The following is a 288,358-nucleotide window of genomic DNA, read 5'->3' on the forward strand; positions in this document are numbered from 1 at the left end:
ATGCTGAGTGCCTTACCTCAAGATCCTATAGAAAAATAATGTAGAGCCAGAAAAATGGGAAGAGCTCACATGAAATTTTACAAAAAAAATGTCATAGAAGATAGTTTTGAAAAGAAACTAGCCATAACCCATTTAAACTAGTCTAGTTGTTGATTAGCTAGGTTGATTACAAATTCTTGTAGAACTTTTTTTAGATTAGGTACAATAAAATGAATAGTTAGTTGTTCCAAGATGGCAGGATCAAATATAGTTTTTCAAGGTGATAAAATTGCATATACAGATGCATCACGTACATGTCAAGCATGAAGCACATTCCCCAATTTATAACTAATGGTTGGATATAAAGGCTCCATATGCTACCCAAAAAATGGAAGCCAAGGATGTAACCATGCATGTATTGGCACACTCTCCTTGTGAGGATCCCAAGTATCTACTATTGCTATTAATTTGGACATCACTATATGGTCTATAATGTTATTAAGTACTAAAGCTGATAGTAACTAATCCCATGTCTCTAGAAAATGTAGCATATGCTTAGGGTCCCTTGGCTCCTATTGGTCTATTAGTCACTTCAATTTTATCTTAATTCATCTCTAAGTGAATATTCCACATTCCCTTTGTGAAAATTAGGGTTTTGTGTTTTTAATTTATTAACCCTAGAAGAACCCTAATTTTTGTTTCACTAAGTTTTTCCCTAGAGAGCCTTTGGATTACATTTACATAGCATGCCCTTTTAAACCAAAAAAAGATGTGTGGGAAAATCCTTTAAATACCCCTTTTATTTCTTCATGGGTACTTAAAAGTTGTTTGCATTATCTAATATTTTTCCTAAGTCTTTGAAATAATATTAACCCAATCTTTGATTTTAATATTCTGTGGGTTTATGTTTTTCTTTGAAAAAATCATTAAGTAATAATAACCCTTGATCTCCTTTCAGATCAAGGATTGTCGCTATATTGCCAACAAAAGCTGCAAGGCTTTTACTCTTGGCAACATAGCGATAGCCTGCCACTTGTCTATGAGACCCAGTCAAGAAGGAGCAAGGTTTCAAGAATATGATCTGCACTATCAAATCTTCTCATGATTGATGGTAGTTTCTTTGTCGCCAAAGAAAATTTTGTGGTTTTTATCCTTGGTGACATAGCAATAGCTTTCCATGTGGATATGTGGTAGGACCAACCCTTGAGGAAAGTGTCACGAGTTCCATGTCATTAAAAGATTGTCCAAATGTTAGATTTCTAGCTGCCACAAGGGATTTACTTACATGAAAAGGAGATATTGGTCCACACCGTCATATCTTCTCATGATCAATGGTGGTCACTTTGTTGTCAAGGGAAGTTGCAAGATCTTTACCCTTGGTCACATATAGTGACATGATGACACACGTCCAAAGGCATAAATGGGTCCTATGTGAGTTGCCAACGAGGAAAGAAAAATTTCAAGTGGAAGGATTCAATTAGATTGGCTACCAACTAGGAAGGTTGAAGCTGAGTCATAAAATGTTTTATTCCTTAATAATCAAAGTTTTCAAAAATTGATGACCGATTTTCAAATTTGAAGGGTAATGTCACTCTATTTCTTTGCGATCCATTTATGATAATTAAAGCTCCTTGTGGAAAATAAAATAAGGAATATTGTGTAGAAAGTCAAAGAAAATGTATTTTTGATCTTCTAGAGCTAGAACCTATTGAAGAGCCTATTTTCTTGCTTGGTTAAATCATAAAAACTTTCTATATCAAAAATTCATTGTAGCATTTAGAGAAGAAATAAGAAAGCCAAGTACGTATCTTAGTCCACTTATAATTTGAAGAATTATGGTTTCTTTTCATTATTGTCCAATATGCCTCCAAAAAAGGGTTTCTCTAGGAAGGTAGAATCTGCTAGTAGAAATATACATGATGATTTTCTTGACCAATTGAGTTAATCTACAAATTAATCAGCCCAAATAAAGAAAATAGTTCCTGTAAGCCCTACACTCTGAATTGTAGATGGTTTGTTTGACAAGGGAAATTGGACAAGGGATGTCGTAACTTCTAAAACAAGGCTTCAATTTTTTTAAAAGTGGTTTCAAATTGAAAATTTTTTGCTCCCCATGGTAATATATGGAATTTTGACTTAGGTAAGTTAGTAGATCCTAGGGTTTTTATGGATTCAAAACTCCTCATAGTTGTAGTTCAAAACTATGACACAATATCTAGGATGGTGAGGAGAATAGGTGGGTAATGTTTAATGAAAATCACTATAAAAGAATCATTGATTTTCAAGGATTGGAGAAAGAATACTTGTCTCGTAAGGATCAGGTTAGGGAAGGGGCACTAAGGGGACACTCAACCACAATTGGTAATTTGACTTTCATTACAAATCAACTAAAAAAACTTTCAAGGAACAATTTTTCAATTCTAGGACCATAGATATCTACATGACTTTGTGTAGGGTCTTTGGTGAATATGAACAAGAGTTTATGCCAATAAAGTTCATTTATATGATGATACAGATCAATTCTTTTGGTGTGGATATTATTTTTGATTTTTCATCCTATCTAGCAGAAGAAATTCACATAGGTTTAATTGGAATTTCAAAGGGCAAAATTGAGAAAACCTTTGGCTTCTATTCTTTATTGATGCATATGTTTTTGTATAATGGAGTTACTTTCATTGAAAAGGAAATGGCATTGAATAGAGAATATGAGGGAGAATCTCTACCTGTTCAATTGTAGAGTATAGATATGACCTGGGATGTAGAGGAGGCTAGTTTTGTGAGATTTGATAGATAGTTTGCATCTAGGTTGAGGAGCATGTTATTAAAGGATAATCCTGGGATACTGAAGGTAATTCTAGAATTCATCAAGCCTATGGATAACCCTACTAGTCTAAAGGTTTCTCATAATTGGGAAAATATCATACCATACCTTGTATCAATAGTATTTATAGTATATGGATTCCAAGGAACTCCACATGTGCTTCCATACCAAGTACCTCTTAAGGTGGGAATAAATGAGGTGTTATGGAAAATAGGTGGCTTGGAGGAAGCACAACTGATTGGTTGGTCTAGGGGCTCTATTTTCTCCTCGTGTATAATTTCTCATCAGTTCATAATCACAAAAGGTGGTTGGTTATTTCTGTATAAAGTCTTAGAGCCATACAAAGTGGCTATCTCTCATGCTTACTTTAATGATAATGAAGGATTTTTTGAAATATTCAGATAGAGGGCTAAGACTAGTGTTTAAAAGCATCAACCTTATTTTCCTAAAGATGTAACAAGAAATGAATTCTCTCTCCATGAACAAGAGATCCAAAAGGAGAAATGAAGAGTTTATTCTAGGGTCTTAGAATTTATTAATTGTTTTGACAAAGATTATAATCCTTTGAAAGATGTAAAGATAGAAGCAGATAAGATGAATAAGTTAATGATCACTTTTATAGAGATTATGGAGGCCATGAATGAAAAGAAGACATTTTTTTATCAATTCTTATCCTAACAATGCCTAAGAAGTAATGACAAAGTTATCTTTTACCCCTACAATAGGATCAGGGAAATTGGTTATTTAGAGGAGGTCTAGCTACAACATCATTAAAAAAAAGAGCATGCAGTTGACAAGGGTAAACAAATAGTTGGATCAATTAGTACTATTATGGAAGAGATGCCTAAAGAGCTAAAGCCCAAGAGACAAAAGATAGAAGAAAAACAAATATCCCATACAAAATAATACTCACCCACTCAATCCCCATTGCATGTAGGAGATGAATAGATCACTAAGGAGCATATGGAGCAATTAGGATCCCATGGGGGAGTCTTTATTACTGTTACAAAATTAGAAGAAATAAATCCTCAAGAGCCTCTCAGTCCTAGCCTTGAGATAACTATTTTTTATTACAGAGGAAGGGAATTAGACCCTGTGCTAGAACAAGCTAGTCATGAATTTATTTCTAATGGCATTTTTGTTAAATCAAGATCTTTTTATTAGTTTACATGGAGAATAAATATTGAACAATTGGAAGAAAGGTGCAATAAGAGGAAGGCAAAGCATCCTAGAATGGAAGAAGCATCCATACAAGATCAAATAAAGGATGAGATGATGCAAGAATTTAAAATTTTGACCCCTAAAGGAGGAAGAAGAATGATAAAATCATCTAGGGTTTTTCTTTTACCAAATTGGGACATTGTAGATGCCATGGTCTTTAACACTGTTACCAAGTAGTTTAGTGTAGATGAAAAGGTGAAAAAGGAGCTAAGAGGTGCTAAGTTTAGTGAAGATAATGATGACTTAGTCATTTGGTCAATGAGTAGAGGATATAGACCTAGTTCGTCTCAGCTTGATGATATTGACATGATAGGAAACTTGATTGTAAAAAGATGGAAGATACCCCAAATGAAGAGGCCACCTAATTGAATGTTGGAATAGGTAACCTTACTCTAACCATAGCCAAGAAGGAGAAATTGTGAAAAATAGAATTACAAGAAGAATATGAACAAGTTCTGGGGGCTTACAATAAAGAAGTGCAAAAAAGAATGGAGATTGAGAATAAGATGATAGGATGGTCTAGTAGACATAGAATTACTTATCCTCATCCTCCAATTGATCCATTTAAATCAAATCCTCTTATAGAAATTCTAGACACCCCATAGAAACCTCAATATTATACAGTAGAGGATTTTGAAGAAGAAAAGAGAAAACTTTGGGCATTACATGTAGAACTAGATATCTAGTATGAGGACAATTTGAGGAAAACAATTATGTATTTGGTAGATAAAATTGGTTGGCCTACATTTTATGAACAATTGGAAAAATTAATGAACATATGGAATGAGATAAAAGGAAATGAGGATGCTTTGAAACCAATTGTCAATAAATGGAATAACAGGGACAAGGATGTCACCCATTTATGTCTCTTAGTCATTAGTCTATCTTGTAAACAATTAGAAAAGGCCTTTGACTTGACTAATGATCTCTTTGATTTTGATAGTAAAAGAATTGCATTATAGTAGAGAATCATAAACTATCTTTCAAAATATAGGAGTAGAAACTTTGAACTCTTCCTCTATGCACTAAATAAAAAGGATAAATTAAAAGATAAAGAGGAATGGGCACAAAATTGGATGATCAGTTATTCCTTAGGCTAAATAGGGTCATAAATGAAAAGGGACATGCATGGTTAGCAAATACAACTAAAGAAGTTGTTAAAGTTCAAATATTTTATGATTCTTTAAGAGAAGAGCTTATTGAAATAGATAAACTAGGAGAATATGTTTTGAAGAAATAACATGAGATTCTAAGTTTTAATTGGCTAGATGAAACACTTTTTACCAAGTGGATGGTAGATTTTGTACTTTCAAAACAATTAGTGCTTGGAGAAATCGATGAGGATGAAATGGAACAAGATGAGTTGCAAACAATTGATCCCTCAATTAAAGAAGAATAAGATAAAGATAAACAATCAACTTCAAAAAAAAACATAGAGGTCCAAACTAATGACTTGGCAGTAGGAGAATCATGTATGGCTTTCAGTTTGTTAGTACAAGATGGCATGGATGGGGAACCCCGAGTTCAGCTCAGTTTTCAAATATCAAAATAGGGTTTATCATAAGTAATTCCAATGGCCACATGCTCCGAGGAATGATAATCATGACAAAAGCCAATAACAAACTCCTCAACAAAGAAGTGCAATAGAAGTGGTCCCCACAAAAGGAATATTCATGATACACATCATTCTGTTGCACTAATTTTTTTCTTTTATGATAGTAACTTTTGTAAATATCTTTGCATCTTAAGGATAGTTTTCAATACTCTCTAGGCTCGAATCTTGTTGCATCTCATACTATATAAATGAGATTCCAAGGCTAGAGAAGGCATCTGAATTATTATGTAAATTTCAGTATTCTTGCTAGGTTTGCATTCGGTCTAGTTTCCTTGATGTCAATTTTATGATGTGTTTTCTCTGAAAATTTAAAGATACATTAATTTCAAAGGATTAGGTGGTATTTTCCTAAATTGTATATAATTTTATTCCAAATGTTACATGATTTTCATTGAAAATTAAAAAAAAGATGAATCACCACCATATTTTTTTTCTCTAAGTTGTGTTTACACTATTATTGACTAGTTATCTTGAGGTTGTATGGGCAAAGCTTGTTCAATTTAATGCAACTAGGATAGGTTGTATATCAACTCATTATTGCTTTTAATTCAATGAATTATGTAAATTCTTCAATGATATGATAGGATTTCTAGGAAACAAGAGGGATTTGCATAAGAATGAGTTTTAGGGAAATTTTTTGATAATATTGATGGTAATGCAATTAATTAGGTCACAATAGTTGGGTAAACTCTGGATCCTAATGGATGAGGTACTGATCAATTATTTTAGTTTGCATATGAAGAGATCATGGATAAGCATCAAGAAAAATCTTAAAATCAAAATCAATTTTACTTTAAATGTATTAAGAGTATCATAGCTGGTCAATACTTATTTGCATTTAATCTTTGTGTTTTAGTTACCTGTTGTTACCCAAAATTACATATAAATCTGAGAATAATTATGACCAAACATCTACTATAAGGGATTAGTATTGTAATAGAATGTTTTTGAATGAGTGAAGTGTGAAGATTGTATCAAGTTTTGAATCTTTTAATCCCTCAAGTGCACCCACCTTGGTTTTGCAAACCCTAAAGAGTAAAATTTCTTTATGATTTTGTTGAAGTTGTGCCCAAATCTAAAGACTAATTAGTTGAGCATAAGAAATAGCTAATCCTTAGACTAAATTTATCTTCAATATCTTGGTATCAGGTATTTTTCTATTTGGTAGTTCAAAACACTGACATCTCCTAGGAATTTGTAGCATATATTCTTGTTGCTAGAAGAATACTTTTAATGAAGAGTTGAGTGTAAGGTGTTAAAGAAGCAAGTTGTGCTTCTGTGTAAATACCATAATCATGAGGCTCAATCCCTTGTAGAAACCTCTTCCATAATGGCATTACCTCTAAATGATGCAAAGGATGTTGACTTAAATGTTAAGTATTTTTAAGACTTTTAATTTGAAGATAGAAAAACCTATGGTTGAGGTTTTCACTATTGAAAGATGGTTATCTTATCTTGTAATTAAGAGAAGAGGAAGAAGAAAGAAAATTTCTAATTAGATGAAGGCTTGTAACAAGTATGATTCATTTGATCCTCATAGTTGTAGTAGTAAGTGAAGAGATGATATTTTTGATGATACAATTAGTTGTAGCAGTTAGAAATAATAGTCCAACAAGATAACTGAGAGGAGGGTGAATCAGTTATCCAACTAAAACATTTATCAATCTTAATTAATCTTAACCATGAAACCAAAGTAAATAGAAACCATAACAAGATTCACATACAAGATTCAATGTCCAACTAATCTCTCAACTATTCCTTGTAGAATAATTGTATGTACTATGCTTTATCCTCTTTCATGTATGCTTTCAATTGGACCAATCTTTTTTAGACCTTGTAGACTAGGTCATAAACCTCAAATCAAAATATCAAACCTCAGATCTCTAAATAAAACCTTGGTAATGAAGTTTTCTCCAACTTTGGTCTAATATGCTTATCTTCGTAATTAACTTGTTTCTCTTTTATTATGCTCTTTATTATTTCTTCTTTCTTATATCCATAACAAGGTAAAATGTCCTTCATTTATGCCAAATACATAAAATAATTCCCTAAGGTGACTATTACACCACCTCAAATAATTATTATAGGACCTCATTAAGAACACGTTATACTTTAGCGATAACATTAATCTGTTATCTTGTAGCTTGAGTAACTTTCTACATGTGTAATATTGTGAAGAGTGATCTTAGCCACATCATATCCAACATGTCTTCTAAATGCCTTTAACCTTGCTTCTCAGAATAGAAACCCTACTAAGAGATATAAAAAGCTTAAGAGAACACCCTTCTATAAACTCTATCTCACAATAGTCTTCACCAAAACTTTTATAGCTTCTTCCAAACTTATTATCTTTTGCTCCTGAGGTTAGCTACATATTCTAGAAACTTTCTAGTATCTCTCATTAACCTCTCTATTGAAAATACTCAATGATTTTTTTATACTAACTTGATCTTTATTGTTGTTCTTTTGTTAGATACCACAAAAAACTACTATGTTGACATCAATGACAAACACAGTCATGAATGTAACATATCATTATGATAATTATCTAATCATGTTTCTAGAATAATCTCCCATAGGAATATCATCAGCGTTCATGCTTCCAAAAAATCCTCCTTTGGCATTAATGGAAACATAGATGAAAAATATCTAGCTCCAACAATACCAACAATTAAAGACTATTATCCTTTCTTTTCAAATCCTCTTCATCAATCATTCTCTCCCATTGATATATCTCAATGTGCTCTATAACTTCTCCATGTATCAAAATATTTTTCATGTTGTAATCTCTCCCCCATTGATATCAATGTCAAAGGTTTTAGAAACCATCTACCTCTGTAACAATTGTCTCTGACCTTCTCAAGTGTCCAAAGACACTATTTAAAAACAACATCTATCAAGAGTCCTAGATGACTCTATCTATCACAGATACTTCCCCATATAGGGAGCATCAATGTTTAGTCTAGACAAATAATAGTGCACTATAACACTAGACTGATGCACTCTTGCATCATCTACTCTAATGTAGGTAGGGGCATAGCCCCTAGCATACCTCACAAATGCTCAAAAGTCTCTTTGGGAAGAGGCTTGGTGAAGATATCTGCAATCTACTCTTTGGTACTTACATACTCCAATATAATTTCCTTTTCTACAACTTTCTCTCTCAACATGTGATATTTGATAGAAATGTTCTTACTCTTAGAATGTAATACTAGATTCTTTGACATATTCATTGTGCTTGTGTTATCACAATGTATGACAATAGGTTCACAAAATTCTATCCTTATATCCTTTGACATCTATTTCATCCAAACAACTTGATTATAATTGGTTGCGATTGCAACATATTCTACCTCTGATGTACTATATGAGATACAATCCTTCTTCTTGCTTAACCAAGAGACCAATCTTCCTTTAAGAAAAAATGCTCCACCACTAGTTTTCTTTCTATCATCCATACTTCCTGCCCAATTAGCATTAGTATAAGCATATAAAGTGAAATCATTAGATCTATCATACCATAATCTAAACTCTAGTGTTCTCTCTAGATAGTTGGATAATGTTGTCCTTGATGTCACACAAATGTCATATCAGTCATTAGTCTCAAGTTTACCAAGTTTAGAGAGTCTGCAATGGAATTTACAGTGTCAACCAAGCTCACTAGATCATCAAAGGAAATGTGGAAGACAATGTTAACCGAGCTAACTCAGTCAACAAAGGAAAGGTGAAAGACAATGTTCACCGAGCTCACTCAGTCAATGAAGGAAATGAGGAAGTTAGTGTTAACTGAGCTTCACTCGGTCTCCAAAGGGAAGTTTCCACTAAGCTCACTCGGTCATCAAAGGAATCATGGAGAAGTCAGTATTAATCAAGCTTCACTCGGTCTCCAAAGAATAGTTTTCACTGAGCTCACTCAGCTTTCTCAGGAAACTCAGTACTTACCGAGTTCTCCCAGCGATTGAAGGATTGTCACGAAGTTCGCTGTATTAACTGAGCTTAGTCGGTCAACACAAAAATTATTTTTTGACAAAGTTTACAGTGCAGGTTCAGCCAGTATAGGGATTTGAAAATTAATTACTTCTAGCCGATTGTTGTAATTGTTTGTTTAGTCAGTGATTTGAGCCAACTAAGACAATCTAAAAGGTATATATGGTCATTCAAGTTATGAATTAAAGTGTGAGATTGTGAAAAAGAAGTTATGAATGTGAATTATAGTATGAAATGAAAAGGTGAATGTTGAGCAAAGTTTGATGAAGGATCAGATGTGTTGAAGGAGCTGTAAAGTTGTATTTGATCAATAAGGATCCAATCAAGCATAACAGAGATCTGTAATCAGCAAAGATAAGTTGTACATTATATCAGGTCACTTCATTGTTGCTTTCTAACCATTGTAACAGTGAATTCAAAATCTCTTAACAGAGTTGGTTTAACAACCATTCAATAAATCCTCTAACAAGGTGGTAGTTCAGTTGAATTATTTTAAACACCTCTAGCAAGGCCACTCCTAATAGGGTGATTAAATCCTTTAATAGGGTCACACCTAACAGTGTGTTTTTGTAACCTTTAACAGAGCTGGCTCCTAACAGGGCTCACTTCAGAAGAGTGAAAAATAGTATCTAGTTACATTCGTGGTTTTTCCCATATTGTGTTTCCACGTTAAAAATGGTGTCTCTTGTGTTCTTAATTGCTGAATTACTTTGTGCATGATAACATATCAGTTCTTAATATTTATCATTTACTACAAGTTTAAGCATTTTATATTAATCAGATCAAGGGTATATTCAGACATCTTAGGGACTGTGGAAAGTTTTATTGTTACTGATTCACCCCTCCCCTCTCAGTAACCTATTATATCTTGAATATTTCCAACAATTGGTATCAGAGCATTTGGTGCTTGCAAGAAGAGATTTCAAGGATCTAAGCCAAAGATCAAGATGTCTTACAAAAGAGAAATTCCAAAACTCAACAGAGATAACTTCTCTGCATGGAAAGGATTGATGAGACTTCATCTGGCTACTGTTGGTGATACTGGACTAAAATACCTTGAATAAAAATATGAAGAACCTCCTGGCACATTGTCTATCAATGACATTGCTAAAAAGAAGACTCACAACAATATGATGATAGACATAGCATCCGCTCTTAGTTATGAAGAATTTGATGACATTAAGGACTAAAAAACTACCTTTGAGATGTGGAACAAGCTAAAATAAATCTATGGAGGAGATGATAATGTGAGAAGAGCAAAAGTAGAAAGTCTAAGAGGACAATTTGATCAAATGAGGATGAGAGAGGATGAAAACATTGCAAAGTATGTTGAAAGAGTTAAAGCATGTGTGAGTATAATCAGAGCATCTGGAGGTGATATCAAAGGAGAAATAGTTATAAGCAAAGTTCTTAGAACCTTGCTTCCCATTTATGCAATCAGAGTTTCTACAATTTAGGAAACAAGGTGTGAAAAAAATCATCAGATAAATCTTGAGGCCATAGTTGGAAGACTAACTGCATTTGAACTAGATAACTTTGACAACTATGTTCCAGCCTCCAAGAACATTGAATCAGAATTTCAAGCCAAGCTCTCACTCAAGGAGAAAAACAAAAAGGAGAAGGAATCTCAGTCTAAAAGTGAAAATGAATCAAGCCAAAGTTCAGACAGTGACCTCGAAGTAATTGAAGCTCTACTAGCAAAGACATATTCTAGAGGTAGAGGAAAATACAAAGGTAAAGTTCCTCTAATCTATTTTTCTTGTGAAGAAATTGGTCATATTGTAGCAAGGTGTCAAAACAAGCAAAAAAATGATGAAAAGAAAGATTACAAATGGAATGGCAAGAAAGACTTCAAATCATCCAAAAACAAAGGTAAGAAATCATGCTTCATGGCTGAAAATTCTAAAGATTCTGATAATAGTGAGGATGAAATTGTTTATATTGCCGTTAAAGATGATTTTGACAGTGATGAGGAAGATAAAATGGCACTTGTTTCTCATATAAGTAAGAATGATACATAGATTATAGACAGTGGTTGCTCACATCATATGACTGGTGATAAAACTAAGTTTGATCAATTTGAAGACTATGATGGTGGCAGTGTAAGGTTTGGTAATAATTAACCTTGTTTTATAAAAGGAAGAGGAAGAATCTATCTAACCAAAGAACTTGTATGTAATAATGCCTATTGGGATGAAGGTCTTAAACATAATTTTCTAAGTGTGGCACAGTTACTTAATACTGGATTCAAGGTGGAGTTCATGCATGGAAAGGCAAGACTGTTGAATAAGCAAGGAAAACTAATAGGATTTGGCACCCAAACTAAAGGTAACTTGTTCTATCTAGAACTTGGTGAATGCTCATGTTTTATTGTTCAAACTAAAGAAATTTTGTTATGGCATAAAAGGTTGTGTCATGTCAATTTTGATAATCTGGTAAAAATAAGCAAATTCAAGAAAGTAAGAGGCATTCCTAACACTAAGAAACCTGAGGTTGGTCTATGCAAGAATTGTCAGATTGGTAAAATGGGAAAAACTAGTTTTAAAAGTAATAACTATCAGTTTGAAGATATATTAGAAATTGTACATACTGATTTATGTGGACCCATTGGGATAGAAAGCTATACTGGAGTAAAAATTTTCATTCTTTTTGTTGATGACTACTCAAGAATGATGATTGTCATGTATCTAAGGAATAAATTAGAAGCATTTGAGAAATTCAAATGGTATTTGGCAAGAGTAGAAAAAGAATCAGGAAAAAGACTAAAATGCTTAAGGTCAGATAGAGGTGGTGAATTCATCTCACATGAATTCAACAACTTCTGCATTGAAAAAGGTATTAAAAGATAGGTCTCAGCACCAGAAACTCCTGAACAAAATGGAATAGCTGAAAGAAGAAACAAATCCATCATGGATTGTGCAAGAACCTTGATGATAGAAAAGAACATTGCTATCAAATACTGGAAGGAAGCCATCAGCATTGCAGTTCATACTTTAAACCGAGTACAGTTGAAAAAGGACTCATTCAAAACTCCCTATGAATTATGGTATGGCTACAAACCCAATGTAAGTTATCTGAAAGTATTTGGAAGCAAATGTTATATTTTGAAAGAATCTAGAAAAGGAAAATTTGATGTAAAAGGTGATGAAGGAATATTTTTAGGATATTCTTGCAAAAGAAAAGCATATAGATGTTTAAATCTATCCACTCACAAAGTCATAGAAAGTGCACATGTGAAAGTTGATGAGTTTGCAGACAAATCTGAAGAAGAAAGCAAAAAGCTACCTGAAGATTACAGAAGATTTGTTTACATTGAACTAGATACTATACCAAGCATACCATTCACTGAAGAATCCTCAACTCCCAAGTCATTAGTAACCAAATTGAAAATAGTTCAAACTGAGCCACAAAAACATTCAGACATTACCGAGCAAGTGTCTACCAAGTCTGAAGTGCCCAAGCCAATTCTTATTGAGCCAGAATAGTCTGAACATGAAATTGAAGCACGAGGAGATAGCAATGAAACTCATTCATGAGGCAAAGAACATGTATTAGCTAAATATGTCAGAAGACATCATGCACCAAATCAGATCATTGGAGATAAGTCTGAAGGAACCTTGACAAGAAGCAAGCTGAAAAATACTTGTTTACTTGCTGATTTTGAACCTAGAAGCATTATAGATGCATTGACAAATGATAGTTGGATTGAGGCTATGAATGAGGAAATAGAACAGATAGAGAAGAACAAGACATGGACTCTTGTACCCAGGCCTAAAAATAAGAATGTAATTGGAACCAAGTGGGTATTCAGAAACAAGTTGACTGAAGATGGTAAGGTATCCAGAAAAAAAGTCAGATTGGTATGCAAAGGATACTCTCAAGAAGAAGGCATAGATTATGGAGAAACCTTTGCTCTTGTTGCAAGATTGGAAGGAGTTAGAACCTTACTTGCATATGCTGCTCAAAAAGGATTCAAAGTTTATTAGATGGATGTCAAGTCAGCATTCCTCAATGGAATACTGGATGAAGAGGTTTACATTGAACAACCTGAAGGTTTTGTTGATCTAGATAAAAGGAACATGGGTTGCAAATTACACAAGGCACTGTATGGTTTGAAACAAGCCCCTAGAGCATGGTATGAAAGATTGCATAACTATTTTATTCAGATTGGTTTTCAAAGAACTAATGATAATAGTAGCTTGTATATAAAGGAAGGACCAGATAATAAGATTGTCTTGGCAGAAATATTTGTAGATGATATTGTTTTCATAGGGCATGATGATCTTTGCAAAGAATTTTTAGAACAAATGAACAAGGAATTTGAAATGTCTATTTTTGGTGAAATAAAATTCTTTTTTGGTCTTAAAATTCATCAAAATAAGAATGGCATCTACATCACACAATCAAAATAAATCGAGATATTGAAAAAGTTTGGTATGGAGGACTGTAAACTTGTTGGAACTCCTATGTGTACTGGATTGAAACTTACCAAAGATGATGAATCCAAAGAGGTAGATTGAACATTGTATAGATCTATGATTGGAAAATTGCAATACGTAGTTCATACCAGGCCAGATATTGCCCTTGCAGTTGGTATTGTTGCAAGATTTTCAGCAAAGCCAAGAGAAACTCACCTGATGGCAATCAAAAGAATAATGAGATATTTGAAAGAAACTAAATTTGGATTTGAAAGTGTTTACTAATGCTGATTGGGAAGGAAACCTTGATGATAGAAAAAGCACAAGAGGAGGAGCATTCTTTCTTGGAAAAAGATTGGATTCTTGGACAAGCAAAAAGCAGAATTGTACATTCCAATCTACAGCAAAGGCAAACTATGTTGCTGCAGTAGTAAACTGTTCAAATATTGTTTGGTTTAAGTAGTTATTGCAAGGAATGAAGATGGAAATCAATGAACCAATTGTCATGTTCTGTGACAATACTAGTGCAATCAACATATCTAAGAATCCAGTGATGCATTCCAAGACCAAGCATATTGCAATAAAATATCATTTTGTCAGAGAATTGGTGCAAGACAAGGAGATCAAATTGGAATATGTCCATACAAAGGAACAAATTGTTGACATATTCACAAAGCCTTTACCTAAGGATGCATTTTTGTATCTCAGAGGTAAGTTAGGGGTCATTCCCATATCTGAAGTCCACTAAAAATAAGTTCTAGTGATGCATCAATGCATATAAGATTGAAGATCCATCTATTGATGTAGTTCAATCAGAAATCATTGCATATGAATCAGTACTAAAGGTACATTACAATTCACTTAACTTCTGTTGTCTTTGGCATGTGTTGTCAAAGAGGGAGAGATTTACTATCATATCCTTCTGAAATTTGTGAGATTTGAAAAGTTTGCCATGAAGTCCCTTAATAGAGGGAGATTATTGAAGGAGGGAGAAGTTTGTTATCTTGTTGGACTTATTTTCAAAATTTCATTCTGTTATGACATGTTGTGTTGCCATCAATGCCAAAGAGGGAGATTGTTGGATAATGTTGTCCTTGATGTCACACAAATGTCATATCAGTCATTAGTCTCAAGTTTACCAAGTTTAGACAATCTATAATGCAATCTGCAGTGTCAATCGAGCTCACTCGATCATCGAAGGAAATGTGGAAGACAGTGTTAACCGAGCTAACTTGGTCAACAAAGGAAAGGTGAAAGATAGTGTTCACCGAGCTCACTTGGTCAACGAAGGAAATGAGGAAGTCAGTGTTAACCAAGCTTCACTTGATCTCCAAACGGAAGTTTCCACGAAGCTCACTCGGTCTCCAAAAAATAGTTTTCATTGAGCTCACTCGGCTTTCTCAAGAAACTCAGTACTTACCGAGTTCTCTCGGCGATTGAAGGATTATCACAAAGTTCGTTGTATTAACTGAGCTCAGTCGATCAACACAGGAATTATTTTTTGACAAAGTTTACCGTGCAACGTCAGCCAGTATAGGGATTTGCAAATTAATTACTTCTAGCCGACTGTTGTAATTATTTTTTTAGTCAGTGATTCGAGCTGACTAAGACAATCTGAAAGGTATATATGGTCATTCAAGTTATGAATTAAAGTGTGATATTGTGAAAAAGATGTTATGAATGCGAATTATAGTATGAAATGAAAAAGCGAATGTTGAGCAAAGTCTGGTGAAGGATCAGATGTGTTGAAGGAGCTGTAAAGTTGTATTTGATCAATAAGGATCCAGTCAAGCATAATAGAGATCTGTAATCAGCAAAGATAAGTTGTACATTATATCAGGTCACTTCATTGTTGTTTTCCAACCCTTGTAACAATGAATTCAAAATCTCTTAACATATTTGTTTTAACGGCCATTCAATAAATCCTCTAACAAGGTGACATTTTAGTTTAATTGTTCTAAAGACCTCTAGCAAGGCCACTCCTAATAGGGTGATTAAATCCTTTGATAGGGTCACACCTAATAGTGTGTTTTTGTAACCTTTAACAGGGTTGGCTCCTAACAGGGCTCACTTCAGAAGAGTGAAAAATAGTATCTAGTTACATTGATGGTTTTTCCCATATTGGGTTTCCACATTAAAACTGGTGTCTCTTGTGTTCTTAATTGCTAAATTACTTTGTGCATGATAACATATCAGTTCTTAATATTTATCATTCACTACAAGTTTCAACATTTTATATTAATCAGATCAAGGGTATATTCAGACATCTTAGGGACTGTGGAAAGTTTTATTGTTACTAATTCACCCCTCCCCTCTCAGTAACCTATTATATCTTGAATATTTCCAACAATCTAAATATCCTTTTAACTATTGCATAATGTTCTTCTATGGGATCATCTTGAAATCTTGTAGCAATTCCAACTGCATTTGCTATATCCATCCTTCTGTGAGTCAAATATTGCAATCCTCCAATCATAGATTTATACTTGTTCTACTTAATAGTAGGTGTCTCATCATTTGTAGATAGCTTGTGTCTAGTTATTATAGGTGTTCCAACCAATTTACATGTTTCCAAACCAAACCTATTCAATAGATCTTTCAAATACTTAGTCTAAGAAATAAAGATTCCTTCTTTATCTTGCACAATCTATAATCCTAAGAAGTATGTCATTTCTCCTATCATACTCATTTCAAATTTCTTCTTCATTTCTTCTACAAACTTGTTGATTTAATTATCATCTCCTTCAAATAAGATATTATCAACAAATATTACCAAAATTATCAATCCATCATCTATTTCTTTCCAGTATAGATTATCATCTACCATACTTTTGCTAAATCCAAGTTCTGTCAAATGCTTGTCCAACCTTGCATACAAGGTTTTGGGTGCTTGGTTAAGCCATACAATGGTTTCTTCAATCTACATACCATGTCCTTGTCATCTATTAAAGGAAAACCTTTAGGTTGTTCTATGTATGCCTCTTATTCAAGTTCTCCATTCAGAAATATTTATTTGACATCCATTTGATACACTTTGAATTTCTTATGTGCTACATTGGCTAAGAATAACCTTACTACTTCAATTATTACACAAGAGCATAGGTTTTTTCAGAGTCCATTCTTTCTTATTGTGAGTAACCTTTATATACCAATATTGCTTTGTTCCTTATAACTTTACCTTTTTCATTCATCTTTTTCCTAAATACTTATTTCGTTCCTATCACATTCTTGTCTGGTGGTCTAAGGACCGATTCTCATGTCTCATTCTTCACTATCTGATCTAATTCTTCTTTAATAGCTTGCTTCCAATAGTCATCTTTTTATGCCTCATCTATATTCTTTGGTTCTACTTGAGATATCAGACATAGTACTTCATTTAGTCTACTTCTTGTCATCATACCTTTATCTCTGCTACTAATGATCTACTCTAGTGGATGATTCTTTGTCATACTCTTACCAAAAATAGGATTTTTTATCTCAACTTTAGGTTTTTAAATTGTTCTTACCTTAGCTCTCCTTAATTTTACAAATCATTGTTAGTCTCAAAGAATACTTCATCATTCCTTTGTTTTGTAACAACAACATTCTCATTATCAAAATTGTAGTGAACTATTCTTTCTTGTATCCTGAATTTCTCATCAACTCTTACATTTGCACTGTCAACTTTAGTCTTAGTTCTCAAATTATAACATCTATAAGCTCTTTCAATGAATAACCAAGAAACATACCTTCATCACTTCTAGTATAAAATTTACCAACATCATCATCTCTTTTCATATAACATTTGCTAGCAAAAATTCTAAAATACTTAATTGTAGGTGAGTGACCAAACCATAGTTCATAAGGGGTCTTGTTTGTGTCTTTCTTGACTTTCAATCTATTCATAGTGTAGACTATTTTATTCACATATTCTCTCCAAAATGTCTATGATATATCATTCTCAGCTAACATAGCTCTTATTGCTTCTATTGCTAACCTATTTCTTCTTTCTGCAATGCCATTTTGTTCAGGGGTTCTCGAAGTGAAAAACTGTCTTTTGATTCCATTAGCTTCAAAAAAGATGTTAAACTCATTTGAAGTAAATTCTCCTCCTCTATCTAATCTGAAACATTTAATCTTCATCCCTAATTCATTCTTAGCTCTATTCTTGAATATCTTGAACTTGTTAGATGCCTCAGATTTTTCTTTAAGAAATGCACCCACATCATTCTAGAGAAGTCATCAACAATAATCATGAAGTACATTTCACCATAGAATCATTTAGTCTTTGTAGGACCACTAAAATTTATGTGTATAATCTCCAAATTTGATGTAATAGTAAACTTCTTGTTGGGAAAAGAAGCTCTATTATGGTTTTCCACTACACACTCCTTGCAAATTGTGGTAGTAGGCTTTACAATCTTAGGCAAATCTCTAACTACAAACATAATACTAGTTTTCACAATGATATCCAATTTTATATGACAAAATTTATTATGCCATAACCAACTATCATCTACCTTAGTAACCAAATATGTAATTTTAGTGGGTTTTAGCTAAAATACATTACCTCTAGATTTGATTCCTATTCCAATTAACTTTCCATCTTTGTCGCTGATCATGCATGTCATTTTTGTGAACTGCAACTGATAACCTTTATCCACTAATTGTCAAACACTCAAAATATTGTGTTTTAAACCATCAAAAAAATATACATCCTCAATGTTAGTCTTACCATCAAGAGTTATAGATCCAATACCTTTAACATGGCAAGTTGCATTGTTTCCAACTCTGATAATGCCTTCATCATAACTTTTGAAGTCAACATACTTGTTCATATCACCAGTCATATGATGTGAAAAATCACTATCAATTATCCAATTAGATTTATTTTCAATCTATGATATCAAATAGATTTTCTCTGGACTTTCTTCTTTAATAGCTACAAATCCTCTTTCATCATCACTAGCACTTACTATTTGTTCATTAGAATCATCTTCTTCTTTGACATGCAAACAATCCCTATCTCTTCTAGGTATGAACTTTACTTTATACTTTTTTCTCTCTTTTAGGAAACTTAGATGCATAATGACCAAACTCATTACAAGTCCAAAATTTAAATATTTTCTTACCATATTTTTCTCTTCTTACAAGAAGGGCTACTCCTTTTATTTTTCTATCCTCTTTAGACCTACTACTAGAAAAATATTCGTTAGCACTTGTTCTCCTTGATAGATTAGGTTGAATGTTTAGGGCACTAAAAGCTATCTCTATTCCAGACAATTCTCCAAACTGTCTAAGCTCATTCTCAACTACTTCAAGTCTTCCAAGTAATGTTTCCTTGGTGAAATATTTGGTACAAGAGATCAACAACTATATCATTTGGACTACTTTCTTAAATGGTGGTGTTAAACTATTTAATATCTTCTAGATCACCTCATCATCTTCCTTGGTTCCTACTTGAGATCTAATACCTGTAGTAATTTCTAATATTCTACCTACATATGTTCCTATAGATTCATATTCCATCATTTTAGCATCTTGAAATTAAAAAAACCAACTTTTTAGCCTCATTTTCTTAGAATGTTCATCATCTTCAAAACTATTTTCCAAAGCTTTCCAAATAATATGAGAAGTATCAAGTGTTTTTACTTGGTTGTACTATATTTTAGGAAGTGCAGACAATAGTGCTTCTCTAGCTCTCATTTTGCATGTGAAAAGTTCTCTCTCATCCTTGGTATAAGTTTCTAGTGCACTTTCAACAATAATTGTCTTATCTAATTTTATCAAGATCCAATATATTGAACCCATACATAGTAGATGTGTCTTCAACTTTTCTTTCTAGTTGTCATAGTTTGTTTCATCAAACTTTAGACTATCTTTTTTTAATATGTTTGCCATAGATCTCCCAAAGTTGTTAAGCTTTATCTTCAAGGACCTTAAGCTCTGATACCGATTATTAAAAATAATAGTCCACTAAGATAACTAAGAAGGGGGGGGTGTAATCAGTTATCCAATTAAAACATTTATCAATCTTAACTAATCTTAAATTTTGTTAACTAGGGAAACCCTTAATTAGAGGAAAAACCCTATTGAGAATGATGGCCACAAAGATATATATATATATATATTCCTTGTTCGAGGATGGACCTTTTTAGGAGTCTATAAACACATTCAGTACATAAGAGTCCTAATTAGGAGACTTTGAATCCCTGTTAGGAGTTGTGTCAACCCTGTTAGAATTTTTGGAAGGAAAAAGGATCCACTATCCAAATAGCTTATGGGGTAAGACCACTAAACTTCACTATCCAACTAATCTCTCAACTATTCCTTGCAGAAATATTGTTTGTACTATGCTTTATCCTCTTTCCACTATCTTGTCAACTAGACTAATCACTACCAAACCTTGTAGACTAGGTCACAAAACTTAGATCCAAATATTAAACCTTAGCAATGAAGTTTTCTCCAACTTCACTCTTCTCTGCTTATCTTCACAATTAACTTGTTTCTCTTTTATTCCACTCTTTATATTGGAATAATTTAGAATAACTCGGGGGGGGGGGTTGTGAATTAGTTATCCAAGGTCCATATGTATAAATAAAACTTTTCACAACTTAGTGAACCCATAAAACATTATTCATCATGCATGCATCCATAAGATTATGCAATCACTTAAAACTTGTAGGTTACTATCAAATCAACTTGTAGAAATGTAAAGCATGAAACATAATAAATTTATCAACAAACTTGACATAATGATTTACATGGAAACCCAATTTGGGAAAGACCACAAGTAACATGCTACTCTTTTCACTCTTCTAAAGTGATGCCCTATGAAAGGTTAATCTTATTAAACGTTACAATACACATTGTTAAATGTGACCTTGTTAAAGAATTTCAATCACCCTATTAGGAGTGAGCCCTTCTAGAGAATATTAGACCATTCACTCGGAATGTCACCTAGTTAAAAGATTTACAAATGACTATTAGGTTAACCTTAATCCAAAGGATTTACCCTAGACTAATACAATTGTTAGAGATTAATAGTAAGGCTTTGATATGATACATTTTACAACTTCATTTGTAGATTATAGATCTCTTTTTATTCCTTAATTCTACTTGGCCTTCATACTTTGCAGCTCTGATAGCTTGTTCACCCTTCAAGTATTCATCTCCTTAAACCTTTTTTTCTTAACATGCCATTGTAGACTCTTCTCTTAGGTCACTAGATGAAGCAAAACCCTTGACTCCTTGTCTTCCTTAGGTTATCACATGTGACAAAATTACTTCATGATTAGTCATTCCTATAAATATGAAATCAAGATATTTTGTCACTCATTCTCCATCGTCCAATTTAAGGTTTGGATGGATTAGGTAGGATACAATGTATCTACCTCATATCTCATATCTCTTCTAGAAACTTCTCCTAGAATCCACTTTGAACATGCATAAAAATGGTTTACCTTGAATTCTATGCCACCAGCTCATCAATCTTATCTTCCACTTGGTTCACATGATCAAGAAAACAAACTTGTTGGCTTAGATTCATCAAATTCATGATCTTTTAAATAATGTAGAAGCTTGACATTATAAAGCTTCTAATTCTCGGCACATACTACATTGCTCAACATCCTCTATGAAATTACTTAGCAATAAAGTTTACCAGTGCTTGACATCAACTAAACTTTACTTAGCATCCACTGTTCTACTCAACATACACTAGAATGAACTTTTACCTAGTTCCAACTAATTTTATGCTTGGCTTGCACTATCTTTTCTCAGCACCTACTTGTTGGATACAATTAAGTAATTGTGTATTGTCTTTGATGTTACACAAATGCCATATCAGTTATCAGACAGAATCTACCGAGTTCTGTCGGTCAGGAAAATAGTTTACAGAGTCTACCGAGCTCAGTCGGTCAGTAAAGCCTTTTGCAGTGTATACCGAGCGTTCCTGTATGTCACACGATGAGTTAGTGTTAACCAAGTTCGCACGGTAAGCTAAGGAAAGTTTAGTTCTTACCGAGATCACTCGGGTATCAAAGGATTTTGTAGCGGACGGTTAGTGTTAACCGAGTTCGCACGGTAAGCCAAGGAAAGCTTAGTTTTCACCGAGCTTACTCGGTAGTCGAAGACAGCTTTTACTGAGTCTAGTCGGTTTCCAAAGGAAGTGGTAGGTTTACTGAATTCCCTGGTAATTGTAGTTTTTACCGAGTTCTGCCGGTTAACACAAGAAGCAGTTTTTTTTTTTTTTTTTGTTCTGTATTGATCGAACAGCGTCGGCCAGTGAAGAATTTTGTTTTGATTGTTAGTTCAAGCCGACTTTGGAATATGTTTTGTCAAGTTGGTTGGGCTGACTTGGTATTATGTATAGTATATAAAGAGGTGCTCAAGATGCGGAAAAGTGCGGAATAAAGAGTGTATATGGATAGTGCAAGGAAGTGCAAGGAAGAGACTTGTGTGTGCCTAAGCAGAGTTGAGCAGAGGGAAATCTTGGAGCTGCAAAGATATATTTAATCAGTAAGGATCTTGTGGAGCTAAACTGAGATCTGTATTCAGCAAGATAAGTTGCATGTATTTTCAGATCATTCATTGTTGCTTTCTAACCATTGTAACAGTGATTCCAAAATCTCCTAACAGAGTTGGTTTAACAGCCATTCTATAAATCCTTTAACAGGGTGGCAATTCAGTTGAATTTTTCTAAAGACCTCTTACAAAGCCACTCCTAATAGGGTGATTAAATCCTCTAACAGGGTCACACCTAACAGTGTGTTTTGTAACCTTTAACAGGATTGGCTCCTAACAGGGCTCACTTCAGAAGAGTGAAAATTGGTGACTAGTTGCTGGTGGTTTTTCCCATATTTGGTTTCCACATAAATTTGGTGTCTACTATGTTCATGATTACTTTCTTTTGCATGGTCACTTATTTCAGTAAACGCTTAATAAATTAACTAAACATCTATCAAGTTTTAAGCAGTAATTTATGTGTTTACCGAGTAGCAGCAACAACTAAGTTTAAGGCATCTTTGGGACTGTTGAATTTTTTTTTGTGGTAACTGATTCACGCCTCCCCTCTCAGTTATCCCATCTTCATTTTCCAACACCTACTATCCACTTGGTCAAGCTTGGTAGACAAACTCTATGTAACTTATTCTTCTAAACTTTCTTAGTGTAACCAACCTTTGTAACTTTAAGTAGATTATCAATACATCATGCTATCACCGTCTTAACTAATTTTTGTACTTCATTACATAATCATAACTTAACCTTTCCTCTAGGTTCTATTGTTAAATCTTTTGATCAAATCCTCTTCATTAATCAAATAAGTGATAGTACTTAAATTCTATAAGAAATTGCATTACCAAAAAATAGTAGGTTTGACATCAGTGTCAAAACAATGATTGAAACACAAATTCTTCTTTAAAAATCTCCCTCTTTCAATCTAGTTTCAACAATCTCCCTCAACAATGATCTTTTCAATCTATTCTCAATAATCTCCCTCTTTGGCATTGATGGCAAACAAAATTGATCAACCAAATCAACCAAATGGTAAACACCTTTGTTCAACCAAACTGACTAGGTTAAAATTAATGACAATACCAAAAAGAAAATAATTCCTTGTATTGAAATCTCATCCTCTATCAACAACTTCCATCTTCTGATTAGGTTACAAAATTCTTTCTTATAACTCTCTCTTACTATATCTCCCTCTTACTAGGTAGATGTTAGGATTTCTCTTTCTTTGCTCTCCTAATCAACAACTATCTCCTTTAGCAATTATCTCCCTCTTAGGATCAATAAACTCATCCTCAACATTTATACTGGCTTGATCAGTAGATTATCTGCCTCTTTGACAACAATGCCAAAAAAATTTCATCTTTAACATGACAGATATAAACTTTTTAGTTTCTTCAATTTTCTCCCTCTATCACCTTGCTTGTGACTACTTTGAATTTTCATCTTTTTTATTACTTGAGGTAGTTCCTAAAATAAGATCCTCTATATCAATTTATAACATATGAACATCAACTTGTTTGATGCCTACATGGGTGGAAGATCATGGTTTGGGGATTATATTCATGGTCATTGGAGTCTATAAGTATATTATTAGTGATCAAGTGATACGTGATTGATAGATGTGGGTTTATGTACCTTCTTTAGATGCCTCAATTTTTGGTGAATAGTGGATTATTGATAGTTGTGGCTAAGTGGTGGCACTCAGACCATAACACTTTTCACATACCCCTTGGAGAGATAATGATTACACTTGAGGATGTATATAGGATTCTCTTAATCCCTTTCATTGGGGATCTAGTCTATTATGATTAAACTGAAGATGGGACAGCATTCAGAGATGTATTTGGGGATGATGGCATTAGGGATGATAGTGTGCCATGGTTCCAGATATTGTAGTATGGTCTATTTCCTATGGTGTTAGCTAAATTAATTGGAGGATTTCTTCTACCAAATGAGCAAGATAATAGATGCCCCATTCTATGGGGTAGTATCATTCTGGATATGATTAACCAACCATAGATATTTTCATGGGGTAGTAGCATATTAGCCCACTTGTATCATGATTTACATCAAGTGGTGTATTCAGGGGTCGTGTCACTATCAACAGGTGTTGTATTATTAAAAATTTGGACATGGGAGGATTTTCCCATTACCTAGTCAATATGTGTGCATTAGTGGTCACAAGATATGCCATACATTTATGTGTATTTAGATATGATTGTCCAACCCTATCTAGATAAGACAAAGTATTGGTGACATATGTTGGATGATATGGATAAGGACATGTTGAGACCATATAGATTTATAGAGCCATAGGTTAAGGATGATGATGAGATGGTTTACTTATTTTTTCCTTAATATTTTTGAGGCTAGATTCCCATAGTGATTGAGAGGATTTTTTTCATGAGGGTGGTCAGGCAATTCAATCACCAATAGGGTATGCCCTAGTGATTATCACATTATGTCCAAGTTTAGTCAAAGAGACAAGCATGTGGTCCTACATTGGAGTATGAGGCATGTTGAGAGGAATTCATGAAGATGATATCTACTCCTTAGAGATGGTCTTTAAGAGATGGCAAGGTAGATGTAGGGATGGAGGGAGACTATGTTAGGTTTTTTAGAGAGCATCCCTTCTTGAGGTACACTGATCTCTCAAACCCAATACTTGGGATAGAGGAGTAGTCTAGTGGGGGAGAGGATGGTGAAGATGAGGGTGGTTAGGGGAGAGATAGGGATAGAGGTAAAGTAAGAGGTGGAGCCAAAGCATTGGGGAGATATGGGGGTCAAGGCAAGGCAGTGGTGTTCTATAGTGGAAGATGATAGAATAGGGCCTAGTATAGAGGTAGATATTAGGATAGAGGCTAGGTGAGGTCAACAGTGGTGGGCCTAGAGAGGTCCATGGGTGTGGAGGGGTTGTAATGAGAGGAGGCATGGATAGTGGTGTAGGATCGCATCAACGAGCAGGTGAGTTGGGTCTAGGTGGGACTATGCAAACTATGGCCATGTGACCAGATGATGTCTAATTTTTTAGGTGACAGAGGATTTGGGTTCAAGAGTGTATCACCAAGGTATAGAGAACATAGCTATAGGTATTTGTAGCATCAAGCCCACCACTAGTGAGACCAAGTCGATCAGTTGATATGGAGGCCCATATGAGTGTCATGGAAGCACAAATTAGTTAGTTATCAATCGCAGTACATGCATTCATAATCATGATGTCATTGAGGCTTCCACCTCCACCACCATCGTCAAGGAAATATGGGGTGACTACTAGTCAGGTGGTCATGGTTATTCTTGGCACATAGGTGATAGGTTTCACAGAGCAAGATCCATGAGATGGGATGAGTTCCCCTAGTGATCAAGCACCTCCTGATCAAAGATAAATAGATGAGGTTGGAGGCCTAGTTGATGACACACAGTAGTGATCTTATATATCATTTTATATGGCATGTATTGACCCATTTGATGTATAATTTGTGATGATGAAGTTTTGATATATGACTATGTTGAGAAAGAATTTACTTTTGTTTTGATGTTGGTTTCTCATGTCATTATATCATGGACTTTATATTATTGATGTCATGGATGATGTGATGTGCATATGTTGGTTTATTTTTATGATAGTGGTAGGTGTGCATGTGATGTGAATTTTAAATGTGTAGATGAATAAATGCTTAGTGTAATGAGATAATATGTAGATGATGGATATGGTAATGAAATGGATGAATTTAATGCAATAAGATAATGAGGAAAATAGAATAGATGATACTATGGATATGTAGAAATTTTTTGATGTAATGATAAAAATGAGAATAAGAAAATGAATGCAATCCATGATAATGTGATAACACAAAATGATAACATATGAATGTGATAAGATGAAATGAATATGATGTAAAATTGATAAAAGAACAAGATTGACTTAAAATAATGACAAACATGAGATGGAAATGAATGAAAATGAAAATAAGTAAAGAAAATGAAATGTAATGTAATGAAATGGGTTCATGATAGAAAAATGAGATAAGTGTAATAATGAAGTGGAATAATAATAATAATTTGAAAAATGGTTTCAGTGAAAGGAAAGTGGGAAAATGAAAATAAAGAGCAATGGTGCAATATTTGATATGTAATGAAGATGGAATGAAAATGAATTATTGAATATGAAATGAGGATAATAAGAAAATGAGATAGTAAAGTAAAAATGGAATATAAATGAATGCTAAATGATGGTATTATTGGCAATGGGTTAGCATCCCTCATAGGATTTGTGGCATGGCTTAACCGCCTCTTGTGGTTCTATAAGTCTATTGGTTGTATCAAACATTAATAGGTCGATCTTTTGGTGCAACAACAACCCTATCCTTTCTAACAATCAGTATCAAAGCTTGGTCATAGGTCCAAATCCTACTAGTCATGGTGAGTGATGCTGGGAGGGGAATTGTTGGTAGTGGGTTAGCATCCCCTATAGGATTCATGAGATGGCTTAATTGCCTCTTGTGGTTCTATAAGACTATTGGTTGTATTGGGCATTAATAGGTTGATCTTTTGGTGCAATAGCAACCTTTTCCTTTCTATCAAATATATGATGGAATGTGAATGATTGAGAATAAATAAGAAGGAATATAAGGAAATATGATAAATGAAATGAATATGAGAGGATGTAAGTGAAAATGATAAAAGAATGATAAAATAGAAGTGGAATGGGAAACAAAACAATAGTAGGATATTAAATGAAAGGAAATGACTATATTGTGACCCAAAATTTGAGATTTGAAGGACACAAAGAAATATCAAGGCACTAGTGAATGAATAGAACATAAATATTAATGGAAGAAAAAGAAAGTTAAGGATAGAAATAGTGACTGGAAGTTTTGAGATTCGAAGGTCATGTAATGAGATAGGTGGAATGGATATTATGGGCTAATGAGGTGATGAAGTGTGATTAATGGTGGTGGTGTTGTGATGAAACAAAGTCCATGATACTTGAGTGTTAAAATATTGAAGTGATGTTGATGTTTTTGTCTACCATATAATTGTCATATCTCAATTTTTTTACCAATTTGTTGGATGATATTGTGTAGGAATTCTTGTGTGTTTCCCATTTATCAATCATTTGTTTGTGAGGTACCCAAGATGAAATGAAAACTAGATGGATGCACTTAACTATCACTTTCTATGAAGAGATGCAATTTAAATTTCATTCACCTAGCAAGAACCTAGAGTCATTCACCTAGCACAATAATTAACCCCAAAAGAAAGAATTGCATTCATTCACTCATTCAAAGAAAGATAACATAATTTTGCATGGTCCTATGTTGACATGCCAAGGTTAGATCCCAATCTAATCCTTCATTATCTCAACATTTCTCCAGAAGCTAAGCTCCAACAAATGCATCCACACATATAGCATTATTTGTAAAAGTAGAGTTGGAAAAGTTACTTCATACCAACTTCATCAAAGAATTAGCCTACGCATCATGGATCTGCAAAATTATACTCATTTCAAAGAAAGATGGTAGCATGTATCTACATTGACTTTTGTGATGTCAAAAAAGCATTTCCCAAAGATGATTTTCCATTAGCAAGCCTTGACACCATTGTAGACTTAAAAATAGGACACTCTATGTTCTCCCTTATGGATGGTTTTGTCAATTATAACCAAATTAGGGTAGCACCTAAAGATCAAAAAATAATAATATTCACTTGTGAATGGGGGTTTTTCTATTGTAATTCCATTTTTACACCTTTTTGTGCCAATGATAGAAGGTAATTTTCTTTATGTCATTCTAGTATCTTCTCCATTATATCAACCAGTTTAGGATTCTGCTCAAAATCTTTTTGCCCAAGATTGAGATGAACCCACTTTGTTGGTAGGTTTTGAGATCCCTTTTTTGAAAAAGGGTAATTATTTGGCAAAGGTGGAAGATAAGAAATCAATTTGTGTAACAGGGTCAACGATATTTGGGGATTGTGTAGATTTGGTGGTTCATTTTGCTATTCTGGCACTTACATGTATGGGTGATCTTTTTTGTTCCTTTTGTTTTGTAGCTACACTAATTTTGTGCAATAGCATGAGATGTAGATGAGATTCCTCTAATTCTTCTCCATTTGGATTAATGTGAGGATTATCTTTAGACCAAAATATACTAAAGTGTCAAGCTATGTTTTAAAAGTTTTTCTAGTAATGGTGATGATGATAAGACTCAATTCCATGAAGCCAGGTAAGGATATTATGTGTGTTTCCTTTCATGTTTTACTTTATGTATGAAGTTGAGGTGATGATTTCTATTGGATAAATATTCTTGTGTAAGGTTAGAAAACTTCTTGCTTGATCTTAAAGATGTTCAGTGCTTTCAGAGTTCCTTAGTTTTGTAGACTATAAATGAAGGAAAAGGGTACCCAGATATGTTCTTTGTTTATGGGTGTTTTGTGCACAAATAGCCTTTGTTTTACAATTTTTTCTCAAATGTGCTATTTAATTACTGAAATGCATCCTTTTATGTTATGCCAGGTGCTCTTTTGCATTATCGAAGCATTTTTTAAAATGTAGATGCTTTGTTAGAATATTTAGATGTGTTGTATTATCTGTAAAATGTGAATTTTATCTGTCAAATACACTATTACAGGATGCAAATGCATTGAATAATTGATCACATGCACTATTGTAGATTTTAAATTTGTTATTTCAATTTGTATTGTAGCATTTATGTATGATTCAAGTTCATTTTATAGTCATGTTTGAATTGGCTTGGAAGGATTATAATCTGGAGTTCATTAAGATGTATTAAACAAGCACATCCAATTATAGTAATGAAAAGAAAATGAAATATTCAACACACAAACTTATAAAAAGAAATAACCTCCTAATGTTTATCTATAGTTGGTGACTATGAGGCTTTAGTGTTTATCCAATAATGTTCAAATTTACCTCTCTTGTGAAAGAGAGCTTCCCATCAATGTGAGGGAGGTTTGGTGCCATCTCTTGTGAGACTACTAGAGGAAGTGTAATGCCCCATTCAAAGATCCTTGGAACAATGATAAATAAAAGGAAAAATATTTAATAAAAAAAAATAGTATGGATGCATATGAAAATCAACATACAAGGATCACAAAGATTTCAATAGAAGACTTAACAAACAATCCTAGCAACCAATAAATCTCCAAGCATCACTACCAAACTAACACACTCAAACTGAAAGACGAGAACCAAGATGACAACAAAAATTAAAATATTTGATCTATAGAAGGTTGGAAATATAAGAAATCTCAAAGGATACTCGAAACACCAAAATGTGTTCTCCAAAAAATAGTGGAGATACCCCTTATTTTTCACACAAGGAATGACAATGTAAGGCCTCGCCCTAAGCCATCATAGCATAGATATTTTTACTTGCATTTTGATATTCAGGACTTTGATATTTTGAAATTTATTCAAGACATAGATGGACAATGGCTTGTTTTATCTATTGATTTTGACACTACAGTAGTGTTTTTCATCTATGATATGTACTAAGAACCTAATATTGTGAATGGGATGATTGGACAAACATGGATGCAACTTTACACATGGTAGGATAGAAATTAAATTATGATGTGATGGGAAATGTTAATTTTATTATGATGATTTATGATTTAATGTGATATGTAGATTTTGATATTTTAACATTTTGAAGAATTTATTTGAAATGATTAGGAAAAGAAATTTAATTGAATTATGTTAATATGGATTATGTAACATTGGAATGTATATGAATTTATGATATGTATTTTTATATGACCTCCTTGGACTACTGATACTCAAGTTTAGTGTGAAGGAAGTGGAACCATGGAAAATTTTGGGGGAAAAAGTTCCAAAATTATGTGAACACAATTAGCCAAGGTGAATCTTTAGAAGATTCAAAAGCTTCATTGTGATGTATTTTATGTCGTAAATGTGAGCTTTCTTGTGTGTGAAATTTTTAATCATAAAGATGCATTAGGGACATGTCATGATGATGTGGAATTTTTTTTATGTGTCACTTGACACTTGTGGATTTTGTGTGTTAATGACATGTCATCTAGTGTTTTGGTCATGGTGGCATTTTACCCTAAAACTAATTACCTTGTTAATTATTAAGTAAACCCACTTGGAAAGGGGTATGATGGGTCATTATCAAAGGAAATTCGAATTTAGACTTGATTAGGGTTTTGAAGGATCATTAGGTGGTCCCAAAGTGTCTTTTGTGTGAAAATAAGATACCCATATGATAGTATAACATGTTAGAGACCTAATTTTGACCATGTTAATGCATAGGTAGCCTAGAGGGCCCCTTCACCCATGCATTCTTCCATCAATTCGAAAATGGAGTTGTCACATGAGTTCTTCCCCATGTTTCGACTAAGTCAAATAAAGAAAACCTAGGGGGAGACAAGTTTGTAAGAGGAAGTGGCTTGGTTTTTTTGCCAAAATAGTTATTGGGAAAGCCTTTTTGGAGAGTCTTGGATAAACTAGTGGGGTGCTCACCCACTCTTGGAGTTTAGAGACAACTAGTGTTTTAGAGGGATGCTAAGGGAGCTCTTCATCAATTATCATTGCCTTTAGCTTGGACCAAGGTTGGTGCTCAAACCATGACCATTTTTTTAAAGAATTACATGATGAATCTACAAGCATGGAGTGTTGTTATGGGGTCATGTATTGTTATTACAAATCTTTGTATTATGTTGTGATGGTGTGATTGTGCATTGTACTTCATGTATTTTCTTGGTTTTCTCTTTTAACCTCCTTTTTTAAAATTTAAATTTCAAATTTTTAGTGGGTGTGAAGGCTTCACTCACTCCTGGGAGGGAAGAGAAGCCTTGGGTGAAGGGTTCAGTTGGGCTCAACAATGTAGTAGATAGCCTCTTCTCTTGGAGAAAAGGGGGGGAAATTTCACGGAGTATGGGCTCCATTGAAGCCATTTTCTTGATATTATGATTTGGGGGTGATAAGTGGAAATTGTTAAGAGAATCATGTATAATTCAAGCCTTGTAGAGGCATGGTGAAATTTAATGTATGTGAATTGTATTGACATGGAAAATCTCCACTTTTAAGAGCCCACCTTCACCCAATGTATTTATGATTCCAATGGTGAATCAATGTGCAAGCCATGGAAAGGATTGTTTTGCGTTGTGTTGTGTATTTTCATGCATTAGCAAATGTGGTGTATGTTTGTGTGTATCTCATTTGGGCTTTGTTTCCCTAGCTTGGTGGGTTGCCTCTTTGGAGACCTAGGATGGGAGGTGAGCCTCCATGGTTCCTAAGTTTGTGTTGTGGTTGCAGGTTGTGAGAATGGACCCTATGAAGAAGATAAGGTTTCCCTATTGCATTGTTGAAGGAAAAAAAAATGTTTCCATTTAATGTATGTGGAAGGATGAAATCCTCCTCCATGTCTTGAGTATTGTATTTGCAAAGTCAAAACCTCCATGCTTGTATTGTGTGAAGTATTTGAAAGGAGGAATCTCCCTTTGTGTCATTGAATATTGTTTTTGTAAGGACAAAGTATTCTTTTGTGATTTTTTGTATTGTGCTACAAAGGAGAGATTCTATAATATGTGGAAATTGGTTTCCTGGAAGAAAGAAAGTAATTTGAACATTACCTTAATTATTTGTATTGTAAAATTTATTATTATGCATCTAGTTGCATTGAAAAGAGTGATAAACCTATCATAGTAAACCCATATGAAATGTAAGAAGGTCCTCTTCAAAGGATAGTTATTGTATTTTGAATATAGTATTGCATTCATTCGGATTTATGAATCAATAATAGAAAATGTATCTGAAAATGATGATTCATACGAAGGAGTTTGAAATGCATTAGTCCAATAAGAAGAATTTTTCAAGTCTCTTAGACATAGATAATGATAAATTAGTTGATTCATATTAGATCTTGTTCAAATTTGAATATCCATTCTCAATTTATTTTTATAAGTAGTTTGGCTTAAACCATTACCTATGCATAGCAATTAAATGTGAGTTAATTATCAAAATATGACTCATAGTGGAATCAAACCAAGTAATATTATTATATAAAGTTCACTATTGAAAAACAAACCCCAGCCTATAGGTGCATAAATCACTCTCTAGAATTTGTAGGGGCAGTAGGAAAATAACCCACTCGTCGAATATAGGCCAGTAAAATATTTAAGGGAATCTCCCTTGGAATCTTAGGAATGGAGAACAATATGGAAAAGTGTTAGTAGTAGACTAAAGAAAATAATGATTTATAAATCAAAGTACGAGACTAACCCATAATGGACCCATGACCAGGCTTGGTAAATAAGTCACATCATGTAAAAAAACAAAAAAAAGTAAAGTAGATCATGATATGGCCCATCCATGAAAAGACCCTAAGAAACAATATATATTTAAATAATAAAACATTCACCTAGGTTGACTACCCTAGACACATCACCTACCACCCTCTCCTCACATGTATTAAGGATTCTGCCCTCTTGGAACTCATCCATTCCCTCCAAAAAAAAATATGACCTAGGATAGTAAGATGGGTTGGGGGGAAAAAGTAGCTCCAACTAATTCAGAAAAGGACTACCTTTTTTAACATGGGGATGAACACCTAAAAAGGAACATTGGCAGAAGGCACCTCTCTCATGTCACACATGAGCTTGGAGGGGGGCCACACCTTAGGAAATTTAGGAAGTGTGTTTGGAAGAAAATTGAGTTAAAGTTTCAGGGGAGGAATAAAATAGGATTATTGGGATGGAGATGAAAGTATGTAGTTAGTGGATTAGGCAAGTTGTTGTTGTAAGAATTTTCCTTAGGAAAAAATGATGCCAAGATCAATAAGATCAAGCACTAACCCATTATGAATCAATAATGGATGATCATAATAACAATAATGATAATGAATATTGTATGAATGTACACTAGAAGTTCCTATATATAAAGGCATCTATGATGACTAGGAGTCAACAAAGTGATAAGCCTCACAACTAAGCACATGTCCACCAAAAGTGGATTATCCTCCATTGAGCATAGGAGTTTGTATGATGATGAGAAGATAAGCTTACATATGTGTATCTTAAAAAGTGATGTTATAGAAACCATGTGCTCAATTGGAGTACAATCAACTATGTTGTCTACATGACAACTCAGATGAATATGCAAACTCTTGTGTTGTCAACAAGACAACTCTTATGACTACACATACTTCTAGGTGTCTACATGACAAATGATATAACAATGCATTAACCTAGGTAAAATTAAGTAAAGTGTAATGATAATTAATTATTTACACTAACACCCCACCTTAAGTGAAACTTATGGGAATGCACTTAAGCTCACAAAAGCTATGATGAAAATGCATGATGGGTCTCGGCTACTAGGTCATGTTATGTACTCATATACAAATGCAATGTTCTACATATAATGTGATGAAATGTAATGAAATGTAATGAAATGCAATGTAATCTCTCTAAAAATGGAGAAATAGGAAAAACCTCATGGGAAAAACCCTCCCCCAAAAAGAGAGATAAGTACAATAAAGAAGAGAAGAATCATGTGACCCCCTCTGGTGAAATATCCCGCACCCCCAAGAGATCTTGCAAATGAAGATACTTGACCTTAGTGAAGGGTTTGGTGAAGATATCTACAATCTTCTTTTCTATAGTAAAATACTACAATGCGATGACCTACTATTGTATTAGCTCTATGATGTAGTGCATGTGAACCTCAATATGTTTGGTCTGGTGATGTTGAACTAGATGTTTTGAGATCTCAATAGCATCTAATTATCACAATGAATGACTATAGACTGTGGAAATTCAAACCCATACTCCTTCAAGATGTCATTGCCATATAGCCTCTGTAGCTATAGTAACAATCCCTCGATACTCAAGCTCAGTCGAAGTAAAAGAAATTGTATTTTTCTTCTTACTCTACCATCAAATGGGGCTAGAACCAAGATGAAATATGTAACCTAAAGTAGACTTTCATGAATCAAAATCCCCTACATATTTTGAGTCTATACATGCAACCAACTAAAGTCTAGTACCCACTACATAGTGTATCCCATGTGCATGTGTACCCTATATGTAGTGCAAGATGCATTTGGTAGCCTTCCAATAAAGCTCATGTGGCTCTTGCATGAAATGAGAAACCATAACAACTAAAAAATCTATGTCAGGATGTGTATGTGTCAAGTAAATGAGACTCCCTACCAACTATCTATGCAATGTAGCATCAACAAGTGGAATGGAATACTTGGCCTCTAACTTAACACCTGAAAGAAAGGAAGTAGGTGTAGGCTTACAATCACTCATGGGAAAGTGAGAAAGTAAATCAAGAGCATACTTGGTGTAGTGCCTCTCCCATTTGACTTTTTTAAGTCATCCTAATGGATGCAACCTTATTGATTTTTTATTGAGATGGGGTCATGATTGTGACCTTGAGTGGTCTACACCGTCGAGGTGTTTGGATTTATGTTTCTGTATCAGTTGCTTTATTTATGCTTTTGACTGATCTATGAGATTTTGTTGTGATTTTTGGTTCACTGAGGTTTATGCCAATGGTTACCAAGATCAATGTGGTATCATGAGGTCATTCCATGATTACCCTAAGATGTGTATAGAGATTGCACTATGTTCTATTACCATGCTACACTAGACTAGGTTCTTGTAGCAGTGGTTAGTCATGTTTATGAGTGTGTTTTCTTATGTGTTTTAAGTGCCTCTTTATTGATTCTTTAAACAATCATTATTAAATGCTTAAGTAACTAAATGGATTGTTCATGTTGGAGGGTCAGATGTTACACCTTGATTCCAGTATCATAGATGTTATACTACTATGTTGTTCAGTTAATCATATTGCATGATGATGCCATTTTGAGATGGCAGTGTGTTTTATGCTGATATCTAGTTACTTGGTATTTGGACATATCTCTGATTATGTTATGTGATGGATTTAATGCTATGGTTATTTACTTCATTCCTGCGTTGTTATGCTTTATGCGAATGTGAGTGATGTAAATAGGTTATTTTAATATAATTAAATAAATGGTTAAATTAGGTGATTTAATACATTTATTTCTTTGGCTATGTTATTATATGCAATTGCACTTGATCATGTTGTTTAGTGTGCAGGATTTCTATCCCTAGCAGTGGAACATGAAGTTAGTGATTCAGCCTTTCAAATTTTACCAATGTCATCCTGGTATGGTCCACATATCCTTAATTAAAATATTTAAATTAAACCTTTCGATGATTATTAAATCTGAACTCATTTGCATTATGTGATTAGACCAGTAAGTGTGTCTATACATTTAGAGGTTTGCATTGTCACGAAAGTTATTAAGGAGATTTATGTGTTTTTGGGTTTTTGGGCTTTTTAAATTAATTTATTTTAATTTTTGGCACCTTTTCCATAGATGAATTCCTATTTATAGGAATAGCTTGTTTTCATTTGGGTCGATTCGGGGTTTAACTAGATTGGCTGGTCAAATACCCTAATTGATTATTCACCTGAAAAGTGAATAAGTATCCAAAAAGGAATTTAATTTCGGACTTCTCACTTTCAAATTGGAAAGTTGGAGAGTAGAACCCAAAATCCTCTTCATGAGGATTTACCATTTTGTTCATTGTGAGAGCTACGGGCATGGGATCGTCGTGAGGTTGGGCTTGGTGGATCTAGCTCGGGGAAACCTTGGATTGCCGTGATTTCCAGCTGCTTCTGTGAGATATTTATTTTATGGTTCAAATTACTGTTTTTCCCTTTTGGCTGTGAGGTTGGGCTTTCCCGTTTTATTGTTTCTGCTCCATTTTTGCTTTTGTTTTTGGTAGCCATTTGTTTGGAGGCTGAGAACTAGTGTTCCCCTTCATTTCTATATGTTAGTTCTACCCGGTTGGGCGAGTATGAACATTTCCCTTTTTTTCGAGATGAGGGTTTGAAATTTTACGCCATTATGCTGGCCATTTTTGCATACAGTGTCTGATTCTATTTATTTTTGGATTTTTGAGGTTTTTGAACCCAAATGCCAAATGGGTTCTAATTTTGAAATTTTTCTAAAATTTGGAGTTTTTACCTTGTTTTGCGTGCCACCCTGTTTTCTCAAGTTTTCTTGGCACAATGTGCGTCATGGACTTGGATGATCTATTTGGATATCAGTCGGACCACTTCTTCTCTTTTATGTTGCATTGGGATGCATTTTGTATCCATACTCTTGACATTGTGTTCGGTTGAGTGATTTTATACCTATTGTTATTATTTCTTTTGAAACTTTGCTTTTGTTTCGTGAACACTAGGATTCATGTAGAATCCATACTCTCGGATTGAGGCAGGTTGAGTGAGTTCATGATGTTTGGTCTCGTTACATCATTGGGATTCATGTAGAATCCAAACTCTCATATTGAGGCCAGTTGAGTGCTTTCATGATGTATGGTTTTATTGGCTTTGGGATTCATGTAGAATCTGTCCTTCCTGTGTTGCTCTTAGTTGGGTGCTTTCTTTGCATTGTGTTCTCATTCATGTTCTTGTGTTATGAGCTTTATGATGGTGGTGCACCACACACGAGTACGTCCACATACATTTGCCAAGTGACTTGCGAGGCTTGATCTTCCATGGTACTTTCAAAAGTTATTATCATTGGGGTTGGGATGGGAGTATGCATGCCCATGGGAACTTGTCGTAGGATGAGCATGGGTAGGGTAGGGTAGCATATGGAGGGGGCTTCTATCTCGTAGCCTGGTGACCTTAGTCCCATAGGGTTTGGCAAAGGATTGAAAGTTTTAAATAAGTGATAACTAAACAAAATGTGTGACTGGTAATAAAACTTAAGATAATAAAATGGTACATTTTTGTATTGGCCTTCCATTGAGGGATTTGAGCTACATAGTGTATTGGCCTTCTATTGAGGGAGTTGAGCTACACAGATCCAAGCTTGGGCTTTTTGGTGCCAAGCAACTCTCCATGATGTTAGTCCCTACTTAGCAGCCTTTTGAGTGTCTGACCAGGACCTGTACTCCTTGCATTGTCTTAGGATCTTAGTTCAGCCATCATACTGTCTGGTGTGAGTGTTAGCCTTCAATGTTGTGCTTTATGTGTGGTTGTGGTTGGATCATTATCTCCATTAGCATGGCGGGTGTGGACCTATGGGTGCCACATGGTTGGGAGGCATAGCTACCTTCACCACTGCTAGGGATCAGTGTATAGAGATGATCTTTATCCTAGTGTGACCGTTGTTGGATGTTTTCACTTGGTACTTTGGGTTTCAGATTATGCTTCCTTGTGATTTATGCTTTCATTGGAATACTTGGATATCATGTTTAGATGATGTTAGTTTACTTGATGCATTTCTATATTATGATGTTTACCATATGATTAGATGATGTGAATTGTTGTAGTAGTATATCTGTTGCATACTGTTGTTTAGCATGTGATAGGTGATGTTATCTACTGTCGAATTATCTTATGCATTATCACTAGCATGTTAGATTTCCTTATGTTGTTATTATGCATGTTTTCATAGTGATGTCCCTATTACAACAGTACCGACGATCTGGTCGGTGGCTTGGGATGTTACACGTGGGGGATGGCTAGGACCCACGATGGTCTTATGATGCTATTGACGGTTGGGAGGAACCGCACACTTATTTGGTTGTTTTGTTCTTGAGATGTATTTTTGTACATTGCGATGTTGCTTTTGTTCTCTTTGATATTTATTTATGTATGTTCTTTGTTGTTGTAGTTTAAATGGATAGATGTTCATCATTTGTGTTGTTCTTGCACTCGAGTGTTCATTCCTCAAGCCTTTGTGGATCTAGTACTCCCTGGTGTGGACGTTCTTTTCTCTATTTTGGTCTTTTGTGCTTCTAAAAGTGTTTTCATGTTTTTTGGGTGACATTTGTTCAGCATGGTGCGGCATTAAAAATGCATCACATGCCCATGCAAACTGTGTCATACGATATTATAAAGTATTGGATGCCTTTTTGAGAAATGTCATACAACACTGGAAAAGTGTCGCACACCTTCTTGAGAAATGTCGCACGAGACTATGAAGTGTCACATGCCTTCTTGAGATATGTCGTACAACACTGGAAGAGTGTCGCACACCTTAAGAAGAAGTGTCGCCCTCCCTTCGTAAGAAGTGTCACACGATTTTTTGTAAAAACCTACGCAGCCGAATAGCAGGTAGTTTTTGTCTTGATCTGAACTTTTTGAAGGTTGATTTGGCTACCCTTTTAGGTATTCTTCGACCCTATGTTGTTGCTTTTTGAATTCTGTCGATTTCTCTTGAAATTCAATTTTTGTGTTTTTGTTTTAGTCTCTTGGGGTTTAAAATATATCATTTAAGTATAAGCTCTTATACTTAAGATATATTTTAATATATGCAACGAATCTTTTGAGATAGGTTTCAGACCTCTCGAAGATAAGTTATGGATTCTAGGAAATTTTAGGGCTTCAGAAATCCAGACTTAGCCAATTTTTAGGGCTTTAGGATTTCAAGCTTAGCCAGATTTTAGGATTCTGCATTTTACCCCAGCTTTGTGTTTTGTTGATGAGTGGTCATTTCTTGTGCCCTCATCTTGTTAGTGGTGGTTGTTGGCTTTTGTTTGTTTGTGTCAGTTGGTAGTGGTGTTTGAAGATCTGTTGGTTGCCGAGATTGTGGTGAAGCCTTCCATTGCAATCTTTATGATCCCTGTATGATGTTTTCATGTGCATTAATACTTGTAAAAAAAAAAAATTTATTGGCTTGTGTTTCATCCTTGTTTCCAAGGATCTTCGAGCAGGGCATTACACTTGGGTTGTGAAAGTGTGATCCCAGTTGAAGACTATGTGATCTCAATACCAAGGAAATAATGAAGTAAACCCAAGTCTTTCATACCAAATCTATCCTAGAAAGAAGTCTTGACACTAGCAATGATGGATGAAGTACTTCCTATAATGATCAAGTCATCTACATAAATTACAAGTATTAAGTGTGAGTCATCCCTCCAAATAATGTAGACTTTCAAATCTAAATGACTCCTAGTTAATCCTACTGAGAGTAGGAAGGAATATATCTCAGCATACCAAGCCCTAGGAGCCTTCTTAAGGCCATCAATAGACTTCCTTAACCTATAAAGCATAGTAGAATATTGTATGAATCCCTAAGTCTACTCCATATAAATCTCTTCATGAAGATCCCCATTGAGGAAAGCACTCTTCACATCAATCTAATGTACAACCAGCTAGTGTCAAACATATTGAGTTCATCTTAGCTATCAGTGTAAAGGTCTTAATATAGTCAATTCTAGGAACCTATGAGAAACCTTTGGCAACAATTCTAGCCTTACACTTATCCACACTTCCATTTGCTACAAACTTGGCCTGATAGATCTACTTACACCAAATGAACTATCTTCCCTTAGGAAGAGGAACTAAGTCCCAAGTGTTGTTTTTCATTAAAGAGTTATATTCTTCCTCCATGGCCTTGTCCCATTCAGGAACCCCTAATGCTTCCTTAAATGACCGTGGATAAGAATCAATGGCAATATATGCATGTGGAAATGATTTTTTGTTGTGACCTTGTCTTCCTAGTATCTGAAGGATTCCCCACCAATGAACCTACTAAATCAAGTGTTTGTTGTGCCTAATGAGGTCTAGTGGAAGAAGAAGAAGGAATATCTTCAACTATTTGTGGACCCTACAAAGTTGGTGTCTTGCTAGTCAAAGTTGAAGGAATATCATCTTCCAAATCACTATCATCATTATCATCACTTTCCATGAAGGAGGAAGGAGGAGTTGAAGGAGCCAAACTTGGACAAGTCTCTTCAAACTGAACACATCTCTCAAAGAAAATTCATGTGTCTCTAGATCCATGAGTTTGTATGCCTTAAGGTGGTTAGGATATCCAAAAAATATACAAGGTTTACTTTTTGGTTCCAATCCCTTCCATTTTTGTGGAGTTATCCTTGCCCATGTTGGATAATAAAAAACTTTAAAGTGTTTTACACTTGGTTTTCTTCCACACCAAGCCTCAAAAGTTGTAATTCCATCTAAGGCCTTATGGGGACTTCTATTTTGGATGTAACTAGCACAACACATAGCTTCTACCCAAAAAAACTTGATCTAATGACTTATTTTGTAGCATACAAGTGGTCATCTCCTTAAGGGCTCTATGCTTCCTTTCAACAACACCATTTTGTTGTGGAATGTATGAAACTAAATTTTAAAGATCAATACCCTCATGAGTGCAAAAGTCTATAAGCCTTTAGTTCACATATTCCCTTCCATTATCTATTTGAAGAATCTTGATGGCTTTCCCTTATTTCTTCTCAACTTGAGCTTTGAAGGTGATAAACTTATCAAACACTTCAATCTTATGAGCAAGAAAGAAGACCCAAGTGTAGAGTGAAAATTGATCAATGAAGGTGAGAACATAGCAAGCCTTTTCGAATGATGGTACTAGAAAAGGGCCAGCTGCATCACTATGAACCAATTCAAGAACAATAGTAGCTCTCCAAGACTTCCCCTTGTCAAACTTCTCTTTGGGATTCTTGCCTACTTTACAACCTATACATACACCCTCTAAATACTTGACTTGAGGTAGACCTATGACCATATCCTTGTTGCTAAGTTGTTGAAGGTAGTGGTAATTGAGATGTCCAAACCTCTCATACCATAGTTTACTTTGTGAATTTGAGTGGGTCAAAAAGGAAAGGCAAGTGCACTTAGGCACAAAATAAGAAAAAGAATAAAGTCTTGTATCATGATTAGCCTTTCCAATTGCCACCATAGAATCATCCTTTAGATTTTTCACCACAATTGAATCAGGAAGGAACTCCACTTTGTTGCCACATTGATAATGAGTTATTTGGTAGATTGAAAGAAGGTTGGTGGTAAGGTTGGGAACATGAAGAACATCCTTGAAAACTCCATTGTCCAACTTAACATTCCCTTTTCCTTAAACTTCCACTTGTGTGTCATTTACCACATAGATGTAAGGTACATGTGATGATTTCAAAGAGGAAAAATGCTCCCTTGAAGTACCCATATGATGTATAGCTCCTGAATCAAGAACCCATTCCTCAAAATTGTTTGTACTTGATACCAAAGCTTGTCCCTTACCTTTTGAAGTGGATGAAGATCCCTTATCCTTATAGGCATTTTGCACATAAATTTTATGTTTCTGTGTTAATTTTAGCACCTCATCAATTTTCTTATCCTTACACTCATGTTCATTATGACCATTCTTCTTACAATAGGCACAAGTTTTCTTCTCCCTTTTGTTGAAGTTTTTCCCCTTCTTATTATTTTTGGAAAAAGACTTGCCTTGTTGTGAGGAAGATTGTTGTGTGGAGGAATATTGATGTGTAGAGGAAGATTGTTGTGTGTCATCTTGTGGCTTATCCTTCTACTACTTTTGCTTCTTGTTGGAATTTTTACCACCTTGATTCCCTTGATTAGCTACCAAGGCTTTGGTCTTGGAAGACTGGAGAATTCCCATACTCACTAACTTTTCATGTTCTAAGATCGGCATTCTTGAAAATGACTTGAATGAAGATTTAGTGAAGGCACTCCACATTGTTAACTTATGAGTATTATAACTTGAAACAAGAGTGGCATATTCAGGAGGAAGATGAGTCATCACATGTTTGATCAACTTTCCATCCTTGATGGGTTCACCACAATCCTTAATTTGTGCCCTATACATGTATACTTGGGTAAGATAATATTTAATGGTGTCAAAATTCCTAGGATCTAATTTGAGAAGATTGTCCTTAATGGTGTAGGCCATATATTCATCTACTATCCCAAAAAATGCTTCAAGTTTATCCCAAACTTCTATTGGATTGGTAATGTTCCTAATGTGATATTTGATAGGATCTAAGATTATCTTTAACAAGGTTCCTAGGGCCATTTCTTGTTTTGATGCCTAGATTTCTTTACAAGACTCATCAACATCATCATTTGGTTTCTTTGTTGCACCAGTTACATAATGTAGTAAACCTTTTTCAACAAATGGTTCCTTTATCTTTTCTTTCCAAGTAGCATAATTATGTGGTGTTAACTTAGAAAAAGAACCCATGATGCATTTTAATGGTCAAACTCCCAAACCATACAAAGGAGCCCCCACTATTTTTGCATTTTTAAACACTCTTTTTGGAGACCTACAATAACCTCTCTCACTTTTTTGAGATCACACTCCGTTTTCATTTTACGACGCCATCTCGGGTGATGTTGAAACTTGCAATGTCGGCTAGTACAAAGTTGCCAACTGCCAAATGTCTCTCACCTTTCCTTGTGGGATCAAACTTTCTACTCTGTTAGCTCCGTGTGGTCAGGTAAACCCTATCCCCAACCTCATCCTATCCCCTTCAATGCTTGAACGTTCTCAGGCACGCCAATCCAGAATGTCCCCAAGGGTCACTAAATGCCATATGGCTGCGATCTTTGATGGGGCATATCTCGGAGCTCGTGCAAGGTATGGATGCGATTCTAGTTCCTACAGGACCGTGTTGCAAAGACCTACAATAACCTCTCTCACTTTTTGGAGATCACACTCCATTTTTGTTTTACAACGCCATCTCGGGTGATGCTGAAACTTGCAGTGTGGGCCAGTACAAAGTTGCCAACTGCCAAATCTCTCTCACCTTTTGTCGTGGGATCGAACTGTCTGCTCCGTTAGCTCTGGGTGGCCAGGTAAACCCTATCCCCAACCTCATCCTATCCCCTTCAGTGCTCGAACGTTCTCAGGCACGCCAATCCAAAATGTCCCCAAGGGTCATTAAATGCCATAGGGCTGCGATCTTTGATGAGGCATATCTCGGAGTTCGTACGGGGTATGGATGGGATTCTAGTTCCTATAGGACCGTTTTGCAGAGACCTACAATAACCTCTCTCACTTTTTGGAGATCACATTCTGTTTTCATTTTACAATGCCATCTCGGGTGATGCTGAAACTTGTAGTGTTGGCCAGTACAAAGTTGCCAACTGCCAAATCTCTCTCATCTTTCGTCATGGGATCAAACTGTCTCCTCCATTAGCTCTGGGTGGCTGAGTAAACCTTATCCCCAACCTCTTCCTATCCCCTTCAATGCTCGAACGTTCTCAGGCACGCTGAACCAGAATGTCCCTAAGGGTCACTAAATGCCACAGGGCTGCAATCTTTGATGGGGCATATCTCAAAGCTCGTGTGAGGTATGGATGCAATTCTAGTTCCTACAAGACCATTTTGTGGAGACCTACAATAACCTCTCTCACTTTTTGGAGATCACACTCCATTTTTGTTTTACAACGCCATCTCAGGTGATGCTGAAACTTGCAGTGTGGGCTAGTACAAAGTTGCCAACTGCCAAATCTCTCTCACCTTTCGTCGTGGGATCGAACTATCTACTTCGTTAGCTCTGAGTGGCCGGATAAACCCTATCCCCAACCTCGTCCTATCCCCTTTAGTGCTCAAACATTCTCAGGCACGCCAATCTGAAATGTCCCCAAGGGTCACTAAATGCCATAGGGATGCGATCTTTGATGGGGCATATCTTGGAGCTCGTGCGAGGTATGGATGTGATTCCAATTCCTACAGGACCGTGTTGCGGAGACCTACAATAACCTCTCTCACTTTTTGGAGATCACATTTTTTTTTCATTTTACAACAGCATCTCGGGTGATGCTGAAACTTGTAGTGTTGCCTAGTACAAAGTTGCCAACTACCAAATCTCTCTCATCTTTCATCATGGTATCAAACTTTCTGCTCCATTAGTTTCGGGTGGCCGGATAAAACTTATCCCCAACCTTGTCTTGTCCTTCAATGCTTGAATGTTCTCAGGCACGCCGAACCAGAATGTCCCTAAGGGTCACTAAATGCTACAGGGCTGCGATCTTTGACGAGGCATATCTCAGAGCTCATGCAAGATATGGATGAGATTCCAATTCCTACAGTACTGTGTTGCAGAGACCTACAATAACTTATCTCTCTTTTTGGATATCACATTCCATTTTCATTCTACAATGCCATCTCGGGTGATGCTGAAACTTGTAGTGTTGGCCAGTACAAAGTTGCCAACTGCCAAATCTCTCTCATCTTTCATCGTGCGATCAAACTGTCTGCTCCATTACCTCCGGGTGGCCGAGTAAACCTTATCCCCAACCTCTTCTTGTCCCCTTCAGTGCTCGAACATTCTCAGGCACGCTGAACTAGAATGTCCCTAAGGGTCACTAAATGCCACAGGGCAGTGATCTTTGACAGGGCATATCTCGAAGCTCGTGCGAGGTATGGATGCAATTCTAGTTCCTACAGGACCATGTTGCGGAGACCTACAATAACCTCTCTCATTTTTTGGAGATCACACTTCATTTTTGTTTTACAATGCCATCTCGGGTGATGCTGAAACTTGCAGTGTGGGCCAATACAAAGTTGCCAACTGCCAAATCTCTCTCACCTTTCATTGTGGGATCGAATTGTCTGCTCCGTTAGCTCTGAGTGGCTGGGTAAAACCTATCCCCGACCTCATCCTATCCCCTTTATTGCTCGAACATTCTCAGGCATGCCAATCCGGAATGTCCCCAAGGGTCACTAAATGCCATAGGGCTGCGATCTTTGACGGGGTATATCTCAGAGCTCGTGTGAGGTATGGATGCGATTCTAGTTCCTACAGGACCGTGTTGCAGAGACCTACAATAACCTCTCTCACTTTTTGGAGATCACATTCTATTTTCATTTTACAACACCATCTCGGGTGATGTTGAAACTTGTAGTGTTGGCCAGTACAAAGTTGCCAACTGCCAAATCTCTCTCATCTTTCGTCATGGGATCAAACTGTCTGCTCCATTAGCTTCGGGTGGCTGGGTAAACCCTATCCCCAACCTTGTATTATCCCCTTCAATGCTTGAATGTTCTTAGGCATGCCGAACCAGAATGTCCCTAAGGGTCACTAAATGCCACAGGGTTGCAATCTTTGACGGGGCATATCTCAGAGCTCGTGCAAGATATGGATGAGATTCCAATTCCTACAGGACTGCGTTGCAGAGACCTACAATAACCTCTCTCACTTTTTGGAGATCACATTCCATTTTCATTCTATAATGCCATCTCGAGTGATGCTGAAACTTGTAGTGTTGGCCAGTACAAAGTTGCCAACTGCCAAATCTCTCTCATCTTTCATCATGGGATCAAACTGTCTACTCCATTAGCTCTGGGTGGTCGGGTAAACCCTATCCCCAACCTCTTTTGGTCCCCTTCAGTGCTCGAATGTTCTCAGGCACGCTGAACCAGAATGTCCCTAAGGGTCACTAAATGCCACAGGGTTGTGATCTTTGACGGGGCATATCTATGGGCTATCAATACTTCGACTATACTTTAAGTCAACGATTATCAATATGTGAAAAAATGGAACTCGTTGTATTTTGAAGTATTGAGAAGATGGCCTTGCCCTTCCCCAGGAGTTTCAGAAATGGTAGACATTAGGTAAGAGAGTGAAAATGTTACTATCACTTCAACGCACATGACGCAATTGGAAATGCAAATTTTGATGGTAATCATTTTGTGATAAGGGAGAGAATAGGGATGATCATTGTTACTATCTCTTTAGTAGTGGAATTTTGTTTTCTCTTGAATTTGGTGGTGGGGGATCAGTGGTAAGACTCCTTGGATATTCCTTCTTATGATGTTAGTGACAAGTGTTGCTCTTTGAAAACACTTGTACAGTCTTTTTTAAATTATTAGATAAAAACAGAGAATTGTAAGTATTAAACATGATTAGCCTTTAGTTCCTAGAAGATCTTTATTTCCCCATCAATGCATTTAGAAAGTTAAGTTTGAAGAAGATCATAAATAGAAAAAATTAGAGAAGCGATTTAAAAATTTATATTGATTGGAAACATGTGAGTCTTGAGTTTCCTCTACCTTTTAAAGAACATTCCTTAGCTAGTAGACCTAATTCCACATTCCATAAGACTGTCATTGCGCTAAAGATTTAGGAAACCAACTTCTCTAAGATAAAGCTTCCTGGTCAATAATAATCTAGCCTATTGAGGTACATAATACTTCTTAATTAAACTTGTATTAATTCAGTATTAATTTTGTAATTAACTACAATTTCAGTATTTGTGTACAGGGGGTGATTGAGAAAACTATTTGAGGTCCAATTTGAAAATATATTTGTAAGGATCTCGACCAAGGTTCACAACTTCGATGATTAATACATTCATTCAAGCTAGAACTTCACTACAAAAAAATAATATATAAAAAAGGTAGTGAATAACGTCATGTCTAGACCCAAATCAACCAATGAAAGTCAAATTAGCATAATGTGGAACAACAATATATGCATTGAGTGGGTTGTCATAAAAAAGCTTCATAATAAAATTCATGTCTAGAATTAAAAGACCTTAACGAACATTTATGCTTGTAACACAAATGGCCATTCAAAACTGAATATGATTACAATATGTGAAATAGCATTACAAGAACTTGTAATGCTCTTGTGAACATCGTGTTAATTCTTGTAAGAATCCCTAAGATGCTTGTTATACTCAAAATTTTGTTGAAATTGAATTAATTTTTATCCTGTCGGTTAATTGGCTTAGGGTGATATATGCTTCTTGGATGGAATAATGAGTTCGTGATTAACTTTGTATTAAGATTCATAGCATCTTCTAGTTATTTGCAAAGGAAATTTATAAATTACTTGCTAATGTCATATGGCTTGCTTGAGAAAGATGTATGTGTTCCTATTGATGGGTACTAATGACTATCCACATTTAGTTCTTTAATGTCCTATTTGACAAGCTTTCCATAGACATTTCTTTTCCATACTAAGTATTTTTGAAAACATATTTGAGTAGGACTATAGTAGATACTACCAGAAATAGCTTCTTTGCAGTTTTTGAGAAATACTAATAAAGCAAAAAAGAACATCTACTAGTTGGTAGACATAATGGCAACTCTTTAGCAATTGAATTTAATTTCATACATGCACATATCTAATTTAATGGCATACACGAACATATCTAATTTAACGTCATACATGAACAAACATATAATATAAAATGATAACCAATAATGTCATATACATTAACAAACACATAATATATTATGATAACCAATAATGCCGTGTATGAAAAAACATATCATATATTAACCAATAATGTCATACATCAAATATGTCATACATCAAATATAGAATGTCATATGTACATCAAATGTGTATCGAATATGTCTCTCAGATGCCTATATATATACATGGGGAAGGAAACAAGTCTCTATAAATATGTATCAAATATCTCAACTACATCTTTTCCTTCCCACAAGGGGAAGGAAACAAGTCTCTCGACGTCCTCTGCCGTCGTGTGGAGGGAGACAGTGGAGATGACGAGGCCTTCCTGACACGCTCACTTGACCTCTTGTTGAGGCTCTTCTCCAGGTCCAACTAATACAAAGAAAGTAGATATGAATCAATATTTATTATACATTGAAATCAAATATATGTACTCACAAAATCAATTATTTTCTTACTGCCAACAAATAGTCACTCTGTAAGTCCACCTCAAATGCTCGTGGACGATCAGGCGTGACAAGACCCTACAACAATTCAATAAATATAATCACTTATAAATAACATTAGAAATTTTGAGATTAACTATTATAAACAACAACTAACATGAAGAAAATTCTTTCATACCTCCGTCAGTGGCTGTGAGCTAGCCACAGCTGCGGCCACTCCACTATCAACAGACTGTCGCAGATGAGGAGGTGTGTCTGACATCATGAGCTGCATGTCATACAATACATGTTATATCTAACATGAAACATGGAATAAATATAATCAAATGAATTAAATTAACATGAAATAACTGTACCTATGTGAAGCTCGTATGATGTCTCTGCTCTGCGTCTGTGGTAAAGGTTGAGGGTCCTGTGGAGAACTGATGCACATGCATATTTTTTTTGGTCAATCCTTAATATGATTATGTAATAAATATATGTATTAATTAAAATGATTAAATTGATACATACCTCAGGACTCGTTGAAGGGACAAAAAATGGGCCTGGAGGATCACTGCTAGGCCCAGGAACACTTTGACCCTAAATTTTGAACAATGTCAATAAATCCTAATTAATTAATCATTCACTATACGTATGAAATGTGATCAAATTACTAATTTACCTGTGTGTCAATGCCAAATTTCTCATTCAGGAACTGATCGGTGAAAAGCCCATCATCTGCACCATCTCTGACATGAGTGCCAAATGTGCATAGGGATCCACATGAAGTGCACATGTGACCACGACGTATAGAAGGCTCCCCCTCAACTAATGGGCTTGTGGAATGGATGAGGGTCTGTGTCAAAGCATTAATGGTCCCTAGAGTGTTGGCCTCTACATGTTCCTTCACAACTGAAGGAATAATCACATGCTCACGCTGTGGATGGACCACGGGTGCCCTAACTACGTTAGGGTCACGACGTGCTCCAGGCCTCTCAAATGATGACCCCCCACCTCTACCCTGGGAGTTTAACATATCAAAATAATTGGGGATCTCCCCAAGGACAAACTTACAATATAATTTCTTCAAAAAATACATGGGGACCTCGTGATTGTTGCAAGGAGGGGCATCAAAAACCATCCACCATCTATCCCAAAAATTATTTCTAATAGCATCATGTATGCACCAATGGATGGGGAATCGTTTAGTACCCTCTCTAACAGTATTTTGCTCACCGGGTTTTCTAAATAATGCACATATACTACCTTTTGGTATTTCCTTTTTTTTAACATCTTCATATGACAATTTATTTGCATAAAATCTTTTTTGTTCATCCCTCTTAGCCCACCAAAGATCTAATTGACCACTAACTGAGGCTATCTAAGTGTTAATGGATTCAAGGAATGATGCCAATTGAGCCCTCATTGGATTGGTTTGTCCGGATTCTTTCAACCGAGCAATGATTCCTTATAATTCAGTTTTGCCTCTCTCTATTTCATTTCTTAGATTTTCTTGTGTGCCTGGTGGAGGTCTTGCAATTGGTTTGGGTTGTGGAATTTGTTCTTCTTCTTGAGGAGGGTTTTGGTTTTGGGGTTCTTGAGGGTTTTGATGTTCTTGTGGATTTTCTGGTTGATTATGAACATTTCCTGATAAAAAATCAATTGAAATTCAAATAAATAAACAAATCTAAATGAAATTTGTAAAAACCCTACAAAAGAATATAAAAAACTTACAAAACAATATGAAAAATATATCAAACAATGCAAAGTTAGGTTTATATCACTTACGGCATCATCGTGGGTGCGCTTGTGGTCTTGGATTTCGTCGACGAGGAGGCATTTTGGCAAATGGTGGTGCAAATATTGAGTCTTCAACTCGTGTATGCGCTGCTCGCTGTAGGAGTAAAAGAAAATGGTAATAAAAATGATGGGCTGCGGGTTTGCAACCCATCATACATACTTTTTATTTTTTAGAAAGCGCGTTGCCCAAGCCATAGTGCATGTGTGCTATAGCGCGTGCACGCTATAGCGCGTACGCGCTGTTTAAAATAGGAAAAAAAAATTCGTTGTCACCTTTTTGGCACCACAACTCAGTGCATATGCCCAGGTCTCACATTCACAACCATGTCTAGAATTAGGTCATTACACAACCTTACTTTTGACCAAAATTCTCCTTCAAATGATACTAAAAATATAGAACAACCCATATGCAATTATAAGAAAGAAAAAAGAGGCTCAATTGTAACAACTCTCTCTGTAACAAATCAAGACACAAAACATTTTATCATATCTTTCTCCATTACAAATGTTACAATTTTCCTCCAAAATTTTATTACCAAGAAGGAAAACTTCTTCTATTGTATAGAAAATTTCAAAGATATGATGTACACTACTCAAGAAAGTTTCACTTGCATTGCTAAAGCATTTTCATCATATTAACAATATACAAATAAAATTTATATTATGAATAAATACAATTTTCAATTGCATGTTATTTTAGATCAACTACATTCATAATATTTTTTCATTGAAAAAGTAATTATATAGATACCGAAGACATTTTTCTAATTATATAGACATAAATAATATTAGGCATATATCCAACTATCAGCACAACCATTGCACATATCTAGTGAAAGTGCTAGTTTAGTTTATGATCCAGAGGATATTTTCACTAAAATTTGAAGTATCTCCAACACTCCAATAATCAATATCATGTTGAAGTCCTCAAAATTTTGAATCCAACACAACTTGAATGCACAAAAATGGAGTTTGTATGCTCAAGTTATGGCCAGTCAAAGGTTGGTCAAACCTTGGGTCAAAGGCCATTAAAAAGGAAAAATTTGAAACTCTCCAAAACTAGTTGAAATCAACATCAAATCAAAGGTCTCATCAAGAGCTTTTCGGCAATGTTCATTTTTTTGAAATCGGTGCTTAGATGCAAAAGATATGCTCAGTCAAAGTTGCCAGGAAAAAGGTTGACTAGTGATGTGGTAGGTCCATACGATGATGTTAGCATGGTGTCAGAGGGTGATGTGGCAATCTATATCGATGCTACATGTTAGTGACATGGCATTACATAGCAAAAATGTAGTGCTATGCATATGGCAAGGAAGCCCACATGGCACCTTGGTGTTAGCAAGGGAGCTAACATGGTAGCACCACTGGCATAATCCATGTGGCACGAAGGACTCCACATAGTAACTTAGTTGATGTTGACAAGTGAAGAGTAGCAGTGGTTGCTAGGTTTGAACCCATGACCACTTATTTCCACAACAAATCGGTGGCCATTAGGCCACCAACTGCATTTAAAACCATAGCAAGCAAGTTCCTATTTAAGGCCAATTCTGTTTAAATGGGCCAACAATAGGGGTTGAACCCCCAACCTGGCAAGTATCAAAAAGAATGGTGGCCACTATGCCATGAATGCAGTTTGATGTATATATGCCAAAAATAATATTTAAGTTATAACTAACAAATTGCCCACCTTTAAAATAAGGTTTCAAGTTATTTTGTTATTATTTCAACCCTCAAATTTGGTTTAAGGCCAAATTTATAAAATGGAAAAAGGGGTTAATTCGAGGGTTAATTTTTTAGAAGGCCTATAATTAAATATTTTTGTTTTGGCCTATTTTAGGAAAATTTGATGTATAAAATGGGGGCTAAGAGGTCATTTTGAAAACATAGAAATTGGTGAGGAATTATTCTGAAACCAAAAGGATGACCAAGTGCTGAGGAGAAGAGAGGAAATTTTGGAGGACATATTTTTAGTCCTGAACATCAGAGGAATGTAATGTCGATGTTCTTGAAGGGTTGATTTGTCACACATTGTAATTGATTTTTGGAGTTAATTGAATTGGACCACCAGTTGGAGCTAGACCTAGAGACGTAGTCTTGACAGGGCAAACTTCGAGATCAAATTGTATTGTGCATCTTGTCTCTCATTTTACTTTCTATCAGCTTGTTATGTCTTGTTCTTTTCTACATTTTCAATTACATTTATTTGCTTCAGTAAAAGCAATAATTAATTTTATGTAATTGGTTAAAATTCCTCTATATCAGTCCTAGATTCTTCTTCTTTGTAGATTCAACGATTTTAAATACATAGCCATGCATTTACTACTTAGATTGGGAAAGTATATCTGATTATTGGGATTAAGTCATAAAACGTATAGATCCTAAATCAAATCAAGTTTGGTATTAAAGCTTATTTTTGTAGAGAAATTGCAGGTGGTGAATGTTAACTAGGTTGAAATTGAAACAAGGAGAAGGTGAACCTGTAGAATTCAACCCAGAGATTGGAATATGAAGAATTTTTTTGTGAATCATGGCATCAGAACAAAATCTTTTCGAGTTTAATGCGAAAGCCTTCCAGAGAGCATTTATAGAATTGAAAAGTTTGGTGGACATTCTTCTTCAAGAGAGGCATGAATGACAATTGAAAAAGGTGAACAAGGCTAAGAAGAAGGAAGAAGCTAAATCTTCATCAAAAGATGACAAAGGCAAAGGAGTGGGAGGTGGTAGTGACCCTCCTAAACCTCCATCTTTTTCCTCTTCATCTTCTTCATCATCTTCTTCATCTAGTTTGTCTACTTCTTTTAAAAAGAAACTTGGGAAAGTTAACGTGCCTTTGTTAAAATTTGATGTTAAGTTTGAATTACCTATATATAGTGGTAAATTGGATGCAAAGAAGTTAGATAAATGGCCCAAGAAGATTGAAGTGTATTGCAGGGTTCAAAATATTTTGGATGATTCTTCCAAAATCTAGCTAGCTACTCTCAGAATGGGAGGTACTGCATTAGTTTGGTGGGAGAGTAAAATCCAAGAAGACCTCACTACATATGGTAAAATCATCTCATCTTAGTATGCATTTACTTCTGCTTTGAAGAAATTTTTTTATCCTTTGGGTTATTTGTAACAAGCCATTATGGATTGGCAAAATCTCAAGCAAGGTAAAGGACAGTCTATGCAAGAGTATACACAAGTGTTTAGGAAGAAGGCTTTAACTCTTGGAATTCCTCTTTACATGCAAGATACTTTATTAAAGTATATAGGTGGAATGCATTCATATTTGAAGCATACAATATTGATGTTCACTCCTAACTTTGATGAAGTATGTGTTCAAGCAACTCATATTGAAGCAGGTGGAGGAAACACAAGTTTCAATTCAAAGAAGGAATTTTTTTCTCTTAAAGGACACAAGAAGGGAAAGAAAGTAGCCACAATGAAGAAAGAGGAAGGTGACAAGCCTAATTGTTCACATTGTCAGAAGAAAGGATGTGCAGAAGGAAAGTGTTGGAAATTGCATCTAGAGTTGAAACCGAAGTGGTTTAAGAAGGATCAAAAAGTGAAGCAAAAGTCTACAGCTGTTGTTCAAGATCTTGGATCAAATTTTGGAGATGAGACAATAATATTGGCTATGGGTTTGAAAGGTAAAGCTTTTGTTGATTCTACCACTGATGTTTCATATGCTTCCACTTCAAAAAGTCATGTTGTTCTTGAAGTTAGTAAAAGGTGTGAACTTTTTCATATAAGGGTGATTTCCAAGAACACTAAAACTAACACATTGATCGATAGTGAGTCCCAAGTTAATTTGATTTCAAAGGAATTTGTTAAATAGTTGGGATTGGAAACTATGCCACATAGGAGACCTTATCCATTAGGTTGGGTGTGTAATGATAACAGATTGCGAGTCACTAAGCAATGTAAGTTAAGATTTGCAATAACATCTAAGTTCATAGATGAGGTTGAATTTGATGTGGTTCCACTTGATATCTATGGGACTGTGTTGGGTAGACCATACTTATATGATAGGAAAGCTATCTTCTATAGGGAACATAACAATTATCATTTGTTTAAAAATTGAATTGAATACATTATAAGAGCTCATCACATGAAGAATGAAGGATCAATTATAAACACAAGACATTTGAAAATGATTGTAAATGCAAGTAGTAAACTGAGTCTCATGTTTGTAGCAGCTAGTGAGGATCAGGTACAAGCAGAATCAAGTCTTTAGCCAATGATGGTAAAAGAGAATTTGAAAGGTTTATTTTTTGCTAATGTTTCTATACCATAGGTCCAAAATGTTGATACTTTTTCCATTTAGTTTTGTTGCTTCTATTTCTACTAGTTGGTACTATGTGGGTGATGGATGCAACAATGAACAGTAGTGGATATATGTTTGATTGTATTAGCACTGTTATTTCATTCTTCATTATGTGTTTGATGGTTTAGATATTCAAAATTCCAGCAGTTTGTATAGGTGATACTAGACAAGTGAGGCAAACATGCCCTCATTTTCATTTTATGTAAAAATAAAATTTCAGAGGTTCGAAAGCTCTTTTTCAATGGTGAGGCTTGGATATTTTTACTGAAATTTGAAGTATCTCCAACACTTTAGTAATCAGTATCATGTTGAAGTACTCAAAATTCTAAATCTAGTGCATCTTGAATGGACAAAAATAGAGTCTGTATGCTCAAGTTATGGCCAGTCAAAGGTTGGTCAAACCTTGGGTCAAAGGCCACCAAAAAGAAAAAATTTCAAACTCTTCAAAATTGGTTGAAGTCAACATCAAATCGAAGGTCTCATCGAGAGCTTTTTGGCAACATTCATTTTATTGAAATCAGAGCTTGGACGCAAAAGATATGCTCAGTCAAAGTTGCTAAGGAAAAGGCTGACTAGTGATGTGGCAGGTTGTACGATGACATTAGCATGGTGTCAAAGGGTGAGGTGGCAATCTATAGCAATGATACATGTCAATGACATGGCATTACATAGCAAAAATGTAGTGCCACATGTGTGGCAAGAAAGCCCATTTGGCACCTTGGTGTTAGCAAGGAAGCTGACATGGCATCACCATCAACTAAATCCACGTGGCACAAATTACTCCACATGGCAACTTAGTTGACATCAATGAGCGAAGAGTAGTGGTGGTTGTCAGGTTTGAACCCATGACCATCGGTTTCCAAAACAAACCAGTGGCTATTAGGCCATCTACTGCATATAAAACCATAGCAAGCAAGTTCCTATTTAAGGATTAACTACCGTCAATTCTATTTAAATGGGCCACTGGCGGGGGTTGAACCCCTGACTCAATGAGTTGCAAAAGGAATGGCGGCCACTGAGCCACAAACACGATTCCATATATATATATATATGCCAAAAATAATATTTAAGTTATAACTAACAAACTACCCACCTTTAAAATAAGGTTTCTAGTTATTTTGTTATTATTTCAACCCTCAAATTTGGTTTTTAAAGGCCAAATTTATAAAATGGAAAAAGGGATAAATTCGAGGGTTAATTTGTTAGAAGGCCTATAATTAAATATTTTTGTTTTGGCCTATTTTAGGAAAATTTGATGTATAAAAGGTGGGTAGGAGGTCATTTTGAAAACATAGAAATTGGTGAGGAATTATTCTGAAACTAGAAGGATGACTAAGTGCTGAGGAGAAGAGAGGAAATTCTAGAGGACATATTTTTAGTCTTGAACATCAGAGTAGTGTAATGTTGATGTTCTTGAAGGGTTAATTTGTCACACATTGTAATTGATTTTTGGAGTTAATCAGATTGGTCCACCAGTTGGAGCTAGACCCAAAGACTTAGTCTTGATAGGGCCAACTCTGAGATCAATTTGTGTTGTGCCTCTTATCTCTCATTTTACTTTCTTTCTTTTTTGCATTTTCAATTACGTTAATTTGCTTCAGTAAACGCAATAATTAATTTTATGTAATTGGTTAAATTTCCTCTATATCAATCCTAGATTCTTCTTCTTTGTAAATTCAATGGTTTTAAATACATAGCCACAAATTTACTACTTGGATCAGGAAAGTATATCTGATTGTTGGGATTAAGTCATAAAACTTATAGATCCTAAATTAGATCAATTTATTTTGACATATATTTAATATGACCTTATCATGTGTTTAATTGAAAAAATGTTTGATAAATTTACCATTAACATAGTTCAAAATGATAAGTATTAGGTATTTTCTATATAGTAAGTCAAATTGTGATATTGCTATCAAGTGAATAGTGATATTGTGAAAAATAACTCTTACTTATCATTTTGAACTATTTGAATGATAAATTTATCAAATACTTTTCCAATCAAACACATGATAAAGTCATATTTAATACATGTCAAAATAAACTAAATGATTAATATAGGATACGTTTATATAATAATCATAAAAAAGAAGTCTATACATAGGATATTTCTTCAAAAATATCTTCAATACAATGTCATTCTTCATACTTATTTCTTTTAGTGATAATCATTTTCATTTGTATATACCTCTTTTAAATAATAATATGGGAAATGCACAAATCTTTTATGTTAGTTAGACTACGCCATGTGAATAATTAATGTAACTAATTATATCAAGAGTTGAATAGGCCTTGATTAGGATAATTTAACTTTTCAATAATATTATTAAAAAGAGGTATTTTTACAAACGAAAATGATCATCAATAAAAGAAATATGTATGAAGAATGATATTGTATTTAAGATATCTTTTGAAGATATATAGCCTATAGAGACTTCTTCACTATGATTATTATATGGTATTATCCTACCTTCCTCATTTAGTTTATTTTGACATATATTAAATATGACCTTATCATGTGTTTAATTGGGAACATATTTGATAAATTTACCATTAACATAGTGTAGGGCTTGATTAGGATAATTTAACTTTTCCATAGTATTATTGAAAAGAAGCATACAAAAACTATTCAAATGATTATCACTAAAAGAAATGTGTATGAAGAATTATATTGTATTTAAGATATCTCTTAAAGATATATAGCCTATAGAGAATTCTTTCCTACCTTAATCATTTAGTTTATTTTAATATATATTAAATATGTTCTTATCGTGCTTCCCAATTTTATAGTGTCTTAAAATATTAAATATTGATTAATGATATAGTATTATAAGTATACTTATGTATCAATCATTTTTAAATTTCAATGAAGATCACTCATATCATCATATTAAAAATTATTGATACATAGATATACTTATAATACTATATCGTTAATCAATATTTAATTAAAATCGGGAAGAGGGTTCCAACTAGTATTTACACCTTATAAAGAGTCATTGTTCACCATACTAAAGATATAGTGAAAGATTTGCTCTTAGATTTAGCTATAATACATTTTCCAAAATATATGTACAATTTTTTTTATCTAATATTGTTACACAATTAGGAATCTTGTATTGTTGAGTATTTAGGTGGATGGAGATGTAAATATATGACACAAATAAATTATGAGTCAATAAATTTCACATAATAAACTACATAGTTGAATCGTGATAGCAACTTCCCAATAATTCTGAAGATTTAATGTGTGAATCAATTATCTATTTGACAAAGTTAAAATATAAATTTTGTAGACCAATATGAAACTCTAAAGAACAACCAAATTTGCTGAAATTCAGGATCTAGTTTTGATTGAGGCCTTATCTTGCCTTATGTAAATTGATATAATATAATTCGTTATTCTTACCCGGACAAATGCTAGCTTAGCCCCATTTATAATAACACCAAATCTTGAATGCTATCTTCAAAACACAATTTTGTCTTGATCCTTAACCAATGATATATGCCGACCACAAAGTCCTCATTGACATTGATCCTCTCGAGAGGGGAGGGAAATCTATTATAAATGGAGACAAAGTAATTGGCTAGCGTCTTCTTTTAAATTGGCTATCTGACTTATTAAAAAATAATACTACCCTTTAAATAGACAGCCTTGCGTCGAAGTGGGAGGGGGGATGGCGCTTGGCAGGGATGGGCTAAAACTCTTGGTTAATGTGATGATTCACTCCGAATCGTTTTATAATTTCATCAAATTCTATGTATAAATTGGGTACTTGCCCACGTTAGGCATTATTGCGTATAGAATGATATAAAATTTTATACGGCTTACGAAATTTCCAGCTGCATGTTAATCATAAATCAAAATTAAATTTGCCTTTTCGTTTTTATGGATGTTATTAGTCCCTGTCTTATAAGGCAGGGAACTAATGTTTTCATTACACCTTCTGCATTAATTTTTATGGTAGAAATAAAAATTTAAGCTAAAGTTTGTAAGCATTTATTTTTAAATTTAATTATAACTATCAAATTCCTAATTTCTTATTGGTTAGATACCAATTTCCTAAGCAATAAATTGCTTATTTCAAATTAAAAACAAAACAAAAATGTAACTGCAAAAGGATGCATTTAATGCTTTTGAGAATACTTATTTAATTGAAACCTGTGTTCTACTCATTATGTTCTTGAACGGTGAAAACTTGGACAAAAGAAAAATGTAGAAAGTGAAAAGTTTAAAAAAGATCCAATAGTGAAAGACGGTGCAATTGTGAAAGTTCGCTAACGAAGGAGATGTAAAATGAAATGTATGCAGTAAAAACCTTTCTTTGTTGCTTCCAAACACAATTAAATGTAACCTTTGAGTAAAAGCCATGTGGCATTTATTGTTGCTATGTAGACTCCATTGCTAGAAAGTAATTACTGTTAGAAAGTAATTATTGTTACTGCGCACTCCAATGTCAGAATGTAATGTACATCAATTTAGGCGATTTGAATATGATGTGATACGTTTTAAATTTTCTTCAACCACATGGCACCGATATTTGTTAAGTATTCTCAAAAGCATTAAATGCATCCTTTGGCAATTACTTTTTTGTTTTATTTTTAATTTGAAATAAACAGTTTATTGCCTAGGAAATTGGTATCTAACCAATAAGAAATTAGGAATTTGATAATTATAATTGAATTTAAAAATAAATGCTTATAAACTTTAGCTTAAAATTTTATTTCTACCATAAAAATTATTGCAGGGGGTGTAATGAAAACATTAGTTCCCTGCCTTATAAGGCAGGGACTAATAACTAAGTCAAAATTCTTTAAACATGATTTGCTCCATAATCTTAATATGGTTTTATTTGAAACACCATAAAATTGATGATTTATTTTCTTCTTACCGTGCTTTGAGCAAATAATTTTGCATGTACAATGCATAAATATGGAGTGGATGTGCTTAAAGACTACATTTTACTTTTGGATTAATAAAAATTAATTAAGAAATTATATATCATTAATTTTATTAGTGTAGTTCTAATTATTATATTGAAAAAAAAATATGCAAGTTAAGTGTGATTATTATTAAATATAAAGATTATATATGAATAATTCAAAATGTATGGAGCTTTAAATTATGTTATTAGTAATTAATTTTATTAATGATTAATGTTGAATATGTATAAAATTAAGTATTAGAAAATGTACATAAAAATGGAAATGACTTGTCCTTCAATATCATGACAAAATCTACTTTTGTGTTTTACATCTAACTTAAAATTTTACATTTGAAATTACTACTCCACATTGAATTGGTAGCACCTCACAATATGTGTTGTGCAATGGCAAGTACCACCTCTCTCTCATACCTTCCACTCCTTGCATAAGGCAGGGACTCAAGCTCTCTCAGAGCTCTTGTTTATGAAATTGTTTTAGTTATTCAATATGGAAGTACGAGCTTTTGGCTAAGAATTAAGAATTGTGGGGTTGTCAATTTGTCAAATCTTATGATGTGTGACTCATTCTTTATTTTAAATTTAGAGCTTTACACTTGCAAGACTCGATCCCTCATTTCAACTAGTGTCTTTCTAAAAGTTGCTCAGTTCATTCTATTTGAATGTAACCATGATCTAATTAAGAATAAAATATACAAACTATTTTAACTAATATTTTTTCTATTTTTTAAATTATGTTGTTTACTTTATTAAACATAGTTATTTTATCACAGCATAAGTTAGGTTGTATTAGTTTCTGGAATATGGAATGAACATGTTGGGATAGTGGTAATTATAGTGCTTTGTAACTTGTGTTTTCTCACTCTTTTTTCTTTTTGAGAAATTTCTTGCACATTCATGGTCCATGAGGGCTTCTCAACCTTCAATTAGGGTCCCCTTGTCTATTTGGACCTGATGTTGGTGCTTACTTCAAACTTGGGGGCTGAGGGTGAAGTGAATCCCTGCAATTTTAGGCCTAGCACTATGATTTGTGTCTAGCTGACTTAACACAGTTTGATTCCTCTGTGGATCCTCTATTGGATAACCTGGCCTTTTTAGGTGTGTCCTCCAAGGGTCATATTCCTATCATGGAGCATGCTAAGGTGGTGTTTGCTAAAAAGCATTATGATTGGAAAGGTGCTCTTGTGGGTAATACCTCTTGTTCTCCTCCCCTTGAGCAACCCAAGATTTATCAAAGTGTGGAGAGTCCCAATATTTTTCTCTTTTATTTCCAGGTCAATAATATTTTGTCATTTTTGTATCTTTTCTTAGCGGGTCATTTTATTACCTTTAGGCCTTCAATTGAGATGGTCCAAAGGTGGATTTACTAGAGACGAAAGATAAAAGGCAATGCTAGTGTGTTGGCAATGGCCAATGACTTGTTCCTCTTCAAATTTACAATAATGGTGGATCTATCTACAATTCTCTTTGGGACCTAGGACTATGGTAAGCACTGCTTGGCGATGGTTGAATGACACCCAAGTTTTGACCCTTCCTAGAGATTTGCAAGTTAGCCCATTTTTGGGTAAGATTACCTAGCTTGCCTTTAGAATTATGGGATGAGAAACTCTTTAGATGGATAGGGAACTCCTTTGGTAATTATGTTGTAGTTGATACCGTTAATTTACAAAAGTCAAGATTGGTGTATGCTCATTTCTATGTTAATGTGGCTATTAAAAAAGCTTTTCCTAACTTTATTACCCTTAACAGAAACTAGGGAAAAATAATAGGTCATTGTCTATGAAAATGTTGCTCTATCTTCTAAGAAATGTTTAAAATTTGGCCATGTGATTATGGATTATAAGGCCTCTCTACCAAAGGAGAAAGAGAAAGTGACTAGGGATTGTTAAAGAGCTTGTGAACCTAATGCTTGCCAATACTCAGTTCCTTCTTCTGTCAAGTGCTTTGGTGGATGAGCATTCCTTCATGTGTCGTGTGAACCTGATGATTGCAAATACTCAATTCCTTCTTTGACCGAGTTTTTCTCTGATTGGTTCCTAGAGTGAGCTTACTTATCTATTTAATATGGGTCATGAATTTAATGTAAATGATCTTATTTTGGGATGTGTGTAGACCATTTTTTAGTTCAATCTTCTACTGTGTAAAGATCTAGAATCTTCTATAAGCCATTTTGACAAGCATAAATAGGGGTGTTTAGGTTAGGTTAGGTTAGGGATGAGGCTAGAAACGGGGAAGTGCGAAGTCTAGGAAGCTAGTAGAGTTAGAATGAAGGATCTATAAAAAATCTAAGTCTATAATTTTGTAAATCTTGTCAGCCATAACCTGAAAGTCCTCATAGCTGGGTATGTATGTTGATAATTGGATGAAACAACAAAGTATCATTTCTCTCTCTCTCTCTCTCTCTCTCTCTCTCTCTCTCTCTCTCTCTCTCTCTCTCTCTCTCTCTCTCTCTCTCTCTCTCTCTCTCTATCCTTGGTGTCATTCTCTATGTTTTTTCCTTCCATTGTGTTTACTCAGCAAGGTGATTAGATAGTCAAGTGTGCCTTTGGCCCTATCCTTCCATTTCTTCCTTGCATCAGGTGATATCAGAGCTTGAATTTGTCCTTGAGGAGATTGGATTGTGTAGAACCCTAAATTAGATTTGGTTGTAAGGTGGCATATCTGCAAATTTGACCTATAACTTGTAGAGGGTTATGTTCTTGCAAGAACTTATTTCTCAAGATGGTTCAAGGTAGAGGAAATGTTGACATTGCTATTATGGACATGTTGAGACAAATTATAGCTAGACTAGATGATGTGAAGATAGCCCGAAGGAGAGGAGTGGATCTTGATGATGCGAGTGATGATGAAGAAATTGCACCAAACGCTAATCCAGAGCCTGACAAAGATCAAGATGAGGAAATATTTTTGAGAGCGTTGTCTATGACGCATTCAAAGCCTACTGTGGAAGTTGTCCCTTATGATGGAAAATTGGACAAAAATGTTGTGTTGTAGTGGATCTCTGATATGGAGAAGTTCCTTGAGTTTGAAAATACTCTTAATAATAGAAAGGTGAAGATTAAAGTCACTAGGTTGAAAGGTCATGCCTCACTATGGTCGAAGCATTTACAAACTAATAGATAGAGAAGAGTTAAGGAGAAGATTAGGACCTAGTTGAAAATGGTAAGCAAAGTGAAGAAGAGGTTCCTTCCTATTGATTACCAACCTATCTTGTTGAGAAAGATGCAAAATTTGAGAAGTTCATACCTTGGTTATAAAACTAATTTCTTTTACTTGGACCACAAAATTTTGTGTTGGGAACCTATCTTTCACCACATGCTAACACCTCAATAATGATAAGGGCTAAATACTCCTCCATCATGTGACTAAGACTATTTCTTTCATGCTTCTCCATATACCCATTAAAGAAGGCAACAACATAGCTTTCCTTATTAGCAATTCAAGTTTTCATGGAAACAATTTCTATTGAGAAACTAACATTCCTAAAGATGTAAATATTTCATTCTATTCAAATGTTGGGCTGGTAATATGAGGCATCATCAAAGACCAAAGAATATTATCCTTCTTTTCTATTTATTTTACTTGAATTATTGTTTATCTACTATGTCCATTTGGCTATCTATCACAAATTATCTCACCTATTCATCTTTTGTGAAATATTTTTTATTTTTTACTTAATGTCCATACCCTTACAAGATGAGACTCCAAGGCACCATGTTAATCTTCTACACCCACAACATAGTCGTACACTTGTGATGTTTTCTTAGACAATGAGCTCACAAAGTTTAATATTTGTCACTCATAGTTACCTCTTTTGTTAGTAATATTCCAAACATTTGTAGTTGTTAATTTAGTTTACTTATTATCATCTATTTTCTTTTAATAGTGGAGAACCTTCTCCTTTTTATTTCCCAAATATCTATCATTGTCATTTTTTTTAGATGTGTCTTGATAGATGTTACTTATTGAGTTTACATCATTATAAAGGGGGCTTCTAGCTTAATGACTTAAATAAAGGAACATACTCGACATGTTTTTATAATCATTCATATGGGGTTAACCACTTTGATGATCTAGGCGAGACCAAAAGTAGTATTCTCAACATTTGTGGTTATACCAAAGTTAGATATAAATTTATGTTGAGAGTTTAAGAGTTGAAAATCAACAAAAAAATATTTTCGTTCCACATTGTGAATTCAAATATCTAGAAGTAGGTTGACAAGTCTTGAGAAATAGTGTAAGTCACCTATGTCCTTACTAAAATATTCTATCATTTCACTAAGAAAGTACTAATTTAGGTTAATTAAATCTTAAAATGGTTGATTTAGCTTAAAAGTTTTGATTTTTGACCTAGTGCATCTTGGGACACTTAGGTACATAATGCGAGAAAGGATTCCTGATGTTCGATGATCAAAATGAGATGTCCCTTGAAATTTCTTAGGGTAACTAGACCTAACTAAGATGATAGAATGGTCCCATGATGAACAAATTAAAAGATGCTTCATTTAGAAACTTCCCATTATGTAAGAATTCAAGTTTTGAGTGAACTGAAATGTGTTCACCAAAACCTAATGTAAGGTGCTCCACTTAATACCTTAAACACATAACATAAACAAATAAATCAAACCAATTTCCAAGAAAAAAATGGGCTTCTTATTATTGCTCCAAATGTAGAGCTGTCATAAACAATGTATGGGTATTTCTTAAATAGGCAATTTTATGCCGCACGGGAAGGTTTTAGACACTCAAATTTAGTACCTGGGGCCGACAGACCCTAACAAAACATATAGAGTCAACCAAATACATATAGAGTCAACCAAATACACTTTTGACATTTATTTTGAAATTTTAGGTCAGCCGAACTTCAACGGAAGGCCATAATTTTCAAACCGTTGGTTTGATTGGCTATTATAACCAATTTGTAGAATCCTAAGCTTCTGATCTACATGCAAAAATTAGTGTAGGTGCCTTTGTATCACATTTTTGGGCCTCATCTAGGCACGTTTTGGCCTTCAATAGTGAGCCTAAAGATTTTATACCAAAATTATACACCAAAAATCTATAATAAATCCATGAATACTCATGATATGGAACTGAGCCTCAATTGGTAGGATGATATATCTAAGATGAATATCCAGCTCTCAAATTAGGAAATTTCAAGCTCGTATGGCTGACTTATTGAGTAGCAAGGCTCCACAAAAAATAACTTTGCATTAACATAACCCTTATATTCATACAATTGAAATGAAATATTTTTGGTTGGTACAATATTTCTCTTACACCCAGGATGCTCTTGCATCAGACACTTGGGGTAATTTGAGAAGTGACCCCATCATGTTGCATGTGTTCAGAGGAAAACCAAGACAATTAATCTCTTCCCTTTCTAGCCATGATGAATCTTTTACCAACCTCCCTTTCCATTTGACCACGTATTCTTCATAAGCTATGTTCCTTGTACTTTTTTCAACAAAAATATCCAGTATCTCTTCAATCTCATTTGTAGCCAAATTAGTTATTGAAATACTCAGTTGTGCTTCTTTGACTTCATCTCCATCACCTCCTTCCTAATACTCTGTCAAATCTAAAATGTTAAATACTAGTGAAATGTTCAATTGAGCATGAAACTCTACTTCATAGGCATTTCTAGAATCATGCCTTTTTACTATCTTGCATGTTCCAAACTTCTTTAATTTTAGCTTATTATATGTACCCACTGGAAATGCTTCTTTCTCAAATGAACCTTGACTTCATCTCCAATATGAAACTCCTTATACCTCATTTTCACATCTTCTTTAGCCTTGTACTATGTATTAATATTTTTAATGGGCTTCCTCACCTCCTCATGGATGTTCTTCAAATGTTGAGAAAAATATCCTAATTTAGCACTACATATTTCTCCTTCATCTAGTTATCTCAATTCATAAGCATTTTTTGAACTACTCCCATATACAATCTGGAATATGATTTACCAATAGGTTCTCATTGAAAAAATTATTATTTGCAAATTTGTCTTATGTTATAATCAAATCCCATATTTTTGGTTTATCTCCAACAAAACATCTCAACAAGTTTCCCAAATAGTGATTCACAACTTGTGTTTGCCTATGAGTCTATGGATGATGTGATGAACTGGACTTCAAATTTGTCTTCAATTTCTTCCATAATGTACACTAGAAATACCCAATAAATTTGGTATCTCAATTTGAAACTATACTATTTGACAAATCATGTACTTTCACCACTTCTCTGTTGAACAACTTTGACACATGAACAACATCATTAATCTTCTTGTAGGGAATGAAATATGTCATCTTTGAAAACCTATCAACTAACACAAAAATAGAATCATTCCCTTATTGATTTCTTGGTAATCCAAGAACAAAGTCTATGCTGACATCCTCCTATGACTTCTCTTCTACAGGTAATGACTGATACAACCTTGTATTATTTTTCAATCATTTTCCATCTGACATACTCTACAATTCTACACAAACTTCTTCATATCTTATTACAATTGTGGCCCAAAACAACAGTTTGATCTATACCAAAGTTTCTAGCCAATCCTCCACTATGCTTCGCCTTGATGAGATTCTCTCTCATTGAACTTTTTGGAATGCACAATTGGCTTCCTTTGAATAACATACCATCTTGGATTATAAAATCCATCCACTTTGTCATGTCAAGTGTAACAAGTTCTATACAAGTCTTCCACAATTCACCAAAATCGGGATCCTTTGTATACAAATTACTGAGTTCCTTGAACCCAACCATCTCAATATGCATTTTTGTCAGCAAAAGTTTTCTTCTACTAAGAGCATCGATAACACTATTAGATTTCCTACTCTCGTGTTCAAAAAAATGTACAACTCTATGAAAACTCAACACACTTCAAATTCCTTTGGTTTAATTTTGCTTGACTATTCAAGTATTGCAAAGCTTGATGATCAGTGTACATGAAAAAGTCCTTAGGAAGAAGATAGTGTTTACACTTATTCAAAGCCTAAACTATATCATAAAATACTTGATCATAAACATAATATTTTCTTTTTGCATCATTAAATTTCCCACTTAAATAAGCAACAGGTCTACCTTCTTGGCTCAAAACTGCTCCTATTATAGTACCACTAGCATCACAATCTACTTGAAACACCTTTTGAAAATTTGGAAGTGCTAAAACAAGTTTCTCTGTAACTTTTTGTTTGAATAGATTAAAACTCTTATTTGCTCCCATAGTCCACTTAAAATCTTTCCTATCCCCTCTCATTGTTTGAGTCAAGTCCAAAAATACTACTTAAACCTCTTATATTTTTTAATAAAAACTAGCCACTCCATGAAAAGATCTTACTTCTATAGCACTCTTTTGAGTAGGCCATTCAAGGATAACTTTCTCTGGGTCCATTTTCAGACCTTCTTTTGAAAGTCCAAATCCCATGTACACCAAATCCTTCACAAAACTACACTTCTTTAGGTTTATTAGTAATTTTTATTTCCTCAACTTATCAAACACCCTTCAAATATGCATCAAATGATCCTCCAACATCTTACTAAAGATAAAAATATAATCTAAGTAGACAATGACAAACTTACCCAAAAACTCTTTCAATTTCTCATTCATGGGCAACATGAAATTTCTTGGTGCATCAGTTAGCCCAAAAGGCATGACTAACTACTTGTACAATCCTTCCCTTGTCTTGAAGGTAGTCTTCCACTCATCTCCTTCTCTGATATGAATCTAGTGGTATCCACTCTTTAGATCTATCTTTGTGAAATGCACAACTCCACTCGAACAATCCATAATATCATCCATCCTTCGCAATGGAAATATGTACATTATTGTGATCTTGTTTATAGCATGAGAATTTATGCACATCCTAAACTCTCCATTCTTTTTTGGTGCTAATACTACTAGTACAAAACATGGAATCAAACTCTCTTGAATTAACCCCTTCTACAAAAACTCATGAAATTGTCTATTCAACTCTTCACTTTCTCCTGGTGTAATTTTGTGTCTTGCCTTGTTTGGAAAACTAGTTCCTAAAATCAAATCTATCAAAAGATTGATCTTCCTTACTAGTGGTGATCCATCACATACATTATGAAATATAATATCTACAAATTCTTCCATTAAATTTGCAACTTTTGCAGCTACCCCTTTGACTTTCTCATTTTCATCTTTTGGAATTATTGAAAATACATATGTTCAAGCCTCATACCCTCTAGGAACTTCTTTCCATCAACAAAATAGACCCTAGCAAAGCTACATACCTTTTCATCTACATCATTCAATGGTTTTAGCTTATCTTTCATTCCATCCTTTGTCAGAGTGTAGGTATTTGCATGCCCATCATATACAACATGCCTATCAAGCTTTCATGACCTACCCAACAACATATGACATATGTCCATAAGTATGATATCACACAAAACCTCATCCTGGTAGCTTCCAATCTTGAACTTCACTAAGCATTTCTCATTGACATGACCTTGTGGTCAACTTGAACCCAGGGAATATGACATGGATGTGGATGTGTTATAGCTCTTGAGATTTAACTTTGTGACCATATTTTCTAATAATAGATTTTTAGTACCACCACCATCAATAATCACATAACAACACTTATCTTCACATGTTAATTTGGTGCAAAACAAACTCCTCCTTTGATTAGGTTCATTCTTTGCACTTAAGAAGACTCTTTGATTAAATAGGACTTCTCCTCTTTCAATATCTTTCAAATGGGATGATTTGGCATCTTCATCAACATGCACAACTCTGGCCTGACCTTCTGTTCTCTGATCTCTCCTTCCTTGGCATTGAGAACATTCAAATTCTCTATGCCCTTTGTTACCCATGAATGGTGCAAAATTATTTTTTTGGTACATGGTCATGTAATAATATACATAAGTGCTAAGTGAGAGTCATGCCTTATAGATATTCCATTGTCAATATTAACCATCTCAATTTTTTGTCTCATAGTCCTTCGGTTGAGCAGACCTAGGAACTTGAACATTGAACACTTTGTTTGATGTTTAAGGTTCAAAGTTCACTAGGTACCTTAGTCATTTTAAGGAAGCCAATCATGTTTGGACACTAATGCTCATTGCCAGAATGAACATGAACATTGAACATTTTCTTCATTTTCTCAAAGTTCAAAGTTCACGAGTGTGTTTTTGTTACAAGTCAAGTCATGAGAATAGTTTCCATTATTTCATAAAGATGCATGCTCTTGGTGCCACATGTATTTTACACCACTCAAGAGTGGTGCAAGTTGCTAAATTTATGGAAAATATCTTCATTAATGAGGAGTTAAGGGTAATAATGAAAAGGCATGTGGCAGTGCATGTGGAACTTTGGTGAGTTGGTAATGATCGTAACTCCTATCTTGTCACCAATCATGTCATCTATATGTATCCTTCAAGTCTAGGCTTCACATTTAAAAGAACTTTCCTTGTTTTCATTCCCTACTATTTCCACTTCTAGGTAAATGGTTTGTCTTGTCTAAGTGTACTTTGAGATAGTTTGAGCTTTACATTCCTGCAAATTTGGGTGCACTAAGCCTAGTGAGTATTTAGTCCTTCACTTTCAAGGTGTCTTTTGCTCTTACTTGTCCTTAAGATTGTACATTCATTCTATATCTTTCTTTTATGTTCGTAATCTTGTCATGGCTACCCCTTTTCTTCCAAAACTCCCTAACAAGATTAGAGAGTCAGTGATCAACAATGTCCTCCTTGACATGGAAGGCACCTTCCTCGCCAATGAAGATATGAATAGACTGTTGGCTAGGTTTGCAAATCCACCACCCAACTCCATATCTCAAAAGGTCATAGATAATGGTCTATTATAGGTGTCTACATTCCTAGAGGGTTTTCCTTGTCTTGAATTAGTCCTAGCTTGTAGGGATAGATATGATACTACTAATAAATGTATTTTTACTTTCAATGTAGAAATCCAGTATACATGAGTAGAGTTTTTGTCAAGGGCACTCTATGAATTCCTCCATGGGAAGTGTACACAAAATAGACCATCATTTCTTCCTATGCTCAATTTTCCATGAATGTCACAAAGTTGAACAACAATATCACTAAGAGTTGGCTCTTCAAGTCTGAAAGAGGGGGTTCCCACCTTGCAAAACCTTTGACTAGAGAGCATATAATTCCTAAGATTAAGGATGTTATTACATTGATAAATAAGGTAAAAGGAAATCCTCATGCCTTCCATTGGGAAAACTAGATATATTTCTTTGTTCAGACTACTCTAGGGGAAGATAAATACATTGATTGGGCAGATATAATAGTGACTAAATTGTAGGAAGAAATTTCCTAGTCCTCTAGAATTGTTGGTTTTTTCATGACCTCCTACTTGTTATACATCATAGGTTGTGGAAAAGAGTGGAAGGGCCTTCCACACTTAGATTGGAAACCAAGTATGCCCATTTATGAATATTACCCACTCTTGTAGAAGAATAAAAGCCTTGATGGATTAAAGGTAGTCCAAGAAACAATTTTAGCCAAATTGGTGTTTGAGTTACAAGGGAGAGAAAACATGAGATTGATGGAAGAGGCCACTTAGTTGATTGACATTAATGGTAGTTACTTCACCCAGTTTCCATGGTTCACATATCTTAGAACTAGGGGTTACAAAGGTAAACCACTAAGGCTTCCTTGATATTTCCTAGAGTGTATGGTGCTAATCGAAGTGTGGAGACAATTGGTAGAGGTCAAAAAAAATTGTAAGATGAGGAAAGGTTTAGGATATAAATTTCCCATTGAGCTTGGACATTACAAATCCAAAACCATTCAAGATGCTCTCAAACTCAAAATAAAGATCAAATCCTTGAACTTATTGACCTACGACCCTAGGCTAAATTTTGACAACCGGGAATTTTTTCATGAAGTATTTTGAAATTACTTCTTCTAACACACACATACCCTATTTAGAGGATTTTTGGGCCAACAATCAAACTAACTTTGAAGTCAAGAAAAATCTCTAGTCTAGGTTAACTCTATTGCAAATTAAGGATTTCAATATCCCATTTGATATCTCAAGGGTGACTGATGAGGATGAAGAAGAAGTTGTGGACCTTGTCTACATTGAGAAAGTTGAAGCTTATCCCTTACCTAAGATTGATTGGTTGGTGCTAGAAGAGGATGAATTACACATGATAACTTCACTTGTCTTAGCCCAAATAGAGAAATGGGTCACAAGAAAAAGGCATTCACGAATAGGATCTTGTAATGTTCTATTTCTAAAAAGATTGTTACTTCACCCATTGTAGGTAAGTCAAGGATTAGTGGTAAACTTGAAAATCCTATTCAGGGTTTAGTTTACCTCCATATGTCTATCAAGTGGACATCTTCTAGCACTTGAAGGAATCAAGAACAATCAAAGAAATTGAGCTTGTCTCATGATGATCCTATAACTATAGAGTTAGATGTGGTAGAAGATCAGGAATAAATAGGGGAATCTCTCATCAGTAGAATGAAATAGGGATGCCAAAAAATCATAGAAGGTGCTACCACATCAGGTGCAATATCTCTGAGTCATACACCCATGCTACAAACTCCTCCCCCTAAGGATAATCATCTAGTGCCTAACTAGTTCAAGTTGTCAGTGAGCAAGAATAGAAGTTTAGTAGCAACAACCCTCCCAGTCAGACACATGGTCAACAAATGCCTTGGGTGCTAGGATAAACCATAGATAGAAATAAAAACTAAATGCAAATATAACCAATAATAGAAAATAATAGATCACACAAAAATGAACACAAGGCACCAAGATTTAACGTGGTTCACCCAATCCCTGGGCTACATCCACTAAACAGAAAGTCTAATCTTATTACAATCCAATGATTACAACATGATTACAATTCATAATCCCTTATAGCTCAATACTACCGCAAGAACCAATTTTGTATCACAACATAATGAAAAATACCTAACCCTAAACACTTTTATACAAGTATTTTATGCCATTTTAAGGTTACAACATGTCAGCCATATGTTGACCATAATATGTCGGCTACAACATTGGCCACAGCCCAAATTTTTTTGTAACCAGTCACTTTATCTATAGTACTTTCCTGATACGTCAGCCATGGCCCAAAATGAAGTATGTATAGTACTTTCCTAATCAGTCACCATAATCTAACAATCTCCCACTTGGGGACTGATCAAGCTCCACACTAAACAACAATCTCCCACTTGGAGACTGATCCTAGAGCAATACCACTACCACATGGGGCTCCCACTGGATCAAACCACCCTGGGCTCTGCTGTTCTTTGATTCATGTTCAATCTAAAAGACCAACCGAAGCTGAAGAGGAGTTTAGCTTCTCCCTTGTTACAACCTTTGTCAACATATCTGCTAGATTGTCATTTGTATGGATCTTTTCTAGCTTTAGCTATCCATCCTCCAAAACTGACCGAATGAAATGGTACCATAACTGTATGTGTTTGGTCTTAGAATGCAAAGCTGAATTCTTTGCAAGATGAATGGCACTCTAACTATCGGTGAATAAATAATTATCCTTCTAAGGATGTCCCAATTCTTCCAAGAAGAATTGAAGCCATATCATCTCCTTGGCTGCCTTTATAGCAGCAACATACTCTGCCTCTATAGTGGATAGAGCATTAATCTTTTGTAACCTAGAAACCTAGCTCATGGCTGCCCCACCAACAGTAAAGAGATAACTTGTAGTACTCTGCCTGGTGTCAATATCCCCTGCCAAATCTAAGTCAACATAGCCTTGTAAATTAGTAGTAGAGCCCCCAAAGTGTAAACACTTATTGGATGTTCTTGTCAAATATCTAAGAATCCACTTGACAACATTCCAATGCTCGAATCCTGGATGACTTATATACCTACTAACAACTCCCACTGCATGTGCAATATCTGGCCTAGTACATACCATAGCATACATTAAGCTTCCTATAGCTGAAGCATAGGGTACCTTGGACATCTCATCCTCCTCTTCCTATGTCTTAGGACATATCTCCTTAGTCAACTTCAAATGACTAGGTAAAGGTGTGCTGACGGCTTTAGCATTCTCCATAGAGAAATGTTGCAACACCTTCTCAACATAATGAGCCCGAGATAGCATTAATGTTCTATTCTTCCTATCTCTACAAATCTTCATACCAAGGATTTGTTTTGCTACCCCCATATCCTTCATAGCAAACACATCTACTAACTGGCATTTCAACCCCTTAATATGATCCATGTTAGACCCAACTACAAGCATATCATAAACATATAAACATAAAATAATGTAGCTATCATCATCCAACCTCTTAAAATAAACACAATAATCTGAATGACACCTGTTATAGCCATGCTCATGTATAAACGAGCCAAATTTTAGATACCATTGTCGAGGTGCTTGCTTCAAGCCATATAAACTTTTCTTCATTTTGCACACTAAGTTCTCCTTACCTTTGACCTCGAATCCCTGTGGCTAAGCCATATATATTTCTTCATCCAAATCACCATGAAGAAAGGCTATTTTAACATCCAACTGCTCTAAATGCAAATCTTCAGTAGCCACAACACTTAAAATAGTATGGATAGAAGTCATTTTAACAACAGGAGAAAATATCTCATCAAAATCAATTATTTTTTTCTGTGAAAACCCTTTTACAACTAACCTGGCCTTAAATCTTTTCTTACCTCCTTCCTCTTCTTTCAACTTGTAAACCCACTTATTCTATAAAGCCTTTTTACCTACAGGAAACTTGCATAGATCACATGTCTTATTCTTCAGCAAAGAGTCCATTTCATCTTTCATTGCAGACTCCCATTTAATCTTAGTATTCACCTGCATAGCTTCATCATAACTTTCAGGTTCACGAGCATCAGTAAGTAAAATAGAATACAAAGAGGGAGAAAATCTTTGTGGAGGTCTAATTTTCCTTGTTGACCATCTAACATTCACTGGTGTGTGTGGTATTTTTTGTTGTAGTTGTTGCACATCATAAGGAATGGTTGAAACATTAGCTTTTGGAGTATCATCCAACACTACATAATCATCTTCTTTCTTCTCATGTTGCTGCAACAAATTTTTGTACAACACTTTCTCATTGAATATGACATCCTGGCTTCTTACAATTTTATTATTTTCAAAATCCCAAAGCCTATAACCAAATTGATTAATGTCATATCCAAAAAATACACATTTCTTTGATTTAGCTTCTAGCTTGGTTCTATTTTTAGAGTTTATATGAGCAAAAACTTCACAACTAAAGGTCTTGAGAAAAGAATAACTCACCTTCTTACCAGTCCATGCTTCCTCTAGAATACCACAACCCAAAGGAGTAGAGGGACCTCTATTAATCAAATATACTATAGTATTGATAGCCTCCACCCACATGTGTAAGGGCAACCTAGCATGCAACCTCATGCTCCTTGCGTGCTCCATTATAGTCTTGTTCATGCATTCAGCCACTCCATTTTCCTGCGGAGTCCTTGGAACAATTTTTTGTCTATGAATACCATTATTGGAGAAATAATCTTCAAATTCATGACTAGAGTACTCACCACCATTATCAGATCTGAGACATTTTAATTTCTTACTAATCTCATTTTCAACCAAGCATTTCCATTTCTTAAAAGTTTGAAATACATCAGATTTCTGTCTAAGGAAATAAACCCATACTTTTCTAGTTGCATCATCAATAAATGTAACATAATAATGAGAGCCACCAAGGGAAGATACCTAAGTTGGTCCCCATACATCTATATGTACAAGCTCTAATTTCTTCTATTTGTTTTCCTTCCCAGTCTTTACAAAACTCACTTTCTTTTGTTTTCCATACACACAACTTTCACAGAAATCCATATTAACACATTTCAGACCTGGTAAAACTTTCTTTGAATGAAGTAATTTCATACCTTTCTCACTCATATGCCCAAGTCTATTGTGCCACAACACTATATCAAAATCTACAGTAGCTATTTGTTCTCCCTGCTCAACTGCAACAATTGTTCCGGAACATTCATTTTTCTATGAAACAATCAAAGTAGAAGGAACAATATGACCTGTACAAAGATATAAGGTGCCTACTTTCACACCTTTTTCTACTACAAGGGAACCTTTTGAAACCTTCCAATTTTTATCATTAAAAGTAACTACACAACTCTCATCACCAAGTTGCCCCACTGAAATTAAATTCCTACTCAGCCTTGGAACATGTCTTACCTCATGTAGTAGCCAATGATTCCCATTCTGCAACTTAATCTTAATTTTTCCCTTTCCAACAATCTAACAGGGTTCATTATCCCCCAAATAAACAAGCCCAAAATCTCCTTGGACATAATCAACGAAATAACCTCTATGAGGTGTAGCATGAAATGAAGCACCAGAATCTAAAACCCATGAATCATCAACACTTTCTAAAGATAGAAGCAAAGCATCCTCGTCAGATTCGTTACTTACCACATTTGCCTCCTTGTCTCCATCAGATTTATCTCCTTCATTTTTCTTTCAATTCCAGTAATCTTTCTTTTTGTGCCTCGGTTTCCCACAATACCAATAGTCATTTGGTCCTCTTGATTGAGACCTCTTCCCCTTTGACTTTCCTCTTGATTTCTCACAATTTCCAGAGTTACTTCCTCTCTCAGTCATTCTGCCCTTGCTTTGTGCATTCAAAGCACTTCTTGATGTAGATCCACCTGAGGATTTCGTACGAGTTTCTTCACTCAAAACAACACCGATCACATCATCATATTTTAGGGAACTAGATCTAGGAATAGAATTACTCACCGCCATTACCAAGCCATTCCAGCTTTTAGGAAAAGAACACAAAATCAAGAGAGCCCTAATTTCTTCATCAAAATTTATACCCACAGAAGATAACTGACTAGCAATAGTATTAAACTCATTTAAATGATCTGCAACAGATCCACCATTTTCCATTTTCATATTAAATAAATGCTTCATGAGAAATACCTTGTTTGAAGCAGAGGGCTTTTCATACAGTATCACTAGGGTTTTCATCAACTCTTCTATCATCTTTGCTTTTGTAATATTAAATGCCACTAATGGTGCCAAGCATAATTGAATGCCGTCGAGTGCCTTTTTGTCCAAAAGATCCCATTCAACATCTAACATAGTTCCCTGATTCTTGGCTTTGCCTTCCAATGGCTTCCATAAATCCTTCTGATACATATAGTCTTCCATTTGCATCTTCCATAACTGGAAGTTCTACCCATTAAACCTATCAACCCTTAGCATACCCTCATCTGCCATTGCTCTCACTCAACCGTGAGACTCCCACTCAACCGTAAAACTTTCCTACAGAGGATAACTCAAAAAGAACCTAGCTCTGATACCACTTGTTAGGATAAACCACAGACATAAATAAAAACTACATGCAAATATAACCAATAACAGAAAATAAAAGATCACATAGAAATGAGAACAAGGCACCAAGATTTAATGTGGTTCACCCAATCCCTAGGCTACGTGCACCAAACAACAAGTTCAATCTTATTACAATCTAGTGATTGCAACATGATTACAATCCTTAATCCCTTACAACTCAATACCACTGAAAGTACCAATTTTGCATCACAACATAATGAAAAATACCTAACCCTAAACCCTTTTATACAAGTAATTTATGTCATTTTAGGGTTACAACATGTCAGCCATATGTCGGCCATAATATGTCAGCTACAATGTCGACCACAACCTGAATCCCACTAATTATGAAGTTTGTACAATACTTTCCTAATTAGTCACCATAATCTAACATTGGGAAGACCCCTAAAACTAAAAATCCTAATATAGGGACTATATTGAACATTGAGAATGAAATAGGGTAGTGGGTAGCAGAGTTTATGAAGCCAACCACCAAGAAAAGTATATAGGAAATACAACCTCAAGACTATGTAGTAGAAAATACCTTCCTCTATCTTGCTTCAAGGGCTATTGACATGAAGATCTAGAGTGCAGGGAATGCCTAGATCTCTCATCAAATATGGAAAGAATAGAGGGAAAAGCAAGAATTAGAATAATCCCAACAGAAGATGGCCGAGTACATACATGAGCTACAAAGCTCTCATGTAGAATCATTGCCTAATGTTATTACAATTATTGACGTGGAATCTCCTTTGAAAAAAATCTTGCTTGAATAGGTCAAGAGAGATGATTTAATTTCCCAAGCACCTAGTGAATGGATGAGCATTGTGCACACTCAAGAAACCCATTACTTTTCTCATTTCACTATTACTAGTGAGAAGGCAGATAAGTTAAGCACAACTTTATATTAAAAATTGAATGCTTAGGAGTTTGAGAAGATAAAATGGGATGAGTACATCATTAATACCACTAAAATTTAGGATGGCATTGATAAGTTCATGAAGGAGAATCCAAAGGATAAGGTTGACACTGACTTCTTGTTCGTTCTCATGCCAACTTGGAATGGAGTAACATCATAATGGAGCACGCACTAGATGAATTTTATAAGCTATTAAAGGAGGTGGGCTACCTAAAGGAAATCTTAATGGATGACATAAAATGTATCAATGTGAAAATCATGGGGAGTGAAGACCGCATTGAAAAACTTCCTAAGGAGGTAGAGGCATCCTACTTCATGAGAATCAAGTTGTTGAAAGAAACAAGTTAGGTATCAATACATGATTTGACCATAGTTGCCAGGGTGAACTCTATGATGATTATTTGAATTGACCACTTGGAGGTTCAAGAGAAGAAATTAGATCACATTGGCCAAATCATGAAGATGTGGGAACTCAAGCTAGAATAGTTAGGCATTCCATAGTAGCAAGAACCTGTAGTTTTCTTGCCACTCATAGAGTTTGAAAAGAAATTGACAGTGGTGGCTTTGACGCCCATAGACCACAAGCTACAAGTAGCACATTTGGAGCTTGAGAGAAGAAAAAGAGAAACTTTCTCTTTTTCTTTTATTTTTATTTAATATGTTTATAAACTCTGTTGGTGTTTTGCAAGAAACATTGCAACTCCCTATGTGGAGTTATTTTTGGTTGGAATTTGGAATCCTAGAAGTGGCTACATATGTAATATTTTAAGCAATCTTAAGGGTCAGCTGTCTAGACTTTCTTAGATAGTTCTTTGGTTAATTAAGTATAGTTAGCTACTTTTTTGTTTAATGAACAACAAGTTAATGATAATAAATACTGATTGTTGGTTATCTTATTAGTCTATGGTGTCTGTGTGAAGTTCATACGATATAGATGTTATTTCATTGATTCTATTGTTTTTGTTTTATCTTTTGGTTTTCTCTAGTGAGCTTGATCAAATTTAATATTCCAAATAGTGTGTCATATGGCATATGTCTAGTTACAATTATTCAAATCTGCAATGTTCTTTTACGGTTATAAAAGGATGTTTACATCTTTCCATAAGCTCTTTTAGGTTAAAAGAATGACAATAATGATTCATCTATAGAAAGAGATATATTGCAAATCATTTTAGAAGGAAGTTGTGCCTTTGAAACACAAAGATTCTTTGCAATTATAAAGACTCAATTGTTTTAAAAGTGGGGTTTTCTTGCAAATAAAGCATAAGTAACTATGGGGAAAAATAATTCACTAAGAGTTTTTGGTGACTCTATTGGGGAGTATAAATGATATTGATTTATGATGGTCTTTCCTCATCAAGACATTATCCTAGTTCTCCAACCTAGTCTAGGATTTGATAGTACTCAAGAAGACATTATCTCTGACTTAAACACCCTAGCTTAGAATAGCAAGAGTAGCAATGAATATTACTTGCAAGTTAGTCAAGTCCTTGAAGATGAAGAAGAAAGGGTTGAACTAATTAGGGGAGTTACCCATTGCACAAGAAGAAGAAGTTGTTGAAAGGTTAGGTTAATAAGCCCAAAACCCTAATCTTGCTCAATAAGCCTAGTAATTGATCTTTCCCCTATTAGGCTAGCTAGAGGAAAGTATACCTAGGGTGATAAAAAAAAAGGCACCATAGATGAATTTTTTGAGTTTGTAAAATCCCTAAATTTTTCCCTAGACCATATCCTCAAGAGGAAGAAAAATATTGAGTGTAAGAGTGGCCCTGCCTCTCCCACCAAACCTCAATCCATTTCCACTTCTCCACATGCTTTAGTTTCACCTGGTACCCTCATCCCTTCATACTTTAATAGTCAACTAATAAATTTTTGGTTACTAGTCATGGCTGCCAATCCTTAGGGTGCATAAGTAGGACCTTTAGCCCTAGGATAAAATTCTGATCCATTACCTAAAGGAGAATGGGAGATTAGTCCTAATTTTAATGGACATGGGAAGAAATTCACTTGTGAGCATCTAAATGCATTTAACATTGCCTGCAAGGTTATTGTTGTTAGTATTGAAAATGTGGCAGTCAAATTATTTGTCCAAACTTTGACAAAAGCTACGATGGATTGGTATCATCATCTCCATAATGGATCTATCACCAACTGGGATAGCATGAGGGCTATCTTTGAATCTAGGTTCAAAGTGGCTAATAATGAACACACTCTTCTATTACAATTCTCACTATTAAAGAAGGAAGTTCAAGAGCTCATGGGTGATTTTATAGCCAAATTCAACAAGATTCTTTACAAAATACCTACTACAAAAGGACCCAATGTAGAGAAATGAAAGGGTTTCTTCCTTAACACTATGCCTCTTAATATCATCCAGCACTTGAGAAGAGACAGGGTGGTGGATGATGATGCAACACATACATTAATAGTGGAGTTAGAAAATGATTTCTTTGCTATAGGGAAGTGGAGATGAGAAATGCAACAACCTCAAAATTAGGCATCCAATGCTAGTCCAAACAACCCTTTAGTTCAGAGATTATTAAATGATGTTTTGGAAATGAAGAGGAAGATGCCTGGGATGACTTATCGCAATATCCCCAAGAAAAATAATTAGCCTAAATGCAAGAAAGACAACCACATATGTTTGTTAGAAATTAGAGGCTAGCAATTGAAGGAGCTTCCCCAAAGAAGGCAAGCATGTGTATTTTTCATTTGAATGATGAACATGATGGATTGTTTTATCCAACAATATCACACTATAGAGAAATGGGAATGAACAAGGAAGTCATAAAAGAAATAAATATTAGTGAGGAATCCCTTAGAAGACCTAGCGACTCTAGAAATTACTACTTTGAATACAAAACTAACTCAAAATGAGGTTGTGATGTATATACTACTCTAGAAGACCCTTCCAGCATAGTGCTTACTAGGAGTAATCTTAGTGACAAGGCTCCTGTCACTTCATCTTCCTCCATACCTATGAACAAATGGCACAATTAGTTTGGACAACACAAAGGTGAATTCAAAATCCAAAAGAATCCAAGGCATGAGGAAAAGATGTTGAAGGAGACTAGTCCTAAGTCTAGTTTTGACATTGTGGAATTCTTTGATTCCTCTTGAATTCAAGTTTCCCCTTTAAATTACATGAGATCCAATCCTGATAAACTAAATAGATTAGTTGAATGCATTAAAAGTCTAGTTCAATCAAAAAAATTAGGTAATAATTCTAAGGCTCATGTTAATGTTGATATTGAAATTAATAATGGTGAAACATCTGATCAGACTGAAACCTCTTAAATGCATGCTAATGCTAAGAAACCCAACCCATTTTACATATCTTTATTTGTTCATGGACATAAACTAAGAAATTGCATCATTGATTCAAGAGCCTTTGACAATCTTATGCCTACTACAATAGATAAAGCACTAGACCTTCCCTTGACTAAAATGTTTGATAAATGCTATGCCATGGACTCTAAACAGGTTCTCCTCATAAGACAGATAAAAGATTCTTAGGTAGCTTTAGCTAACTTTCCTGAAAAAAGGCTTAAGTTGACCATACTAGGTATAGATATCCCTACTTGCTAGGGAATTCTCCTGAGCAGAACATTTTGTAAAGATTTGGTTGGAGAGGTAAAACTAGATTGGTCTCAGGCAACTATCCTGATTGGAAACAAGAAAGTGGTACTCAAGTCTAAATGCAAAGGCAAATACATGGTCTTAACTTTTGAGGACCCCAAATCTCATATTTTATATACAAAAATTGATTTCACTAAGTATCTCATTTCATTTGAAGAATCAATAGGTTCTAGAGAGACATTTGAAGATAGTCTATGGGATTTAGAGTTTGATAGAAGTTGTGCTTCTATTGGCTCTGGTGCAGGGGTAGTTCTAATTTCACCCTTAGGTGAGATTATTTCTAAGGCATTTAAAATGGAGTTTGAGAATACCAAAATATAATGGAATATGAAGCTTTGCTTCTAGATTTGGAGGAAGCTAAAAGAAAAGGGATTAAGCTATTAAGGGCCAAGGGCAATGTTGAACTTGTGGTCAAACAAGTACAAAATATCTTCACTATGAAGAACCCTAGATTGAAGCATTACAGAAATAGAGTTTGGGATGAGATTGAAGGTTTTGAGGCATTCTCCATGGAGGCCATGCCTAGAGAATTTAATACCATGGCCAATACACTAGCTAGGTCTACATCTTTAATGATTCCCCATTTGGATTTCATAACTGATACCTATATGATCAAATGGGTTCATTGATCGAGTGTGCTTGATAATGTAAAATCTTAGTAGATTTTTAGTAAAGATGCTCACATCAATGCTTTTCACCAAAGGATCAATCCCATTTCAATTTTGATAGTACAAAGGATCTAACTCTAAAGATTTTGAACTCTACACAAAGCTTAAAGTTGAATTTGAAGAAGGTGTTATTCAATTGAAAGACAATCACATCCCCAAAGGCCTCGTTGCATTAGAGTCACTTTTCAATCAAAAATATTGTTGCTTCAGTAAAAATATGAGAAAAATGAAAGAGGTTTAAAGGGAATGTGAGAAAGTGAATATTGGTTTAGAGGATAATCTTAAGTGGTTCAATTTGGGAAAATATTGCAAAGTATCAGAAAAAGATAGTATTGGAGCTATTGAAGGAAGTAGGAGATGTATTCACATGGTCCTATAAAGATTTGAAAGGCTTCCTTCAAGGGGAATTTAAACATGAGATCCCTTTAAAACCAAACACTACACCTTTCTAGAAAAAGATTAGAACTTATAACCCAAGGGTAATTGATGCAATCTTCAGAGAAGTGGATAAGATGCTAAAGGCATGCATAATTTATCCTATTCATCATTCAACATGGCTAGAAAATATAGTTTTGATCAGAAAGAAGAGTGAGGAGATTAGAATCTGTGTTGAGTTTAGGAATTTAAATCAAGGGAGCCTAAAGGATAATTTTTCCCTCCCTCATATGGGCCATATCCTACAAATGGGAGTGGGCTCAGAAATGATGTCTATGCTTGATGGTTTTTTTGGATATAACACCTAAAGACCAACACAAAACCACTTTTACTATGCCATGGGGAACCTTCACATACAATAGGATGCCTTTTGGTCTCATCAATGTAGGAGTTACCTTTCAAAGGGTGATGAATTCATCATTCAGGCACCTGTTGAACAAGATAATTGTCATCTACCTCGATGGCATGACAATTTTCTCTAAGAAAAGGAAGAAGCACCTGCATGATCTAAGGTTGGTTCTCTAGAGGTGCAGAGAACATGGTATCTCCTTGAACCCCAAAAAGTTTGTATTCTACATTACCAAAGGGAAACTCTTGGGCCACTTAGTGTCAAGAGATGAGATTTAGATAGATTGAGAGCAAGTCAAAGCTATTCAATAGTTGCCCCTCCCTTTTAATAGAAATAAAATTCACTCTTTTTTTAGCTAGATTAACTTCTTGAGGAGGTTCATCCTAGATTTTGCTAAAATAAAATGACCCATAGCCAATCTTTTCAGTTAGAAATTGGTTTTCAAATGGAGTGAAGAGGCCATGAAAGCATTTGATGAGGTCAAGGTTGTCATAGCTAAAGTGCCCATCCTTTCTCACCTAGATTATAAGAAATATCTTGTCATCCATTATTATGACAATGAACACACCATGTCCATAGTCCTGCTACAAGATGACACAATATGCTTTGAAGTGCCCATATCCTTTTGAGTGTGTCCATAAAGAACCATGAACTAAGGTATTCACTGGCAGAAAAGAAAGCCTTATCAATTGTAAAAGTAGTAAAGCTCTTTAGGTATTATATCTTAGATTCACATTTGACTATGTTTGTTCCAAGTTTGGCTATAAAGAGTATCCTTACCCAACATGAGGTGTCAGTTAATAAAAGAGTTACCTAGGTATCTAAAGTATAATAATTTGATCTTGGAATTAAACCTACAAAATTAGTAAGGGGCCAAGGCCTATGTACATTGATGGAAAATGGCAAGGGACACATCACAGAGGATGAGTCATGTGCATTACTAGTAGGTCTTAAAGATGATTGGTTCTTTGACATTGCATATTTTCTCACTTACGGAAAATACCCTAAACACCTTACTAGTAAGGTAAAGAGGAATTTGAGATTGAAGGTTTCTAAATATACCATCATCAATAATATACTATATAAGAAAGGTCTTAATAGCACATTCCTGAGATGCATAGATAAGAATCAATAGGAAAAATTACTCAACTCTCTCACAACGAAGCTTTTAGAGGACACTTCTCATCCACTGTAATTAGTTTTAAGATTCTAAGAAGTGGATTCTATTAGCCTAGGATTTTTTTATATGCAAACAAGTGGGTCAGAAAATGTGAGAAATATAAACTATTTGCCAAAAAACATAAACTAGAAGCATTCCCCTTGAGGCCTATAATCATCGAAGAACCATTCAAGCAATGGGGTCTAGATTTTATTGGACCTCTTAATCTAGTCTTGAGTGTAGGCCACACTCATATCTTAAATTCTATAGATTATTTCACCAATTGGGTTGAAGCAACACCCATTAAAAAGACTACCTCTAAAGTGGTGAGTAAATTCTTAATAGAGAATATGCTAGATAGATTTGCCATCCCTAAGAAAATAGTGACTGATAACACCCATAATTTCTACTCAAAGGAAATACAGTTGTTCTACTATGAAAATGGAATCTAACTATCCCATTCCTTTGAATATTTTCCTAAGGGAAATGGTTAGATAGAATCTTCCAATAAGAATCTAATTTCAATCATGAGAAAATTAGTGAGTGATAATGCTAAAGATTGGCACAAAAGGGTTATGTGAAGCACTATGAGTTGATCAAACTACTCCTAAGAGAGAAATCAAGATGACACATTTTGAATTAGTGTATGGATTCAAAGCATAGCTATCATTACCATTGGAACTAGCCACAATCAAACTACAAAAGGTGATTGAAGATGAAGTTTTAAAAAATTCACTAGAGAAGAGAATCCGCTATCTCACAAAGATTGAAGAAGAGAGGGAGAAAGTAGTGGACCACATAAATATACACCAAGAATGGCTTAAAAAATGTTTTGATAAGAAATTTAGGCCTAGGAATTTTGTTGGGAATGAAAAAGTATTGCTTTGGGACAAAAGAAGAGAGCCTAGGGGCAAACAGGGAAAATTCGAATCACTTTGGAAGGGGCCATTCAAAATCAACAAAGTTCTTAGACCAAGTTTCTTCAGGCTTAGGTACATGGATGGTATAGATCTACCCCTGTCCTATAATAGTTAGGATTCGAAACTCTTCCATCTTTGAGAAGACTCATCTCTCAATTTTCTTGTGTTCTTAGCATAGTCTCTTTTCATTTTGTTGTGTATCTTAGCATAGTTTCTTTTCTTTTTTTTGTGTGTCATAGCATAGTTTATTTTCATATTTTTGTGTGTCTTAACTTAGTTTGTTCTTTCTTGTTGGTCTTTTAAAAAACTTGAGATAACTAAATTCCTTTTCAAACATTCATAGTCTGAATCCCCAGTCAAAGCCAACTGTTACCCATGAATGGTCCACAATTATTATTTTGGTACATGGTCATGTAATAATATGTAAGCGTTAAGAAAGAGCCATGCCTTATATATATATTTTTGTCAATATTAATCCTCTTAGTTTTCTTGTCTCATAGTCCTTTAGTTGAGAAGACCCATAAAATTGAACATTGAACACTTTGTTTGGTGTTCAAGGTTCACTAGGTGCCTTAGTCATTCTAAGGAAGTTAGTCATATTCAGACACTAATACTCATTGTGAGAATGAATGTGAACATTAAACACTTTGTTCATTTTTTCAAAGTTCAAAGTTCGCAAGTGCTTTTTTGTTACAAGTCAAGTCATGAGAATAGTTTCCAATATTTTGTGACCCTTAAACTTGAACATTAAATTTCCTCATATTTTAATCATTCATGTTCACTTGGTCATAAAGATGCATGCTCTAGGTGCCACGTGTCTTTTAGATAGCTCAACAATAATGCAAGTTGCTAAATCTATGGAAAAGATATGTATTAATGAGGAGTTAAGGGTAATAATAAAAAAGTATGTGGCAATGCATGTGGAACTTGGGTGATTTGGTAATGGTCATAACTCATGTCTTGTCACTAGTCATGTCATCCGTATGTATCCTTCAAGTCTAGGATGCACATTTTAAAAGCAACTTACCTTTTTTTTTATTCCCTTCTATTTCTAGTTCTGGGTAAATGGTTTGTATCATTTGGGTGTATGCAGTGATATTTTGAGCTTTACCTTCCTAAAAATCTACGTGCACTAAGCATGGTGAGTCTTTAGTCCTTCAATTTCAAGGTGCCTTTTCCTTATGCATTTCTTTAAGATTGTACATTTATTTTGTATCTTTATTTTTTGTTCATAATCTTGTCGTGGCTACCCCTTTTCATCCAAAACTCCCTAACAAGATTAGAGAGTTAGTGATAAGTAGTGTCCTCCCTAACATGGAAGACACCTTCCTCACCAATGAAGATATGAATAGACTATTGGCTAGGTTTGCAAATCCACCACTTGGTTCCATATCTCAAAAGGTCACAAATAGTGGGCTACTATAGGTGTCCACATTCCTAGAGTCTTTCTCTTATCTTGAATTAGTCCTAGCTTGTAGGGATAGATATGGTGCTACTAAGAAATGTAATCACAATCTCAATGGAAAAATCCTAGTATATGTGAGTAGAGTTTCTATTATGGGTGGTCTAAGAATTCCTCCATGAGAATTGTATGAAGACTGAACCATTAGCTCTTCCTATGCTCAATTTTCCATGAATCTCATAGAGTTGAACAACAATGTCATTAAGAGTTGGCTCTTCAAGTTTGAAAGAGGGGCTTCTTGCCTTGTAAAACCTTTGATTAGAGAGCATATGATTCCTAAGATTAAGGATTTTACTACATTGCTAAATAGGGTAAAAGGAAATTGTCATGCCTTCCATTGGGAAAACTAGATGTATTTCTTTTTTCACTCTATTCTAGGGAAAGAAAAATACATTGATTGGGTAGATATGATAGTGACTAGGTTGTAGGAAGAACTTTCCCAGTCCCCTAGAATTGATAGTTTTTACATGACCTTCGACTTGTTCTACATCCTAACTTGTGGCAAAGAGTGGAAGGGCCTTCCACACTTAAATTGGAGCCCAAGTATTCCCATTTATTAATATTACTCACTCTTGTAGAAGAATAAAAGCCCTAATAGATTCAATGTAGTCCAGGACACATTTTTAGCCAAATTGGTGTTCAAGTTACATGGGAGAGAAAACATGAGATTGATGAAAGAGGCCACACAATTGATTGACATTTATGGTAGTTACTTCATCTAGTTTCCATGGTTCATATATCTCATAATTGGGAGTTATGAAAGTATACCATTAAGGCTTCCCCAATATTGCCTAGACCATATGATGCTAATCAAAGTGTGTAGATGATTGGTAGAGGTCAAAAAGTGTTGTAAGGCAAGGAATGGTTTAAGATATAACTTCTCTATCGAGCTTGGACATTAAAAATGTATAACCATCAAGATGCTCTGAACTAGAAACATAGATCAAATCCTTGAACTTACTAACCTACACCCTTAGGATAAATTTTGATAGCCAAGAATTTTCCATGAAGTATTCTAAAATAACTTCTTCTAATGCACACATACCCCATTGAAAGGATTTTTAGGAAAAATTTCAAACTAACTTTGAAGTTAGCAAAAAGCTCTGGTCTAGGTTAACTCTATCACAAATTAAGGATTTCAATCTCCAATTTGTTATCTCAGGGTTGACCGAGGAGGATGAAGAAGATGCAGACCTTGTCTACATTGAGAAAGTTGAAACCTATCCCTTACAAGAGATTGATCAGTCAATACAAAAAGAGGATGATTTACACATGATAACTTCACTTGTCTTAGATGGAATAGAGAAATGGATCACAAGTAAAATGAATTCACGAATAGGAGCTTGTAATGTTCAATGGAATCAAGCTTGTTTAGGTTAAGCTTTGGTTGTTTCTAGTTCTAACAAAATTGTTACTTCACCCACTACAAGTAAGCCAAGGCTTAGTGCTGAACCTAAAAATCCTATTCAAGTTTCAGTTCACCTCCCCATTTCTTTGATGTGGATGTGTTCTTGTAGCCAAAGGAAGCAAGAATAGTCAAAGAAATTGATCTTGTCCTATGACAAGCCTCCAACTAAAGAGTTAGATATGGTAGAAGATCAAGAAGAAAGAGAGGAATCCCTCATCAACGAAATGGAATAGGGCTATCAAAAAATTATAGAAGGCACTACCACATTAGGTGTGATGTCTTTTAGTGCTACACCCTCAATACAAACTCCTACCCCTAAGGATAATCATCCGATGTCTAATTGGTTCAAATTGTCTATGAGCAAGAAAAGAAGTTTAGTACCAGAATCCCTCCTAGTCAGAGACATGGTCAAAAAATGCCTTAGGAAGACCCCTAAAACCAAAAATCCCAAGATAGAGACTATATTGAACATTGACGATGAAACAAGGAAGTGGGTAGTAGAGGTTATGAAGCCAACCACTGAGAAAAGCATATAAAAATACAACCTTAAGACTATGTAGCATAAAAGACCATCCTAGGTCCTACTTCAAGGGCTACTAACATGAGAATTTGGAATGTACGAAATGCCTGGGTCTCTCATCAAATATGGAAAGGATAGAGGGATAAGCAAGAATTGAAATAATCCTAGAGAAAGATGGTTGAGCACAAACAGAAGCTACAAAGCTCTCATGCATAAGTATTTCCTAATGCTATTATAGTAATTAATGTGGAATCTCCTTTGAAAAAAAGTTTTCTTGAATAGTTTAAGAGATCATTCAATTTCCAAAGCATATAGTGAATATCTGAGCATTGTGCACACTTAAGCAACCCATTACTTTTCTCATTTAACTAATACTAGTGAGAGGGTAGATAAGTTAACTGCAACCTTAGATTCAGAAATGAATGCATGGGAGTCTAAGAAGATCAAATGGGATGAGTACATCATTAATATCACTGAAGTTCAAGAGTAGGGAATCAATAATTTTGTGAAGGAGAATCCAGAGGCTAAGGTTGACGTTGACTTCTTGTTCATTGCTTGTGCCAACTTGGAATGGAGGAACATCATAATAGAGTAGGCATTGGATTAATGTTCTAAGATATAAAAGGAGGTGGGTTTCCTGAAGGAAATCTTAATGGATGACATAAAATGTATTAATGTGAAAATCATGGGGAATGAAGGCCGTGTTGAAAAAATTCCTAAGGAGGTAGAGGCAACCTTCTTCATGAGAATCACATTGTTGAAAGAAACAAGTGAGGTATCGGTACATGATTTGACCATATTTTCTAGGGTGGACATTATGATGATTATTTTCCCTAACCATCTAGATGTTCAAGACAAGAAGTAAGATCGCATTGGCCGAATCATGAAGATCTGGAAACTCAGGCTAGAAGATTTAGGTGTTCCACAGTAGCAAGAACTTGTCAGTTTCCTCACCACTCATGGAGTATAGAAATAAATTGATGGTGGTGGCTCTGATGCCTACAAACCATAGGCTATGAGTAGCATAGCTAGAGCTTGAGAGAAGACAAAGAGACACTTTCTCTCTTTCTTTTATTTTTAGTTATAAACTTTGCTGGTGTTTTGCAAGAAACATTACAACTCCTTGCGTGGAGTTATTTTTGGTACGAATTCAAAAGGCTAGAAGTGGCTATATATGTAATATTTTAAGTGATTTTAAGGGTTGGCTCTCTAGATTTTCTTAGATAGTTCTTAGGTTAAGTATAGTTAGTTGGTTTTGTTTTTTTATGAACAACAAGTTAATGATAATAGATACTGATCATTTGGTTATTTTTATGATGTTTATCTAATAATTGTGTGGCTATCTTATTGGTTTATCAAGTTCGTCTGATGTTCATGCCATATAGATGCTATTTTATTGATTCTATTGTTGTTGTTTTATCTTTTGGTTCATTCTAGTGAGCTTGATCAAATTTGAGATTCCAAATAGTGTGTTGTATGGCATATGTTTGATTACAGTTATTCAAATTTGCAATGTTCTTTTATGATTATAAAACAATGTTTACATCTTTCTTTAAGTTCTTTTTGGTTAAAAGAATAACAATAAAAATTCATCTATAGAAAGAGTTATATTGAAAATCATTTTAGAAGGAAGTTGTGCCTTTGAAACATCGAGAGTCTTTGCAATTACAAAGGACTCAATTGTTGTGAAAGTGGGTTTTGTCTTGCAAATTGTTGGTGTAAATATGTATTTACTATTTACACTTACTTAAGTTTACGTAGGTTAATGCATTATTTTATTATTTTATTTTGTGAGAGACTTAGGAGTTTGTGCACCTCTTTTGAGTTGTCATGTTGACAACACAGAAGTATGCAACACTAATTCAGCACATGGTGTCTACAACACTAATTCAACACATGGTGTCTACAAAACTAGAGTTTGCATCATTCACTAAGTTTTTATGTAGACAAAATAGTTATTCACACTCCCTTTTTAGCACATGTTGTCTACAACACTGATTTGCATGATACACCATTGTAGGCTTATCCTCTCATCATCACACTTACTTCCATGCTTAATGGAGGATAACCCATATCTGGTGGACATGTGCCTAGTTGTATGACTTATCATGTAGCTGATGCCAAGGCATTCTAGATGTATCTTAGAGGCCTTTATATACAGGCACTCCTAGTGTACTCTTAAATGCATATTTATATTGTCATTCTAATCATACTCTCTCTTTTTGGTCTACAATTGTGCTTGTGTTTGAGTTCTTAGTTCCTGGGTGAATTTTTTCCTAAGGAAAATTCTTACATGGTGTCAGAGCTGGGAGATTTTCTCTTCACATAGTCATTCGAGACCATTGTTGGTTTAGCACCTCAGCCTAAATCTGGAGTACTGCATAAATTGGGAGTGTCTAGAGCCAGATCTGACCTCACCATTGCATCTAGAATGCTGATTTGGTGAAGATTGACTATAAACTCGACTACCCTAGGCCAAAGTCCACTCTGAGGAAATTTTTTTTTCACAAATCGGCACCTAGAGGCCCTGATTTACAATTTGAGTGTGTCATTTGTAGATCTATTTGATTAATTTTTTAGGTCTGTAATTTAATTCTCTGCATTATTTTTCATTTGTATTATTTCAAAATATTTTTTGCCCTTCAAGCAGCTATCAAAGTAATTTTTTTGCAGGTATTGGGTTGTCAGATCTCGGCCCTGCCCAGAGGAATATTCCTTTGTTATTATTTTAGTGGGCATATTCCATAAATCTATAGGCACCATCAAATTTTTGGATGGCCACAAATTTTGGTACCAATCACTGCACCAGTGGCAAGCTACAAATTGGACTCCATTCCATACATCGATGGTCAAGCCTCACATTCTTTTGGTAGCCGCTTTGTTATTTACTCCCTATAGTAGTTAGCTTATATATATTTAAAAGTCAAAACCCACGACACGTGTGGGATAAAACTTAAACAAGCTCCTGACAGCAATCAGTATTTTTGGCTCTTGTTTTGGCATTCTATTCACTTGCAACAAGTATATTTTGGTCCTTCCTTCACTACCAATGTTGATCCAAAGTTTGGCTGCTATTTTCTGAGAACTCGACACCAATTTTCAAAACCTGTCCTTCGTGAAGACTATTTTGGCAATAGTTCATCGCAATTAGAATATTTTGATAGCCATTAAACTCTACACTCACCGCATTTTTTGTTCTCTACTAAACTACATATTACATGACACATGTACCTATTGACACGTTATCTGCTAGCATACACAAACCTACCACGTGGCAAGACCACCCATGTCAGCCACGACACCTATCAACCATGGTGGACTGACACATGAATGCCACTTAAGATGACACATAGGAGCTCTATTAGCACTTCTATACACCGTATGACTTCTGCCATGTGTATAGTCCGTACTGTATGAATAGTCCAGCCAGTTGCCATGTCACCCTTGGCCACTAATTTTTTTTTTGACATCACCATTTCATGGGAAAAAATTGATGATCATATGACCATCATTCCTAGGCAATTTTGAACTGCTATGATGGCTATTTGACCATCAAATTTAAGCACACAGTTTTCTTGCCAGACCCCTCTCTAGATTGCTTTTTGATTTGGCAACCTATCTTTGCGAGCCCATAACTTGGTCATTCAGACTCCAAATTAGGTGCAATTATTTAAAAAATTGGGTAGAATTTCCTAAACTTTCTAGTGGTAGTGATTTTTTCTAGTTTTGGTGCTACGTGTTTTCAAAAATTGCATTTTTTGGTGACTATACTTGCTTAATTCTACATTTTACAACTTTAAAAGCTTTGTACAGGCTCATCTAGACATGAAAATAGGTTCTATTTTTTTGTGAAAGTGCCTTATTTTTCATCTAATTTCTAGATCTGTAACTAGATTCTAGGGTTGTGTGGACAAAACTCTCACTTTTAGAATGAGGGTTTTTTTCTGCATTGTAATGCTTTGAGTACTTTTCTAAATTTTTTTATATCTAAGCTACAATGCTTAGTGATAGATTTGGGCCTTAAAAGGTAGTTATAAAAGAAAAATTAGAAAGTCCACTTTGTTCATTTTGACAAGTGGCCCATTGTACACACAGTACTTATAAAGTGCCAAAAGCATCTTTTTTGGGGGGGTCTTTTGACTGAGTGAAAAGGGGGGGTGTGTGTACTATGTTCTTGTGTCTCTCTTTTTTTCTCTTTTCATTTTCTACATCATGGGTTCATTTAAATGTCCACCTCTAACTTCACACAATTATTCTACATGGAAAGATATTGCATGGAGTAGATTAATGGAAAAAGGTTATAGTCATTATGTTGATGGTACAATTACCAAATGCTAAAGAACTCATTGAATGGAAAAAACAAGACCAGTAGGCTTTAGGAATTATTAGGAGTTGTGCACATAGAGATCTCTTCTTTCACATTGCTAGTTGTACAGAACCCGAATCAACTTGGGATAAACTTGAATCATTGTATGGTAAGGTGGATGAAGAAAACTGATTTTAGATTGAGAATGATCTACTTCTCTTGGATCCAAAGAACTTTGACACAATTTAGGATTACATCAACAAAGCCAATAAGTATAGGGCACTACTTAAAGATTGTGGAAATCCCATGAAGGATGAAAAGTTGATTCATCACATCCTAAAGAGGCTACCTTCAGAGTATGCTTCCTTTGTTTTGAGTTTTAATAATCACAGGTTCACCAAGGGAATTGCTTACCAGAAGCCTTCATTTGGTGCATTCGTAGAGATGTTGATTGTTAAACAATCTCACTTGATGGATTTAGTACTTCTTACAACATTAAAGACCAAAGCCTTGGTGGCTAGTGATGAGCACCAATCAAGTCAAGGAGGGAAAAGTTCTAGCAACAAGAAGAAGAAGCAGTGGAAGCAAAAATCACAATTTGAGACACAACAGTCCTCCTCACAGGAAGCCAATTCTTCTTCCAACAAGAAGGGAAATAATGAAAAGAAGGACAAACTTTTTTGTGCATATTGCAAGAAGCCAAATCATGACGAGCATCATTGCAAGACTAAAAGAATCAATGAGATGGAAAACCTACTTAGGAAGAACAAGATTCAAGTGCCAGATACTTCCAAGGATTCAAGTCTAACCTCTTCAAAGGGTAAAGGGCAAGCACTTATGGAAAATTCAAGTTCTTCTTTGGAATGGATACTTGACTTAGGTGCCTCCTACCATATGGGTTCTTCAAAGGAAGAATTTTTTTCATTGAAGCAGTCACAGGTACCACGGATCTTCATGGGAGATGATACTAAAAATGGAAGTTGAAGGGAAAGGACATGTGGAAATGGACAATGGGGAATTCAAAGATGTTCTATACATTCCAAACCTTAGCTCCAATTTCCTCTCAGTTTACAAAATCACTCTCCTTGGAGATGGTCATAAAGTTGAGTTCCTTCTAGATTTAGTGATGGTGCATAGTCTTAGAGATGATTCATTAGTTGCAGTGGGGAAAGTTAACAATGACAAGATGCTTTATTCCTTCTCCCACTTTGTGCCTAATTCTCCTTCTCAAGCCTTGTTGACTCACTCTACTTGAAAAATGACATTATGGCATGAGTAGTTTAGTCATCTTGACTTCCACTATCTTCAACAACTTTGCTTTAAACACATGGTCAAAGGTCTACCTAACATCAATTTTTGTAAGGGAGAGTGTTCATCTTGTTCAATGGATATGCATCTTGAGGAGAAGTATGATAAAGGAAAGTCTTCACGAGCACTAGTTGTTCTCCAATTGGTTCACATGGTTTTAGTAGGACCTTTTGTAGTGACTTCAGTCAGCCAAGGCTGCTACATCCTTACCTTTGTTGATGACTTTTCACATTTCACATGGATCTACTTCCTTCAGCACAAGAATGAAGTGGTTCATAAGCTTCAAGCATTTAAGAGTCATGTTGAATGCAAATTAAGGAAAGCCATCAAGGTACTATGGGTGGAAAATTAGAATAGATATATGGACAGAAGACTTAGGGTCTTTTGCAAGCTTGAGGGAATTGATCTTTAGAATCTATCACCATTTAGTCCACACAAGACATATTTTGTAGCTATGAGGATTAAAACTCTCAAATCCATCGCAAGTTTCATGATAAAGGCCAAGTATCTTGATCCTACATTATAAGTTGAAGGCATTAGTAGTGCTACTCACATACTTAACAGGTCTCCTCATAATGCCCTAGATAGGAATACTCCTTTTGAGGCATGGTGCAGTAGAAAACTAGTTGTGAGTCACTTTAGAGTCTTCAATTGTCTAGCATAGGCAAAATTATCTTCCAGGGGATGCAAGGTACTAGCACCCAGGCCTTGTACTTTCATTGGATATGAAGACCATGTGAAGGCATATAGACTTATGGATCTAGAGACTCATGAAAGTTTTGTGTAGAAGGATGTTCACTTTGAGGAAAGTTCACCTAGCTTATCCTCTAATCCTCTCTGCACTTGATGCACAGTGGAAATTAATAGTGACCCCAATGGTAGTGCTTTAATGGATTTAGACACATGGGGTTCTATCGACAGTTGCAATGAGAGATCACCCCATCAGTCTAGTCCACATGCTTATATTGCCATAGTGAAAGGTCCAACACAACATGGTACATATCATCTTCCAGCTCCAACTTTAGTTGATGACTACATGGTAGACATTGTAGGTTTATTCATGGAGTCACACACTGTAGATTTGGGAGGCAACCTTGAGGATTTTCATCTTCTCTTTGATGAAGGTGACCCTTCTATAGTTGTTGTGACAACTCACTTTGACTCTCATGTTAATTCTCTACATGATCAACCTTCATAGGTTGGCATGATTGTAGATCCTTATGAACAACAATTGTCAAAGGTATCTTTATTAGTAGAGGAGACAGATGGTTCATTGGAATAGGTTCAACAGACATCCTTTCCAAATTTGCATTCATTCTTTTCAACAAAGTTGGAAGGAGCAACCATCAACATCAACATAGGGATACTTGAGAAGGTTTTAGGACCACCATACATCTTTAGGATTGTACCTTTACCTTTGTTTCTTCTAAAGGGGAGGAACATTATTCTGCATTCTTGGACTAGCTTCTTCCTTGGCATGGGTTTCACTGACAAGCATTCTTCATTTGGGGGGATGGGGGGGGGATAACCTTGTCTGTCTTCCTCTTCTTTCTTATGGGGGGTACTTATTCCTCTTTTGAGATCTAGTTCTTCTCATTCTTCACTTTTCTATATATTGGATGTATGTCATAATTGAGGGGTCTTGATTACTCCATCCATCCATGCATCCTTATTCATCTCTCTTTTTGGGGGAGGGTTTTTCCCATGACTTTTCCCCTCTTTCTCTGCTTTATGAGAGACTGCATTTCATTATGTATATGGGTACCTAACATGGCCTAGTAGCTGGGACCCATCCTAAATTTCATTGTAGTTCTCGTAGGCTTAAGGGCATTCCCCTAAGTTGCACTTAAGGGGGGGGATGTTTGTGTAAATATGTATTTACTATTTACACTTATTTAAGTTTACTTAGGTTAATGCATTATTTTATTATTTTGCATTATTTTATTATTTTATTTTGTGAGACACTTAGGAGTTTGCACACCTTTTTTAAGTTTTCATGTTGACAACATAGAAGTGCACAACTCTAATTTAGCACATGGTGTCTAAAACACTAGAGTTTGCATCATTCACTGAGTTTTCATGCAGATAACACAGTTATTCACACTCCCATTTTAGCACATGTTGTCTACAACACTGATTTGTGTGATACACCATTGTAGGCTTATCCTCTCATCATCACACTTGCTTCCATGCTCAATGGAGGATAACCCATATCTGGTGGAAATGCGCCTAGTTGTATGATTTATCATGTAGTTCATTTAGAGGCATTCTAGATGTATCTCAGAGGCCTTTATATACAGGCACTCCTAGTGTACTCTTAAACACATATTGAATGAATATATCATCATTCTGATCATACTCTCTCTTTCTAGTCTTTAGTTGTGCTTATGTTTGAGTTCTTAGTTCTTGGGTGAATTTTTCCCTAAGGAAAATTTTTACACAAATAAAGCATAAGTAACTAGGTGGTAAAACCATTCACTAACACTCTTCTTCTCTACAATGAAAGAATTTTCCATAGAACCCTCTTCTTCTAGATCCTTATCCTCTTCCTCTTCCTCTTTGATCTCTATCATTCTGATCATTGAAATGGTTGAAATTTATTCCCCTCTAGTTTTGACTGCTAGTGCTTGCCTCATCCTTTTTCTTTTTATCATCAATTTGGCCTCCATAAGACCATCCACTAGATCTTCCACCATGACCTCTACCATATTTTTTGTTATCAGTTTTTTTGCTCAGCTAAACTAGTATGCCTCCTCAATATAGTCATTCTAACTAGACTTGAATCTACCTAAACTCTTGGCCTTAACCCATTAAGATAATGGGATACTTTCTCATTATCATCTTTTGTTTTGATGAGAATTTGGTAGAACTCCTCAATATACTGTTGAATAGATCTTCTTGCTTGCTTCGACCTTATAATTTCTTTAGTAGATTAAGCTCATAATCTGTGGTAATGAATTCTCACTTAATTTTAGCTACCATTCAATCACATCTCATGATTTTGTCCTTTCCTCTTCTAGTTTTCTCCAACTAAATCTCTTGCCACCACATCTTCTCATATCCCTTCAATTTTGCCTTCACAACTTGACCTTATCGGGATCTTTAGTATCTTCATATTCAAAGTACTCTTCTAATTCATTGATCCAATCGATTCATTCCTCTAGGTTATGATTTCCCAAAAATATGGGAACATCAAAATTATGTCTTTTTCCAATCTTGGAAATGGCCTTAAACAACCTCTCTCCCTCTGCATTCAGAACTGCCTCTACTTCAACATTTTCTTCTTCTTTATCCTCATCACCACTTTCATCTCTTACAACAATATTTAATCCTATATGAATTCATTCTTTGAATTATTGCATCCATCTTTGGAGGGCTCTAAAACCCTCAGTTGTAACACCTACAACACTTCCACCTTGCTCTCTTCATGGAGACATTTTCACACTTTCACTAAAACCTTAGTGCAAACTACCTCACAATTAGTGATTTTTCTACATGCTTAGCCCAAACCATAGTCCTAGTTTAACTACCTAAGAGTTGGCATTCAATTTACACACTCAAGAACTACTACTCTAATACCACTTCATGGAGGGTGCTCCATTTTGTTAGGAATAAGGTGTCTCAACCATGGATAATTCCTATTCTTATTATTTATTTTGTAAATGTATTTTTTGCAAACAATATAATTAAGTGTGAGTGTACATGTCTAGTTTGCATGTTGATTTGTCAATCCACTTGCATGTGTCAACATCTTGAATTATGATGGATTCCTATGACAGATTCCTATAATAGGTTCCTATGATGGATTTCTATGATAGATTCCTATGACAGATTCCTATGACGGATTCCTATAACAGATTCCTATGATGCGCAAGAGCTATATTCAAAATGTTTAATTGTGTGTAAGAAGATCATGACTAAAAATGGTTATAAAAGATTCCTATGACACGTAAGAACTATTTTTAGAAGATTTAATTATGTGTAAGGAAATCATGACTAGAATGGTTATGATGAATTCCTATGACATGTAAGAGCTATCTTTGGAAGATTTCTTAACTACATTATATAAGAACTTTGAGGGCCATAGATAGTTGTAGAGGAGTGTGAGTAGTGTATTTTTGGTTGCTACTGGAAAAGTCTTCCATGTGCTGAAAGAGCTTGCATTGCAAGTGTGTTGTAATATTTGATTTGAATATAATACATTGTGCAGGTTTTGGAGGGGTGGTGTTGTTTTACCAAAAGGTTTTTTTCCCATTGACATATCTCTAGGTTTGTGTTTTCTTTCTCTATCCATTTTTTGTATTCATAGTTGATTGCAATATTGTTATTTTTCTAAAAGTGAATTTGAAATTGTAAGGATTTAAATAGAATTTTCACAATAGTTTCCTTAAGAGATTAGTGTACTAAGCTATTTTTTCACTTGAGTTTCCTTACAAGTGGTATCCGAGCTTGATTAACTATCAATTATAATTGTTGGGTAAGGTTTTCAGAGATAATCTCAAGTTGAGTGGGAGTTTTGTGTAGATCATTTTGAATCTTATTTATAGATTGAGATGGCTGGTTCATCATATGGAAAAATGGAGGGGGAGAAATTTAATGGCAATGATTTTGAGTTGTGAAAACTCAAGCTGGAAGACTTGCTTGAAGATCATGATCTATGGGAGGTGACTACACTTGATGTGAGACCCATAAAAATATCTCAAGCAGATTGGGATCTCAAGGATTAGAAAGCTAAGGGTCTCATTAGACTCTTTCTAGCTGATTTAGTTCTCCTGAATGTTCTTGATGAGAAGATTACAAATAGTTTGTGGACATGGCTTGGGTCTGTGTATCAGGCCAAATCTCTAGTGAACAAGTTGTTCCTAAGGAAGATGTTGCATTCTCTAAGAATGGAAGAAGGAGGATATTTTATAGATCATCTAAATGCTTTGAATTTTTTGGTTTCATAGTTGACATCATTTGGTGTCAAGATAGAGGAGGAGGATCGATGTATGACCCCATTATGTTCCTTGCTAGATTTATGGGACCATCTTGTCATGGCTCTTGGAAGTACTTTAGTCACTTTTAGAATGGATGATGTGGTGTCTTTGCTATTATCTGAGGAGATGAGGAGAAAGTCATCAAATTCAGCTAAGGAATCTCTTGCTATTCATGGTAGATCCAACAATAGAGGCAAGCAAAATGACAAAATGTTTGGAAAGGGTAGATCCAAATCCCATGGAAAATCAAAGATTGTTGGAAAGTCCAAGGAAAAATGATGGAACTATGATAAGATTGGGCACTTCCATAAAGACTATAAAGAGAAAATGAAGAAGAAGAAGGCCTTAGATTTAGGTTTAGAAAAATCTCAAGAAGATGGCAATGCTTTCATTGCAGCCTTGGCGGTGCATGCATCTGATGATGTGTGGTTGATAGACTCAAGTGCTTCTTTCCACATGACCAAGGTCATCGAAGTTGGTTCTCAAAGTATAAAGTTTTTGATGGTGGAAAGTTGTACTTAGATGATGATTTTCACCTAAAGATAGTTGGATGAGGATGGGTCACTACAAGATTCCCTGATGGACAAGTAAAGAGGATCAATGGGTAATGGACATCCTTGGTTTGGCACAAAACCTATTATTTGTAAGTATGTTGAATGATGTAGGAGTGCAAGTTGTTTTTTCTAAAGATGAATGTAAGATGATTAGAGGAGCTATGGTGCTTGCTAAGGGTACTAGGAGAGGTACTCTATTTTAGCTTGATGCATGCATTTCTCAGTGCAATAGTTCTTCTGTTCCAAAGTAGAGAGCAATTGTCACTTCATCCCCATCGTCTTAATAAGTAGTAAAGAAGACTGTGATTATTGGTTTTGATGGCAGTGCAACATGTATACCTAAGGGTACAAACACATTGGAATGAAAGCTTCTTGCAGAAAAGACAGTGTTATGGAATATGAGATTTGGAAACATTGGTGAGAAGGGTCTTAGAACCCTGAAGAACAAGAACCTCATTGAAGGGTTAAATGATTGTAATCTTATGTAATGCCTTGCCCAGAGATCCTTAGAAACAAGGATTCAAATCAAGCCAAGATATTTTTTTTTTACAAGTATGAATGCACAAGATAACATCATACAGGGATCACAAAGATCGCAACGAAAGACTTCAACACAATCTCGGCAACCAACAAATCTCCGAACGCCACTACCAAAATGACACACACAAACAAAGCCAACAACGACAACAACAAGATGAGGGCATAAGAAATGACCACTCATCAAAAAAACACCAAGCTAGGGTAATATGCAGAATCCAGAAATTTGGCTAAGCCTGAAATCCTGAAGCCCTGAAAATTGGCTAAGTCTGGATTTCTGAAGCCCTGAAATTTCCTAGAATCCATAACTTATCTCTGAGAGGTCTGAAACCTATCTCAAACGATTTTTCACATATATTAAAATATATCTTAAGTATAAGGAATTAAATATACATCAACTTATACTTAAAACGATATATTTTAAACCCCGAAGGACTACAACAGAAACCCAAAAATTGGATTTCAAAAGAAACCTCCTGAACTCAAAAAGCAACAACATAGGCTTGAAGAACGCCCAAAAGGGTATCCAGATCAACTCTCAAAAAGATCAGATCACGAAGAAAAGTGCCTGCTGATGGCACGCGCAGGTTTTTCACAAAAATCATGCGACACTTTTTACTAAGGGAGGGCGACACTTCTCCCTTACTGAGTGCGACACTTCTCAAGAAGGCGTGTGATACTGGAAAAGTATCGCATGACATTTCTCATAAAGCCGTGTGACACTATTCCAGTGTCGTACGACACTTCTCCAGTAATGCGTGTGATACTTGATAGTATCGTATGACATTCTTTCTATGGGCATGCAATACTTTATCAGTGTCACACAATGCTGAACAAATGTCACCCATAGAAAGTAAAAACACTTCCAAAACTCAAAAATAGGGAAAAACCAACAAAAGAACCTCCACACCGGGGAGTACCGGATCCACAAAGGCTCGAGGAATGAACACTCGAGTGCAAGAACAATACAGAATGAAGAAAACCAAACCATCTAAACTACAACAACAAAGAACACACTGAAAATAAGCATTGCAGAGAACAAAAGCAACATCACAATGAACTAAACAACCAAACTAAGTACGCGGTTCCTCCCAACCGTCAATAGCATCAAAAGACCATCGTGGGTCCTAGCCATCCCTCGTGCGTAACATCCCAAGCCACTGACCAGATCGTCAGTACTGTTATAATAGGGATGTCACTACTAAAACATGAAACAATAACAGCATAAGAAAATCTAACATGCTAGTAGAAAAGCATAAGATAATCCTACAGTAGATAACATCACCTATCACATGCTAAACAACAGTAAGCAACAGATATACTATTAAAGAGAATCACATCATCTAATCATATGCTAAACATTATAATAAGGGAATGCACCAAATAAAATAACATCATCTAAACATGATATACAAGCATCCCAATGAAAGCATAAATCACAAAAAAGTATACTCCGAAACTCGAAGTACCAAGTGAAGACATCCAGCAACAGTCGCACTAGGACAAAAGATCATCTCTGTACACTGATCCCTAGCAGTGGTGAAGGTAGCTACGCCTCCCAACCACGTGGCACCCGTAGGTCCACACCCGCCGTGCTGATGGAGATAATGATCCAACCAAAACACACAAAAAGTACAACATCCATGGCTAACACTCACGCCAGACAGTATGATGGCTGCAACCAAGAACCTAAGACAATGCAAGGAGTACAAGTCCTGGTCAGACACTCAAAAGGCTACTAAGTAGGGGCTGACATCATGGAGAGTCGCTTGGCATCGAAAAGCCTAAGCTCGGATCTGTGTAGCTCAACTCCCTCAACGGAAGGCCAATACACCATGTAGCTCAACTCCCTCAATGGAAGGCCAATACACAAAAGTACCATTTTATTATCTTAAGTTTTATTACCAATCACACATTTTCTTTAATTATCACTTATATAAAACTTCCTCTGCCAACCGAGAAGTAGTCACCTGGTTACAGGATAGAAGCCCCCTCCATATGCTACCCTACCCTACCCATGCTCATCCTATGACAAGTGCCTGTGGGCATGCATACTCCCATCCCAACCCTAATGATCATAACTTTTGACAAATCCATGAAAGATCGGGCCTCGCAGGTCACCCAACAAATGTACGCGTACGTACTCGTGTGTGGCGCACCACCATCACGAAGATCATAAAACAAGGACAAGAATGAGAACACAATGCAAAGAAAACACCCAACTAAAAGCAACACGGGAAGGACAAATTCTACAGTAATCCCAAAGCCAATAAAATCATACATCATGAAATCACTCAACTGGCCTCAATCTGAGAGTATGGATTCTACACGAATCCCAATGATGAACAAGACCAAAAGACATGAACTTACTCAACTGGCCTCAATTCGAGAGTATGGATTCTACATGAATCCCAATGTCCATGAAACAAGGCAAAGGTCCAAAAGAAAACCATAACGAGTATAAAATCACTAAATCGAACACAACGTCGGGAGTATGGATGCAACACGCATCTCAATGCAACATAAAAGCGAAAAAGTGGTTTGACTGATATCCAAATGGATCATCCAAGTCCACAACCCACATTGTGCCAAGAAAACTCGAGAAAATAGGGGGGCAGCACGTAAAACGAGATAAAAATCCCAAATTTTGAAAAAAATTCAAAATTAAAACCCATTTGGCCTTTGGGTTCAAAAACCCCAAAAATCCAAAAATAAATGAAATCGGACACCGTATGCAAAAATAGCCAGCATAACGGCGTAAAATCCAAAACCCTCATCTCAAAAAATAGAGAAATGTTCATACCTGCCCAACCGGGTAGAACTAGCATACAGAAACAGAGGAGAACACTAGTTCTCAGCCTCCAAACAAACGGCTACCAAAAACAGAAGCAGAAACGGAGCAGAAACAATAAAATGGGAAAGCCCTACCTCATAGCCAAAAGGGCAAAATGAGAATCTGAACCATAAAATAAATATCTCGCAGAAGTAGCTAAAATTGCAGCAATCCAAGGTTTCCCCAAGCTGGATCCAACGAGCCCAACCTCGCGACGATCTCACACCCGTAGCTCCCACAACGAACAAAACAGTAAATCCTCATGAAGAGGATTTTGGGTTTTACTCTCCAACTTTCCAATTTGAAAGTGAGAAGTGAGGAATTAAATTCCTCTTTGGATACTTATTCACTTTTCGGGTGAATAATCGATTAGGGCAAATAACCAGCCAACCTAGGTAAATCCCAAATCGACCCAAACGAAAATAGGCTATTCCTATAAATAGGAATTCATCTATGGAAAAGCTGCCAGAAATTAAAATAAAACAATTAAAAAGTCCAAAAACCCAAAAACACATAAATCTCCTAAACAACTTTCGCGACAAAGTGAAACTCTAAATGCACAAACACGCTTACTGGTCTAATCACATAATGCAAATGCGTTCAGATTTAATAATCACCGAAAGGTTTAAATTAAACATTTAATAAAGGATACGTCGGCCATATAAGGACGACATTGGTAAAATATGAATGGTTGAATCACTAACTCCATGTGCCACTGCCAGGGATATAAATCCTGCACACTAAACAACATGATCAAGTGCAATTACATATAATAACATAGCTGAAGCAATAAATGTATTAAATCACCTAATTTAACCATTTATTTAATTATATTAAAATAATCTATTTACATCACTCACGTTCGCATAAAGCATAACAACGCAGGAATGAAGTAAATAACTATAGCATTAAATCTATCACATAACATAATTAGAGGTATGTCCAAATACCAGATAACTAGATATCATCATAAAACATATTGTCATCTCAAAATGACATCATCATGCAATATGATTAACTAAACAACATAGTAGTCTAATATCTATGATATTGGAATCAAAGAGTAACATTTGACCCTCAGGTCATCTCAAATGTAAACATAACATGAGTAACAAATATCTCTCTAATCATAAATATAACAAGGTAAATGTCCGCAGCACATAACCAAAATAATCTCACATGAACAATCCATTTAATTACTTATGCATTAAACAAGGCACTTAAAACACATAAGCGAACACAGTCAAAAACATGACTAACCACTGCTACAGGAGCCTAGTCCAGTGTAGCATGGTAAAAGTACACAGTGTAATCTCTGCACACATCTCAGGGTAATCATAGAACAACCTCACAATACCACATCGATCCTGGTAACCACTGGCACAAACCTCAATGAACCAAAAATCACATCGTAATCTCATAGATCAGTCAAAAGCATAAATAAAGCAACTGATACAAAAATATAAATCCAAACACCTCGACAGTGTAGACCACTCAGGGTCACAATCATGATCCATCACAACAAAAGATCAGCAAGGTTGCATCCATCAGGACAACTTTCAAAAGTCAAATGGGAGAGGCACTACATCTCGAGTTTGACTTCTGTGAACATTGTGTTTATGGTAAAAAGAATCATGTTCAATTTTACTCTAGTTCTCATAAATCTTCTAATGTTTTGGATCTTATTCATTTTGATGTATTTGGTCCTATATGTTAGTGAACAGATTGTCCTCTAAGAAAATATGTGCAAATCTGACCCCGAATGCCCAAGTGAGAGGACAAACTAACACCAACAGTTGGATAGGTTATCATGGATTGATAACCTTCCTCTGAATTTTTATCGGGTACAGCTCCTCGTGTGAAATATTCAATGAATCAAATGTGAATATTTGTACCAAAAAACATAAAAAGGATATCAAACATCTACCTATAAATACAACGTAGATGTGGGAAAAACTAAACAACTACAAGAAATTAAATGGTAAATGACACAAAGTCCATTCACCCTAACAATAGATAGAATCAAGAAACACATTATCCATCTTCTTGAGAAAGTGCAGAAATGAAGATATGGAGATATAATAGCATATTTCAGAGAAAACCAAAGTGACACAAAGATCACACTTAGTGGAAAGTAGATTGCTCAAACTCAAAGTTTTGACAAACAATTAACTCTCAAGTCTCCCTCCTCTGAAAGCATAAAGATGCACTTGCTATTACAATCACCCTTAAAGAAAGCTGCAGCAAATCAAAATTCTCCTATTGCTAACACATAGTTTAGAATAGGAAAATGAAAATTTTCTTTGCCCTCCACAACCTCACAAGAAAATGAAATAAAATTGGTTAAACCTCTCCTCCCTACTATAGCACAAAGTCTGCAGTCTTTTGGAGAGAAAAACTGGAACCCCCTTTGTTTACTCTGTTGCTGGCTTCTTTAATCTGTTCTTTCCCATGGCTTTTCAGTTTCCTAACTGAATCTTGAAAAAATTTTGATTTCCCTCTTCCTTTTGGTGTTTATATCATTATAAAAATATTCTTTTATCTTTTCAAATTCGTGGCCCCTATGGTATACTCATGCTGACAAGTGGCATTTGCTAGTGATGAGGTTCTATTATGATTTTGTAACTGTCATTGACAGTTTTGATAGCGTTCTACTCAATCAGTCATAACTCATTAACCAGAAATGAGTTTGAAAAAATATATGGTCAGATCATGTATAACTTGCTTCTTAGAAACATATCTAAAATTGAGCCAAATCTAACAGTTTTATTGGAAGTTATTCCCCATGCACTGAGACCCAATTTGATTGTCTGGATTTTGTAACTGCTGTTGTTGAGACGATAGACGTGCAACCAGGAATCCATAAATTTTTACCCATAATGAATATTACAAAAATATTTGGAGAGGATTTGTAAAGATAACATTCACAACACATATCCAAGATTCAGGTCAATCCAATGGTTATATTGTGAGATATGACCCCTACAATATGACTATTTTCTGTCATCTGCATTTTATGACTGTTATTGCTGATCCGAAAGTGGTGCACTCAAGAACCCATAACGTTTGATCCATATGCAATATAACAAAAATATTTGATGAAGATTTAGAGAACTAGGATTGCAAACACATATCCAAATTTGAGCTTGATCCAATGGTTGAATTCTGAGATATGACCTCCAAAATATGACTATGTTTATGTCATCAGAGAATCCAGTTTTTCTTCTGCTTATATATGTTTGTTCCATTTTAAGATGGATGAATTCTAATGTAAGCTCATTGTATGTCACTTGATATTGGTTTGGACTTCTAAATAATTTGGTTTCTCAATGTCTAATTCCCATAATCCATTATAATTCTATTGTTTGCCTCGAAAGGATCTTCCATCATGATTGAAGAAATCAACAAAATATTGAAAAAGGCTGAACATTGCATTTTTAAACCATTGAATTGCTTTGAAGTCTGAGCCTGAAATGTGAATTGAGACAGAGTTCTGAACCTTTCTGATTAACAAATCTACAATTTTGAACCAAGAGTCTGAATTTTTTTTCTATTGAACCTGTAGGACAGATCAACTAAACCATTGAACTGCTTTGAACTACTTTGAACTTCAGTTCGAAGTGGTTCAACAACTCTAAACTTGAAGCTTTGAAATTGTGACCATATCAGGTACTAACAGGGGCTCTAACTATGGGACTGATTTTAATGCAAAATCAGAGAACTCTAGTAATCTCTGGGAAAAGAATAGTGTATTATCCATTGGGCAAATAGAGTCAACAAAAGAAGACCGGGAGCTACTTCCAGAGAGGGTGGAGGGGAGCAGGGCAAAACCAGCAAACCAAAACCCACAACCAACACCTAAACTACCAACAAGAACGAGGCTTGCACATTATTCCAATTACTGCTATGCACACCAAAAACTTATTTACAATATTTAAAAAGGTCGATAAAGAACCTACCAAGAGAACCAGAAGAAAGAATAAACTAGGCAAATCCATTTACCGATTGGGAGAAGTAGGAACCCTTCCAGATCAACAAATCATACCTTAAGGGAAAAACTTCAAACCATTGCTTGTTGAAGACCCTTTCAATGCCAAACTTTGAACTGGAAATGTATATACACATGCTGATCCAACATTCCTTTCCAAATAGCCATAGCTCATCATATATTTTTGATTCATCTGTGCCTGCCTGCACATTACTTCTTGCACCATTAATCATTTTTTGTGAGGAAGAAAGGTATAAAGATTCTGAATCTAGTACGGGAACACACTCACCTTCATCTCTTTCTACAACATCATTTTTAATAGAGATTCCAACATCTAAAACAATATTGAAAAATTCAGGATACTCAAACGGTTCTAAAAATTATTTTCCATCATATGCACATTTATCATAGTTGATTTGAATAGAACTTTTAGATTTCAAATCCAGGCTGAAATAAAATGATTCTTCATCACACATAGGATCAATCTGGATTGAAGTAACTTCATCCTTTCTAGTAGCTATCAAATCTGAAAACTCCCTATCCAAATTTAAAACTTCAATACTTGAATCGGTTGTAGAAGAAGACTTACATTAAGCCGGAACCAAAGATTGATTAACTTCCATTTCATGACAAAGAAAAATATAATCTATCTCTTCATCATCTTCATGATGCTGCAACACATTGCAAGGTACTGTAGATCTTTGTACAAAATCTGTTCTTACACCCTTTTCTTCAACAAAAATTTTAGACTTAATTTGATAATCATTGAAACATGATCTAGCCTTTCCGTCGATACATAGTTTGTTGGGAACATTTAACTTTGTAATTTCATCAAAAGAAAATGATTCTAATACAGGATCATCATAAACTTGTGAAGATTGAAAATCATTTTTAATATAATCTTCTTCAAACTTAAAAGTTTCATATTCCTCTTGTGTAAAAACCAAAGGATGATTTTCAAAAGAAACTTTATGTAAAAGATTATCATCATTTTCATTTAATCTGAAACTTGTAACCTCAGGAACAAAAGAAACCATAGACAAATCTTCATTTTCTATTTCACTTACCATTTCCCAACCGCTATCAAGAGTGTCTTTGCCCATTGAAATTTGTGCCTTTGAAAGCTGGGGTATCTCTTGCTCTCCAAGAACTGAACAATTAACTGACATTGGTTCTTGATTTACTAGTTTTTCTTTAGGCACATTTGCTGAAACGTAACTCCCCTTTCTTTGGTCTTGGACATTAAAGTACCGCTGGTATACACACCTTAACAACATAGTGGATTGATGATCTTCGAAAAGACTTAATCTCTTCTTTTCAACTTCAACAATGCTTTGTTTAAATGCAGTCCAAAAAAATTGTAAATTGAAATCACTTTCAGCTTCTATCTCTTTGAATGTGGGTTTTATTCTGGTTTTCTTTCTTGGTTGAACCTCTTGTTTGCTCAGGATCAAAAAATTATAAGAGATGTGATGGTGTGAAACTTCTGCAATCTCATCATTATCTACCTTTAGTTCTTTTCTTAGCTGCAACACCATTTCTCTACAATGCTGCAATAACTTTGATTTTATTTCTAGCTCCTTTAATTTGTGATACCTAGCACAAACACTTTTCCATAAAAGGACTGGTGCATGATCTTCTTCAACACTCAAATTCATTTTTCTTCCATGGGTAATGCTTTATCTAAAAGCATCAAAAAGATCACGCAAGACTAGATCTTGAGTTTGATGAAGTTCAATCAAAGAAGGATCTGGCCTTCTTCCTTTCACAACTTTAATGGGCATGGTCTTTTAATAACAGAGTCGCCAATCTCCTGCAAGTAGAGATAATAATAATTCTGAAAATGAAAGCACTGGACTCTTCAACCAGAAATGATGAAAATCAAAACAGAGTCGCCAATCTCAAGTAGAGATAATAATATAAATTGAGGAAGTAAAACTTCAGCACTAATCTTCTTTTCCGCTTCCCCAGCAAAGTCGCCAAAAATTTGTTAGTGAACAGATTGTCCTCCAAGAAAATATGTGCAAATCTGACCCCGAATGCCCAAGTGAGAGGACAAACTAACACCAATAGTTGGATAGGTTATCATGGATTGATAACCTTCCTCTGAATTTTTATCGGGTACAGCTCCCCGTGTGAAATATTCAATGAATCAAATGTGAATGTTTTTACCAGAAAGCATAAAAATGATATCAAACATCTACCTATAAATACAACATAGATGCGGGAAAAACTAATCAACTACAAGAAATTAAATGGTAAATGACACAAAGTCCATTCACCCTAACAACAGATAGAATCAAGAAACACATTATCCATCTTCTTGAGAAAGTGCAGAAATGAAGATATGGAGATATAATAGCATATTTCAGAGAAAACCAAAGCGACACAAAGATCACACTTAGTGGAAAGTAGATTGCTCAAACTCAAAGTTTTGACAAACAATTAACTCTCAAGTCTCCCTCCTCTGAAAGCATAAAGATGCACTTGCTATTACAATCACCATTAAAGAAAGTTGTAACAAATCAAACTTCTCCTATTGCTAATACATAGTTTAGAACAGGAAAATGAAAATTTTCTTTGCCCTCCACAACTTCACAAGAAAATGAAATAAAATTGGGTAAACCTCTCCTCCCTACTATAGCACAAAGTCTGCAGTCTTTTGGAGAGAAAAACTAGAACCCCCTCTGTTTACTCTGTTGTTGGCTTCTTTAATCTATTCTTTCCAATGGCTTTTCAGTTTCCTAACTGAATCTTCAAAAACTTTTGATTTCCCTCTTCCTTTTGGTGTTTATATCATTATAAAAATATTCTTTTATCTTTTCAAATTCGTGGCCCCTATGGTATACTCATGTTGACAAGTGGCATTTGCTAGTGATGAGGTTCTATTATGATTTTGTAACTGTCATTGACAGTTTTGATAGCGTCCCACTCAATCAGTTGTAACTCATTAACCAGAAATTATTTTGAAAAAATATGTGGTCAGATCATGAAAAACTTTCTTCGTAGAAACATATCTAAAATTGAGCCAAATAAAATGGTTTTATTGGAAGTTATGCCCCACGCACTGAGACCCAATTTGATTGTCTGGATTTTGTAACTGCTGTTTCTGAGATGATAGAGGTGCAAACAGGAACCAATAAATTTTTATCCATAATGAATATTAAAAAAATATTTGGAGAGGATTTATAAAACTAGAATTCACAACACATATCCAAACTTTAGGTCAATCCAACGGTTATATTGTGAGATATGACCCCCGAAATATGACTATTTTCTGTCATCTGCATTTTATGACTGTTATTGTTGATTCGACAGTGGTGCACTCAAGAACTTGTAACTTTTGATCCATATGCAATATGACAGAACTCTTTGATAAATATTTAGAGAACTAGTATTTAAAACACATATCAAAATTTTAGCTTGATCCATTGGTTGAATTCTGAGATATGACCCCCGAAATATGACTATTTTTCTGTCATCAAAGAATCCAAGATTTCTTCTGCTTGTATATGTTTGTTCCATTTTAAGATGGATGAATTCTAATGTAAGCTCATTGTATGTCACTTGAGATTGGTTTGTCCTTCTAAATACTTTTGTTTCTCAATGTCCAATTCTCATAATCCATTATAATTCTATTTTTTGCCTCGAAAGGATCTTCCATCATGATTGAAGAAATCAACAAAATATTGAAAAAGACTGAACATTGCATTTTTAAACCATTGAACTGCTTTGAAGTCTGAGCCTAAAATGTGAATTGAGATAGAGTTATAAACCTTTCTAAATTAACAAATCTACAATTTTGAACCAAGAGTCTGAATTTTGTTTCTATTGAACTTGCAGAACAGATCAACTGAACTATTGAACTGCTTTGAACTACTTAGAACTTTAGTTCGAAGTGGTTCAACAAATCTAAACTTGAAGCTGTGAAATTGTGACCATATCGGGTACTAACACTATAAAAGTTCCTTCAATCTCCAAGTCTATATTTTTTGTATCTTTCATAGATGATTATAGTAGAAGGATATGGATTTATTTCCTAAAAAGTAAGACACAAGTTTTTAGTTAGTTCAAGGAATTTAAAGCCCTTGTAGAGAATCAGACTAGTAAGAAGATTAAGTGTGTGGGAACTGACAATGGTAGTGAGTTTTTCTCAGTATATTTTGAATAGTTCTATAAAGAATGAGGAGTTCAGAGGCATAAGACAACTCCTCATACCCCACAACAAAATTGAGTTGCAGAAAGAAGTAACATGACACTGATGGAGAAGGCTAGGAGTATGCTTAGTGGAGCTGGTCTTGAACAAAATTTTTGGGCTGAAGTTGTGGCCATTACTTGCTATCTGCTTAATAGATCTCGTACATCATCTCTTGTTGGTAAGACACCCATGGAGGTGTGGTCTGGTAAAATGCCTTCAATTAGACATCTTCATATTTTTGGTTGTGAAGCTTATGCACATGTTCCAAAAGAGAAAAGATTTAAGTTGGAAAACAAAGCTGTGAAATTTATTTTCATTGGATATGGTTTTGGTATAAAAGGATACATGCTTTGGGACCCTATGACTATTAAAGTGTTGTATAGAAGAAATGCTATTTTTAGAGAGCTAACATCTTCTCCTATTGTGGTACAACTAGATGAAAAAGAAAAGAAGGAAGATATTGTTTAGTTGCCTCCTACCCTTGAGAAGACTAAATAGGAAGACCATTTTGGGTCTAGTGATGAGGAGAGTTCTAGTAGCTCTGATAGTTTAGAAGAAGAGGAAGAACAACCTCAAGCTCATCCCTTGAGGAGATCCATGAGAGTAAGAAAGCAACTTAAAATGTTTGGTTATTCTATGTTAGATTCCACTTGTCCCTTTGCTTTGATTACTAACACTAATGAGCCTAGATCTATGAAAGAGGCTTTGGATATGGAAGATGCAGGTTCTTGGATTGAGGCCATGGATGATGAGATGGCTTCATTGGATAAAAACAAAACTTGGAACCTTGTACCTTTGTCTAAAGGATGAAAACCTATTGGTAGCAAATGAGTGTTCAAGAAGAAATTATGTACAGACGTTGATTAGTTGTGAAGGGGTACTCATAGGTAGAGGGAATAGATCATGGTGAAATATTCTCTCCTATTGCAAAGTTGACATCCATTAGCTTTCTTTTATCTCTTGCTACATCATATGATTTAGATATAGAATAGATGGATGTAAAGACAACTTTTTTTCATGGTGATTTGGAGGAAGAGATTTATATGTCATAGCCTAAGCACTACATTATTAAAGGTAAATGATCTTTTGTTTGCAGATTAAATAAGGCTCTATATGGTTTGAAAAAATCTCCTAGGATGTGGTACCTTAAGTTTGATGCCTTTGTGTTGTCAATTGGATTTGTAAGATTGAAATCGGATCATTGTGTTTACTTCAGAGTTGAAAATGATCACCTTCTTATTGTTGCATTATATGTTGATGATATGTTGTGATTTGGGTAGAGTAAGGGTATGATTTTTGATTTTAAATATCATTTGTTAGCAAATTTTGAGATGAAAGATCTAGAGGTGGCGAGGTACATCTTGGGTATGGAAATTAGTAGAGATAGGTTTAACAAAAAACTTTGGTTGAGTTAGATTAAGTAGGTGAAGTCTGTGTTGTAAAGGTTCAATATGGTAGATTGTAGACCATTATGTGTTCCTATTGCTATGGGAACAAAGTTATTTTTAGATGATTGTCCAAAATATCCTAGTAAGGTGGAGGACATGAGTAGACTACCTTATGCTAGTGTAGTTGGCAGTCTTATGTATGCTATGATCTATACTAGACCAAACATTGCCCAAGTAGTGGGAGTTCTGTGCTAGTTTATGGCTAATCATAGATGGGTACATTGGGATGCAGTTAAGTGAGTATTTAGATATTTGAGGGGTACATTAGATTACTCCATTTTTTATCATGGTAACTCTTCTGGAGTTCCGCATTCAATTTGTATTCATGGGTTTGTGGTTTCAGATTGGGTAGGTGATATTGATAGTAGGAGATCCACTAGTGCTTATGTATTCACTATGTTTGGTGGTGCCATTAGTTGGATGAGTAAGTGACAACTTGTGGTTGCTTTGTCTATGACATAAGCTAAGTACATGGCTACTACTCATGCTTGTAAGGAATTCATTTGGCTTAGGAGATTGTGTTCTAATATTGGTGTTGATGTAGGACAAATTACTATTTTTTGTGACAATCAGAGTGCTATTTGCCTTGCAAAGAATCCAACTTTCCATGCCAGAACGAAGCACATTGATGTGTAGTTTCACTTTGTGAGAGATATGATGGAAGATGGAAAGGTAATTTTGGAGAAGGTAGATACTATAAAGAATGTTGCAGATGCATTGAAAAAACTAGTGGGCATAGAGAAGTTCAGATGGTGTTTAGAGTCTATGGGCCTTTTGGCCTATAGCAATTAGTTCTTGTTGCTCTTACAAGGTGTTTGACAAGTGGGAGAATGTTAGGAATAAGGTGTCTCGACCTTGGATAATTCCTATTCTCATTAATTTTTTTGTAAATGTATTTTTTGCAAATAATGTTATTAAGTGTGAGTGTACATGTCTAGTTGACATGTTGATGTGTCACTCCACTTGCATGTGTTGACATCTTGAATTATGATAGATTCCTATGACGGATTCCTATGAAAGATTCCTATGATGTGTAAGAGCTATGTTTGAAATATTTAATTTTTTGTAAGGAGATCGTGACTAAAAATAGTTATGATGGATTCCTATGACATGTAAGAACTGTGAGTAGTGTATTGTTGGTTGCTACTAGATAAGTCTTCCATGCCCCAAAAGAGCTTGCACTACAAGTGTGTTGTAATATTTGAGTTGAAGATAATATATTGTGTAGGTTTTGGAGGAGTGGGGTTTTTTTACCAAAAGATTCTCCCCCACTACCATATCTCTGTGTTTGTGTTTTATTTCTCTATCTACTTTCTATATTCATGATTGATTGCAATATTGTTATTTTTCCAAAAGTGAATCTGAAATTGTAAGGATTTAAATAGATTTTTCACAATACTTTCCTTAAGAGATTAGTGTAGGAAGCTATTTCTACACCTGGGTTTCCTTACACCTTTAATACCTTAAACACATAACATAAAAAAATAGCAATTTGTGAGAACAAAATATGAGTTTCTTATTATCACCACAAATGTGGAATTACCAAATTTTGAATTACAATAGGCTAATCCACATGAGTTCCTTCATTATAGTAATCTACAAGAAAAAGTTGTGGACTATTACCCAAAGTTGTCCTTGGCAATGTAGGAGCAAGTCTTAAATAGATAATTTTATGTTGCCTAAGAAGCTTCTAGACACTCAAAATTAATACCTAGGGCCGACAGTCCCTAAAAAAACATATAGAGTTGACCAAATACACTTTTGACATTTATTTTGGATGTTTTGGTCAGCCTAAATTTAGAAGGATATAAATTTTGAACTGTTTCTCTGATTGGCTATTATTATCACTTTTTGGAATCCTTAACTTATGATCTACAAGCTCGGATCTGTGCAAGTGCCCAACTATGAAGTTTTTGGGTCTCATCTGAGAATGTTTAGGCCTTTGGTGGTGAGCCTGAAGTTTTTATACCAAAATTGCACACCAAAATTCAATAATAAATCCTTCAATACTCATGATATGGAACCAAGCCTCAAATGGTAGGTAAATATATCTAAGATGAATATCTAGCTCTGAAATTAGGACATTTCAAGCTGGTATGACTGGCTTATTGAGTAGCAAGCCTCCATAAACAATAACTCTGCATTAAGACAACCCTTATTCAAATAACTAAAATGACATATTTTGGGTTGATGCAAGATTTCTCTTACACCCACAATGTTCCTGCATTAAAACCAAATCGTCCAATCTACAAAAAAATGGAGCTACACATACTTAGACCTTGGGAGCACCTTACTTGGGCACTTCATGGAACTTTGATAATCATCATGAGGTTCAAGATATCACCCTTCAAAAATATCATTTGGTTCAACATATTGCATCTTGGGGACACCTAGGTACAAATGGAGGAAAGCATTCCAATTGCTAGGTGAGTGAAATGAGATGTTCCAAGTGTATGCCTAGCAAACTAAACCTAATGAAGTTGATAGAATGGTCCCATAGTGAATAGATTGAAACACGATCCATTTACAAAATTTCACTGCAGGAAACTAAAATGTGTTTTCCAAAACCAAACCACGTGGACCATTAAAAAATAGAGCTACATACACTTAGACATTTGGAACATCTTACTTGTACACTTCATGAAACTTTGATAACCATCACAAGGTCCAAGATATCACCCTTAAAAATTGTTATTTGGTTTGAATTTTTGCATCTTGGTGAGACCTCAATATATAGAATGTGAGAAAGAATTCATGATGCTTGATGAGAAAAATGAGATTTACCCTAGCATTTATTTGTCTAACTAAACCTAATAAAGATGAGAGAATGGTCCCATGATGAATGGATTAAAGTATTCTCCATTTGGCAATTTTCTATTGCACAAGAGTGCAAATTTTTCTATCAACTAAAATGTGTTTTCAAAAACTAAATGGTGTGGCCCATAAAAAATGGAGCTACACACACTTGGACATTGTGAACACCTTATTTTTACACTTCATGTAACTTTGATAACGATCAAGAGGTGCAAGATATCACCCTTCAAAAGTCAATGTTTGTTTCAACTTAGTGCAGCTTGGGGACACCTAGGTATAAAATGCACAAAATAATTCCCAATGCTCAGTGAGTGAAATGAGATTCCTCCTTGTGTTTGCCTAGCCAACTAGACCTAATGGAGCTAATGAAATGGTCCCATGAATAGAAAATTTAAAGATGCTCCATTTAGAAAATTTTTGTTATACAAGAATGAAAGTTTTTGTGTCAACTGAAACATGTTTGTAAAAACAAAACCATGTGGACCATAAAAAATATAGTTACACAAATTTAAACCTTCAAAACATCTTACATGTGCACTTCATAGAACTTTTATAACCATAATGAGGTCCAATATATTGCCCTTCAAAAATCGTTGTTTGGTTTGACTTAGTGCATCTTTGGGACACCTAGGTACATAATGCATGAAAGAATTTTGGATGCTTGGTGAGAAAAATGAGATGCCCCCTAGTGTTTACCAATGTCAATAGATCTAATGAAGCTGACAAAATAGTCCCATGATGAATAGATTGAAAGATCACCCATTTAGCAACTTTTCATTATGCAAGAATGCAATTTTTTATGTCAACTGAAACATGTTCCCAAAAGAAAACTATGTGGACCATCAAAAAATGGAGCTACATGAACTTAGAACTTAGAAACAACTTACTTATTCACTTCATAGAACTTTGATAACCATTAGGAGGTCCAAGATATCATCCTTCAAAAAATTATTGTTTGGTTCGACTTGGTACATCTTGGGGACACCTTGATATTACATGCAAAAAAGAATTCCCGATGCTCAGTGAGTGAAACAAGATGTGATGTAGGAGAATTATGGGTTGAAATGTTATCCTACTCATTTATGTTCATTCTACCAATTGTTTCTGAGTTACAATTAGTGCCAAGTTGCGACAATTGTCGAGTGCCAATAATTTTGTAGTATAAGTTGAGTTGAAGTTATCCCACATCATGATAACACTTGGGTTAACAAGTTATCCCATATCACTCTGTAGTGTGTGCCAAGTTCCACAATATGTGCCAAGCTATCCTTCATGTGCTAAGTTATCTAGTGTGTATCGAGTGATCCTTCATGTGTCAAGTTTTCCTATTGATGCCAAGCATCAACATTTTGGACAAGGTTTTTATATTTTTGACATGAGACAACTTGTAGGATTAATTTTGATCATGACTTTTATGATAAGAGATTTCCTTGGGATGTGACCAAACCCTTTTTGGGTTGACCTTTCTATTATGTAATGATCTAAAATGTTCTGTAAGCCATTTTGGCAATTATAAATAAGGTGTTTAGGCTTAGAATTAGGGTAGAATGGGAAGTTTAGAAAGTTGATTACATATGTGTCTAGTAGTGCAAATTTGGAGTTGGATCTTGGATCTAGCCATAACCTAGAAGGCCTTACAACTGGGCATGTATGTTGATTATTTTTTGAATCAATAAAAGTATTTTGTTCTCTCTCTATGGTTTTGTTCTTTCTGTGTTTGCTTCTATTGTGTTTACTCTGCAAGGTTGATTTGGATTGTTGGGTGTGCCTTTGGCCCTAGTTATTCTCACCCTCTTTAAGTTAGGTGGTATTAGAGCTTAAAATTCATCCTTGTGGAGATTGGATCATGTAAAACCATGATTCAGATTTGGTTATAGGGCTATAGATCTACAGATTTGGCCTATAACTTCCAAAGGGTTATAATCTTCTAGGAACCTAATTTTTAAAGATGGTTCATGATAGAGGAAATGCCAATAATGCCATATTGGATACATTGTGACAAATTGCAGCCAGATTAGAAGCTATGAAGATATACCAGAGGAGAGGAGCACATCTTAAGGATGTGAGTGATGATGAAGCAGTAGCATCAAACCCTAATATAGAATTTAAAGAAGATCAAGATGAGGAAAGATTACAGAGAGTATTGTCTAGGGAACATTTGAAGCCTACTGTAGAAGTTACTCCTTATGATGAAAAATTGGATACCAATGCTATGTTGGATTGAACCTTTGATATGGAGAAGTTCTTGAGTATGAAAACACTCCTGATAATAGGAAGGTGAAACTTGTAGTTACTAGGCTGAAATGTCATGTTTCACTATAGTGGAAGCATTTGCAAACTGATAGACAAAGAAGAGGAAAGGAGAAGATCAAAACTTGGGCAAAAATGGTGAATAAGGTAAAGAATCAAATTCCTTCTTGCTGATTATGCACTTAGCTTGTTGAGAAAGATGTAAAATTTGAGACAAAAAGACATGACTATGAAAGATTATACTGAGGAACTCTATAGATTGAACATCAAATCTGGACATGTGGATGATAATGTTGAGAAAATTGCAAGATTTCTAGATGGATTGAGATCTAGAATTCATGATGAAATAAGTTTTGTGAAATTGGAAAGTGTGGAAGAAGTATATCAATATGCATTATAATGTTACACTTGCTTCCAAATACAAAGAAGAATGAATAAAGACAAAGAGGCAGAGGTGGTAGAGGTGGATCTTAATATGAAGGTGGTAGATCTGATAGTTTTGTACAAGAAAAAGGCAAATATGAATGGAAGAATGATAAGCAAGACAAGATTGTGTGGAAAGGTGGTAGTTCATACTAAGGAGGCATAGGCTCCTTACTGAGGAAGAGGTAGTTCTTATTCTAGAGGTGATTTTCATTGTAATTGTTTGAGATGTGGTAAATTTTGGTGTAAATAAGTATTTAGTTATTACACTTATTTAAGTTTTACTTAGGTTAATGCATTATTTACTTATTTTGCATTATTTTATTATGAGACACTTAGGAGTTTGTGAACTCTCATTGAGTTACACAACTCTAATTAGGCACATGATGTCTAGAACATAGGAGTAAGCATCATTCACTGAGTTTTCATGATGACAACACAATTTTTTGCACTCCTCATTTAGCACATGTTGTCTACTCCACTGATTTGCATGCTACACCATTGTAGGCTTATCCCTACATCATCACACTTAATCCTGTGCTTAATGGAGGATAATCCATATCTAGTGGACATGTGCCTAGTTGTATGACATATCATGTTGCTAACTTCTATGCATTCTAGAAGCTCTCCTGAGGCCTTTATATTTAGGCACTCCGAGTGTACTCCTAAAGCATTTTATTGAATGAATATTGCCATTCTAATAATACTCTACCTATTTTGGTCTACTGTGTGCTTGTGTTGAGTTCTTTAGTTCTTGGGTGAATTCTGGCCTAACCCAAATTCTTACATGGTATCAGAGCTGAGGAGGATTCTCATCACATAGCCGTTCGAGACTGTTCATGCTTCAACACCTTGATTTCAGAGGATCCACAGAAATTGGGAGTGTCTAGAGCTAGATTTGACTTCTCCATTATGTCAAGAGTGCTGATTTGGTGAAGATTGACTATAAATTCACCTATATTGGGTGAAAGTTGATCGTGAGGCAATTTTTTTTGCAAATCGGGACCCGAAGGCACCGATTTGCAATTTGAGTATTGTCATTTTTGGATTTGATTATTATATTTCAGATCTGATTTAATTTACTTCTTTACAATTTATTTTCGTATCTATATTTTCAGAAATATTTTTGGATTAATTATAGTACAGAGTAAGAGAAATTTTTTTACAGACCGGGGTGATCAAATCTCGGATCTATATTGTGGTGGTTATTTAATTTATTGCAGGGTTTATTAGTGAATGTTTGGCCTTCATTCAAGAATCTACTCGATCGTACACTGTATATCACATAGTCGACACAAATTTTAGCTAGCTCTCATCGAACCTGACGACCACACCAATCCCACGAAGGAGATCTTTGTTTAATAAGTCTATGGCATCCGTTTTATACACATCGCAGACCGTAGTCACCACGAATGTAGGACTATACTACAGACTTAGGAAAAATTTGAGAAAATCTGTAGTAAGTGCTAGGGCCACATAGCTCATTGTGATTCCTCAAACTCACCCATGTCACATCCGAAAATGCAAGCTAATCGGAAGGACATGTGGGCCTATTTGAAACCTGCCAGCCCTATCAACAGACACCTGTACCTCCTGCACTCCAGTCAGCAATCTAACTATACCTGCCAACTCACCATCCTAGTCAGCAAATTGTACTGACATGTAGGTGGGACACGCAAATTTTTTTGTATCGATTCATAAATTTTTGTACAGTATGGATATCCCAGTCAGCTGCCACATCATCTAATGGGCCTTTTTCTGCTAATGTCATCATTTTACGAGCCTAAAATTGATGCCCATCTGGATGTCATCATAGGTTGATTTAGAATTGTTGAGACTGCCATATGACCATCAAATCTAACCCCATCTTTTGCTGGTGCAACCCCTCACCAAATTGATTTTGGTTTTAGTAGTCCGACTTCAAGAGGTCATAACTCGCACATCCAGACTCCAAATCAGGTGCAATTTTTTGAAAAATTGGGCAAAATTTTCTAAATTTTTTAGTGGTACAACCATTTTTTGGTTTTGATCCATGGATTGTTCAAAAATTGCATTTTTTGGTGACTGTACCTAGATAATCCTGCATTTTGCAACTTCAAATGCTTTGTACGGACACATCTGGAGTCGAAAACAGGTTTTGTTTTTTATGAAAGTGTATTTTTTTCATCTACTTTCTAAATATGGCATCAGATTATAATGTTGTGTGGACAAAATTGTCACTTTCAGCAATAGGGCCTTTCTTTGCTTTGCAATGCTTCAGAATTGTAGCACATTGTAAAGTTTTAGATTTGTACTCTATTAAGAGGTTGTAACAAGAAAAATCAAACATCCATAAAGGCCAAAATTGGCAAGTGGCCCATTGTAATCACACTACTAATAAAGTGCCCAAAGCATATATTTTGGGGGGGTTTCTTCATTTAGTGAAAAGGGGGGGTGTTCTTGGTGTTGTGTTCTCTCTTTTCTACACATTTCTTTTATTTTCTGCATTATGGGCAAATTTAAGTTTCCTAAGTTAACTCCTCATAACTATGCTTCATGGTCAATCAAAATTTTGTATCACTTAATGCACAATGGAGTTTCACAATATGTAGATGGTACTCTTCCTAAACCAGTAGGTGATAATGTATCAATAAGTGAAATTTCTAATTGGGTAGCCATGGATAGGAAAGCTCTAGGTGATATATGTTTGGGGGTAGATGATAGAATCATGTATCAAATCAAGAAATGTACTACATCCAAGGAAGCTTGGGATACCCTCGAAAGCCTTTATGGTAAAGTGTCTGAAGAGGATGTGTTCAAAATTGAAGATGAGCTTGTTTCCTTAGATCCTAAGTCGTATGACTCAATCTAGGAGTTCATCATTAAGGTGATTGAATTAAGGACAAGGCTTATTGATTGTGGGAATTCTATCAAAGATGACAGATTGATTTATCTCATCCATAACAAGCTGCCATAAGAATATTCCACATTTGTATCTTCTTTTAACACCTCAAAGACTACCTTAGGGTTTGCTTACAAGAAAGTCACTTTTGATGAATATGCAAAACTATTGGATGATGAAGAAAAGAAGTTGAAAAAAATGGGGATTCTGAAATCACCTCAGTCCAAAGCATTGGTGGCCAATGAGGGCTCTCAACATTCAGCTGGATAGTCTTCAAATAAAGGAAAGGGTAAAAAGAAGTGGAAGAAAGATAAATCTGAGGATGTAAAAAAGACAACACCTCAATCTAATCAACGAGGAAAGTCCTCAAACTCCAACAAAAAGGGGACAATAATAAGGAGAAGAAGAAGTGTGCTTATTGCAAGAAATTGGGTCATGAAAAGCATGAGTGCTATCTCAAAAAGATTGATAAATTAACCAACATCATGAAGAAACATAATGTTTCATTGCCTAATGCTTATAAGGAGAAGGAATCTTCTTCAGATTCAAAGGGCAAAGGGCAAGCATTCATGGAAAATGCAAACTCTTCAAAGGAATGGATATTTGACTCAGGTGCCTCATATCACATGGGTTCTTCAAAGGAGGATTTTTCTTCATTGAATCACTCAAAGGTACCACACATATTCATAGGGAATGATAGCAAAATGGAAGTTGAAGGAAAAGAAAATGTGGAAATGGAAAATGGAGAGTTTCAAGAGGTTCTCTATGTTCCAAACCTAAGTTTGAATCTCCTTTAAATCTACCAAGTCACTCACTTTAGAGATGGATAGGGAGTTGAGTTCCTTCTAGACTCAGTTCAAGTGCACAATATTAGGGACAATTCCTTGGTTGCAGTGGGGAAAGTGAATGATCATAAGAGATTGTACTCTTTCTCAGATTTTGCACCCAAGACTCCTTCAAAGGCCTTTTTAACTCAATCCAATTCAAACATGCAATTATGGCATGAGTGGTATGGTCATCTTGACTACCGCTATCTTCAGCAATTTTGCACATACCACATGGTCAAAGGTCTACCTCAAATCAACTTTTCTAAGGGTGAGTGTGCAACAGATTCAGTGGATATGCATCCAGAGGGGAAGTTACAAAGAGGGAAGTCTTCAAGAGCAATAGGTGTTCTTCAAATGGTTCACATGGTATTAGCAGGTCCTTTTACATTTAGGAAGGGTCACTACATACTTACCTTAGTTGATGACTTTTCAAGGTTCACTTGGGTCTATTTTCTTCATAGTAAGAGTGAAGTGTTGGACAATTTTCTAGACTTCAAGACTCATGTAGAATGGAAATTAGAAAGGCCATCAAAGTACTCCGCATGGATAATGGAAACATGGATGTGAACAGAAGACTTAGGGACTTTTGTAGACATGAGAGAATTGATCTTCAGACTCCTTCAGCATTCAGTCTGCATAAGACAGATGTTGCAGCTTTGAGGATTCACACTCTTAAGTCAACGACAAGTTGCATGATTCATGCCAAGTCTCTCGATCCATCAGTAGAAGTAGAAGCAATCTCATGTGCCACTCACATTCTTAATAATTCTCCTCATCCAGCCTTAGATGGCAAAACTCTTTTTGAGGCATGGTGCAGCAGAACACCTATTGTGACACACTTCAGAGTCTTCAGTTGTCTTGCATGGGCAAATAGATCTTCTAGGGGATGCAAGGCATAGTCATCTCGACCTTGTACCTTCATTGGTTATGAATATAGTGTAAAGGCATACAAACTTCTAGATGTTGAGACACATCATATTTTTGTGGAGAAGGATGTACATTTTGAGGAAAGTTCACCCAACTTGTCCTCTACTCCTCTTCGCACATCATACAGTGTGGATACTGAAAGTGACACTAGCGATAGTCCTTCAACAGATTCAAACACATGGAGTTATGTCAATAGATATAGTGAGAGGCCACTTCATCAGTTATGTCCGCATGCATACATAGCCACAGTGATAGGTCCAGAACAATAGGGTACTTCTAGTCTTCTAGATACAGGTTCAGTGATAGATTTGGGGGGTAGTATTCATGATCTGCCTCTTCTTCTTGATGTAGAAGCTCCTTCTTTAGTTGTCACGAGGGTTCCAGACTCTCTTGTTCATTCTCTACATGATCAATCCTCATAGGTTGAAGTGAATGTGGTTACTTATGGCTAGCAGTTGTAGCAGGATTCTTCATTAGTTGCAGAGACAAATAGTTCTTTGGGACATGTTCTTTAGCTAGTTGATTAGGTTTCAGAGACATCACTTATCCATGGGATTCTTTCCACACATAGTGGAAGCGTCTCATTTGTACCCTTGGCACTATTTCTTCCTAAGGGGAGGAACACCATTTTGTAGTCTTGGATCAGCTTCTTCATCGGAGCAATCACTGTTTGACATTCTTCTTTGGGGGGGAGCCCATCCTGTCTCTCTTCCTCTTCTCATCATTCTCTTATGTATATATTGGATGTATGTCGTAATGGGGGGGTCTTGATCACTCCATCCATCCATGCATCCTTATTTATCTCTCTTTTTGGGGGAGGGTTTTTCCCATGAGGTTTTCCCTCTTTCCTCGCTTTATGGGAGATTGCATATCATTATGTACATGGGTACCTAACATGGCCTAGTAGCTGGGACCCATATTGCATTTCATCCTAGATTGCATAAGCTTAAGGGCATTCTCCTAACTTGCACTTGAGGGGGGGTGTTGGTGTAAATAAGTATTAAATTATTACACTTACTTAAGTTTTACTTAGGTTAATGCATTATTTAATTATTTTGCATTATTTTATTATGAGACACTTAGGAGTTTGTGAACTCTCATTGAGTTACGCAACTCTAATTAGGCACATGATGTCTACAACATAGGAGTATGCATCATTCACTGAGTTGTCATGATGACAACATAGTTTTCTGCACTCCTCATTTAACACATGTTGTCTACTCCATTGATTTGTGTGCTACACCATTGTAGGCTTATCCCCACATCATCGCACTTAATCCTGTGCTTAATGGAGGATAATCCATCTCTCGTGGACATGTGCCTGGTTGTATGACATATCATGTTGCTGACTTCTATGCATTCTAGAAGCTCTCCTGAGGCCTTTATATTCAGACACTCCTAGTGTACTCCTGAAGCATTTTATTGAATGAATATCATCATTCTAATCATACTCTACCTATTTTGGTCTACTGTGTGCTTATGTTGAGTTTTTTAGTTCTTGGGTGAATTCTGGCCTAAGCCAAATTCTTACAGTAAAGAAGGGCATAGATCCTTTGAATTTAGATCCTCTAAAAGTAGGCAAGGTAAGAGAAATGTTGTGATTCAAGAATTCATTGAGAGTTCACCAAGTGGACTTGAGGCTGGAGAAAATTTGATGGTGAGAAGAACCTCATCTAATAAGGGAAATGATGATGAACCTATCCTTAGAAGAAGTATTTTCAAGACTAAATGTAAGATGGCTAGAAAATGTTACAAGGTGATCATTGATAGTGGAAGTTCAAAAAATTTTGCATTAGAAGAGTTGGTTACAAATTTTCAGTTGTAAAGGATGAAACATCCTAGACACTATCATGTTTCATGAATGAGTAGAAGTATATTGTTCTCTCTCTCTCTCTCTCTATGGTGTTGTTCTCCTTGTGTGTTTTCTTTCATTGTGTTTATTTTGCAAGGTTGGTTTGGATTGTTGTGTGTGCCTTTGGCCCCAGCTATTCTTTCCCTCCTTGCATCAAGATGTATCCTAGAATTTAGCTAGCCAACTATACATAACAAAGATAACAAAATGATCCCATGGGGAACAAATTTTAAAATGCTCAATTTAGTAACTTTCCGCTATGTAAGAATGAAAGATTTTGTCTTTTTGCAAGTTCTATTTTCTCTTTACAATATTTGAAAGGAAGATATTTTAAAAACATTTCTAAACATTTTTAGACATTATTATGGTCACTCCTATATTCATTTTCCCTCCTTGTGTTGATTGTTTCCATTTTATAGGGTTTTTCAATACACTAGTATTGATTGTTTACTTAATAGCTTGACCCATTCCTTGAATGGTTGTTTGATACTCAATAAATAGAGGTATTGTAACATGTATTATTGAAGATTCCTTTAGTTAGGATTATAATACAATATTGTCCAAATTTCTAGTGTTTGATGACAATTTTTGCATATACTTCATATGTATTTATTCTCCTTGTCCTAGTAGGTCAAAATTGCAAATTTCTAACAAAATCAACACTTAGCTACCAAAAACCTCTTCAAGTACCTTACTTTCCACATATCTAACTAAACCAAACCATTTTTTTCATTATGCAAAGGTTATTTGGTACTTTTTCATATTGGACCCATAAGGAATATATTTCTATCAATGCAATGAATATGTTTCAAAAATCTACATAATGGAATCCTGATCACAAAATCACAATATCATTCATCTCTTTATATTAATGATATGAATGTCTATTTACAACTTATCTTTGTTTAAAGCACTAGTAGGAAAGAGATAAGGAGAGAAAAACTATGCTCTTACCCAAAAGATTATATGAAATTTATAAGCATTATTAATAACATGATTTTGTAATTATATCTAATCCATTTAACCTTTTGAATCTAGTCTAACTTATATTATCTCAAGTATTTCCTCATGAACCAACTTGAGAACCTTCAAAAGAGTCTTACTCTATGTTTTTCCTCCATATTTGATCAAGTGGGGATTTGAAACAATGAAAAGGTTCAAATAATGAAGAATATTCCTCTCTGTTTACTAATCCTCAAATAACCACACATTAGGTTTCCTCATACCATATTGTCTAATCCATGTACCAATTACCACCACGGCACCTATAGGCTACTCTAAACCTTCACCATCTGTAAGTGAGTGATCCAATTTCTAATTTTCCTAGACACAATGACACAAATAATAATTTTCATATTCTTCATTGTCTTTAGGTGCAAGGATACAAAAAAAATGGCCTACAATGGTAGCAACATAATGCTCTCATTAACTTAACAAATAGTTAGCTAAAAGTTAAAAATTTGCATATTAAATTTGCATTGATGTATATTACCTAGTTGGACCATATCAAAAAAGTGGTTAAAGTAAATTGATGATTTTATCTCTGCTATTTTCAATGCTCATGGGGGAAGATAGGTGTCAACTAGAATCAAAACTCCTAAATGTTATTCATCCACCCATTTAGTCAAGTCAAATGCATCCCAATATTCCTCTATACATAATGGAAAAAATCATTCCATTTATTGTGTGTAGATACTCCATGAATCTACATCAGAGATTCTAAAAGAGTGTATCTCACTCGATCTTATCATTGTAGGACAATCCTCATATGGTGAAATGTTAAAATTATCTATCAACCAAAAAAGATTTGAACTATAGACTCACCTTCCTTACCTAGAACCATTGTAGTGTTACACTAGTAAATGATTATTTTTCATTTGAAAATGTTGCTCTATCTTTGTACTATAATTATTCATGACTAGGGCTCTTTTGATACATGTTCCTACATTGTCATGCTCTTCCTTTCTATGACTAGCCTCTATGAAATTCCACATATACTAAATACTAGTAAACCTATGCATCTTGCTCAAATAATAAAACATTTGTACATTGCTGAGTTGAGATGCACAATTGTCTGACCAAATTATGTGTTGATGATATGATATGCCCTGTTTAACCAAATCACCATAAAATAGTTAAAAGAAACCATGTACAAACTCTGTAGAATGTGATCAATTATCACTAATGTAAAAATGGTACTCCCTCAATATCTTCCCATCAAGCTATGTACTTGCAAGTGAATGGATCAATTCTATATAAACAAACATGGAAACCTATTGAGAAGTATAACACTTTTCTTGCACCTTTTTTTGTGGTTGTAGTTCTCTGCATAGTCGACAACTGAAACAATGGTATCTAGTGTGCAAATATTTTCTTGCACTACTTGAATTACAAATCCAACCATTGTTCCCTATGTGTATGCCTTGCATACTCATAAATAATATTTTCACAAAATATGTCCACAAACTCATACATTGGAATCTTTTCAATCACTAAATCACATCTTTTAACCTCTTTCCTATCTTTTAGAGCATATGTCAGTCTTATATTTCCCACAGTCTACTATTTCATTTTCAATTACATGTGTACTATCCATATATTAACAATTTGATAAACATTACAAACTACCACAAATCATAGATGTACTATTCAAGAAATACAACTTGTAAAATAATTGACCATTCCCTCTTTCACATAGAAAGGTTGAAATAAATTCTCTTGAAGATCTAGGTAGCTCATTTATGTTACACTCCCACATAACAAAGTTAGAATACAAGAACATACATATATGCCTAAAAGAATCAAACTGGTTAGAACAATCAATATGAACCCTACAATTACAAGTTGTGTGTGTGTGATTTATCTTTACATAAAAATGTTTACCCATTTAAAAATATATTTGACTAATTTTAACTTGAGGATACATACCAATAAACTTTGCAAAGAATTGTGTGTAAGTTGAATCCAAAAAATGTTTCATGTGTGGATCATTGTTTTTACTACCAATCCTCCTCCTTACCACATCTCTTTAATTAGGCAAAACACATCTATTATTCTTCCAGAAATCTTCAATTAATGATGTCAACAAATAATTGACATCTTCCTATCACATTTAATTATTCAAAGAATAATATGCATATAAAATTAACTTTTCTTTGACAAGCACACTTTGGAATCTTGTCAGGGATTGATTGCAAAATATTAGTATCAATATCAATCAAATATGTCAGCTTTCTAAATCAAATTGTAGAAGTTGTTCTAATCTTTTCACTGGTCTCAATATTTTGAACATAAACAAAATTTTGGATGAATTGTGCGCCTTCAATCAAAGATGATGTGCTTCATCAATAAAATGGAAAAGATGGAATATGACCTAGGTGGTATGTTGATTTTGTGCTTTAAACATGACATGATAGAGTGTGCACACCCTTCAAAATAGAACATGGTGTCTCTTTAACATAAGATGATGATATGACTCAAATATTGGAAGATGATGTACCTTCAAAATTTAATTGTCTTCTTCAGAATAAGAGTCTCATTTATTGTCTTTGTCTTTCCAATTCTATATATTTGTTTCTTTGTCTTAGTGGTTCTTCCCCTCTTCCAAATTTTCATTAATTGATTATATTTTTATTTGTTCACACAACAATCTAATTTTTTCCCTTTTAATTGCCAAATCCCTCTCCTTCTCTTCCAGTGTCTATTTTTTTTTCTTTCTTCCTTCGCATGATGATGATGTCTACATTCCAAATCATTCAAACATATGAATTTCAATGATTTATAAACATTGAATTATACAAATATACAAATTAAAATGATATCTATGAATACAACATATTAAAAATTTCCAAAGTAGAATATAATTTATCTCTATAGTTACAATATACATTGAAAAAGTAATCCTCTAGCCTCAAAATTCTACAATACTGTTTAATAGTTGAAATAGTGTAGAAAATGGTTGATTTAGGTACTTCCAACACTAAGAATAGTGCTTTGTGAATTTCAACACCATGAAACCCACATTTCTTTCATAAACACAAAACATAATAGACTACAAAATGATCAATGTGGGCCATCTCAAAAATCATATTTCTATTTAAGTAATGTTTGTTTATACACATAGTGTGATCACACTATAGTGAGAATGCACAATGTGACTACACCTTTTCCTCCCTTTGTCTCCATCATATCCCTTATAGGTCTTCCTAAACCCTTTCTCTACATCTTATCCCATTATCTCTCACTCTCTCTCTATTCTATATGAGTCTCTCTCTCTCTTCTTATCCCCTACTTTATTTGTCTCCATCCTATCTGCTCCCTACCCCTTTCTATGGATTTTATCCCCTATTCTCTCTCTCTCTCTCTCTCTCTCTCTCTCTCTCTCTCTCTCTCTCTCTCTCTCTCTATCTATATATCTATCTCTCCCCTCTGTATATGTATATATATATTACTATCCATTGCTAGACCACTCTCCATCTCATCCTTTTCTCTCTTTGTCTTCCTATATCCATTCTATGCTCTATCTATTTCTCTATTAGTCACCTTCTCTACATCCTATACACCCTCCATCTTCTTATTTGGACATTCTATCTTAAATCTCTCTTCCTATCTCCATTCTGTCCCCCACCATCTCTCTCTCCATCATATTTACTATATCTTTCCATTTCTCTCCCCCATCCTATCCTCTCTCTATCTTATCCATGCTCTCTCTCTCTCTCTCTCTCTCTCTCTCTCTCTCTCCTCCCTCCTATTGGAAATAGTGATGGAGTAACTTAGAGGGGAGGGGTGAATCAATTACCACAAAAATAAATCCACAGATCCTTAGATGTCTTTAAAATATAGTTGTTGCTAACACTCGGTAACCACACAAATAAATGCTGAAACTTGATAGATGTTCTGTGAACTTATTAAGAATTTAAAGTGATTAACATACATGCATAAAGAAAATAATACGAACACAAGAGACACCAGATTTAATGTGGAAACCCAATTTGGGAAAAACCACCAAGTAATTGGTTACCAATTTTCACTCTTCTGAAGTGAGCCCTGTTAGGAGCCAACCCTGTTAAAGGTTACAAAACACACTATTAGGTGTGACCCTATTAGAGGATTTAATCACCCTGTAAGGAGTGGCCTTGTCTGAGGTCTTTAGAACATTTCAACTAAATTATCACCTTGTTAAAGGATTTACAAAATGGCTGTTAAACCAGCTCTGTTAAGAGATTTGAATCATTGTTACAATGATTAGAAAGCAACAATGAAGTGATTTGAAATATATGAAACTTATCTTTGCTAGATAGAAATCTCTGTTCTGCTTCATTAGATCCTCATTGATTGAATACAACTTTGTAGCTCCTTAAGGATATCTAATCCTTCCACAACATTCACTCATATCTTCAATATTCACTTATTCCATTTACATTCATACCTTCGCACTCTTATGTATCCACACTCTTACATTTTTTGAATTCACAACTTGAACTTTCATATATACCTTGCAAATTGTCAAGTCGACTCAATTACAAGTTACAACAACTAAAAAATATTAAATCAGTCGGCTGCAAACATTGCACAAAACAATTAAACTTAATTCTTTAGAAAGATAAAATTCTTTGCTACCTGACCCAGCTCGATGAGCACTCCTCTAGAATGGTTTCCCCAGTGTTAACCAAGTGAAGCTCGATAAACACTGCAAACCTTGCAACTTCCTTCAGAGATCGAGTTAACTCGGTAAACACTGACCCTGCTTCGCTTACCGAGTGAGCTTGGTAAAAGCTAACTTTCTCTTCGATGATTGAGTGAACTCGGTCGACATTGACTTTCGCCTTGTTAACCTTGGGAGCTTAGTTAACATTAAATTTCTGCTACAAAATCCTTTGATGTCCGTGTGAGCTCAGTAAGAGCTAACTTACTGTGTAATGTTCAGGATCACTCGGTAGTCACTATAAATTGCTTTGCTAACTATTTGAGCTCAGTAGACTCTGTCTAATGGCTGATATGAGATTTGTGTAACATCAAAGACAATACACAATTAATAATTGTATCCAACAATCTCCCTCTTTGGAATTGATGGCAACACAACATGTCATAGCAGAATGAAATTTGAAAACAAATCTTTCTCTTATATGGCAACACAATATGTCAACATAACAATTCTCCTTCTAAGATAGAAAAATCTCTCTCTTACAGTAATCTCCCTCTGTGAAGGAATTACATAGCAAACTCTTTATCTTAAACAAATTTTAGAGAGATATAACAGTAAAACAGTCCCTCTTTGACAACACATGCCAAAGACAACTCAACTCAAATGAATTTCAGTGTACCTTTAGTACTGATTCATATGCAATATTTCTTGATTATGCTGCATCAACTGATAGATCTTCAACCTAGTATGAGTTGATGCATCACTAAAACTTCATTTTAGTGAACTTCAGATAGGGGAGTGACCCCTAACTTACCTCTTAGCTACAAGAATGCATCCTTAGGTAATGGTTTTGTGAATATGTCAGCAATTTGTTCCTTTGTATGAACATATTCCAATTTGATCTCCTTATCTTGCACCAATTCTCTAACAAAATAATATTTTATTGCAATGTGCTTGGTTTTGGAATGCATCACTGGATTCTTAGATATGTTGATTGCACTTGTATTATCACTAAACATAACAACTAGTTCTTTGATTTCCACTTTCATGCCTTCCAACAACTGTTTAAACTAAACAATATTAGAATAGTTTACTGTTGCATCAACATACTCTGCCTTTGCTATAGATTGGGATGTACAATTTTGCTTTTTGCTAGTCCAAGAAACCAACCTCTTTCCAAGAAAGAATGCACCTCCAGTTGTTCTTTTTCTGTCATCAAGGTTTCCTACCCAATCAGCATCAGTAAACACTTTCAAATCTAGATTACCTCCAAATTTTTACCATAAACCATAATCCTCAGTTCCTTTCAAATATCTCATTATTCTTTTTATTGCCATTATGTGATTTTCTATTGGTTTTGCTAAAAATATTGCTACAATACCAACTGCAAGGGCAATATCTGGCCTAGTATAAACTACATACTACAACTTTTCAATCATAAATCTATACAATCTTTGATCTACTTCTTTTGATTCATCTTCCTTGGTAAGTTTTAATCCAGTACACATAGGAGTTCCAACTGGTTTACAATCTTCCATTCCAAAAAATTTCAATATCTTCTTCATGTATTTTGATTGAGTGATGTAAATACCATTTTTATTCTGCTGAATTTGAAGACCAACAAAGAATTTGATTTCACCAAACATAGACATTTCAAATTCCTTGTTCATTTGTTTTGAGAATTCTTTGCAAAGATCATCATTCCCTGTGAAAATAGTATCATCTACAAATATTTTTGCCAAGACAATCTTATCATCTAATCCTTCCTTTATATACAAGCTACTATTATCATTAGCTCTTTGAAAACCAATCTGAATAAGATAGTTATGCAATCTTTCATACCATGCTCTAGGGGCTTGTTTCAGATTGTACAATGCCTTGTGTAATTTGCAAACCATGTTCTTCTTATCTGGATCAACAAAACCTTCAGGTTGTTCAATGTAAACCTCTTCATCTAGTATATCATTGAGGAATGCTGACTTGACATCCATCTGATAAACTTTGAATCCTTTGTGAGCAGCATATGCTAGTAAGGTTTTGACTACTTCCAATCTTGCAATAGGAGAAAAATTTTCTCCATAGTCTATTCCTTCTTCTTGAGCATATCCTTTGCATACTAGTCTAGCTTTGTTTCTTGATACCTTACCATCTTCATCCAACTTGTTTCTGAATACCCACTTAGTTTCGATCACATTTTTGTCTTTAGGTCTAGGTACAAGAGTCCATGTCTTATTTTTTTCTATCTGTTCTATCTCTTCATTCATTGCTTCAATCCAACTATCATTTCTCAATGCATCTTTGATATTTCTAGGTTCAAAATCAGCAAGTAAACAAATACCTTTCAACTTATTTCTTGTCATGGTTCCTTCAGATTTATCTCCAATGATTTGATATGCTGAATGATGTCTTCTGACATACTTAGCTAATACAGGCTCCTTGCCTTTTGAATGAATTTCATTATTATCCTCATGCATTTTAACTTTAGGTTTTGTCTATTCTAGCTCAGTAGGTATTTTCTTGGTAGATGTTGGCTCGGGTCCTTCAGACTTGATAGACACTGAATTTAACTCAGTTTTCTATGGCTCAGTTTGAACTTCTTGTAACTCGGTTACAGATGACTCAGGAGTAGAAGATTCTTGATTCTTTGATGTAACTGGTATTGTATCAGGTTCAATGAAGACAAACCTTTTATAATCTTTTGGTTCCCTTTTGCTTTCTTCTTCAGTCCTTTCTACAAATTCATCAACTTTCACATGTGCACTTTCTATGACTTTGTGAGTAGACAAGTTCAAACATCTATATGCTTTACTTTTTCATGAGTATCCAAAGAATATACCTTCATCACCTTTCACATCAAATTTTCCTTTTCTAGATTCTTTCAAAATGTAACATTTACTTCCAAATACTTTAAGGTAACTTACATTAGGTTTATAACCATACCATAAATTATAGGGAGTTTTGAATGAGTCTTTCTTTAGCTGTACTCGGTTCAGGGTATGAACTGCAGTGCTGATAGCTTCCTTCCAGTATTTGATAGCAATGCTCTTTTCAATCATTAAAGTTCTTGCACAATCCATGATGGATCTGTTCCTTCTTTCAGCTATTCCATTTTGCTGGGGCATTCCAGGGGTTGATACTTGTCTTTTGATTCCTCTTTCAATGCAAAAGTTATTAAACTCATGTGAAATGAATTCTCCACCTCTGTCTAACCTCAAGCATTTTAATCTTTTCCCTGTTTCTTTTTCTACTCTGGCCAAATACCATTTGAACTTTTCAAATGCTTCTGATTTGTTTCTTAGATACATGACTGTCATCATTCTTGAGTAATCATCAACAAAAAGAATGAAGAAATTTTCTCCAATATAGCTTTCAATTCCAATGGGTCCACATAAATCAGTATGCACAATTTCTAATATATCTTTAGACTTATAGTTTTTACTTTTAAAACTAGTTTTTTCCATTTTACCAATCTGATAATTATTGCATAGACCGACCTCAAGTTTCTTTATGTTAGGAATGCCTCTTACTTTCTTGAATTTTCTTATTTTTACCAAATTATCAAAATTTACATGACACAACCTTTTATGCCATAACCAACTTTCCTCAACTTGAGCAATGAAACATGAACACTCATCTAGTTCAAGATAGAACAAGTTACCTTTAGTTTGAGTACTTGATCCAATTAGCTTTCCTTTGCCATCCAACAGTTTTTCTTTACCATGCATGAATTCTACTTTGAATCCATTATTGAGTAGCTGCGCCACACTTAACAAATTATGCTTTAGTCCTTCTACCAAATAGGCATTATCACATATAAGTTCTTTGGTTAGAGAGATTCTCCCTCTTCCTTTTATACAATAAGGTTCATTGTTACGAAATCTTACACTGCCACCATCATAGTCTTCAAAGTATTCAAACTTAGTTTTGTCACCAGTCATGTGATGAGAATAACCACTATCTATGATCCATGTATCATTTTTTCTCATATGAGAAATGAGTGTCATTTCCTCATCATTATTAGATTCATCTTTCATAGCAATCTTCTTCTTCATCATTAGAATTATTAGAATCTTTAGCCATAAAATATGTTTTCTTACCTTTATCCTTGAGTGATCTGAAGTCTTTCTTGCCATTGAACTTGTATCCTTTCTTATCATCTTTATTCTACTTGTTTGGACACCTAGCAGCAATATGACCAACTTCTTCACATGAAAAAATAGATTAGAGGTACTTTACCTTTGTATTTTCCTCTGCCTCTAGAGTATTTCCTTGCTAGAAGGGCTTCTATTACTTCAAGATCACTGTCTAAACTTTGGTCTGATTCATCTTCACTATCTGACTGAGATTCCTTTTTCCTTTTGCCTTTCTCCTTGAGTGAAATCTTGGCTTCAAATGCTGATTCAATGTTCTTGGAAGCTGGAACATAGTTATCAAAGTTGTCTAGTTCAAATGCAGTCAATCTTCCAACTATAGCCTCTAGATTTATCTTATGATTTGCTTCATATCTTTTTTCTTGCATTGCAGAAACTTTGATTGCATAAATGGGAAGTAGAGTTCTAAGAACTTTACTTATGACTATCTCTTCCTTGATATCTCCTCCAGATGCTTTGATTGCACTGACACACGCTTTGACTCTTTCAACATATTTTGCAATGTTTTCATCCTCTCTCATCCTCATTTGATCAAATTGTCCTCTTAGACTTTCTGCTTTGGCTCTTCTAACATTATCATCTCCTCCATAGATATCTTTCAACTTTTCCCACATTTCAAAAGTAGATTTGCAGTCCTTGATATCATCAAATTCTTCATAACTTAGAGTAGATGCTATATCTATCATCATGATGTTGTGGGTCTTCTTTTTAGCAATATCATTGACAGATAGTGTACCAGAGGGTTCTGCATATTTTTCATCAAGCTATTTTAGTCCTGTATCTCCAATAGAAGCTAGATGAAGTCTCATCAACCCTTGCCATGCTGAGAAGTTGTCCCTGTTAAGTCTTGGAATTTCCCTCTTATAAGACATCTTGATCTTTAGCTTAGATCCTTGAAATCTTATCCTACAAGCACCAAAAGCTCTAATACCAATTGTTGGAAATAGAGATGGAGTAACTAAGAGGGGAGGGGTGACTCAGTTACCACAAAAATAAATCCACAAATCCTTAGATGTCTTTAAAATATAGTTGCTACTGATACTCGACAACCACACACATAAATGCTAAAACTTGATAGATCTTCTGTTAACTTATTAAGCATTTAAAGTGATTAACATGCATGCATAAAGAAAATAATATGAACACAAGAGACACCAGATTTAACGTGGAAACCCAATTTGGGAAAAACCACCAAGTAACTAGTTACCAATTTTCACTCTTTTGAAGTGAGCCCTATTAGGAGCCAACCCTGTTAAAGGTTACAAAACACACTGTTAGGTGTGACCCTATTAGAGGATTTAATCACCCTGTAAGGAGTGGCCTTGTCAGAGGTCTTTAGAACAATTCAACTGAATTGTCACCTTGTTAGAGGATTTACAAAATGGTTGTTAAACCAACTCTGTTAAGAGATTTGAATCACTTTTACAATGATTAGAAAGCAACAATGAAGTGATCTAAAATATATGCAACTTATCTTTGCTGAATACCGATCTCTATTCTGCTTCATTAGATCCTCACTGATCGAATGCAACTTTGCAACTCCTTAAGGATATCTAATCCTTCCACAACATTCACTCATATCTTCAATATTCACTTATTCCATTTACATTCATACCTATACACTCTTATGTATCCACATTCTTACATTTTTTGAATTCACAACTTGACCTTTCATATATACCTTGTAGATTGTCAAGTTAGCTCAATTACAAGTTACAACAACTGAAAAATATTAAATTAGTTTGCTGCAAGCATTGCACAAAACAATTAAACTTAATTCTTTAGAAAGATAAAATTCTTTGCTGCCCAACCCAACTCGGTGACCACTGCTCTAGAATGGTTTCCCCAGTGTTAACCAAGTGAAGCTTGGTAAACACTGCAAACCTTACAACTTACTTTAGAGACCAAGTTAACTTGATAAACACTGACCCTCCTTTGCTTACTGAGTGAGCTCGATAAAAGCTAACTTTCTTTTTGATGACCGAGTGAACTCGGTAGACATTGACTTTCCCTTTTTTAACCTTGGGAGCTCGGTTAACATTAACTTTCTACTACAAAATCCTTTGATTCCTGAGTGAGCTCGGTAAGAGCTAACTTACTGTGTAATGTTCAGGATCACTCGGTAGTCACTATAAATTGCTTTGCTAACCATCTAAGCTAGGTAGACTCTGTCTAATGGCTAATATGACATTTGTGTAACATCAAAGACAATACACAATTAATAATTATATCCAACACCTTCCTCCCTCCCTCCCTGTCCCTGTCCCTATCCCTCCCCCCCCCCCCCCTCTTTCTCTCCACCAATTTATATCTCCCTTTTTGGACATCAATCAAGATCTCACCCACTCTCTCCATCCTATACACTCTTCCTCTTCCTATCCCATACTCTATTTCTCTCCATCATATCTCCTCTCTCTTCCTACCCCCTTCTCTCTTTATTTTATGTAGGACTCTCTAAAGATTATCTCTATCCTCCCCCCCCTCTCTCTCTCTCTCTCTTTGAAATATTTATATTAATTAAGATGGGTGGGGGTGAATAAGTTATCCAAGGTCCAAATGTACAAATAATTTTTGTTAGGAATTATCAAACTTATATATGCATGCATTTATTAGATAATTCATTAGCTCCATAACTAGGAAGAATACTTTCCTAGGTCAAAATAACTTTGTAAAAATGTAAACATGTAATATAACATAATCATTCACATAATTTGACACAAGGATTTTATATGGAAACCCAATTTGGGAAAAACCACCAGTAACATGCTACCAATTTTCACTCTTTTGAAGTAAGCTATGTGATGAGCCAACCTTATTAAAGATTAAAGGATTTAAAAATGAATTCTAGGTAAACCTTAATCAAAAGAATTTATCTAGAGTGATAAAATGATTAGAAAGTAGTAGCAAGATTTGATCTAATAACTAAAACAACTCACTTGCAGATTATAGATCTTTGGTTCAGTCCTCCATCCATACCCTTCATTTTTTATTGCTTTTTCACCCTTCAATCCTTAAAATCCTTAGGCCTTCTTGCTTAATATTCCAATTGGAGATTCATTCCTTCAACCACCATATGAAGCAACACCTCTTGACTCTTAATAAACTTGTTTCCTTCTGGCCTTGTATCCCCTTATATAGAGAAGTTTGATCTTTTTTCATTTAACCAAAATTGTCCATTTTAGGGTTAGGTTAGAGTCATTGAATCTATTGGCTCCTAATTTAATAGTGTTTAAACAACCAAGTATGCAAGGAAAGAATGCATCTATGGGCAGTATCTCCAATAATGGACACACTTCACCAAGAACCTAGGCCAACTGTAAGGCTACACTCCTTCTGCACTTCAGGCTTTGCAAAACCTAGGCAGGTGAACCTCTTAAGATCCGACTATGTAACTAGTGCAATAAGCATAATCAGGATCTAGAATAGCAGATACAACCCATTATTCTTCTATACTTAACCAGTATTTCATAAGCATGAAATAGCTAATAACATAACTCATGAAAATGGCAAGCTAAGTACGGGTTATACTTTGAATACCTTTCAACATAAAATGAAAATGATTTAATAGATTGATGACAACAAAACCCAGGTATGAGCAACAAAATTTAATCATCTTACATGTGATTAGTGCCTTATCTATTGGGCAATAAAATGAATTGCAACCATACATCTCATTGGAATCTATGACATAATCCTTACATCAAGATCCCTGATCTATCTTTCACCTTGTGAATAGACATCTGCATCAAAAATGAATCTCATACTCAGACAATCGTTTCATGAAATTTGTAAAACCTTTGATAAAAACCAAGCAATTACATGGCTCTTTGTTCCATCAGAAAGATATTTCAATCAAATACATTCCTAAATGGAATGCAACCTAATCTATGGTCTTTGATCACATACTAGAAAACCATACAGATCCATAAATAGGAGACAAGATTCAAATCAAATTTGGAAACCTTTACTATGCTTTATTCATTCTCCTTGAAAACAAATACATGAGAGATGTACAGAAACTAACTCATAAATCATCTAATAGACTAGAAATATCTATTTAAAACATGAAATGTTGTTCAATACAATAGAGAAATGTTGGGTGTGTGGCTTTCATAGCCTGAGCAAAGCTCCAAGAACTAGAAATTGAAAACCACCCAACAACCTTTTTTAGAAAATAAGAAAGAATAAATATGAAGAGGGCAATTCTCCAATTGAATTTGCAATCAACAAGTGTCCCTTTAGAATTCCCTTTCAAGAAGATGAAATCTCTCTCTCTCTCTCCCTTCTCTCTACAACTGCATATCGGATCTTCTTCATTCCACCTCTCAAAGGCATCAAAATATCTCAAAATCTGATGATGAGAAAAGTAACTAATTTTGGTGTAAAAATGAACTTAGGGAAAAGTAACAAATTAGTTAAGATGGTCTTGAGAAGGCAAGAAAACAACCCCATGTTGATTTTATTCACTTTTAGATTGCAATAGACCTTTAAAACAATCCTCTAACTAATCTTAATTGTTAATGAAGAACTAAACCTGTTTTGTCGCCAATGCCCAAGATTTTATAAATTGACTTGTAGCTCAAAATGGTGAGCACCTCTGCAAAATTTGACTCCAAAAATGGAAAATTCATCTCTTCTCAGTTTCAACGGTATATTGGAGCACCCATTTAGCCTAAAAAGTACTCCAGTTATGGCTGTTTGAAAATCAGACATCTGCTCATGACTCCATGACATTTTGCAAAAATATATGAACTTTCAAAAGTTAAAACTATATCAAGAGTTTCAAACTTTATTTAAAAAGTCTTGCACGTCAAATTTAAGGAAAAATAATAATAAAATATTAAAAATTGAAAAGTCTAAAATTTCTCCTCATTTTTTTACCTGGGTCAAACTTCCTTTGACCAGCATGTGACATGTGTCAACATGAGATCCATTCACCCTACCACTATGTCAATGACACATGTCATCTTCTTGCTAAGTCGCTATGGTAAATCTCATGCATATTCCACTTGGTGAGTTAGCGAGGACCGCCAGATGTGCCATGTGGCACGATCTCATTATTCAACTTCCTGGATCTTGCCACACCACCTCCCATTCACTACCACTCAGCGCAATCTGATTCGTTGTTGCTACTACAATGGGATCCACACCACTCATTATCTCCTTGCCAGTTTATTTGAATTTTTTGGCTAGTTGCTATGTCGCTAGCCAAATTTTTTTGGATTTTTCAGCTAGTGAGTAGTGATTAGTTGGATTTTTCACCTTTTTTAGCACCTTAACCCACACTTAGCTTTTGATCTGAGGGGATATTTTTGTCAAAAATTCAAGTATCTCCAAAAATCCAATAATTAGCATTAGATTAAACTCCTTGAAATTCTAAATCCAAAGCAATTTGAATGGACAAAAATGGAGTCCATATGCAAAAGTTATGGTCAGTCAAAGGTTGGTCAAACTGAGAACAGAGGTCATCAAAAAGGTGAAAAAATAGTTATCTCCAAAGTGGTCAACAATGGATTTAAAAATAAAGAGCTCGTCGAGAGCTTTTCAACGGTGTTTGTTTCATCAAAAACGGAGCCCGTACGTGAAAGTTATGCCCTTTTAAAGTTCAGAGTAAGAGATGAATATTGATGGTGTCATTATGACGTCAGAAAAGTGACAAGGCAGCTTCAAGTTATCAACATTTGACAAGTGGCATCTCAAAGGAAGGTTTGTTTTTCCAAAAAAAATGAGCTCATAGTCAAATTTGAACTCTTGACTTATTGCCTCCAAATATAATTACATAACCACTTGACCAAGCATTGATTTCAAAACCAATTGGCAGCAACTTTGTTTTAAACATTGGCTAGCACCAATTTTAAATAAAGGAGGCCACCAACGGGGTTGGAACCCCTAATCGACGGTTGCCCCAAAATAGTTTTTGTCTTTGCACTATTTAAGTGCTTAAAAATTATGATGCACAAGTTTTTATTTAACCTTTGACCATAAACCTGCCAATCTTAGCAAATTAAGGTTATTTGTTATTTTCTTACCCCAAAATTGACATGAGCCAAATCTGTTGAAAATGGCTAAAGGTTAATTTGAAGGGAGGAATTAATTGAAGGGTCTAATATTATATCATTTTGTTATAGCCTTATTTTGGCTAATTTCATGTATAAAAATGGGGTTTAGGAGAATCTTAAGGGCATTCAAAAAAGGGCGAGAATGTCCAAGTGCTGAGTATAAGGGAGATTTTTGAAGTGCTCATTACTGTACTTTAAAACAATGTAATGCTGTTGTACTTCAAAGGAGTGACTTTGTAAACATTTGTACCTAATTTTGGAGATAATCGGATCAATTCCCCTATTGGAGCAGGACCCTGAGACGTAGTCCATACGAATGAACTCCGAGATCAAATTATTTAGGTCTTATTTCTCCCAATTTCTCTTTTGATAGCTTAATCTTGTTGTTCTCTTATTTCAATTACGTTAATTTGATTCATTAAAGGTTTAAATTAACTTTATGTAATCATTTAGCATTTCTCTGTAATAGTCCTAGGTCCTAATCAGATCAGCTTTCTAGTTTCATGAGTCATGTTCTTAGCTATTTCATGCTTGTGATATCTTGGTTAATCATAGAAGAATTAGGGTTTTTATCTACTATTCTAGATCCTAATTATGCTTATTGCACTAGGCACATAGTCAGATCTTAATAGGTTCACCCACCTAGGTTTTGCAGAGCCTGAAGTGTAGAAGGAGTACAACCTTATAGTTGGCCCATGTTCTTGGTGAAGCGTGTCCATTATTGGAGATAGCTGCTCATATATGCATTTTTTCCTTGCATACTTGGTTGTTTAAACATTTTTAAATCAGGATCAAACATAATCCTCCCTCTTTCAATTATGTTCTCTCTAGAAACTTCTCTTACAATCCTCTTTATATTTCCCTTAACCTCATTTATCTTGAATTCTCTATCACCAACTCATCATACTTATCTTCAACATGCTTCACAAAATTCTAGAAATCAACTTTGTCAGCTCAAATTCATCAAATATTTGATTAAACTCTTTTTGATGTCATTGAGCATCCACACTATTCACTAAAAAATAATAGTCTTTTGATGCTTGACAAACATTGGGTTGCTCAACATGAACTATGTCTTCCTTGCTTGGTCACTACTGTTATTCCTCTGATGCTCAAAATTTACTATATTCTACTGATGCTTGACACTTACTAACTTTCCTTTCCTTGTGTATACCAACTTCTTGCTTGGTATGAACTAAATTTTCTCATCTTGTACTATTTGCTTGGTCAAGCTTGGCAAACACATTTTATGAAAATACTTCTTCTAGTCTCAGCTTAAGTAACCTTTTACTTTAGCCTTAAGTAGATAAGCAATAGATCATATCATCAATGTCTTTCTTTATCTTAATACTCCTTTTATACACCATATAACTCAATCTTTCTTTAGGTACTTTTGTTATCATTTCTTTTTGAATCCACTTCATCAATCAATCAAATGATATCATTTAGACCAAAAAGTAATTGTAATAGATTTGACATCAGTGAAAAAATAATGACTTTTCCATACTATGTTCCACACTTCAACAATATTCTTTTCAACAATCTCCCTCTTTTGCACTGATGGCCAACCAATACTAAGAAAAATACCCAAAAGAAACTTAATATCTTGTATTGAAATCTCTCCATCGATCAGCAAGTGCCCTTCCTCTATATAGGGTAATTTAAAATCTTCCTCAACATAAATATTTTATTATAATTTCTCCCTCATACTCTATCAATATATTCTCCTAGATAAACTCATGCAATCTCTCACTTTGAAATTTGGTAAACTAGGTCTCTTAAGATTTTCAATGTATATCTCCCTCTTTCTATCTTACAAGTATTTCTCTCTCTCTCTCTCTCTCTCTCTCTCTCTCTCTCTCTCTCTCTCTCTCTCTCTCTCTCTCTCTCTCTCTCTCTCTCTCTCAAGATGTTTAATGTATATCTCCCTATGTGACAACAATGCCAAAGACTCGTTATCTTATCATGTAGTTATTAGAAATTTAGGTTCTCCCTCTATCATTTTGCATGTGAGTATAAATCTTCTATTTCAAGTCCTTTATCACTTTAGGTAGATCCTAAACTAAGTTGCACTACATCAAGTTGTAAAGTATGACATTCAACTCATATAGGGGATCACTCTTACTCCTTCAAGTAGCTTGAGATAGAGGTAGCACCCCTAGCTTCCCTCTTATATATTCATGTCCATCCTTAGCTAAAGCCTTTGTTAATATATCAACTATCTATTCCTTTTTATTCACATATTCCATTCTCACTTCTTTGTCGTAAACTAATTATCTAAAATAATAATATTTGATTGCAATGTTCTTTGTCTTTATATCATCACAAGAATTTTAGAAATGTGTATAGCACTTTTATTATCATAGTAAATTACCACAAGTTTAGTGATTTCCTCTTTCATACCACATCTGTACGTTTCAAAGAAAAAACCATATTTAGCTTTAGTAGTAGATTGTGAGATACAATTTTGATTCTTACTAATCTAGGTAACTAGTTTTTTTCCTAAGAAAAATGCTCCACCACTTGTACTTTTCATGTCATCAATATTTCTAGCCCAATCAACATTAGTATAGGATCTTAATTGAAACTTATCATTCTTTTTGTAGTATAGACCATAGTCTTATGTCCCTTTAAGATATCTCATTATCCTTTTGACAACCATCAAGTGATTCTCCTTAGGATTTGCAGAAAACCTTGCAAAAATTCCAATAGCTAGAGAAATATCAAGTCTTATATGAACTACATATTACAATTTCACAATCATAGACTTGTACAATGTTTGATTTACCTCAATAGATTCATCAATTTTGGTTAATTTATACTTGTCACCATATGAGTCCTAAATATTTTTGAATCATCCATACCAAAAGTCTTCAAGATTTCATTTACATAGTTAGACTAAGTGATGTATACACCATATTTCATTTGATACATTTGCAAACCAAAAAATAATTTAATCTCGCTGGAAATAAACATCTCAAATTCTTTCATCATTTCATCTACATATGTCTTACAAAATATATTTTTTCCTCCAAATATGATATCATCAAAAAATATTTCCACTAGTAAAATTCCATTAGCTCCTTTAGTCTTCATGTATAGGTTGTTTTTTGCATTAGTCTTCTCAAACCAACATTCACAAGATAATTATGCAATTTTTCATACCATGCTCTAGGAGCTTATTTTAAACCATATAAAGCTTTGTGTAATCTATATACCATGTTCTTATTGTTAGAATCAACAAATCCTTCAAGCTATTCAATTAAACCTCCTCTTCTAGTATACCATTTAGAAATTCTTATTTAACATCAATTGATAAACTTTGAAACCTCTATATATAGAGTAAGAAAGAAAAGTTCTCACTCCCTCCAATCTTGCAATAGGAGAAAATGTCTCTCCATAGTCAATTCCCTCTTCTTGAACATATCCTTTACAAACTAACCTTTCCTTATTCCTTGTCACTTCACCATTCTCATCCAATTTGTTTCGATACACCACTTGGTTCTAATAACGTTCTTGTCTTGTAGTCTAGGTACTAATGTATAGATTTTGTTCTTCTCAATCTAATCAATTTCTTCATTCATGACTTGAATCAAGTCTTCATTTTCTAGAGAATCCTTCACTGATTTAGGTTTATGTATGCTTATCAAACATGTATCATTTTTCAATCTATTTCTTGTTACTGGTCCATCTTCTCTTCCTACAATACTTTTTTGAACTGGATAATGTCTTCTAACATACTTTGATAGTGTTGGCTCTATTCTTCTTTCTTTAACAATGGGTCTTTCATGAAGTTCAATTTCACATTCACTATGTACATCTCTTTCAAGTAACTTTACATTCCTCTCTAGTAATTTCATCTCAGCATCAGATTGTAACTCAGCTTCTGAATGCAACTCAACATCCATTGGATGTGACATTGTAGTCACTAATTCTTATTGAATAGTAGCTTGGATTTTAGAATCATCAATAGTCATGCCTTCATAGTAGTACCCAAATGTTTTGTAATCTTTAGGTTCCTCCTTTTGTTCTTCTCCATGCATTCCTATATATTCATCAACTTTTACATTGGCACTTTCCACAACTTTGTCAGGGTTAATATTTAAACAATTATAAGTTTTACTTCTTTTGGAATAGTCAAGAAATATACCTTCTTCACTTTTAGCATGAAGTTTACCTTTCCTATTATCCATTACAATGTTACACTTGCTTCCAAATACCTTAAAATGTTTGACATTGGGTGAGTATCCATACCATAATCCAAAAGGTGTGATATTGGTACCTTTCTTCACTTATACTCAGTTAAGGGTATAAACATCTATACTGAAAACTTCTCTCTAGTATTTCAAAGCAACATTATTCTCCATCATTAGTATCCTAGTGTTATCCATGACAAATTTGTTCTTCCTTTCATCTATCCCATTTTGTGGAGGGTTCTTAGGTGTAGAAGTCTTTCTCTTGATTTGTTTATCATTAAAAACAATTAAATTCATTTGATGCAAACTCCCCACCTCTGTTAGATCTCAAACACTTTATACTTTTACTAGATTCCTTTTCAACCCTTGCCAAGTACCACATAGGCATTTGAAAAGCATCAAATGTATCTCCTAGAAACATAATTGTCATCATTCTAGAAAAATCATCAACTAATAAAATGAAATAATTGTCACCTTTGTAGCTTTGCACATTAATTGGTCCACATAGAACGATATGAACTAATTCCAAAATTGCATTTGATGTATGAGTCTTACTCTTAAAACTATACTTTTACATCTTGCCTAACAGATATTGTTTACAAATCACATTATTTGGTTTGACTCTCTTCATCTTACTAATACTAACAAAGTTGTCAAAATGTACATGACATATCCTTTTGTGCCATAGTGACACATCATCAAATTGTACAAAAAGATAAGTAGCTTTACTCATGTCAACATAATATAGATTATCTCTAGTCTAATCACCATTCCCAATGAATTCACAATCAACACCATAAATCTTAGCCTTTCTATTTCCAAATTCAACATTACATACTTAAATATTCAATTGTGACACAATAAATAGATTATAGTTAAGTCCTTCCACATAGTAAGCATTGTCACACATGATCTTGTGTGTCAGTCTTATTGATGCTTTACCTTTTATCATATAGGGTTTTTCATTACCAAATCTAACACTATTTACATTATAATGCACAAGGGATTTGAACTCACTTTTTCTCTAGTCTTGTTACTAGAACAAACACTATCAATGATCCCTCAATCACTTTTGTTCATATAAGATACTAATGTAGTTGCCTCATCTTCATCAGAATCATCCTTCATAGCAACATACACAGCTTCATCATCATGATCATCTGATTCTTCATCAGATTCCTCTTCAATAATGTAGTAAGTGTTCTTCCCTTTGTCTTTGTAATATTTTCTACTCTCATCTCTTTTACCTCTATATTTTTCTCCACTTCTATTGGTTGACTTCTCATGACACCTTGCTACAATATGACCAATTTCATAACAATTGAAACATTAGATAGGTAACTTATCTTTGTATTTTCCTTTGGCTCTATGAAATCTCCTAGCCAACAATTCTTCAAGATCTTCTACATCATCTTCATCTATATCAATATCATTAGCAATATGTTTGACCTTTTTCTTTTTCTTATCTTTAGGATCATTCATTGTTGGTTTAGCGTTGAAAGTAGATTGAACATTTTTTGATTTGAAATTATCAAAATTTGACAGTTCAAAAGTAATGAGTCTACCAACTAATCCTTCAAGGGTCATATTATTACCAAGAGCACATATTAGTTCTTATATAGAATAGACTCTAATATCATAGATAGGTAGCATGGTTCTCAACACTTTGATGATCACAGTCTCATCTTGAATCTATCCATTTGATCCTTTAATGACATTAACAACTTCTTTGACTCTTGCACAATACTAGACTATATTCTCACCTTCTTTCATTTTCACATCATCAAATTTTCCTCTGAGACTTTCAAATTTGGCTCTCAGCACATTCTTATCTCCTCCATAGATCTTCTTTAGGGAATCCCACATCTTTTTTGAAGTAGTCCACTCTTTGATGTCATCCAACATTGCTTGATTGTGTTCTTTATTATATTTTAGTTATCGTGCAATCATAGCTTTATTTACTTCCTCAAATTTGGTAGTTAAAGTTGACATTGTAAAATTATCCAAGTCCTCCTAGATGCAACTTCATCAAAATTTTCTATGTTTGAAAGTTTTCCTTGTTAAGCTTGGGTACCTCCTTTCTATACATCTTCATCTTTAGCTTCTAGTACCTTCAAAATATTTCATCACATGCACCAATAGATCTGATATCAATTGTTGGAATATTTAGAATAATTGGGGGAGGGGGGTGAATTAGTTCTCCAAGGTCCAAATGCACAAATAAAACTTTTTAGTACTTAAACTTGTTTGCACATGCATTGATTAGATCATCCAATAACTCCATAACTTAGTAGATTACTATCTTAGGTCAAAATAACTTTTCAAAAATGTAAACATGAAATATAGCATAATCATTCATACAATTTGACATGAGGATTTTATTAGGAAACCTAATTTGGGAAAAAACACCTATAACATGCTGCCAATTTTCACTCTTTTGCAATGAGTTCTATAATGAGATAATGTTGTTAAAAGTTATAATGCACACTGTTAAATGTGGCCTAGTTAAATGATTTCAATCACCTTGTTAGGAGTGAGTCTTGTTAGAGGACTTTAGAACATTCCATTAGAATGTCACCTAGTTAAAGGATTTACAAATGACTATTATGGCAACCTTAATCTAGAGGATTTATCTAGACAACAATATAATGATTAGAAAGCAGTAGCAGGACTTGATCAGATAAATAAAACAACTCACTTATAGATTAGAGATCTCTAGTCTAGTCCTCCATTTTTCTTGGAATTCATACCCTTCATCTTTGATTTCCCTTTCACCCTTCAAGCCTTCAAATCCTTAATCCTTCTTACTCAATATTCCAATTGGAGATTCATTCCATCAACCACCATATGAAGAAACACTTCTAGACTCTTAAGACACTCATTTTCTTTTGGCCTTATATCCCCTTATATATAATTTTTATCTTTTTCCACTTAACCAAAATTATCCATTTTAGGATTAGGTTAGATTCATTGAATCCTCCCTCTTTTCATTATGTTCTCTATAGAAACTTCTCTTATAATCCTCTTTATATTTTCCTCAAAATGGTTTATCTTGAATTATTTGCCACTAACTCATCATACTATTAATCGTAGATTGGTTTTGACATATGAGTGACAATATACTTAAGTCATTTTCTTAGTTCATGCCACACAAGTAATGTATGTTGAGCATAAGTTGGTAGATAGTGTATGTCAAGCAAGAGATATACAATATGTGTCAAGTAACTAGTAAGTGTTGAGTCACTCAAGTGTCAAAAGATAGTAGATGCCAAGTCATTCATATGCTAACTGATTAGTAGATGTTGAGTCATTCAGAGGCCAACTTACAACATTGAAGAGATAGTAGATGCCAAGAATCAGACACTTCAAGTGTCAAATAAGTAGCTTTGGAAATAGTTGTTTGTAATGACACAAAATTTTATGTAAACCATTTTTGAGCTGACTTAAGGATTATTTTGTGATTCTAGATAGTAAGAAAGAATATATATTGAGGATCCCTATGTAGTGCATGCAACCAATCAATTGAAGAGATTTTTTAAGCGGCAATATGGGTGAATCACAATTGTTGATTCAAACCTAACCCTAAGAAACCTAGATCTTCTTAAGGAGGATAAACCCTAAACATTGTATGTGTGTGGAAGGAGCAAAGAGAGAAGTTTGCATGCACAAATAGAGTATTAATTGTGGGTAAGGAGTTGTGAATTGAGATACATTGAAAAATTAGTAAGAGGAGAATAAAGGAAAGGAGTTAGAGGATAGAAGTGATACATCTGATCAATGAGGATCAAGTACACATCAAGAAAGAGGTGATATGCCATCTAGAAGTAGAGAATTTGATGGAAATATAGTCAAATAGATGTCTTGATGGTTGTCATTTATGGAAACATGCATTTAGCATTTCATTTATGCATTTAGAGATAGAAAATTATCTAAGTATTAGACAATTTGTAGTAGTATAGAGTACAAATCTTAAGAGTACAAATGATGCACAAAGAGTTAGCATATGTGTAGTTAAGGAAAGGTTTGTGATATTTTCATGATGACATGTACCAATGCCAATGTATGTATGGATAGTATGACACAAGTTATACTAAGATTAACATCATTGGCATTTAACAGTGTAGAATAGAGCATAATAGTAAATAGAGTTGTATGACTTTAGCAATTATTTTGATCACAGAACAATTACTAAGTTATGTTGAGCTGACTATATGGATATTATTCTATGAGTTATTTTATATTATGTCAACCATGTGATAACATGAAGGCTGAGAGTATAGAGTTTTCTGATTGTGCAAGGTATAAGAAAAGATCTTATCTTGCATAGATAATGGGGAAGTTGCATGATTTGATGTGTGTTACTCAAGTTTCAATTCATATCTTCTTCTCTAGGGTTTTGAGTCAAGTCAAGTGCCAATGTCTTGAGTCTGAGTTTAGACTACATATAGGATGGTCTTTCTTCTCATAATTCCTTTGAGCTAACCTAATGCATGAAATCATGTGAGTAATGCATCAACCCAAAGATAAATGATTAAGGTTTAGATGGTTTTTTATGCATCATCTCAATGAGAAGGAGGTTTGGATCTTCTATTGAGTTGTTTCTAATCATGCTAATGTAAAGGATTCATGATATGAAGCAATTCTTCATGAAAGCATTTCTAAATCTTTGAGAGTTTCCAACTTCATGGTCAAAGGTCTATATCTAAAAGAAAAATAAATTTAAAAGAGATCACATGAATGTTTAGAGCAAATATAGTAGAGGACATTGAAGACTGAGGCTAAAAGATTGGTATATAGATCATGAGAATAAGCTAGAAGTAAGATTAGTTAAATCTAGTACAGAGTGGGCACTCAAAAATGAAAAAATGGTGAAAGAACCAAGTCAAAGGTGGTATAACTATTTTTGAAATAAAATCAATGGTTAATATTTATTCCATTTGTATGCATTGTAGGGTGGAAAATTCAATTGAACGAAAGAATGTGTGCTATTGGCTAGTTGAAAAGTCCAAATGCTTGTCTATCAGATTAGGTATCATTCAAATATTAAACAAAAGTTAAACTCCTTTAGTTATCAGATCTTACAAGATCCATGATCATCATTATGTCACTATTAAAAGTTGTTCATTTTTTATTAATAGTGACATAATGATGGATCAATACGTGTCTTGATGGGCCTATTATATTCCACAAGGTATAGACAGGTTGACATTAGACTCTCTGGTCAACAAAGTATTGCCACATGTCCACCATAAGGTATATAATTTGAAGGTGGACCCATGCCATGAAAAAAATAGACTTAATATCATTTTATTACCACCGTCAAATTAGAAAATGATCTATGTTTGTCAACATCTTACTATATAAAGTTGCAAAGAAAATAATCATAGCAACATAATGATGGAAAGACACATATACAAAGAGGGGCTTGTAAAGGAGGTTACAAAGAAGGTTTATAATAATTTAATCTCAACCGTCAATTTGAGATTAATGATAGGAATTCAAAATTTTGATGACCATTGGAATATGAAATATGCAGCTTGGTGCAAAATAGTAGAATATGGAGAATTAACAATTTTCTATAGGATTTTTTGAGATTGCATGAAGTTGAATAGTCATCGTGTGTTTTTAGAAATACCATGGATTTAGAATCATCAATAGAAGAGATACCACATGCTCATATCATGATGCAAATTGGATAATTTCATATTTTATTCTCATTTTCTTTTCTATTATATGACTGTTGATCTACTAGAATTAAGAAAGGATAGACTGTTGGAAATGAGAATGGAGTAACTGAGAGGGGAAGGGGGTGAATCAGTTACCACAAAAACATTTCACAGTCCCTTAGATGTCTAAAATCTTGATCTTAGTTACAGATTAATGAAACTTGATAATGCAGCAAATACTAATAATTATTAAGAACTGATAACCAAAACAATTCAGCAATCATGAACACTAGAGACACCAGATTTAACGTGGAAACCCAATATGGGAAAAACCACCAATGTAACTAGTTACTGTTTTTCACTCTTCTGAAGTGAGCCCTATTAGGAGCCAACCCTGTTAAAGGTTACAAAACACAGTGTTAGGTGTGACCCTATTAGAGGATTTAATCACCTTGTTAGGAGTGGCCTTGCTAGAGGTCTTTAGAACAATTCAACTGAACTGTTACCTTGTTAGAGGATTTACAATAAGGCTATTAAACCCACTCTGTTAAGAGATTTGAAATCATGGATACAATTTTTAGAAAGTAACAATGAATGATCTGAATATAATGCAACTTATCTTTGCTAATACAGATCTCTGTTCTGCTTCACTAGATCCTCTCTGATCACATAAAAGCTTTGTAGCTCCACAAGGATATCTGATCCTTCAAAAATTCTCTTGCACCTTCACAATTCACACATACATCTTATCCACACATGCACACTTGAATTCGCACTTGATCCTTCATATATACCTTTTTGATTATCAAGTCAGCCTTAAATACAAGTTAATAATTGTACCGTGAGTCGGCTACATTCATCACATAAATCAATTTTAGCCTTAATTCCACACTTTTCAAAAATCCTTCGCTAACCAATCTAGCTTGATAAACACTGTACTATAATGATCTTTAGTGTTAACCAAGTGAGGCTTGGTAAGCACTATGAATTGTGCAAAAATCCTTTGGACACTGAGTGAACTCGATAAACACTGACTTTCCTTCGCTTACCTTCCCAGCCCGATAAACACTAACTTTTCTTCGCTTACCTTCCCAGCTCGGTAAACACTAACTTTTATTTGCTTACCTTCCTAGCTCGGTAAATACTCTGTCATAGTTTCCTTTGATAACTGAGTGAGCTCGGTAAGTACTGAACTTCCTTCATTAACCAAGTTAGCTCGGTAGAAGCTATCTTTATAGTGTAATATATAGCAACGCTCGGTAGACTCTGTAAACTACTATGCTTACCTTCTGAGCTCGGTAGACTCTGTCCGATGACTGATATGACATTTGTGTAGCATCAAAGACAACACTCAATTAACCAATTGTATCCAACAATCTCCCTCTTTGGCATTGATGGCAACACAACATGTCATAGCAAAATGAAATCTGAAAACAAGTCTTTCTCTTATAGTGTAGCACAATATGTCAACATAATACTTCTCCCTCTTAGATAGAAACTTCTCCCTCTTTTAGTAAGCTCCCTCTATGAAGGAATTGTATAACAGAAAGATATGACAGTTTTATTCTCCCTTTACAAATGCTTATAAATTTTAGAATAGATATTACAGTTTTACTCTCCCTCTTTGACAACACATGCCAAAGACAATACAACACAGTAAAAGCTCTTCTCGTATGCCAAAAGTACTCTCAATTGGATTACAATGTACCTTATGTACAGATTCATATGCAATGACTTCAATACTCTGCTGCATCAACTTGATAGATTTTCAACTTGTCATAGGTTGATGCATCACTTAAAACTTTATTTTAGTGAACTTCAGATAGGGGAGTGACCCCTAACTTACCTCTGAGATACAAGAATGTATCCTTAGGTAATGGCTTTGTGAATATGTCAGCAATTTGTTCCTTTGTATGCACATATTCCAGTCTGATCTCCTTGTCCTGCACCAATTCTTTGACAAAATGATATTTTATTGCTATGTGCTTGGTTTTGGAATGCATCACTGGATTCTTAGATATATTGATTGCACTAGTATTGTCACAGAACATAAAAACTGGTTCTTTGATTTCCATCTTCATTCCTTGTAATAACTGCTTAAACCAAACAATGTTGGAATAGTTTACTGCTGCAGCAACATACTCTGCCTCTTCTGTAGATTGGGATTTACAATTCTGCTTTTTGCTTGTCCAAGAAACCAATCTCTTTCCAAGAAAGAATGCTCCTCCACTTGTTCTTTTTCTGTCATCAAGACTCCCTGCCCAATCAGCATCAGTAAAAACTTTTAGATCCAAATTACCTCCAAATTTGTACCATAGTCCATAATCTTCAGTTCCTTTCAAATATCTCATTATTCTTTTAATTGCCATTAGGTGAGTTTCTCTTGGTTTTGCTGAAAATCTTGCAACAATACCAACTACAAGAGCAATATCTGGCCTGGTATGAACTACATACTGCAACTTTCCAATCATAGATCTATACAATGTTTGGTCTACTTCTTTGGATTCATCATCTTTGGTAAGTTTCAATCCAATACACATGGGAGTTCCTGGTGCTGAAATCTGTCTTTTAATACCTCTTTCAATGCAGAAGTTATTGAATTCATGTGAAATGAATTTACCACCTCTGTTTGACCTTAAACATTTCAGCCTTTTCCTTGTTTCTTTTTCAACTCTTGCCAAATACCATTTGAATTTCTCAAATGCTTCTGATTTATTCCTTAGATACATGACAGTCACCATTCTTGAATAGTCATCAACAAAAAGAATGAAAAACTTTTCTCCAGTATAGCTTTCTATTCCAATGGGTCCACATAAATCAGTATGCACAATTTCCAATATATCTTCAGACTAATAGTTTTTACCTTTAAAACTAGTTTTTCCCATTTTACCACTCTGACAATTCTTGCATAGACCAACCTCAGGTTTCTTAATGTTAGGAATGCCTCTTACTTTCTTGAATTTGCTTATTTTTACCAAATTATCAAAATTGACATGACACAACCTTTTATGCCATAACCAACTCTCTTCAATTTGAGCAATAAAACATGAGCATTCACCAAGTTCTAGATAGAACAAGTTACCTTTAGTTTGGGTGCCAGATCCTATCAGTTTTCCTTTCTCATTCAATAGTCTCGCCTTTCCATGCATGAATTCTACCTTGAATCCAGTATTTAGTAACTGTGCAACACTTAGCAGATTATTTTTGAGACCTTCAACCCAGTAGGTAAACTTATCAAAAGAATACCTATTGTGAGTGAACTTACAAATGATAATAAGAATAATTTCTACATTAGTTTTATGCCTCCTAATTTGGGATATCAAATTAGAAGAGAAAATGTAGAAAACTTGCAAGCTGCCCAGACATTAGTTGTGGACATGGAGGATGACATGATAGCCTGTAGTAAGTGGAAAAGAGAATTCCAATTTGGAACCATGGGTAATACAACTAGTACTTCTAATAATATAGAAGCCATGCTTCAAAAATTGTCTAATGAGCTAATTTCATTGAAGACACAAATCAATAGGCCTACTCATTCTTTTCATCAACCTCATCAAGAAGGTTATAGAAATATAGGTGGAGTTAAAGCATTGCAAATACTACTTATTCAATAGAGATTAGCAATTGAAGATTCTCCTAAGAGACAAAATATGTGTGCTTTTCACTTAAGGGTAGACCATGATAGAGATACATGTGCTATTATGATAATATATAAGTAGATGGTGGATCATAAAGAATAAACAATTGAATATATTGAAAGTGAGGATGATCATGATCCTTTTGGAAACTCTAATTTTTTTTTCTTGGAGTATGAATGAGATTTAGAGATAGGAAATGACTACTTTTCAACTCTAGAAGGGCCTCAGTTGAAAATAATGACTAGAGGTTAGAAGAATAGAAATCAGATCAACAATTTAGTCCCTATAAAAAATAATGCACCATCAAAAAAAAATTGATAAAGATAAAGGCATGGTAACTTCAACTTCATAGGAGGAGCATAAAGGTAAAACATATGATTCTTTTGACATAATACAATACTATAAAGATACAAGAATTCAAATATCTCCACTGGATTACTTGAAAGCTAACCTTGATCAATTGAAAAGGTTAGTTGAACATTACAATAAAGATAAAGAATAGGTTAGTATTAATGCTAATATTAATTATCTTAGTAAAGCTAGTACTAATTGATCTTCTTTAACTGATGAATATTTTGCACTCCCTAATTTATTTCAAGAAGAGGAATCCATTGTCTTAACCACATGACCAAATAAAAAACTAGACCCATTCTACATTTCTTTGTTCATCAATTGGAAAAGGTTGAGTAATTGCATCATAGATTTAGGAGTTTTGAATAATGTAATGCATTCCTCTGTAGAAAAATATTTAGGGCTTCCATTAACTAAAACATTTGGTAGATGCTATTTAGTGGATGCAAAAAAAGTGCCTTTACTTGGACAAATAAAACATGCTCAAGTTGCCCTAGTTGCCTATCCTTCAAAAATACTTAAACTTATCATCCTAGTAGTAGTAGACATCCCTGCAAGCTATGGCATGATCCTAAGTAGAAGTTTCAAAAAGACATGGGAGGAGAAATAAAACTATACTGGTCTTGTGTCACTATTCAAGTTGGAGATAAAAAGGTGAAGCTAGAACTAGAAGAAAAGGAAAAAATTACTATCCTAAAATCAGATGACCCTAGATCTTAGATCTTGTATCATGAAATGTAGTTATGTAATTGAACCACCCCACAATAGGTGTTCCATAGTCATGTGCTAGGCCTGGCTTAGGAATAATCTATTCAAGCTAAGGACTACTTTTCCCCTACCATGAGGTGCATTTAGATTTTCAACCCAAGGACGTATACTTGAAATGGTCGGCACAGTATGTGCACTAGGTACTTTGATGAGTCATTATGCTTGTGTTGCAGGAAAGTAAAAATGCAAAGGAAGGAAACTACACTACTGCTATGGAAAGGAAAATACTGAATCTATGAATGTTGAAAACACAATGACAAGATAACAGAGATTCCATCTTGACTCATCCACAAGACTGTTCTCACAGATGCTACAGGAACATTCGTGAAGTGTGATGCTACAGGAAGGAATTAACTAGCTACGTCTTACTTAAAATACTACTAATGCTAGTAAAATGAATCTATTCTATCCTAATCTAATCCACCTTCCAAGTGGGCCCCCTTGGTTGGCTTCTCTAATCTACCAATGCAGGATAAAAGCTAAAGAGAACTAATTCATTTCATTAATTAGTCATTACATGATTTAGAATTGTAAAACACAACTGTAACAAATTGTGAATCAGTGTTCTCTCTTACTCGATAAAACTTATCAAAAACCAAAAACTAAAACTTCACACACAGGAGTTGATCCTGACATATATAGGGAATCTAATCTTTATTACATAATAGAAAAGTAACTATCCTAAGTTAGGTCTGTAGGAGAGAATATAGGAGAACAACTGAAAGCAGAAAGGAAGGATAACGAAATTGAGGAGGGAGCAATGAATTCTCAACATCCACTTGTTACAACATAAATGTAGAGAAGGTAATGGCTCATAAAAGCTCCTCCTTATTCGTTGCCATGTTTCTTAGAGTGGTTATAACTTCCTTTTCGTGGTTGTTCCTTGATGCTCATTTCTCCTTGAATGCTGTCAGAAACCAACTTTTGGATTCTTCTGCTGATCCTTTAATCCTTATCATCAGGTTAGTTATGATATAAGACATATTTGCAAATAAACATCCATCAAACTAAATTCAAGCATAAGAATGCACATTTGGATATTTATATGAAATACTACATATTAGATATAATTTAGACAAAAGATGATATAGTTTTTCTACCCCATAAATCATCAAAGGTTTATCAAACATAGGCTTATAAGTGTTAAAACAAGGATAAACGGAGTATCACAAAGTATCTTAAACATAACAAAATAAAGGCATTTTTTAGACTCATCAGTAATTACATTCTTTTCTTTGACACCCCTGATATATCAAAAGAACTAGAACAAACTAAAGGTGATTAGTTGTGGACTCTAGAATTTGATGCTAGTTATGCTAATGTTGGTTTAGGTGCATGAGTAGTGTTGACATCATCTAGTGGGGAAATGACTTACTTTTCCTATAAGTTTGATTTCAAAAATACTAACAATACTATAAAATATGAAACTCTTCCCCTTGGAATTATGGCAGCAAAACAAAATGGATTCAAGATGCTTAATGCTTAAGGAGATGTAGAGTTGGTGGTAAGACAAGTAAAAAATTAGTATATAATAAAGAACTCAAGATTGAGAAGCTATCATAATAAGGTGTATGATGCAAATGAGGATTTTGATGCCTTCTCAATTACATCATTACTCAGAGAATTCAATTCAAGATCTGATTCTTTGACAATTTTTGCATCATTGCTCTTACCACATCTTGATTTTAAAGATCAAACCTATAAAGTAGAAGTTCTATTTGGGCCTAATGTTCCTGATGACGAAGATTCATGTTAGGTGTTTGAAGATGATAAACACATACTAAAATTCATTGAAGGAGAAGATCCTTTTGAATGCTTGTATTTTGAAGGAAGCACTAATACAATTGATGATGATTTAGTGACAGGTGATTAAAAAAAAAAAACAAAGCCTAATATGATTCAGTTGAAAGGTAATAAGATTCCATCCCATCTAGTCTCTTTAAATTTTTTTTTTGATAGACATGATGCATACATAAAGAGGGAAAGAGATAAGAAAGAAAAAACCTGTAGTAAATATGATAAAATCAATATAGGGAAAGAAGTCAGCCGAAAGATGATAAACATAGGTAAGTGTTGCACACTAGAAGAAAGGATAGAGATTAGGAAATTTCTTATTGAATTTCAAGATTTATTTTCTTGGAGCCATGAAGACCTAAATAATTTTATGGGTCGAAAGTCCAAACATGAAATCCCTCTTAAACCAAAGGCAACACCATTTAGACAAAAATAAAGTAAATATAACCCTATAGTTGAAGGAGAAATCTTCATGGAGATTGAAAAAATGCTACAGGATAGGATTATATATCCTATTAATTATTCTACTTGGGTTGCTAATATTGTGCTAGTAAGGAAAAAGAATGGAGAAATAAGGATTTTTGTAGATTTTAGGAATCTAAATCAAGGCTCACTCAAAGATAATTTTTCTCTTCCTAATATGGATCATCTTTTACAAACTGTTGCAAGGTTAGAAATGATGTCCATGATAGATGGATTTTTAGGGTATAATCAGATTCAAGTAGATGAAGAAAGTTAGTCCAAAAATGTATTTACTACATCTTGGGGTACTTTTGCCTACCATAGGATTCCTTTTGGCTTAATCAATGTAGGTGCAACTTTTTAGCATAGAATGAATTTGGATTTTGAAGATTTGAAAGATAGAATTATTGTCATATACCTTGATGATTTTGACAGTATTTTCCAAGAATAGAAAAAATCATATTAGAAATTTAGAAAAGGTGTTGAAAAGATGTAATGATCATGATATGTCATTGAATCCAAAGAAGTCAGTATTTTGTGTGACAAGGAAAGCTACTTGGTCATATTGTATCCCAAGAAGGAGTGAAGATTGATCCAGACATAGTTAAAGTTATTCAACAATTAAGTCTACCATTGAGTAAAGTTGGGGTGAAGTCCTTCTTTGGCCACACAAATTTCATGAGGAGATTTGTACCTAATTTCTCTAGGATAGTTAAATGTATAGTTGATATAATGAAAGGCAATAAAACTTTCAAATCGAGTGATGTTGGGAAATTTTTTTTTAAAGATATCAACGATGCCATTGCCAAAGCCCCTATGCTTGTCCATCTTGACTACACTAAAGAATTCATCATTTACTATTATGCCTCAAAACATACTATGTTAGCTATATTGATGGAAGAAAATAAAGAAGGAATACAAACCACAATTTATTTCATAAGTATACCATTAAAGAATCAAGAATTAAGATACTCAAAGATGGAAAAACATGCACATATAGTGGTGAGAGCCCTTAAAAATTCTAGATTTTATGTACTGTGTTTTCATTCAATAATATATGTGCCAGATCCTACAATAAAAAATATTTTGACACATTGGTTGCAATAATAGAGGACTTGGATAGCAAAGGTCCAATAATATGATATAGAAATTAAGCCAACAAAACTTGTGAGAGGAAATGCACTTTGTAAAGCCTTGGAAGAGGATCAACAATGTAAACAAGAAGATACACCAAAAGTTCTTGTTTCAAGTCTTCAAAATCCTTGGTTCTCAAACATTTCTTTTTTTTCTGACATATGGTGAGTGCCTTGATGGATTAACTACTAGGAAAAGAAGAGATCTAAAAATAAAGGCCTTGAAGTATGTGATTCATGATAATGTCCAATATAAGAGAGCAATTGATGGAACATTTTTAAGATGTGTGGATAAGGAGTAGCAGGTAAAGTTGTTAAGATATTTTCATGATAAAGCATGTGGAGGACATTTTTATAGCACTATTATTGCATTCAAATTTCTAAGACAATGTTATTATTGGCTTGGTATGTTTAAAGATGCATATGAGTGGGTTGCTAATTGTGAGAAATGTAAGATTTTTATTTGTAAACCTTAGCTAGCTGCCTTACCTATTAGACCAGTGGTAGTTGAAGCTCCTTTTCATCAATGGGGTTTAGATTTTATAGTCCCAATCAATCCTCCTTCTAGTCAAGGACATGCATATATAATGATTGCCACATAAATTTTCAATAAATGGGTTGAATCTAAGCCAATGAAGAAAACTTCATTAGAGGTGGTATGTTATTTTCTCAAAGAGCATATTTTGATTAGGTTTGGAGCTCCTATGAAATTAATAATGGATAACGCATCTCATTTTTCTTCCTCAAAATTCATTGAAGTTTTCTATGATAATGGTATTCAAGTTGGACATTCCTCTAATTATTTCCCACAAGGAAATGGGTAGGCTAAGTCTAGCAATAAGAATCAAATTAATATTTTGAAAAAATTGGTCTCAAAAAATCAAAAAGGTTGGCACAAGAAGATTTTTTATCCTTTTTGGGTTGATAGAACCACACCTAAAAGAGCCATAGGTATTTCACCTTTTGGATTAGTCTATAGAGTGGAAGCTAATTTTCCATTTCCTCTAGAACTTGTTGCATGTAAATTAAAGACTGACATTCAAGAAGGTGTTTTCAAAGATGGATTAGAGAAGAGAATCATGTATCTCACCAAGCTGCAAGAAGAAAGGGAAGAGATGGTTGAAAAAATTACTGAACACCAAGGAAGGGTAAAGAAGTTGGTTGATAAAAGGGAAAGGCCTAGAAAATTCATGGAAGGTGATTTGTTATTGTTATGGGATAAGAGACATGAGACAAAAGGCATACATTCAAAATTTTAGTCTTTATGGAAAAGGTCATTTTAGATCATAAAAGCTAATCAGAATAAATTTTTCAAGTTGTAGTATCTCATAGGAGAAACCCTGCTATGTTCTTATAATGGGTAGAATTTGAAGTTGTATCAAATGCAAAATTAAAAGTAGGTAACCCCTGCATAGTAGCTAGATAGGTAGGATTTCCTTCCTTGTAGTTTGTTCTAACTTAGTTGTTTATTTTCCTAGGTAGGTTGTTGTTGTTTTCTTAGTTTATTCTATTCTTTTTGTTTCCAAGTTGTCACCTTTTGTGTGGAACTAGAGATTGCTAGAGTTCTTTCAAGCATTATCATGCTTAAATCCCTAGATACAGCTAGTTGTTGCTCAAGTTTTAGTTCATATCTTTTTCTCTAGGGTTTTGAGTCAAGTCAAGTGTCAATATCTTGAGTCTAAGCCTACACTTCCTATAGGATGGCCTTTCTTCTCATTATCCCTTTAAGCTAACCTAATCCATGAAATCATATGAGCAATGCATTAGCCCAAATCTAGGTGATTAGGGTTTGGTGGGTTTGTTATGCATCATCTCAATGAGAAGGAGATTTGGATCTTCTATTGATTTGTTTCTAATCATGCTAAAGATAAGGATTCATGCTGTGAAGTAGTTCTTCATGAAAGAATTTCTAAATCTTTGAGAGTTTCTAACTTCATGGTCAAAGGTCTATATCTAAAAGAAAAATACATTTAAAAGAGATCATAGGAATATTCACAGAAAATGTAGTAGAGAAAATTGAAGACTAGGGCTAAAAGATTGATATACAGATTTTGAGAATAAGTCAAAAGCACAATTAGTTGAATTCAATATAGAGTGAGCACTCAAAAATTAATAAATGGTGAAAGAACTAAGTCAAAGGTGGTATGACTCTTTTTGAAATGAAATCGATGGTTGATATTTAATCCATGCATATACACTGTAGAGTTGAAAAGTCAATTAAATGAAAGAATGTGTGCTATTGGCTAGTTGAAAAGTCTAAATGCTTACCTTTTAGATTGGGTCCCATTCAAATATTAAATGAAAGTTTAATGCCTTCAACCATCAAATCTTACAAAATCCACGATCATTGTTATGTCACTATTAAAATTTGTTTGATTATGATTGATAGCAACATAATGATAGATCAACACGTATCTTGATGGGCCTATTATATTCCATGGGTTACAGATAAGATGACATCAGACTCTCCAGTCAAAAAAGTACTACCACATGTCTTCCATGAGTTATATAATTATAAGGTGGACCCACACCAAAAAAAGGGACTTAATATCATTTTAATATCACCTTCAACCCAAAAAATGATCTAAATTTGTCACCATCTTGCTATGTAAAGTTGCAAGGAAAATAATCATAGTGATGTAACCATGGAAAGACATGTGTACACGGAGGGACCCATAGAAAAATTTACAAAGAAGGTTTATAATAATTTAATCTTGACCATCAATTTGAGATCAATGATGATAATTCAAACTTCTAGGGACCATTGGAATATGGAATATGTAGGTTAGCACAAAATAGAAGAATATAAGGAATTAACAATTTTATATTAGAATTTTTGAGATTTCCTAAAGTTTAATAGTCATTGTATTTTTTTAGAAACACCATGGACTCAAAATCATCAATAGAAGGGATACCACATGCTCATATCATGATGCAAATTGGATAATTTCATATTTTATTCTCATTTTATTTTCTATAAGATGATTGTTTCTCTGCCATAATTAAGAAAAAACAAAAACTATAAATGTAATCTCATTTGATAATTCAAAGGTTACAAAACTTTATGTTGAATGGTTCTATAATTCCATTTACCCTATTTTCTTGTCATGCTTTTTGGCCCATGGTTAGATCAATTCTGCATTAAGAGTTGAAGGACAATTATATGTAATCTGGTGATAATCAAGTGGATTCCATTTCATTTTGATATTTGTAACAGAGGTTATTCCATTTACTTTCTTCATATATAATTCTACTTCATCTCTTCTTCATTTCATGTTATGCTAGATAGTTTCATTGGGAATTGAAGGATAGATGTGTGTGAATCTATTAGTGACTTGTTGAATTCCATTTCATTCAAGCCTAGTAGTCAAAGAAATTTAGTTTTCCCTCATGTACATTTCTTCTTCTCTTCCTCTTTTGCATCTAGATGGTTAATACTACATTTGGAATAGAAATAATATTCAAGAAATCTCAAGATCGTCTATTATGTTCATTCTATTGGGTGTGATAGGTCATCCAAATCTATTTTGCCTAAATTTTTTGTACGTATAAACAATTTGGTTATCCATTACTACTCTCAAGTTAAGAGCTTATAATTTCAAAACTTCTAATCTCATAAAAATATATTCATTGCATATCATTGCAAATCATAGGGAGTTGTACCTAGTCAATTTAGAGGGTAGTGATAGAATACATACACTGACCATCTGTTGGTAAACATCCTTTTGTCTCTCCAAGCATTGGGTATCAAAGTGTTAAGATTATAAAATCTAATATGAGAACAAACTATTAACAAACAATGCAACATGTAGACTATTGTGAGAAGTATCTTCATGCCTTATATGATGTGAAATCTAATATAAGATGAGAGAAAGTGTGATTTACAGTAGTAAAGAAATTATTGTATATGTTCCTGTCTTGTGAAGGAATTAAATTTTATAATTGCATGTTAGGGTAGTACACTCTTCTTGCATACATTTTAATTGTTTTAGCAACTGCTAACAGGGTTGTAGTAACTCCTAAAAGGGTTGAGGCTTCTAATAAGGCTTGTTAGAAATAGAAATTACTGAGACTGGGGGTGACTCAATAATTTATAAACTTTAGTTGCAAACTGAATATTATTTATTAATTTGAACCATATATAAGAAAATAATAAAGTAATGCTGAACAATAATAGTAACCATGCACAAAGATAACTCATAACACCATATTTTGTTAACTAGGGAAACCCTAGCCAAGGGAAAACCCTAGTGGGAATGATACCCACTAGGTAATATACTGATATATATGTTCCTTATTAGAGGATGGACCTTGTTAGGAGTTAGGGAGAAAATTTAGTATAGAGAGTCCCTATTAAGAGATTTTGAATCCCTATTACTTGATTCCAACCCTATTAGGAGTTATAGTATAGTAGATGCAAGATGATCCCACTGTTGAAACATGCACTTCCAATTACAAGAAGAGCTCATTGCCTAAACAAGTAATTGGTCTTTAGGAATATAGGTTATATAACTTCATTCTTTGCTAATATTTTATCTTTAGCTCAATCTCGAATAAGAAAAATAGCTCTTGAACTTCGCATATATCACTTTCACAAAAAGTTTGCATATTGTGATACTTTACATCACTTACACAACTTACACACTTGAATTTGCAAGATGTCCTTTGCATAAATACCATGCCTTTAAAAAAATTGCTACTAGGTCATCTAGGACCATAATATACTTTTCCAAATTAGAGTAAACATCTAGGATGTTGGCCATAGTTGGTCAAGTAATTATTTTGTAAACAAAATAATTCATTTCCCTTAATTTTGTTGTCTTGTTTCTCTCGTAAAACATGAATATATCTTTTCTGTACACTCTATACTAACTTTTGAAGTTATACACATTATCATCAACATGCATACCATCTCCATATAACTTTTATAGTCATAATATGATGTCAATAACAAGTTACATATAAAATAATACACTATTGTAAACCAAATTCATACTTGGACAATTTTTTGAGTATCGAAAGCTAAGTATCTTTATTTTTGAGGTTTCTCGTAAGCATGTACATCATGGGTTTCCATAAATGAAAAAAATTACATATCTTCATTAGCCAATTGTCAACAATCTCTCCCTTTGGCATTGATGGCAACAAAATAGGGAAAATTGGCCAAGTATCAAAAACTTGTAAAAAACAATATAGTAACATTGTGTTAATTATGTATTACAACTTGTCCATCTTACATATGCTCCCCCTTACAATATGATTTCATATCTTAGAATTTTATCTTCTCCCCTTTACCTTATTTACAATTTTATTATGCATTTGCTCCCCCTTTGACATCAATGAAAAAGGTTGGAATGTCAAAAATTGTCAAAACTACTATCAAAAACTTTTTAATCATCTACCTTAATCTGATAGTATCTTCATGCAATGATCAAAACTTGCCTTAAGATTGTTCATACGTTTTGTCCATGTATCCTTGGCTGATTCAACAAAGGTGAGAATTGGACATACAATGCAATCTCAACTACATTAAGATTAGAATATAAAAAATTAGAACAAGTGTCCTAGGCCTTGAACCATTCCTCCAACAGTTTCTCTATAATAGATATTCTCAAAGCAATAGACTCTCCACAATGAATATTGGCCACTTTTCCTTCAAACTCATCAATTTTCCTAGAAGGATGTTGTATCTAACTAGATAGAGCCTCTAGCTCACTCATCTTACCTTCAATCTAACTATGAAGATCATTGGTCAACTTGTGAGATAAGGTATACTTGGTGTACAATACCTTTCCATCCTATTGAAATTTTTGAATTTCCTTGATACAAGTATCAAGACTTATCAAATCATTCTTGATGTTTTGATAAATAGTGCTAAACAAGTTAGCATTATGTGAAATTTTTTCCTTCTATTCTGTAACATTCAATGAATTTGTGAATTCCTTATCAAAAGACATTAGCACTGCTTATGCTCTCTATTTAGGATGTGCCTCTGTATGCCAGACTGCCTGAGTATTATGGAATCTATCAATAACCTCCATCAAGGTTCTATATAGGTTCTTCACTTTCCTATTCTTCTCAATAAGTTTTGATAAAGATGAGATAAAGTTAGTTTGATGATCATCATGAATTGTTAGGCTAGCAAGAAAAAGTGGAGTAGATGAACTAGAAGGTTTGGATTCATCTTCCCTCTATTTCTTGACAACTACCTCTTTGACTCTTCTCTCTTCTTCCTCTTTCTTTTCTTTTTCTTTTCTTTCTTTTTCTCTCTTTTCTTCTTCCTCTATTCTCTTCTTCATATCTTCCTCTAATTTTCTCTTCTTTTCTTCCTGAACTCTTTTCTTTATTTCTTCTTCAAGAAATTTCTACTTGGCTTCTTCTATTTTCCTCTTTGCTTCCTCTAAATGCCTTTTCTCCTCTTCAATTTGTTTCAATTGTTCCTAAATATCCTCGGCATGAGATTCAATTTGTTTTGAACTCTCAAAAAGGTTATAGTATCATCAATGTTAATACTAACATTGGTCTCATCAATTTGCATTGTGTCACCACTTACTAACACTTCTGAGGTTTGGGAGTTGGTGAAGATGATGCCCTAGATTCTGTCAACATCTACTTATAGCTATCACTATTTCACTTCTTATTTTTTCCTCCTCACCCACCATAAATATAAATGGTCTTACTTTGTTTCATAAGTAAGGTGCCAGATTATTCAACAACCTCTTGACTTATTCATCATCAATCTTGCACATAGTCCTTAACATAGAATTCTAAAGTTATAAGTCCTCTTCTTGAGTTGGTGCCTTCTTTATAATAAGTCTATCATAGAATTTTTTATTTAACTTGCCTTCAACATCCTTGAGTTTCAGATTATTAGCTATTATATATCTCACAGTAGAGATATCAATCTAATCTTTCTCAAAATTATTATACAAGTCATAAAATTTGTTCATCTACACAAAGTTTTCTTCATTAGTAATGGTTGAATTAATCTTCTCAATCTTTGGCTTCTAGGGTTGCTAAGCTTTTCCTATTGATTGCTTAGAAATTTTTATGTTCTCTTCCTATTTAACTTCTTCTTCTTCTTCTTCTTCTTGTTCTTCACTAGATTCAACAATGTCTCTTGTCTCTTTCCTAGTCCAGTGGCTTGTTACTTGACCCTTTTTGTCTTGGTGGTCATAACTTCCACTAATCTTTCTAATTTCCTCTTTTGAACACTTGGTTGTACATCTAAAACTACTACATAAGAAATGTTCTATTCTAAAGATGTCTCTGTAATAGACATTGACAAAGGTTGCACATATGTTATACCTTGCTTCATTATCTTTCTAACTCCTTGTGACTCACTTTCAGTCATACTAGCCTCTGATAAAGCTTTCTTCATTATTGTCTCTATCTTCTATTGAGATGCCTTCTCTAAAGATGCCCGATGAGTTGATTGGGTAATCTCATCATAGGTTCCAAATCTATACTTAGCTTGGTCCTTCTTAGAGTTCAACAATAAATCAATGTATCCAACTACTATATCACCACTTATCTCATAACCTAAAGGATCAAGGAATGTTTCCAAAGGTTCTACTAATTGAATATAAGTAAAATTTGTATTAACCATAACACATATCTTCTTTAAATATTTCTATAATTGTAGGTGCAATTCTAAATCTTTGTCTCATCTCATTTTGAGATGTTTTCATTATCAAATTCCCACTATCCAAGATTTTATCTATTGGATGTCTTCTACACACATCTATGATTTTCTCCATTGTACATCTATTACTACTCATAATCTCTATGATTGACAAATATGGAAATCTCTTAAGTACATGAAAAAATAAATGATTGACTAGAAACTAAAATCTAAACACACCACTCTTGGTCATTTTGATTTTCTCTAGGTTCTCAAGAATATAAAAAGTTAGAACAAGTGTCCTTTGCCTTGAAACATTCCTCCAATAGTTTCTCTATAATAGATATTCTGAAATCAATAGACTCTCCATAATGAATATTGGCCACTTGTCCTTCAAAGTCATCAATTTTCCTAGAAGGATGTTGTATCTAGCTAGATAGAGCCTCTAGCTCACTCATCTTACCTTCAATCTGACTATCAAGATCCTTGGTCAACTTGTGAGATAAGGTATACTTGGTGTACAATACCTTTCCATCCTATTGAAATTTCTAAAGTTCCTTAATGCAAGTATCAAGAGTTATCAAATCATTCTTCATGTTCTAACAAATAGTGCTAAACAAGTTAGCATTATGTGAAATTTGTGCTTTAGATTCTGTAACATTCAATGAATATGTGAATTCCTTATCAAAAGACTTTATCACTACTTGTGCCCTCGGTTTAGGATCTACCTCTATATTCTAGATAGCTAGAGTACTATGTAATCTATTAGTAACCTCCATCAAGGTTCTTTGTAGGCTCTTCACTTTCATGTTCTTCACAATAAGTTTTGAAAAAGATGAGATAAAGTTAGTTTGATCATCATCATCAGTTGTCAAGCTAGCAAGAAAAAGTGGAGTAAATGAAATAGAAGGTTTATATTCATCTTCCCTCTACTTCTTTTCAGCTACCTCTTTGACTCTTCTCTCTTCTTCCTCTTTCTCTTCTTTTTCTTTTCTCTCTTTTTGTCTCTTTTCTTACACCTCTATTCTCTTCTTTGCATCTTCCTCTACTTTCCTCTTCTTTTCTTCCTCAACTCTTTTCTTTATTTCTTCTTCAAGAAATTTCTACTTGGCTTCTTCTATTTTTCTCTTTTCTTACTCCAAAAGCCTTTTCTACTATTTAATTTGTTTCAATTGCTCTTGAATATCCTTGGCATGCGATTTAATCTATTCTAAACTCTCAAAAAGGTTATAGTATCATCAATGTTAATGGTAACATTGGTCTCATCAATCTGCATTGTGTTACTACTTACTGACACTTTCTATGTTCTAGGTGCTGGTGAAGATGTTGCTTTAGATTCTATTAACATTTGACTTATAGCTACCACTATTTCACTTCTTATGTTGTCCTTCTCACCCACCATAAAAAGAAATGGTCTTACTTTGTTTCTTAAGTAAGGTGCTAGATTATTCAACAATCTCTTGACTTCTTCTTCATCATCAGTCTTGCATATAGTCCTTAACATAGAATTCTAAAGTTCTAAGTCCTCTTATTGAGTTGGTGTCTTCTTTATAATAAGTCTATCATAGACTTTCTGATTTACCATGCCTTGAATATCCTTGAATTTTAGATTATTATCTATTATATATCTCACAGTAGAGATATTAATCTTATCTTTCTCAAAATTATTATACAAGTCATAAAATTTGTTCATCTGCACAAAGTTGCCTTCATTAGCAATGGTTGAATTAATCTTCTCAATCTTTGGCTTCTAGGTTTGCCGAGCTTTTCCTGCTGATTGCTTAGAAGTAGTTACCTTCTCTTCCTATTTATCTTCTTCTTGTTGTTGTTCTTCTTCACCAGATTCAACAATTGTCAATAACATCTTTTGTCTCTTCCAAATCTATACTTAGCTTGGTCCTTCTCAGAGTTTAACAATAAATCAATGTATCCAACTACTATATCACCAGTTATCTCATAACCTAAAGGATCAAGGAATGTTTCCCAAGGTTCTACTAATTGAATATAAGTAAAATTTGTATCAACCATAACACATATATCTTCTTTAAATCTTTCTACAATTGTAGGTGTAATTTTGAATCTTTGTCTTATCTCATTCTGAGATGTTTTCATTATCAAATCCCCACTATCCAAGATTTTATCTATTGGATGTCTTTTGCAGACATCTATGATTTTCTCCATTGTACATCTATCACTACTCATAATCTCTATGACTGAAAAATATGGAAATCTCTTAAATACATGAAACAATAAATGATTGACTAGCGACTGAAATCTAAATGTTCCACTCTTGGTCCTTTTGATTTTTTCCAGGTTCTCAAGAAGTTTCATTCTTATGATTTCACTAATATTAGCTTGTTCTTTCTCAACACATATCTTTTAGGCTACATAGATGAATCTAGCTAATAATTCATCAATCTTAGAACTTGCATTAATTTCATACTTTGAAAACATAAAAATGTTGTCAACTACATTTTGAAATCAAATATCTACTCAAGATCTCCTATCTGATCTTTAGATGCTATCTAAGGTTTACCATAGCCTCCATCCATCATGGAAATGCTCCATAAAACTTTACTCCATGAAATTCTTAGTAAGAACATAGTTTTCATCTTTTGCTATAGAATTAACTTTCTCTGTAATAACAGTAACTCTTAATTCCTTTACAACTAATTTAGATAAGCTCCAAATTACAATCAAGCATAGATACCAACTAAACTTATCTTGATACATCTTTTCCCAACCTTTCTACCCATAATTCAATCTTTAAGTGAAGCTACAAAATTTGGTTTTGTAAGCAAGCTTAATTCAACTTAATTCAATCAAACTTGATTATTGACTTTGATCTTCCCATCTCATCATCTTCTAACTTTTCTTTTGAGATTTCTAATCCTTTTACAAATGCATCATTGATTTCTTCTTAAAGTTTCCTGACTACATTCCTTTTTTTTTCATTTCCTTTCTTAGTTCTGGAGATCCTTTCATGGTTCCATCTATCATTTTTGGTGTTTCTTTCATCATTCCTTTTGTTTCTAAATTTTCTTCCATCATTCCTTCTATCTCTAAAGTTTATGTCCATTCTACAATACTTTGCAGTATGTCTGAAGTTTTTTTCATAACTGACATACTAGAGTTTTGCTTCTAGGATTCTACTGATCATTAGATACATTACAATTCTGAGCTATGTGTCCAAAGTTGTTACATTTATAACACGTGATATGTCTTCTTTCTTTATAAGGTCTTCCTTCTCTTGATGTCCTTTCATTAGATCTTCTTCTTTCTATAGGGTTAGTATTTCTAGATATTTTACTATTCCTTCTATCATTATCATATTTAGGTTTACTATAATCAATTACTTTATGACCCATACCATGACAATTATGACAAAAAAAATCCTTAACATGATTAAATGACATATTTGTACAATCTCTTTTCATATGACCTATTTCATTACATGAAAAATACTTACCTCTAAATTCATACCTAATTTCCTTAGGGGATTCCACTTGCTTTAGTTCATCCAAAATCTTAACTTCCTTGTCTTCTCTAACTTCTTTAAGTTTATTAGAAGATTGACTAGATTCAATCTTATCATCAGATTTATGTTTTTCTTTTGGATCTGATCTAATCTTAGATTTCTTTACAAACATGTTAAATAGATAACCACGACCAATCTTATCATAGGTAGGTCTTTGTATTGACATAGAATAATCAAGATTTTATCCACTAGAATAAAGCTTCTCAAGTTTATGCTTGCATTGAGTTAGTTCGCCTTTCATAATAGTGTTGTACTTATGAAGTTCTTCATGATCTTCTTTCAATGTTTCAAATTTAAATGTCTTCTTTGCTAGCCTTGCTCAAAAATTTGTATTCACAAAATTCAAATAAAATTCAACTTGACTAGAATCATTCCTCAAAGAAAAATTTAGATTCGTAATCTTTAGTTTATGCTTCAAGATCTTATACTCTGTCTTTAGCTTTAAATAATCATCATCTTTAGTTTTAGATATAGTATATTTAGGCTTGGATTTGAAATTTTCAATCTTGTCCTTCAATTTTCCAATATATACTTTGGAGTTTTCATATATATCCTTCAACTTATCTCTTTCTTTAGTAAGGAGATTAATTTATTTAAATGCTTCTTCAAGGTTCTTCATCAACTATTTTATATGAATAGGGATCTTACTCAAGTTGTTAAGCCTCTTCTGAGTAATTGTGGTCTAATACCAATTGTTAGAAATAGGAATTACTGAGAGGGGGTTCTGTTAGAGTTCTTTCTAGTAAGGAACATATCAAGTGGGTTTAAACCTAATACCAAGAGATAAAAAGACAGGGACAAGCCTAAGGATTAGCTAAATTCTATATTCAACTAGGCTAAATCTTAGTTCTAGACCAACATTAATAGAGTCATCAGGACTTAGTTTCAATTTAGGTGCAAGGCTAAGGTGGGAAAACCTTGGGGATTAATATTGTTAATTTTATATTCTTTTTCTTCAAATATTTTTCCATACAGTAGAAATGGTCAATATTCTTCTATGAATTGCCAATAAACTTCTTGAGCACAGTAGCTAACTAAAACCAAGAAGTAGATGCAAATAAGTAATGACCAACACTTTTAGCTCTTATTAAATGAAATGGTAAATTGATTTGTTTATTATGAATTTCCTACAATTAAGTGAATAATCAACTTGTTCTTGAACTTTTAATAGACCACTATCTTATCCATTGGGATACAAAGTCAAAGATTAGTAGATTTGGACCTTTTTAACCAACTTGTGATTAAAGATGTCATCATTGAACTGTAAGTTTAATTCATACCATATCCTTTTCACAAAACCTAAACCTTATCAATTATAGAAAGCAATTACCTAATTCTTTAAATTAGCATCAATTAATAAGAGATATACAATTTGTGTGAATTGCATTAAATTGAATGAAACTTGTTCATATCAGTCTCAAGATTATGAATATATGAGAAAGGAGATAAAAATCATAGAAAATAATATTTAAAGGAAATTCCTTCTTTAGAAAATGTTTATAATACTAATAGAAACTCATAGTACAACTCAGAAACAAGCCATTGGTACCAAATATTCACTTTTTATATTCAAGTATGCAAAAACTAAAGTCATTCACATAATCACAAAACAAATGGATGGACTAAAAAATAAAACATGATAATGAGAAAACTCTATAGATGATTGACCTCTACTCCTTATCTTCAAAATCCATATATAGGATTGCAACTAGCTGTAGATGAGAGGAGGACACATGTCAAAACAAGAATGGACACAAAAACATTGAAAGATGGGAACAAAAAGGTCTATAGAACATTCCTCAAAATATTGATCACAAAAGTAAAGTAGTTGAGATAGTAAGTGAAAATTTGTGTCATGCTTTCTAATTTTTCTCTTCTTTTTCCTTCATTTTCCTTCATGAGAAATATCTCAACTACTTCCTATTGGTACAGCCTTAATATCTCCTACCACCTCCCAAATATAAATTTCACTTTTTGTGGGCCACTTTGTAGTTTTGACCTCTTGTAAATCCTGAGTTGCTCTGGTCAACCTGGCATCCATTATTGCTTTAGATTCAACAATAATTTAATTCAAATCTATTTCTGCCTTAAAAAGGGAATCAAGTAATTTATTGTATGGGACATTAGAAGTATCTTCAAAAACTAACATTGTAGCCTCCTGAGTTAAAATGGCACCAAAGGAAATAAACCATTCTTGCCAATCTATCACTCTGTTAGTGGCATCCAAAATTGATGGTATACAAGGCTATAATCCATTAGATAAAACTTTTAATTTTCCTTGTATAATCTTTAATTTACCAGTGAAGAAACCAATCAATTCCTTCACTATCTCCAAAACCTCCTTCACTATGATTATTTTGTTAGGAAAATCTAGCTTTTTAGCCATTAATACGATAAGTCTCTCCAAAAATTGTGTGTGTGGCCCCCAAATATTAAATGTGGGTGATATCCATGAATGTACCTCATTTCAAAATTTCTCAACACTTTGTAAAGAAATATAAAAATTATGAGCCTGTCGTGACATATTTTTCAAAATTTCAATCCTATAGCTCATCAAGATTTTAAGGATAGTTTCCCTTATCTCATCTCCTTATTGAGTAGATGGAGCATCAATGCTCATTATCTTTGGTCTCTTTGTATCCTCTTCCCCCAAATCATCTATATGTGTTGTCGCTTCAACTATGTTCCTAGTTGGCTACTATTGATCTTCATGTCCCTATCCCTATCCTACAACAACTAGCTACTCTGCTTGTACAAGTTGCTCTTTAAGAGATGCAACCTCATTCTTAATTGTTTGGACCTTTGCCTCATGCTCTATAATCTTCTCTTTGTATACATGGCTCATTCTAAGCCCATCTTCATAAAGCTTTCTTACATCAATGTAATCATGTATGGACTTAGAAAGTCTAGTCTCCATATCCTCTACCTTGGCTTCATTCATAAATGAAAAATGTTTCATGGCCTTAGAAATATCTATGCCAAAGGTGCCCTATAGAGTCCATACAATCATATTATCTTGTTCAATGCTCTACACATCCATTAATTTTGGCTTATTTGATGATGGAGCCATACTCTAAACTGCTAGAGATTTGGTATCTATGTTAAAACTCGTTCCTCTCTATAATCCTTCAGCACCAAATGCTTCATATGAAATGGCATTTTCTTTCCTTCTTATTTGATCAAGCATAAAAGCTTGTTCTAGATCCCATCTAGGCACTAATAACATGCCACTCCTCTATACAAGATCTCTTGCCTCCTTTAGAGTCATGAATTTTCTCTTAGGATCATATACTTGTAGCTTCTCCACCAGTTCTAGGTTTTGCTCATTTGATTCTCTGGGCTTCATCTTTAGCACCAAATTACTCTATTTTATCTTGTACATAAAACTTTTGAACTCAGTAGATTTGATGGATTCATCATCTTCTAGGAACTATTAGGCTTGGATGATTCTATCATTTAGGCTTGCTACTGCTAGTTCCATGTTAGTGAGTGTACTCTCAGGTGCATTAATCCTTTCTTGGAGGTAGTTCTGCCTTAAGTTAGAAAAATATTGACTATTAATAGGTAAAATCTGCAATGTCCTCGATTTCACCTCTATAGGGATGTGGAAAACCTTTATTTCCTTTTGTGACCCAGGATGTTTTAGGGACATCATCCTCTTCTATCTCTATGGTCACATCAGGTTTAGGGCTATCTAGGCATACCCTATCTTCCTCTCCTATAGGTCCTTTAGGCATCTTAGCCATTATCTCAGCATGGTTAGTAACCATCTTCCTTATGCTTTAAGGATAGGGGATATCCATATAGAATCCCATAAATTGGGAATTTGCTCTCTTTATTTCTCTTTCCATCCTCAAGACATCATCTAGTTTTGCTAACCTATCAACTACCTCACCCTTTGCAACTATGTTTGGAATAACATCCTCATGGGATAATTCTTTGGTGCTCAGTAGTAGATAATTTCTTATCTCTTTATGGGTGACCCTCATCCAATTGTTAGGATCATACATTCTATAAGGACCAATTATCAAATTGTAATGATGAAGGAAGGTATGGATCTGATTCAAGGCTTCTTTTCCAACTATAAAATCCCCCACCCTAAAACATCTACACAAGAAAGTGCCCTTATACAGTTTGGGTCCTAGATACTCCCTATTGACCATAAACAATTGCCATATGAATTCTATTATTCCCAATCTAGGAGGGCTAAAATTTGGTAATATATGGAGTGGTTGAGGACAACCATAGACTCTCATTTAAGAAAAAGTTGGAAATAAGACAATGTACCCCCATTATGGTCTAACCTTTTTCCTTCAAGAAGCAAGGCTAGTCTCAAAAGGCCTTTTAAAATCTTAGGTTCCCTAAAGTAACTTGGATCTAACATTCTCATTATTACTGCACTAAAATTATTAAAGAATGAAATAGAATAAAAAAAATGATAATTATTGTCCCATACCCTTGTCCATGACTGAATTGGTAGGTCTCCATTTGCATTAGAAGTATGATGAATGAAATCATAACTCACATACCCTACATTCTTGTTGAGGATTAGGTGCATCAGTAGTGAATAGTCATGGAACTTGAAATCTTTTAATTCTCCATTTTGAGCCCGAGGATTGTTTTCTTTCATCACCTCCAAAATGTAGTCAACATAGTCATACTCCCCCCAATGGTAGGAGTCTTGCACATCTCAAGAAATTATGAATTCAACTCCAAATACCATGTCAATTCCATCCTTGCCAATTAGCTTGTGGACACAATATATTGTTTTTACAAAGTAATTTAATTTTTTTTTCAAAGGCATCATTTTTCTTACCTTTTTAGGGTAATCCTCAACATTTTTTAAATCCATGGGAATATGTTGTAGCATAGATTTCCTAGTGTAGGCCTTGATATTATCCTCAAACACCCTCTGAAAATCCTTCAAATCTATAGGTTGGCCCTTAGCTCCATCCAATCCAAAACCTTCAATGAATGATTCATGGTCAAGTGTACAAAGAATAGTCCCATCTTGCTTATGGAAAGATTTGGTGGCTAGATTGTAGCAACAAAATAGGGCCTTCATCAAGTCCACATTTGCAAAAACTTTTGGAAATATCAATTTAGCCAAGTTTTTCTTCTATGGATTACACATAGGAATCTTCTCTCTGTTATAGTAGAAGTACTTGAAAAGTTAAGAACTAGTAACACTAGGCCACACAACATCTCTACAAAGAGCATATGGGTCAATAAAGGCATAGTCATCTGCAATATTGACATTGGAGAAACTAGGGAAAAGCTTAATCTATTCTTCAAAAAACTTATTAGGTTTCCTTTGTCACAATTTTCTCACCTTAGAAGTTGAAATCTCTGCAACCCCTACATCCTTTGCTTTAATTTCTTCTACATCTTTATAAAACATCTTGGTAATTATGCTAGCAAAACATAGTATGGACTTTTCTCTTAGGGTTCTAAAAATAATTATCTATGTACATTGAAAGCTCTACAACTACTTAAATTCTCTCTCTTTGTAAATGGTGAACTATAATTAACAAATAGGAAAGCCTTTATAACTCAATGCAAACTATCAATGCTCATCTTTGCAATTATTTTCAGCATGCTTGAAACATAAGATCAATTGTTCTATCACCTTAGGGGAGTGTCACCATTACTATCTAGCAATGCATTTTTTGTACCATATTCAAATCTCATTGGTCGAGAAGCTCATTGTTGTTTCTAGCTTAGAAAAAGTGACTACCATGTTTTATGTCAAAATAGGGTCTATGATCTTTTGATCATCATTAACAAAAGGAATCCTCATATTATCTTATAGATGAAGAAACAATTCCTTGATGTTATGAGACCTTTGGAAAAAACCCTTATCAAACAATTGAAAGCCATGGCAAAACCCTTTACGATCTTACAGCTCCTTAGTTGTTGTGGTGTTGGCAATGAGTTTTTCTTCCTTTATGATCTTATAACAAGCAACTCATATTGAAATGATGTAGCATCTTACCTCAACCTATTTTACCTTATGATCTTATGATCATGGTCATCTTATTACTTCATAACATCTCCAATTACCCTTCAAACTCTTATGATACTACAAGGAACTATTACCTTTCTCTATTGTAGCATCGTGGACCTTACTTTTACATTTACAATCTTATGATCACAGCCTTTTCGTAGCATTAGAGCACTTTATCCATTACCCTAAGATCTTGTGATAAACTATCTATCATAAAATCAGAGATCACCATATGCCACATAAAAATTATATAAAATTATTTTTTGGTCCCACTAGTCAAACTAAGCATCCACTTGGTGTATACTTCACAATTTGGTCAATAAAAAATGGACACCTATCACCTGTTTGACATTGTACTATCACTTTACCCTATCATTTATCACCATACAATCCTATGATCATAAGTGTCCTATTGCATCGTATCATCAAAACATTACCTTGATGACCTTACAATGGCCAAAGCTCTATAACATTGTAGTACCTTCTTTCTCTGTCCTTGATGTCCTAGACACCTTCCTTGTCATAACATTGTAGAAGAAGAATTGGAAACTACTCAAATAGACATACGATCATATGATACAAAGGGAATTGTAAGATCAGAGACTTTAACTTTCTCATCCATGATATTATGACACATTGCTTATCTTAAGATCGAGAATCTGAAAACATTTTGCCACTATCCTCTACTAACTCCTTTGTCTTAACATCGTAGAAGATGATATAAAAGACAAGTAAACTCCCACTTAGCTATAAAACCTAGGGTTAGGGCCTAGAATCTAATTTTTTATGAAGATTTCTTGTAATATAGGATGGAAACAAAACGTTAGGGAACCAAATTTAACACTTGCGGTAAAAATGAAAAATAATCAGATTAGGGAAAAAAACATGTTAATTTTTTTCCTGTACAGATGAAAACAAATAACATATAATCCTAACAATTAAAAAACTCTTTTTCTGATAATATTTTCACCATAAAATTTTGAAATTTAAGCTTATTGAAAATATGGGCTATTAGGGTGAATATGTAGTTTATAAAATTTAGTCACTAACTAAATATTATTTATTAATTTGAACTATACATAAGAAATTACTAAACTAATACTGAACAATAATGGTAACCATGCACAAAGATAACTCATAACACCATTTTTTTTAACTAGGGAAACTCTGGCCAAGGGAAACCTCTGGTGGGGATGATACCCACTAGATAATACACTAATATATATTCCTTATTAGAGGATGGACCTTATTAGGAGTCCATGAGAAAATTTAGTATAGAGAGTCCCTATTAGGAGCTGTAGTATAGTAGATGCAAGATGAGCCCATTGTCCAAACATGCACTTACAATTACAAGAAGAGCTCACTGCCCAAACAAGTAATTAGTCTTTAGGAATATAGGTTATATAACTTCTTTCTTGGCTGATCCTTAATCTTCAGCTCAATCTTAGATCACAAAAATAGCTTCTCAAACTTCACATTTATCACTTTCATAGAAAGTTCACATATTACAATACTTTGCATCACTTACACAACTTACACACTTGAATTCGCAAGATGTCCTTTTCATAAATACCATGCCTTTTCAAAAATTATTTCTAGGTTGGCTAAGACCATGATATACTTTTCTAGCTTAGACTAAACATCTAGGTTGTTGGCCCTAATTGGTCAAGTAATTATTTTGTTAACAAAATAACTCATTTTCTTTAATTATGTTGTCCTATTTCACTAGTAAAGCATGGATATTTCTTTTCTATACTATTCGTATGGACTTTCAAGGTTATAAAAATCATCATAAACATGTATACTATCTCCATCTAACTTTTCTAGTCATAATATGCCATTAGTAATCGGTTACATACAAAACAATACACTATTGTAAACCAAATTTATACTCAGACAATTTTGTGAGTACCAAAAGCTAAGTATCATTATTTCTAGGTTTATTGTAAGCATGTACATCATGTGTTACCATAAATCAAAACAATTACATATCTTCATTAGCCAATTTTCAACAAGGCTTAGTCCTCTAACAAAGACTCAAGACACTATATGTACTTCATTGACTCCTAACAGGGTCAATATCCTTAACGTGATCCTATTGTTTAGTGAATTATCTAGTGGGTATCATCCCCATCAGGGTTGTCCCTTGGCCAGTATTTCCTTCATTAAAAAATAATGGTTTTATGAGTTATCTATGTGCATGGTTATATTTATTGTTCAACATTGCTGGTTTACTTTCATATGCAAGTTATAAAGTAATTAACAATATTTAGTTGTGGGCAAAACTTTGTAATATATTGATTCACCCCCCCTAGTATTATCTATTTGTAATAATTGGTATTAAAACACCATTAATTTGAAGAGGCTTAACAACTTATGTAAGATCCTAGTGAATATGGAATAGTTGAAAAAGAATCTTGAAGAAGCCCTTGAATAGATTGATCTTCTTACTAAAGAGTGAGATAACTTAAAAGATAGATATATAAACATGAGAAAGTTTAAATTGGCAAATTGAAAGATGAAATTGATGATCTTAAATTTGGAAATTTTTTTTTTTGTGAAAATCAATGATAATGATGATACAAGAAATCTCAAGTAAGAGAATGAGATCTTGAAACATGAGTTGGAAACTATTGAACTAAAGTTGAGTCTTAAGACTAGTGGCAATAAGTGTGAACTATTACAATGGGGTTGTTGCTGCACCAAAAGACTAATTCATCAATGACCAATACAACCACTCAACCTATATTAAAAAGGAGGTGGTTAAGCCCTTGTCATGAATCTCGAGAGGAGCACTTAATAAATTCCCAACAATCTCCCCCTCAACATTACTCGAGGGTTTGAGGATTCAAACCTATGACCAAGCTTTGATACCACTTGTTATAGTAGGGTTTTCATCGCACTAAAAGATCAATCTATTAATGCTTGATACAACCACTCAACCTATAGTGCATAGGAGGTGGTTAAGCCCTTGTCATGAATCCTGAGGGGAGCATTAAACAAATTTCCAACATGAACCTAATCTAAAATCTAAGAATGCGGACATTAGATCCTAGTTAAGTCAAGTGACATATGAATTAGATTCTATTAAGATAGAGCATGCATAGTTGGAAAAACACAATATCATTGTGAAAGGAGAGCCAATACAAGTAAAATAATAGTTAGAGAAACTTTACACATGCTCTACGAAAATTGATAAACATATACTTCATCAAAGACCTTCTTATGAAAAGATAGGCCTTGGATATCTTCTTGGAGAGAAGTCAGAAAAGAAAGATGAGATTAGGATAGAACCAAATTCTACAACATAGAACAATAGAGCAATGGATTATATAAATCCCTAAAGAAAATTTAATGAACCTAGAACAATAGGTCAAGTTGTGGAACCTAAGCAAGATGATTTATCTAAAGAGGTAAGACATGAATTCAAAGGTAGTTTTTGTATATGTAATGAAGTTGGACATATGAAGAAAGATTGTATAGGTAAGTCTTTTAAACCTATTACTAATTTCTATTGTTATAATTGTCATGGTTATGGGCATAAGGTAGTAGAAGGTAAGAAACCTAAGTTTATTAATGATAATAGAATAGTAGAATGTTTAGTAATACTAACCCTATAGGTAATGGAAGAAGTAGATCTCAAAGAAGATCTGATGATGGAGAGAGACCTAATGGTGAGAAAAAGAAGTTTGTTTGTTACAAATGTAACAATCCTAGACACATTGAAATAAATTGTAGAGAACCTACGATTTAGAATAAAAATAATCAAAGGAGAAATGTACCTATATGTTAGTTATGCAATAACTTTGGACACATAGCAAGATTTTGTAGAATGGACAAAGGGATCTTTAACATGAACCCTAATCATAGAAGGAACAAAAATAGGAATTATAGAAGGAATGAAAATGGAAGTAACAATAGTTAGGAAGAAGCAACTAGAGAACATGTTGAGGAATTGAAAGAAGAATTTGTGAAGGCTTGTAATCTAAAGAGTTCACATACAATATTGGAAGAACAATTCTTTGATGCACATGATGGAAAGTTGAAGTCATAGATTGTTTATGGCTTAACTTATCTGAATTAAGATATTATAGAAGTAGCAAAGCATTAATGGTCAAAACTAATGTTAAAGAGTGAGTTAGAGATTATGTAATTAACAAAAGATAGGAGATATAGAGAGAAAGCTATAGTTTAGTGCACAAGTCTTGATACGATCACAGTAAGTAGGAATTGTAAGAACAAGGCCACTGGTAAATAGAGATAAGATTCTAAGTTTGTGGTAGACACACATTTATTGCTCAGTCCATTTTAAAATGATTTAAGGATCACAAATAAGATTTGATGTACAATTTGTTCATGTGATTTGTCTTGAGTGAATTGAAGAGAAATTTGACAACAATTGAAGTGCATAGTAAAGTTTGTGAAGTCAAAAGTTGCAAAAGCCCTAAAATCACAAATTTGAGGTATTTTAAGGAGTATTGAATGTAGTTTATTTCAGTATTTATAGTTATAGAGCAATGGATCATCAAAGAGTGCACAATTTTAGTGACATACCAAGGTATGAGTTCAAGAAACACCTATTTTTTTCTTTATTATATGAGCCTATAGGCACATTTTTGCAATCTCCAAAAATTTTGTTACATGTAGAAGATATAAGGAGTTATATACATTCCAAAATTGAGAGCATAGGAGATGAGGAGATTTACAAAGATTTAGGAAAGATGTCCAACAATGACTTATCCCTAAAGTCTGAGTATGTGTACATTGAAGATTTGAAATTGGTGAAGTTCTTCATGGAATTTGATAATCATGAGTGGACCCAACTTATTTTGAACAAAATACATGATGATATGTTGTGGTTGGGTGATGCATAGATTGTCATTGACAATGACATAATTCACAAGGTCATAGGATTAAGCAATGAGGTTTGTAATCCTATCAATAAAAGAAATATCAAGAAATGGTGGAGACAAACCTAAAAACCAAGTTTGACAAAAGGAATATGAAGGTTGGTCCTATTTAGGAAAAAGGAGTCAAATTATTGACTAAGATCTTAGGGTACAAGTTAAACCATGGATAAAGGGTTAACTCTATAACAATTGGATTTCTTCAAGCAACATATGTGATGGCTATTCAAAGGAGGAAAGTGAATTTTTGCGAGATTATCAGATTGCAACTATTGGATAATATTGCAAAGATAAAGAAAACAAAGAGTGCATTGTTTAGACTTGAGTCCCTATTGACTCATTTGTTCTTCTATATTACAAGAAAGTTTCTAGGAGTAATCAATTGGGATAGAAATGAGTGCATAATGAAGATGATAACTCAATGCTATAGATCCAAACTTGAGAATATCAGAGAAATTGATATTGATAGAATGATGAAGAAATTTTCATTTGAGATGAAACCGAGGTATAGGATACCTTCCTCTATGGTGGAAAAATATAGGGATGATTTGTGCTTCATGGTGGAGACTAATAATAGCTACATGGAACATATGATGAAAGGTTAACTATAGTATAATTTGACATCCATAGAAAAGATAGAAAGAAGAAAGTAGAGAAGGAGATAGATTCCATCCTCAAGGCATCTGCCATGTCAAGGTAGGAATTAAATGAGCCAAAGGGAATTGTGCTAGAAATGAAGGCTAGTGGGTAGTTTGAATTGTTAGTAGCAACACCTATTGTAGTCATAGGACCCTCAAAAGCACTAATAGTGGCACAACCATGTGTGCAAGCTCCTATTGCACCATATGTAGTAGTTGCACAAATGCAACCAATTAGAGCTAGCTATGAGCAATCAAGGAGTCAACTTGAGGTGGAAGCACCTATTGTGTAGAGGAATTCACAAAGACTAGTTAAGGTTAAACAAGAACTTTCAAAGAAAAGAGCCAAATGTACCACCAATGGACTAGGAAAGAAAAGAAAAACCATGCAAGTGAGCAGTTTTGAAAGCTAAGAAGATGATACTGAAGATAGACCTATTGAACAAGATGTGCATGAAGCTAAGACAATTACAGTAGAGAATCTAAATATGTAGATTATAAATGTTGACAATTTTGTATAGTTAAATAAATTCTATAGCATGTATAATAGTATGGATATGAAGTAGTTAGAGAATACAATAAGAAATATGATTACGAGGAATAAGAGATTTGATAGCATTCATAATAAAGTTCCTAAAGACCTATACAATAGTTTGATTAATGGGAAGAGAAGAGTAGAAGAAGAAGATTTGAACATGAGGATCACATCCATAAATAAGTTATGTGATGTTGGATCAAAAGGAGAATTTGACAAAATTTTGAAGGGTATTGAGCCCTTGCTAAGGAAAAAAAGAAGAACAATTCTTTTGATGAGAGGCAATTATGAAGAGGTTAGGAAAGAAACATAAGAGGCAATAGTAAAGTACATGTCCTCAATGCCTAAGGAGAGTGCACAAGCTAACAATGATAGTCTAGTGTATGTGGAAGTCCATATAGCTTCCATGGAAGATTAAGAAGCAGAGGAAACATAGAAAGCACTATCCCCACCTCATATTATTATTGGTACTGAATCCATGCAAGTGGATAGTACACACATAATTGTAGACACTAAGGAAAACCCATTTGTAGGGAATGGAAAAAATATTGTTGGAAATATCTATAATAACACTAAAAATTCTAGTTTTGATGATGAGGAAGTAGAGAAAAAGAAGAAGGAAGAACAAGAAAAGAAGGAATAAGATGTAGAAGAAAAGAAGAGAAGATAAGAAGAGGTAAAGAAGAGAAAAGAAGAAGAGGAAGAATGAATAAGAAGAAAGGAAGAAGAAAGAAGAAAGAGGCTAAAGAAAAGAAGAGAGAAGAGGAACAAAAGATAAAGGCTAAATTGCACTTTTAGTGGTGTTAGTAGCTAGAACATCTGTAGCAACATCTATTCCATTTGATGATGAAGATTAGAAATAACTAATGGTCACCTTGACCAAGTTATTTCAGAAGAAGAAAAATATTAAGTCTTTGGAGAAGACTCTTGCTGAAGTCTTAGAATTCATGCAAAAGAAAATTTCCACAACTATAGCAAATCCAAACTTATAGGCCAAGGAAAAAGAGTTGGAAAAGATATTTGATGGGGAATTCACAACTTTGGCTGAATTAGCAGCAACAAAAGCATTGAAAAATCATGAAGTAGTCCTATTTAAAATAGTGTGCATTAATTTGCATAATAATTTGAAGGAACTTGATGGGAAATTAAGGGATTGAGACAATGTATTGCTGAAGGTAAGAAGTTGTATGGATAGTGTGTAATATCTTACACTTACCTTTGAGATTTTGATGCAAAGATCAAAGGCCATATGAGTGAGCTTCAAAAACTCCCTACAAGATTCTAGCAACCTGAGGTCAAAATTGAAGATTATGAGAATGACATTGAAAAGATCCACAATGCTATTAGAAGAATTAAATGTGACAAGGAGAAGGTAATAAGAAGATTCTATGTTCTTAGAGAATATCTGGCACCTAAAGTTGTAATTTTACAGAGGCAACTGGAGGACTATCTTTCAACAAAGAATTCCTATGACAAATTTGCCTATACTGACATGAGCATAGTTGAAGTTCCATATTATACACTTTGCACACTCATTAGTATATTATATATAGTCAAAGGAATCTGAAAGAAATACTTTGATAAACTGATGATTGATTTTGCAAATTGCATATCCAAAATGATGAGCGAATCAATAGTAGGCAACAAGTTTTTGTGATATAGTTTTAACACCTTTTCCATTAATGTCAAAGGGGGTGAATTATGTAAATGAAAATTTGTATAGATTTACATGTATATGCAAGGGGGGGCTTATGAATGTATCAATGTAAAGGAGTGGTTTTGAAGGCAATTTTTGTGTTGTTACTTTTATTTTGTTTTGTTATGTATGATATCATTTTGGGACTTAGCCAATTTTTCCAAAAGTTTTGATCAATTCCAAAGGGGGATATTTTTGGAAATATGGTTGGATAGATGTCTTGATGGTTTTCTTTTATGGCAACATACATTCAGCAATTCATTTATGCATTTAGAGATAGAAAATTGTCTAAGTATTAGATAATTTGCAATAGCATAGAGTATAGATCTTTAGTGCAGGATAGAGCATAGTAGTAAACAGAGTTGCACAACTTTAACAATTATCTTGGTTACAAAATAATTGCTAAGTTATGTTGAGCTAACTATGTGAATATTATTCCATGAGTTATTTTATATTATGTCAAGTGTGTGATAACATGAAGCATGATAGGGTAGAGTTTTTTGATTTTACAAGGTATAAGTAAAGATCTTATCTTGCGTAGAAAATGGGGAAGTTGTGTGACTACATGTGACATGCAAACTATTGTGAGAACTATCTATGTGTCCTATATGATAAAAAATATGATGTAATATTAGATCAAGTGCATGTTACAATAGCAAACCAAGTATTGTATGTATACCTATCTTGTGAAGGAATTGAATTGTATAATTTCATGTTAGGACAATGGGCTCTTTTTGCATACATTGTAATTGTTTTACCAACTCCTTATAGGGTTGTAGCAACTCCTAATAGGTTTTGAGACTTCTGACAAAGACTCAACACACTATATGTACTTTGTAGACTCCTAACATGGTCAATATTCTTAATAGGATCCTATTGTTTAGTGAATCGTCTAGTGGGTATCATCCCCACTGGGGTTTTTCGCAGGCCAAGATTTCCCTAGTTAACAAATAATGGTGTTATGAGTTCTCTATGTTTATGGTTATATTTACCATTCAACATTGTTGGTTACTTTCATATGCAATTTATAAAGTAATTAACAATATTTATTTGTGGAAAAAAGTTTTTAATATGCTGATTCACCCCTGCATCTCAGTGTTATCTATTTCTAATAGTGATAACTATAGAATCATTGCTAATACATTCTAGCAAGTGAATCAATAAAATGTCTTAATAGAGTAGTCCTAAAAGGATATTGTAAATCCTTTAATAAGGTTCTTACTTCATTATGAGTTTTAAGTCCTTTAATCAGGCACACTTCTAACAAGGTAAGGTCTATCAATCTTGTAAGCCTTTAACAAGGAAAACCTTTCGCATGGTAGATCATAGTTTATAATCAAACATTTTAGCCTTCATTGGATACACTTTAATACTACCATAGTGGAGAATTGTGGGTGTCATCCCCACCCTAGTTTTACCTTCTCATTGGAGGGTTTCTAGGTAACCAAATATCTTGTGTCATATATATGTTGAATATAATCTTCCTTCATACTATGGATGAATATTCTTAGCTAGCTATTTCAATTTACATGCAAATTATGATATGGATGTGTGGTGAATAATTTTATGGTTAAATTTTTGAATGGATTGATTCACTTTGCACTCTTAGAGTTTACTTTCCCTATTGTATTTTCAACAATTGGTATTAGAGAATTGGTTCTCTAGAAAGGAAAGATTTGCGAGTTTGAGGAAAGATCTTAAAGATGAAAGACTACAAGTTGGGAAAGACTATTAAGAATCAGATGATTGAAATACAACTTGCCCTACATCAGTTGAATGAAGTAAGAGATGATTTGAAGCACTCACTGAAGAGAAGGAAAGAGATAGATGTTGAAGAGAATGATACACAATACCAAGAGATTGACACTACTGAGTTGTTTGCAGATAGAAACACACGTAAATTTGATGTAGCAATTGTAGATCTAATGGAAAAGAATGGAGCCCTAGCTAAAGAGGTCAAATATCATATGATAGAAAAGAAGTCCAATCAATATTTCTATGTGAGGTAATTGAATAGGAAAATAAAGCTGAAGAAGACAAAGTCATGATTGAAGATGAAAAAAGGATACTGACCAATAGACTTGAAGATAGGACATTAGAGTTGAATAGGATTACTCACATGCAACTAGAAACATTGAATAAAATGATGATTATCAATCATGAATTGAATGAAAAAAATATTGAGATCACAACATTGAAGTTACAGATTGAACAATTAAGAAATGATTTGAAAAGAGAAAAATAATTTGTTGAAGGTTTCAACAAACCTAATGAAGACATCAAGTACTTTTAACAATTTATGAGATCTCCTAGATCTAAAAATGATACTACTAGATTGGGTTACACCAACATTGAATAAGGAGAATCATCTAAAAGTGGTGAACAAAGAAGAAAAAAAGGTAAGAATTACAAACCTACTTATCATAATTGTGGCAAGATAGGTAATACAACAAATGTTTGTAGGAGAAATAATGTAGATTAGAACCCTAAGAATAAATTCATGGGTAACTATCACAAGTGCAACAATCAAGGACATCAGACATATGAATGTAAGACCAAGAAATCAAGTACACAAAGATTTGAAGGTTACTCCTACAACTATAGGAAGTATGGACATACAACATATGAGTGCAGATAAAAGACTAAGTGATCATCAAACAAGCAAGCAAAGGTAAACCATACTAGCAAATCCTACAATTGGGATTAAAATACAAGGTATGGTTGTCACTATTTTCAAGAGTATGGACATGTTGCTGAAAATTGCATTAGAACACATTTTAGAAGTGACTACAAAATATCGTTGAGTCAAAGTACATGTTTTATTTATTTGAAGACTAGTCACATAAGCATGAATTGTCCAACAATGTCAAAAGTACCTCATAGTGAATTCAAAAAAGCAAAAGGAAAATTTGATATTGAAGAAGTCAAAGTGAAGATGAATAAGACATGGAAGAAAAATGAAGATTACAAAACATCAAGCTTAGATGGGATCACTTCATCCAATGGATCATGTGATCAAACCATCCCCAACTAGGTAATTAAGAGGTATGTATGAGACTAAAATTTCAAATTTAAATTACACATCAATTCCAAGGAACTAGTTCTGAAAAGATCATATGTGCATAAAGTAAGATGCAAAGTATTGGTTAGAACTTGGAAGAAATCTTTGAGGAATGAAAAGTTTCACTATGGTTGTTGAGTGAAAGTTTAGTTATTGCTCAACTATCAAAGGTGATAGTGTTGGCCAAGATCATTGCACTTGTTAAGCATGGAAGGAATTACATGGAAAGTGAGTAAGTCATAATTGCTACTAGAGCCAAGCTTACAGTTGTTTAAGCATTGAGAATTTATTGTGAAGTTTTAAGGGCTATATGGTCAATTTTTGACTCATTTTCAATTATTTGTGTGTGACTCAACAAACAAACCTAAAATGTTAGTCAAGAAGTCATCACTGAAGCTAGAATTGGAAGAAATAGTGTACCCTCCTATGCTAAAGTACATGAATCTATCACTATAGCAATAGATGAAGAATTTGCCTTAAATATTGTCTCCCACATCTGCAATATGAGACTCCACAAATAGGTCTGTAAGGGAGAGAAGGAAGTCATTGCATGATGGTAAAGTAGGAAGACATGAAGGGTCTTGCTACACTGAAGCATCTATGGCTGGAACTGGATCAATAGAATCAATAGGAGTATCAGGAGGTGTGATCTCAACTAGAGTTGGAGGAACCATGACTAAACCCACAAAAGATAGAATGTCATCTAGAAAAGGAGGAATTGTGAGATCTCCATATTTTTTCCAAAGAGCCATCCACATATCATGCGGGTGAATGAGCTTGTTAATGACATGCTTATTATCAGAACTCATATTTGAGATAATAATATCCCATAGTCTATAAAAAGGTGGTTGTATTTTAGTGTCAAAGATCAGTTCATTGGAACATAAATAAGGAAAGACTTCCTTATGCTCACTTCTTAGATGATCAATGACTAAAGCACTCCATTTATTATAGTTCCTTTTTGTTAATGGTGGTCTGATTCCAAATTGACATGTGTCACAAAACTCCTCCATGAGATCAATGAATGTATGCACCCCCCAAAATATAGAAATAATCAATCAACGCCCACCTAATGTATGATTTGGCACTTAGTGCAATAGCCACATGCCAATTCAGGGCCTATTTTGAAAGTAGCATTTCTATCCACATAACCTATAATCTGATTGTAGATTTGGAAAGTAGACAAAAAATACACTTTCAAAAGAAATAGAACCTAATTTGGAGTCTAGATGAGCCCATACCAAGCATTTGAATTGGAAAAAATTGGGATTTGTGACTTGCCAAAAAATTTAGGAACAAAGATCTCAAACCACCTGCACCAATGTGTAGATCATGAAATTCTACCCCAAAACAAAAAAATTGCTAGCAAAAAGGAGTCCATATGAGGAAGATATCATTGTTGTCATTATTTTTCCTGAGTCACTACCACACCTCCAAAAATCATAAGGCTCTTGATTTTTCCTTAGATGTCCGATTTGGGGGTTTTTTGACCTTCTAAATATGATGCAAATATTAGATTTTCACCAACAAGCTTCAATCTTCACTTACAAAATATCTCTTGTATAGACCTAGTGGCCAATTTTTCCAAAAAAAAAAATGCAAATCCAAAAAAAATTGGAAAGAGGTAGATGAAAAAATGTAGATCTAAAAATTAAATGTACAAATCTGAAATGATCATTACCAATTTTGCCTCAATTTTGACTATTGCCCAACATAGGTGAATTTATAGCCAATTCACCAAATTGACATTCTAGACACAATGGCAAGGTCCACTTTGGCTCTAGATGCTCCCAATATCTACAGATTCTCTAGATTCAGGTCGAGGTGTTGAAGTAAATATGGTCTCAAACAGCTAGCGATAATAATCTCCCTAAGCTCTAATACCATGTAAGAATTTGGTATAGCTCTAATACCACGTAGGAATTTGCCTTAGAGCAAAATTCACCCAAGATCGAGGAGCACAAGAAAAAACACACAATAGACCAAAGAGTATGATCAATTTGAGAATGCTTTCTATTATTAGAAGCATGTAGAATCATGTACATACACACTAGGAGAGCCTGTATATAAAGGCCTCTAAGATGCATCTAGAATGTGTCTAGAAAGAAATAGGAGATAAGCATGACAACTAAGCACATATCCTCCACAATAAGAGGATAAGTACGATGAGGTGTCTAGAATGTTGTAGATACCATGTGCTCAAATAATGTGCTAACTCCTAAGTGTAGACAACATGTGCATAATTAGATGACAAAATCATGTGTTGTCAACATGACAACTCACAAGAGTACACATACTCCTAGGTGACTAATAAATAAATAATAAAATATATGCATTAACCTAATTAAACTTAAATAAGTGTAAAAAGTAAATACTTATTTACACCAATAATTATTATGGCATCTAGCTCTTTTAAGTGTAAATAGTAAATACTTATTTTCACCAATAGTTATTATGGCATCTAGCTCTTGTGTTGCTATGGTTAAGGAAGGAAATGAAGTTTTTAATGTTATATTAATTAGTAATGAGATAAAAAAAACCACATTTCTAGGCAATTCCTAACATTTCATACAAAGGAGACTCATCTGGTGCATTATCTATGATAGCACCACATGTTTTGATGATACAAGATGTAATGTGTTACTATACTAATAAGGTTGGAAGAATTGGAGACATGGAGATAAGAGAATTATATGGAAAATTGTGTGTGAATGGAGTATTGAAAGAAGAATACAAGGTTGTAGAGAGAAAAGGGTTAAACCATGTCCTAGATTTTTCAAATGTGTCCAAGATAGAATGGATTAAGACTGTGCTTAGTAGAATTCATGACAATCATGTATAGTTGGAGGATGGCTCTATCAAAATCATAAAGAGGATTATTCATAGATTAATAGGGTATGCAATGATAGAAAGACCTAAGATAATGAGGAGTGATGCAAAAGAGGCAATTTAGAAGAATATAGGGGCATTGTGGAACAAGAGAGGGATGGCCATAGACATAATTATTGATCCCCTAATTGTGTTTGTACTAAGAATTATTTCACATAAGTTCTTTCAAACTAGTAGGTTAAACAATGTACCATGTATGGCTATGGATTTGGGTTACAAAACAGTAAAGAAAGACCTTTATTATGACCTTGCTAAGTTACAACTCCAACAGTTATCAGACAACTTGGGAGCTATAAGAAAGACTAAAAGTGCATTATTCAAATTCAGTGCAATAGTTTTTTGTATATTTTTCTATGTGAAAAAAACTTTTCCCTCATTTGGGAAGGTAGCTTGGAAGATTAACGAGTCATTTTCTATGTAGATTGGTTAATTTATAGAGAAAATTGGAGATAATTTTGAGACTTAGATGAGTATTTACTTGGAAGACTTTAAGAATTCAATAAAACAAAGACTGAGGATTCTAGTGTCACTAGTTGAGAAGCATTTCAATGATGTTTTTTTTCTAGTTGATGTTGATTTTACTTATGTCCAAGCTTCTATTCCAATGTTGATATGGGTCATACCATTGCCATATGAGATTAATGTTGATGAGACTATTGACAATTGGCTAATGAGGATATGTAATTGTTGTTATTTATGGAAACACATGATGTACATGCTTATAGGAAACCTCATAAATAAATACATTTAGCTTTTGGTACTCAAATAATTATTGAAGTCTGAATTTGGTTTATAACAATGTATTGTTTTGTATGTAACTTGTTATTAACATCATATTATGACTAGAAAAGTTAGATGGAGATAGTATACATATTGATGATGATGTGTATAACCTCAAAGTTCAATATAGACTGTATTTCTTATACTAAATTTGATCATTGACTCCTAATAGGGTCCATCCTATAATAAGGAACTTATATGTTAGTATATGATCTAGTGGGTATCATCCCCACCAAGGTTTTCCCTTGGCCAAGGTTTCCCTAGTTAACAAAATATGGTGTTATGAGTTATCTTTGTGCATGGTTACTATTATTATTTAGCATTACTTCATTACTTTGTTATGTATGGTTTAAAGTAAGAAATAATGTCTAGGTTGCAACTAAAGTTTGTAGATTGGTAATTCACTCCACCCCAAGTAATCCCTTTTTCTAGCAATTGGTATCAAAGAATAGTTATTCATAAGAGGCTTAACAACTTGAGTAAGAACCCTATGGATATGGAACAGTTGATGAAGAACCTTGAAGAGGCACTTGAAAAAATTGATCTCCTCATTGAAGAAAGAGATAAGCTCAAGGAAAGATATGAAGACTCCAAAGTATACATTGGACAATTGAAGGAAAATATTGAACATCTCAAAACCAAGCATAAATCTACTAAATTTGAAACTAGTGATGATGATCATTCAAACCTGAAGACAGTGTACAAGATCTTGAAGCATGAACTAAAGATTATGAATGTAAAGTTAACTTTGAGGAGTGATCCTAGCAAAGTTGAATTGATTTGAAAACTAAGAATGAAAATCTTAGAGAAATTCTTTCAAAGAAGACATTAGAGCTTGAAATGTTGAAAGAAGATCATGAAGAACTTTAATATTCAATACCATTGTGAAAGGTGAATTAACTTAGTGCAAGAAGAAACTTGAGAAGATTTATTCTAGTAGAGAAATGTTTGATGATTCAATGTCAATGCAAAGACCTACTTATGATAGGACTGGTCTTGGTTATCTATTCATTATGTCTATGAAGAAAACTATGATTAGATTAGATCTGAAAGAAAAAACATAAAACTAATGATAAGATTGAATCGAGTCAATCTTTTGATAAGCCTAAAGAAATTGGTCAAGATAAAGAAGTTGAAATTTTGGATGAACCAAAGAAAATGGAATCTCCTAAGGAAACTATGTATGAATTTAGAGGTACGTGTTTTTCATGTAATGAAATAGGTCATATGAAAAGAGATTGTACAAATAAGTCATTTAATCATGTTAAGGAGTTCTATTGTCATAATTGTCATGGTATGGGTAATAAAGCAATTGATTGTAGGAAACCTAAGTATGATAATGATAGAAAAAATAGTAGAATGTCTAGAAATACTAACCCTAAAGATAGAAGAAGATATAATTGAAGGACATCAAGAGAAAGAAGACCTTATGAAGAAAGAAGATAGATAATGTGTTATAAGTGTAACAACTTTTGACACATAGCTCAAAGTTGTCATGCACCTAATGATTAGCAAACTCCTAGAAGTAGACCACTAGTATGTTAGTTATACAACAACTTCAGACATACAATAAAGAATTGTAGAATGGACAAAAACTTTGGAGATAGAAGAAACAATGGAAGAAACTTTAGAAATAGAAAGCATGATGGAAGAAACATCAAAAATGACCAAAGAAACCATGAGATGAACTTTAGAACTAACAAAGACAATGAGGAACAAAGGAATGTAGTCAATGAAATTTTGATGAGAACTCAATGTGGCATTTTAAAAAGGATTAGACATCTCAAATGAAAAGCTAGAAAATGATGAGACAAGAAGAATGAAGTCAATTTTTGAGTTTGATTCAATTAAGTCAAATTAAGCTTGTCCGTAGCACTAGAATTTGTAACTTCATCTAGAAATTGAACTAGAGGAAGTGAAGTTGGAAAAAGGTGTATTAAGATAAGTTTAGAATGTATCCAAGCTTGAATATAATTTTGAGCTTATCTAAAAAAGTTATGAAGGAATTAAGAGTTACAAGTATTACAAAGAAAGTCAATTCTATAGTAGAAGATGAAAACTATGTTTTTGCTGAGAATTTTGTGAAAAAATGTTTAGTAGAGCTTTTTCATGATAAAAGAAAGCTATGGAAAACCTTGGTCACCATCTGAAGATCGAATAGAAGATCTTGAGAAGTTATTTGATTACAGAAGGTAATTGACAACTTTTTCATATTTGCAAAGTACCCAATTAATGCAAGTTCAAGTTGATGGAATAAATGGTGTATAGACTTTATTTCTAATTCATTACAAATACTTTTGAAGAAGAGAGTACTTAGAAGTGACTTGTTAAGGAAATTTTGAAGAAAACCCTATTTTTGGAAAGAGGTATTTGATCATTTTTCTACAAATTTATTTGGTAAAAGATCATATTTGTTAGAATCATAGATATGTCAATAGTTCACAATTTCAAGAATGAGGATAGACCTAAGTTGAAGGTTGTTTATGTAAAGCCCGTAGAAGGAAACCCTAGTTCAAAATTATCCATTACTCTGAAAAATGTAGTATACTTAGAAGATGTAGGAAGTTGTCTTAATAGTAAGTTTGAATCTTTTGCAAGTGAATATATGAGCAAGGATATGGAGTTATTTTTCAATCATGATATGAATGTGAAACCCAGGTTTGAACATTTGAAGGAACTAGACCTATTTAAATATCATTTCTACTAAGAATCAAACATAGATGAGTGGACATAGATCATATTAAGTAGAATACATGATGGGAAATTATGGATGCAAGATAGTGTAGTTTATATTTGAGCTAACCTTATTCATGAGGTAACTGGTCCTTGTAAACAAGGTAGTGTACCCATAGGTGAGAAAATGGTTAAGAAGAAAGTTGAGAGTTACACCAAAGCAGTGTCTAATGGAAAGGCCATGGTGATCAACACCATTAAGAAAGATGATGTAAGATTCATGAGTAGAATCATTGCCTACCTTGTATGTGCAAGCTCAAAGATTGATTAATTGTCAATTAGATTCATCTATGCAGTGTACAAGATATGTGTAGAGAAGGAACAAGTTAACCTTAGTGAAATTTTGAGAATGCAACTACTTGAGAACCTAGAAAAGATCAAAAGGACTAAGAAAGGTGTGTTTAGATTCTAATAACTAATTAATCACATATTATTTCATGTACTTAAAATATTTCCATATTTGTTAGTCACTGAGATTATGAGCAATGATAGATATAAAATGGGGAAGATTACTAATGTATGTAGAAGAAAACCAAAAAATAAGATATTAGATAGTAAGAACTTGATAATGAAGACATTTCAAAATGAAATGAGATAGAGATTTAGAATTGGACCTACAATATTAGATAGATTTAAAGATGACATTTGTATTATGGTTGATACAGATTTTACTTATACTCAAGTAGTAGAACCTCAAGAAATATTTCTTGATCCCTTAGGTTATGAATTGAGTGATGCTATTGCACTTGGATACATTGATTTATTGTTGAAATTAGAAAAAGATCAACCATAATATAGATTTAGAACCTATGATGAGATTACCAAGTCAGATCATTAGGTATCCTTGGAGAAGCCTTCTCATGATAAGATAGAGTCAATTATGAAGAAAGCTTTATCATAAGCCGATATGACTGAGAGTGAGTCATAAGCAATCAGGTAAACCATGAAACAAGGTATATTGAATGTGCAATCTTTGTCACTATCTGTTGCAGAGACATCTTCAAAATAAAGCATCCCATATGGAGTAGTGTCAGATGTGCAACCAACTGAGCCAAAAAGAAAATAAGAGAGATTAGTGGAAGCTATAACCATAAAGACTAAAAGGGTTAAGCAATAAGCCACTGGACTAGGAAAAAGGAAAAATACATTGTTGACAATTGTTGAGTCTAGCAAAGAGGAACAAGAAGAACAAGAAGCCAAACAAGAAGAGAAGGTAACAACTTCTAAGAAATCAATAGGAAAAGCTTAGCAACATTGGAAGCCAAAGATAGAGAAGATAAATTCAGTTATTGCTAATGAAGGAAACTTTGTTTAGAGGAACAAATTCTATGATTTGTATAATAACTTTGAGAAAGATCAGATTGATATCTCTATTGTGAGATACATTATAGCCAACAATTTGAAACTGAAAGATATTGATGACATAATAAACTAGAAGGTCTATTAAAATCTTATTGAGAAGAAAGCCCCCAGTAGAGAAGAAGATTTAGAACTTTGAAAGTCTATGCTAAGGACTATTTGCAAGATTGATGGTGAAGAAAAAATCAAGATATTCTTCAACAATCTAGCACCACACTTGAGGAACAAGGTAAGACCATTTTTTCTTATGTTGGATGAGAAATACAAGTTAAGAAGTGAAACCATGATAGCCATAATTCAGATGATGGTAGAGTCCAAGGACACATCTTCACCAACACCAAGAACCTTAGAAGAGTCAGTGAGTAGTGACACTATGAAAATAGATTAGACCAATGTTACCATTAACATTGAGGATAATAACTCATTTGAGAGTTCAAAACCACCTAAATCTCATTCCAAAGTTATTGAAGATAAAATGAGCAAATTGAAGAGGAGAAGAGGCTATTAGAGGAAGAAAAGAGGAAAGTAGAAGAGGCGAAGAAGAAATTACTTGAAGATGAGAATAAAAGAAAAATAGAGAATGAAAAGAAAAAAGTGGCCAAAGAAGCAATGGAAAAGAAAATAGAGGAAGATAAGAAGAAGAGATTAGAGGAGGGAGAGAAAAGAGAAAATGAAAGAAAGGAAGGAGAAAAGAATGAGGAAGAAGAAAGAAGACTCAAAGAAAGAACCAAGAAGAAGCAAATGGAAGATGACACTAAACCTTCTAGTTCATCTACTCCACTTACCCTTGCTATCCTAGTAATTGATGATAATAATCAAAATTATTTGATCTCATCATTAGCAAAACTCATTCAGAAGAATAAAATAGTGAAGAGCCTATATAAAAACTTCATGGAGGTTACTGATAGATTACATAGTACTCTAGCAATGTAGCACACAGAGGCATATCTAGAACAAAGGGCATAGGCAGTGTTAAAGTCATTTGATGAAGAATTTATTAATTTGTTAAGTGTTGTAGAATCTAAGGCACAAATCTCACATGATGATAACTTGTTTAGCACCATTTGTCAGAATATTAAGAATGATTTGATAAGTCTTGATACTTGTACCAAGGAACTTCAAAAGTGAAAATAGGATGGGAAGATAATATACATTAACTATAACCTATCTTATAAGTTGAATAAGGACATTGATAATTATATTGAAGGAAAAGTGAGTGAGCTTAAAGCTCTATCTAGTTAGATTCAACATCCAACTAGTAAGATTGATTATTTTGAAGGACAAGTGTCTAATATTCACAATAATATCAAGAAACTGGAGCTTTCAAAGGAACAAATTTTGAAGAGAGTATTGGATTTTAGAGAGTCTATTTCTCTAAAAATATCTTTTGTTGAGAAATAGTTGGAGGAATGTGTCAAGGCCAAGGACACTTGTTCTAAATTTTTATACTCTGACCTTAATGCAATTGAGATAGCATCATATGCCTAATGTGCAATTCTCACCTCTGTTGAAGCATCCAAAGATACATAAATTAAAGGTATGGATAGTCTAAAAGAAAATTTTGATGATTGCATGAAGATTCTATTAGCTTAAGGAAGAAGTACAAAAATAATTGACATCAATTTTTTGGACACTTTTTGACATTCTAACCTTTGTCATTGATGTCAAAGGGGGAGAAATACATTAAGAAAATTGCAAAAGATAAATGCATGAAAAAATTATAAAATAAAGGAAGTATGAAATCATATTGTAAGGGGGAACATATGTAAAATGAACAAGTTACAATAGATGTGATGTTACTGTATTATTTTTGTTAAGTTTTTGTCACTTAGCCAATTTTCCCTATTTTTTTGCGATCAACTACAAAGGGGGAGATTGTTGATAATTGGTTAATGAGGATATGTAATTTTTTTCATTTATGGAAACACATGATGTACATGCTTATAGGAAACCTAGGAAATAAAGATACTTAGCTTTTGCTACTCAAAAAATTGTCTAAGTATGAACTTTGTATACAACAACGTACTATTTTGTTTGTAACTTGTTGTTGACATCATATTATCACTAAAAAATTTAGATGGAGATAGTACACATGTTGATGATGATGTGTATAACCTCAAAAGTTAGTATAGACTATACTAAAAATATATATTCATGTTTTAAGTGAAGTAGAACAGCAAAATTAAAGCAAAGGAATTATTTTATTTTCAAATTAATTACTTGTACAATTAGGGCTGACATCCTAGATGTTTACTCTAAGTTAGAAAAGTGTATTGTGGTCTTAGCCAACCTTGCACTAATTTTTTTAAAGGTATGGTATTTGTTCAAAGGACATCTTGAGAATTCAAGTCTGTTATCTTGAAGTAATAGTTGTGTTGACCAATTGTATGCAAACTTTTGTGAAAGCAATATATGTAAAGTTTGTGAAGCTATTTCAAGATTCAAGATCAAACTAAGAAAGATTCTATGTTATAGAAGTATGATTACTTGTTTGAGTAGTTATCTCTTCTTGTAATTGGAAGTGCATGTTTGGGGATTAGGTTCATCTTCCATCTACTATACTACAACTCCTAATAGGGTTGGCACAACTCCTAATAGGGTTGGAATCTCCTAACAATGATTCAAATTCTAATAGAGTCATCTCCAACCATCATTTTTTTACTGGTAGAAGAAGTAGATAAGAATGCTACTTCTTTTGGAAATTATGATGTAGCAAAGTCAAAGATCATAATGGACTTAAAGACAATTTATATGATGAGGAAGAAGAATAATCTTGTGAAGAAAGTCAAGGAACAATTTGGTGAAGTGGTAGAAGGAGATGAAGAAGAAGGTGAAGAAGATAATGAAGATGATGAAGATGCTTTGCCGAAGAACCACTTGCTCTCACATAGATTCAAGGTGAGGATGAATTAGAAGAAGAAGAAGAAGAAGAAGAAGAAATTGATGAAGATGTTGAGGGAGAAAAAGTCAATAAAGCACCTATTACAATAGAAGAAAAGAAGAAGAAAGTAAAGAAGCTAGCAACAAGAAAACCTAAAAGGGTTGTGAAACCAAATCCTACAATTCCCATTACTAGGGCTAGTACAAGAGCTTCCATCAAGAAGACTCAAGAGGTTTAGAAGCCAAAAGGAAAAAGAGCTAGTAAAAATACAAAAGAAGATGAACATGAGAAGAAATAAAGAAGGAAGTATATTGCCCCAACTGAATCAGATGAGAAGAGGACTAAAGTAGATGAAAATAGCCAATTTAAAGTGGTAAGTCATAGTCCCTCTTCTGATTTAGATAACTTGTGTGAAAATATCAAGAATAATGCTGATTTAAGTGGATTTACACATGTCAATAAAAGTGCAACCTAAAATGTCTATTGTATTATACCGAAGGAAGGATGCTATACCTTCACATATTAGCACTAATGTACAAAATGTTTCATTACCAATAATTAAAATAATTGAGAAAGAAGGGACACCAGTCCAAATAGGTCAAGAAGCCATTCCTACACCTACACCACAAGCACAAGGTGGAGAAAAAATCAAAGAAAAGGAGATGGATAGTACTAAAAATTCAGTCTTGATTACAAAACAAAAGGATGTGATAGAAATACAAACATTGGTTACCTTACCAAACACTGCTACTCCTACTCCTAGTCAAGCACTTCACAGGCTGAGTACTGAAGCTACACCATTGCAAGCATGAAGGCCAAGCCTAGCACATCTAAGTTTGATGAGGTGACATCCTATGGTGACATCAACTTAGATGAGGTGATTGAGTTACCAAACTCTGATCTTGCAATAATTACAATAGAGAAAATCAACATATTGCATGATGCTCTGGCAAGGAAGAAACATCAAGCACTACTTAGAAAGGAGCATAGGTAGAAACAAGTGCTTCATGACATCAAGGACATATTTATTGATGCATTCAACCTCCCTACACTTGATGAATCCAAGACAATCATTGAGCAGTTGCTAAATATTGTGGAGAAAATCAATAATGAAGACCTAGATTTTAATGTTAAATCAATTGATTGGTCTAAGAAGAAATTTCAAAGAAATGTTGAGTTAGAAACTAAAATTGAGGGTGTGAAGAAGGTGTTGGAGAAAATATTCTCTCTATACACCAATTTGTGTGATATTCCCCTATTCACACAAGAAGTGTAGAGACATATTGAACATCTAGAAGGAGATCTTAAGAAAATAGGCGATATTCTACAACAAAATCTTGGTCAAGGTTAGTCTTATTTTGGGAATTTACTATCAGCATAGGTTTAGTTAGTAGCTTTTCATGCTCAAGATGCAAATATTAGGGCTACACTCATTAACATCCAATCCATGTTAGCCCCTCACATGGAGGTGTTACACAATAAACTAGCCTATGTAGAGACATTACAAAAGGAAAATCCTCATCTTTTTATACATGAAGGCTTAGTCACCCTTGCTACTGAGTTAGACATATAGATTAAATCTCTAGGGGTAGCATGTGACAATTAGGATGTATCATTGAAAATTATGATGGAGATCCATAAATATTTCTTGGAAAAACACACAATTTGTGTACAACCAATGACATAATTGTCAAAAGGGGGAGAATGAAGAAAGGGGAGAATGTATGAAAGGAGAGATAGGTTTTGGGGGAGACCAAATAGAGAATACTGAGATAGAGTTAGTACAATAGATCTACTCAGTAGGAGTATTTATTTTCATTTTCATAATAGATTCAAAATAGAAAAATCAACTCAAGGGGAGATAGAATTTTGAGCTATGACTAATGAATCATAAGTTTTTGAAATTTTGTATGTAAGCCAAGTATGAAATAGATATTATCTAAGTTATGCTCAAGAGCTAAGGATATTCATGTATGACCAAGTATTTTTGCCACTAATTTCAAAGTGGGAGATTGTTAATCTCAGATAGGTTTTGACATATGAGTGAAAATATAATTAAGTCATTTTCTTAGTTCATGCTGAACAAGTAATGTATGCTGAGAATAAGTTTCCAAATAGTATATGCCAAGTGAGAGATATATAATATGTGTCAAGTAACTAGTAAGTGCTGACTCACTCAATTGTCAAGTAGATAGTAGATACAAAGTCATTCATATGTCAAGTGATTAGTGGATGCTGATTCATTTAGAGGTCGAGTTACAAAATTGAAGAGATAGTGGATGTCGAGCATCAGAAACTTCAAGTGTTAAGTAAACAATTTTGTACATAGTTGTTCGTAATGGAAAAAACTTCTATGTAAAGCAATTTTGAGTTGACTTAAGCATTGCTTTGTGATTCTAGATGATAAGGATGAATCTATATTGAGGATCCCTATTAGTACATGCAACCAATGAATTGAAGGGTTGTTTTAAACCAAAAAAAGGGTGAATCACAATCATTGATTCATACCTAACCCTAGGTCACCTAGGTCTTCTTAAGGAGGAAAAACTGTACACATTGTATGTGTGTAGGAGTGAAGAGAGAAGTTTGCATGCATAAATAGAGTATTCATGTTGGCTAAGGAGTTGTGAATTAAGATACATTGTACAATCAGTTAGAGGATAGAAGTAATACATCTAATCAATGAGGATCAAGTACACATCAAGAAATAGGTGATCTGTTATCTAGTAGCAGATTGCTAACCATAGGATCATTGTTGATATAGTCTAGTAGGTGAATCAATTAAATCTCTTAACAATTGTTGATTCATACCTAACCCTAAGTCACCTAGGTCTTCTTAAGAAGGACAAACCCTAAACATTATGTGTGTGGTGTTGGTGTAAATAAGTATTTACTTATTACACTTTACTTAAGTTTATTAGCTCAATGCATTATTTTATTATTTCTTAAGTGAGACACTTCAGAGTTTGCATACTCTTATGAGTTATCATTTTGACAACATAGATGTAAGCAACTCTAATTTAGTACATGGTGTCTATAACACTAGAGTCTGCATAATTAACTGAGTTGTCAACTGTAACATAGTTATTCACACTTTTAATTAAGCACATGGTGTCTACAACATAATTTTATGTGAAACACCTTTGTAGACTTATTCTCTCATCATCACACTTACTTCTATGCTTAATGGAGGATAATCCACTCTTGGTGGACATGTGCTTGGTTGTAAGACTTATTAGTGTGCTGACTCCTAGACATTCTAGAACCATTCTAGAAGCCTTTATATTCAAGCACTCCTAGTGTGTATGTACATGACATTACATCATTTCATTTTGATATTGTTATTCTTATCATACTTTGATCTATTCTATGCTTGCACTTGAGTTTCTTGATCTTAGGTGATTTTTCCCTAAGGAAAATTCTTACATGGTATTAGAGCTGAGGGAATTTCTCTTCACATAGCCATTGGAGACTATTTCATTTCTTGACCTCTCATAGCACCTTGACTTAGATCTAGAGTATCGTAGTCATTGGGAGCATCTAAATTCAAAGTGAACCTCGCCATTACATTTGAAATGTTGATTCGGTGAAATCAGACTATAAATTTGCCTACCCTAGGCCATAGTCAAATTTGAGGCAATTTTTTTTTGCAAATTGACACGTGAAGGTCCAATTTACAAATTTAGTATGATTATTTATTAGATCTATGAATTTATTTTTTAGATCTATATTAATTTCTTTGTAATTTCTGTCTACATTTTTCTACAAATTTTTGGAAAAAAATTCGGCCTACTAGGCCTATAGAGAATTTTTTTTTGTAGGAATTGGGTGGTGAAACTATGGCCCTTGTAGGGAATATTCCTTATTATTGTAGAATATTCCAATATTAGGTGGATTGCACACATTTCTAGAAAATCGTGGCCAATACAATTTCAATCACACACTGAAACTCAACGACCAACCAAATCCACAGCAAGCAGCCTTGCCCACAATCAATGGTAATGCATTTGTTTTAAATGCTTGCAGCTTCTTGTTTATAAACATCACCGAAGTCTGTTGTGTTGTGAATGTGGGATTTTTCAAACTCCTACTTTCAACATTAAGATTTCTTCCTACTCGTTAATCCTCTCTGCCTGCTATGTACAAGTTTCCAACTCTGAATAGTTTATTAGCACCGAACAAGACTCACTAGCACTAAACTCTGTCGACCATCGAATCATCTTTTCTAGCACTTGCAATGACAATGATCTCATTTTCCAACACCATGCTAGGCCACACGTTAGTTTGTTTGTAGTGGTTTTGCCAAGTCCACCCTAGTCATGTGGCTTCCAGGCCCTGCACCACATATCCACATCATGTAACACATGGATAGCTTGACCACACCACATCAGATTGACATAACAACTATACTATACTATGTCATGTCATGTCCATACACTGCTAATGTTAATTTGATGTCATCTACCATGTCAGCAAGGAGGATATTTTTATTGACATTAGTTAGTCATGTGCCTAAATTTTATAGTCATCTGATTGTCATCTAGATGCAAAATAACACTGCTGTGATGGCCATTTGACCATCAAATTTAACCCAGTGTTTTTTCTTCCTAGACCCCTCTTTAGATGTAGTTTTGATTTGATAGTCTGACTTTGGGAGGCCATTACTTAGTCATCCGAACTCCAAAGCAGGTGCATGGTTTTTTTGTTTTGGGTAAATTTCCTGACTTTTTAGTGGTGCTATAATTTTTTGGTTTTGGTGCATGGATTTGTCAAAAATTGCATTGTTTGATGATTGCACCTATCCAATCCTACATTTTGCAACTTCAAACGCTCCGTATGAGCTCATTTAGACACATTTTCAAGTTCTATTTTTTGTGAAAGTGCATAATTTTTTGTCTACTTTCTAGATCTACAATAAGATTATAAGGTTGTGTGGAAATAAATCACATTTAGAATTTGGTCTTTTTCTGCACTGTATTGCTTTGATTACTCTTCAAAAAATTGTTGTACATCTGAGCTATAGTGTTGAGTGTCAAATTTTAACCTCGAAAGGTAGTTGCAAATAGAAAAATTAGAAGGCCACTTTCTACATTTTGACAAGTGGCCTATTGTAAATGCACTACATATAAATTTCCAGAAGTATCATTTTTCAGGGTTTCTTTCATTGAGTGAATAGGTGGGGTGTCTCTTGTGTTCTTGTGTCTCTCTTTTGTGCTCTTTCAATTTTTTGCATCATGGGTTCACCTAAAACTCCACTTCTCACTTCACACAATTATACTACATGGAAAGATATTGTATGGAGTAGATTAATGGAAAAAGGTTTAAATTTATATGTTGATGGTGCAATTACAAAACCCACTAATGCTACAACACTAGTTGATTGGAAAATCAAAGATAATTAGGCTTTAGGAATCATTTAGAGTTGTGTTCATAGAGATCTCATCTTCCACATTTTTACCTTTAAGGAAGCCAAGGCTACTTGGGACAAACTTGAAGGGTTGTATGGTAAGATGGATGAGGAAAAGGGATTCTAGATTGAGGATGATCTACTTCTCTTAGATCCTAAGAATTTTGACATAATTCAAGATTATATCAACAAAGTGAATGAATTGAGAGCACTACTTAAGGATTGTGGTAATCCCATGAAGGATGATAGATTGATTCATCACATCTTGAAGAGGCTACCTTCAGAGTATAAATATTTTGATTTGAGTTACAAAAATCATAGGTTGACCATGGGAAGTGCCTTCACTAAGCATACATTTGATGCATTTGTAAAAATGTTGATGTTGCAACAAATCAAGTTGATAGATATGGGAATTCTCAAGTAAACAAAGACCAAGGCATTGGTGGCTACTAATGAGAACCAATCAAATCAAAGTGGAAAATGTTCTACCAACAATAAGAAAAGTAGTGGAAGCAAAAATTACAATTAGAGACACAATAATCTTCCTCCTCATAGCAAGGCAATTCTTCTTAGAACAAGAAGGGAAACAATGATAAGAAGGATAAATTTTTTTGTGCATATTGCAAGAAACTAAATCATGATGAGCATCATTGCAAGACTAAGAGAATCGATGATTTGAAAAACTTACTTAGGAAGAAAAAAATCAATGTGCCAAATACTTCTAAGGATTCAACTCCACCCACTTCAAAGGGAAAAGGGCAAGAACTTATGGCTAGTTCAAGTTCTTTAGGGGAATGGATTCTTGACTCAAGTGCCTCATATTATATGGGTTCATCAAAAGGAGACTTTTCTTCATTAAATCAGTCCAAGGTACCACACATCTTTGTAGGAGATGATACAAAAATAGAAGTTGAAGGGAAAGGACAAGTTGAGATGGAAATTGGAGAGTTCAAAGAAGTTCTCTATGTTCCCAACCTTAGCTCTAATCTCTTTTCAATCTACCAAATCACTCATTATGGAGATGGCAATAAAGATGAGTTCCTTCCTAGTTAAGTAATGTTGTAAAATATTAAAGATGATTTATTGGTTGTAGTGGGTAAAGTCAATAATCACACAAGGCTTTATTCTTTCTCCCACTTTGTGCCTAATTCTCCTTCACATGCCTTGTTGACTCAATCTCATTCAAAAAGTAAATTATGGTATAAGCAGTATGGTCGTCTTGCCTTCTGCTATCTTCATCAACTTAGCTCAAATAATATGGTCAAAGGTCTACCTACAATCAACTTTTCTAAGGGTGAATATTCAACTTGTTCCATGGATATGCATCTAGAAGAGAATATTGATAAAGGGAAGCCTTGGAGAACATTAGTTTTTGGGTGATTTTTCCCTAAGGAAAATTCTTACATGTGGAAGGAACAAAGAGAGAAGTTTGCATGCACAAATAGAGTATTCATGGTGGCTAAGGAGTTGCGAATTGAGATACACTAAAAAATCAGTCAGAGGAGAATTTTGGAAAGGAATTAGAGGACATGAGTGATACATTTTATCAATGAGGATCAAATACACATCAGGAAAGAGGTGATGTGTTATCTAGTGACAGAGTGCTAATCATAGGATCATTGTTGATACATTCTAGTAGGTGAATTAGTTAAATATCTTAATAGAGTAGTCCTAATAGGATATTGTAAATCCTTTAACCAATTTCTTATTTCATTTTGATTTTGAAGTCCTTTAATTAGGCACACTTCTAAGAGGGTGTTGAAGTCCTTTAATAGGATAAGATCTAACAACCTTGTAAGCCTTTAATAGGGCTAACATTTCATAGGGTAGATCATAGTTTATGATCCAACATTGTAGTCTTCATTGGATACACTTTATTACTATAATAGTGGAGATTTGTGGGTGTCATCCCTACCCTAGTTTTACCATCCCATTGGAGGGCTTTTGGGTAACCAAATATCTTTTGTCATATATATTTTTAATATTATTTTCTTTCTTGCTATGGATGAATATGTTTAGCTAGCTATTTCAAGTTACATACAAATTGTAAGATGAATGTGTGGTGAATAATTTTATGGTTAAAGATTTCAAGGGCTGATTCAACCCCCTGCTTAGAGGTTACCTTACCTATTATATTACCAACACATACTTATCTTCAACACACTTCATACATTTCAAGAAATCAACTTTGTCAGCTCAAATCTATCAAATCTTCAATTAAAATATTTTTTCTATCACTTGGTATCCACATTGTTCACTCAACAATAATAGTCTTCTAATACTTGACCAATAGTGGGTTGCTCAACATGAACTAAGTCTTCCTTACTTGGTCACTACTATTATTTCTTTGACACTTCAAACTTACTATAGTTTGCTGATGCTTGACACCTACTAGCTTTCTTGTATTGGCACATACCAACTTTTTTCTCAACTTGAATTGAATTTTCTTGGCTTATAATGTTTGTTCGATCAAGCTTGGAAGACAAATTTTATGAAAATACTTCTTCTATTCTTAGCTTAAGTAACCTTTAACTTTAGCCTTAAGTAGATAAAAAATACATCATATCATCAATGTATTACTTATTCTTAATGCTCCTTTTATACACTATATAACTCAACCTTTCTCTAGGTACTCTTGTTATCCATTCATTTCAAATCCTCTTCATCAATCAATCAGATAATAGTATTTAGACAAAAAAAAATTATCTTACCAACAAATAGTAGGTTTGACATCAAAGACAAAATAATGATTGTTCCATGATAGATTCTACACTTCAACAATATTCTTTTCAACAATCTCCCTCTTTGGCATTGATGACAAACCAATACCAATAACAATACCAAAAAGAAACTTAATACCCTATATTGAAATCTCTCCCTCTATTAGTAATTTTCCTTCCTTTGTATAGGGTAATGTAAAATATTCCAAGCATAAACCTTTCATTGTAATTTCTCCTTCACACTCTATCAATGTATTCTCCCTGATAAACTCATGCAATCTCTACCTCTGAATTTTGACAAACTAAGTCTCTTAATATTTTCAATGTATATCTCCCTCTTTCTATCTTCCCAATATTTCTCCCTCTTAAGATATTCAATATATAGCTCCCTCTTTGACAACAATGCCAAAGAATTGTTATCTTATCCTATAGATATTAACAATTTAGGTTCTCCCTCTAGCACCTTACATGTGACTCTAAATCTTCTATTTCAACTCCTTCATCACTTTAGGAAAATCCAAAAGTAAGATCCACTACATCAAGTTGTAAAACTTACTACATTTAACTCATTTGAAGTAGGGAACTACTCTTACTCCTTCAAGTAGCTTGAGATAGGGATAACACCCCTAACTCACTTCTTATATATTCATGTTCTTATAGCCTTTTGTTAATATATGAACTATCTATTCCCTTGTATTCACATATTCCATTCTCAGTTCTATGTCCTGAAAAAATTCTCTCAAATAATGATATTTGATCATAATGTTCTTTATCTTTGTATGTATCACATGATTTTTAGAAATGTTTATAGCACTTGTGTTGTCACAGTAGATTACCATAGGTTTAGTGATTTATTCTTTCATACCTTTGATTAATTGTTTAATCCATATCACATTTGTACAATTCAGAACAACCACATATTCAACTTCAACAATAGATTGCTAGTTTAGGTAACTAGTCTTTTTCCTAAGAAAAATGCTCCACCACTTGTATTTTTCCTATCATCAATATTTCAAGCTTAGTCAACATCAATATTGGCTCTCAAATCAAACTTATCATTCTTCTTGTAGTATAGACCATAGTCTTCTATCCCTTTAAGATATCTCATTATCCTTTTGACAGCCATCAATTAATTTTCCTTAGGATTTGAACAAAATCTTGCAACAATCCCAATAGCTAGAGATATATTGGGTCTACTATGAACTACATACTGCAATTTCACAATCATAGACCTATACAATGTTTGATTTACCTTGATAGATTCATCAATTTTGGATAATTTATGACCTATTACCATAGGAGTGCTAACTAGTTTTGAATCATCAATACCAAAAGTCTTTAAGATTTCCTTTACATACTTGGATTAAGTGATGTAAATACTATATTTCATTTGATACACTTGAAAACAAACAAAGAATTTAATCTCTCAAAACATAGACATCTAAAATTCTTTCATCATTTCATCTGCAAATGTCTTACACAATGTATTTTTTCTTCAATATATGATATCATCTTGACAAATATTTTCAATTATAGGTTGTTGTTGTCATTAGTCTTCTCAAAAAAATCTTCACAAGATAATTATGCAATCTTTCATACCATACTTTAGGATCTTGTTTTCAATCATATAAAGCTTTGTGAAATCTACATACCATATTCTTATTGTTAGAATCAAAAATTCCTTTAAGCTATTCAATGTAAACCTCCTCTCCAAGTAGCTTGAGATAGGGATAACTCCCCTATATTACTTCTTATATTTTCATGTGCATCCTTAGGTAAAGCCTTTTGTTAATATATCAACTATCTATTCCTTTGTATTCACGTATTCCATTCTCAATTCTATGTCCTGAACCAATTCTCTCAAATAATGATATTTGATCATAATATGCTTTTTCTTTGTATGTATCGTATGATTTTTAGAAATTTTTATAGCACTTGTGTTGTCACAGTAGATTACCATAGGTTTAGTGATTTTCTCTTTAATACCTTTGATTAATTGTTTAATCCATATCACATTTGTACAATTCACAACAACAACCACATATTCAACTTCAATAGTAGATTATGAGATATAATTTTTTTCTTACTAGTTTAGGTAACTAGTATTTTTCCTGAGAAAAATGCTCCACCTCTTGTATTTTTCCTATTATTAAGATTTCAAGCTTAATCAACATCAATATAGGGTCTCAAATCAAACTTATCATTCTTCTTGTAGTATAGACCATAGTCTTCTATCCCTTTAAGATATCTCATTATCCTTTTGATAGCCATCAAGTGGTTTTCCTTAGGATTTGAACAAAATCTTGCAAAAATCCCAATAGCTAGAGCAATATTGGGTTTTCTATGAGCTACATATTGCAGTTTCACAATCATAGACTTGTACAATGTTTGATTTACCTTGATAGATTCATCAATTTTGGATAATTTATTACCTATTACCATAGGAGTGCTAACTTGTTTTGAATCATCAATACCAAAAGTCTTTAATATTTTCTTTACATACTTGGACTAAGTGATGTAAATACTATATTTCATTTGATACACTTGAAAACAAACAAAGAATTTAATCTCTCTAGATGTAGACATCTAAAATTCTTTCATCATTTCATCTCCAAATGTCTTACATAATGTATTTTTTCCTCCAAATATGATATTATCTTGACTAATATTTTAAGCAATGAAATTCCTTCACCTCCTTCAATCTTCAAGTATAGGTTATTGTTGTCATTAGTCTTCTCAAAAAAATCTTCAGAAGATAATTATGCAATCTTTCATACCATACTCTAGGAGCTTGTTTTAAACCATATAAAGCTTTTTGAAATCTACATAACATATTCTTATTGTTAGAATCAACAAATCCTTCAAGCTATTCAATGTAAACCTCCTCTTCTAGTATACCATTTAGAAATGCTTATTTAATATCCATTTGATAAAAATTGAAACCTTTGTATGTAGATTAAGCAAGAAGAGTTTGCACTCCCTCCAATCTTGCAACAAGAATAAACTTCTCTCCATAGTCAATTCTCTCTTGGGCATATCCTTTGCAAACTAGCCTTTCCTTATTCTTGTTACTTCATTTTTCTCATCCAATTTTTTCTATACACCCACTAGGTTCTAGTAACATTCTTGTCCTCTAGTCTAGGTACTAGTATCCAAGTTTTGTTCTTCTCACTCTAATCAGTTTCTTCTTTCATGGCTTGAATAAAGTCTTCATTAGATCTAGAGCATCCTTTACTAGTTTAGATTCATGTATGCTTCATAGACATGTATCATTTTTCAATCTATTTCTGGTCATTGGTCCATCTTCTCTTTCTCCAATAATTTTATCAAAAGGATAATGTCTTCTATCATGATTTGATAGTCTTGTCTCTATTATTCTTTCTTCCACAATGGGTCTTTCATGAAGTTCAATTCCATGTTCATTGTGTACATCTCTTTTAGGTAACTTGACATTCCTCTCTGGTAATTTGATCTCAACATTAGACTGTAACTTAGCTTTTGAATGCAACTCAACATCCATTGGATGTGACTTGATATTCATTAATTCTTATTGATTAGTAGCTTGGATTTTAGGATCATCGACAGTCATGCATTCATAGTAGTACACAAATGTTTTCTAATCTTTAGGTTCCTCCTTTTTTTCTTCTCCATGTATTTCTATATATTTATCAACTTTTATATTGACACTTTCCAAAAATTTCTTAGTTTTAGTATTTAAACACTTATAATATTTTCTTCTTGTGGAATAATCAAGGAATATACCTTCTTCACTTTTATCTTGAAGTGTACCTTTCTTGTTGTCCTTTATAATGTAACACTTTCTTCCAAATACATTAAAATGTTTGACATTGGGTGAGTATCCATACCATGATTCAAAAGGTTTGATATTGGTACTTTTCTTCACTTATACTTGGTTCAAGGTATAGATAGTTGTACTGACAACTTCTCTCTAGTATTTCAAAGCAACTTTTTTCTCCATCATTAGTGTCCTAGCACAATCCATCAGTGCTCTATTCACTCTTTCATATGTCCATTTTGTGGAGGGGTCATAGGTGTAAAAGTTTGTTCCTTTATTCCTCTATCATTGTAGAAAACCAATTTGGGAAAAACTTGTAGTAACATGCTACCAAATTTCACTCTGCTAAAGTGAGCTCTGTGAGGAGCCAAACTTGTTAAAGGTTGCAATGCACACTATTAAATCTGACCTGGTTAAAGGATTTTAATCACCCTATTAGGCATTAACCTTATTAGAGGAATTTAGAACATTCCATTAGAATGTTAGCTGGTTAAAGGATTTATAATTGGTTGTTAGGTCAACCTTAATCCAAAGGATTTCTCTAGACTGATATAATGATTAGAAACTAGCAACAATACTTGATCTGATAACTAAAACAAATCGCTTGTAGATTATAGATCTCTAATTTAGTCCTCCATTCTAGTTGGTATTCATACCCTTCATCTCTAAATGCTTTTTCATCCTTTAAACCTTTAACTCCTCGGGCCTTCTTTCTTAGTATGCCTATTGTAGATTCATTCCTTAAACCACCATATGAAGCAACACCTCTAGAATATTAACACAATCATTTTCTTCTAGCCTTGTATCCCTTTATATAGAGATTTTTGATCTTATTTCCTCTTAACCACAATCATCCATTTTAGGGTTAGATTAGATTGATTGAATCCTCCATCTTTCCATTATGTTCCCTCTAGAAACTTCTCTTATAATCTTCTTTAGATTTTCCTCTAAACAATTTATCTTGAATTATGTACCACTAGCTCATCATACTTATCTTCAACATGCTTCAAAAAATTCAAGAAACTAGCTTTGTGGCTTAGATTCATTAAATCTTTAGTTAAACTCTTTTAATTGTCACTCGACATCCACATTGTTCACTCAACAATAACAATCTTTTGATGCTCGACCAATACTGGGTTGCTCAACATGAACTAAGTCTTCCTTTCTTGGTCACTACTATTATTCCTCTAATGTTCAACACTTTCTATATTATACTAATGCTCAGTAGCTACTAAATTTCTTTTCTCAGTGCATACCAACTTCCTTCTTAGCTTGAACTGAATTTTCCCATCTTATACTGTTTTCTTGGTTAGGCCTGGCAAACACATTTTATGAAAACATTTTTCCTTTTCTTAGCTTAAGTAACATTTCACTTTACCCTTAAGTAGATGAACAATACATCATATCATCAATTTCTTACTTGTTCTTAGTCACCCTTTTATACACCATATAACTCAACCTTTCTCTAGGTACTCTTGTTATCCTTTCTTTTCAAATCCTCATTATCAATCAATCAAATGATAGTATTCAGGCCAAAAAATAAAATTGTCTTACCAACAAGTAGTAGGTTTGACATCACTGACAAAATAATGATTGTTCCATGATAGGTTCTACACTTGAACAATCTTCTTTTCAACACTTTTCTCTTCATCATATCCCTCAATCTCTCTTCCTTATCCCCTACTCTCTTTCTCTCCATCTTATTCCCCCCTCTCTCTATCAATTTATATCTCCCTTTTTGGACATCAATCATGATTTCTTCCACTCTCTCTATTGTATACTCTCTTCCTCTTCCTATCTCCTATTCCCTTTCTCTCCATCATATCCCCTCTCTCTTACTATCCCCTTCTCTCTTAATGATATCTAGGACTCTCTCAATATATTTATCTATCCTATCCCCTCTCTCTCCTCTTATCCCCTACTCTCTCTTTGACCGTATTTATTCCTCTCTATCATATCCTCTCTCTACATCTATTAATACTATTCATTTTATACCTCTCTCTTTCTATCACATGTGTAACCTCCTTCCCTCTCTTTTGGCTATGTAAATGTCTTGGCTAACATGTATGTCCTATAGTGCATAGACACTATTATTTGTGTAGCATGCACACACAATTACACATCTATGTTTCATAATGGTTTTAAATTTTCCAAGCCTAAGGTTTTGATTTTCATTGGAGATCCAACCTAAAGGTTCGATCATTTAAATGGGTATTAGACATGACTTCCAAGAAGCATACAAAAAATGCATGATTTTTATTGTGTGCTCTCCGTCAAGTTTCATCGTGCTTGAATATTGATAAAATAAGATGATATGATGTTGTACATATCTATGTTAGTTATGTAACCAAATAAATTATTTTAAATTTAGACTATTTAGACCTTTCAACTATAATTTATTTTCACTATATGTCCACTTTCTCTCTATAAACAACATGAAGTATTTAGAGCCAAGATTTTAGCTCCTTCATCTGATTTTGCAACAAAGATAATTTTTAAGAAACTAGACTCCATGCGACACTCTTTAAAGAAAGGAAGTTTTGACTTTTGATTAGTTTTTAATGATTTTGAATGGGAGCACATAGACATTTCAAAATTTTGGGATATATCAATTATAAAATTCATATATATATATATATATATATATATATATATATATATATATATATATATATATATATATATATATATATATATATATATATATATATATATATATATATATATATATATATATATATATATATATATATATATATATATATATATATATATATATATATATATATATATATATATATATATATATACACCCAAAAAAGATAGGATAAACTACATGGTCTTAGCTAACTTGTGACTAGATTGATTAAATAATTTTAGAAAAAAGGATTTTGGGGGGACCACACTTTGCACCATGTTATGTTTTTACTGAAAAAGCAGTACCATTTTCTATGGCCCCCTCCATTGAGGGCTTTAAAGTCCACCATTTAAAAGAAATTGTATTTTAGAAACTAGATTCAGAGGACTGCAATGCTTGTTTTAATCATATCTTGAATTTTTTTAGTGTAACTATCTTCAAATTCTTATCTATTGCCCCACTTTTCACCATATACAAATTTTGCAAAGTGGAGAGTGAACTAATGTCATGTTCTGTCAAGTCGGGTCAATAGGTCTTTCTTCTTTAGGTGCTGAGTTTCTTCGTCGAGTTTTTACCTTTTCCCTTCTCCCATATCACATTTAGCCTGGGTGGGTATTTCTTGGTTGTCATGAGTCTTAGGGGTAGTTTAGAGCCATCCTCAATGAAGATTCTCTATTTGTGCTACATCTTTTGATTTCCATGCAGCTCATTTGATCTGGAGTTAGAGAAAATTGAATCAGCAGAAAATCAAGTTCCGGCTTCTCCTCGATGAATTTTTGCACCCCGAAGGAAAATTTTTGCAAAGACTGGAAAATGCTATTTGTAAGCTCCCTTGAAGTAAAGTGAATCATGTTAAGAAAATATTGTTCAAGTGATGTCATGATCTCATAGTGAGAACCATTTTAAAGCTTGGAAAATGATCGAGATAAGCATCGGTTAAAAACCAAAAAAGAGCTTCTCTGTGGTGGACTTCGAAGTCAGTAATCAATTTTTTGAAAAGGTCTATGTAAAGGAATTGAGAAAGCCAATGGGCCCCACCCCTCACTTTTGAAGTCAATTTTGTGTTTTCTAGAAGCTTAAAATAAAGTGAATAGGGCAAAGGATGTAAAACAATGGGCTTTGGTGGAAAAACAAGTTTCCTCTTCTCCATTGTGGGTGTTCGCACCCAGAAGGTGAAACTCCACAGTGATCCATAAATGCTATCTATAGGCTGAAATAAGGAAAGAATAAGCATTGACAAAAAACTCAGAAGTAGCTTCTCCTTTGGCGGACTTCGAAACAAGAGGTAAACTTTTTGCAAAGGCCTAAATAGAAAGGTAAAGTTATTAGGTGGGCCCCATTTTTCATTCACAAAGCCTCTTTGGTGTTTCTCAAACATTTTTAGTAAAGTGGTTAGGGTTGAAAGGTGAAAAAAAAGCTTAAGGGGAAAATCGAAAATCTGCTTCTCCGCTGTAGGTTTTCTACCCTCGAAGGCCATTTTTCGCTCTTCAAAGAAAGTCATCCCTGCAAGCATGGTAAGTATGTAATTTGGTTGCAGATTATTTTGGGCAAGTAAATAGAAGTAAATCAGTGCATTGATTAGATTTTTGCAAGTAGAATTGACCTAAATGGATTTTGCCCATGGAAGTACTCCATTCGTGTTTTTTTGAAAGATGGATGAAATGGGAAGTAAATCGGTAATTAATGAGAGTTACTGTTGAGCCAACGGAAATAGTGAAAAGACAAAGATAAATCTGTTAGAACCTTTACATCCACCAATCCAATGGATTTACCCTTAATTTCACTCGTGTGGCACAATTTATGAAATTCAACGGGCAAATCTAAGGTTATTTTATAAAAAGGGAAGTAACAAATTTCCAAACTCTCGTTTCACTGTTATATTGTTGTACTAAATAGTGCCTTCAAGTAATTTTTTAGTTACAGAGTTTGCTCCTTGTATCAATTGAAATTGTTTGAACTATTGCTATCATACATTAAATAAAATGGCAACAAGATTTGCAGGTTTTGAAGGATTGGGTGGAATTAAGTCAGCATGGTCAACTATTATAGATACTTCACTCCGTTTCTATGATATGCAAGATTTTCAAAGGAGATTGAGAGCAGAGCAAATCCACCCCATAATAGAGAAATTTTAGGTAAGAAAATTAGTAGAAGCAACTAGGTTCCCTATAGTAGTAAAAGCCACGAAGTTGATTTTAGAATGCATCAATCATTACAACTAGGATACAAGGCAGATTCTATTGCCTGATCAGATAGTGTTGATTTCAATCGATCGACAATTAGTGGTGAATTGTTTGCTTGATTCAAGAATGAGAGGAGTTCTTTGATTTGACAATGAGTGGAGCCATGTCTGAGTACTCTTTGAAGAAGATGGTTTGGAGGAGGGAGATCATGCAGTCTTGGTTTCAGAAGCCAAGAGGACCTAAGAGTAAAGTCCCTAAAACTCCTTTCGGCACAAACCTCAAACCAAAAATTGTTGACATTTTGGTTCAGTTGCATCAACTCAAAGGTGAGGTAGAAACTTTTAATTTTGTAGAGTAGTATTTCTTTTTGGTACAAGTTATTTGCTTAGACACACAGTATATTGACTGGGTGCATGAGGTTAGTGAACAACTTTCTAGGGCTCTCAGTGCAGCCAAGTTTTACAATTCTTTTTATATGTCCTCATTCTTGATATACATGTTGGCTTCTCTTCAATTGTGGCTGGGACACCCTAGAATTGAGGATTTCCCTGATAATGTAAAAAGTTATGAGTTTTATCCATGCTTGCAATTACAGAATAGTTATGCAAAATACATTTAGGTAAATGATGCATTCACCATGAGGATTTGTAGGGAACTACAGGGGCATCAAGAGCAGAGATTCAGTCTAGAAGTGATGGTGATCATCAACCAATTTGGTAGTTAATTCATCTAGTTCTCATCATTTTCTTATTTGCATCTTGCAGCGTTCGATAGATTCCCACTGAAGCTACCCAGGTATCCATATGATATGATCGTGCTCATGGAGATCATGAGGCAAGCAATATAAGTGAACATGTTGAGAACCAACCTAAGGAAGAAAGGGTATGAATTCCCTATAAAAGTTGGAGCATACAGTTGCAAAACTAGATCAGATGCTAAGAATATACTCAAAGCATTTGAAAGTAAATACAAATTGGAAGAGTATGAAGCAGTAAGGCCCCTGTTTGATTCTAATGGATATTCCAAAGATGTGCTCTAGATTGGAAGCGTAATCAAACATGTAACAACCATGGAGGATTATTGGACAAATTGTAAGGATGAGTTGGAGAGTCGAGATCGTCCATTTTCCAGATTTAGAATTGATCAGGTAAAGACATATGGAATAAATTTAGATATGGAAGGGTTGGAGGATGACGGTCAAAATATGTACAGTAGTACATATTTGACAAAATTGAGGAATACTCCCATTAGCTCTGAACCATATTTTGACATAGAAGAAAATTTTGATGTCATGATGGAAAGGATTATCAAAAGAACTGGGAAGTGGGTTGAATGGACACCTAAGAAAGGTCAAAGCAGAAGCAAAGCTACTCAAGCTTCTCTAGCTGTAGCTACTCCTACTTCATTTCAAAGTGCCACTCCTAGTGCTACTGCCACAACTGCTCAAAGACCAGCCCAATCTATAGGAGGAGGTGACCAGCCCCTAGAGAAGCATGTTCCAATAACCCCAACCTGTCAAGGGGGATCACTACCAGTCATTGGAGCTCAAGCTAAAGCTGAAAAAGAAATGGAGGAATAGAAAGATGGATCTCTTGCTTAAGTCTCACATCTACATGCTGCTCTTCCCCCATCTCCTCAAGCTTCTCCAACTCCATCTCTTCATGCTTCCCTTGTCTTATCCCCCTGTCGTAGCGCTACTCCATCTATAAGTGCTCCTATTCTTAAGCTTGTTGGTTCTCCTATTCAGATAGTAGAGATTGGAGATGATAAAAGTAGTCGTAGCGAATCCATTGAGTCTAATGAAGCTGCCAAGAAAGCTTAAGAAGAAGAGAAAGCTCTAGGTTCATCATGTCTCCTTTCTCAAGATCCAAAGACCCCCTTTTTCTGCAGTGATAGCAACAACGACTCTAGTAAAGAAGAAGATGTTCAGCATTGAATCACTCAGAACAGCCTCAAAAGTGGTTAATATAGAGTCTTGGCTTGAGGATACTTTGGAGAAGAAGAGGAAAAGAAAAGATGAAAATTTCGCTTCAAAGGATGTTGTATCTCAAGCGGTTTGCTCACGATCTGCCTTAGTAAAAACTAAAAAAGCAGAAGACCTTGTCAATATTGGGATGAGATCCAGAAATAGGGCACCTAACTATGGAGGTAGCAAAACCAAACAAGGTAGGGAGAATTGAAGATATGACACCAGAAGACTTCACTCTGCACTCAATTGATCTTGGAGAAGCTAGACATGATAAAAAAGTAGGCCTATGGAAATCAAGTAATGAGGTGATAGAAGAGCAACTGGAGGATCTCAAGTCATTGAAGGTTAGAATGAAACCAGAAATAAAGGAGTTGAGAAGATTCATCTGAAAATTAGTTGTTCCATTGGCAACTATCACTGGTGTGCCTGCCATTGAGAATCCTTCAGTAGAAGAGGTACAAGCCTTCATATCACAACTCCAAAAAGATAGGCATTTTGGTCAGATTGGAAAAGAATGGATTGAGAAGCTCAGTTCAGATGGAGCTATTATGATTGATCAAATTGGGAATGTTATCCGTCGGTTAGAAATTGAGAAGGATAACATCACTTCTAATTATAACACTTTGGCCACAGAAAAGGTAAGGTACGATGAATGCATTTCTCTCCTAAATATGGTCATCCAAATGAAGGAAAAAGAGGCAGTTGAAGCAAAGATTTTGAAGATGGGAATCGAGCCTCTATTCGAATGGCTTCAAAACATGCAATTCAAGAGGCAGAGGAAGGACTCAAAAAAACAAAGGAAAAGGTGAAGAAGATCCAAGACAGAGCATTTGAGCTTATGCGAGGATTACACACTAACTCACAAAGCAATGGGCAAGGAAAGGCTCCCATTGAGATAGAAGTAATGAAGAATAACTTCTCCACATACTTGAGTAACCTATCTAGAATGACTTCAAGAAGTCAAAACAGAGTGGTAGAGTTGTAGACATTGAGTGGATACGTGCATGTGGTAGCTAGAGAGTTAACAAGTTAGCTGGGTGGAGTAAAGGAGTTAGCTCGGGAGCATTCAAAATGGCTATTGAGATTCACCAATGTACATGTGCCTAGTCACGAGGAGATGATCCCAATTATAGTGGCTAACAGAATATATAGGGAAAAAACTTAAAAGGGAAAGAAGTCTAAATGACTTATTTAACACTCCTTTTCTATTCTTTGATGTAAATGTTGAAAATTTTGTAAATTTTGAAATCCGACAAACTGGCATCTTGCCATTTGTCATATTCAGAAGATGAACCAATTGAAATTCCCATTGTAACGGTCATCTCTCAAATCCTATATGTATGAAATTCAATGATTAATCAAAGGTCAACAAATTTTGGTCTGAAGTACTATCTGTTGTAGAGACAATTGAATGGCACTTTGTTTCAATCATTTTTCATTCTAGTAGGTATTGTAATTAGTTAGTATTTCCTTTCCACATTACAGAGAACTAAGAAAGAACATAGTTTCATTTCCCCTATTTTTTAGAATTCAAATGGATGTGATAAGTATTGTTATATTTCATTTGACGAAAGGATTCTGTTAGTTTTCCTGATTCATCACTTGTAGTTCAGATTTAGATTTCAACTTATTTTAGTCTTGCTTGGATGTACTTATGAATTCATAGATCTATTTTGATATTGAGAAATTTTTCTTTCTTGAATTAAGTTCTAGTTAGGCTTAATTTGGTTTTCCTCTCCTTCTCTCGGGTTAAGAGCATACCCCACAGTGGGAATTAGAGATAAAACATAATTCATTGAAAATAATTTACATAGGGAGTTGTACCTCAATTTAGAGGGAAATTAAATATTCTTATAAATGGTTTCCCAACTATTTTGTAAAGTTATTCTTCGTTATAAATTTGGGCACATAAAAAGAGGAAAAGAAGAAGGACAAATTTGTTTACCAATAGATTTTTGGCAACTCCGCTGGGGAGATAATGGTCGCTTGATCAAAAAGCTTATTTCATGAGGAAAAATGGTACTACCTCATGAAAACTAATCCTAGTGCTCCAACCTAACTTTTGTTTTCAAGACAACCAAGAGGATATAATTTCATCCCTTAACACATTTGTTTGGAGGCACAGAAGGAACACTGAACATTATCAGAATGCTAGCCAGATATTAGAGGAAGAAGAAAGAAGACCTGAAGCTTTTGAAAGAGTTGTTCAAAGGAGAGATATCTAGAGAGCATAAAGACTATTAAGATAGTAAGCTTAGGGTTAAATTAGACCTAACATCCTAGAACAATTTAGGTTCCTCAGAAGTACCAAGAAACAGGGTGGGCAAGATTCCACTTTTGATAAATTTATAGAGCTCAGATTTCCTATCTCAGAAGTTCCAAAATGGAAAGGTGAAGGTAAAAGTAAGAGTATACCCCCTTCCCCTATTAGAAGTCAAGATGCTAGCCCTTCATATTCTACTTGTCAGGTGCTAGTACTTCATGGAGTTACTGCACCTCCAGTTGTTAACTTTCCACCATATACTGCTAGAACAATCATGGTTGCTCAATGGGCTACGGTAACAGGGCCACTAGTGCTAAATGCTTATCATCCAATTCTAGCTGGTTCAAGGAAGAACTTCCCTAAATTCTCAGGTGATGGGAAAGTCACAACAAATGAACACATTAAAACATTCTTTGCAGCTACCCATATATTAGGGGTGGGACATGAAGATATTGCTGTAAGATTGTTTGTAGAGACCCTTATAGATAATGCAACAGACTAGTTTTATCATTTAACTAATGGTTCAATAAAAAATTGGGACACGATGAGAACTAAATTTGAAGCCAGATTCAATACTATGGAAGATGAACATGCCTTGCTAACGTAGTTGACTTCAATTAAGAAGCAACCAACTATGAGCATGAGAGATTTCGTTGCCAACTTCAATAAGATTAATAGTAGAATTCCTACTATTGATAGACCCATGCCTAGCAATTTAAAAACTTTCTTTATTAGTGCTATGCCTCCAAACATCAATTATGATCTGAGAAGAGCATGCCCTACTAATCTAGCTGACGCATAGAAGAAAGCTATTGAATGTGAAGATTACATAATTTCCATAGGAAAATGGAAACGAGAACTTCAAACTAAAGGGAGTTCTAGTAATACCACGTCATCAGAAGAAATGATTTAGAAGTTGTCTAACGAGTTAGTAGCAATGAAAAAGTAGTTACCCGGGTTCAATAATTCTTATCAATAGAATTACCAAAACTCACCAGGTAGAAGCAATGAAAGTAGGTTTCCACAGCTTACAGGTTCACAACCTAGGCTGCAAATCGAAGTAGCACCAAAAAAGGGGAATATATGCATCTTTCATTTAACCATAGATCATGATAGTGAGAATTGTTCAGAGACTATTCATATGATGCAATTGCTATCTACTAATGAATTAACTATTGCAGCTCCATGTTCAGAACCTGATTCCTGTTCAAATGGTGACTCTAGAAATTTATTTTTAGAATATGAATCAAATTTTGAATCAAAAGGTGAGTGTTATGCAACTATTGATGGAACCTCATACACAATACTTACTTGTGGATAAAGATTGAAGAATCAAACCTCTAGTCATACTCATAAAGATAGCTCTAGTCCTTCTATGAGTAAAGCACATATTGATCAGGAAACATCCACTCCACAAACGGGTAAGGACCATACTTCTTTTGATTTCATTCAATTTTGTGAAGAGTGAAAGGTTCAAATTTCCACTATTGATTATTTAAAGTCACATCCCTCTGAGCTAAAGAGATTAATGGATAAATGTAAAGGGGGTACCTCAGACTTGAATCATAATGTGACGATTGAAATTGAAGACGAAACCTTAACATTTGGATTGTTTAATCAAGAAGACTCTACTGTTTTAGCGACTTTCCCTGGATAATAGCCTGAACCTTTTTATATTTCATTGTAAATTAATGGATGTAAACTCAATAATTGCATAATAGATTCAAGTGCATCAGATAATGTTATGCCATATTCCATAGCTAAAGCATTGGGGTTGAATCTTACTAAAGTGCATGGGAGATGTTATTCTATGGATGCCAAGCAAGTCCCTCTACCTGGACAAATTAAAGATGCACATGGAGCTCTAGCTTCATATCTAGAAAAGAAACTCCTGTTAACCATTCTAGTAGCTAATATTCTTGCAAGTTATGGACTCCTTTAAGTAGAAGTTTCTATTGAGACTTAGGAGGAGAAATTAAGCTAGACTAGTCCCAAGCTATGATACTTATTGGTAATAAGAAAGTCAAGTTAGAACTTGAAGAAAAAGAAAATTCACAGCCTTGAAATCAGATGATCCCAAAGCTCAAATTCTATATCAGGAATTGGAATTCGATAATTATATGTTATTTACTGAGGAAGATTTAGGTAAACAAGTGAATGAGAATCAGGTCGAGAAGGTGCCTACTAAAGACAAAGAGGCTTCTAATATTTGGACACTTGAATTTGATGGAAGTTGTGCTTCCTTAGGCTTAGGAGCTGGCATAGTATTGATATCCCTAGAAGGAGAAGTTGAGCCCTTAGCTTTCAAATTAGAGTTTGGTAACACAAAGAATACAACAGAATATGAAGCTTTAATATTGGGGATAGTCACTACAAAAGAAAGAGGGATAAAAGTCTTAAAGGCACAAGGTGATGTAGAGCTTATTGTGAGACAAATCAAAGGATAGTACTCAATGAACAATCATAAAATGAAGAATTACAGGAACAGGGTGTGGGATGAGATAGAAGGTTTAGATGCCTTCTCCATTAAAGTTGTGCCAAGAGAAATGAATACAAAGGCTGACTCACTTGCAGTCTATGCTTCCTTGTTACTCCCACATCTAGATTTTAAGGATAAAAAATATCAAATTGAAATTATATATCAATCTACTATCCTAGATAATATAGAATCCTGGCAAGTCTTTAATGATGATAAAAGTTTGCAGCTATTTCTTGAAAATGACAAAGCCAGTTTTGAAATTGAGTCTCGCGAAGACGATGAACATTACAAAAGTGGTGAGGTCCAACTGAAAAGTAATATTATTCCCCCTTATTTTGTAGCTCTAGAAAAGTTGTTTAACAGACATGATGCTTATGTTAAGTAGAAAAGAATAGAAAAGGGACCCACCACAAGTGAATATGGAGGATTGAACATTGGAGATATCCATGGTCCTAAAATGATTAATATTGAAAAATGTTGTACTCCCAAAGAGAGAGAAACTGCAAAGAAATTATTTGAAGAATATAGAGATGTCTTTTCTTAGAGCTATGAAGACCTAAAGAACTACAAAGGAGGAGATGTGAAACATCAAATTCCTCTCAAGCCAAATGTAGTACCCTTCCGGCAAAAGCAAAGAAACTATAATCCGAAGGTCGCGGATGCCATTTTCTAAGAAGTTGATAAAATTTTAAAAGCAAGAATCATTTATACTATTCATCACTCTACCTGGATAGCCAACATAGTGCCTATCAAGAAGAAGAACAGAGAGATAAGGATTTGTGTAGATTTCTATAATTTTAATCAGGCATCTCTCAAAGATAATTTTGCTCTCTCGAACATGGACCATTTGTTACAAACAGTTGTAGGATCTGAGATGATGTCTATGCTTGATGGTTTTTCAAGATATAACTAGGTTAAAGTAGAAAAGAAAGATCAACATAAAATAGCATTCACAACTCCTTGGGGTACATTTGCATATCACAGGATGCCTTTCGGACTGATCAATGTTGGGGCTACATTCCAAAGATGTATGAGTGAGACCTTCATTGATATGAAAGATCAAATAATAGTAATATACCTGGATGATCTCACCATGTTCTCCAAAAAAAGGAAAGGCCATATGGAGGACCTGAAAAGAGTGTTATAAAGATTCAGAGATCATGGGATTTCTCTCAACCCAAAGAAGTCAGTTTTCTGTGTAATGGAAGAAAACTATTTGGACATATAATGTCGTAGGAAGGCATTAAAATTGATCCTGACAGAGTAGAGGCCATTCAGAGACTAAGCCTACCTATAAACAAAATAGGAGTTAAATCTTTCTTTGGCTAGGTGAATTTCCTTAGAAGGTTTATTCCCAATTTTGCAGAAACTACTAAGCATATAATAGATATGATGAAAGGAAATTCAAGTTTCAAATGGAGTGAGGAAGTAAAATGAGCTTTTCAGAGTATAAAAATTGATGTTGCTAATGCCCCTATGATATGTCATCCAAATTACAAGCAAGATTTTATTATTTACTATTATGCTTTAGAACATACACTATCAGCTATTCTTGTGCAAGAGAATGATGAAAGAATACAAGCTCCCATTTCTTTTATGAGCATACCTTTGAAAAATCATGAACTGAAACTTTCACAAATTAAAAAGCATGCTTATGCAGTAGTCAAAGCACTTAAGAATTTTTGTTTCTATATCTTACATTCACACTCTATTGTCTTCGTCCTAGACACAATAGTAAAAAGTGTACTAACGCAACAAGAATTAGGTTGCAATGTTTGAGGAGCATGGGTGGTGAAGATACAGGAATATGATATTGAGATTAAACCTACCAAGCTGATAAGAGGAAATGCTCTATGCAGAGTAATTGCAGAAAACAAAACTATTGGAGAATTAGAAGAATTGAATGAGAAGCAACTGGTGCTAGCAGTAGGTCTCTATGACTCATGGTTTGAAAAAATTTCTTACCTTTTAACATATGGTCAATGGCCAAAAGGTTTGAATACAAAACAAAGAAGAGATTTTAGATTAAAAGCAGCCAAGTATGTGATTTGGGATGGAAAGCTTTTCAAAAAGGCTATTGATGGTACATTCTTGAGGTGCATAGATAAGCCACACCAAGAAAAGCTGTTGAAAGCATTTCATGATGAGGCTTATGGAGCTCACTTCTCTTCTTTTGTTATAGCTTTCAAAATACTAAGGCAATGCTATTACTGGCCTGGGATGTTCAAAGATGTATATGCATGGGTAGCGAATTGTAAAAGTGTAAAATGTTTTTTGGATGCCCTCAATTAGCCGCACTACCACTAAGACTTGTTGTTATTGAAGGACCCTTTCAGCAATGGGGCATTGATTTTTTTGGCCCAATTACTCCTGCATCCACTGCTGGTCATCAATATATCATAACTGCAACCAACTACTTCACGAAGTGGGTAGAAGCTAAGGCTACAAAGAAGACTACTTCTAAGGTGGTATGTGAATTCATTAAAGAAAACATTTTGGTTAGGTTTGGCATTCCCATTAAGTTAGTGATGGATAATGCATCCTATTTTTCTTCAATTGAAATTATTGATTTTTTTTTTGAGTATGGGATCACCGTCAGTCATTCATCTAATTATTTTCCTCAAGGGAATGGCTAGGTGGAATCTAGCAATAAGAACTTGATCACTATTGTAAAGAAACTGGTGTCAAATAACCAAAAGAATTGGCACAAAGAGATTCATGAGGTGCTCTAGGAAGATAGAGTGACACCTAAGAGGGCAATCAGAATATCTCCTTTTGAGTTGGTTTATGGAACTGAAGCTAATCTACCTTTACCATTGGAATTGACCACAAGCAAACTCAGAACAGTAATTGAAGATAACATCTATAAAGATGGTCTAGAAAAAAGAATCTTGTATCTGAGTAAACTGGAAGAAGAAAGGGTGGAAATTGTTGATCATATCACATAACACCAAATGTGAGTGAAAGAAATTTTTGATAAGAAAATGAGACCTCAAAAATTTATGGTAGGAGATATGGTGCTACTCTAGGACAAAAGAAAGGCTCCAAAAGGAATGCATAAGAAGTTTGATACTCTATGGAAGGGCCCATTCAAAATTCAACAGGCATTCAAGAACAAATCTTTCAAATTGGCATATGAAGATGGTGAAGTATTACCCCTAACTTATAATGGTTAGGATCTCGCGCTCTACCAAGTTTCAAATTGAAAACAAGTAAACCTTGTAATGTACCATAGTTAGACTTAGTATTGTGTGTGTCTTATTTAGCCTACTCCGTTTGTTTTTTCCCTTCCTTTCTTGTTTTTTCTTGTTTTTGTTGCATTATTGCCTTTTATTTTTCTTCTGCGAAACCAAAGATTCTAAGTCCCTTTGCTTGGGCATACTCTACCCAAGTCCCTAGTTAGAGCCAGCTCTTGCCCCACTTTTCACCATATACAAATTTTGCAAAGTGGAGAGTGAACTAATGTCATGTTCTGTCAAGTCGAGTCAATAGGTCTTTCTTCTTTAGGTGCTAAGTTTCTCCATCAAGTTTTTACCTTTTCCCTTCTCCAATATCACATTTAGCCCATGTGGGTATTTCTTGGTTGTCATGAGTCTTAGGGGTAGTTTAGAGCCATCCTCGATGGAGATTCTTGATTTGTGCTACATCTTTTGATTTCCATGCTGCTCATTTGATTTGGAGTTAGAGAAAATTGAATCGACAAAAAATCAAGTTTTAGCTTCTCCTCGGTGGGTTTTCGCACCCCGAGGGAAAATTTTTGCAAAGATTGGAAAATGCTATTTGTAAGCTCCCTTTAAGTAAACTGAATCATGTTAAGAAAAGATCGTTCAAGTGATGTCATGATCTCATAGTGAGAATCATTTTAAAGCTTGGAAAATGATTGGGATAAGCATCGACAGAAAACTAGAAAAGAGCTTCTCCGTGGCGAACTTCGAAGTCAGTAATCAATTTTCTGAAAAGGTCTATGTAAAGGAATTAAGAAAGCCAATTGGCCCCACCCCTCACTTTTGAAGTTAGTTTTGTGTTTTCTGGAAGCTTAAAATAAAGTGAATAGGGAAAAGGATGTAAAATAATGGGCTTTGGTGGAAAAACAAGTTTCCTCTTCTCCATTGTGGGTTTCTCACCCAGAAGGTGAAACTCTGCAACAATCCATAAACACTATCTGTAGGCTGAAACAAGGAAAGAATAAGCATCAGCAAAAAACTCAGAAGTAGCTTCTCCTTTGGCAGACTTCAAAACAAGAGGTAAACTTTTAGCAAAGGCCTAAATAGAAAGGTAAAGTTATTAAGCGGGCCCCATTTTTCATTCGCGAAGCCTCTTTGGTGTTTCCTGAATGTTTTTAGTAAAGTGCTTAGGCTTGAAAGGTAAAACAAAAGCTTAAGGGGAAAATCAGAAATATGCTTCTCTGTTGTAGGTTTTCTACCCTTGAAGGCCATTTTTCGCTCTTCAAAGAAAGTCATTCCTGCAAGCATGGTAAGTATGTGATTTGGTTATAGATTATTTTGGGCGAATAAATAGAAGTAAATCAATGGATTGATTAGGTTTTTGCAAGTAGAATTGACCTAACTGAATTTTGTCCAAGGAAGTACTCCATTCGTGTTTTTCTGAAAGATGGATGAAATGGGAAGTAAATCGGTAATTAATGAGAGTTACTGTTGAGCCAATGGAAATAGTGAAAAGACAAAGATAAATCTGTTAGAACATTTACATCCACCAATCCAATGGATTTACCCTTAATTTCGCTCATGTGGCATGATTTATGAAATTCAACGGGCAAATCTAAGGTTATTTTATAAAAAGGGAAGTAACAAATTTTCAAACTCCCATTTCACTATTATACTATTGTACTAAATAGTGCTTTCAAGTAATTTTTGAGTTATAGAGTTTGCTCCTTATATCAATTGCAATTGTTTGAACTGTTGCTATCATACATGAAATAAAATGGCAACAAGATTCGTGGGTTTTGATGGATTGGGTCGAATTAAGTTAGCATGGTCGACTATCATAGATACGTCACTCCGTTTCTATGATATGCAAGATTTTCAAAGGAGATTGAGAGGAGAGCTAATCCATCCCATAACAGAGAAACTTTGGGGAAGTGGATTAGTAGAAGTAGTTGGGTTCCCTATGGTAGTACAAGCCCCAGAGTTGATTTTAGAATGCATCAATCATTACAACCTAGATACAAGGTAGATTCTATTGCCTGATCAAATAGTGTTGATTTCAATCAATTGACAATTAGTGGTGAATTGCTTGTGGATTCTAGAATGGGAAGAGTTCTCTAATTTGATGATGAGTGGAGCCATGTTCGAGTACTCTTTGAAGAAGATGGTTTGGAGGAGGGAGATCATGCAGTCTTGGTTTTAGAAGCCAAGGGGAGCTAAGAGTAAAGTCCCTAAAACTCTTTTTGGCACAGACCTCAAACCAAAAATTGTTGACATTTTGGTTCTGTTGCATCCACTCAAAGGTGAGGTAGAAGCTATTAATTTTGTAGAGCAGTACTTCTTTTTGGTGCAAGTTATTTTCTTAGACACATAGTATATTGACTGGGTGCATGAGGTTAGTGAATAGCTTTCTAGGGCTCTCAGTGCAGCTAAGTTTTATAATTCTTTTTATATGTCCTCATTCTTGATATACATGTTGGGTTCTCTTCAATTGTGGTTGAGACTCCCTAGAATTGAGGATTTCCTTGATAATGTAAAAAGTTATGAGTTTTATCCATGCTTGTAATTACAGAATGGTTATGCAGAATACATCTGGGTAAATGATGCATTCACAATGAGGATTTGCAAGGAACTATAGGGGCATCTAGATAAGAGACTCAGTCCAGAAGCGATGGTGATCATCAGCCATTTTGGCAGTTACTTTATCTAGTTCTCATCAGTTTCTTTTTTGCATCTTGCAATGTTTGATAGATTCCCATTGAAGCTACCCAAGTATCTAGATGATATGATCGTGCTAATGGAGATCATGAGGAAAGCAATACAAGTGAATGTGTTGAGTGCCAGCCCGAGGAAGAAAGGGTATGAATTCCCTATAAAAGTTGGAGCATACAGTTGTGAAACCAAATCAAATGCTAAGAATATACTCAAAGCATTTAAAAGTAGATACAAATTGGAAGAGTATGAAGTAGTAAGGCCCCTATTTGATCCTAATGGATATACTAGAGATGTGCTCCAAATTGGAAGCGTAATCAAACATGTGATGACCATGGAGTATTATTGGGTAGATTGTAAGGATGAGCTGGAGAGTCGAGATTGTGCCTTTGCTAGATTTACAGTTGATCAAGTAAAGACATCTAGAATAAATTTAGATGTGGAAGGGCTAGAGGATGACGGTCAAAATATGTATAGTAATATATATTTGACAAAATTGAGGAATACTCCCATTAGCTCTAAACCATATGTTGACATAGAAGATAATTTCGATGTCATGATGGCAAGGATTATGAAAATAACTAGGAAGTGGGTTGAATGGATAGCTAAGAAAGGTTGAAGCAAGAGCAAAGCTACTACAAGCTTCTCTAGCTTTAACTACTCCTACTTCATCTCAAAGTTCCACTCCTAGTGCTACTAACACAGTTGCTCAAAGACCAGCCCAATCTACAGGAGGAGGTGACTAGCCCCCAGAGAAGCATGTTCCAATAACCCCAACCTATCAAGAGGGATCACTACCAGTCATTGGAGCTCAAGGTGAAGCTGAGAAAGAAACAGATGAATAGAAAGATGGATCTCCCACTCTAGTCTCACCTTTGTATGTTGCTCTTCCCCCATATCCTCAAGCTTCTCCAACTCCATCTCTTCATGCTGCCCCTGTCTTATCCCCCTGTCATAGCCCTACTCCATCTATAAGTGCTCCTATTCTTAAGCTTGTTGATTCTCCTATTTAGATAGTAGAGATTGGAGTTGATAAAAGTAGTAGTAGCAAATCCATTGAGTCTGATGAAGCTGCCAAGATAGCTCAAGAAGAAGAGAAAGCTCCAGGTTCATCTTGGCTCCTTTCTTGAGATCCAAAGACACCCCTTTTCTATAGCTACAACAACAATGACTCCAGCAAAGAAGAAAATGTTCAGCATTTAATCACTCAGAACAGCCTCAAAAGTGATTAATATAGAGTCTTGGCTTGAGGATACTTTGGAGAAGAAGAGGAAAAGAAAAGATGAAAATTTCCCTTCAAAGGATATTGTATCTCAAGTGGTTCACTTAGGATCTGCCTTAGTAAAAACTAAAAAGCAGAAGACCTTGTCAATATTGGGATGAGATCCAGAAATAGGGCACCTAACTATGGAGGTAGCAAAACCAAATAAGGCGGGGAGAATTGAAGATATGACACCACAAGACTTCACTCTGCACTTAATTGATCTTGGAGAAGCTAGACATGATACAAAACTAGGCCTATGGAAATCGAGTAATGAGGTGATAGAAGAGCAACTCGGTGATCTCAAGTCATCGAAGGTCAGAATGAAAGTAGAAATAGAGGAGTTGAGAAGATTCATCTGGCAATTAGTTGTTGCATTGGCAACTATCACTAGTGTGTCTGGCATTGAGAATCCTTCAGCAGAAGAGGTACAAGCCTTCATATTACAGCTCCAGAAAGATAGGCATTTTGGTCAAATTGGAAAAGAATGGATTGAGAAGCTCAGTTTAGATGGAGTTGTTATGATTGATCAAATTGTGAATGTTATCCTTTAGTTAAAAATTGAGAAGGATAACATCACTTCTAATCATAACACTTTGGCCACAGAAAAGGCAAGGTGGGACAATTGCATTTCTCTCCTAAATATGATCATCCAAATGAAGGCAAAAGAGGAAGTTGAAGCAAAGATTTTGAAGAAGGTAACTGAGCCTCTATTTGAATGGCTTCAAAACATGCAATTCAAGTAGGAGATGATTCAAGAGGCAGAGGAAGGACTCAAAGAAACAAAGGAAAAGGTGAAGAAGATCCAGGATAGAGCATTTGAGCTCATGCGAGGATTACACACTGACTCACAAAGAAGTGGGCAAGGAAAGGCTCCCATTGAGATAGAAGTAATGAAGAATAAATTCTCCACATACTTGAGTAACCTATCTGGAATGACTTCAAGTAGCCAAAACAGAGTGGTAGAGTTGCAGACACTGAGTGGATGCATACATGTGGTAGCTTGAGAGTTAACAAGTCAATTGGGTGCAATAAAGGAGTTAACTCAAGAGAATTCAAAATGGCTCTTGAGATTCACCAATGTACATGTGCCTAGTCATGAGGAGATGATCCCAATTATAGTGGCTGCTAGAACATATAGGGAAAAAGCTGAAAAGGGAAAGAAGTCTAAATGACTTATTTAACACTCCTTTTCTGTTCTTTGATGTAAATGTTGCAAATTTTGTAAATTTTGAAATCTAACAAAATGGCATCTTGCCATTTGTCATATTTAGAAGATGAATCGATTGAAATTACCATTGTAAAGGTCATCTCTCAAATCCTATATGTATGAAATTCAATGATTAATCAAAGGTCAGCAAATTTTGGTCTGAAGTACTATCTGTTGTAGAGACGATTGAATGGCACTTCATTCCAATCATTTTCCATTCCAGTAGGTACTGTAATTAGTTAGTATTTCCTTTCCACGTTATAGAGAACTAAGAAATAATAGAGTTTCATTTCCCCTATTTTTTGGAATTCAAATGGATGTGATAAGTATTATTATATTTCATTTGATGAAAGGATTCTATTAGTTTTCTCGATTCATGAGTTGTAGTTCAGATTTAGATTTCAACTTATTTTAGTCTTTCTTGGATGGACTTATGAATTTATAAGAAGTGTGGATACATAGATCTTTTTCGATATTGAGAAATTTTCCTTGCCTGAATTAAGTTCTAGTTAGGGTTAATTTGGTTTTCCACTCTTGCTCTCAGGTTAAGAGCGTTCCCCACAGTGGGAATTAGAGATAAAACATAATTCATTGAAAATCATTTACATAGGGAGTTGTACCTCAATTCAGAGGGAAACTAAATATTCTTAGAAATGGTTTCCCAACTGTTGTGTAAAGTTGTTCTTCATTATAAATTTGGGCACATAAAAAGAGGAAAAGTAGAAGGAAAAATCTATTTACCAACATTGTCAAATCTTGGAAATTATTTATTTCAACATAAAAGTGGCATCTTAAACCCCCTTTTGGTACCAAAACCTTGTGCACTTACCTAAGAAGAAGAAAAAGAAAAAGAAGAAGATAATGATGATGATGATGAAAATGATGATGGTAATGATGCCAATGGTGCTAAAGAATATTGTGATGCTTGTCGTGGTGATGATGATGATGCTGATGACAAGGATGACAGTGATGGCAATGATGATCATGATGATTACTTGGATGATGAATAATATCAATGAAATAAAAAATGTAGAGGTATAAAATCAATCCTTAATATATTTTAAAAAAATTAATTATAATTATTTTTTGACTAACATTACTATTCGATAACAAATTGTCTCCCTTGGATTGTTGTTTATACCTTGACTCTTAAGTTTCCCAATGTGGTGAAAGACAAAAATGTTAGCACCATAATGGGTCAATGTAGATTTTTTATCAAGAACCCCTAAATTGAAAGGTACAACTGCCTTGTGTGAAAATATTTGCAACGAATATTTTTTTTAGTAGATCAACAATTTTTGGGGGTATTCTCTTAACCTAAGAGAATAAGAGGTACATCCAAGTTGCCCAACACTTTAAGCAATCTAGGTAGATTTTAGATGATGACTCACAGCCTTCACAACTATGAACATATATGAATTGACCTTATGTTCAAATAATTTTTTTATTAGTGACTTACCACTTAGTTGGTTTCATTGCTACCAATTCATATAATTACTACCAAGCTTATCATCTTCTACAAATGCTAACAGAGTGTTTCATTTGCTACCAAGCTAAATGGTCAGATTGTAGTTCAAGCCAAGATATATAATATCTACTGAGCATCTAAGATAGATTACAAAACTTTCTAAGTTCTACAATATTTGCTAAGCTTTAGAGGCAATGTATAGTATTACCCAAGTATAACAATGTCTACAGAGCTTTCTACTATTATGGCCTGATTTTCCACCTAGCAATTTTTTTTGTGATACTTTATCTGTTAGAAATAGTAGTTCACCAGTATAATTGAGAGGGGTGGGGGGGGTGTTGAATCAGTTATGAAAAAATCTGAAATATTAAACTTCTTAAACAATTCTTAATCATTCAACCAAAGAAAACAACAACCATAAGGAAATGCACATGCACAATTACACCAAATTTGTTGACTAGGGAAACCCTTTATTAGAGGGAAAACTCTAGTGGGAATAATGCCCACAAGATAATGTACTAATCTAAATATTTGTTGATAGAGGATGGACCCTATTAGGAGCTTATTATAATGCTTAGTAAAAAGATTCCTTGTTAGGAGATTCCAACCCTATTAGTAGTTGTAGAAGGTAGCTAAACCCACTATCCAAACAACTTCAAGATCAGATCAATGAACCCACTATCCGATTGAAATTGGTACTATTCCTTTTAGAATAATAGATGTGTGATAGTCTTATGCTTCTTCCCCTATCCAGAACATCAGACTACTTCACCTTTAGATCATGCAATCAAATTTGGAACTATGTATCCATCAATAGTAACCCTTGAGGTCACTTACATGCATTAGCAAATTTCTTTGCTCCTCTACTTTGAAATTCACAAGTCTTGTCTACTTTTTAAATCTCCAATCCCTTGATGACTAAAACTTGGAAAACATCTTTCCTTTATACCATGCTCAATATTAATTCCTTGAGTTGGCTACATACTTTGTTATAAGTTAATTAAATGAAATACATATTGATTAAATGTTGTCAAGCCATAGTTATCTACAAATTTTCACACATGCAACTTCTATACCTGTGCACTTGCTGATGTCATCAGTATTTAGTGTACTACCTCTAGTTAACTGCACAACCCTTCATTCCAAACACAATGGGCTATATCAATCATACAATAGAAATTTTTTTCCCAATGCTCTGTTTCCCTGCGATTCTCTATAAATCATTAATATCTTTTCTACATTGTCAATTTAGGTTCCACACACTTGCCCAAATGTTGCATACATGCTATAGTGTATTCTGGTAACTGTGCATGAGTAGATACACAATGTATTGCCCTTAATACAAAAATCTCAGTCTTCTACTCTATCAGTGTTTTGCAAACTTATTACTATGTTGTCATCAATGAGAAACATGGTCATAACGTTATTCTATAATGCTCCTCCATAGCATCAGCATTCATGCTAACAATATTCCCCTTTGGCATTGATGGCAACATAGATGAAAAACATCTAGTTCCAAAAATACCAACAAGTTTCTTCATCACTCAAACCTTGCTTCATGCAAATCCTTTACTGTAAAACTTCCCCATAGTAAAAACTCTCTCCAATGTTTTTCATGTCACTCTCTTTCCCCCATTGACATCAATGTCAAAGGTAGTATGAAAAATTGAACATTCAACAATTTAAGAGCATGACCACAAGCTAGTCTATTTCATATAATTCTATAAACAACACAAGTGTCTAAAGACACTTTTATATGCTAATTATCATTCACCAAGAGTCCTTGCTAACTCTATTCATCATAGATACTCCCACATAGAGGAAGCATCAACATTCAGTCCAATCTAACAATGGTGCTACATACCCTAGACTAATGCACTTTTGCATCTTCTACTCTAAGCTAGGTAGGGCATAACCCCAAGCATACCTCTTAGGTACTCAAATGTATCTTTTGGTAAGGTTTTTGTGAAAATGTATACAATTTGTTCCTTAGTGTTAATGTACTCTAGTTTGATTTCTTTCTCTGTGACTTTCTCTTTCAACACGACACTTTATTGATATGTGCTTAGTTTTGGAGTGCAAAATAGTTTTCTTAGACATATTAATAGTACTTGTGTTATCACAGTAAATGATAATAGATTTTGTTAATGTAATTCCAATATCCTTCATCATCTACTTCATCCATATGACTTGATTATAGTTGTTTTCTACTGCAACATATTCTACTTCTGTGGTACTCTATGAGGTACAATCTTGCTTCTTGCTAAGCTAAGAATCTAGTCTTCCTCCAAGGAAAAATGCACCTCCACTAGTGCTTTTTTTTTCATCCCTATCTCTAACCAAATCAACATTTGTATAAGTACAAAGAGTAAATTCATTACTTCTATCATACCAAATTTCCTAATCTAATGTTCCTTTTAGATATTTGAATATCCTCTTTACTATTGCATAGTTATATTCTTTAGGATCAGCTTGAATCTTTCCACCATTCCAACTGCATTAGCTATATCTAGTCTGCTATGAGTTAGATACTATAATCCTCCAATCATGGATCTACACTTCTTTTTTTCAACAATAGGGGTCTCATCCTTGCTTGATAACTTATGACTAGTTACCATTGGAGTTCCAACGGGTTTACAATTTTCTAAACTAGATTTTTTTAGCAAATCTTTTAAGTACTTGGTCTGAGAGATAAAGATACCTTCTTTGTTTTGAAAAATCTACAGTCCTAAGAAGAATTTCATTTCTCCTATCATGTTCATCTCAAACTCATTCTTCATGTCTTTTGAGAATTTGTTATTGGCTTCATCATTTCCACCAAAGATGATGTCATCAACAAATACAATGATTATTAACAAATCATCTCCTATTTTCTTCAAGTACAAGTTACTATTTGTTGTTCCTTTAGCAAATCCAAGCTTTGCTAAGTATTTATCCAACCTTGCATACCAGGTTCTTGGTGCTTTCTTTATTCCATACAATGCTTTCTTTAGTCTACAAACCATATCCTTCTCTTCTATTAAAGGAAAACCCTTAGGTTGTTTAATGTATACTTATTCTTCTAGTTCTCCATTTAAGAATGTTGAATTAACATCCATCTAATACATGTTAAAATTCTTATTTTATGCATATGCCAAGAATATTCTAACTACTTCCATCCTTGCTATAGGTGCATATGTTTCTTCATAATCAATTCCTTCTTGTTAAGAGTAGCCTTTGCATACAAGTCTTGCTTTATTTTGTATCAATTCTCTTTGTTCCTCAGTACAAGTTTCAAGATTGTCTTCTTCAGGAATGCTCTTTGATGTCTTGATTTCAAGCCAATATCCTGGACCCATGCACAAGAGATGAGTCTACATTTTATCCTTCCATTTTTCATAGTCTATGCCATTGAATCTAGGACTTTCCTTCCTAAAAAAATTCACCATGGATCTCCCAAAGTTATTAAACTTCCCTTCAAGGACCTAAGGCTTTGATACCAATTGTTAGAAATAGTAGTTCACCGGTATAACTAAGGGGGGGGAGAGGGGGAATCAGTTATAAAACAATCTAAAATATTAAACTTCTTAAACAACTCTTAATCATTCAACCAAAGAAAATGACAACCATAAAGAAATGTGCATACACAATTACACCAGATATGTTGACTAGGGAAACCCTTGATCAAAGGGAAAACCTTAGTGGAAATGATGCCCATAAGATAATGTACTAATCTAAATATTCCTTGATAAAGGATGGACCCTGTTAGGAGTCTATTAAAATTCTTTGTACAAAGAGTCCTTGTTAGGAGACTTTGAATCCCTATTAGGAAATTTCAACTCTGTTAGGATTTGTAGAAGGCAGTTGAACCCACAGTCCAATTGACCTTAGTACTATTCCTTTTAGAATAATAATTGTGTGATAGTCTTATGATTCTTCCTTTGTCTATTACATTAGACTATTTCACCTTTAGATCATGGAATTAGATCTCAAACTATGTATCCATCTATAATAACCCTTGAGGTCACTTACATGCATTAGCAGATTGCTCTACTCCTCCACTTCACAATTTGAAAGTCTTCTCTACTTTTTTAATCTTCAATCCCTTGATGACTAAAACTTAGAAAACATCTTTCCTTTATACCATGCTCAATATTAATTCCTTGAGTCAGCTCCATACTTTGTTATAAGTTAATTAAATGAAATACATGTCAATTAAATGTTGTTGGCCCATAGTAATATAAAAAATTTCACACATGTGACTTTCATACCTATGCACTCACTAACATCATCAATAGTCAGTGCACTACCTCCAGTTAATTGCACAAGCCTTCATTCCAAACACAATGTATTATATCAATCATAGAATAGAAACTATTTTCTCAATGCTCTATTTCCCTGCAGTTCTTTGTAAATCATTAATATCTTTCGTACACTATCAATTCAAGTTTTGTGCACTTACCCACATGTTACATACATGCTATATTGTATGCTAGTAACTATGCATGACAGATACAAAATGTATTTCCCTTAATACAAAAATTTTAGTCTACTGCTCTATTAGTGTTTTGAAACTGATTACTATGTTTTCATCAATGAAAAAAAAGTCTTAACATTGTTATGTAATGCTCCCCCATAGCATTAGCATTCATGCTAACACTATGAAAATTAGGAAAAATTTATTTAAAACTACTTAAGGTCTCTAAAAATGTATTATTCCTCATAAAAAACCTATGATAATAGTCATGTCTTGTATTTTTTTGAATTATTCGTAAGATTGGAATGAAAGTGTAAATAGGGGTACGTAAAAACTTTGGTTATACATTATTTTCTTTCATATCCCTATGTCATTTTGATCTTTTATATCACTTTATATTTCATGCCTCTTAGTAATTTTAAGTTTTGATTTTTCAAAAGTGTTTCAATTGTAAGATTGCTCTTTTATTATCACTAACTGTTGTAAGGGAAGTGGGGATGTGAAATAGTCAAGATAACAGTCATCATGGCTTTGCAATTGTTAAAGCTAACTATCTAGTTAGGGTTGCAATAGAGCAATTCAATACAAATTTAATGATCGCAACATGATTCTAGCTTGAAATTTTTAATTTTCTAAGAAGTGACTATGAACCATGCAATCAAAATTTGAACCATAACATGAGCATAGGCAATTAGATAAACTCTAAAATATAAGTTGTGAAGGTATAAAAGACAAGAACAATAGTTAGTTTTTAAGATTATTCTGTCTTCATAGGTGGTTAAAAGTAACCCAGGGTCATGGTTGCAAAGTAGAAAAAACATGTAATCATGGCTTCACAAGGTTAAGTGCTGAGTTAGAAATTCATGTTGTTGTGAGGTTGTGATGGAAAGAAATAGTTATCGCAATGTCACCAGTTATAAAGCACTAAAGATAGTTTTAGTTATGAAGCAGCGATTACTAACCAAGATTTTCATTAGCATCAATATCACTAGCACATGTTAAAATTATTTATTTATTTTTAATTTTTTATGGAATTCCTTCATAAAATTATCATGGTTATTCAATATGGGAGTATGATCTTCTGTTGGTTACATGATGTTGGCCTCATTATTTATTTGAAGCCTAGTGCTTAACTTTGAGTTGCGCCATTTTGACTAACTTCTTAAGAGATAATTTATTTTGACCCTAGATAATAACAATAAAGAGAATTTGTCAATAGGTAGGATGATGAAAAAACATGATGTCAAAAGAGACTATATAAAGACCATTTAAAAAAAAAACTTGTCACATAGGTCATACAACATATAATGTGAATATTGAATGGAAAGGTCAATGCAAACAACATTTAGTCTAGTCAACAAACAAATTTCATTCCATTACCAAGTAAAATTGGACATACTTTCTGATTTAGAATAACTAAGAGGGTGGGGGGCATGAATTAGTTATCCTTGGGTCTAGATCTACTAATTCAACTTTCAACAACTTAAAAAAAGTCATTAAATAGTTCAGTCCATATAGCAATATATCAACAATTTAAGATTATTTAAATTTATGTTTCATCTATGTGTGTATCAAATAGTAGTAAAATAAATAATTGTAAGAAGAGAATGCATAAAGTAACATCCACACATGTAAATAAAACTTTGACATAAGGATTTAATGTGGAAATCCAATTTGGGATAAATCACCAAGTAACATGCTACCAATTTTTCACTCTTTTGAAGTGAGCTTGGTTAAGAGCAAACCTTGTTAAAGGTTATACAACACACTATTAAATGTGACCTTATTAAAGGATTTAATCACCCTATTAGGAGTGGCCTTGTTAGAGGTCTTTGAATAATCCCATTAGAATGTCACCTTGATTAAAGGTTTTACAAATTGACTATTAGGTCAAACTTGCTTAAAGTATTTTGACTGTCATAATGGTTAGGATGTAATAGTAGGTTTTATCTATAAAATACAACTCACTTTATAAATTAAGATCTTTGTTTTCTCATCTATGTTGGAAACTACAATTGGAATAGCTATGTTGTCATCAATGGCAAACCTATTGGTGAGATACTTTTCTATCTGATATGAGTGTCATGTCTATTTGATTGATAAAGATGATTTAAGAAGTTGTTCATAACAAAAGTATCTAGAGGAAATATTGAGTTACAAAGAAGACACTATAAATGAACACTTTATTAGTTTTGTTAGATTAAACATGGACATAAATAACAATTACATGCAAATATAACCAATATTAGTCAATAATAAATCACACAGAAGAGAACACAAGACACCAAGATTTATCATGGTTCACCCAATCCATGGGCTACATCTACCAAATAGTGAGTCCAATATTATTATGATCTAGTGATTACAACTTGATTACAATCTGTAATCCCTTATAGATTAATACTACTGCAAGAAGCAATTTTCACATTACACTTTATGAAAATCCCTAACCCTAAGCTCTTTTATACAAGTGTTTTTCTACTTTAGGGTTAAATTTAGTTATAACATATTGGCCATAAACGGCCAATAAAATATCCCCAAAAAATATTTCTAGGGTGCTACACCCTCAAACCCCTAATAATCATGGCCTATTGACCCTAGCTATGTTGGGAGTTTTTGCCCCCACAACCCTACCAAGGACTTATGGAGTATGTAAAATACTTCCCTGATTAGTTACAAAAAACTAGCAATCTCCCACTTGGGGATTGATCAAGCTCCATACAAGACCACAATCTCCCACTTGGAAATAGATCTTGTAGCCATGCCACTACTCCATGAGGCTCCCACTAGATAAAATGACCTAGACTCTTTTGTTATTTTATTTTGATTAGTCTAGAAAACCAACCAAATCTACAAATGAGCTCAACTTCTCCCTTATCACTACCTTTATAAACATATCTATTGGAAATATCAGATTTTTTTTTGAATTTGATTTTGTCTAAAAAAATTTAGCATTAATGTTTTAGATCACACATAGTGATCCATCATCATGATGAAGAGAAAGAGAATAGAAAAATTAAGTAGCAGACTAGAGGAGACACGAAGATATAGAAAGAGGAGGGAGTAGGAGGTGGGAACACAAGGACCAAGAGGGGGAACATAAGATGAAAAAAGGAAGAAAATGAGTTTGATCTTAAATGAAAGAGAAGAAATTCAAAATTTAAAGCAACTAAAAATAAATCAAAAAGAACATATAGACTGATAACTAAAGGATAAAATTGAGGTGAACAAGTCAAAAGATGAAGAATGAAACCTAACCAGAAAGAATATGTAAAGCTAAGAAAGATGAGACAAAGATAAAATTTGAAACCTATAAACATACATATAATAATAATGAGTATTAACGATAATAAAATGGACATATAATATAAATGAATAAGGATGTATAAATGTTATAATAGAAACACAAATAATATAACTAAATAAGACTAAATATATTTAGATTATACATATAAATAAGAAGAAAATAAAAATCAATAAAATGACTATATATATATATAGAAGAAAAATGACTAAATATAAAAAATAATAATAAAAAATAAATAAGAATGTGAATCCAAAAATGAACCACAAAAAATAATAAAACATATGAAAAAATAATGATAATAATAATAATGAGAACAACAACAACAAATAATACTAATAACAAATGGATGCATTATACATATATATACAAATGCATAAATATTAGAATGAAAAGGATAATAATGCCAATAATATAACTAAATAAGATAAGATGAATAAATATATAAATTAATTATATATCTATAAATATAAAGAAAATTAACATATAAAACATGAGTAAAATCTAAATATAAAAACAATAATAAAGATGAAACAAACTAAGCATGTGAATCTGAAAATGAACCACAAAAAAATAATAATGATAATAATAAGAAAGATAATAATAAAAATTAAATTCATAATAATAACATAATGGGCATATTATATGTGTGTGTGTGTGTGTGTGTGTGTGAATACGAAAATGATAATAAAAACCAATAATGTAACTATATAAATACATAGATAAGAATATGAAGACAATAAAAAACAATAAAAAGCATTAAGAACCTTGAACTGTTGGGGGGGGGGGGGTGGGGTGGGGGGGTTGTCAAACATACAAACAAGAATATAATGAAGAGCAAGGAAATAGTAGAATGAAAGAAGTGGGCCACAAGACTAGGAATGTTGGCACATAGAAAGCCTAGGGAAAGAGAGAGAAAAACATAGATGTGGGAGCCCTAAAGGGCAAGACATCAAAGAGAATGGATGGGATAAAGAGAACAACAATCACTGACCTAAAAAATTTCCATCAAGGGAGCAAAGAGGTGAGGAATGACTGACGAGGCAGGAAGACCAAAGGATTAGGATTGTTGGCACTTAGCCAACATGGGAAGTCACGAGGGGTTTAAGGTCCATCCATCATCTCTGTTGAGGTTGATGGGGTGACCATTTATTTCTAATGCTTCCTTAAGTTTCCTTTTAAAATAGTTGTCCTCCTTGGATAAGATTTGAGCATGTTCTAGCTAAATGTGGTGCTTAGTGGTTGATGAGTGCTTAGCTAAAGAAAACTTTTGAACCCTATCATGTCTAATGTCAACACTATCAAATTTTAGACACAACCAAATTCCAAAAAAAACTCTGATATTACTAATGGATTGTGGAAATAAAATGACACTAATATCTATTGGATTTTCATCTCTATGTATCCTGTCCATCTTTAAGTATCAATCATCTAAAACTGACCAAATGAAATGGTACCACAAGTGTATGTGTTTTTCTTTGAATGTAGAGGAGAATTCTTGGCAAGATGAATGGCACTTTCTCTATCTATAAACAAAAAATCATCCCTCTATGGGTGTCTCAATTCTTCCATGAATAACTAAAGCCATATTCTCTCCTTGGTTGCCTCTATAGTAACAACATATTCTACCTCTATAGTGGATAAAGCATTCACCTTCTGTAACCTAGAAATCCAACTCACTATTGTCCCACCAATAGTAAATACATAACCTATAGTACTCCTAGTATCAACATCCCCTACCAAATATAATTCAACATATCCCTATAAATTAGTAGTAGAGCCTCCAAAATGTAAACACTTACTAGATGTTCCTCTTATATACTTGAGAATCCATTTGACTGCATTCCAATTTTCAATGCCTGGATGGCTCATATACCTACTAACATCTCCCATTGCATGTGCAATATTTGGCCTTGTACATACCATGGCATACATCAAGCTTCCTATGGTTGAAGCATAAGGTACCTTAGACATCTTATACTCTTCTTCTTGTGTCTTTGGACACATCTCCTTAGTCAATTTCACATGACTAGGTAAAGGTGTGTTGACAGCTATATCATTCTCAATAGAGAAACATTGTAATACCTTCTCAATATAATCAAACTGAGATAATGTCAAGTAGGAGATAATTTCCACAGCTAGTCAAATTGTGATATGAATATCAGGATTTAACTGTGTGATTTTGAGTCAAACTCGATGACCCATATTTCATGAGTAGTGATTCAACATGAATCCATCTCTCATGAGAATAAATGGAACACTTAGCACTCATTGGATCTAGGTGATGCTCACAGGGGTGAAGCACCGGGACTTCCCGGGAGGTCACCCATCCCAGTACTACTCCAGCCTGAGCGCGCTTAACTACAGAGTTTCCTCCATAGTTAAACCCAAAGCTTGCAAATGGGGTTGCAAGCTTTGGGTTTAACTATGGAGGAAACTCTGTAGTTAAGCGCGCTCAGGCTGGAGTAGTACTGGGATGGGTGACCTCCCGGGAAGTCCCGGTGCTTCACCCCTGTGAGCATCACCTAGATCCAATGAGTGCTAAGTGTTCCATTTATTCTCATGAGAGATGGATTCATGTTGAATCACTACTCATGAAATATGGGTCATCGAGTTTGACTCAAAATCACACAGTTAAATCCTGATATTCATATCACAATGAGATAATGTCAATTATCTGTTCTTTCTATCTCTACAATTTTTTATACCAAGAATTTTTTTTTTGCTCCCAAATACTTCACAACCAATGAATGTACTAACTATTCTTTTAACCCCTTAATGTGATCCATGTTAGACCCAAATACAAGCATATCATCAACATGTAAACATAAAATAATTTAGCTATCATCATCCAACCTCTTAAATTAAACACAATGATATGAATGAAACCTACTATATCCATGCCCCTACATAAACCTATCAAATTTTAAATACCATTCCCGAAGTATTTGCTTCAAGCCATATAAACTTTTTTGAAATATGCATAATAAGTTCTCCTTACCTTTGACTTCAAATCCCTATGATTGCACCATATATATCTCTTTATCCAAATAATCATGAAAAAATTTTGTTTGATGTTGCTCTAAATGTAAATATTTACAAGCCACAATACTTAGAACAATATAGATAGAAGTCATTTTAACAATAGGAGAAGATATCTCATCAAAATCAATGCCCTTTCTATGTGCAAATCCTTTTACAACTAACCTAGCTTTAAATATTTTCTTACCTCCATCCTCTTCTTTCAACATTTAAATCCACTTATTCTATAAAGCCATTTTAACTATAGGCAACTTGCATAAATCCCATGTCTTAGTTTTCAGCAAAGAATTCATTTCTTTTTCATTGTAGACTCTCACTAAATCTTAGTATCCACTTGTACAACTTCATTATAACATTCTGGTTCACCACCATGTGTTAGTAAAATAGAGTAGAAAGAGGGAGAAAATTTTTTTGGAGCTCTACTTAGCCTTATTTATTATCTCACATTCATTGGGGTGTGTGGGATTTATTGTTGTGGTTGTTGTAGATCTTAAGGAATTTCTAGAACATCACCTTTTGGAGTATCATCCAACACTACATTTAACCATTTTCTTTCTACTCATGCTTCTACAATAGATCTTTGTATAAAATTTTCTCATTGAATATGATATCCTTGCTTCTTACAATTTTATGATTTTCAATGACCCAAAGCCTATAACTAAATTCATCAATGACATATCCAAAAAATACATGTTTCTTTGACTTATCTTCAAGATTGGGTCTATTCTTAGAATCAATGTGTGCTAATGCTTCATAACCAAAGGTTCTAAGAAAAAAATAATTCACCTTCTTCTAGTCCATGATTCCTCTAGAATATCACAACCCAAAAGAGTAGAAGGACCTCTATTAATCAAATATACAACATTATTGATAGCCTCCACCCACATGTTTAAGGGAAGCTCAACAAAAAATCTCATGCTCCTTGCACACTCCATTATTGTCTTGTTCATGTGTTCAGCCACTCCATGTTCTTGTGGAGTCTTTGGAATAGTTTTATATCTATGAATACCATTAGTGGAGCAATAATATTCAAATTCATAACTACAATACTCACCACCATAATTAAATATGAGGCAATTTAATTTCTTACGAGTCTCATTTTCAATCAAGTATTTCCATTTCTTAAAAGTTTGAAATACATAAGATTTCTATCTAAGAAAATAAACCATTACTTTTCTAGTTACATTATCGATAAATGTAACATAATAATGAGAGCCACCAAGGTAACATACCTTAGCTCGTCCCCATACATGTGTGTATGCACAATCTCTAATTTCTCATTTTTCTTTCCCTTTGGGTAGTCTTCACAAAACTCACTCTCTTTTGTTTTCCATACACAAATTTCACATAAATCCATATTGGCACATTTTAGACCTGGTAAAAATTTATTGGAATGAAGTAATTTCATAGATTTATCAGTCATTTGGCCAAGTCTATTGTGCCATAACATTGTATCATAATCTATAACAATCATTTGTTCTCCCTACTCAATTGCAACAGTTGTTCTTAATCATTCATTTTTTTTTGAGACAATTAAAGTGGAAAGAATAGTATGTCCTATAAAAAGATATAAGGTGCCTACTTTCACACCTTTTTCTACTACAAGGGAACCTTTTGAAACTATCCAATTTTTATCATTAAAAGTAACTGCACAACCCTCATCACCAAGTTTCCCTACTAATTTATTAAATTCCTACTCAGCCTTGCAACATGTCTTACCCCATGTAGTAGCCAATGATTCCCATTTTGTAACTTAATCTTATCTTTCCCCTTTCTGAAAATTTGAAAGGGTTCATTATCCACCAAATAAACAACCCAAAATCCCCTTTGACATCATTGATAAAATAACCTCTATAGGGTGTAGCATGACATGAAGCATCAGAATCTGAAATGCAATAATCATCAACACTTTCTAAAGAAAGAAGAAAATCACCCTCTTTGTATTTGTTACTTACCACACTTGCCTCCTAATTGTTACCATCTGGTCTACTCCATTTTTCTTTTGAGTCCAACAACCTTTCTTCTTATGCCCTAGTTTCCCATAGTACTAGCAATCTCTTGGTCCTCTAGATTGAGACCTCTTCCCCTTTGACTTTCCTCCTAATTTGCCATAATTTCTAGAATTATTTCTTGTCTCAGTTGTTCTACCTCTACTTTGTGCATCCAAAGAACTTCTTGATGTACATCCACTTGAGATTTTCCTATGAGTTTCCTCACTCTGAATAACACCAATCGCATCATCATATTTTAGGGTATTAGATCCAAAAACAAAATTACTCATGACCATTACCAAGCCATTCCATCTTTCAGGAAAAGAACACAAAATAAAGAGCCCTAATGTTTTTATTAAGATTAATATTCATAGAAGATAACTAACTAGTAATAATATTAAACTCATTTAAAATATTTGCAACAGATCCACCTTCTACCATCTTCATATAAATAAAAACTTCATAAGAAATACCTTATTTGAAGTAGAGGGTCTTTCATAGAATTCTACTAGGGTTTCCATAAACTATTCCACCATCTTGACTTTTGTAATGTTAAATGTCAGCGATGGTGCTAGGATTAATCAAATTCTTCCAAGTTATTATTTTTTGTCTAAAATATCCTATTCTTTATTTTTCATAGTTCCCTATTTCTTGGTTTTTCTTTCCAATGTCTTCCATAAATCCTTCTGATAGAGATATTCCTCCATTTGCATTTTCCATAACTAAAAAATAAAAAGATTTCTCTAATACCACTTGTTAAGATCAAGCATGAACATAAATAACAATTAAATGCAAATATAACCAATGTCACAAGATAATCAATCACACATAAGAGAACACAAGACACCAAGATTAAACATGGTTCACCCAATCCCTGGGCTACATCCACTAAATAGGGAGTCCAATATTATTATAATCTAGTGATTACAATCTTATTACAATCTGTAATCCCTTACATCTCAATATTGCCACAAGAAGAAATTTTCACATCACACCTTATGAAAATCCCTAATCCTAAGCTCTTTTATACAATTATTTTGGTCACTTTAGGGTTAAACTTAGTTACAACATGTCAACCATAAAATGTCAATAAAATAGTTATTGTCAAAAAAATTTGCACCCTTCCTTAAAGTTTTACCTAAAGGAAACCTTGTTAAACATGGAAACAATCTCCAAGCTGTGGGACTTCAACTATGAGATTGAGTCTCTAGAAAAGGTCGGCTTCCTTATAATCAAGATGCACCTAGATAGTACTTAAGAGGAAAAGGGAGAAGCAAAACTTGAAACTAAATTGTTGAAAGGGAAAGGGGATGATGCACCTAATTGAAATGGTTACAACTCTTTCCTTATATGCACAATATATCAATGAAAAGCCCAAATACATGGGTCCTAACTCTATTCTACTCCCAAAGAGTCACATGAAGGTTAAAAACTAATAAAAAGAATAAAACTTCACAATATAACCTTTATCAATAGATTAAACACAACATGCAAAGTTAGAAAAAACAAAAAAGAAATATTCAAGGAGAGGCAAGATACATTCACAAACTATTGACTAGAAAGAAGAGGTAAGAAACTACCTATTTCATTAATGGAAGGTAAGGAATATAGTTGCAGAGTACAAGAATGTTGTAAGTAAACACAACAAAATAGAGAAGAACCCTCCAAACATATTTACAACTACCTTTTATAAAGTTTAGGTATAACTTTGATGTTTACATTAAGTTCAATCTGCAACTAGGTGGAGTTGAGATTGTAGAGGAAAGCAATAACTAAGAATCAAAAGGGAAATCTAATCAAATGCATGTCCCTATGCAAAAAATCTTATATGTACAAGTTGGGTCCTAAAGAGATAGAAATGGTGGGCATAACTACTCTAACTAGTAGATGGATTATCATGATGGTGGTAGAATGAAATTTGCATTTATTAGGTATTGAGAACACTCAAAAGGTGGTTGTAGGTGATCAAAAGACTTATTCTCCATCAATGAGCTTCTTTTGATAGTGTTCAATAGTGCCAGGTCAGTTGTGTCATCAAGTCAACTAAATTCAACCATCAAACTCACCATAGGGCCCTATATCCTTCAAATGTTCTGCTAGATCATCATTTCTCCATTTTATTCTCTATAGCTACTTTATAACCCTTTATAAATTTAGTTCACTAACTCGTGCAACCTTGTGATGACCACCAAATTGCCTTCATCACATCTTCATAGTAGTTGATGACTTAACATTTCATTTCCTTGGGATGCTATGATACCCTTATCTTTAACCATGTCACCTCTTCACAATTTCCATATACAAAACTTGTCTAAATAATGTCAAATTGCACTCACTATCTTGGATTATTGTTGGCTCTCTTTACAACATTGTAATCTATGAACTTAACTATGGATGAAACCCTATGAAGTTGTGACATACCTTAATTCAACTATTTTGATTACATTTTGCATCCTCGTGACTTAAGCACTTAGCTCATCATTTAACCCTATGTTGGCGTGAAGAAAGAATATGCCTCCCTTGCATCATTAACCCTAGATAACTCTTACCTACTTACAATGAAGCAACAACCATTTGACTTACACCTTCCTTCATTTTGTAGTCTCACAACCCTTAAACCTAACTATAGTTTTAACCTTGTGAAAATGCAAACAAATCATCTTTCTACCTTGCAACCCTAACCTTAGGTTAAAATGAATTACATGTGACACTGCGACTACCCTAAACGTTAACTATTAGCATTAGACTTTCACACATTCACAACTTAAGCTTCAATTTAAATCTTTGTGATGGTGTGAAGATCATTTCCTTTTGACTATCAGATATTTACTCCCAACCTTGCAACTTGAAATCCCTATTGATGGTTTAGTTGTGCAATGTTGTGATGAATGCTTGACTTGACTATTTTCTCATTTATTGTTGCTTCAAAACTACTTGCTATTTTCTACCTTTTAACTTGATGTTATTGTGAAAACCCTTTTACTTCTTTCATCGCACCCTTACAACCTAAAATATTAACTCAACACATAAACCTATGAAGCTACAACCAAAGAATTTTTTTTCTTCACAACCTTAACTCTAGGTAACTCTTAACAATGTGTGGTGAAGCAAAAACATTGAAATTGACTATTGTGGCTACCCTTCACAACTTAAAACTCCTTGAGCAAAGACTAATTTGTGACAAAGAAATTGAAAGGGTTTTACACCATCACAACTTGAAACACTAAAGCTTGTCGATGGAGTGGTAACGATTGAATCTTGTCTACATCTATTGAAAAAAAACTCCTTTGAAACTAATTATATTAACCTATCCCCTAACCTTGTGATGATGCAATGAAGGATTTCTTATGAATTGGGACACATTGAGACATGTGTCCACGACTTGCATTTTTCCTTTGGCTATTCTTCACCCAACTTTTAAAAACAAGAAAGTGGCATCGATTGATCTACTTCTAATATGACAGTAGAGGTTCCATTTCAGGGCTTCACTATTCTTCTTTCTTTTGATACTCCATAAAAGTTTGAAATGCAAAAACATGGCCACTGCATAGACTTAATTGTTGCTTCCTTTGACTCTTATGACACTATGCTAGCCATTATCTTCCCTTTGTCATGGCTTTGGAAACCTTCTTTTTTTTCTTTATGATCTCATGATCCTCTTTACTTAGTGATGTAGGTAAGGGATGAATAACTAGGGCTAGAGGCTCACTAGCTATCCAAACCACCCTATGAGAGTTAACACAATGGAAGCAAATGCAAGGAAAAAAAACCAAAGGGGGAGTAAGAATGAAATCCTTATATTGATTCATCAAAATATCTTCATACATGCCCAATTGTAAGGCATTCTGGGTTACGACCAATTACAAATACATTCACATTCAAGATCCAACTACAAATTCACACTTTCAATTCTCTCTCTAGGATTCCTCTTCCCAAAAGCTTACCTAACTCTAAGCCTAAACATTCTATATATACTTTCCAAAATGGCTTACAAATCATTCTAGAACATTACATAAGAGGAAGCCCAATCCAACAATGGTCTGGACACATCCCAAAAAAATATCTTAACATAAATGTCACAATGAAACTAAATCCCGCAAGTCGGCTCTTAGAAATCATGTCCAAATGCTGAGAGTTGGCATACACTAGATAAATTAGCACATACTAGAAAGTTGGCAACTTGGCATCAACTAAAAATTCACAACTAGACATCAATTGAAAACTGGCAACTCAGCATCAACTAGAAACTAGCAACTTGACATCAACTAGAAACTCGCAACTCAGCATCAACTAGAAATGAGTAACTTGACATCAACTCTTAACTTGTAACTTGACATCAATTGGAAAATGGGAACTTGACATCAACCAAAAAATGGCAACTTGGCATCAACTAGAAATTGGCAACTCCACATCAACTAGAAACTCGGCAGCAACTGGTAGAATGAACAAAAATGAGCAAAATAACAAGGTAACCCAGGATGCTTCTACATCACTTAGCCCTTTTTATAACCTTGGAAGTATCCATGGGAATACTTATGCTTACATCATAAGGGATGATTGTAAGATCGCAAACCTCAAGGCACAAATCTACAACACTATGACAAATGGGATATTGTAAGATCAGGAGACTGAAAATTTATCTTTGTGATTATCTATGAAGCCTTACTTCATAACATCGAGAGAGAAAAATCTACAGGCTTACAATTAGACAGTAAAAACTCTAACTGTAAGATTGTAACACTAAAAGTGATAACTAGGGTTTTAGCCACAGTCTGCAACTTTGATTCCATGAATAGATATCTCTGATCTAATTTTAATGATGGAAATAAGGGAATAAAGGGGGGGGCTGAAATGGCTAACAATAGCCCCCCAAAAAAAATTCTTAGGTGCCACACCCCAAAACCCTTTACAGTTGTGGCTTATCAACCCCAACTATGTTGGTAGCTTCTACCCTGAAAACCTCACTCAAGGCTTGGCATGATCTCAATCCCCATTAAGGAATTATGAAGTATGTAAAGTACTTCCCTGATTAGTCACCATAAACTAACAATTTGGAATTTAACAAGACAAAGTGATTGTTTAAATCATGTTACAAGTGAAGGAAAAAAACAATGTTAAAATCTTGAAGGTGTGATCAAAGATAGATCAAATGCATAGTCTTGAATGAGTAGAAGAGAAGAAGATGAAAGAAGTTGAAGTATATACTACATGATGCTAGAGTCAACCAAGTTCCAAAACAAGCCAAGCAGAATTAGTGTTGACCGAGCATCTATATTGATTGAGTGAGAGAAACATGTGCCAAGAAAGAAATTTAGTATCAATCGAGAAACCCAATAATGACTAAGTCTCAAAACATAGTGTTGGACAAGGAATAGTATTTTAATAGTTTATGATAAATATAATTCCCAACCAACTAAGTTAATTTCTTGAAATATGGAAATAGTGTTGATGATAAGGATCAATGAGTTGGATCATTTAATGCTAGGACATGATTAGGCAAACAACCTAAGGAATTGATTCCAATAAAAGTTTCTAGAAAAGAAGAGGATAAGTAATATGGTGATCATATACATTATATGTGATGGATCTAATTGCAAAGCCTAACAACTATGATGATGTTTAAGGGGAAAATGATTAAAATTACCTTTTTTAAGGAGGTACAAGGGTAAACTTTTAGAAAGTTCTAGAGATTTTTTAGGGTTTTGGAATAGTTTCTAATGTTGTTAACTAGAAAATATAAGGAGAAGGTTGAGAAGAGGTGAAGAGACAAAGAGTGATTTATTTAAGGGTTTCCAATAGAATCAGAGACTAGGATGACAACAAAGGCCAAATAGTGAATCACCTTATGAGCTAAACTAAGATTTGTATATCCAAAGTGAGTTGTACCTAATAGATCAAATTTTTTTGTTACTTTCTAATATTGTAAACAATATTTGAAATCCTTTAATCAAGTTTGACTTAATAGTCATATGTAAATCCTTTAATAGGGTGACATTCTAATGGAATGTTCTAGAGTCCTCTAACAAGGATACTCCTAACAAGGTGATTAAACTCTTTAACAATATCACATTTAATAGTGTATGTTGTAACCTTTGATAGGGTGTTCTACTAACATAGCTCACTTCAAAAGAGTGAAAAATTTGTGACATGTGATTTTTCCCAAATTGGGTTTCCATGTTAAATCCTAGTGTCAAACTTGTGTCAATGTTATTTATAGTGTATTATTGGTTAATAATTTACATTATACAATTTTGTTATATCTAGGATAGTGGATAACTAGTTGATGGTTCTAAAAGTTGATTGTAGAGAGTAAGCTATGGAATGATAAGATTTATAGTTGTTTATGTGATTGATTTTCCAATTAGTACATATGGACCTTGGATAACTAATTCACCCCCCTCTTGTTTATTCATAATACTTTGACACAATATGGTGACCCAAAAACCTTCCAAATAGAAAGTAAAAATGAGGTGGGGATGATTCCCAAAAGCTTTAGTATTGTAGTATAAATTTGGCCTGTTAAGGCTTATAATGATCATTCTAATGATCTTCCCTATTAGGAGCAATAATGACTGCTAGGTCCACCTTGCAAAAGGATTTACATACATACAATGAAGTATGCACTTAGTAAAGAGATTTACAAAAGACTATTAAGTCTACCTTGTGAAAGGACTTAACTATTCCTCCTATTAGGATGAACCAGTGGATGATCTCTGATCTGTAACTTGAATTACTGAATGAGATTCCATTGAGTGTAACGATCACCTTGCTATGATAGATAAATTGTTGTTGCTCTGTAAATTGTTGTAGCCTTTTATTTTGCACTTCTACACTTTTATACTTTGATGATACCTTTTTCTTTTATGTGATACAATACATTACATATATACCAATCCAATTTACAATACAACAAAGTTGGCTACTATACAAGTTTCACAAAAATACACCAAAGTCATCCCAGTTGCAGGTACTTGGGTTTTGAAGACAAACTTGGTGAGGTTCTGATGGTAAACAAACATTATCAATGCTCAACATCATTATGAACTCAGAAGAAGTAGAAGCTTAGCTCATACTAATCACTTTTAAGTACTTTGAATGTAGTCTACATTGGTAACTCAATGAATACTATGAAACTTGGCATATAAATTGAATCACTTGATTCACACTACATAGCTTGGTCAACACTATCACTACGAGCTCGGTATGGTTGACATTACATAGCTCATTCAAAAAAAAATTCACATTACTAAATCTAAGAACTCAATAACCACTATAGAACTTGGTTTGCACTAAGAAACTTGGTAAGTACTATGAGACTCAGTTTACACTGATAATCACCAACTTGGTACAAACTACTCGGTGCAAACTAAATGATGTTCTTGGTACTTGGTAGCAACTATAGAACTCAGTAGAGCCTGAATGACTTGTTTAACACTATTAACTATAAAATAAGATTGGTAGCTACTACCTATCTGAATAAGTGTGTATGTCATTAATAAGAAAACTTGACTAAAATGTCAATAATCTCCCCCTTTGGCATTAATGACAAAAACACTTATAAATCAAAACTGAATCCTCAAAAATTTCAAAAACAATCTTTAGTCTTTATCTTGTGTCTTCAACTTAGTAACATACTCTATTTTTGAGATTTTTCAAAATTGCTTTTGTAAGAGATGTTTATTTGAATATCTATACATGTATATAATATGATGGTTCTCCCCCATACATATATATTCAATATACTTTAAATTATATACATCTTCTCAGCTTCTCCTTGTTATTGCATCTTATATTACATCTTCTCCCCTTTTACAATATGCTTTACATGTTATATACATCTTCTCCTCATTTTTTATAGAAATGCCAAAGGTGTATTTTACATGGTTATTCCAAAATGTGACAAGAAATCAGAATGTGCCTTTAGAATCAATGACAATTTCTTGTCCCAATTTTCTTGCAACACCTTACTTGCATGCAATGCAATCTACACTTTTTTTGTAATTCTATCATGTGGTTAGCAATGAATAAGTTGTTATCATGGATGAGTGTTTTAGCATGTCCAATATGTTTTTGCAATGTATCCATGTTTGGGAGAATCATGCCTTGTATATCTACAAGTGTAGCTCTTATCCTGGCTTGTTCCCTTAGCATTTTTTCTTGCATATTAGTTAGAAATTTGATCTTTGTATTGTGAGCAGAATTGTGGCTTGGGTCAAGTGACAATTGATGTGCACTTGCTTTTAGATCTTCATCAATCTTAGAGAGTTCCTTTAATTTTCTATGTGGAAATGGATGTATCACAAAGTTTACTGAATAGAGAAGTCACATTGTTGGAAAAGGTTTCCAATGAGCTAAGAATAGTAGACAAGTCTACTTGGTATATGGAAATCTTTTGTGCTACTAGCTCCTTTACTTTATTTTCAAATTTCTTTTCTGCTCTCTACAACAATTTTTCTTGTCCATTCAAATCTTCATTGAATTTCTAGACCACTTCTACTAACTAAGCCAAAATAGGTTGAGAAGAGTCAACCTTAGTGCTAAGTGCCTCTATAAGAATGTTCTTTGCATCTTCAAGCACTTACTTCTCTTTGTTCCTTTCTTATCTAAGCCTTTTCTACTTGGCTTTCTTCTATAGAAGTTCTCCTATTATATGAATTTGATTAGGATTTAGAGTAGAGATAACCCAATTTGGGATAACTATATCTTCATCAAGATCAATGTCTTCTTCCTTTTCTTTGCCTCTATTGGAAACTTTTATACTCAGTTGAGGCATGCTCTCAACTATCTTAGTACTTATTATTTGCATGCTTGGAATAGAAATAATGGTAGAAATAGAAGGATTGGTAGTAAAAGTAGATATTTCACTTGTTGAAGAAATACCTTGATGCTAAGTGACCAAAATTGACGGAGGAGGAAGAACTAACTGCTTGATATTTGAAGTGATGGTCACTCCAATCAATGAAGTGCTAAGCTAAATAGGTGCAAAGATTGGTTGAGTGCTTGGATTTTTAGTGTTCGATAGAACCAAATCAGCAATAGCTTTCTCCGAGCTAGATGACTTTGAAGCTTTGCTCAAAGATTGAGGAAACGAGGCTATAATTGCTACTGCAATCTCCTCAGGGTTAGTCTCCTCAATGCTCTAAATCTCAGGGAGTTCTCCTCAATAACTTCATGTTCTTATTTCTCATCATCTTTATTCTCATCATTAGTTTCTTCTTCATCATCTTTGACCTCTTCCTTGTCCTCTTAATCATCATCCTTGTCACTGACATGAACCACAAAATCACTCTATTTATGAAGATTGTAAATATTCTTCTAGGTGTTAGTGTCTTTCCTTACCACATGTTCAATGTCATTGATCAATATCAGACAAGTGTTAAACTTTGAAGTAAGTTTCTCTTCATTATGCTTGATATATTCTTTCACTTCTTTTTCACTCAAGCTTAACATGAGCTACCTCAGAGTCTCCTCATATATGTCTTTTGTAGTTTTCTTTGCATGTTCCCATCTTGGCTTAATTTTCTCTATTAATTCATTAGGAGTTTTTTGTGCAAGTTGGCCTGGAGAATTTTTCCATTTACCTATCTTAGACATAACCATGTTCTCAACTTGTTTTTTCTCTTCAATAGTTATGGTTTCATATCTAAATGATTTAAAATTAGACACATTGGCTCCATAATCAATTTCTTTAAATTTTTCTTGAAATGTGGGTGGAGGTCATTTGAAAATCACATCTCTAACTTTTTCACCCAATTTCAGTTTCCTCCTAGATGCCCTTCTTGTAAACACTATAGTAGATTTATTGGTAGGTTTGGTTATAATAACCTTACCTCTCTTCTTGATGGGCTCTTCTTCTTCTTATTTTCCTTCATCTTCTGCATCATCTTCTTCTATGGCATCTCCTTTACCTTCTATCAACAAGAGAGTAGAGTTGGTTTGTTTCAAGTTTGCTATCCTCTTTTTACCTTTGTTGATAGTTTGAGGGAGTTTTATCTCTAATTAAATTCTTTCTTTAGCTTCCTTATTTTTTCCAAAATATTTAGCCTTTGGGTCAACAAGTTCATTTAACAATGCCTCAATAATATCCCTGGTGTCATCTATATTAACCTAATAACCTAGAGGCTTGACCCATGTAGTTCTCAATTTGGCTGCTTGTATATACACTTTATTAGTATATACCATAACAAATATCATCCTTTTAGTCCTACAAGTTCCTTTAGTATCCTAAATATTTTATTCATCTTATCGTTGAATGCATTAAAGTACTTTTCCATGATATTGACATTATTTCTCCCATTTCTACTACATATTCATTGATTTGATAAAGAATAGGTACATATTTTCTCCATACAAATATACCTTTTGATGGGAAAAACTTTTGTACAAAGAAAAATAAATAGGTTAAGAAAGAACCAAACTTACAAGGGTTATTTTTTGATGTCCTTATGCTTTCCATATTTTTGTTGAACTAGTTCAACATCAACTCAGCAATGTCAAAGGACATGTTGTTCTTGACCACTTTGAAAGTGAGATCCATGGCTTCACATGATACACTATTGAGATTACTAGAGCTATATATCTTGTGTGAGATTATATGAATTCCATATTTCAGCTCCATATTAGTAACAAAACTGATCTTCATACCCCTTCCATCCCATTTAGCAAGGGTTTTCTTCTCCTGTTCCACCTGACTTAGGGTTTTGGTGGTTTTTGCCTCTGTTAACATTGGGAGCCTTGTGATTCAATGAATCATTTTCTTTGTTATCAAAATAGGTTTTTCAAACATAACTACCTATTTTTCACATTTTTAATGATAAAACTTATCCATTTTATCTAAAAATCTTGGGGCATGTGTGGAATGTGGGTCAAATCCTTTGCTTCCAAGTGTTGATGCTCTAGTTTTAACACACCATTCACACACAACTTCTCCAAAGTTTCATCCATTTCTAGGGTCCATATGTCTTGGATAGAACATCAAAAATGCAAGTGAATATCATTTATCAGAAGTACCTTTGATGAAATATAAGATTGTGCTCTAGTGGAATCAAGGGTTTCAGCAACAATCAGACTAAGCTTGAAATTAGGTTCCTTCCATTCAATGCCTTGAACCAACATTTTAGACCCTTTCTTTGTCTTGCTACTAAAGGATGCCATTGCTTGGTAGGCTTTTAGAAAAAAAAAAAAAACCATAACAATAATTTGCACAGATCACTTGGATGCACATAGATTGCTCTTCACAAATAGCTCTTGAAGATTCAAGGTAACAAATGAATTCGATTTCTCCCTTTTTAACAAATTTCATCTTTCAATCACCATAAATTCTTGGTATGTTCACTTGGTTGATGACGTACTATCTTCCACTTAGCTTGAATTAATTTTGTGGTATGAATATTAATGACTCAGTATCCAAACAACTTAGTTACTCCCAACCTTACTCGGTAGGGTCTTGCAACCCAACCTCGCTCAATAATGTTCATAATTCCTTTAGACACTCAGTGATCCCTTTGCATCTTGAATTTTGATATGGATCTTTTCTTTCTACTAACTAGAATTGATGTAGGATGTCTACTCCAAAATCTTAGTTCCAATTATCCTTGTGGGAGATCAAGTAGAAATGCTTGAGTCATTTAATTCTTGAGTGACATGTGCTTCATTTCTTGGACTTGCATTTCTAGAAGATTTTAGAATCCATTATTGTCTCATTTTCTTTCTAATGTTATCAACCTTGGCTTTCTTTTCATCTTCAATTCTTATAGTGTTCATATAGTTGTTGGCAAGATGACCAAGTTATGTACAAATGAAACATCTTTTGGTGGTGTCACTTGTCCTCATGTGATGTTTTACACAATTTATTCCAATGTGTCCAAATTATCCATAGTAATGACATCTACTCTAAGTGTTGTAGTCCCAACCAAATATGGCTTTTACAATCTGTTCTACTAGATTTAATTTCTTAGTTTTGTATTTAGAAGATTTGTGCCCATGCTTCATTCATTTGTAACATTTTCCCTCAAATTTAGGTTTCTCTTTGCATTCATTATCTCTATGACCATGGTGATTGCAATTGTAGTATTTTCCATTGAATTTAGCTTTACCATTTCTTCAACATTTGTTTGATGTGTGACCAACTTGCTGCAGTGATTGCAAGTAGGTCTTTGATTCTTTTGAGCTTCTTGCTTGGATGTTTCACCTTCTTCTATTTATTGAATTCTTGCTTTGCCCTTTCCTTTCAGTGTTTAGTTCATTCTGCAATATTTTATTCTCTAATCTTAAATTCATGATTTCTTCATTTTTGTTAGTAAGTTTATTAATGAAGTCTACCTGTTGAAGGGATAGATGTTGAATTTCATTATTATTTCCTTCTAATTCTTCTTTTTTCTTGTTTTTCTCTTCCATGAATTCACACAATCTTACTAATTGAATTTCTTGTTCTCTTTTTAGCTTTCTTATTTCTTCTTGAAGTGTGCCATCCTTTTCTAATAGTTCTCTAATTACCTCATTAGCTTCATTTGAATTACTTTCTCAATGAATGTCTTCAATTATTTCTTCAATGTAGAGTTTTTCATTTATTTGTACCACAAGATCTTTTCTTCTTTTTAAGGACTAAAAGAGTTTCTCCTTTTCTTTCTTGAGTTGTCTAATAGCCAATTTCAAATCTAGCTTTTCATTTTCAATAGCCTTATCAAGTCTGAATACCTCCATAGCCTTTGATCTTTTCTCAAGCTACTAAAAAATTTCTTTGAGAACCACAAAGCTTTGATACAAATTGTTGAAAATATATGATAGGCTAAGTTACTGAGAGGGGAGGAGTGAACTAGTAACTTTTGAAACTTAATATTTATTTACCAATTAACCCTTTATGAATAGTTTGATCTAATTGCATGCATGAAACATTAAAAGCATTAAAACATTCCTAACACTTTGACACCTAATATGGTTACCCATAACCCTTCCAAATAGAAAGTAAAAATGGGGTGGGGATGATACCCACAAGCTTTAGTACTATAGTATAAAGTTGTCCTATTAGGAGCAATAATGACTATTAGGTCCACCTTTTGAAAGGATTTACAAACATATAATTAAGTAAGAACTTGGTAAAAAGATTTACAAAAGACTATTAAGTCTACCTTGTTAAAGGAATTAACTATTCCACTTGTTAGGATGAACTAGTGGATGATCTCTAATCTGCAACTTGATTTATTGAATGATATTCCTTTGAGTGTAATGATCACCTTGATGTGACAGATACACCTTTGTTGCTCCTTATATTGTTGTAACCTTTTATTTTGCACTTCTACACTTTTATATTTCCATGATATCTCCTTTTTCTGTGTGGATGTGATACAATACATTACATATATACCTATCCAATTTACAATACAACAAAGTCAACTAATAAACAATTTTCACCAAAAATACGCAAAGTTGGCCTAACTATAGATACTTGGGTTTTGAAGACAAACTTGGTGAGATTCCGATGCTTGACAACCATTTTCAACACTCAACATCATCATGCACTTGGTAGACATAGAAGCTTGACCTATATTAATCACTTCCAATTAGTGTGAACTTTGTCTACATTGGTAACTCCATGAATACTATGAAACTCAACATATAAATTGAATCACTTGGTTGACATTGCATAGCTCAGTCAACACTAGATTCACATTACTAAATCTGAGAACTTAATAACCATTGTAGAACTTGGTTTCAATTGGGAAACTTGATAAGCACTATGAGACTTGGTTTACATTGATAATCACCAACTTGGTATAAATTTCTTAGTGCAAAATGAATGATGTTCCTTGTACTTCATAGCAACTATAGACTTGGTAGGGTCTGAATTACTTGGTTAACATGGTTAACTATACAATAAGCTTAATAGCCACTATGTATCTAAATAAGTGTGTATGTAACTAACAAAAAAACATGACTAAACTGTCAACAATAAGCAAGGTATTGAGAACTCTACTTCCTATTTGTGATATTAGGGTTTCTACAATACAAGAACTGAGATGTACACTAGGTAATGACCTAACTCTAGAAGACATAATTGGATGGCTTACTAATAATTACACTCTTCCTATTTTTGAATTTTCTTTTAAATCACAACTGGTTCTTAGCAAGAAAGAAAAAGGAAAAATATGTAAAAAGTGATAGTGATAATTATTATGATGAACTTGATGAACATGAGGCACTGATAGCTAAAAGACTTCGAAGAGGAAAAGGACAATACAAAGGTAAAATTCATATAATTTCTTTTCATGTAACAAAGTTGGTCATATTGTTGCAAGATGCCCTGGTAGAAAAGACAAGGATGAGAGAAAGGAAAGCAAGTACAAAGGAAGAAGATATGACTGAGGCAACAAGAAGAACATGGACTACAAAGACAAAGGTAATTTAAAATCTTGTTATATTTCTAAAGAAGAAATTGATACTAAATTTGAAAGTAACAATGAAGAAGTAGTCTATATTGTTATGAATGAAGATTCTGATGAATATTATAAAAATGCATTAATCTCTTATGTGAATAAAAGTGACAGATGGATAATTGATAGTGGTTGTTCAAATCACATGAGTAGTGATAGAAGTAAATTTAAGAAAATTGGACCATACAAAGGTAGCTATGTTAAATTTGGTAATGATGTTCCATGTCTTGTGAATGGTAAAGGATCAATAAAACTGACTGATAAGATCAAGTGTGATGATTTTTATTGGGTTGAAGGACTTAACTATTATATGTTATGTGTTCATAGTTTAAAAAATCAGGTTAGACAGTTGAATTCTATCACAAAAATGCCAAATATTTGATGATGATGGTAAATTGATTAGAAGTGTTCATGAAACAAGAGGTAATTTGTTCTATCTAGATTTATCTAATGAGACTTGCTTGTTTGTATGACATAAAGATATTTGGTTATGGAACAAGAGGTTATGCCATATAAATTTTTACAATTCGATTATCATTAGTAAAATGAAAAGAGTAAGAGGTTTTCCAAAATTGAAGAAACTTGATATGCTATGTGTAAAAAATGTTAATTGGGAAAAATTAAAAGCTCTAGTTTCTAGAGAAAGACATACTCATAAAATGATATTTTGGAATTTCTTTGTACTAACTTATGTAGCTAGGTATTGGTGTTCAAAGCTATTGTGCAGACAAATATTTCATTCCATTTGTTTATGACTACTATAGAATGATGAATGTAATGTTTCGTAAAGAAAAGTTTGATGCTTTTCAATTATTTAAGTGTTATTCAGCCAACATTAACAAGGAGGTGGGAAAGAATATTAAATGCTTGAGATTTGGTAAAAGTGGTGAATTCATTTCTAATAAATTTAACATATTCTACAATGGCAAAGGAATCAAAAGACACATGTCAGCACCCATGACCCCTCCTCAAAATTGAATAGATGAATGGAGAAGTAGATCAATCATGGATTGTGCTAGAACATTGATGATGGAGAAAATATGTCACAAACATATTGGAGAGAAGTTGTAAGTACATTGGTTATACCCTGAATAGAGTGAAAGTCAAGAAAGATACAAATGTTACACCTTTTGAATTATCATATGGGCATTCCCCTAATGTAAATTATTTGAAATTTTTTGGAAGAAAATGTTACAAACTTAAAAATAATAGAAATCAAAAAGTTGATGCTAAAAGTGATGAAGGCATACTCCTAGGTTATTCCACTAAGAGAAAATCTTATACATGTTTAAACTTTAATGGTAACAAAGGTATGGAAAGAGAAAATAACAAAATTGATGAGTATACATAAAGGAATGAAGTTGAATGCAACATATAACATGGAGATTATATTTCATCTATATAGATGAATGATAGTGCTCCTAGAATCATACCTTAACAAGAAAAAAAAGTTTTAGATCTACAAAAAATTGGGAATGTCAAGTTGCAATAGCCAATTGCTAAGCATAAGACTGTGGAAAACTAGAAATAGGGAAATGATGTTGAGTCATAGATAGAGGAAGTTGAACATCAGGATGACAATGTCGGGTATGGAGAATGTGAACCAAAACTTGAACTAGAGAGAGATAATGGTCTTGAAATCATTTTTCAAGATGAACCTATTGAAGAACAAGGAAGAAAAGATATTGTATTAGAAAAATATGTGAGAAGACATCATGCACCTAAACAAATCATTGGAGACCAAGAATCTTGTATTATGACTAGAAAAAATGTCAAAGTGATACATGGTTACTTTGTGAGTTTGAGCGCAAATCTATAAAATATTCTTTGGAGAATGAGGTTTATATACAAGCAATGAATGATGAAATTGAGTAGATTGAAAAGAACAAAACATGGACACTGGCACCTAGACCTAAAGAAAAAAATGTTATTGGAACAAAGTAGTTATTCAAGAATATGATAAATGAAAATGGTGAAGTCACAAGGACCAAGGTTAGATTGGTATGAAAAGGATATGCACAAGAAGAATGTGTTGATTACAGGGAAATATTTTTCCCTATAGCAAGACTAGGAGTTAAAACACTACTTGCATATTATGCTTATAAAGGATTTAAAGTATATCAAATTGATGTCAAATCCACATTTTTTAATGGGATACTTGAAGAAGAAGTATACATAATGCATTCTGAAGGAATGATGGATCCTAGGAGGAAAAATATGGTGTGTAAGCTACACAAGGATTTATACAGTTTGAAACAAGCCCCTAGAGCATGGTATGAAAGATTGCATAACTACTTGGTGAAGATTATATATGGAAGAACAAATGATAAGAATAATATATAATTGAAGACTGGTAAGAACAATGAGGTATTGCTATAAGAATTTTTTTGATGATATCATATTTGGAAGAAAGGAAGCATTATGCAAATCATTTGTTGATGAAATGAAAAAGTAATTTAAAATGTCAATGTTTGGTGAGATCAATTATTTTTTTCTTACAAGTATATCAAATGAAGCATGGTGTCTTCATTACTCGATCCAAATATAACAAGGAGATAATGAAAACTTTTGGAATGGAAGATTCAAGACCAATTAGTACACCTATGATCATTGGACACAAATTATCTAAGAATGATGGTTCTATTAGTGTGAACTAGACACTATAAAGATCAGTGATTGGAAAACTATAATATGTTCTTCATAGCAAACTTGATATTGCATTAGCGATTGTGATAGTTCCAAGATTTTTTGCAAGTCCTAAGGAAAACCAAATGATTTAAATTAAAAGGATCCTTAGATATCTGAAAGGAGAAAAATACTATTTATTGTATAACAAGAAGATTAATAGGTTTGAATTAAAGGTATATATTGATTCTAATTGGGAAAGAAATGTTGATGATAGAAAGAGCACAAGTGTAGGTGTGTTCTTTCTAGGAAAGGCATTAATTTTAGGACAAGAAAGAAACAAAACTACATTTTCCAATCAATAATTGAAGCTAAGTATGTGGTAGGAACAATAACTTATTAATATATCAAATGGATCAAGCAATTATTGAAAGGTGTGAAGGAAGAGATCATAGATCCAATGGTTATCTATTATGGTAATGTTGGTGCTATTAACATATCAAAGAATCTTGTAATGCACATAAAGATAGATTATATTGCTATCAACTATAATTACTTGAGAGACTTAGTTCAAGATAAAGAAGTGAAATAGGAGTATGTGAGAACTAAAGAGAAAATAGCTAACATATCCTGTAAAGATTTACCTAAACATGCTCATTAATATCTTAGAGGTAAACTAGGGTTGATTCCCCTAGACAAAGCTACTTAAGTATAGATGGTGCTCTGCATCATGTGTTGATCAGATTATCTTAAAAATTGATGCAGATAGTACTACTTTAGGAGTTCCCTAAGGTAGTAGTCAAAAGAACAGAATGATGGATCAGCCATACAAAGATGAAAAAAGATGAACTCAGAACTCACATAAAGATATCTACATGAAAAGATGCATGAGTTAAAATGTCTTTGTAATTTCTGTAAAAAAAATGGATAGATTATTCAGTTACCATAGGAAAGAAAGAGATGTTATCTAGCAGAGAGAAAGATTATCTAGAGGAGATAATGATGCAAGAGGGAGTTCATAAGATGTAATAGAAATGTTTCTAGATCTAAAGAGATTATTGGACACAAAGTTACAGAGATGAGAATCAAAATGAAACTAAGGATATTAATGAAGATCTATTACAATGAGGGTGTTTCTCAAGATAGTACATGTTTTGGTTTACATGGTAATTAAAGGTGTTTCCATTAATGCAAAAGAGGGATATTATTGGAAACTATAATTGGAACAATTGTTATGTTGTCATTGATGTCAAACCTATTGGTGAGATAGTTTTCTACCTAATATGAGTGTCGTATCTATTTGAATGATGAAGAGGATTTGATAAGTTGTTCATAACAAAAGTATCTAGAGGAAATGTTGAGTTATGAAGAAGATGTTGTAAATGGACACTTGATTAGTTAGACTTTGACAAGATAAATTGATTGTTTACATCATGTTACAAGTGAAGAAGATGATTTTGCTATAGCCTTGAAGGTGTGATCAAAGATAGATCAAATGCATTGGCTTGACCAAGCAGAAGAAGTATATGTTGAGTGATGCTAGTGTCGATTGAGTGCCACAACAAGCCAAGAAAAATTATTGTTGATCGAGCATCATTATCAACTGAGTGATAGTGTATGTGTCGAGCAATAAATTTAGTAGTGATTGAGTAACCTAGTGATGACTAAGTGTTAGAAAACTGTGTTCACTGAGGAATATTATTTTAACAATTAATGGGAAATAGTAATTCCTAGAAAACTAAGTTTATTTCTTGGAATATGGAAATCATGTTGAAGATAAGGATTGATGAGTTGGATCATTTAATTCTAGGAGAGGATTAGGTAAATGACCTAAGGAATGTATTCCTGCAAGAGAATTTTCTAGAAAAGAATCTAGGATAAACAAGATGGTGATCAGATACATTATATGTGATAGATAAAATCACAAACCCTAAGATATAAAATGATGTTTAAGTGGGAAATGATTAGAATTGTCTATTTAAGGAGGTACATGGGTGAAATTTTAGAGATTTCCAGAGAGTTGTTAAAAAGTTCGACTAGATATTGATGTTGTTGAGAAATGAATCTAAGAAGAAGGTTGAGAAGAGGTGAAGAGTGATTTCTTGAAGGGTTGCCAAGTAAATCAAAGACTGAGATGATAATGGCAGCTAGATAGTGAATCAACTTATCAGCCAAACTAAGATTTGTACATGAAAAGTGAGATGTATTTGATAGATTAAAACCTATTGTTACTTTCTAACCATCATAAACAATATTCAAAATCCTTTAATCAAGGTTAGCTTAATAGTAATATGTTAATCCTTTAGCAAGGTGACATCATAATGGAATGTTCTAAATTCCTCTAACAAGGCCAATAATAATAGGGTGATTAAATCCTTTAGCAAGGTCACATTTAATAGTGTGCTTTGTAACCTTAAAAAGGATTGGATCCTAGTAGAGCTCACTTCATAAGAGTGAAAAATTGCTGACATATTACTAGTGGTGTTTCCCAAATTAGGTTTCTATATTAAATCCTAGTGTAAAACTTTTTTGGATGTTAGATATGGTGATTTAATGATTAATGTTTACATTCTACAAGTCTTTTATATTTAGGATAGTGGACAACTAGTTGATCTTACTAAAAGTTGATAGTAGAGACTGAGCTATGGAATGATAAGATCTAAATTTGTTTAAGTGATTGTTTGTTCAAGTGGTACATTTAGACCTTGGATAATTGATTAACCCCCTCCTAGTTATTCCAAATATTATAAAAACTTGATGGTTCATTAACTAGCCTACATTATCATCTCCATCACTGATCTGGTTAGCATCCCTTCAAGAATTCATAATTCCCTAATCTCTTCATATTTATTTGTTTCTCTACTCCTAATAATTTCTCCTTAAGATCACCAATCAAAATTTAACAAACCTTTGAAAACAACTCTTGTACATCCTTAAATAGGTAATTTTGATCTTTTTCAACTTAAACATCATCATAGATCTTATGTTTAGGTCAAATTCAAAAAATCCTTCCATTATTTTGTTCTCCTTCTCCTTTCTTGAAACTTCTAGAAACATCTAATCAAATCATTTCCTTTGATCATATAAAAAATCTCTTCATGCATTAAATGTGCTTTCTCATCAATCATTATCATCCACATGCTTTGAATTGTCAAAAAAATCAAACTATGTTGGCCTCAAACTTGATTCTTTTACAAAATGTATCTTTTGTTTTCACTTAACAATCCCTATGTTATTCTAATTGTTCATCATTGTGTAGCTCAAAATCTATTGGCTTTCTTGGAAATTACTACACTTAGTCACTACTAACCTTCCTTCCTCAACCTGCTCAAAAATAATTGTCACCCATAATAAACTATTTGTTCAGCTTCTACTTAAGTTCCACCTTCTATTATCAATATGTCCAATCAATCAGATGAGGTAAGTTATGGTTCTCATTTATGGAAAAATATTTGTTTTGCAAATCAGTCTTGATCATCTATAAAGAAAACTATCTAAGTGTTAGATAGTGTTATAGTAGCATAACAGTTTTAATGATAATAGAATATTCCAAGTTTTCTTGTGTAGTTAACTAGAGATGCAAGACATCATAATGATGACATATATACCAATATGCATGTCTATACAATCAATCAAGTTCAAGTTATGAAGGAATCAATAATGAAATGATGATTCAATGTAGAACAGAGCATGTCAAAAAATTGTGTTAGACGACTTGATTTATTGTTTTAAATATTATTTCTTTATGATCCAACTCTAATGATGTTATGTGAGCCAAATAAGGAAGAATTTATCAATATGTTGGTATAAGTAAAGAACTTCATTTCCAAAGTAAGTGTGAAAAAAAGGTAAGTGTGAAAGATATAATCAGTAATTGTGAAGTTGATATGATCTTGTGAAATGTGAGTAACAAGTGAATGCGATATTGTGATATATGATGTAAAACATTATTATGACATATATTATGCAAATTAAGTTGTATAGAGTCACTCTTGTATGAACAATTGTCAATTAGAAGATTTTTGAAGTACAACAAGTATCTTAGAATTGTATGTTTACTTATTTCCTAAAGATCTTATTGTATAGTTGTATGTTAGGGTGGTGGACTCTTCTTGCACACATTTGTATATGATCCACCAACTCCTGATAGAGTTGAAGCAAATCCTAATAGGATTGAGGCTTCTAACAATGCCTAGACTCATATTAGGGACTCGACAAACTATACATTCTTCATAGACTCCTAACATGGTTAATATCCTTAACCAGATTCTTAATATAGTGAATCATCTAGGGATTTCATCTCCACTAGGGTTTTACCTTGGTCAAGGTTTCCACTAGGTTTCATCTAGATTGTTTATATTGTTCACCATTATTGGTTTACTTTCTTGTGCATGTGGTAAAGTAATTAATAATATCAAGTTGTGGGAAAAAAGATTGAAAATACTAATTCACCCCCCACCCCCCTCTCAGTATTATATATTTCTAACAATTGGTATCAGAGCTTGGTTATTTAGAAGAGGTTTAACAACTTAAATAAGATCCTGATGGATATGGAATAGTTGAAGAAGAATCTTGAAGAAGCACTTGAATAGATTGATCTCCTTACTAATGAAAGAGATGGCCTTAAAGATAGATACAATGATGCAAATGCCTACATTGGTGAATGAGAGGACAAAATAGATGACCTAAAGTATAAGGGACCTAATAATCAAACTAGTAATGCTAACATTGAAGATCTAAAGAAAGAAAATGAGCTCGTAAAACATGAGTTAAAGATATTTGAACTTAAGTTGAATCCTAAGAAAAATGGAGAAAAGAATGACTCTGAAATTAAAGCTAAAAATGTAGATTTGAGATCCTAGTTAAGCAAGATAACATCTAAATTAGAATCTATTAAGACAAAGTATATAGAATTAGGAAAATATAACACCATTGTGAAAGGTGAGCTAGTAAAAACCAAACAACAACTTGAAAAATTATATACCAGTAGTGCCAAGGTTGAAGAACAAATATGTGCGTAAAGACCTAGTTATGATAAGATTGGACTTAGATTCTTTCTTGGTCAATCCACCAAGAAATATGTTGAGAGAAAAGAATTTGATACTCCTAAATGCAATAAGGATCTAAGCAAGATAGACAATACACCCATGGACAAAGAGGATGTCACTCATTCTGAGAAGATAAAGAATTTGATCAAGATATGGACAACAAAAGAAAGGAATCTTTTTCCTGGTGTGATAAACTAATGTAGGAGCATCCTAGGTTGCCTTGTTATCTTTCTCATTTTTGCTCATTTTGCAGTTGGTGCTGAGTTACTATAGCACTCTTTAGGTGCCAAGTTACTATAGCACTCTTTAAGTGCCGAGCTCTTGTTGTACTCTTCAGGTGTCAAGTTACTGTAGCACTTTTCAGGTGTCGAGCTCCTTTCACACTCTTTAGGTGCTGATCTCCTATCACACTCCTTAGGTGTTGAGCTCCTGTCACACTCTTCAGGTGCTGAGTTATTGTAGCACTCTTTAGGTACCGAGCTCCTGTCACACTCTTCAGGTGTCAAGTTACTGTAGCACTCTTCAGGTGCCAAGTTCCTGTCGTACTCTACAAGTGCCAAGTCATTGTAGCACTCTTCAAGTGCTGAGTTCCTGTCGCACTCTTCAGGTGCCGAGTTACTGTAGCACTCTTCAACTGCCAATTTACTGTAGCATTCCTTCAAGTGCGAAGTTACCCAGTGTATGTCGAGTGCCAGTATTTGGATGTGATTTCTGTGAGCCAACTTGCAAGATTTATTTCATTCTCGGCATTTATGTTAAGATCTTTTCTTGGGATGAGTCCAGACCATTTTTGGGTCGGCCCTCCTCTTATGTAATGTTTTAGAATGTTCTATAAGCCATTTTGGCAAGTATAAATAGAGAGTTTAGGATTAGAGTTAAGTAAGTTTTAGAAGAAGGAAAGTTTTGAGAGAGCAAAACTGAAAGTGTGAATTTGTTGTTGAATCTTTGAATGTGAATGTATTGTAATTGGTCGTAACCCAGAAGGCCTCACAGCTGGGCATATATGAAGATATTTTGATGAATCAATAGAAGTATTTTCCTCTTCTCCTCCTTTGGTTGCTGTCCACTTGTGTTTTCTTTTGTTGTGTTTACTCTTGTAGGGTGGTTTGGATAGCTAGGCGAGCCTTTGGCCCTAGTTATTCATCCTCTTGCCTACGTCAGTTGGTATCAAACCCAGGTTCATCCTTGTAGAGATTGGATTGTGTAGAACCCTGATTTGGATTTGGTTGTAGGGTGGCAGATCTCAGGATTTGACCTATAACTTGTAGAGGGTTACGATCTTGCAGGAACTTGATTTGTAAAGATGGTTCATGGTAGAGGAAATAATATTGATAATGCTATATTGGATCAATTGAGACAAATTGCAGCCAAATTAGATGCTATGGAGACAACCCAACGGAGAGGAGCACATCTTGATGATGTAAGTGATGATGAAGTAGTAGCACCAAACCATAATCTAGAACCTGAAGAAGACCAAGATGAAGCAAGATTGTTGAGAGTATTGTCTAGAGCGAATTCAAAGCCTGCTATAGAAGTTGTTCCTTATGATGGAAAATTGGACACCAATGCTTTGCTAGATTGGATCTCTGATATGGAGAAGTTCTTTGAGTACAAAAACACTCCTGATAATAGAAAGGTAAAGATTGCAGTCACTAGGTTAAAAGGTCATGCATCATTATGGTGGGAACACTTGCAAATTGATCGACAAAGGAGAGGAAAGGAGAAGATCAGAACTTGGCCAAAGGTGGTGAACAAGGTAAAACAAATTCCTTCCTACTGATTACCAAGTTAGCTTATTAAGAAAGATGAAAAATTTGAAACAAAAAGACATGACTATGAAAGAGTATACCGAGGAATTCTATAGACTAGACATCAGATCTGGACATGTGGATGATGATGTTGAGAAAATTGCAAGGTACATTAATGGATTGAGATCTAGAATACAAGATGAAATAAGTTTTGTGAAGCTGGAAAGTGTAGAAGAAGCATATCAATATTCCTTGAAAGTTGAGGAGATCTTGACAAGGAAGCATGAACAAAGATAGAGAGGTAGAGGTGGTAGATTCAAGAGAGGTAGAGGTAGATCTTATGGAGAAAGTGGTAGATCTGAAAGTTTTGTGTAGGATAAAGGTAGATCTGAATGGAAAAATAATGACAAAGGCAAGACTAAATGGAAAAGTAGTAATTCTTACTAAGGAGGCACTAATTCTTATCGAGGAAGAGGTAATTCTTATTCTAGAGGTGGATTTCATGGTAATTTTTTTAGATGTGGCAAAGAAGGGCATAGATCCTTTGAATGTAGATCTTTTGAAGGTGGGAAGAATAATAGAAATGTTGTGATTCAAGAAGATGATGAGGGTTCACCAAGTGGACCTGAGGCTGGAGAAAATTTGATGGTGAGAAGAACCTTATGCAATAAGGAAAGTGATGAGGAACCTATTTTAAGGAGACGTCTTTTCAAAACAAGATGTAAGATGGCTGGAAAATGCTGTAAATTGATCATTGACAGTGGAAGTTCTACAAATCTGGCATCAGAAGAGCTAGTTACAAAGTTACAGTTGTAGAGGCTGAAGCATCCCAAACCTTATCATGTTTCCTGGATTAAAGATGAGCATAAGATATTGGTAAGTGAGCAATGCCTTGTGAAATTCAAAATTGGACATTATGTTGATGAAGTTTTGTGTGATATTATGCCCATGGATTGTTGTCATATTTTGTTGGGTAGACCTTGGCAATATGATAGATATGTTGTACATGATGGAAGATTGAATCAATATACTCTTTGGGTAAATGGGAAGAAACAAACATTGTTTCCTTTGATTGAAGTTCTAGATGAGGTTAATTGTACTACTATAAAAATTTGCATGGTTAACAGGAAACAATTTAAAAAAGAAGTAAAAAAGAATCAAGTTTTTTTTGCTTTAATTCCAAGAAAACCAAGTTTTTTCAATGGAGACCGAGTGCCAAAAAACAATGTTAACTGAGTGCCAGTCAGTGGTGACCGAGTGACAAATGGTAGTATTGACCAAGTGCCAGGAGAAATTACAGAGTTGTTGAATGAGTATAAAGGCATTATTGTTGAAGATATTCCTAATGGTTTAGCTCCAATAAGAAGTATAAGTCATTGTATGGGCCTAATCCCTGGAGCTACTTTGCCAAACAAAGCACCATATAGAATGACACCTACAGAGAATGAAGAACTTAATAGACAAGTGCATGAACTATTGCAGAAAGGTTTGATCAGAGAAAGCTTGAGTCCATGTGCTGTACCTATTATATTAACACCTAAAAAGAATGGAGAATGGAGAATGTGTACTGATTCCAGAGCCATTAACAAGATAACAGTGAAATATAGGTTTCCTATGCCAATAATGGATGACATAATGGATTGTTCAAGTGGAGAAAAGTATTCTACCAAGATTGATTTGAAGAGTGGCTATCATCAGATTAGAATTAGAGAAGGTGATAAATGGAAGACTATTTTCAAGACAAACGATGGTTTGTATGAATGGTTGGTTATGCCTTTTGGTTTGACTAATGCATCTAGTACTTTCATGAGGTTGATGAATGAAGCTCTGAAAAGATTTTTGGGTAAATTTGTGATTGTTTATTTGGATGATATTCTGATATTCAACAAGACTAAGGAAGAACATCTTGAGCATTTTAAGCAAGTATTGCAGAGGTTGAAAGAGGAAAAGTTGATGATTAATCTGAGAAATTGTTCTTTTATGCAAGAGGAGATTGTGTATTTGGGGTTTGTGATTTCAGCTGATGGTTTAAAGATGGATCCTGAAAAGGTTAAAGCAATTTTGGAATGACCTACACCTAAGAATGTGAGTGAGGTAAGATCATTTCATGGTTTGGCTAGTTTTTACAGAAAAATTATAAAGAATTTCAATGCTTTTTGTAATGCTATGACTGAAACAATGAGGGGAGATAAAAAGGAATTCAAGTGAATGCATGGTGCTGATAAGAGTTTTGAGACTTTGAAATAAAAGGTTGCTGAATTACCTATATTGGCTTTACCTGGTTTCAACAAAGTATTTCAAGTTGAATGTGATGCAAGTGGTAATGCAATAGGAGCTATATTAAGTCAAGAAGGTAAACCTGTTGCTTTCTTTAGTGAAAAGTTGAATGAAGCCAAGAGGAAATATTCTATGTATGATCAAGAATTCTATGCCATTGTTCAAGCATTGAATAAATGGAGACATTATTTATGCCTAAGAATTTTGTGTTGTACACTGATCATAAAGCTTTACAATACTTGGGAAGTCAACATAAATTGAATCAAAGACATATGAAGTGGGTTGAGTATTTGTAGAGTTTTACATTTGTGATCAAGCATAAGAGTGGAGTTACTAACAAAGTTGCTGATGCATTGAGTAGAAGATGTTCTTTATTGACTGAAATGAAGGTTGAAGTTCTTGGTTTTGATGAGATGAAAGAGTTCTATGATGTTGATCCTAATTTTTCTGAGGTGTGGAGAGAGTGCAGAGCACCAAATTTGACAAATCACATAAGTAAGTATGATGAGTATTTCATTCAAGAAAATATGTTGTTCAAAGGCATTTAGTTGTGTATTCCTAGAAGTCATATGAGGTTGAATTTGATTAAGGAAAAGCATAGTGGTGGATTAGCTGGACATTTTTGAATTGATAAAACATTGAGTTTGTTGAAAGAGAAATATTATTGGCCACAAATGTATAAAGATGTTTAGAAATTTATAAAGAGCTATGGATTTTGTCAAGTTGCAAAGGGAGTGAGTCAAAATACGGGTTTGTATACACCTATTACTGTTCCTAAGAAACCTTGGACTGATATAAGTATGGATTTTGTTCTTGGATTGCCTAAAATGGTGAAGGGGTATGATTCCATATTTGTTGTAGTGGATGGATTTTCTAAGATGGCTCATTTCATACCATATAAGAAGACATCAGATGTTGAGCATGTTGCTGAACTTTTCTTTAAAGAGATTTTGAGATTGCATGGATTACCAAGAAGCATTATTTCAAATAGAGATAGTAAGTTTGTTGGTTATTTTTGGAAGACTTTATGGAAGAAGATGGGTATTGAGTTGAAGTTTAGTTCTACATTCCATCCACAAACAGATGGATAGATAGAGGTTGTGAATAGAAGCTTGGGTAATTTGCTGAGATGTTGAGTTGGGAATAAGCCAAGTAATTGGGAGATGGTATTGGCACAAGTTGAATTTGCATATAATAATTCTATGAATAGGAGTATAGGGAAAACACCTTTTGAGATTTTTACTGGAATGCATCCTAGAGGTATATCAGATTTAAGAGATGTTGTTGGTGAAGGAAAGAAAAATGCTATAGGAGAAGAATTTGCTGACTTTATGGAGTCCTTGCATAAAGAAGTGAAGTTGAGGTTGGAACAAAGTAATCAGAAGTATAAGGAGAATGCTGATCAATCTAGAAGACACCATGATTTTCAAGTTGGTGATGAGGTGATGGTTCATCTAAAGAAAGGAAGATTCCTAGTTGGAACATATACTAAGCTGAAGATGAAGAAATTTGGACCTTGTAAGATCCTGAAAAAGTTTGACAGTGGTAATGCTTATGAAGTTGAGTTACCTGATGACATGGATATATCTCCTATATTTAACATTGCTGATTTGTATAAGTATCATGAGTCAGAGGATGAATTTTTTATACCAGATGATTATCCTAAGAAACAAATTGAGGAAGTTGAACAGATATTGGATTAGAGAGTTTGCAAGAGTACAAGAGGAAAAGATTACTATGAATATTTGGTGAAGTGAAAGAACAAACCTATTGAAGATGCTTCATGGATCTCTTAATTTGAATTGGATTTAGCTCAGGTTGGGAAATCTCAATGATTTAGGAGAATCATTTCCTCCAACCTTGATTGTTTGATGCAGGAGCATCCTGGGTTGCCTTGTTATCCTACTCATTTTTGCTCATTTTGTAGTTGGTGTCGAGTTACTATAGCACTCTTTAGGTGCCAAGCTCTTGTCGCACTCTTCAGGTACCGAGCTCCTATCACACTCTTCAAGTGCCAAGCTCCTATCACACTCTTCAGGTGTCGAGTTACTGTAGCACTCTTTAGGTGCTGAGCTCCTATCACACTCTTTAGGTGTCAAGTTATTGTAGCACTCTTCAGGTGCCGAGTTCCTGTCGCACTCTTCACGTGCCAAGTTACCATAGCACTCTTCAAGTGCCAAGTTCCTGTAGCACTCTTCAGGTGCCAAGATACTATAGCACTCTTCTAGTGCCGAGTTATTGTAGCATTCCTTCAAGTGCCGAGTTACCCAGTGTATGTCGAGTGCCAGTATTTGGATGTGATTTCTATGAGCCGACTTGCGAGATTTATTTCATTCTCAATACTTATGTTAAGATTTTTTCTTGGGATGAGTCCAGACCATTGTTGGGTTGGTCCTCCTCTTATTTAGTGTTCTAGAATGTTCTTTAAGCCATTTTGACAAGTATAAATAGAGAGTTTAGGCTTAGAGCTAAGTAAGTTTTAGAAGAAGGAAAGTTTTGAGAGAGTAGAACTGAAAGTGCGGATTTGCTATTGAATCTTTGAATGTGAATGTATTGTAATTGGTCGTAACCCAGAAGGCCTCACAACTGGGCATGTATGAAGATATTTTGATGAATCAATAGAACTATTTTCCTCTTCTCCTCCTTTGGTTGTTGTCCACTTGTGTTTGCTTCTGTTGTGTTTACCCTTGTAGGGTGGTTTGGATAGCTGGGCGATCCTTTGGCCCTAGTTATTCATCCTCTTGCCTACGTCATAAACCTAAAGACATTGAAGTTGATTGCAAAGTTAAGTCCTTCAAAAATATTTCAAATTTGTATTGCTATAATTGTCATGGATATGGTCATTATGCTATAGATTGTAAGAAACCTAAGTTTGATAGAAATAATGCAAATAGTAGGATATATAGGAACACTAACCATGCAGGAAATAGAAGATCTCACGATAATGAAAGTGGAGAAAGAAGACAATTTTTTTTTTATAGATCCAACACTCTTGGACACATTGCAAGGAATTGCAGAGCACCTAATGACTAGCTAAATGAATAGAAAAGAAATGTACCTATATATCAGCTATGCAATAACTTTGGACACACAACAAAGTTTTGTAGAATGGACAGAAGAGAACTAAATAGGAATTAGAATTACAGAAGGAATGGTAAAATAAATGATGATCGTTTGAAGAAAGAAATGAAGGAGTAGACAAATGAATTAGAGGAATCATTTGTTAAGGGAAAGGAACTAGGATGTTCTCATATAGTTACTAAAGATGTACCGGACAAGACAATGAAGTCACTTATTCTTTGTGACTTTTCTAACCAAAATTAAGCACTCTCAGTGAATCAGAGTATCAATTATTGATAACTAATGTTAGAGAAAGTATCAAAGGTTACACAGTTGATAGTATGTAGTAGACATTGAGAGAAGTCTATAGTGAAGTGCACATTGCCTAATAAGATCATGATAAGGATATATAAGAAGATTAACCTCTCTGTTGCACAAAGACAATCTACTAAACTAGTGGTAGACATGTACTTAATGTGAAGTATAGATTGCAAAAGATTTGAAGGATGCAAATTGATTTGCATACATCATTTTATTGTACAAAGTTTGATCATGACATTGAAGCAATATTTGGAGAATTAAAGAGGAAAGCAATTATGTGAAGTCACCAAAAACCCTAATACATAAAATTGAGGTATTATCTGAACCATTGAGCATAATATTTCAATAATGGCAAGACAAGAAGTCTTTAATGTAAGTAATAGACCTAGGTACAATTTCAAGAAAAACCCATTTGTTTCTTTTCTTGAAGACCCTATTGGAACATTTTCACAAGTCCCAAAAAATGTTCTTCACATCAACGATATAAGAGGATATATTCATTGCAAGATTGAAAGCATAGGTGACCTAGAGATTCATAAGGAATTGGAGAAGATGTGGAATAAAGACTTTTCATTAAAACCTAAACATAGATACCTAGAATGACTTAACCTAGTTAAGCATATATTCTACATAGATTTTGATAATAATGAATGGACAAGGATAATTTTGAGTAGAGTACATGATGATTTTCTATGGTTGGGAGATTCTATCATATTTATTGACATAGAACTAATTCACAAGTCACAGGTTTGATCAATGAAGGATGCAATCTAGTAAACATTAAGAGTGTGTGCAAGATAGTTGAGATGAATCTCAATACATATTTTGATGGCAGAAACATGAAAGTCAACACCACTCAAGATAATGGAGTGAGACTCATTTGTAAGATTTTGGGATATAAGTACAATCATAGATCTAGGATAGATTCAATACCTAAAGGATTTCTTCATGCAGCTTACTTCGTAGTAAGGGGTGAAGAGGTCAACATGTGCGATATTATCTAAATATAATTATTGGACAACATATCTAGAATCAAGAAATCAAGGACTGTAGTCTTTAGATTTGAATCCCTATTGACACATATATTTTTCTATGCTACTAAGAAGTTCCCTAGAATCAAAAATTAGAATGAAAATGAGTAAACAATGAAGTTAATCAATCAAGCATATAGGTCAAGACCTGAAGCAGTCAAGGATAGTGATATTGATAGAATAATGAAATCCTTCCAAGCTGAAATGAAGCAAAGGTATAGGATACCTCCTGTGCTAGTAGAGAAGTATAAGGATGAATTGTGTTTTATGGTTGAGATGGATTTCACATGTATGGAGGTAGCAGAAATGAGATGAGTGAGGAATTGACTGAAGGGTATGTGCAGATAATTCATCATTCGAAAGTTGATTCTGAATGTCCTAGATGGGGGACATATTCTAAGAAAATGATCTAGAAATGAAAACTAGTCAAGTAATGAAGGTTTCCAAGGAAAAGGTGGATAAAGTAATTGATTCTCTTTTGAAAGAATCTAGGATGACTAGGAAAGAATTTGATGAGGTGAAAGGGATAGCTATGGAAATGAAGGCCAATGGTCAATTTGAGCTTTTGACCCCTATACCCATTGTAGTGATAGGACCTACTAAAGAGGTCATATTTTCTCAAACAAGTATGTAGACACCTAATGTGCCTGATGTATGCTGCAAGGAAGCCTACAAAGCCTGAAAGGACCAAAAATCCTCCTAAAAGAAGAGTGAAGAAGACTACAAGTGGCCTAAGAAAAAAGAGAAGAATCTTGCAAGTTAGCTCATCTAAATCAAAAGAAGAAACTGGTGACAGACTAGTTGACCTAGCTAATCAAGAAGCAAAGACATTGGTAAGGTGAAAAGCATGGAAGCCAAAGGTAGAAAATCTAAACATGCAAATCATTAATGACAATAATTTTTTACAATTGAATAAATACTATTATTTATATAATAATATAGATAAGAGATAGCTAGAAAATGTTTTAGTTAGAAACATGATTCTTAAAGATAAGAGATTTGATAGTATAAGAGGTCAGATACCCAAAGACTTGTTTAATAGATTGAGAAATAGAAAGAGCAGAGTTCTCAAGGAAGACAAACAAAAAAGAATGAATATGGTGAGAAATTTATGTTCTATAAATAATAAGGAAGAATAATAGAAATTTTGAAAGGTATAGTACCATTGTTGAGACATAAAAATTGATCCATTCCCCCCATGGAAGGAAATTATGAAGAAGTTAATAAGGAAACTCAAGAGCCTATAGTTTCATACATGTCTACTATGCCTAAGAAGAGTGCATAGCCAGAAAAGGCAAGCCCAATGATAGATAAGAGTGTACAACTAGAGAAGGAAAGCACTATGATAGAGAAACATGCGTAAACAGAAAAGGCAAGTCATGTGCCCAAAGAATCTCAGGAGTGTGTGCAGACATAAGAAGCTAGTCCTATAGCATACATTCCTCCTCATAGTTTTGAACTAGCAACTACACCAAGTTCTTCACCACATATCACCATTGGTAGTGAATCTATACAAGTAGATACCACCAATGTAATAGTTGACAAAACTAAGGACCCATTTAAGCAGTTTGGTGCCATCATTGTTGGCAATATTGTGAACTATGGTAGCTCTAATGAAGAAGAAAAGAATCAGGAGCCAAAAGAAGAAGGAGCACCTTATACAAAGAAAATTGAGCCTAGTAGTAAAGAAAATACTTCAAGTGTACCCTTGACACCAGTAGAAATAACTCCATCCACACCACCTACTCAAGCAATAGTAGTAGATCAATCATATGAAGAAGATGAAGACAAAATCTCTTGTCTTCTTTGAGTAAATTTCTTGAGAAGAAGAAAATTTTCAAGTCAATTGAGAAGACTTTGACCTCAAATTTGAACAAAATAGAGAAAGTAGTAAGCCCTATTGACACCCCTACAAATATTCAATAGCACACAAAAAATTTGTGTAAAGCTTTTAATGATGAGTTCACAACACTCACAAATGTGGCTACAATTCAAGCAAAAATAGAGCATGATGGTAAACTTCTTAATACCATGTGCACTAATATGAGAAATGATATTGAAACTTTAAATATATGTATTAAAGAATTGAGACAATGTATAGAGGAAGGAAAATAGGCTTATGCTAACTACAACTTGGCATATAATTATCTTCAAGAATTTGATGATCAGATCAAAGAAAAGATAACTGAGCTTCAGACAATCACTAACAACTTTTTGAAGGAAAATCATAAGATGGATATTATTGAGCCCTCAGTATAGATACTTCATGATAGCATCAGGGACTTACAAGCAAAAAAGGATAAAGCTTTGAAGAGATTCACTCTCCTAATAGAACACTTGTTCCCACAAGTAACATTGTTGGAGAATCAACTAGAGGAATGTTTGTCAACAAAATCTTCTTATGAAAAGTTTGTGGCTATAGACTTGAATACAGTAGAGTTGGCCACATATGCCCTATGTGCACTTATCAGTGTATTTTATGCACTAAAGGAAAGTTGGAAGAAACATTATGCGTAGTTAAAAACCAACTTCAGTGATTGCTTTTCCAAGTTTTGATGTAGCTACTAGATTTTGATAGTCTATTTTTGATACCTTTGTCATCGGTGTCAAAGGAGGAGATATATGGAAAATTATAATTAATTGTAATTGTGAGGGGGAGAAATAAGTTGTAATAGGAAGTTATAAGGGATGTAATCTTTTCATAACATAAATACAAATGCTTTAATTATGTTTTGGTTATTTTATTTTTATTGGTATGAAAGCATGTTTGGGACTTAGCCAATTTTCCCAAAATGTTGCCATCAATGCCAAAGGGGGAGATTGTTCGCAATATTTCCAATCAATCAAATAAGGTAAGTTATGGTTGTCATTTATGGAAACATATTGTTAGATAGTGTTACAATATCAGAAGAGTTTTGACGATAATAGAATATTCCCTTGGAATGTTCTCTTACATAATTAACTAGAGATGCAAGACATCATAATTATTAGCACAGTGATGATTCAATATAGAACAGAGGATGTCAAAAAATTGTGTTAAATGACTTCATTAATTTTTTTAAATTATTATTTCTTTATGAGCTGACTCTAATGATGTTATATGAGCTGACTAAGGAATAATTTATCAATATGTTGGTATAAGTAAAGAACTTCATTTGCCAAGTTAGTGTGAAAAAAGGTAAGTGTGAAAGATATAATCAGTGATTGCAAAGTTGATATGATCTTGTGAAATATGAGTAACAAGTGAATGTGACATTGTCATATATGATGTGAAGCATTGTTATGATAGATATGATGTAGATTAAATTGTGCACAATCACTCTTGTATGAAGAATTGTCAATCAGAAGATTTTTGAAGTACATCAAGTATCTCAGAATTGTATGTATATATACTCATTTCCTGAAGATCTTATTGTATAGTTGCATGTTAGGGTAGTGGACTCTTCTTGCACACATTTATATATGATCCACCAACTCCTAATAGGGTTGAGGCTTCTAATAAAGTCTAGTCTCCTAACAGGGACTCGAGACACTATACATTCTTCATAGACTCCTAACAGGGTCAATATCCTCAACCAAATTCTTTATATAGTGAATCATCTAGTGGGTTTAATCCCCACCAAGTTTTTCCCTTGGCCAAGGTTTCCCTAGTTAACAAAATATGGTGTTATGATCTCTCTTTGTGTATGGTTTTTTATCTTATTTAGCATTATTGGTTTACTTTATTATGCATGTGGTAAAGTAATTAATAATATCCAATTGTGGGCAAAATGATTGAAAATACCAATTCACCCCTCCTCTTAGTTTTATCTATTTCTAACATATCCTTCATTAAGCAAGCAACACTGATACTTGGTCATGCTTAGAGTTCAATTGAACAATTGTCATTTTCCTCATACATTAATTTACTTTTCTTCTTCACTTCATGTATTGATTAAACAATACATTATCTTGTCAATGACTAACATATTAGTTGCCTAACTTATTTCTTCTCAACAAATTGACTAGATCACCTTCCTATCTCTTCTTTTCAAATCATCTTCATCAATCAATAGATATGACACTCTACAGTGTTAGTAAATTTCTCTCTAGTAGGTTAGACAATCTCTTACCAATATGTTTGAATTCAATGATAACATAAAAATTTCTCCAATTGTGGTTTCCAAAAATCTCCCTCTTTGACATTGATGGGAACACCTCTAATTACCATACAATCCAAACTCTTTATTATTTCTTCTTCCAAACTTGTACATACAACTTCCTCAATGCTTTTCTTCTCTCTTTTTTAGTTTCATTCTGATTCTCATCCATGTAATCTCTAGATGCCCCCTCTTTCATTTTATCATTTCAGCACATACTCTTTCTATGTCATATCTCCCTCTTTTACTAATAAGTTCAACACCTGTAGAAAAACATGTCTCCCTCTACACATCAACTCACTATAATTGCAAGATCATCTCCCTGATTATATGAATGGTAACTAAATATATATCTCCCTCTTTGACAAGAATGCCAAAGGCATCAACCATTCACATGCATCTCTTCTCTTTTCACTAGCATACATAACATCTTCATGTCACTATTTTGACTGATATAGAAATGACATTCCATTATCTTGCTTCATAACTCCTTGTAGCTTCATATTCTCATAGTTCAATTTTCACACCCTTAGGCAGCTCCTAAAGTGTGACTTTTTGCATCAATCTATAAGATATTCTAAACATAATGATTAATGCAATGCAAGATCACTTCTCATTTTTCTTCAAGTAGAGAAATCACACCTAAATTACCTGTTAGATACTTAAAAGTATCCATAGGTAGTTCCTTTGTGAATATGTCAACTATTTGTTCTTTTGTGTTCACCTATTTCTATCTCACTTCTTTTTCTTGAGCCAACTCTCTCAAGTAATGATACTTGATCTCAATATGTTGAGTCTATGTGTGCATCACAGGGCTCTTTGATATGTTTATAGAACTTGTGTTATCATAATATATCACAACAGGTTCAGTAATATCTTCCTTCATACCTTTCAACAGTTGTTCGATCCATACAATGTTTGAACAATTTACTGCTACAACAACATATTCAACTTTCATTGTGGATTGTGAAATATAGTTCTTCTTATTGCTTGTCCATGAAATCAGTCTCTTCCCTACAAAGAAAAAACCTTCACTTCTACTCTTTCTATCATCAAAATTTCCAACCCAATTTACATTAGTGAAAACCTTCAACCCAAACTTATCAATTTTTTTCTACCATAATCCATACTCTTATGTTCCTTTCAAGTATCTCAGTGTCCTTTTCACTACCATCACATGATTTTCTTTAGGATTAGTAGAATCTAGAAATAAAACTAATTGTTAATGCAACGATAGGTTTTTTATGTATAACATATTATAGTTTTCCAATCATTGACTTGTATAATGTTTGATTCATCTTAGGATAATCATCATTCTTTGGCAACTTATGTCCAGTTACAATAGGTGTCCCAACTAGTCTTGAGTATTCAATTCCAAAAGTCTTCAATACTTCTTTGACATACTTAGATTTTGTAATGTATATGCCATGTTTCATTAGATAGAAGGCAATCCCACAAACAATTTGATCTCTCCATACATTTACATCTCAAATTCCTTCTTTGCTTGATCATCAAATGACTTACACACTAAATCTTTTCCTCCAAATATGATATTATCAACAAAAATTTCACCTGGCAATATCTTACTTTCAGATTCACTTTTTAAATACACATTGTCATTTTTATTAGTTCTTCCAAAACCAATTTTCACCAAATAGTTGTGTAACCTTTCATACCATGTTCTAGGGGCTTGCTTTAAACCATATAAATCTTTGTGTAACTTACATACCATATACCTCTTGCTAGGATCAACAAATCCATTAGGTTTTTGAATGTAGATATTTCCTCCAAGATTCCTACCAACCTTGCAACTGGGGTAAAAGTTTCACACGATAGTCAACTCCTTCTTCTTGTTCATATCCCTTACAAAGTAGTCTTGCCTTGTTCCTTGTGACTCTAACTTTCTTAATTAGCTTTTTTTTGAAAACCCTATTAGTTTAAATCATATTCCCATCCCTTAGTTTGTGTACTAATGTGACCCAAGTCTTATTTTTCTCAATTTTCTCAATTTGTTCTTTCATTTCTCCTTTCCAATCTTCATTCTCCAAAGCATATTTAACTACTTTAGGTTCAGATACACCTAATAAGCATGAATCATTCTTTATTATTCTTCTTGTCATGACTACTAAATCTTTATCTCCAATGATTTAATCGTATATGTGATGTCTTCTTGTCACACAGTTTTCAAAAATAGGTTCAAGTCTTGTTTCTTCTTGCTATTGTTCACTAGATTTAGCTTTATCTTCTTTAGATATTTTTGGCTACAACTTAGCTTCTTGTGTCTAATGGTTAGTAGTGTCTATCTATGACTCAACTCCTATAGTCTAATTCTTGGTAGTTTGATGATGCTCAACAAAACTCTTTTGCAGAACCTCGATAGTGCTTGGCTATTGATACTCAACTACTACCTTTTGTGGTTCAACTAAAATACTAGGTTCACCTTCATAGATATAGAAAAAAATTGTGTTGTTCTTAGGTTCTTTCTTGCATTCTTCTTTGTTATTTTTTGCAAATTCATCAACTCTAACATTTGTAATTTCAAAAATTTTGTTAGTGTTAAAATTCAAACACTTGTAAGCCTTGATTTTAGTGGAATATCCTAGAAATATGCCTAGACATTACATCTTGCATCAAGTGTCTTTTTCTTGCATCTTTCAATATATAACACTTTCTTCCAAAACTTTCAAATAATTTACATTAGGTGCATAGCCATACCAAATTCAAAAATGTGTTTATTTGTACATTTCTTCACTTGTACTCAATTGAGAGTATAGACTATATTGCTTACAACCTATCTCTGATACTTTTGTAAAGCATTCTTCTCCATGATGAATGTCCTTGCATAGTCCATAATTGATATGTTCATTCTTTCATGTATACCATTTTGTGGTGGAGTTCTAAGTGTATTCATTTGTCTCTTGATTCCTTTTTCATTACAAAATATGTTGAAATCATCTTATATAAATCCAACTCCTCTATCTAATTTCAAGCACTTTAGACTCTTTCCTTTTTTTCAACTCTACCCAAATGCCACTTAAACATTTGAAAAGCATCACATATCATGTAGTCATCATTCTACATAAATCACCAACATATAAGATTCATTATTTATCATAATAATTTCTTTGCACTCCAATAGGACCACATAAGTCAGTATGAACTGACTCCAAAAAATCATCAGAGGAATAGCTCTTTCTCTTGAAAGTGGTCTTTGTCATTTTTCCCATTTGACATTGTTTGCACATTGCTTTATCAAATTTTCTCAATCTTGGTAATCCTCTTTCTCTATCCATCTTTCTAATTCTTACCAAATTATCAAAGTTCACATGAAATATCCTCTTATATCATGACCAAACATCGTCAACTTGTGCAAATAAATAAGTATCTTCAGATAATTCTAGGTAGACCAAGTTACCTCTTGTTTTCTCTCCACTTCCAATTAGCTCATTAGTAGCATCATAGATCTTTGTCTTCTTATTTTTAATTCAACTCTATAGCCTGAACTGATGAACTATGCTACACACAATCAGTTATATTTCAATTCATCTACCCAATATGTGTTGTCACATTTGATCTTATCATTCAATATAATTAACCCTTTATCTTTCACATGACATGGTGCATCATTTCCAAACTTAATACTACTTCCATTATAATTTTCTAACTTCTCAAACTTACTTCTATAACTACTCATATAATGTGAGAAACCACTTTCAATTATCTAAATTTATAATTATTACTCACATGTGAAATCAATGCAAATTTCTCATCTTCATTGGAATCGTCTTTCATTACAACATAAAAAACTTCTTCATCATCAGAATTACTATTAAAACCATCTTCTTCAGCAATATAGCAAGATTTCTTACCTTTTTCTTTGTAGTCTTTGTTACATTGATTGTCTCTATTGTGTCTCCTTCCTTTGTAATTGAAATGTTTCCTTTAATCCTTCTCATCTCTATCAGCACATCTTATAGAAATATGACCAACTTTGTTACATGTAAAACATATTATAGGAAGTTTACCTTTGTATTTTCCTTTTCCTCTAGTTAGTCTTCTAACCAATAATGCTTCAAGATCATCAAGATCATCATTAGATTCATTGTCACTTTCCACATGCTTGATAATTCTTCTTTCACTTGGATCCATCAAGGGAATAATTATCAAAATTTGAAAGTTCAAATGCAATGAGTCTACCAACTAGACTATCTAAGGTCAGATCATTACAAGGTGTACATCTTAGTTCTTGAATTGAAAATACTCTAATTGCATATATAGGAAGTAAATTCCTCAATACCTTACTTATCATAGTTTCATAAGATACAATGCCTCTAGTTTCTTTGATAGCATTGACCACTTCTTTGATTTGGCCATAATATTGTGCAATGGTCTCACCTTCTTTCATTATCATATCATCAAATTTGCCTCTCAATCATTTTTTCTTAGCTCTCAATTCATTTTTGTCTTTGCCATCGATTTTTGGTAACTTTTCACACATTTTATTTTGATTATTACATTCATTTACATCATCAAATTCAACAAAACTTAGGGATTTTGTAAGTTCAATCATTGTTTGCTTGTGCTCTTACTTCTCTTTCATTTGTTCAATAGTAATGGGCCTGGGTACCTCAATGTATTCAATGGATAAGTATTATGATGTAGAGTTTCCAATACTAGATAAGTGTAATATCATCAAGTGTTTCCATACTAGGAAGTTCTCATTTATTAGCTTGGGTATCTCTCTCTTGTACATCTTGTTCTTTTCTTTAGTCCCTTCAAACTTTCCTTACAAGAACCACAACTCTAATACCAATTGTTAGACTGATTTAGAATAAATGATAAGGGGAGGCGAGAAGTGAAGCATTTATCCTCATGTTCTAATATACCAATTCAATTTTGAACAACTTCAAAATAATCTCATTAAACAACTCAATCCATATACCAATATATCAACAATTTAACTTTCTTTAACTTCCTATGATGTCTATAAATGTGCCAACTAGTAGTAAATTAAAAAAAATTAATAATAGCATGCATAAAGTAACATCCACACATGTAAAAACACTTTTACACTAGGATTTAACATGGAAACCCAATTTGGGAAAATTCACCAAGCAATATGATACCAAATTTTCACTCTTTGGAAGTGAGCTCAATTAAGAGACAACCCTGTTAAAATTTATAGAACACACTATTAAATGTAACCATGCTAAAGGTTCTATCACCCTATTAAGAGTGGCATTGTTAGAGGACTTTGGATCATTCCATTGCAATGTCACCTTGATTAAAGGATTTAAAAAATAACTGTCAGGTCAATCTTGATTTAAAAGGATTTTTACTATCATAATGGTTAGAATGTAACAATAGGTTTGATCTGTAAAATACTACTCACTTTGAAAATGTAGACCTTCATTCACTCATCTGTTGGTTGATTTACTGGCCTCCATTATCATCTCCATCACTGATCTATGTGGAATCCCTTTAAGAAATTATAATTTACTAATCTATTCACACTTATCCTCTACTGCTTTGTCTGTCACAATTTCTCATTAAGATTGGAAATCAACAAAGAACCAACCTTAGAAATCATCTCCTTTTCCTCCTTAAATAGGTAATTTTGATCTTTTTTTGCTTAAACATCACTATAGATCTTAGGGTTAGGTTAGATTTAGTAAATACTTCCATCATTTTGTTCTCCTTCTCTTTTCTTGATAACTCTAGAAACTCCTAATCCAATCCTTGCCTTTGATCATATAAAAGACTCTCTTCATGCATTAAATACACCATCTTATCAATTCTTATCATCCATGCACTTTGAATCATGTAAAAAATCAACTATGTTAGCCTCAAACTTGATCCTTTAACAAACTCTAACTTTTATTGTCACCCACTAATCACTAAGTTATTCTGCTTGGTCATCACTATGTAGCTCGGTATCTACTGGCTCACTCGACCATTACTATTCTTGGTGTCTACTAACCAACCTTCATCAGCTTTCCTAGTAATAACTATCACTCAGCTTAAACTATTTCTTTGACTTTTACTTAAGTTCCAAGTAATATTTTGGTCTAGCTCCTCCATTGATTGATCAAAACTGATACTTAGTCATATACTTAGTGTTTAACTTAAATCTTGTCATTTCACTCATAAATTAATTCACTTGTATTCATCACTTCATGTATTGATTAAAAAAAACATTATATTCTCAATGGATAACTTATAATGTTCCCATTGTAATTCCAAAATACTTAATTTCTTCCTTCTCAACAACTTGACTAACTTACCATGCTATCTCTTCTTTTTAGATTATCTTCATCAATCAACAATTATGGAACTCTACACTATTAGTAAATGTCTCTTTAGTAGGTTAGAATGTGTCTTATGGGTAGATTTGACATCAATGACAACATGCCAATTTTTCCAATTATAATTTCCAACACTTTCAGCCTACACGTCAAATAAGGAAATAATAGTAATAAATTTAAATATACAAAGGTCAACCAAGCTATCAAAATCATAAATGTCATTACATGAGTATGATAAGATCTAGTACATCAAGGGATTTAGTTTTCTCATTGAACTTCATTACATCATGAGACTATATCATCTATAAAGATTATATATATCAAGTGTGATGTCAACCTATGCATTGAACATCAAATGCATGAGTATATCACATAAGAAAAGATCATGAAAGAAAAAATATAAATGAATGGAAGTATCATCAAATATGCATCCATGTCTCCTTATCTATTAGATATCACCCAATTTATTTCATATGATGGGAGTGTGACCTAATTTCTTTTACCACCCAACCATTGAGGAGTTCTTCATGACATGAAGAACTCCCCAATCCTTGAAAAAAAGACTAACAACCTAGAACTGGTAGATTAGGTGGATTTGGTGTAGTCATAAAACTAACTACAAGCACATATACCTAATGTAGAACATAATCATGAATGTGATAAGGAGAAAAAACATAACATATTCATAGAAGAAAACATAAATGGTAGGTACAAAGAAAGAACACCATTTTAAATGTACCCTTCCCTTATATTCTACCAATACCTTCCCAATTGATGTCTTTTCTCATAAGAATGAAAATATAAAGAAACAATCAAGTCCTATTGAAAGGGGAAAGAAAATGACAAGAAAAAGACATCCTTGCACAATTGAAAATGAGAATTAGTACTAACCAACCAAGGCAATGTATTAAAAATCTCTCTTCATACATTTTAGAAAATATAGTTTTGAAATCAAGAGTTTAGACCTCATATGCTCAATACAAAATCACATCACTAAGCAAGGAAAACTCTTTTCTCATTCAGCATTACATACAATTTTTTTTTGAAAATATATTAATAATTTTATGGTAAGAAAAGCATGAAATGCTAATTCAATTTTCCTGTTAATATTGTCCAAGAATATTGCTAACACAATTACACTTCTCTTATGGGGAAATAAGGGATTATGGTTTTCATACCACACAAAAATCAACATCATACCATTTGCAACCATACTAAAGAATATAAACACTCTCTTATCATTGTTAGGCTTAAGAATAGACATAAATAATAGTTACATGCAAATATAACCAATATCAATAAAATAATAAATCGCATAGAAGCGAACATAGGACACAAACATTTAACATGGTTCACCCAATCCTTGGGCTACATCCACTAACAACAAGTCCAATATTATTATTATTATCCAGTGATTACAATCCACAATCCCTTATAGCTCAATACTACCACAAGAAGCTACAATATCACCACACATTATGAAATCCCTAACCATAAGCCTTTTTATACAAGATACTTCCACTTACAAAACTAGGGCTAGAATAAATCATCCAACTGAAAAATAGTAGTTGATGCCTTTTACAATATAAGGTAATTTTTGGCTTTGGGGTAGCTACCCCTAAAAATCCCCATGAGGGCATTTCCCCTTGACCCAACCCTATACTACAATAAGGGGGTGCACTTGGAGCATTGCCCCTAAATCCCCGTAGAAACAATCTAGGGGAAACCATGTTGAATAAACCTCTGAGCCTGATTAGGTTCCACTTCACAATAACATCTCACTTGTAAACTAATTAGACTCCACAATAATAACCTCCCACTTGGAGACTAATCATAGCATTGCTAAATCTGTAGCTCCCATTAGAATATCAAACCACCCAAACTCTGATGTTCTTTTATTTTGTTCAGTCTAGAAGACCAACTGGAGCTAAAGAGGAATTAATCTTCTCTTTTGTTACTACCTTGGTAAACATATCTTCTTGATTATCATCTATATGTATCTTCTCCATCTTTAACTATCCATCATCCAAAATTGACTCAATGAAATGGTATTGCAACTGTATGTGTTTTTTCTTTGAATGAAGAGAATACTTTTTTGCAAGATGAATGAAATTCTATCTATCTATAAAGAAATAATCATCCCTTTATGGGTGTCCCAATTCTTCCATGAAGAACTAAATCCATATCATCTCCTTGGTTTCCTTTGTAGCACCAACATACTCAGCCTCTATCGTGGATAAAACATTAACCTTCTGCAATTAAGAAATCCAATTCACTATTGTAACACCAACAGTAAATACACAACCTGTAGTACTCCACATGGTATCAATATCCCCTACCAAATCATAGTCTACATAGCCCTATAAATAAGTAGTGGAGCCCCCAAAATGTAAACACTTACTGGATGTTCCTCTGAAATATCTAAGAATCAATTTGACTATATTCTAATGCTCAATTCTTGGATGACTTATATACCTGCTAATGAATCCCACTGCATGTGCAATATCTAGTCTACTGGCCTAGTACATACCATAGCATACATCAAGCTTCTTATAGATAAATCATAAGATAACTTTGACATCTTATCCTCCTCTTCTTGTGTCTTTGGACACATCTCTTTAGTCAAATTCAAATGACCAGGTAAAGGTGTGTTGATAGCTTTAGCATTCTCCTTAAAAAAACATTACAACACCTTTTCAATTTGATCAGCCTAAGATAATGCCAATTTTCTATTCTTTCGATCTCTACAAATTTTCATACCAAAGATTTTTTTTTGTACTGGAAAATCCTTCATAGAAAATGAATTTGCTAATTGTTCTTCTAACTTATTAATGCAATCCATGTTATACCTAGCTACAAGTATATCATTAACATATAAACATAAAATAATGTTGTTATCATCATCCAACCTCTTAAAATAAACACAATGATATGAATGATGCCTATTATATTCATGCTCATGCACAAAAATGGACAAATTTCAAATATGATTGTTGAGGTGCTTGCTTCAAGCCATATAAAGTTTTCTACAATTTGCACACTAAGTTCTCCTTACCTTTGACCTCAAACCCCCGTGGTTGTGTCATATATATCTCTTCATCCAAATCAACATGAAGAAATTTTGTTTTAACATCAAACTTCTCCAAATGCAAATCTTTAGTAGCCATAATACTTAAAATAGTATGAATAGAAGTCATTTTAACAACAGGAGAAAATATTTCATCAAAATAAATGCCCTTTTTTTGTGCAAATCCTTTTACCACTCACCTATTTTTAAATTGTTTCTTACCTCCATCCTCTTCTTTCAACCTATAAACCATTTATTATGTAAAACACTTTTTATCTATAGGTAACTTACATAAATCACAAGTCTAATTTTTCAGCAAAGAGTCCATTTCTTCTTTCATTGAAAATTCTCACTGAATCTTCATATCTACCTACACAATTTCATCATTACATAAAATTTCACCAGCATCAGTAAGTAAAATAGAATACAAAAAATAGGAATTTGTTTTGGGATGTCTACTTAGCCTTGTTAACTATTTAAAATTCACTAGGGTGTGTGACATTTATTGTTGTAGTTGTTGCAGACCATGAGGGACTATTGGAATGTACAAATTTTGAGTAGCTTCCAACACTACATAATAATTCTATTTCTTCTCATGTTGCTGCAATAGATATTTTTACAACACTTTCTCATTGAATATAACATTCCTACTTCTTACAATTTTATGATTTTCAAAATTCCGAAGCAAATAACAAAATTCATCAATGTCATATCCAAAAAATACACATTTCTTTGACTTAGCTTCCAACTTTGTTCTATTTTTAGAATCTATATGTGCAAATTCTTCACAACCAAAGGTTTTGAGAAAAGAATAACTCACCTTCTTACCAGTCTATGCTTCCTCTGGAATACCATAACCCAAAGGAGTAGAGGGACCTTTATTAATCAAATATACACTAGTATTCCCAGCCTCTACCCACATGTATAAGGAAAACCCAACATGCAACCTCATGCTCTTTGCATGTTCCATTATTGTCATGTTCATGTGTTCAACCACTCCATTTTCCTATGGAGTCCTTGGAATAATTTTTTGACTATGAATACCATTAGTAGAGCAATAATCTTCAAATTCTTTACTACAATACTCACCACCATTATCTTCACAATTTTGACTAAGGAAATAAACCCATAATTTTTTAGTTGAATCATCAATGAAGGTAACATAATATTAGGATCCCTCAAGGGTAGATACTTGAATTGGTCCCCATACATCTATATCCACAAGCTCTAATTTCCCATTTTAATTTTCATTTCTAGTCTTCACAAAACTCACTCTCTTTTGTTTTCCATACACACAACTTTTACATAAATCCACATTGACACATTTCATACCTCGTAATACTTTATTTGAATGAATTAATTTTATGCCTTTCACACTCATGTACCCAAGTCTATTGCACCATAGTGCTGTATTAGAATCTATAATAATCATTTGTACTCCTTGCTCAACTGTAGCAACTATTCCTAAACATTCATTTTTATCTAAAACAATCAAAGTAGAAGGAATAGTATGACCTCTACAAAGATATAAGGTGTTTACTTTTACACCTTTTTCTACTACAAGAGAATCTTTTGATAGCTTCCAATTTTTATCATTAAAAGTAACTATGAAACCCTCATTCCCAAGTTTCCCTACTAGAATCAAATTCTTACTCAACCTTGAAACATTTCTTACCTCATGTAGTAGCCAATGATTCCCATTCTGAAACTTAATCATAACCTATCCATTTTCAACAATCTAATAGAGTTCATTATCCTCAAAATAAACAAGCCCAAAATCCCCTTGGACATAATCAATGAAATAACTTCTATGGGGTCTAGCATGAAATAAAGCCCTAGAACTTAAAACCCAAGAATCATCAACACTTTCTAAAGAAAGAAGAAAATCATCATCTTTGGATTTGTTACTTACCCCATTTTCCTTCTTGTTACCATCTAGTTTATCTCCTTCATTTTTTTTTGAGTCTAGCAATCTTTCTTCTTATGCCCTAATTTCTCATAGTACCAACAATCTCTTGGTCCTCTGGATTGATACCTCTTCCCCTTTGATTTTCCTCTTCATTCCCCATGATTTCTAGAATTACTTCCTCTCTCAATCACTCTGCCTTTGCTTTGTGCATTTAAAGCACTTCTTGATGTAGACCCACCTAAGGTTTTCCTATGGGTTTCCTCACTCAAAATAACACCCATCACATCATCATATTTTATGGTATTAGATTCAAAAACCAAATTACTTGCATCCATTACCAAGCCATTCCATCTTTTAGGCAAAGAACACAAAATCAAGAGAGCCTTGATTTCTTCATCAAAATTGATATTCATAGAAGTTAACTAACTAGTAATAGTATTAAACTTTTTTAAATGATCGGCAATAGATCTACCTTTTGTAGCCTTCATATTAAATAAAAGCTTCATGAGAAATACCTTATTTGAAGTAGATGGCTTTTCATACAAAGTTGCTAGTGTTTGCATTAACTCTTCCATTGTCTTTACTTTTGTAATGTTAAATGTCACTAATTGTGCTAGGCATAATCAAATGTTTCCAAATGTCTTTCTATCTAGAATCTATCAGTCCTCCTCTATCATAGTTCCCTGCTTCTTCACTTTTTCTTACCAATGGCTTCCATAAATTCTTCTGATAAAGATAACTTCCTGCAGGGGTATTGCCCCTTGACCTGTCTTGGGGGCACTACCCCCAAACCTCCATAGCAATAATCTGGGGGGAAATTGTGCCGAATAAACCTC

This window comes from Cupressus sempervirens, chromosome 5, assembly GCF_028749045.1.
Source record: "Cupressus sempervirens isolate cs-2001-9-10 chromosome 5, ASM2874904v1, whole genome shotgun sequence".
NCBI lineage: Eukaryota > Viridiplantae > Streptophyta > Pinopsida > Cupressales > Cupressaceae > Cupressus > Cupressus sempervirens.